This window comes from Typha angustifolia, chromosome 11 (genome assembly GCF_048772165.1).
Source record: "Typha angustifolia cultivar Huaian chromosome 11, ASM4877216v1, whole genome shotgun sequence".
NCBI lineage: Eukaryota > Viridiplantae > Streptophyta > Magnoliopsida > Poales > Typhaceae > Typha > Typha angustifolia.
In genome coordinates, this window is record NC_133249.1 from 15,534,792 (window position 1) to 15,781,026 (window position 246,235).

At 38.5% G+C, this 246,235-nt stretch overlaps 42 protein-coding genes, 1 non-coding gene and 2 pseudogenes across 59 annotated transcripts; 18 read left to right on the forward strand and 27 right to left on the reverse strand.

The window, feature by feature from the left end:
* Window positions 1–504: 504 nt before the first annotated feature.
* On the forward strand, window positions 505–3,879 carry LOC140770009 (U-box domain-containing protein 44-like). Its single transcript, XM_073110953.1, has 3 exons — window positions 505–1,055; window positions 1,159–1,468; window positions 2,150–3,879. The coding sequence occupies exons 1-3, from the start codon at window positions 519–521 to the stop codon at window positions 3,712–3,714; spliced, it is 2,412 nt and encodes an 803-aa protein (XP_072967054.1). The 5' UTR covers window positions 505–518; the 3' UTR covers window positions 3,715–3,879.
* A 127-nt stretch (window positions 3,880–4,006) lies between these two features.
* On the reverse strand, window positions 4,007–7,419 carry LOC140770010 (uncharacterized). Its single transcript, XM_073110954.1, has 6 exons — window positions 7,025–7,419; window positions 6,150–6,272; window positions 5,945–6,056; window positions 5,801–5,862; window positions 5,222–5,635; window positions 4,007–5,129 (listed from the first exon to the last, which is right to left on the reverse strand). The coding sequence occupies exons 1-6, from the start codon at window positions 7,043–7,045 to the stop codon at window positions 4,407–4,409; spliced, it is 1,455 nt and encodes a 484-aa protein (XP_072967055.1). The 5' UTR covers window positions 7,046–7,419; the 3' UTR covers window positions 4,007–4,406.
* A 2,198-nt stretch (window positions 7,420–9,617) lies between these two features.
* On the reverse strand, window positions 9,618–17,816 carry LOC140771169 (metal tolerance protein C2). 2 transcript variants are annotated; one of them, XM_073112603.1, is made up of 10 exons: window positions 17,209–17,815; window positions 15,792–15,900; window positions 13,493–13,532; window positions 12,311–12,387; window positions 11,434–11,522; window positions 11,225–11,294; window positions 11,054–11,092; window positions 10,813–10,963; window positions 10,640–10,729; window positions 9,618–10,077 (listed from the first exon to the last, which is right to left on the reverse strand). In XM_073112603.1, the coding sequence occupies exons 1-10, from the start codon at window positions 17,657–17,659 to the stop codon at window positions 9,976–9,978; spliced, it is 1,218 nt and encodes a 405-aa protein (XP_072968704.1). In that variant the 5' UTR covers window positions 17,660–17,815; the 3' UTR covers window positions 9,618–9,975. The 2 variants fall into 2 exon arrangements, with proteins under 2 accessions (XP_072968704.1, XP_072968705.1); XM_073112604.1 differs by lacking the exons at window positions 9,618–10,077; window positions 10,640–10,729 and having other exon boundaries at window positions 10,821–10,963; window positions 11,054–11,087; window positions 17,209–17,816.
* A 539-nt stretch (window positions 17,817–18,355) lies between these two features.
* On the reverse strand, window positions 18,356–19,934 carry LOC140771230 (uncharacterized). Its single transcript, XM_073112681.1, has one exon. The coding sequence runs from the start codon at window positions 19,653–19,655 to the stop codon at window positions 18,651–18,653; it is 1,005 nt and encodes a 334-aa protein (XP_072968782.1). The 5' UTR covers window positions 19,656–19,934; the 3' UTR covers window positions 18,356–18,650.
* Window positions 19,935–20,779: 845 nt separating this feature from the next.
* On the reverse strand, window positions 20,780–24,641 carry LOC140770381 (mitochondrial phosphate carrier protein 1, mitochondrial). The gene is made up of 6 exons (XM_073111554.1): window positions 24,323–24,641; window positions 23,287–23,636; window positions 23,094–23,137; window positions 22,259–22,473; window positions 22,019–22,143; window positions 20,780–21,315 (listed from the first exon to the last, which is right to left on the reverse strand). Exons 1-6 carry the CDS (start codon window positions 24,551–24,553, stop codon window positions 21,261–21,263), a joined length of 1,020 nt encoding a protein of 339 aa, XP_072967655.1. The 5' UTR covers window positions 24,554–24,641; the 3' UTR covers window positions 20,780–21,260.
* A 1,321-nt stretch (window positions 24,642–25,962) lies between these two features.
* On the forward strand, window positions 25,963–27,211 carry LOC140770655 (monosaccharide-sensing protein 2-like; annotated as a pseudogene).
* Window positions 26,725–29,167, forward strand: LOC140770656 (monosaccharide-sensing protein 2-like; annotated as a pseudogene).
* Window positions 29,168–30,871: 1,704 nt separating this feature from the next.
* On the reverse strand, window positions 30,872–31,642 carry LOC140770531 (RING-H2 finger protein ATL80-like). Its single transcript, XM_073111757.1, has one exon. It carries the CDS (start codon window positions 31,577–31,579, stop codon window positions 30,995–30,997), a length of 585 nt encoding a protein of 194 aa, XP_072967858.1. The 5' UTR covers window positions 31,580–31,642; the 3' UTR covers window positions 30,872–30,994.
* Window positions 31,643–33,908: 2,266 nt separating this feature from the next.
* On the reverse strand, window positions 33,909–38,144 carry LOC140770437 (outer envelope pore protein 21B, chloroplastic-like). The gene is made up of 5 exons (XM_073111636.1): window positions 37,988–38,144; window positions 37,726–37,800; window positions 37,478–37,630; window positions 36,321–36,419; window positions 33,909–34,185 (listed from the first exon to the last, which is right to left on the reverse strand). Exons 1-5 carry the CDS (start codon window positions 38,078–38,080, stop codon window positions 34,102–34,104), a joined length of 504 nt encoding a protein of 167 aa, XP_072967737.1. The 5' UTR covers window positions 38,081–38,144; the 3' UTR covers window positions 33,909–34,101.
* A 494-nt stretch (window positions 38,145–38,638) lies between these two features.
* Window positions 38,639–42,055, reverse strand: LOC140770436 (homoserine kinase). The gene is made up of 2 exons (XM_073111634.1): window positions 40,800–42,055; window positions 38,639–39,002 (listed from the first exon to the last, which is right to left on the reverse strand). Exon 1 carries the CDS (start codon window positions 41,964–41,966, stop codon window positions 40,806–40,808), a length of 1,161 nt encoding a protein of 386 aa, XP_072967735.1. The 5' UTR covers window positions 41,967–42,055; the 3' UTR covers window positions 38,639–39,002; window positions 40,800–40,805.
* Window positions 42,056–42,474: 419 nt separating this feature from the next.
* LOC140770657 (sucrose synthase 7-like) lies at window positions 42,475–51,461 on the reverse strand. The gene is made up of 23 exons (XM_073111909.1): window positions 51,315–51,461; window positions 51,073–51,205; window positions 50,821–50,975; window positions 50,525–50,717; window positions 50,319–50,437; window positions 50,023–50,239; window positions 49,852–49,947; window positions 49,558–49,731; window positions 49,358–49,474; window positions 49,091–49,257; window positions 48,791–49,015; window positions 48,395–48,716; window positions 48,068–48,312; window positions 47,848–47,986; window positions 47,615–47,756; window positions 46,077–46,081; window positions 45,875–45,934; window positions 45,303–45,825; window positions 45,105–45,155; window positions 44,100–44,272; window positions 43,775–44,010; window positions 43,361–43,553; window positions 42,475–42,829 (listed from the first exon to the last, which is right to left on the reverse strand). The coding sequence occupies exons 1-23, from the start codon at window positions 51,416–51,418 to the stop codon at window positions 42,647–42,649; spliced, it is 3,972 nt and encodes a 1,323-aa protein (XP_072968010.1). The 5' UTR covers window positions 51,419–51,461; the 3' UTR covers window positions 42,475–42,646.
* Window positions 51,462–53,336: 1,875 nt separating this feature from the next.
* Window positions 53,337–55,344, reverse strand: LOC140770853 (trans-cinnamate:CoA ligase, peroxisomal-like). The gene is made up of 2 exons (XM_073112161.1): window positions 55,120–55,344; window positions 53,337–55,040 (listed from the first exon to the last, which is right to left on the reverse strand). Exons 1-2 carry the CDS (start codon window positions 55,315–55,317, stop codon window positions 53,496–53,498), a joined length of 1,743 nt encoding a protein of 580 aa, XP_072968262.1. The 5' UTR covers window positions 55,318–55,344; the 3' UTR covers window positions 53,337–53,495.
* A 2,040-nt stretch (window positions 55,345–57,384) lies between these two features.
* LOC140769545 (uncharacterized) lies at window positions 57,385–61,541 on the forward strand. Its single transcript, XM_073110269.1, has 8 exons — window positions 57,385–58,533; window positions 58,627–58,711; window positions 59,705–59,801; window positions 59,909–59,972; window positions 60,060–60,116; window positions 60,234–60,271; window positions 60,361–60,442; window positions 61,016–61,541. The coding sequence occupies exons 1-8, from the start codon at window positions 57,469–57,471 to the stop codon at window positions 61,103–61,105; spliced, it is 1,578 nt and encodes a 525-aa protein (XP_072966370.1). The 5' UTR covers window positions 57,385–57,468; the 3' UTR covers window positions 61,106–61,541.
* Window positions 61,542–61,699: 158 nt separating this feature from the next.
* LOC140769544 (putative disease resistance protein RGA3) lies at window positions 61,700–65,534 on the reverse strand. The gene is made up of 2 exons (XM_073110268.1): window positions 61,951–65,534; window positions 61,700–61,869 (listed from the first exon to the last, which is right to left on the reverse strand). The coding sequence occupies exon 1, from the start codon at window positions 65,329–65,331 to the stop codon at window positions 61,999–62,001; it is 3,333 nt and encodes a 1,110-aa protein (XP_072966369.1). The 5' UTR covers window positions 65,332–65,534; the 3' UTR covers window positions 61,700–61,869; window positions 61,951–61,998.
* A 1,743-nt stretch (window positions 65,535–67,277) lies between these two features.
* Window positions 67,278–72,046, reverse strand: LOC140770957 (uncharacterized protein At2g02148). Its single transcript, XM_073112296.1, has 9 exons — window positions 71,905–72,046; window positions 71,502–71,787; window positions 71,193–71,319; window positions 70,757–71,095; window positions 70,498–70,660; window positions 69,383–69,506; window positions 69,236–69,286; window positions 68,132–68,395; window positions 67,278–67,950 (listed from the first exon to the last, which is right to left on the reverse strand). Exons 2-9 carry the CDS (start codon window positions 71,682–71,684, stop codon window positions 67,849–67,851), a joined length of 1,353 nt encoding a protein of 450 aa, XP_072968397.1. The 5' UTR covers window positions 71,685–71,787; window positions 71,905–72,046; the 3' UTR covers window positions 67,278–67,848.
* Window positions 72,047–72,167: 121 nt separating this feature from the next.
* LOC140770959 (large ribosomal RNA subunit accumulation protein YCED homolog 1, chloroplastic) lies at window positions 72,168–74,281 on the forward strand. Its single transcript, XM_073112297.1, has 2 exons — window positions 72,168–72,742; window positions 73,666–74,281. The coding sequence occupies exons 1-2, from the start codon at window positions 72,222–72,224 to the stop codon at window positions 74,075–74,077; spliced, it is 933 nt and encodes a 310-aa protein (XP_072968398.1). The 5' UTR covers window positions 72,168–72,221; the 3' UTR covers window positions 74,078–74,281.
* Window positions 74,282–75,483: 1,202 nt separating this feature from the next.
* Window positions 75,484–80,912, reverse strand: LOC140771220 (zinc finger CCCH domain-containing protein 32). Its single transcript, XM_073112667.1, has 3 exons — window positions 80,563–80,912; window positions 77,813–77,923; window positions 75,484–77,695 (listed from the first exon to the last, which is right to left on the reverse strand). The coding sequence occupies exons 1-3, from the start codon at window positions 80,674–80,676 to the stop codon at window positions 75,782–75,784; spliced, it is 2,139 nt and encodes a 712-aa protein (XP_072968768.1). The 5' UTR covers window positions 80,677–80,912; the 3' UTR covers window positions 75,484–75,781.
* A 1,035-nt stretch (window positions 80,913–81,947) lies between these two features.
* Window positions 81,948–85,859, reverse strand: LOC140769777 (uncharacterized). Of its 3 annotated transcripts, none has more exons than XM_073110645.1 (7): window positions 85,723–85,859; window positions 85,214–85,499; window positions 84,772–84,904; window positions 84,151–84,663; window positions 83,227–83,716; window positions 82,934–83,015; window positions 81,948–82,263 (listed from the first exon to the last, which is right to left on the reverse strand). In XM_073110645.1, exons 2-7 carry the CDS (start codon window positions 85,247–85,249, stop codon window positions 82,060–82,062), a joined length of 1,458 nt encoding a protein of 485 aa, XP_072966746.1. In that variant the 5' UTR covers window positions 85,250–85,499; window positions 85,723–85,859; the 3' UTR covers window positions 81,948–82,059. The 3 variants fall into 3 exon arrangements, with proteins under 3 accessions (XP_072966746.1, XP_072966747.1, XP_072966748.1); XM_073110647.1 differs by having other exon boundaries at window positions 82,125–82,263; window positions 82,934–83,001; XM_073110646.1 differs by lacking the exons at window positions 85,214–85,499; window positions 85,723–85,859 and having other exon boundaries at window positions 84,151–84,685.
* A 1,687-nt stretch (window positions 85,860–87,546) lies between these two features.
* LOC140769776 (uncharacterized) lies at window positions 87,547–105,696 on the reverse strand. Its single transcript, XM_073110644.1, has 17 exons — window positions 105,435–105,696; window positions 103,546–103,664; window positions 101,912–101,957; window positions 100,438–100,510; window positions 100,288–100,345; window positions 100,045–100,140; window positions 99,764–99,881; window positions 98,587–98,853; window positions 97,753–97,854; window positions 97,223–97,580; window positions 97,005–97,118; window positions 95,890–96,521; window positions 95,545–95,738; window positions 94,564–94,786; window positions 94,131–94,250; window positions 91,571–92,341; window positions 87,547–90,713 (listed from the first exon to the last, which is right to left on the reverse strand). The coding sequence occupies exons 1-17, from the start codon at window positions 105,537–105,539 to the stop codon at window positions 87,639–87,641; spliced, it is 6,471 nt and encodes a 2,156-aa protein (XP_072966745.1). The 5' UTR covers window positions 105,540–105,696; the 3' UTR covers window positions 87,547–87,638.
* A 713-nt stretch (window positions 105,697–106,409) lies between these two features.
* Window positions 106,410–108,123, reverse strand: LOC140770213 (putative 4-hydroxy-4-methyl-2-oxoglutarate aldolase 2). 2 transcript variants are annotated; one of them, XM_073111276.1, is made up of 2 exons: window positions 107,953–108,123; window positions 106,410–107,109 (listed from the first exon to the last, which is right to left on the reverse strand). In XM_073111276.1, the coding sequence occupies exon 2, from the start codon at window positions 107,092–107,094 to the stop codon at window positions 106,588–106,590; it is 507 nt and encodes a 168-aa protein (XP_072967377.1). In that variant the 5' UTR covers window positions 107,095–107,109; window positions 107,953–108,123; the 3' UTR covers window positions 106,410–106,587. The 2 variants fall into 2 exon arrangements, with proteins under 2 accessions (XP_072967377.1, XP_072967378.1); XM_073111277.1 differs by lacking the exon at window positions 107,953–108,123 and adding an exon at window positions 107,738–107,896.
* A 979-nt stretch (window positions 108,124–109,102) lies between these two features.
* Window positions 109,103–113,500, reverse strand: LOC140770169 (uncharacterized). The gene is made up of 5 exons (XM_073111209.1): window positions 113,149–113,500; window positions 112,788–112,910; window positions 111,554–111,653; window positions 110,133–110,248; window positions 109,103–109,594 (listed from the first exon to the last, which is right to left on the reverse strand). The coding sequence occupies exons 1-5, from the start codon at window positions 113,404–113,406 to the stop codon at window positions 109,358–109,360; spliced, it is 834 nt and encodes a 277-aa protein (XP_072967310.1). The 5' UTR covers window positions 113,407–113,500; the 3' UTR covers window positions 109,103–109,357.
* A 114-nt stretch (window positions 113,501–113,614) lies between these two features.
* Window positions 113,615–117,974, forward strand: LOC140770165 (uncharacterized). Of its 5 annotated transcripts, none has more exons than XM_073111204.1 (6): window positions 113,637–116,210; window positions 116,360–116,586; window positions 116,685–116,823; window positions 116,910–116,974; window positions 117,268–117,461; window positions 117,550–117,974. In XM_073111204.1, exons 1-2 carry the CDS (start codon window positions 113,689–113,691, stop codon window positions 116,484–116,486), a joined length of 2,649 nt encoding a protein of 882 aa, XP_072967305.1. In that variant the 5' UTR covers window positions 113,637–113,688; the 3' UTR covers window positions 116,487–116,586; window positions 116,685–116,823; window positions 116,910–116,974; window positions 117,268–117,461; window positions 117,550–117,974. The 5 variants fall into 5 exon arrangements, with proteins under 5 accessions (XP_072967307.1, XP_072967305.1, XP_072967304.1 ...); XM_073111203.1 differs by having other exon boundaries at window positions 116,910–116,970; window positions 117,539–117,974; XM_073111202.1 differs by having other exon boundaries at window positions 116,910–116,970.
* Window positions 117,975–118,409: 435 nt separating this feature from the next.
* On the forward strand, window positions 118,410–123,609 carry LOC140770166 (eukaryotic initiation factor 4A-III homolog B). The gene is made up of 8 exons (XM_073111207.1): window positions 118,410–118,884; window positions 119,484–119,724; window positions 119,810–119,890; window positions 121,470–121,577; window positions 121,657–121,776; window positions 121,964–122,131; window positions 122,355–122,441; window positions 123,045–123,609. The coding sequence occupies exons 1-8, from the start codon at window positions 118,589–118,591 to the stop codon at window positions 123,156–123,158; spliced, it is 1,215 nt and encodes a 404-aa protein (XP_072967308.1). The 5' UTR covers window positions 118,410–118,588; the 3' UTR covers window positions 123,159–123,609.
* Window positions 123,610–124,017: 408 nt separating this feature from the next.
* LOC140770168 (uncharacterized) lies at window positions 124,018–128,627 on the reverse strand. The gene is made up of 9 exons (XM_073111208.1): window positions 128,302–128,627; window positions 127,550–128,196; window positions 126,849–126,948; window positions 126,209–126,277; window positions 125,744–125,864; window positions 125,043–125,131; window positions 124,844–124,905; window positions 124,649–124,745; window positions 124,018–124,494 (listed from the first exon to the last, which is right to left on the reverse strand). The coding sequence occupies exons 2-9, from the start codon at window positions 127,882–127,884 to the stop codon at window positions 124,438–124,440; spliced, it is 930 nt and encodes a 309-aa protein (XP_072967309.1). The 5' UTR covers window positions 127,885–128,196; window positions 128,302–128,627; the 3' UTR covers window positions 124,018–124,437.
* A 5,404-nt stretch (window positions 128,628–134,031) lies between these two features.
* On the forward strand, window positions 134,032–135,948 carry LOC140770658 (cytokinin dehydrogenase 3-like). Its single transcript, XM_073111910.1, has 5 exons — window positions 134,032–134,617; window positions 134,705–134,832; window positions 134,923–135,183; window positions 135,299–135,564; window positions 135,648–135,948. The coding sequence occupies exons 1-5, from the start codon at window positions 134,032–134,034 to the stop codon at window positions 135,946–135,948; spliced, it is 1,542 nt and encodes a 513-aa protein (XP_072968011.1).
* Window positions 135,949–138,966: 3,018 nt separating this feature from the next.
* Window positions 138,967–139,942, forward strand: LOC140770943 (two-component response regulator ORR3-like). The gene is made up of 4 exons (XM_073112276.1): window positions 138,967–139,202; window positions 139,293–139,339; window positions 139,413–139,490; window positions 139,578–139,942. Exons 1-4 carry the CDS (start codon window positions 139,070–139,072, stop codon window positions 139,737–139,739), a joined length of 420 nt encoding a protein of 139 aa, XP_072968377.1. The 5' UTR covers window positions 138,967–139,069; the 3' UTR covers window positions 139,740–139,942.
* Window positions 139,943–140,440: 498 nt separating this feature from the next.
* LOC140769599 (probable cytosolic oligopeptidase A) lies at window positions 140,441–150,237 on the forward strand. Its single transcript, XM_073110358.1, has 17 exons — window positions 140,441–140,862; window positions 140,947–141,114; window positions 141,203–141,326; window positions 141,840–141,916; window positions 143,042–143,185; window positions 143,310–143,540; window positions 143,644–143,734; window positions 144,299–144,420; window positions 144,777–144,884; window positions 144,976–145,218; window positions 145,447–145,592; window positions 147,178–147,295; window positions 147,605–147,764; window positions 147,863–147,894; window positions 148,191–148,256; window positions 148,445–148,516; window positions 149,998–150,237. Exons 1-17 carry the CDS (start codon window positions 140,473–140,475, stop codon window positions 150,082–150,084), a joined length of 2,379 nt encoding a protein of 792 aa, XP_072966459.1. The 5' UTR covers window positions 140,441–140,472; the 3' UTR covers window positions 150,085–150,237.
* A 278-nt stretch (window positions 150,238–150,515) lies between these two features.
* Window positions 150,516–156,707, reverse strand: LOC140769600 (uncharacterized). The gene is made up of 11 exons (XM_073110359.1): window positions 156,376–156,707; window positions 156,239–156,282; window positions 156,083–156,163; window positions 154,887–154,994; window positions 154,282–154,373; window positions 153,366–153,440; window positions 153,206–153,275; window positions 152,469–152,570; window positions 151,235–151,349; window positions 151,090–151,152; window positions 150,516–150,933 (listed from the first exon to the last, which is right to left on the reverse strand). Exons 1-11 carry the CDS (start codon window positions 156,557–156,559, stop codon window positions 150,842–150,844), a joined length of 1,026 nt encoding a protein of 341 aa, XP_072966460.1. The 5' UTR covers window positions 156,560–156,707; the 3' UTR covers window positions 150,516–150,841.
* A 501-nt stretch (window positions 156,708–157,208) lies between these two features.
* On the reverse strand, window positions 157,209–161,764 carry LOC140770538 (uncharacterized). Its single transcript, XM_073111764.1, has 11 exons — window positions 161,487–161,764; window positions 161,368–161,411; window positions 161,201–161,281; window positions 160,693–160,800; window positions 159,984–160,075; window positions 159,567–159,641; window positions 159,407–159,476; window positions 158,623–158,724; window positions 157,831–157,945; window positions 157,662–157,724; window positions 157,209–157,485 (listed from the first exon to the last, which is right to left on the reverse strand). Exons 1-11 carry the CDS (start codon window positions 161,653–161,655, stop codon window positions 157,391–157,393), a joined length of 1,014 nt encoding a protein of 337 aa, XP_072967865.1. The 5' UTR covers window positions 161,656–161,764; the 3' UTR covers window positions 157,209–157,390.
* Window positions 161,765–162,132: 368 nt separating this feature from the next.
* Window positions 162,133–169,241, reverse strand: LOC140770941 (uncharacterized). The gene is made up of 12 exons (XM_073112274.1): window positions 168,537–169,241; window positions 166,921–167,037; window positions 166,621–166,810; window positions 166,172–166,338; window positions 165,846–166,020; window positions 164,808–164,869; window positions 164,518–164,599; window positions 163,617–163,674; window positions 163,400–163,524; window positions 163,215–163,307; window positions 163,036–163,106; window positions 162,133–162,648 (listed from the first exon to the last, which is right to left on the reverse strand). Exons 1-12 carry the CDS (start codon window positions 168,953–168,955, stop codon window positions 162,522–162,524), a joined length of 1,686 nt encoding a protein of 561 aa, XP_072968375.1. The 5' UTR covers window positions 168,956–169,241; the 3' UTR covers window positions 162,133–162,521.
* Window positions 169,242–171,285: 2,044 nt separating this feature from the next.
* Window positions 171,286–171,702, forward strand: LOC140770659 (mediator of RNA polymerase II transcription subunit 32-like). The gene has a single exon (XM_073111911.1). It carries the CDS (start codon window positions 171,286–171,288, stop codon window positions 171,700–171,702), a length of 417 nt encoding a protein of 138 aa, XP_072968012.1.
* A 5,108-nt stretch (window positions 171,703–176,810) lies between these two features.
* On the forward strand, window positions 176,811–180,025 carry LOC140769586 (BTB/POZ domain-containing protein At3g19850). Its single transcript, XM_073110336.1, has 3 exons — window positions 176,811–177,311; window positions 177,392–178,570; window positions 179,414–180,025. The coding sequence occupies exons 1-3, from the start codon at window positions 177,249–177,251 to the stop codon at window positions 179,834–179,836; spliced, it is 1,665 nt and encodes a 554-aa protein (XP_072966437.1). The 5' UTR covers window positions 176,811–177,248; the 3' UTR covers window positions 179,837–180,025.
* Window positions 180,026–183,407: 3,382 nt separating this feature from the next.
* Window positions 183,408–185,059, reverse strand: LOC140770054 (small ribosomal subunit protein mL103 (rPPR7)-like). The gene has a single exon (XM_073111037.1). The coding sequence runs from the start codon at window positions 184,796–184,798 to the stop codon at window positions 183,695–183,697; it is 1,104 nt and encodes a 367-aa protein (XP_072967138.1). The 5' UTR covers window positions 184,799–185,059; the 3' UTR covers window positions 183,408–183,694.
* A 263-nt stretch (window positions 185,060–185,322) lies between these two features.
* On the reverse strand, window positions 185,323–189,657 carry LOC140770053 (uncharacterized). The gene is made up of 3 exons (XM_073111036.1): window positions 188,066–189,657; window positions 187,538–187,977; window positions 185,323–187,455 (listed from the first exon to the last, which is right to left on the reverse strand). The coding sequence occupies exons 1-3, from the start codon at window positions 189,512–189,514 to the stop codon at window positions 186,015–186,017; spliced, it is 3,330 nt and encodes a 1,109-aa protein (XP_072967137.1). The 5' UTR covers window positions 189,515–189,657; the 3' UTR covers window positions 185,323–186,014.
* Window positions 189,658–191,378: 1,721 nt separating this feature from the next.
* LOC140770911 (replication protein A 32 kDa subunit A-like) lies at window positions 191,379–195,014 on the forward strand. Its single transcript, XM_073112239.1, has 10 exons — window positions 191,379–191,521; window positions 191,612–191,722; window positions 191,830–191,927; window positions 192,005–192,046; window positions 192,153–192,230; window positions 193,613–193,691; window positions 193,775–193,867; window positions 193,963–194,045; window positions 194,543–194,611; window positions 194,695–195,014. The coding sequence occupies exons 1-10, from the start codon at window positions 191,441–191,443 to the stop codon at window positions 194,777–194,779; spliced, it is 819 nt and encodes a 272-aa protein (XP_072968340.1). The 5' UTR covers window positions 191,379–191,440; the 3' UTR covers window positions 194,780–195,014.
* Window positions 195,015–195,160: 146 nt separating this feature from the next.
* Window positions 195,161–195,234, reverse strand: TRNAV-AAC (transfer RNA valine (anticodon AAC)). The gene has a single exon. It is a non-coding gene; the product is annotated as a tRNA-Val (tRNA).
* Window positions 195,235–198,303: 3,069 nt separating this feature from the next.
* On the forward strand, window positions 198,304–201,865 carry LOC140770320 (4-hydroxybenzoate polyprenyltransferase, mitochondrial). 2 transcript variants are annotated; one of them, XM_073111460.1, is made up of 10 exons: window positions 198,304–198,675; window positions 199,147–199,282; window positions 199,630–199,751; window positions 200,230–200,299; window positions 200,404–200,553; window positions 200,667–200,802; window positions 200,902–200,998; window positions 201,209–201,311; window positions 201,398–201,493; window positions 201,601–201,865. In XM_073111460.1, exons 1-8 carry the CDS (start codon window positions 198,317–198,319, stop codon window positions 201,231–201,233), a joined length of 1,095 nt encoding a protein of 364 aa, XP_072967561.1. In that variant the 5' UTR covers window positions 198,304–198,316; the 3' UTR covers window positions 201,234–201,311; window positions 201,398–201,493; window positions 201,601–201,865. The 2 variants fall into 2 exon arrangements, with proteins under 2 accessions (XP_072967561.1, XP_072967560.1); XM_073111459.1 differs by having other exon boundaries at window positions 201,239–201,311.
* Window positions 201,866–207,271: 5,406 nt separating this feature from the next.
* On the forward strand, window positions 207,272–210,049 carry LOC140771421 (probable acyl-activating enzyme 5, peroxisomal). The gene is made up of 3 exons (XM_073112968.1): window positions 207,272–207,690; window positions 207,828–208,631; window positions 209,259–210,049. The coding sequence occupies exons 1-3, from the start codon at window positions 207,493–207,495 to the stop codon at window positions 209,904–209,906; spliced, it is 1,650 nt and encodes a 549-aa protein (XP_072969069.1). The 5' UTR covers window positions 207,272–207,492; the 3' UTR covers window positions 209,907–210,049.
* A 104-nt stretch (window positions 210,050–210,153) lies between these two features.
* LOC140771419 (uncharacterized) lies at window positions 210,154–217,832 on the reverse strand. 7 transcript variants are annotated; one of them, XM_073112964.1, is made up of 8 exons: window positions 217,675–217,832; window positions 216,550–216,672; window positions 216,392–216,435; window positions 212,814–215,910; window positions 212,437–212,541; window positions 212,159–212,333; window positions 211,041–211,665; window positions 210,154–210,286 (listed from the first exon to the last, which is right to left on the reverse strand). In XM_073112964.1, exons 2-7 carry the CDS (start codon window positions 216,651–216,653, stop codon window positions 211,453–211,455), a joined length of 3,738 nt encoding a protein of 1,245 aa, XP_072969065.1. In that variant the 5' UTR covers window positions 216,654–216,672; window positions 217,675–217,832; the 3' UTR covers window positions 210,154–210,286; window positions 211,041–211,452. The 7 variants fall into 7 exon arrangements, with proteins under 7 accessions (XP_072969065.1, XP_072969063.1, XP_072969064.1 ...); XM_073112962.1 differs by having other exon boundaries at window positions 212,814–216,017; XM_073112963.1 differs by having other exon boundaries at window positions 212,814–216,017; window positions 216,550–216,676; window positions 217,675–217,729.
* A 734-nt stretch (window positions 217,833–218,566) lies between these two features.
* On the reverse strand, window positions 218,567–222,711 carry LOC140771143 (photosystem II stability/assembly factor HCF136, chloroplastic). The gene is made up of 8 exons (XM_073112562.1): window positions 222,280–222,711; window positions 221,478–221,713; window positions 220,908–221,038; window positions 220,581–220,713; window positions 219,848–219,970; window positions 219,301–219,375; window positions 219,071–219,186; window positions 218,567–218,832 (listed from the first exon to the last, which is right to left on the reverse strand). Exons 1-8 carry the CDS (start codon window positions 222,605–222,607, stop codon window positions 218,766–218,768), a joined length of 1,209 nt encoding a protein of 402 aa, XP_072968663.1. The 5' UTR covers window positions 222,608–222,711; the 3' UTR covers window positions 218,567–218,765.
* Window positions 222,712–222,929: 218 nt separating this feature from the next.
* On the forward strand, window positions 222,930–225,274 carry LOC140770435 (tRNA dimethylallyltransferase 9). The gene is made up of 2 exons (XM_073111633.1): window positions 222,930–223,137; window positions 223,785–225,274. The coding sequence occupies exons 1-2, from the start codon at window positions 223,122–223,124 to the stop codon at window positions 225,167–225,169; spliced, it is 1,401 nt and encodes a 466-aa protein (XP_072967734.1). The 5' UTR covers window positions 222,930–223,121; the 3' UTR covers window positions 225,170–225,274.
* A 1,385-nt stretch (window positions 225,275–226,659) lies between these two features.
* On the forward strand, window positions 226,660–229,365 carry LOC140770851 (uncharacterized). Of its 2 annotated transcripts, none has more exons than XM_073112159.1 (3): window positions 226,660–227,161; window positions 227,378–227,508; window positions 228,378–229,365. In XM_073112159.1, the coding sequence occupies exons 1-3, from the start codon at window positions 226,934–226,936 to the stop codon at window positions 229,138–229,140; spliced, it is 1,122 nt and encodes a 373-aa protein (XP_072968260.1). In that variant the 5' UTR covers window positions 226,660–226,933; the 3' UTR covers window positions 229,141–229,365. The 2 variants fall into 2 exon arrangements, with proteins under 2 accessions (XP_072968260.1, XP_072968261.1); XM_073112160.1 differs by having other exon boundaries at window positions 226,661–227,161; window positions 228,405–229,365.
* A 330-nt stretch (window positions 229,366–229,695) lies between these two features.
* On the reverse strand, window positions 229,696–236,021 carry LOC140770848 (dolichyl-diphosphooligosaccharide--protein glycosyltransferase subunit STT3B). The gene is made up of 6 exons (XM_073112156.1): window positions 235,007–236,021; window positions 233,415–233,951; window positions 231,611–232,065; window positions 231,122–231,244; window positions 230,565–230,624; window positions 229,696–230,179 (listed from the first exon to the last, which is right to left on the reverse strand). Exons 1-6 carry the CDS (start codon window positions 235,907–235,909, stop codon window positions 230,050–230,052), a joined length of 2,208 nt encoding a protein of 735 aa, XP_072968257.1. The 5' UTR covers window positions 235,910–236,021; the 3' UTR covers window positions 229,696–230,049.
* Window positions 236,022–236,449: 428 nt separating this feature from the next.
* LOC140770849 (uncharacterized) lies at window positions 236,450–239,392 on the reverse strand. Its single transcript, XM_073112157.1, has 3 exons — window positions 237,459–239,392; window positions 237,261–237,354; window positions 236,450–236,820 (listed from the first exon to the last, which is right to left on the reverse strand). The coding sequence occupies exon 1, from the start codon at window positions 239,259–239,261 to the stop codon at window positions 237,531–237,533; it is 1,731 nt and encodes a 576-aa protein (XP_072968258.1). The 5' UTR covers window positions 239,262–239,392; the 3' UTR covers window positions 236,450–236,820; window positions 237,261–237,354; window positions 237,459–237,530.
* An 800-nt stretch (window positions 239,393–240,192) lies between these two features.
* On the forward strand, window positions 240,193–242,794 carry LOC140770850 (serine carboxypeptidase-like 34). The gene is made up of 10 exons (XM_073112158.1): window positions 240,193–240,500; window positions 240,654–240,761; window positions 240,878–240,973; window positions 241,058–241,150; window positions 241,226–241,314; window positions 241,398–241,691; window positions 241,805–241,941; window positions 242,072–242,164; window positions 242,355–242,460; window positions 242,554–242,794. Exons 1-10 carry the CDS (start codon window positions 240,194–240,196, stop codon window positions 242,704–242,706), a joined length of 1,476 nt encoding a protein of 491 aa, XP_072968259.1. The 5' UTR covers window position 240,193; the 3' UTR covers window positions 242,707–242,794.
* The last annotated feature ends 3,441 nt before the right edge of the window (window positions 242,795–246,235 follow it).

Genomic DNA, 246,235 nt, shown 5'->3' on the forward strand with positions numbered 1-246,235 from the left:
TATTTTTTTTTCTCACATTTTTCTTTGGTTTGTTCATTGAACCAAGTTGCCCTGTCTTCTTATTCCTTTAACTTTAGCTCATTGCTTTGATTGAATTTGGAATTAGCTTATAGAGTTGCAGAAGTGGAAACAATACCTTTTCAGTGAAAATGAAATTCTGTTTGGAGCTTGGTTTGGCTCAAGTTAAATTGCTTAACATGACAGCTGTATTGAGCATGTCAATGAACCTATATGCTATATGTTAATTAGAACATACATAACTAATTTTCTTCTAGCTTATTGATTTTTTCTGTCTACTAATTAAAGATAGAAATCTAAGATAAAATGCTCTGGAGTGCAAGAAGAGCTTGATTCTCTTTCATCGCTTGTAAACTTCTTCATTTATGCTGTATGAACTCCTCAAATTGTCTAACCTTTGCGGAATAAGTTCCTTACTTGCATGTCCTTGTTCAAAAATCATGTGTGGTACAAGGTTATATTCAGAAATTTTATTTGATGTTGTAGATTTTGAAGAAGATATGGCGGAGTATCCGGAAGGAGAGTCAGAATATGGAGACCAATCTAGTGAGGGCTATCATGAGAAAGTATTTGAGGCATTTGTTTGCCCCCTTACAAAGCAGATTATGCAAGATCCTGTTACCATAGAAACTGGCCATACCTTTGAGCGGGAAGCAATTTTAAAGTGGTTTAGAGAATGCAAAGACAAAGGAAGGAAGACCACATGCCCATTAACACTGAAAGAGCTTCATAGAACTGATCTGAACCCTAGTATTGCTCTAAAGAAGGCCATTGAAGAATGGAGACGAAGAAATGAAGCTGTAGAACTTGATAAAGCCCGTTTATCTCTGACTCTGTTAAGCTCAGAACAAGATGCTTTGCGAGCTCTAGGGTACATTTTGCATATTTGCCAAAAATGCAACACAAACAAGCAAGTTGTATGTAATGTAGGGTTGATACCACTGATTGCTGACATGATGAAGAGCAACAGTAGAAGAGTTCGTTCTAAAGCACTGGAAGTCCTTCGAGTAGTAGCTCAGGAAAATGATCAAAATAAGGTTGTGCAAAGGTTTGCAGGGACATCCTTTCAAGTTTATCAGTAATAATGGAATTTTTCATTTTTTTTCTTCTTCCTTAGTTTTTTTTTTATTGTTTTTGTAGGAAGCTATGGCTGCAGGAGACACCATTCGCACAATCATAAAGCTCTTGTCGCCTGAGCATTTCCAAGAGAGAGAATTAGCTGTGTCTCTGTTATTTGAGCTTTCAAAATCTGATTTTGTGTGTGAAAGAATTGGTGGAATCTATGGAGCAATTCTTATATTGGTAGGAATGGCAAGTAGTAAATCAGAGAACTTATTAGTCGTTGAGAAAGCTGAAAATACACTTAAAAATTTGGAGAGGTGTGAGAAAACCATTAAACAAATGGCTGACAATGGTCGACTGCAGCCCCTTCTTACGAAGCTTCTTGAAGGTATCTCCTGCCTCTTACCTCTTTATCCTCCATTATGTTCACCATGTCCTAATTAAATTTCTGATACTTGGGCAAAGTTGATGCTAGTTCTTTTATTTTCCTCTCTTGGATCTTTTTCTTCACTTTTCTTCAGGGTCCGTTTTACTTCTGCATGAGTTTGGTGGAGGCATATGTAGAAGTTTATAGACATTGGTTCTACATCTATTATCTGATTTCATTGCTTATCATATTAGTCTGGGATCCTGCAAGACATCCTTCTCTTCGTTACTTATTGATGTAGGCCAGGTGGAGGTTAACATCATACTTATTTTAAAGGCAAAGGAACAACCTGAGGACTTGTTTGGATGATGAACAATTTGATGACATCCATGTTAGGGGAAAGAACCAACTCATGTGCTAGCCAAAATTCAAATGAAATGGTTGTAGGAATATTTAGCTGCTAACTGAACAGAAAGTTACTCTGTATGTTACTAAGTACTAACAATTCACATTAGTGCAAGATCATTTAATTTGGGGTTTTCCATATTACACTTTGACTATGAGCTTACAATGCACAGAATGCAGCATGATGGCTGGTTACTTTGTAGGGATTTTATAGATATCTTATCTTACATATTCTATTAGCATCAATAATTTTGTCTATCAGGATCTCACATTCAGATACATCACAAATTTGAACAGGTTCACCTGAAATGCAGCTGTCAATGGCTGAATACATTGGTGAACTTGTCTTGACCAATGAACTGAAGGTCCTTGTGGCCCAAACAGTGGGATCTACATTGGTTTCTGTCATGAAAGCTGGAAGCTTGCAGGCAAGGGAAGCTACTCTGAAAGCATTGAACCAGATATCATCGAGTGAGGCAAGTGCCAAAACATTAATCGAAGCAGGTATTCTGCCTCCTCTCATCAAAGACCTTTTCAGTGTCGGCATCAACCACCTTCCGATGAGGTTGAAGGAGATATCTGCAACTATTCTAGCCAATCTTGTGGCTTCTGGTGCCAAGATTGAGGCCATTCCACTAGATGATGATAAGCATACCCTTGTCTCTGAATACGTCGTTCACAACCTACTCCAACTCATTAGCAACACGGGTCCTGCAATTGAATGCAAGCTTCTTGAAGTCCTTGTTGGACTAACCAGTTCTTCAACGACAGTCCAGAACGTTGTTTCTGCCATTACGAGCTCTGGTGCCATTATTAGTTTGATTCAGTTCATTGAAGCTCAGCACAGGGACATCTGTGTGGTTTCCATGAAGCTCTTGCATAACATCTCGCCATACATGGGTCATGAGCTAGCAGATGCTCTCCGAGGCAGTCCTGGTCAGCTTGGCAGCTTACTTAAGGTCATCTCAGAGAATAATGGGATCAAAGAAGAACAAGCAGCTGCAGTAGGGATCTTGGCTGATCTTCCTGAGAGGGACTCGGGCCTCACCAGGTTATTGTTTGAACAAGGTGCTTTTGAAGTTGTTTCTTCGAAATTGGTCAGTATCCAGCAAGGTGAAACTCGCAATAACCGCCATGTCACCCCTTTTCTTGAAGGGCTCGTGAGAGTTCTTTCAAGGATCACTTATGCTTTACAAGAACCAGAATATATCACCCTTGCACATGAATACAACCTCGCCGCACGTTTCACTGATCTGCTTCATATGAATGCACATGATAAGGTATTAATAGTTTCTGCTACAGCACTAGAGAATCTCTCACAGGAATCCATACGACTTACCAGGGTTCCAGAGCCCCCACCTACATTCTGTCTATCACTATGCTTGAGTAAGCCACGGCCCATTACTGGTCTGTGCCACATCCATGGTGGGTTCTGTTCGGTGAAGGACACCTTCTGCCTCTTGCAAGGTAGAGCTGTTGAGAATTTGATCGCATGCTTGGACCATACGAATGAGAAGGTTGTGGAGGCTGCTTTGGCAGCTCTTTCTACCTTGTTGAACGATGGAGTGGACATCATGGGAGGTGTGTTTGTGTTAGATGAGAAGCTAGGGATACAACCAATTCTTGATGTTTTGGTTGAGAAGAGGTCCGAGACCCTTCAGAGAAGAGCAGTTTGGGTGGTTGAGAGGATTTTAAGGAAAGAAGATATAGCTAGAGTTGCTTCAGGGAACCCAACTGTGGCTTCTGCCCTGGTTGATGCTTATCGCCATGGGGATTATAGAACACGTCAGATTGCTGAGCGAGCATTGAAGCATGTAGATAGGTTACCAAATTTCTCCAGTATAATTCAGATCAAGGGTTGATTCTTGTACAAGACGGCTGAGGTGTGTGTTTTGGTTTCGTAAGAAATGTATATTTGCATTTCCTTTCTCCTGTTATTTATTTTCTTTTCTCTTTTCTTCTTTTCTCCAATCCGGATTTGGAGATTATTCATGTCATTAGAAAATATATCCTTCAGTTTGCGTAAATGATTTGTTTACAATGTTATATCGCCACAAGCAATAAAAGCTGAAGCTTATGCAAATGATTGAAGAAAATTCGATGATTTTTTCATTAGGTTGCATAAACAAAACAACATACTCTCAATAAAATATCATTCCTCTGGTGAAGTAACAAGTGAAGTGGTTTGCCGTTAATTTCATGGCCTAAGTTGCATCTACAGAAGTCAAATATCATCCACCAAGACTAGTCTATACAGCAAAACAATCTGATCATAAAGAGCATAGTAAGCACTATAACATAGTATTCAGTAATGCACAAAAATACAAGTGATACAGTCAGGAATGTGCTAATTTTCAGGAATTACAAGTCTCACGCGAATATCTTTTGTACATACAAGAAGCAGATATTTAAATGCTACAAAATCTCTCAGCCAAAGCATAGTGGTTGCACCTAGCTTCAGCTGCAATAGAAGTCTTTAATACTCTAGAAAGAGGCAAAATAAACGATAGCATTTGATGCCCATGGAGACATCTTACTAGTTTGTTAAATCGTCTCAGGATTGCTGTTGCTTTTCAGTTGTGCATCTTTTGTAGGGCACAAAACCTCTGGCTTGCCGTCCTAGGTTGGCCTTCACACTCACGAAAGCTGAGTTCTTGCTTCGCTTTAGCGTAGAGGGTGGTACTGATTGCTCTTGATGTACTGTACTATGCGAGTTAACAACATCGCAGTATTTGTCATTTGTTGCTGCTTCTTTACCTTTGGAGTCTGAGTTTGAACCAGTCGAAGAACCATCTTTTGTGGCATCATACTCGTCACTGGCGTCCATGTCTGTGTGTGATGAATAAATTCCTGAGCTTATGCATTGTGAATTGATGAATGATGGTAGATTTCCATTGAACACCCACCACCAAGGAAAAGGAGTGATTGTAGCTTCCACAGAATTGCTAGGCTGGGAAGGCAAACCATCAAATGTAAGAGGAGATCCAACTTGCCATGGAACCCAAGTGCTTTGCATCGCACCGGCTGAAGAGACTCTGTCAGCAAGGGCTTGCAATTGCAAAGTTGCTTGGGTAGGGCATCGCAAATCCATCTCCTGGCTAAATTGTGGTATTCCAGAATCAGCAGCAGCTGATGGAGTGCTAACAGTTGAGGAGCATATGTTTGTAGGATTACTTATAACAACGGTCTTTCCAAAAAGCTTCAAACTTGTCGCTTGGGCATCTAATTGTGAAGTTTTCGCAGAAAGAATCTGTTGTTTAGCAGCGCAATCTAATTCCTGGACATGGGATAATTAATCCAAATATTAGAGAAATGGTCATGCGTTTCTCAGGTATATAAACAAAAGGCAGAGAACTAAAGAGACAGTACCTCGAATTTATCTTGCATGATTATGCGAGTGGATGTAGAGGGAGGTAGTGAAGATATATTTTCGTCGTCATTGGATGTTGTGCTTGAGTGGCATCTGTTATCCTTTTCGCCCACTGAGGTAACAATCAGATCTCTACCATCTGATGACATAGGTGATGTACATATATTAGGCTGATTTGGTAGTGATGATGCAAATGCATCCGATCCAACAGCAGACAAAACTGAAACTGGCGATCCACTATCTTGCTCAGAGAATGATGAAGTTGGTAAAGAAGGCAACTGCAGTTGCTCAGTTACTGGGATTCCCTTGCCAAATGGATTAGCGTACTTGCGAGGGTATGGGTGCAAGGCTTTCCTCTTTGGACGAGGAGGGGGAATTTCAATGGCCTTCTTTGAGCCTGGCTTATGATCAACCTACACAACAGGACATAACAATGTTAAAATGAATGGATGAAAATTGTAACAAGATATTGCAAGTACTCTTCATCATGAATGATCAACTTACTTTACAGATCAAGTATGATCACCCATGAACACAACAATGACACACAAATAGTTACTGGAAGAAGGACAGTACACCTTTGAGAAAAACTTTTGAGCATGGCTTCGAATCTGAACCGCTGTCTTGGTTCCTATGTGCTCTGCATGTAATCACCGACTCAGAAGAAGAAACAAATTTGAAAGACAGCATGACATACATTAAAAAGGACGACGGCTGATTACCTTGTATCTGACGCCAAGCGCGGCCATATAACTTCAGTGCCTCCAAAAACTTTTCGTGCTCCTCTTCTGTCCACTTCTCCCGCTGTTTTGATATTGTGTAAGGTTTCCTAACCTACTCAGCCAAGGGGAGACATATTATAGAAGCTGACAATTTGAAGATAGACAAATCAATTCCACAAGGCAAGTTGATAAAAAGGGGAGCTACCTTGATGTCAAATTCATCCATGTCTTTTGATTGCATGCCCTTTAAAGACAAAGATACTATATCCACACATCTTCCTTTCTCAGGGATGCTGATTGGGCTCAGATTAGGTCTGCCTCGATTTTCCTGAAGACAAACAACACAATTTATGAGTCCTCGACCTTCCTTTGAAACAAAGACATGTAACTTACTTCCAAACTGTTCATCCACCCTGATATCTCAATGTTACAAAACAATACCAATCTACCTTTATGAAACTTTGCCTTACATAATCTAGCTTGATGATCTTATGAATACTTGTCCAACAAAGATCATTTGTACTAACGCTGCAAGCACGGCTACTCTAAAAAATAAATTAAGACCTTGATACTTTCCAGTCAAATTTAAGATTTACTCTCTCTTCTGAGGATTCAACTCGAAACAGAATTTTAATGGAATATAGAAGGATTGACTGTTCCGGATTATATCAGTTGAAATATTTATTTCTACACGCTATTAATCTAACAAACAAATTCCAATCAGAACAAAAGTACAAAAAGAAATCTCAAATGTGCAAGCCTTTCAACAATTAATTCAATAATAAAAAGATTCTCACGCAAGCCTCTTTTTTTTTTTTTTACCTCTCACGCAATCTTGAGTGGCCAAAAAAGAAATTCTCACCATAAACAGATAACAATCTTGATAGCTATCTTCTAACAAAATCAATTATTTCATCTTATGGCCTCGAAACAAATCTCACAAAAAGTGGACTTATGATTAATCGTACATGACCGAAAGGTGAATTTATTAAGCATGCAAATAAAAAAATTCTAAACTTTATCCGTAATAACTACAACAAAAACGAAGTTTAAAAAAAAAAAAAGATCTAAAAAGTTTACCTGGAACACCGTTGCCGCCATAGATCTTTAACTCTCACGCTTCAAAGAGATCTCACCACAGTTCAAAAACTTAACGCCTTCACTTCAAACATGGATCTCAACACGACACCAAATCAACAGCCAAGAGAGCAGAAGCAAGAAGGTCTCAAAGCTTGGATCTTCGATCTTGTAGACGAGATCGACAGCAAAGGAACCAAAAAGGGAACAAATCACCCCCAAAAAAAGATCGCCTTTCTCTTTCCGAAAAGATCAAGAGGAGATCAACGAGAGGGATTCCCAGCCTTGCGCTTAAAGGAGAGATCTTTATCTGGATTAGAGGAGTAGGAGAAGGAAGCGGAGGGGCTGCTAAGAGAGAAGGAGGAAATTTTTTTTTTTTTCCTGAAGAGAGAAGGAATTGGAGGAGAAGGGGAAGGGAAGGGAGTAGAAGAAGGAGGCGCGGGGGGGGGGGGGAGGGGGGGGGGGCAGGGGACGCCACGTCAGCAGGGGCTTTTGGGCCCCTCCGCTTTTGAATACCTGGGGCTGACACGTGGCGCGCTTTTTCTTCAGGCTGACCGCTCCTTTACCCTTTTGGCTCCATTTCTCCCTGCCCTTTTCGCTCCTTTGGCGGTGGATAAAGAACAAAGCTCCGGATAATTATGCTATTAAACAAGACACTTTTATCCTAAAATGACATTATTACCCTTATTTCAAGACAATAAAAAGGAATTAATCCCAAGTGCTTGATGTACTGAATCGGAAATATCCATCGGAATTTCTTCTTCTTCTTTTATAAGGGCTTCAAAGCAAATCCTTGTCCACTAATTTTGTATTCCCATATATTATTATAAAGGGCAAAAGTGGAAACGAAAAGTTCAGAAGCAGTGGCAGCCACTAAAATTTGGAGCGGTTGTGAGCAATACCGCTCAAGTGTGTGGATAAGTACCAGCACTAATAAACAAATTTGTGGCCTTCATTGAAGGGCAAGGTTGGAATTTCATAAATATAAATATCTAGAGCCTCTCAAAAATAAATAAGGACAGGCTGTGAGGAGCAATCCTGGCCACAAGGTGAGGATGGGGACGAGAAGGGTGAACTTTTACCTTGCACTTTTAGCCACGTCACAGCAAGTGGAAGCCACGTGTCATATCGCCATATGCTAGGAAGAAGTCGAAAAGAAAATTTATATATTAATATCTCAAAAGCGAATGGATCGGGCTTCTCTCCACTAGATCTTTTAAAAAAAAAAAAAAAAAAGAAATTGAGAAAAAATCGTGGCCACAAGCTCGAGTTTTTTTTGTCTCCCACCAATCTCGTGAAGGCGTGATGCTTCCAGATGGTCGAAAGCGTTGGAGATCGGGGAGCCGTCGGATGGGAATTGGAGGGGTGGATTTTACGTTGGCGGTGGTGGGTGGTGATTGAGGTGCTGGTTTTCTAGGAAGATGCCAGATTGGTACCAGGGTCAGTGCCAGTGGAGTGGATCCGATGCAACTGTGGGCTGCAGGTCTGGGAGGATCGGGAACGATCATCTACTGCCAAGTGGCTTGTTTGTCACATCTTTGATGTGTTTAACCCTATTGTTTCCTGCCTGCTGGTTCTGGGATCACATCCATCTTATCTACCTATTGGTTGGTTGGTTGGTTGGTTGGGTAAACAGTCAGTTTAATAGATAATTAATATAAATAGAGGAGAAAGGAAAGGTTAGTCGTCAGGGAATAAATATGACTTTAAACTTGACAAGTTGCATCTCAAACCATCCCAGGTTTTTGCTACTAACTATGGGCTCTTTATGGATAAGTTCAAAAGGGAGTCCACTGATTGTTGCTGACGCGGCAGCTTTAAGAAGGATGGAAGGATGGATGGAGAAAAAAACGAAAGAAAGAGTGTAATAGTGTCTGGCAACTCCCAAGCATGTATAATGTTACATGAAAAGCCAGCCTACATATTATATAATTTATATATAGTTTGTTCTTCTATGTGTGTGTATATATATATATATATATTTCTCATTAGAAGGCCGCATATGAGCCCAGATTAGTATTGGGAATGAATATATATTCATGAGATCTTATAAGCTAAAAACTGGGTTTCCATATAACAACTGTCTGTGTGTAGATGCCGGTTTCTTTAAATACATGACATTAAACAGTAATTGTATCTAAGAAATTGGGTAAATATCTGAAACTTTCATGTTTACGTATGTACACCCAGCTATAAAACTTGCTTGCATATAACCCTATGAGAGTTCGATTTTTGCATGATTAGATGGGCATTATATATCAAAGATTGATCATAGATAACGAATAATAGCTGTACTGCCAACATTCTACATCATGGTGCGACACAAGGATGTCAGTGCTGCCGATTTCTTTACTCTTCCTTGGGAATGAGAATGGTAAATGATGGGAAGAGTGTGAAAGGAATAGCATGCGATGCAAACTGATAAAAGAACAAAGAATATTACCGCAACAAAACTGACAAAAAGGAAAAAGGAAGGAAATCCTCGTGGAAGACTGCTTCAAGGTATATATATCAATCAGAAGAGTACACTTCTCAAAAAACAAAAAGGTAGAGTAGTAGAGTACCATTTCATTGCTGTAACGACAAGATACCGATCTTAAGATTCATATACAGCAATACTAGTCCCGAGTGAAAAAGCATTGCGTTTATGTTTGATGAATGCTAAAATACAAACTGCAGGATGAAGAGAGACATATGAACTGTCCTACATCTTTATAGTTTCCAGGCATTTGGACCTGATAATCATAATTACTGGCGGGATTTAAGGGACAACAAATAATTCAACTACTACTCTAGTCAATTGTATCCATCGACAGTGGATATGCTATGCCTAGCTACTATGACTAATTCTACACTTTTCTTAGCAGCAATGGCTGCAATAAATATTCTGAAAGGAAAAACATTAATTGTGAAGAAGTCTTTCTTCGTATCTTCCAAAGAACCACAAAGTGGAGCTACAAATGTTCAGTTTGAACTGCCAAATCCTGTATACCCAAGTCATGATACAACCCATGTACATACTGTAAGATTTGACGATCGTCCGCCCCTTTTCTTACCTGTTCAAAACGTAAATGGAATTAAATATCTTAAGTTAATAATATGGGCATATCATGTGGTACACTGTACCCCCACAAAGATAACATGCAATGTATCTGCACGTAAACTTAGTGAGTTAGTTTCCTCGATGCCTGAGGTGACCATCATATTCATCTATATCTGGTGGTCAGGCCCCCTCTATCATTCTTCCATAAGTATCTTCTTTTTTTAAAAGTTTCATAGGGATCTGATGCCTGACCTTTCATAAGGATCTTTTTTTTTCTTAAAGTTTCACAAGGATCATATTCATCTATCAATCATGCACATCTCATGCGAGGACATGTTCATGACCTTTACAAATATTATTTGTTGCACTGCATATGCAAAGTTGCAAACATGCCTATACTAGCATCTATTGCATGACATGGAAGCAGTAGTTTTCCAAGTGAAAACCAGCCATAAATTGGTCATATGTGGGTTAAATCTCATTTTGTAAAATTCTAAATTTCTAATTGGAAACAAAATCCACAACCGAAGGTTCAGCCAATTACAGGGCATTATGAAATAGTCACTTCCATTTACCTGGATTGAGAGAGAACCAATAGTATAACCAGGTATTAGTTCCCAAAACCGAGCTTGAGAAACTCCAGAAACATCCTCGAGAGAAGTTATCTAAAGAATGGTCATCATAAGATAATGAGATGCAGCCATCAAGTACTAACAAAAAGACAGAACAGTAGGACATGATTATATACCTGTCTGCAACATTTGCTGAAGGCAGAAGAGGGTACGTTTGCTGGGGCCATTTGCAGTAAAATGCTGCCAGCTGCTTTAAAAAGTGGCAAGGCAACCATGAATATTGCAACTGAAACAAGACCCAAGCACAAGACTTCTGCATTCTCAACCCTAGAAGTGATAATAGAAAATCAACTAAATCACCTCAGGAGGGTAAAATCTTTCAAAAGTATAAAAGGAGTTTCATAGGTACTAGTTTACCCCAAGGTCAGAAACCATGATGCCAAGATCAAACCTGCACTGAGGAAAATAATAAGTTCACTTAGAATGGATCAATTTAAAAATGGAAAGGACAAAATGAACAGAGAAGATACTGCTATTAGACTAAAGCAGATTTGTTCAGAATACTGTTTGATGGTAATTGTTCTGTACCTCCGAATTGAATCTGCAAGAACATGTAGGCACACAGAGTGGTAGTTCATATCCTCAGCTTTCCTGTAAACTGATAATAAATAACTAATCTGTGAGATTCCTAATCTGTAAAATGGCACTCGACTTAATTATGTATGATAGGATAAATGTTCTTTGAACAGAACTTTCTACTGCTAAACACCATAGTAAAAATAGTAATGAGAATATACCAATGTTAATACGTGCATAGCTCCGAAAGAACCAAACGCCGAGCAAATTCACCAAAAGGTTTGTCACAGCAGAAACAATTAAGTAGTGCCTATAACCAAAATCATTTTAGCAAGGGAAAGCAAACAGAACTTAAGACCACTTATAGAAGATCAACTAATAAGATTCAAGAGAATAAAAAACAAGAAAATCAAGTGTGCTGCTATATATGTTTGCAGTTCTTTGATATGTGTCTTACTTTCTGACTTTAATCCTGCCAAATTGAGCATGGGAAATACATATCAAGTAATCTAATGCTGAACACAAAAATTAGGAGTCCGAAGACTGTTGATATTCTATTTCGTTGACAATTTGACATGTATGATTACCTAATACTGTTTTAGAAAGAGGAACAATGGTTGGTATATCCACTAATGAAATGAATGGACATATTTTGATTTCATTAAACCAGCATCCTATTATATCAATCAACACAAATGCTCAAGTGCCAGCTGATATATTGCAAAATGTAACCAGATATATACAAGCATTACCCTTTGTATGAAAAATCAAAATACAGTATTACAGCATGGACCTTTAGTATTAGTGTATTACACTAAATCATTTGCCTCATAGTTGATAATTCAAGAAGCACGCAGCCTTTGAACATCATCGAAGACTATTCCATGCACAGATTTGGATAATATTCTCATGGTTTGCATTGATAATATCAGATGACACAGTTGCTAATTGCTGTCAGTATGAACTATGGACAAAAGAATCACGACGATCACCAGATCCCACTCAATGACCGTTGATATAAGAGTGTTTATCCATTTAAATAATCTGCATACAAGAATAGAAGCAAAGAAATGGAGACTGACAAAAATACAGGCTTACTTGTGCTCAGATTCATCTTGTATGAACGCATGGAGTGCTTCAACAGCCAACGAGAATGACATAAACAACAGAAAAAGCTGTCTACACAGGTAATTACAGCAACTTGTCAATATGTTAGTCTGAAGCAAATGGAAATCTAAATAAAAGTATAGTAGCATTTCACTAGGAAAAGAAGAATAACTAATGTAGAATAACTAAAAAAAAAAAAAAAAAAAAGCCAAGCTACCTACTGTTAAAGAATGCTAGTCAATAATCAACAAAATCTTCATAAACTATTATAAAATATTCAATCTGCTTAAAAAAATAAGATCATGATGTGAGGTTATATTATATGTTCCATCGAAGGTTTATAACAATAGTAAGCAATTCTGCAGGCTAAAAGAGAAAAAATGAGGGAAGATACAGGTAAGATTTTATTCAATCATGTAAGACAAGTAGGACCGTATGGAAGTATACATAGATGCTGTTAAGTCGCTTCCAAAAGAACTAAAGAGCAAATGATTGGTCCCAAATGCTTCTTGAATCTTCTCTTAAGAAATAGTCTTTGACATATTCTCTCAGTTATGAACAACAACCTGGAGGTCCCTGGACATCCATTTTCACTCTTGCAACTTGGCAACACGAATCATTCCCATTGTCTGTTTTATCTATCGGTGGGCAGGGTGTGAACAGTTGCAACTCTGGGTGTCTACTTGAAAAGCCACTAACTGGATTATTACTTGAAAAATGATGTATCTTCTTGCCCAACATATGCTTTTCTCTTTCATCTACTATAGGTTGAATGAATAAGAATGTCTTTCAAGTTTCACCAACCCCTCTTTGTTAGTGTACCCCTGAAAAGTAATGTAAATGAGTTGCAACATGTTTTACCATTCTAAACCATCTTGCGAGTTTGAGCAAACTATACTTTTAGAGCAAATATGCAGGGCTATAGCCCATTTATTTCAATAGTGGCATCAAGGCCACAAGCCACTTAACTGCTTCAGTTCCTAGCATATTTTATGGGTCATAAAGTGTATATATAGATTAAGCAATACTTGTCATAAAATGCTCTCCAGCAGAAAGCTCCTAAATATATCACAATCAGTAATAATCACCAATTCATTGTCAGCAGAGTAACAGCCAATTTCGTCAGAAAACTCAATATGAACATTTATTAGAAGATGAAACTGGGGTGCTTACAGCATTTGTGAAGGCAGACAAGACTTCTAATCTTTTGTACCTAAAAGAAACAAGGAAAATAATTAGATATACATAAAGCATCAAAATATGAATCAGAATTTAAAAACAGTAATATTTTTTCAGCACAGTTACAAAATCGTGCAACTTAGGGATGAAGTAAAACTGTGTTAGGAAGTAAAGACTGAAGACATGACCATGCTAAAGTTATTGCAAGGACTCCTAAAGGCATTAGGAACATTTAGGATTCCTAACTTATTAAGATTTTTTACTTGGAGGGCTGTTAGTCTATTTGAAATCTCATCTCCCCTCTATGAGAACCTATAACTATGAGGAGAGGCTAGAAGGTTAAAACACACCACCACAAGAGGTTGTGAGAGCAACAACTTGTAAGAAATCTAGTAGAAATTGTAGTGCAAATATAAAGTGTAAGTCTCGCAAAGAGAAGAAATAAAAGAAAGTAAGTACTTGAGTTGGATTGAGAGTGATTAGTCCCTTGCATTATTTTCTTCTGATATATATATATTGAAACCAGCAGGATCTCCGTGGACATGGCCCATATTCGGTGAACTAAGTTAAAATCTTGTGTCTGTCATGTGATTGCCTTTTTTCTATGCTATGTTATCTTATAATCTCATTGTATTCTCAACATTAAAATCTTGAGATTTCGTTGTATTCCCAACAATTTGTCCTTGAGCGGCGGCTCATTATTTCCGCAGTGTGAGATGATCCTACAATAAAGGTGATGAAAGAGTTTGAGATATGGGCCAACTACTGAGATCCTTAGTTTATGGTGATGGATGATTAGACAAGTGACCCTACCGTTATGGTCTACTTTCCCTTAGAGGGGCATTTATGTCAGGTGATAGTTGATAGGCCTAATATCACGTGTGATAAAAAGTCATGGTGGGGGTGAATTGAGTTAGCATACGGCAGGTCAAATCATTCTAATCAAGACATTTGTGTGCATGACTCATTACTATCATGATATTTAGTTATTTATAAATTCATGTACTTATAATTGTGTTATCTTACTAGTGATAATATCGCTTGTTGAGCATTAGTCTCATCCATATTTAACATATGTTGTAAATTGACTATCATTATAACAAGAGTTTTATAGCAGTTTATCTAATAGGTCATTATAGGCCTACTTTTATAGTGTAATATTATTATAAGGGGCTATGTTTTTCACTTATATTCGGGGACTCTACTACCAACTTTTGTATTATGTATGGATTTGTGGCTTACGAGCCTCTATTTTGTTTTCACTATTTTAGTCTTTTCTAGTGTTGGATCATATGTTGTTAGGCATTTTGGCCTCCATGTGAACCTCACATAAGGGCAACCTCACGTGGAGGCATGTAGCAAGTTGCGGATGTTTCAAGTTTATTTTGAAGACTTTGTTATTGAAGTTGTCTTTATGCCATTAGGAAATGAAAACCTACCTGATATTGTTATTTATATGTCTATTTGAACTCTCATCTCCTCTCTATAAGAGTCTATAAATATGAAAAAAGGCTAGGAGAGTTAGAACACCACAAGAGCTTGTAAAAGCAACAGCTTGCAAGAGATCTAGCAGAGCGTTAAGTGAAACTATAAAGAGGTGTGTTTCTTATAATGAGAACATGAGTTCTTGGGTAGAACCGAGAGTGATTTCTAGCTGATATTCTCTTCTTGTAATCTATACGTAAAAATCTTGTGTCTCTCATGTGATCGCCTTTGTTTTCTTTCCCATGTTCCAATTCCTAGACTCTTGCGATATTCCCAAAAATACGACCATGTTGGGAGCTAGGGATAATTATAATCTAGGGAATTATATACATTTTTAGAAGAACAATATCACTTCTATGCACAAGATCAAACAAAAGACCAAAGCGCGTATAATATACATATATGTGTGCGCGTGCGCATGAGCGTGGGCGTGCATGTGTGGATATTGTGTGCGTGTGTGTGGTTGTGCATGGGTGTGGGCATATGTGTGTGTCTGTGTTGTGCGCGTGCACGTGTGAGGCCAATTAAAACCACACTTAGTAACTGTTTCTATATTTTAGAAGCTTTATAATTTATCATTTCCAAAACAACTTGATTGGTGGATCCACCAAGAAAAAATTGAAAAGGCTTAATGTTAACATGGCAAAGTAAGATTTTATAAGCCTAAAACAAATATCAACTTAATAAATTTCTTTAAAATAGAAAAAATAGAGTAGGTATATAAACAATCTATATTATATATGGGTCCACAAATACCATAACAAAAATAACAGGTGCAATAAACTAAATATAGATTCAGAAAACCAACCCATAAGTGTAAATTTCATCAGGCTTCCCTCTGGAGGCAGCCATGGCAAACAAGGAAAATGTTAAGAGTCCACAACCAAATGTCAAATGGAAAGCATCTGATACCAAGCCTGCAAGAGTATATTCAAGGTGTTAAATCTCGGGTATTGCATAGTGTAGTTACATCCATAAGTTACAGGAAACTTATTGGATCATTAAAAGCTTTGCAGTACATGAAATAACAACACTTATATCTCTATTACAATATTAAGATATCAACATGAAACCGAAATACGGATGTAGATGAGATTAAAGCATTGATGGCCAAAACTACTAAAGCATATAAATAAACAAAAAATGATCAAACAGATTGACGATGTTCTGAGGGAACACTGACATAAGACACTGAACATCTGCACAATACTATGCTATGCAAAGTAATTCCCAAAGGAACTACCACATAAGAAAACCATTTGAGAAAGAATATCCATCAGAAGGAACCAATATTATTAAAGCAGTAAGTAGAAAGGTTCAGAAGAACTTTTTGACATGTTCTCTTTTAACAAACCACTAAAAGCCAATTGAAACATCGTAATTGCACAGGTGACAATTATCTGACAAATGCATGGTCAGGATCATGTAAGGTATTACAAATATTAACCAGGACACTTAGATAATTAGCTATCGAACCATGACAGGGGAAGAATCACATGTGCTGTTTTCAATTCATTGACTATTAACCCAGTACTTTCCTTCTTCAGATCAACTTATTATTTTCTTTGCTGGCAGTGAATGATGGAAAGAAATTCATAAAGCCAAGCTGCATTCTCTACCGTAATTGTTTCATGTGTTTTACTTAGTTAGTAGCTTAATATAACATGCATTGCTTATGACTTGCTGATAAAATCTTTTCCATTAACTTTCAACAGAAAAGTTGAACATGATCATTGTCAAACTACAATATCATAATATGCTCTATAAACTCTCCAACAAGCACTTAATTACTCTTGTACTTCAGAATATCAACTAATTATGCACCTTACATCTATATTTAAGATGTTATGTATTTTCTGAGATTCACTTACTCCAGTATGACTCCTTACCCTATAAACTAAAAACCCTAAAACCCAAAGCTAGGGTTTATCCTATTTCATAGGGATTGATCTGAAAGGATTTCTAACAAATCCTTAACACTAGTGAACCAGTTATGAAGTATCAAATATGGCAACTGCTAAATGGCCAGTAGAACATAAGCCTGCAGATAAATTGCTTTCTGTTGATATACTGTACATTAACGATTAGCAGTTCAAGATTCACAAGTCCACACAAACAGCATTTCTCAAGCACAAAATAGAAAGCTTCTTAATTGTCGTCACAATTCTACCACACGACATCATCCAAATCACATAGAAAGAAGGGAAAGACAAGAAGACACTGACCTACACGCCCGGTGAAGATTCCGATCAGTAACTCGGCCGTCGAGTAAGCGACATTAAGCGAGATCATCAAGGCCAGACGCTTCATCGGCCGATTCCCCGACCTTATCGCGCGTACCACGGACAACATCACCCCCGCGGCCGTAACCTTCTCCGACGACTTGAGACCAAAACCTTTCCCGTACTCCAGCGGCGGCATACTTATGCTGGAATCGCTCCGCCCGAGCTGATGCGGTCGAAGGGTTTGGCTCCTCTGCATCGGGAACGGCGAGGGGAGATCGGATTGGCGAAAGGACTGCTGCCGCGAGAAGGCGAAGCGGCGATCGCCGGTGGCGATGCCGTAGTCGGCGTTCCATTGCTGGTGGGGATCACCGAAGGAAGAGCTACGAGGGGGAGGAAACTTAGGGGTGGTCTCGGCAACGAGGGGTTCGTAAGATGCGATGCGGTCCTCCATTTCTGGATCGGAAACCCCTAGCTTTGGAGCAAAGAGGAAATCCTACTTCTTGATCCGATCGGGCGTGGCGGAGGGAGTCGAAAACCGGCCGGCATCGGATCCAAAAGGATAGAGGCGAAGGGTGATATTTATTAGCGGACGACGACCAGGTCCCCTCTCTTCTTAGTTTTATACTGGAAGTCGGTAGTATATTTAGGGGATTTTATATATATATATATATATACATATGTATATAAGATAACGAGATCCTATTATATATATATATATATATATTTTTTTTTTCCTTTTTCTTCTACTCTAACAACTACTTAATTACGTATTTCTACGAACTTAAATGATATCCTGGGATTTTTAATTATCTGAGCACGATTGTAGTGGCTAATAACTTAAATTACTAATACAATTTAATTTTATTAAAATATATATTTTAATAAAGAAATAGTAGGTCAAGTGGGCTCATTAAATCAAAAGAAATTAGGCTAAATCATATGTGTATAAGATAACGAGATCAATAGGGCTAAAAATCTCTCTAACCCCAATTATCCTGGTGAATAGATTCAGAGCTACCTATAAGAAGCCTCCTAAGACTAGTTCTTTATTGAAGTACCACAACTTGATGAACTGGAAAAGATTTACTGAGATTTAATAGCAAGCATCCATCCAATCTTAGAGCAAAGTTATAAATCTAAGCAAGAAATTATTCATTACAACCAAATAATACAACGGGGTACAACAGAATCATCTATTACTTGCAAATCAAAAAGCTTTTTCTCCAAATGTTCCAATTCATTCTACGTCTTCTTATAGATCTCTTAAAAAGAAGGAAATAAAAAAAAAAAAAAAACTGAGGAGAAAGAAAGAAAGAAGGATTAGAAAAGATAACAAAAGCCCACTGAAACCAGAGAAGCCTTCACAGACATTAAAGCAGAGAATTATATATACACTACAGCCTACAGGCACCAGTCACTCTCTTCCTCATCTTCTTATCCGCTTAATCCCTCATCGGAGTCCCACCGCCCTCATCGCAATCGCCGACGCTCTTCTCCGAGCTCACGTCCCCTCCTCCCTCGTTCTCCGACGCCTCCTCCTCGGCTACAACCTCGTTCGCGTTATTGCTACTCCGGCCATTGCCGTCCCTAATCCCGCACTGCCTCTCGAGCAGCTGCAGCCGCCGCCTCATCTCCTCCATCTCCCTCTCCATCAAGAAAAGCCGCTCCTTTAGTGTCAAATTCTCCTCCTCTAGCCTCGCTATGTGCCCGTCCTGGTCATCCACCCTACTCTCTAATAAATTTTCATCTCCTCCTACTCCTCCTCGGCCGCCGGGGTATACCATCTCGAACCGGCTCAGATCGTGATCTAGCCGCCGCTCCACCTCCAGGTGCTCCTCGACGTCACTCTCGCTCGACCCTTCTTCTTCCACGTCATCGTCTTCCTCCTCCTCGTCCCCTCTTGGGGACTTGAGACGGATCAGGCCCTTCATGGAGCCGTAACCGTCGACGCCCCACTCCTCCTTGGCCATGTCGACGAGCCCCTCCCGGCTCGGGGAGAATTTAGGCGTGGGGAGGATCGCCGGGGTCACCGGGCACGGCGAGACCAGTGAGGCGATCCCCCCGGACTTCTTCGCTCGGATGATAAAGGACGTTGTGTTCCGGGGAGCTCCGAAGCGGGTGAACTTCTTCTTCGGGTAGAATCGCCGAGCCTTGACGCGGTTCTGGAACTGGAGCTCGTGGAGGCGAGGAGGCTTGTAGCCGGACACACCAACGCCACCGCCGCCGACCATTCCTCCACCCCCCGCCCCCGCCGCCATGTTGCGCTTGTCGGCGGCCTTCTTGCCTTTCCAGTTCGACCTCCCCGGCTTCCCGCCTCCGGCTCCGGCGGAGAAGACCGGCCTGGGGTTCTTAAAGCCCATCGGATCGTCGGCTGCGAGCATCTGCGGCGGAATCGGCGGCTGCCACATCCCGAAGCTTCGATTCATCATCTGCGATGGATCGTCCATCGATTCCTCCGCCAACAAGCCCTTAGATCCCTTGCTGCAAGAAGGAGAGAGTTCAGATGATGACGACGAAGACTAGAAACGGAAACCCTAACCCTAGATCGGGATCTAGGGAGATCCTTAACCCCCGAGCACAAACCGAACCCTAATCCTAGCGTTAGGAGAGACAAAGAAAAGGAGAAGAATCGTTGGTTCCTCTTATTCGCCTTTTCTCTTCTCGAGAGAAACGACACCAAAAATCTCTTATTAGCCGGGAGATTCCGAGAGAGAAATTGATCCCAATACCCGAGCACCGCGAGAAATGGAGGGCTATTTATAGAAGAAAGGAACGGAAACGGACGGTTCGATTTCCTCTCACGCGGATTGATGGATACGATTCAAGCCCGAGGGCTCGGTACTAGATCGTCTGTACCAAAAGGCTGCAGGAATTTCTTGCGGTTAAACGTGCTGCTGCGCCAACCATAGGTCGCCAAGTACCCTAAACTCCTGCACAGTGTCAGAACTTGAAGCTTCCAATGAAAGAAAGGTTTCTACTATGAAAGAAAGAAAAAATATTGCCACATGTAATAGAGATTAAAAAATAATAAAATACAAAAATTAATCCTCATCAGACAGTGATTGACTGCCAAATTAGTTTAATTTTTTTTTCTTTTTCTTAAAAAAAAAAAAAAAAAAAACTTTGCAGTAGATCATCTACAGGAATCTCAAGAAAGGTGTTCCCTGATCATGTAATTTATTGAGGACCAGGCCCAAATTGGATGCAGTATCTTACACAACATACCTAATCTTAACTACTTCTATGTTTTCTAGTTTTGAAAGGTATATAACATTACAGAAGCAAAAAAAGACTTTCATAATTTCAAGTTTTAAAAGTACCACTGCACTGAAAAGAACTTCTATGTGATCAATTAAAAAATTGCCTACTTCACAAGTGGAAGTTTCCTACTTCACAGTAACTTTGAATAAGATATTAGTGTGAGCAAAGAACAACACTATGCATTACTTACTGAGAACTTATTACCACATGAATTCTCTATCATTAACATGATAGTCATGTGATAGAGTGCTTTATTACACCAAAACAACAATATGACAACAACTAACCAGAACATTGTCAAACAATGAGCTTAGAACTGGATTTTTTATTTCATACAAACTTAAATCATCAACAACTGTGGAATAATAATTTGAAAATTTTGGGTATCAAACCAATGTACAGTGTAATAAAAGTTCAATCAACCATGTATATACATGATGGAAATTAAGTGAGTCTTCTACGGAGCAATCGGCATTGAGAAGGCTATGCTGAAATCCTGAAATTGCCACCTAGTTCAAGCCATGAAGAGCTGTAAGAAGTGTTGAATTTTGTGGTTCCTCTTTATGGAGAAAGTAAATGCCGGGAAAATGTTGTGTATATTCCAGTAATCTCAAAAGGAAAATCAGCATCATCATCGGAACACCATTTAGCATGTTTAAGATGTCCACTTTGTGCTGAATGCAGCACCAGTTCTCACTAAATCCAGGAAACTGACAGGAAGAGAATTTTATGTAGCTTCTCTCCCATTTTTTATGGAAGCATGTCAAAAAATGCCCTAAAGAGTCATGAGATCAGCTCAAACAATTGATTTCATCCAAATCACGGGGAATTCCTCCACTTGTCGGCCTGCAACATTTTCATACAATTCTTAGGTCATAATAAATAAAATCACCCAGGAATGCAATATAATTAACAATAAAATCTATTGAACAAATTCACAGCATAGCAGCTGGGAATTATCTGGGAGGTTGGGTATGTGAAAGAGAACAACTTTCAAGGGAAGTAACTGACCAGAATCTCTGTTACTGTGTCACCCTGTTAGTTAATGAATTACTGAGTCCAATGTCAAGATTAAATTGGTTATGCATATATGCAGATGTGAGAATCTATTCGGTGCAATTTTGCAACCTAATAATGGGCCTTGTTTGCAGCCAACTGAGTCCCCATCTCCTACATAAGCTCCTTAATAATGCAACAATGACAAGATTGAAACTGAGAAATGAAAGGTATATTGATGATATTGCCTGAAGTTGACACTACTTTATTATGTTATGGATTTACTGTATACAAGCATCATAATTTACTTCCTTGCTACAGACTCCAAGAAGCCTAACTTTTCCTACACCAAAGTTAGGGTTCGCTAGCAAACTAAAGAATTTTATCATATCAAAATGACCAACGTGATTATTTCTGGAAATTAGTCAGCTAAGTAAAAGTCAAGAGCAACTCATTGAATAAGATTAGAAGAAAGAGCATATCTGAGCCCAGATTAGTGAAACAGAAAAGTAGCTGACATTCTGTGTAATTCTCATAAATTGGGTGTACTTACAATCCTGTTAATACTTTAATTGTATCATAGAAGAACCATTGCATAGTTACAACGGGTCCAACAAGTGTGATTCGAATAGGAAGGCTTCTTGTGAACAAACCAGGAAATCCTATGCTCTTAACAGCCTGAAAATGTACAAAGACATGATATTAGATAAACAATCATATAGTAGGATGAGTATTTGCATACCAAAGAAGACTTTGAAATTTAACAAACCAAGAAGAACTTCAAAGAACTTACCTGCATTATACTTTTAGCCTTTTTGTTGTAAAGAGAAGCAACAATGTTGTCTGCAGGATTTGAAACAACGGTACCAATAGCACCAGAGGCATAACCAGCCAAGCAAGTCACTCCAAGTTGTTGAGTTCTAGAGCAGTCCTCTTTTCTCTTTTGGAGAACACTAAGATACAAGAAGTCGACAGAGTGCTCGAATGTTGAAAACATTAGGATAGAAACTGCACGAGAAGATTTCCATACTCAGCTTATGATAGAGATATAGAAAATAATGATAGAATTGACAGAAGATCAAAATATAAAAAAATGAATAACAACATCCAATTTCCCTAAAAACAGTCTTTAATCACAAAAGCTTCAGTATGTCAAAGTAATTAAGAGCCACTTCCTTGGAACTTTGGAAGTGAATGGGCAAATGAAAGACTATCTACTTTTCTTAATAACCATCCATTTGCAGCTATGAACACCACATGTTTCTCCTTAAAAGAATGTCAGGTTACTTCAGAACAAAATTAAGGTATTACTAGAAGCAAATATTACAATAAATGACAATATCCAGAGTATATCCTTTATTTGAGCAATATGAAGGAAATATTTCAACAGAAGAGTGAAGTTGCACAGCGACTACTGCCATAATAGCAGTAAGTTGGTAACTCTTCTACATGATTGATGCTAAATGATATTTCTTTTTGTTTAACCATAAATTCAATTCAACATCTGATGTGGGGAACTGCACTGGAATTTATTCAGAGAAACATGGTATTTAAGCCTCCATTAATTTCAAAAATTTGAAGCACGAGAATGAAAAAAAAAAACTGAAATAGAGAAATTGTGAAATTACAGGGAAGATTCCGACACCAAAGTGGTAAAAGTCCCCTGTAAAAGCTGCAATAAAAAAAGCAAATGAAAATCACTTACAAGACTGCAGAGAAAAGAAAAGGAACATAAAGGAAGCATGTTAATGTTTAAGTGGTGCCTTAAGATCAATCCGAATAGAAGAGATAAAAACAACTAGACATCACTTAAATGCTCACCCAGGCAAGCCTTCAGAGGCATATAACTTTGGGAAACCATCAATCAAGCCCTTTGCAAACTTGGGTTGTGTCTGGACGCGAACTTTGACAGCTTCGAAAGGAGAAAGGGCTACATCTGCTATTACTTGAGCAGATGCACTGCTAACAAAGAAGATCATGCTTTTATTTTGTCCTACCAATACATCAGAATACATCTTTTTGAAATATTCATAAAGCCCAAACTTGCAGCCACCTTGAACACCATAACCAAAAAACTTTCCAGCCCAGCCTCTCCAAAGGGATGAAGGTCCATGTTCCTTTACCAGAACATTCAAACCAGTGAAAATGCTATTGTACTTTGAAGGATTCACCTGGAATCATAAGCTGAATCACTTTTTACCGTCTTGCAATCTAAGAAAAAGTTCATCACCACAGAGAAGGAGAAAAAAAAAAGAACAAATATCCACTACAACAGAGTTATAACTTATAATACGCAAGAAAGAATCAACTCTTCTCCTTGAAAGAATCTGAAAGTGTAAAATGATCTCCTTGTCGATTGGACATTGGATAAAAGTTGCTTGCAAGGAATACTTGTCCTGGTGATCTAAACCACAAGTCAAAAGGCATACCCTAGCACTCTGAACAGAGGAAAAGGATTCAAAAATATAATTTCCAGTTACAAGCACTCACCGAAGTAAATGATTTCGTATGTCAATATACTACTAGAGACAGAAAGAATGTAGCATGCATAAGAAATTTCCTTTCGCTGAACTATAGTTCTTCCTTTAGCAATTGAACTATCAAAAACTTTCTGATAGAGCTAAACAATACGAACGAACAGAAAGTTACTTTAAGCGAGAAAGAATCGGACCTCAAGTAGTTTATATTGCTATTTCGTAAAAGAGAACGCTAATAATGATACGAATCAACCCAACAAAGAGATACCTTTTTCTAAGAAAAACCAACAGATACGAATCAAAAGAAACCTCTAAGAGTTCTAGTTCTAGTCCAAGCTCCAAGATCCCTCCTCTTTACTTCTAAATGATCAAGAACTCACCTGCATGTTAACCTTCAAGACATCGAGGGGAGTGATCGCGAGATGGGTCGTCCCGGCGCTCAGCATCCCACCAACGGCGCAGAGCGCGTAGTACTCGGGAGAGAAGACCCTCATCCCCTTCCACCAACACTTGCCTTCGGTTCCTCTTCCTCCTCTCTTCGCCGCCGCCGCCGCCTCTTCCATCCTCCCGAGACATAGCTTCTTCTCGCAGCCTTTGTGGGTTTCCGCCATTGTCGAAGTCTTCCGAGCTCTTTGGAGAGAGAGAGAGAGAGAGAGAGAGAGAGAGAGAGAGAGAGAGAGAGAGGCGAGTAAGAGAAGAAAGGAATGGTCTTCGCGGAATCGGAATTCTCGTGAGAAGAATGGACAAGATCCTCTGCGTGGTATAATGTAAGGCTTTAACACCTCCAGATTACGTGGCATTATTTTTGTAGAATGAATGTAATAAAGTAATACACTGATGTTGCAGAGGATCCTTCTCCTCTCCTGCCTCTCTTTTTTCCTGGAGATGGCAAATGAGCCACGTAAGCTTTGCCAGGGAAAAAAGGTCACCTTCGACTTTTCTTAGATCCTTTTAAGCCCTAAACCCTGGTAGAAGAAGTGAAACTACCAAATTACCCTTCCAGTAGAAAGATCGTGCGGTAGAGCTGCTCCGGCATCGAGCAGAAGGGAGGGCATTCTTGGAAAATACGTTGCAAGAATAAGCTTCGAACACGTAGGTGTTAGGGCTGTAGCCGCAGACTTCGACTTGTAATAATCTGCTAATCGGTAATTAGTTGGTGATTAGAGTATCTCTTAGGTCAAGACATCTGACCAGAAGAATTATATTATAATATTTTGCAATAATGTTTTTATAAAAAAAACCTTTTAAACACATCTTTAACCATTAATGCCTTCGAGATTTGCGTACACTCGAGAATTATATTATTATATCTCTGCTGTTCGGGTGGTTTGCGTGGGATTTGGATGCAACCCGGTTTTAGACGTTCATTTGTAAGCTCAAATCTTGGGAAAAGGTGAGATCTTTTGCTCGGTGGAAAGAATAAGGAACGAATTCAAAGTGTCAAAATGGCGACGAAGATTGTAAAAAATATATATATAAATTTATTACATAAATTTTGTTCTCTTGCCCCTTGTGACACTGTTTGTTTTTGGGGGTTTCGGAAGGAGCCCAGTTCTGAAGTTGAGGTTTTTAATTCCTTGGTTCTTAGCTAAATCTTGGAAAAAGGTGAGATCTTTTGTTCGGTGGAGAGGGATAGATGAATGAGAAATGATTTCTGAGAAGCATTCTACTCCGGATTCGCTAGAGGATGAGCTCGAACGTAGAAGTGTACGAGTGTCTAATAGTGGGAAGTGTAGGAAAAAGAACAAGGCTTGTCGGATCCATGGGATTTAACTTTGGGTCTGATTCCTACCAAGTTATTAGGGGTATGTGATTCAGGACACCTCCATTATTAGTTTGATGTTCCAATCATTTGGCTTTAGTTCTTGTTCTTCTACTATGCTGCTTGATAGAGTCTAAGAAAGCCATTTTTGGCTTTGTTTTCAGAGATTTTTACTTCATGTCTTAGAAGTACTTTCTACTGTAGGTTGAATTCTTATCCTTGAAAAAGGGGTAAAATTACTTTTAGAAATTAGAAACGATGCAGGGAAACCGTGTTGGTTGGCATCGCTGCATCAATTGGAAAGTTGCTGCAGGGATGGAATAATGCTACAATTGAATTCACTTTTGTCTATGTATAACATCTGAACATTTGGTGCCGATATCATTCTACGATTGATAACTTTTTTTTCATTTTTTCTTACCAAACCTTGTTAACATGCTTATAATCTACTGACAGGAGCTGTTCTTTACATAAAGAGGGAGTTTAACTTGGAGAATGAACCTACTATTGAGGGATTAATTGTAGCCGTGCCACTTATCGGCTCCACTATTATACGGCATTTTTTTTGGACCAGTATTAGATTGAGTCCTACGTTAATTATCTCATCGGTCCTATACTCTGTTAGTTGTTTGGTTATGTTATGGTCTCCTAATGTCCGCATCCTACTCTTGGCAAGGCCTTTTTGATGGATTTGGAACCAGTTTGGCTGTCACTCTCGTTCTGATATACATATCGGAGACAGTCCCACCGGAGATTAGCGGTTTGTTAAACACCCTTCCACAATTCACTAGCTCTGGCAGGATGTTCTTGTTATACTGTGTGATTTTTAGGATGACTGTACGACCCCATCCTATCTGGAGACATGCTTGGTGTTATTTTCATTCCTTCACTTTTGTACTTTGCATTGATGGTATTCTACTTGCCCGAATGAAAGAGGCGAAAAAAGTTCTGCAGAGGCTATGGGGAAGGGAAGATGTCTCAGATTAGTGATGCTTGAAATATTTTTGCACACATTAACATATGATTCCACATTGCTGTTTGAGTACTTTATCATCTACTTGTTATTCATATCTTACATGTATGTGAAAAACTGAGTGTTTAATAACATCTCCAGCATGAAATAATAGTAATAGGTATTAGCATTGTTTCTTTAGGCCAAAGTTCTCCAAGATATATATCTGGCACAGACTAAAAACACCTCAGCACCAGCTGTTTTCATTGTCTCAAGCTGCATTTATAAAACTATAAATCGTCTTTTGATGTTTAGAACGCTTAAAATTTAGAATGCATGATTTGCTTCTGGACCAGGAATTTTTTTCCTTTTTTTTAGAGATTTAATTTAGAAGTTCTTGTGAAAAACAAAATATTAAATTTGTGATAAGAAGTGTCAATCTTTCTTGATTCACAGGGGATATGGCTCTTCCCATAGAAGGTTTGGGAATCAGTGGGGATACATCCAAAGGAAAATTACATGCTTGGCCCTGGTAATGATCTCCCTCTGATGAACAGGGAGGAACTACTGAGAAAGACAAAGTCATGTTATATGGCCATGAAGCTGGTCTCTCCTGGATTGCTTATCCTCTAATGGGTCAAAATATTCTTGGAAGTGCCGTTGGCATTGCGTCCCATCACAGAAGTTTACTAGACCTGCTAATGGACCCAGTAGTTACTCTCTTTGGAAGCATCCATGAGAAGCTTCCTGAAATGGGTAGCATGTGAAGTGCATTATTTCTGAATTTTGGCAGCATGTTTACTGTTGCAGAGCAGCAAACAAAGTTGAGCAGTGGGACCAGAAGAATGTTTGTAGGGATGATGCTGAATGCTATTTGTCTGATGCTGATGAAAGTAACTGTAACGAAAAATTACGGACTCCATTGCTTTCTCATCAAACAACTAACATGGAAGTAAAGGACATAATGCCACCAAATGGTTCTCATGATAGCATTCTAATATTGCAAAATGATAGCAGCCTTGCGCAGGTAGAAGCTATAGGAGGTGTTTGACAACTTGTTTGGAAATGGTCTGTAGAAGAGTATGCAGATGGTAGGAAGGAATGATGACTTAAGAGAATCTATTTATGTCAAGAGAGCATCCCTGGATCGCAACGAGGTTCCTTTGTTTCTCTTATGGAAGTCAACACCCCAGGAGGATGCATCCTTGCTGCAGCACTGGTCAGGCAGCCTATGCTTTGTACCAAGGAAACCATGAGCCAGTGTCCACTAGGACCAGCAATGGTTCATCCATCTGAAACAGCTCATAAAGGACCTAAATGGGGAGATCTTTTTGAGCCAGCAAATCAGGCATTCATTACTTGCTGATATGGTGATCCAAATTCTTCAACAGGTAAAATTTATGATTCACATAGAAGCTAAGAATGTGGTGACTACTAAGTACTAATCTTTTCTTCCTGTGTTCATATTCTTTGTGTAACTACCTTTGTTTTTCAAATTGCTGTTTACTGAGGTAGAACTGCATCTGATTTTTTACTTCTCTTTGTAGTTCTCAGGAATCAATGGGATTTCTCTATTACACCCCTCAAATTCTTGAGCAGGCAGGTGTCGGAGTTCTTCTCGAGGGCATTAATATTAGTTCTGATTCAGCATCCATTCTTATCGGTGCTCCCCTGCATAGGTGTTGCCATGAGGCTCATGGATTTATCTGGAAGAAGGTTAGTTCTCTTTCACAAAAAACTTCTTTTGATCAAATAATCTTTCTTTACAAATTTCTTGCTGCTTCACTATCAGATAAACGGCTTGCATTATAAAATAACTTGATTCAACAATGCAGGACTCTTCTGCCGGCTACTATCCCTATCTTGATTAGTATCACTTCTTATTCTGGTTTTGGCTAACATTTTGGAATTGGGAACCATAGTCCATGCAGTTCTTTCCACTGCCTGCGTAATTGTCTGCTTCTGCTGTTTGTCATGGGCTTCGGCCCCAACCCTAACATATTTTGCTCTGGGATTTTTCGACAAGGATCTGTGGTGTTTGCGTAGCCATTTGCTCTCTTTCACTCTGGATTGGAGACATAATTGTTACCTACAGCCTTCCTATGATGCTGAACACGATTGGCCTTGCTAGTTTTTGGCATCTATGCAGTTGTCTGTTGCATTGCACTTTTCTTTGTTTACTTCCGGGTGCCTGAAACAAAGGGTCTTCCCCCTGAGGTAATCATTGAATTGTTCAACGTCGGAGCTACGGGCTTGCACAAAACCAAGTGAAGGTCGAAACTTTCATGGTCAGAAATGGAACTTTGGCCACAATTATGCTCAGAAAGAGTTTGAACAGAAGAGATTTGAAGCTGTTTAGTACTCTGTTCCTTTTTTATTGTAGAGTAATTTGAGGCAGGAATAGGAAGTATTCAGCTTTCCTTTAAAACTCGTTTCTGCTCTTGAATTCATGTTGGAAAGTTGTAAACAATGTGTGAATGTAAATCATGCTGAGAGCCTTTTCCTAGAAAGTGTGCTGCAAAAAATTTTCTTTTCTTGTTGAGATTCTTTACCAATGAGAAAATATATTATGATGCTTAATCAGACAGCATCTATCGTTTTCATCCAAATACATTATAATTCGATTACTATGATATGCCTATTTCTATGATGATTGATGAATTGATTTGTCGCAATAAAGTCAAAACAAATTCAGAGAACGATACGATGATGATACGGTAAGCGAATATAGTTCTAGCTTAAAAATGTCTAACATCTTTTGCTGTTTCTGAAGAATGATGGAATCAGGGCTATAAGGTTATAATCAATCTATAGTAGTTAAGTATTAGATTGATATATAAAAAGAAGTGGTCAGTGGTGAATACTTTTTGAATCTATGTAAGAGGATAGAAGCCACTCTTTTGCAAAACAAAGTGCTTTCATTTGACTGTCATCATACTTGGATTGTGGAACCAGTAGAGAGAATGATGTAACTCAACAAGCTGCAACTTTTATTTTAAATTTTTAAATGATTTGGTCTCCATCCTTCCAGTTGATAGACTTCACTAGTTTAAAGTTAAATAGCAAGTCAACCTTCCAGAGTTGAAACAAAAAAGATCGGCTACGAATTAAAGAGAAGTAGACAAACATATCTTTTGGGATCTCCTACTACCTCGCAGAATTTAAGTCAAATGGGTGGTGGTGGTCTTACATTTCGGTGCCCTAAAGTTACAAGCTGACCTAATTTATTTTGCCACCTTGGAAAGGATTAATGCAAGATGGAAGTTTTAGGATACCCCTAATCCCACTTAAGTGCTAATAAAGTAGAGAAAACGTGTTTGAATTCTAAAATAATAATATAAGGGTTAATTACACTTTTACCCCCTTACAATTTGGTTTTATCCTACAAAGTTCTTCTATACTTTTAATCCAAGTATATATACTTTTTTTTATTATATCTAAGTAAGTTAGAGACAAGATTTTAAAGAATTGAATAAATTTTTTAATACATCTAAAATAATACTAATCAAATTTAAAATAATAAAAATATAATATATATATATATATATATTTGTTATTAGAAATTTGATCGATATTATTTTAGATGCGTTGTCGAAAAACTAACTAAAATTTTGACAGCGTTGACTTTAACGAGGATCTTTAAATTTGATTAGCTAATTTGGTCAAATTAAGATATTATGGAATTGAGTTAAATAATAGGAGATAAAATGCAATCCATTCCTCCCTATAAAAATAAGAAGTAAATTGGGCGGCCCTATAAAATAATCTCATAGAATTGACATGATAGGATAGATTAGTATTTGCTTAAAGGATACATCATGGAATGTTCTGTGGTCTATGGCAAATTAAAATAAGCAGCCATAGAGTTTCTAGGAAGTCTATTAATTTTCTAATTTGTAGAAGAAAAAACTAATATGGGCAAGTAATTATAGTTAACTAGTTTTAGTTTCAATTGCATATACCTATCATTTGATTTAGAAATTGTGTAGAATTTAAACCTTAATGGATTAAGTTTTAAGATGGGATTTTGTAAGAGTTAAACGTGTATAATTTGAGTCTGTAATTTGACTTTTTTCAGTCACAATATAAATTTATCCTTTATCCATCTCTTTGATCGAACTAGAAGAGTATTAATTCTTCTTTGTTAACTATTTTCCCCCATTTCTTAGGAAGTATTATGCTCTTGAATCCTTTACATAGCACGACAATGTATTAATGTCAAACCCTGCTCTAATTTTCATTTCCCAAAAGAAAAAAAAAGAAGTAATAGAACAGACACTCAAAAAACCAACAATAAGAAGGAGAAGAGAAAAGAAGGGATCAAATTATCAAACAGCTTTAAGGCAAGAACCTTCCACAACTCCCCTCCTCCCTAACTTCCAGCACCACCGCCTCCGCCGGCGCCGGCGCCGGATGAGCCTCGTCGGAATTGGCGCCGCACGTCCGGCACCGGGAGGAGGCGGCGGTGGCGGCGGGGACCAACAGGGTCCGGCGGCAAGAGGGGCAGGAGGCGTGGGACCCGAGCCACGTGTCGACGCAGGCGGCGTGGAATCCGTGGCCGCAGCGCGGCAAGATCCGGATCTCCTCCCCCTCCGCGAACTCGGCGAGGCAGATCGGGCACTCGGCGATCTTCACCTCTCCGGCGGAGAAGGTGACGGTGGGGAGGGATTGGAGAGCCTTCTTCTTGAGCCCTTTGCTGGGAGGAGGTGGTGGTGGTGTAGATGAGGAGGAGGAGGAAGAAGAGGAGCGGCGGAGCCAGGCGCAGCGGGCGACGAGGGCGAGGCCGACGACGGAGATGAGGGCGCAGAGAAGGGCGGCGAGGATGACGACGACGTCGGAGTCGACGATGGCGAGGGGAGTGGGCGGATCCGCCGCCGGAGAGTGGACGGCAGATTGGAGGAGTAGTCTTGAGGAAGAAGGCATTGTAGCATTCAAGAGAGAGATAGAGAGAGAGAGAGAGGGGGGGTTTCTTTAGGGTGTTTGGAGGGAGTGGGGTTTTATAGGCGGAAGAATTAGTGGGAAACTGAGGGAAGGGATAGGGATAGCCGGATAGGAGTGGAATAAAGAAGGCTTTTATTCTAAGTTTTAGTAATAGGATTATTATATATAAGGGAGTTATCTTCAGAAACAATAGATAAGGGATGGAATCATATAAAATTAGAATTAGATCCTATGCACCGGTAAATTGGTAGGGCTGCTCCTTGGGTTGGGCCAGGCCGGGGTGGGTCGAGCCTAAACACAAACCCTAGGCCCGGAGCTCGGGCCTGATGTAAGCTCGAAAACTAAAATATTCTTCTTCATCTTCCTTTCACCTGTACTCATCTGAAGAATAGTCGAGGAGAAGGGCGAAGAGATAGAGACAGAAGAGGAAAAGGAATAGGGGGGAATTTATCTTGATATTGCTTAGTTTTATAAATCTTGTTTAAGCAATAATTCCACCGCTTAAATTTTATAAAATAAATTCTTAGGACTTATCTACCCAAACTCATTCCATCAAACTAAAGCGACGTACTTGAGAATGAGGCTAATCCGATCTGAATACTATTTGTCATTGATGTCTTCTAGCTTTATTGATATTATGAAAAAATAAAAATAAAAGCTCGAGATTTGTCCAAACAAATAAATAGACTCTCGAGCTAAATACGAACACAATTTATTTATTAAATATCACAAGTTGCTCTTGCTTCATGTTACCTAGTCCATAAAGCTGAACCAGAAGCATCTGCACTTTCACTTTCCAAGCCAAAGTGAGCTCAAACAAGTGCTAGATAGATAGTGACTCAAACTGTTCATAAGAAAAGTGATAGCTCTAGTGACATAGCTTTCAAACCCTCCATGCCCAAGGAGATAGATTTGGATAAAAGCCACTATGAACAAGATTACCACTGGATGGGGCCAATTGTAACTTAGCAAGTTGCAAAGAGATGTATGAGAGAGAGAGAGAGAGTGGCATAGTCTCTCTTGCTTATAAATAAGGTATCAGTGGAGAAACCTTTTTCTTCTTCATATTCTTCTTTTTCTTTTCCCCCTTCACTGCAGCATGTGTTCTTCATTTCAATCATGCTTCCTCTCCTTTCTCTTCTTATCCAGATACAATCAAAATCAAAAAGGTAAGGAGTAACCTTGGCCTACTCATCAACCAAGTTGGATGAGATATTTCCCAAATCCCAATCCTTTAAGAGAAGGATATTTTTTTAGTGCCACAGGGAAAAGGAAAAGGGATTGAGGGAATCAATTGTGGACCCAAAGATCACCCTTTCAAACCTGCCCTTTAGATGCCTTGTCTAAGAGTGGAAATAACAATAACAATGCCAATGAAATAGTACTCAAATTAATTCTAATGCCAATGAAATAGTTCTCAAATAAATTCTAGTTGTTATTGTCTTATCCGGATACCGTTAAATTTTCACTTCTCGAAAAGAAAAGAAACAGTCTCCTTCGTAGGACTCACCATAAATCTATGGGCAAAAAGGTACAAAAGGGGGTACAAAGAGGTTATGATGATGGATAGCTCTTAGGTTCCAATAGTGATCACAGTGATGGAGCAAAGTGGGCATGGATTGCTCATTTGAATCTCTTGTTGAAATTTTGAGACACTCAATGCCTAAAACAGGCATCGCCCACTGGAAATGAAATGATAAAAGAGGACAACTTTGAAACATAATCCAAGAAAAATCCTTCACTTTATGAGATGGTAAATAATAGCGCGAAGAACTTCGGCACTCAAGAATTTATGGATAGCATTTTCATTTTGCTAGTGATTTGGCACTGAAACAATCTACCAGGATTCAGCATTATTATTGTAAGACCAGGTGGTTAAACTAGTAAATCGATCGACGGCGAACGGTTTAATCAATGAACTATGCAAAACAGACGGGTTTTTATAAATTGATTGAGTTTGCTCAAATTTTCCAAATAATTATATTTCTAAATAGTAAAAGTGTAATTAAGATCTGGTTTTGTATAAGACATATGATTTGATGTACTTATACATAAATGTTACTTTAAAAATGACTAATTAATAAAAAGAAACACAATTCTATTGCTTTTTAGATATTTTTAATTTTTGAAAATTATTTAAAACTACAATATATACTGTTTAAATATTAAAAATATTCATAGATAAACCGACCAATAACTCAGCAACCCGACGACCTCTAATCGAGCCGATGTCCAATCCGATATTGATAATTAAGATTACTATACCAAAAATCAAGATTAAGCATTTCTAACATTTAGCCGCAAGTAAGAAAGGCAAGAAAAAAAAATAACAGCTAAAATTCAACATATAATTTGTCCACCATAGGAGGTGTGCAGTAAGTATCATTCATTCATCTAAATAACCCTTATATGTCAAACACAGCAGAAAAAACACCTTACTACAAATGGATTTTTCCGTCCCTTTTTCATCCACTCACTCTCGTCAAAGATAAAACCCCAAAGAATTATAAATCGAATCTTACATTCCATTTGCCATTCATGCAAGCATTGAGGGTCCAATTATTTTCCCTTACTTGGAGGTAAGGCACCTGAAATTAAAAGAAAGGGTTACAAAAATTAGTTCCTGAGAGTCAAAAAGACATCACAGGTACATTCCTTGTTGCTCTTATCCTTTCCTCATAATACATGCAATTTATAATGACTAGGCAAAGAGAGAACAACTAATAGCACAACAAATTTTGTTATGATGAATACTACCTTTCCTTTTCATAATTAATTCAAGCTCCTCGACATCAAAACTTTAAGTGTGAAATGAAGTAGAATAATCGATGTGGTAGATCTTGACATATAGAATGGAAAGATAAGTACCTAAGATAAGCACCTATCAGTTCATATGTACATATACACAAAAGCGTGTATCTATTAGCGCATATATTGGTTTTGATATCATCTGTGGACGGGCATAGCCTTTCCAAAATGAGTTTGTTCTGGATCAACCCTTTCCTAGATTTGCTAGTATCAAGTCCAAAATTGTCTTCCAAGCTACTTGTAAAACTCACATCCATTTGTCAGTAGTGTATTTGAACACAACATGAAGCATTATTGTAACTATTTTTGACAACATTTCTCCTGAATCATTCCAACAAGGTGACACAAGTGAGAGAAGAGAAACAGCAGAACTTCAAAATCCTGTCCTGATATGCCTTTTCCAATTTATACACTTAACTAGCGTATTCATCAATATTATGCTTCTACAAAGGATGCCTAGATGAGTGAGCAATTAATTACCCTTGATAGTGCAATGAAACAGAAGAACAACCTTAGTTAATTCTTTCATTTGTTAACTACTTACTGTTATATGATAGTTTGTAATTTCTCCCTTTTCTGCCCCTTAATGCCAGAAAATGTGCCAAAAACTGTTTTCTTGCTGCTGCTACTTACCGGTCTCTACCATCCTCATATGCCTAATGTAGCTAAAAGCATATAACCTCACGATTTGAAATTAAGGTTTTGATCTGGCTCATTTTGTTAGCAATATTGGAAGCAAGTAAAAGCTGGTTCTCCTTAGTAGAGGACGAAAGACTAGTAGATTTTATACAGTTTTAGACTTTGGTTTACTAGTTTTATTTCTTTCTTTTTTTAATATACTGTAGCATCAGGTACTGTACGGGTGAATAGTGCGGACGTTTATTATTTTGAAGGAGTCCTAAGAAAGTCTAGATTAGGGTTTGTTTTTATATAAAGAGTCCTACTAGATTAAAAGTTTGTTTTAGGTTAGGGTCTTCCAATAAAAGGCTATTAGATGCTCAAACATTGAACAAAAATATGATGGATTTATTAAAAAAAAGTTTCTTTTGGCCTTATCTCTCTCCCTTCCTATCTAAGTATCTATTATCTCTCTCTAAATTATTAATTTCATTTTTCGTATTTTCTCCATCTTCTATCTTTTCTCATCACTTTATTTATCTCTATCAGAAGGTCTACCGTCATATAGTAGGACCCTAATTTGTCCTACACCATCCCCTGCTGCTGATTGCTACTTCCTGGTGAAATTTCTAACATAGGAAGTATCTCAAGATGTGAGATTGGGGCTTTGACATCTCAATAGCTTCTGAAAAAATTAGTGAAAAGATGGGCTCCATTCAAATCGAAGGTCCATCATTGCCAATATTACTCTATAGAGTTTGATGTTGCCTAGGCACATCAAATGGGTAAAAAGGTCTGTCATCACCCAAATGAACTCTATCAGAGAGATACATAAGCCCACAATACTGGTTTGCATCTTGCTATCACTACTCAGTTGCAAATATTGGAGATGTCACATAGACGTTTATTGGCCATATAGTAATCCAATTTCAACAATTCACAAGCAAAACCTCAATTACTCATTATTGTTGTCATTATATAGTTAACTTTAAATAGGTCAATGCAACAAAGATACTTTTGAAATTTCTCACATACAAGCAAAACAGTGTATAACAATCAAGAGGCATAAGCATTCAAAGCGTGTGTGTTTACCTAAAACAAATGCAATACCTATAGTTAAACATACTAAAGACAAAGTCTGCTACAAATAATAATACTTCTCAACTAACAAAGTCTGTTATTGGTAAAAGAATATAGTTAAACATAAGTTTGAGTAGAATTTTATATTCAAAGTATCTGAGCATCACTAATTGTTATATTGCCATAGACACAAGATTATGGTTTGATAGAAGCATACCTTGTCAAAAAAATCATAACCAACTTTAAGCCTCACGTCTTGGTCGTTCTGAAAATTGAATATGCTCCAAGCCAATTCGACAGCACCGCTTTTCTTTGCCTATATTAAAAATCAGAATATTAATGAATTTCGCTAGCAACCTTTAGATTCTGAATGATAACTGAATAATCAGTATGATGTTATCTGAACCCTCAAAAAGGGGAATGGAGTAGACAGCAACATTAGCAGGCGTCACCTTACAATTTACAATTCTCTGCTTGGCAATAACACTACTTGACGAGTAATTAAACAAAAGCACAATGCAGAACCATAGCAGGCGTCACCTTACTTTTTGTCAGCAACATTTGTTTTTTATGCTTAGGTTACAAGAATGGCCAACTAGAAACTATGGACATTGGAATCCCCATGCATACAAGCTACATAGTCAAAATTGGTTTATCTTTTGAACAGTTTACCCTCCGATATGGATTACCAGTTAAAATTTTGACTATCCAACTTCTGTATTGACTAGCAAGAGCGGCTGACATTACAGTACCAGAAGGAATTAGAATTGATGAAATGACAAAAGTTACCCACTAGAAGCCATCTGGAAGTAATCAAGAAGCTAGATGATGGCAATCTCTGAGGTAGCTCATTTTCAGCGAAGTACAGGTCGGGTCAAATTAATGTTTAAAAAATTGCAGAAATTAGTAATAACATCAAAAGTAAAGCCCTCAGATATGTACGAGGACTATCTATAATGATATTGGGGCTATAAGAAATGCATCACATGTCAATTGTCATTAATCGGAGGTTAGAAGACTAAACACTCTATTCCTTCCCTCTACTCCTTTCTATGCCACGGAATCAAACAATTAAGAAACATTAACTATCACGATGGGATTAACATTACAAAGTCCAAGCATAATATAACTTGATTCAACATGGGGGGCAGAATCACCATCAACTATTCCTCAGATTGACAATATCACAGTAACATTTCATCACAAGACCAAAACCTGGGAATTGATACTTCACTAGAATTGCAAGTTTAGCTGACCGTAATGCCACAACTCAACTCAACCAAATGATCTAATAAAAAGGGCAAACGTGGTACGTCAACAAATGCACAACCAACATTAACTTAGTAGTGTTACATAGAGGTCGAGGAAACTAACCAGCTTAAATTCTTTATCACCAATGCACCTTCCTTTAATGTTGATACCCACTCTACCAGTCTGTGTGATCAGAAACGCCTTTTTCCCACGAACGTTGTAAACAAAGTCATTACCTCCGTCCAGCTGAACCCCTACTCCTATATTCGCTGATAGCTACACATCAAGGCACAAACAGGGAAAAAAAACACTCATTTTTCACCACCAAATAACATTTAATCATGAGGGCATGCTTCCCTTAGAAGTACTACCTCTGGATAAAACCGCCTTATGATCAGAGCAAGGTAACTTGGAGCCCCGGAGCTGGTATCTATTTCTCCATGAGCCTGCCAATAAACACATTCTTAAAAGAGAAATCGAGAATAATATTCCCAGAATGTGAAACATCGTTTGTTTCCAAAACGATTGGATTTTTAGGAGATAATTTACTCCAACCAGCACAGATTCTAGCATTACTGAGTGGGAAAAGAGAGTGGAGATCAACTGGATTACAGAGAAAGGAGAAGAGGGGACCTGCAAGAGCGTTTGGGAGTTTAAGGGGAGCTTCTCCTTGGCGTGAATCCGTAGGTTCTTAGAATCGCCGGCCAGCCTTAGAGAAGTCTCCATAGTTATCTCCTCGAAGAGGGAGAAGAATTGAGAGGAAACCCTAGAAAAAGTGAAGCGTTATCCTCCCGCCCTTGCGGAGTATAAAAGATAGCTAAAAATATTTCCATTTTTTATTTTTTATTTTTTATTTTTATTTATCATCCGTTTTCTTCTCTAAAAAGTAATGAATTTGATTCTCCTGTTAATATTATGGTTAATATTTGATAAAAAAAAAATTAAAAAAATATTATATGTGCATAATTTAAATTTATTGTGATATAATTTTTAGAAAGATTAATTCAGCAGTCTAAACTATGTATTCATACTTGCCTTAGCAATTTTGTGCAATAAATTTAGCACTGTGAAAACTTTTTACCTTCAAAATCCATGAAAAGGTTACATAACGAGAGAATAACCCGTAAATGAAATAGATTTCTAGAAAAGGGCTTTTATATGATATTATTATTCTTTTTATTTAGAGTCATAGAAAAGGTTACATAAAGAGACATCACTGAGACACTGACTCTGTGATAATGTGACATAACATAATCCAAGGTGAAGAAATGCAGCAGAACAGTATTGATAACAGACAAGCATCTCTTCATTTCCACAGCATAAATTAGGACCACATTAATAATAGAGTTTTTCAAGTATTTCTCACGCAGATAACAATTAATAGAAGAGAATTATTGCAATCAAAGGAAGGAAGACGAGCACCAATCACCAAGTTAGCTGAATTATTCTGGCGATTAACTGCATTACAATTTTGGTTATCTTATCCTGGGATAATCTCTAAGCTCTCCAGTTTGGCTAATTAGGACAGGAATTGGAAAGCATTTTCCATGGTCTCCACCAGGTCTCTGTGCATGTCTGATTCTGGAGGAAAAAGGGAGGATGAAATCCAATGTAGATCCCTGAGAATGGCAATGCGATCGCTTAAGATCTGCAATTAAAAATCAAAAGAGGTGTCAAACTGCAGAAAGCCATGGTATGGCACAGTTCCTACTGACGAAATAATGACTGCAATCAACACAAAGTTTAAGGCCTAATAGTTGATTTTCCCAGAAAGTTACCAGCTATATGAAGGAGCATAAGCTCAGCAGTTCTTCACTGTTGGTTATGCAAACATATGACAATTTGATACAGATAACAGCGCAAAACATCAAATATACTTGAATGGTTTCGATCAAAATGTAAATCCAATAAAGTTGTTAGAACATTCAGCTACATAAATTTTCAAAATTAAAGGTAAGGAAAAACAACTCTTAGCAATAAACCAGGAAATAAAATCCTAAGAATGATCAGAAACATTAGCGAAGAGGATCTGCTACCCTGATGAATATCATAATATGACATGTACAGGACCCAGACTTCACAGGATTCTACCAAATAAAGATGTCCATGAAATTGATAGAAGGGCAACATTTATCTTGAAAAGAGATTTGGACAACTGTGATAAAAAGTCCAACACTTCCATTGTCAGATAGTTGTTTCATCTGGTTCTTCATATATGCAGAATCTCCACAGTTTGCTCCTACTCATCTCTTCTTCTATTTCAATTGCATCATGCCAATGATGAAATATAAATAAATAAATAAATATGCATGCAAATCTCACTATAGGAAGAGCATTTCATTCTAATATGAAAATGAAAACTAGTCAAACAAAGAAATAGCATGTGAGATTGCACTCTGGACAAGGTGTCCACATAAAAAGCACTTAGATAACTAGCTCCACTAAACTACCAACCTATCATAATTTTCCAAACCTTAATAATATAAAAAAATCTAAAGTTTCAACTAATAGTAGATCCATATATTAAGGTGTCTATAAGATATGAAACATCTCTAGCATTGGAGAAGATTCAAGTAAAGTTAATTCTAGAAATAAGTATCCATAAGCACATAAGCATAGTTTGGCTTGAGAATAAGGAGGTTAATAAGCCTGTATGCTCCACTCTTCTTCAAAAAGATCTATTTCTCCTTGGCTTGACGAGATCATGGGAAGTTGAACAAACTTATTCGATAGAATCACCAGGACTTTCAAACGACTGATGCCCTTTTGTATTGAATTACATGTTCATATAACTTCTATATCTGTGAAACTTATACTCAAACCAAATTGCCGTATAGACAAAGTAACCACTCTTAAGCATCCATATGTAGGTTGTAGCAATTTAACATTCACAATCAGGATTAATAATCTCAATTTATGATGGCTAGGTTGTCATATTTTTCAAGCAGGGAAAAATGTCAAACACGAAAAAGAGAATTTCATTTCCCTATATGTCCAAAAGAAAGAAAATCTTGTATTTGACCTATTCTTCTTCGAACCAGTAATATGGGATAGAGATAAATAAAGTCACATATTTCATCCTAAAACAGTACAAGTTTTTCCTTTTGTTTCCAGTTGTGAAATCTATATGAAGACAGTCGACAAGATCTACTAGAATATTTGAAATATTTCCATCCCCAGAAGAATAGCTTGAGATTGATTACCACCTTAAAAAAAGACAGATTGTATGCCAACTTTGCCCGTCATAAGAACACAACAGATGTCCAAGAAGAGGAATCTAAGTTTCGAACCACAAATCCTCAAGAACAGGAGCAATATTATAGGCATTAGTAACTCACCAAATTCAGAGACTCTACCTAATCATCATCAATAACTAGACATCCAATACATTCCATATGGTTTAAATCTAACACTAGATTACAACCTCATATGCAACAAAGATTACCTTCTATTATGCACTCTTGCTGATGACTCTCGCTCCAACCCTATCAAGCTTCGCCACCGTCATCTTCGCCTTCAAACCCCCCTCCCTCATGAACGCAGTCACCATCCTCTCGCCGATCTCCTTCCCTTTCTCCTCATCATCGATCACAGCGACTGCTGTGGGTCCTGCGCCACTAATTGTGCACCCGAACGCCCCGGCCTCCACTGCGGCCTTCTTCACCCCGACCATCCCCGGGATCAACGGCGCTCTCCTTGGTTCCACGATCCCGTCCGCTGACATGGCGGACCCCAGCATCCTCACGTCCCCCAGCACCACCGCGGCCGCCAGCGCCGCCGCCTGGCTCGAGTTCCGCACGTGCTCCTTCATCGGCACGTCAGCCGGCAGCACCTCCCGCATCTTCTTCGTCGGCGCCTCGAATTCCGGGCTCACAAGCACGAAGCAGAGATCCTGGTTCGCGGGGAACTGGAGTTGGATGAGCTCCAGGGGGTCGTAGCTACGGATGAGGATGAAGCCGCCGAGGATGGCAGGGGCGATATTGTCGGCGTGGTAGCCGCTGACCTTTTTCTCGGACTCGAGGCCGGCGAGGACAAGGTCGGAGGGGGAAAGGGGGCCGCCGAAGAGCTCGTTGACGGCGACGGCAGCGGCGGCCGCGCTGGCTGCGCTGGACCCGAGGCCGCTGCCGAGGGGGAGTCCCTTGGAGAGGTGGAGAGAAAGGCCGACGGATCGGATACCGAGGAGGCGCATGGCGGCGATGCCGGCGATGCCGGCGCAGTTCCAGAGGGGGTTGCGACTAAGCTTGGGGGCGCCGGATATGGAGGAGATGGAGAGGGTTCCCGGCTCGACGGAGGGATCCACTGACACGGTGACAGTGTCGCCGAGGCCATCGACAGCGCAGCCAAGGAAGTCGAAACCGGGACCGAGGTTGGCGACGGTGGCCGGGGCGAAGGAGGTGAGGGAGGAGCAGACTGGAGATGGCTCACCGGCGATGGTGGTGGGTGTTAGGGTTAGGGTCGTGGAAGCTTTAGGTGAAGAGGAGGACGAAGAAGAACATCGAATGGTGAAGGAGCGGCGCAAAGAAGGGTTTAAGTGGGATGGACGGGGGTGATTTGACCGAAATGATGTGCCCTTGCACGCCGCCGTCGCCGTCGCCGTCGCCGCCGCCGCCATTTGCTTGTGGAGAGTGGATTGGAGTGGTGCGAAGAGAGAGAAGCAAAGAGACTGAACTAATCGCTAGACCTGATGAACAACTTTCCAATCAGGTTGAGTAACATAAGAGATTTAAAAAACATCATCTTAATAATAATAATAATAATAATAATAATAATAATAATAATAATAATAATAATAATAATTTTTATTTTTATTTTTATTTTTATTTTTATTTTTATATCTGCTCTAAGATATAGATTAAACAATTAGTTTAATTTAAGACGGCGGTCAATTAAATTAAAAAAAAAGAGTATCAAAATATAAAATTCCATATGACTACATGAGTCACACCACACAGCAATGATGCAATGCAATCCACTTTCCCAGATTTTGCACCTAAACAATTAATCCTCCTTTAGATTGCTCATATTCTATAAGTTGCTTCCATTAAAGAATGTACCATGTATGAGCTCTAAAGAGCTCAATATGAACAAAGTTAAAAATTCTTAATGACCCACAGCAAGTATACAGTGAGATTGAATTATATTCCTTTGCCCTCCATCACTTTACATGGGTTAAAAAACAATGGAAAAGAAGGTAGACACAGAGAACACTGCCACCCATTCCAAAATATTCTAAGTCAACAAATTCTTCATACATCATTGATACATTGGTCTGATATGGCAATCTTGCTCTACTTATGCTTTTAGTATTGATGATTGTTTCAGAGAAGATGGGGGAAGTAATGATCTCCCATAAGCTATAGGCAATGACATTAGCTTCTTCACTTTGCTCACATATGCTCTCTTTGTAAAGTTGTTGTAGTCATTTGCCTCAATCTCATCAAGGATTTGCCTGTACAATAATAGAGAAGCCCACACCTGCAAATTTAAGTATTAGCATCGTTCCAAAATATATATATATATATATATATATATATATATATATATATATATCGCCAAATAAGAATTCGAGCATTGGAGGATCGACATGTCGATGATGAAGTTTAGGAAAAAGATACAAAAAAACTTAGCCTACAAATGAAGAAAAATAATTTTCCTTCTGACAGTTCGCATAATAGTTTCTGAAGTAGTACTATTGACAAGGGAATAGTTGTTGGGATGTTATGTGTGTTGGCATTTAGATAAGTACGATTAAGTTAACAAAGGAATAAATGAATGGATGTTTTTCAAAGATCTTTGCCTTGAAAATTGAGATGTATACAGTTCACCAGAGCAAGACAATGATGTTTGTTTAGTAAAAGTAGGTGATTAACATGACATCAGAATTCAGATATGGGTCAATGGAGGTGGTACCACTTCAATTTCATATTAAGTAATCAAAGAAGTAGAACCATATATGCATCATGCATTGCATATGTCCAAATTCAGAAGAGAGTTTCTGAAACTTACAGGCCACCTACTAGCTTGGCTGAGCTCGGTCACACCTTTCTCTGCTTCCTGGAAGAACATCCTGGCCCTCTTGATCTGGCTCTTCATGAAGCTCCGCCATCTGTCGGTCACCTTCCCTTTAAATATGTCCTCATCTGAAAGCCCAGCCTGCGTGAGCTCATCTTGTGGTAGATATATCCTCCCTCGTCTTGCACTGAAAAAAAAAATCGCCATTCAGTAAAACAATAGAAAGATGCATGTTTGTAGTTTTAGACTTGTACAGGACATCAGAGAACAGCAGCTGATGTAGCAGGGAAGCAAATGATATAATCACAAATCGAAATCGACTATTTTTTTCATTACGTTTGCAAAAATTATCTTCAAAATTATGTGAAAATAATAGGTCGTTCGTGAGCTGGTTTTGATCTCACTTACTCTTCTCCTACATCCCTAAGGATGTTGGTGAGCTGGTTCGCGATTCCTAAAGCCAAAGCTGCACTGTAGACACTCTCAGTTGTGGCTTCGGATTCTGGGGCAATACCCATCACAGGAACACTCATTAGCCCCACTGTTCCAGCTACATAGTAGCAGTAGAGATAGAGCTCATCGAAGTTTTTGTATCTTGATTTCTTGAGGTCCATCCTCATCCCTTCGATCATGTCCTTGAATGGCTGATCAAATTGAACACAATCTATAAGGTAATGGACCAACAAAGTCATACAAGTTTACTCGTGTCCATTTAAATGTTAAAGAGAGATGCCTGGATGTCAACAGGGAACTTTGTGACAGTGTCTGAGAGAGCAGCATCAAGCATGTCATAAGAACGACCTGCGAAAAGATCCTCCAACCTCGACTCCCATCTGTCCAGAGCTGAAGGTGTAATATGGGAGGCATTAGGCCCATCCACAAGCTCATCGGTCCTCCTGCACCAGACTGCATGAACATATGATGAACATTAAGTTTCTGAATTATACAAGAGGCCTACAAGATTTATTTTACTTCTTATAAGCTAGATAGCCGCCTTGAATACTAATGCTACCACAAATTATGATGCAAGATCTGGAAATGAACCGCTTAAAGGATTTTACTCATAAAAAAACATAATCTTCATCATTGTCTAAGAATTTTCTCACAATATGTGTTGGGTAAGCCATAATCCAAAGATAAGAACTCTCAGACGTAGACCGTTCAGAAATTGGCTCTATCTATGGCATTCTTTTCCCTTTCGAGTGAAGAGCAGTTGATTTCAGCTTCTCGAATTTGCAGACATCCTCCCATAAATAGTCAAAGCTAAACTGCATTTTTTTTTACCTAAACGACTTATAGACAATGTAAGGTAAGAACACAATTCCAGCAAGAAATATCTGGTAAAACAGATTCTTTCCTCCAAAGTAGATATACTGTAAAACATGATGCTCTCAGAATAGGTAATCCTACTAAGTATTTGCGAAATTTGTTGTCTTTTCACTGCGCCAACTGAAAGCTAGAAACTGCTAAACTATTCAGCGTTTTCTATTTGAAGTAACCAATCCATGACGTTTTTAAAGGTTAAATGCAATAAACTCATACACTAGTGCCTGGAAAAATTCAACCACTGTTGTAACAATTGGTTTTTGCATTTTTACTGAAAATATAAAACATTACAAATTTCAAGGAAAAAAGTACAAAGGGATAGATCAGGTTTCGAGTTAGATCCACGAGGTGAGAAACTAAAGAAAGAATTAGTAAAGAATTAGTTTATCTGTCAAGCAAATTGATCCATTACCATATATCGCCCAGATTGCTCGCCTCCTTTCAGGAGTCATCAGAAGTGTCCCTGCCATAAGAAGTGATCCATTAGTTGCCTGAGCAATTTATATAGGTATAAACTGATTCAAACATGCATACATCTATTATTGCAAACAGCAACCAAGTCCAGAATGGATTCAAGTAAAGAAGACCATAAGCTTTATTCAGGACTAACCAAGGTAAAAAGTCTTTGCATACTCTGCACAAACTTCTCCACATCTATTATACGCTTCATTCAACAAGTTCAAGGTTCCCGGAACAGCCAAGTCTGGCTTCACATCAAGAGCAGTGTTTGGACTCAACTGCCTCTTCACCAAGGCTGCTTGTTTCAGGACCACATCATACACCTTCTGCTCTGAAGAAATTGCAAGCTCTCCTGCTGGATTTGCTACTAAACTTGAATTTACTACTAAACTTGAATATATGGGCAAATTTCTGCTATCGTCTGGCTCAAAGCTGACACAAGCATACTTGGAGTCGGCATACAGTGAGCAAAGACTCCATCTTCGTTTCTTCTTCTGAAACTTGCTATTGTGTCTTGGATCCAAAATTCTCCCAATAGACTTCGAACCATCAGAGAGAAGCCCTCCTTCTCGGATTACGTCAGAGAATCCAACACAAGCAGAGTTGTCGACAAGCGAGGCTACACCCAATATCGCAACAGCCATCGAGAACGATTCAAGAGCTTCGCTTCTCCTCTATAGCTACCTAGCTCATTTATCCTACTGATGACATCACTATTAACACAAGCAAATCACTGGATCCTCTAATTAGCTTCACAGGAGATGCTCTTGAGTTGGAGATTCCCTGCAAAAATTTAAGATTAATCAAATATTCTTCAGACAAATCTCATACAAACAAAATTTCCATGACAATTTTGTTACGAATTTAAGGCTTGCAGAACAAACTACCAAGTGGAACGAATCTACTCACAACCAAAAAATCTCACCTTTTCTTCTTGCAGGAAGAAGAGTAACAGAAGCAAGATAGTGGAGGGAGAGCAAACCAAAAGAACAGCAATAGAACAGTCGAAAGTTAGAAATGATCAAAGTTCCCACTCCAACAACAACATTAGTGCTCCACTACCCACCACTATAAATATGCATAGCTATAAAAGATTCCACGAAGCTAAACATCTTATTATTCCACAGAATGTATTCATAAAATTTCTAAAGAAAAACCCACTTTGATGGGAAGTTTCATGGCCACTCACCTCTTATCACTCCAAACCATTCACCAAAAGCACAAAGAGCCCAAAACTACTCTTCAGATCAACATCAAAAGGAGGAGAAAAAAAAAGAAAAAACCTTTTTTTCTTCTCCACCACTTACAAGACTCTTCCTTGTGTTTGTGGTGCTAATGCCACTTCCTCTCTCTCTCTCTCTTCTATCTCTCTCTTATCTCTCTCTCTCTCTCATGGTCTTATGTTGGGCTAAGGAAATCGAGAGGGAGGGGAAGCGGAAGGACACGTGGAGGGAGGGTGGCCCAATGGCGGGCGGATATACAAGTAGATAGGGTTATCACATGGGAAGCTCGTGGAGCTGCCGGGGGACGAGTGGTTGGCCGGCACGTGTCCGAGAGATCCATGTGGGTCCGTCGACGTGTCGCAGAGGCCCATGTAGGTCCCATAAAAAGGTCCATTGTACGGGTGCGTAGAACACGAACACACCACCAGCAAGGGTCGGCGGTGAGCTACGTCAACCTCCACCTTAAACAGTTGAACGCCTTTAGACGCAACCCACTGGCTGCACTAATTTCCTGCGTTTAGATACTCGTCCGCCTCCCATTGGTTTGGAGCATGCAACGTACTTAGATTATGTATTTAGTTCGACAAGATGGCGAGCTTGCAACTAGTCATGTTTCAAGAGATAAGAGAGAATCCCATTCGTTATGACAAGAACCAGCATTAAATGCACGTTTATTTATTTATTTAATCAAGTGCATTTACTTCTGTTGGTCAATTTGCTGTGCTAAATAGTCATGATAAATCTCCTTTCACGGCTAGGCGCTTTCAAAACAACGAACAAAAATAAAAAATTAAATACTTTTGTCTTATTTGCCAAAGTACTGCTGTGAAGAATTATAACACAAGGAGATGGATGATCGTGCATATTGCAACACTGATTTTTTATTCATAGAAGATCCAATCCATTATTCAATCAATTTCAGATTTCAGTAACATTGTTGACTTATATCTGTCGTCGCGAACGAACACGAATAAAGAATCTCAACTTTTGATAACGATAACCTCCACTAATATTCATCTCCGGTAGATTATTTATTGGGCGGCTACTTTGGTGGGAAGAAGCTTGTCATATACCTGAGACCATGCAAATTAAGATAGAGGGAGATGGATTAATGCATCAGAATATGTGGATAAAGGGAAGCAATTGGACGGTTAAAATGAGATTGAATCTGACCTCTGTAACACAGATGGGGTTCGTCTGCAGCAGTTAAAGATAGATTGAATTTTTATCAGTCAGTTGCTTCGCCTGGGTTTCTTTGTATAAATTCGTAATAATGGGCAGACTTGCCTTGGTTTCGGTTGTTCTTTTGGTACAATGCTAGTTGATGTCTTGCCCACCGCAGGCTGCGGAACTTGATCGCTAGCAATTGGCACTGTCTTTGCCTGCAAAAAAGAAAAGAGAGAAGAAGAAGATTGAATTCTATATATCACATATATATATATATATAGCAACTAATGTCAGCAATAAACTCACTAATTTTCTGAAATGAAGATTGTAGAATAGCTGCAGATATCTCTGCTTGGCTTGCTTCTCCTCCTTGTTCATTTGCCTCCAGAAGCCGTAGATTGATCCCATTGTCAACACTTTACTCGCGTAGATCTTCCAAGTATAGCTGCATTTAATTGTCAGACAGTTACCAGGACAATAGTATTGGCAAATCAATTAATTGTGACATATTACTGATCTAGATTACCATTCATAGATACGTTGGAGGCCGGCGGTGGACATCTTGTTCCAGTAACTAGGATCGTCCCTGCATTTCTCGAAGAAGTCCGCAATCTTTTTGCTTGATTCTTCGCCGTTGGTTGGATTAATGTGGAAACCAGAGACTCCATCAACTATGATCTCTGCTGGCCCTCCCTGATTTGTTGCAAATGTAGGCAGCCCACAGTTCATTGCCTCAATAACTGTTAGGCCAAATGCTTCATATAGTGCAGGCTGCCGAAAAAGTATATTTATAAGTAATTCAGTTCTCTTCATATTGGTTGGTTGTGACGTGAAGAAATGGTAGTGATCTGACCTGAATAAAGGCTCCTTTAGTGTCTGCAATGCAGCGGTATAGCTCACCGTTGCGAACGCGATCAGTCTGTGCTGCAATCCAGCGCATCTGACCCATCAATTGGTATGTTTCAATCAGGGAATGCATCTTCTTGATTTCACTGATCTCTTCTCTGTCCTTGGATTTTGCTGGGTCGAAGAAGCCAGCCACCACGACGAGGTTCACAAGGTCCCTGAGCCTCTTGTTCTTACAATACCACTCAACCAATCCAGTGATGTTCTTCACTGTGTCCAGCCTCGCCATGGAGAATATGATAGGCTTCTTTCTGTCTGCTAGGAACCCTCTGTATCAAATAAAGTTCAAAGTATTGTTAGTTGCATCAAGAAAGTGAATGAAAGGCTAAGGTGAGAGACTGACATATGCTCATCATTGTCAACTTTGCTATAGAGTAGCTCTTCAATCTCAGGATGCAACGAAGTCAGGCGCTTCGGTTTTTGTGTGTAGGGGAAGTAGACCGATTGATCGGCTCCAGGGGCAGCTATGTTAAACTTTGGATCGAAGACGTTGATGCCCGAGGCAAAACGACATAGGCCTGGCATCGTAAATGCGTTGTGGCTTTCATACTGTCCAGGCTTATCCTTACTGCATCATTAAGGTACCGATAAATTTTCGAGAACTTCATGGTTTCAATCAAAGTGAAAGTTTTGGTTTCCTAACCTTCCAGCAATTTCTTGGTATGTACTGGTGATGATGAAATCACTAGTGTTCATTGCAATAATATCAGCAGTGAATTGGCATGAGAAATGGTATTTCTGATCCAGTGCCTTCCACGTAACATCAGAATCTTCATACTTTGTCTTTTCAAGAGCATGCGCAATTGTTGCCTTGTTGTTTGATCATCGTAAAAGACAATTAGATTGCGTCGAAGGGGGAACAGAAAACATTCTATAGGTACAAGGGGTAATAACCAATCCATTGCAGTACCTGTGTGATTCCAAGTTTCGTTGACATGAGAGACGCAACCAAGTTTCCATCTGAATAATTCCCAATAATCAAGTCTGGTTTTCCTTCCAAGATGTCGAGAACTTTGGCAGTAGCATCCTGCGAATCCACAAGGATTAGTGCTCAAAGGAAACACTCTATACATGTATGAATTACTGAAAAAGATTGCATCAGCTACATACCTGAGCAAATCTCTCAAGATAAGGGTAGATATCGAAGCGAGACACCCACGGGCGAAGAATTTCATTTTCTGTTCTAAAAGGCACACGAAGGATGTACGAATGCATCGTGTTGAGAACTGGCTCTAGTTCTTGATTGCATTTAGTTCCCTTGGCTTCTGGTATCAACCTTGTTAGCTGCAGAATAGTGAGCAAACTACCATTAGATGCTTCCTTTTTTTTAATATCATCAGATAAAGTTCTTCATGCAATGAGTGAGTGAGATTCAAAATGCTAAGGACCAATTATAACTTTTACCACAATAATCTGAGGTTTTACAGTCAAACCCTGTTGCTTGATCCTGAGCAGCAATTCTTCCTCAAAGCCTCTAACTTGGTCTAGAATGTAAACAACCTGTTAACCAAAGATTTTATGTTAATTTTGCCTGCAAATTTGATACATGGTTCAATGCAATTATTTTCGGTTTACCTGTCCTCCTGTATCAGGCAAACCGAGCACGCTCTCTTGCCCGAAATAGCCATGAGGAGAGAGGATCACAATGCTAAATATTGTTGGTACTCTACTGAAGAATTTTTCCATGTTTGATGGATCTGGTGCTTGAAGCACCTCTGACAGACAATTCAATGTCTCCTTAACTCTTTCTGCAGTATCACCCCATCCTTTCTCCAAGCCCCACTCTTCAAATCTGCAGGCATGAATTGGATCTTTAGCATATGTTTTATGTTATATATGCATGATTTTGTTTAGAATGCAAAAAAATTCACCTTAGTGCAAATTTCTGGAATGGTGTGGCTTTCGGGAGCCCACTGACAAAGACTTCAGCTAGCAGTAGGGCTGTCTGAAGTTTGTCGACGGTGTTGAGGGTGTCATTGATCATTAGTTTCTGAAAAATTCAGCGATTCAGTTTAGAGTCTCTGAAATGATTCATTCTAAATTCATTAGTGCTAGCTCGGTAATATGAATTGCTTACTTCTCCGCGGTAATTAAGTGCGAGTAAGTAGTCCAACAGCGGCTTAATGCTCGTGGACTTTTCGCCCAGCTTGGAAGATAAGAATTTAGATACAAACTGCATTCCTTTCCCTATTGATGAGGGTAAGGTTAAGTGAGGAGTTGATAGATCAAGAGCTCCAAAATCCACCTCTAGTGCAAGCTCATCCTTTGCCCTGCAATTTACACATGAATAAGTGCAACTCCAAGGCTCTTATAGATCATCAAATCACATTATCACATCCATCTGTAAATTCTCAATGATCCAAATTGTTATACCATTGCTCATCATATATAGTTTCTTTGAACTTTAGGTATTCTGAAGTCGTGATCCCTTCGACCGACAGATCCTCAGAGTGGACCTTGACATACTCCCAAATTCCTGGGTGCGGTCTTACCGCAAACGCGACGAATGGAGGAAGAACTACTGCCTCCTGCCACCATAACATGGTAATTCTTGTAAAAATTACATGCATTTTATGTCTTATTGATTCAAAAAGGAGCTTCAAGGAATCAAGATGAAGGCTTTACCTGTGTGCAACAAATGATGTAACCCAGAAAGCCTTCCATAAGCTTATCCTTCTCAACCTTATCGTCCATCGATTTCTCCAACTCTTCCATCAACTGTTGGTTCTTCATGAGCCTCTTGCCTTTTGAGACATACCTAAAAATTCAACTCAAAGATGATAATATTCTCATGAGACCATTCCCCCATGAAACCTAATCATAACTCAATACAATTGTTCAATTAATGGATAGAAACGCCACATTACCGTGCGAAGCACCGCTTCATCTGATACCGGCTTTGTCTCAATGCCTCAGGCATGCTATCAGCAAGGCTGTCTGCTCTCTTGAAGCTAATTGAAGCTTTAGCCATAACTTAAAAACTCTGAGTGCTGACTAGAGATTGAAGTCTTCAGTGGAAGCTAAGGTTTGCTGTCTTTCAAATTTGTGAAGGTGGGTATTTATAGAAGATATCAACTTTGCTTTAGCAAAGACTAGGTTGCCTCCAAAAGTTTCTTTCACTTAGTTGGCAGAGTTTTTGGAGTAGGAGGCAGGGGATGCTAAGTTCACAGGAGAAAGCACATTACATTGCTTGGGGAAGTGAATCTAAAGATAGATGGAAGGCAAGAAAGGGATTCTTCTCACACAGTGGAAGAGAAGATTACTTCTAGAGTTTGCAATCTCTTGTTGCAATTATCAATTATTTATTCTTCTCTTCATTTTCTCTCTCTCTTTTTCTTCGATTTGATGGGCAAAGAATAAAGTTTCTTGATCAATTGAGGATTGGAATTTCACTCCCTTAAGAGAATGGTATTGCAGAGAATAAGTGTTTCTAGGTTTTTTGGCCGTTGGCTTTTTTTAATTTTGAAAAGGTAACGGACACCAAACAAGGGAGCAGATCATCTGCAGGGCTGAAGCAGGACTTTCCTGCATCAATGTACTTGGTGGTTCCTGATAGGTTTTGTTTTCAATATATACAAGAAACAACATGTATTCATTATAGTATTTTTTTTTTTTTTTTTTTGTTGATATAAACTTAGACAAAGATAGTTAGCCCTCCACGATCAATAAGTTAAACAACTCGACCAACAGTCCTAACACGATGAGACTCAACCATGAAGATATAATTATGTATTGTATTCATCCTAGTTGATTACTAATTAATTTTAATAGACTTGGTAATTACCTTTTGTATGACTAAGAAAGTCATGAGTTTGACTTCAACTATAAACTATATTGTGAAGAAATTATTTGGTGGTTTGGTAGCTTATCTCAATTCGATTAATGCCTCGGTAGTACGATTAAGTTGGAACAAATCTCGGCGGTGTTTGGTTCGGAGCAATTATTTAGCGACGTGGCTTGAACTCTAGACTAGATAGCTAAAAGCTCGGTATGTAAGATACCTCTATATCTAAAGAAGGTTGACCTTTTGTCCAGTCCATATCTAGTATTTAAGTCCATGAATAATAAAACAAGGAAAAAATTATCGTAGTTGATTACGATATTTGACTACAGTAAATATCACTTCCCAATATATTAATTAGTCATAGTTTAAGAGGATAAAAATATAATTAAGCATAAGAACGAGTTCTTTATTTGTTCATATAAATCAAGGACTAACACCTTTTCTTCCTCTACAAGAATGTGAACATAACATGACAGTAACATGCATGCCTTTTAACTTTTTATTCTTTTGAAAGAGGAAAAAAGAAAAATAAAAGAAAAGTGAAGATCAAAGCAATTCGCAGTCAAGGTTGGGACCAACGGGCAAAGTTATCATGCCGTGTTATTTTCTCCGTCAAGAGTCAAGAGCTAAGAATGTGTTCCACTGCGCAGGAGTTCACGTTATCTGACTGCACGATTAATCTATTCATTCCTCCTCACCTGCTGCGGTCAATCCGATCCGAATCCAAAGACTTTGATCGTGTTTACATTAATATAATTAAGTTCACCCTAACTGGATTGACCTGCTAACTAAAATAATCTTATCCATGTTTATTATATTAACTCATCTAATGATCTAATCTGCTATATTATATATATATATATAGGAGTCATAGTTGATGATCGTGAATGCAATCATCCATCACCAAACAAAGGAAGTCACTTTGCCACAGAAGAGATATAGAAGAACTAGAAGTCATTTAGTCAAGCTTATTAGTTATTATACAACTCTACCACTGTAGCTCAGCAGTGAAATTTTATTAAAAATTATTATTAGTCTATGATAAAAGTTATGAGTTTGAGTTTTGTTGTAGATGTTAGAGTTAGCGAGAAGTAGAAGGATAAAATTAGATTTATGAAGTGTTTTTATTTTTCTCCGACTGTCATATTATAGCCAAGAGAGAACTAAAATGTTACAGAAGTATATATATATATATATACTAAAATGTTTATTTTTCTGTACACGTGGTAAGTTCTCACGTATGTTATTAAACCAACTAAGAAAGTCAAAGGCGTGACTTGGCCATCACCTGCTCCACGTGGCCATCGACGTGTCTGTTCCTTTTGGACGTGGAGCCCACGTTGGCCGTCTTCTTCCTCTCGGCGACCTTGAGCCCACGAGCCATCTCTCTCAGCTGAAACTTTTGTATCTTTCCGGTGGAAGTCTTCGGCAGCTCCTCCATGAACACCACCTTCTTCGGCACCATGAACCCGGCCATCTTACTCCTGCAGTACGCCATGATATCCTCCTCCTTTATTTTCCCTCTTCCGTGTTCCTCCTCCTTGAGAGCCACGAAGGCGCACGGCGTCTCGCCCCACCTCGGGTGCGGCATGGCCACCACCGCCGCCTCGGCTACCATCGGGTGGGCGTAGAGCGCCGCCTCCACCTCGACGCTGCTGATATTCTCACCCCCGGATATGATCACGTCCTTCGACCTGTCCTTGATCTCCACGTACCCGTCCGAGTGGATCACACCGACGTCCCCGGTGAGGAGCCACCCGTCCTTGAAGGCGGCGGCTGTGGCGGCGGGGCTTTTGTAGTACCCCTTCATGATGCTGCTCCCGCGGATGGCGATCTCGCCCAGCGAGACGCCGTCGCGGGGCACGCTGCGCATGTCCTCGACGACTTTGACGTCCACGTCGGCGAGCGTCAGCACGCTGACGCCCTGCCGCGCCTTCATCTTCGCGCGCTCGTGGGTCGGTAAACGATCCCACTCCTCGCGCCACTCGCAGACCAGCGCCGGCCCGGTGGCCTCCGTCAGCCCGTAGGCGTGGGTCACGCGGAATCCGAGCCGTTCGATCTTTTCAAGCAACGGCGCCGGCGGCGGGGCGCCGCCCGTGAGGACGTTGACTGGTTTGGTTAACGGGCGGCGGTCGGCGGGGGAGGCGTCGAGGAGGATGTTGAATACGACGGGGGCGCAGCACATGTGGGTGACGCCGCGGGCGGCGATGGCAGAGTACATCTCCCGGGCGGTGGTGGCCCGGATGCAGACGTTGGAGCCGCCGCGGGCGGCGACTCCCCACGTGAAGGTCCAGCCGTTGCAGTGGAACATGGGAAGAGACCAAAGATACACCGGATGACTTCCGACTCCCCACTGGAGAAGAAGGCTAAGAGTGCTTAGATAAGCACCTCGGTGGCTGTACACCACCCCCTTCGGCGCCGACGTCGTGCCGGAGGTATAGTTGAGGGCGATGGGGTCCCACTCGTCGTCGACCGGGCAAGGAGTGTGCGCCGGGTCGCCGCGCGCAATCAGCTGCTCGTACTCGAGCTCCCCGAGGCGTATCCCCGTCGGGGCGTCGACATCATCTATCATGACGGCAAGGGGTAACGATGCATCGACACCATCAGCGACGAGGATCTTGAGGGCGTCAGTCGCGACGCGGACGTACTGGTAGTCGACGAAGAACACCTTCGTCTCCGCGTGCTTCAGGATGGTCGCCACGTTGGCCGCATCCAACCGGGTGTTTAACGTGTTGATCACCGCTCCGGCCATCGGCACCGCAAAATGCATCTCATACATCGCAGGGATGTTCGGTGCAAGCACAGACACCTACAAAAATAACTTCTAATATCAGATAACCTATTTAAATACGCGACAAGACATTGTAAGAGCATTCACTATGGCTCACCACATCGTTCTTCGAAACATTAAGAGATCGAAGAGCGGAGGCCAAGCGGCGGCAACGTTCATATGTCTGCTTCCAAGTGAAACGGGTATTCTCGTATACAACCGATGTGAGATCGCCGTATACGGCGGCCGCCCTCTCCAAGAAGGTGACGGGGCTAAGGGGAACATAGTTGGCTGAGCATTTGGGTAGTTGATCCATTAATGAGTAGCTTAGAAGATTGGAGTGGGAAAAGGATGTGAAGGTGATGGGGGCATAAGTATGTTAAAAGAGGTTTATATAGATGTGGTAGAAGGGATTAATCCCAACGTGATAATAATATTATATACGGTGATGAGTAATTTAAAGAAGCAGGCGTGTGGAAAATAGTAGTCTACGTAAGGACCACTGACCGTTGGTATATATTTGATATTTCCTGCCAACCATTTTTGATTCTGGTAAAAGCTTTAATTCCATTGTTTTCTTTCCGTAATTTGAAATTTGAAATTTCAATTTAAACTTTCGTGAATGAAAGTTATACACAGAGGACGATCATCTCCCTACGCTCAAACGGTCAAACCCATACTGCGCGGCAGCTGATGATGCACTGCAGTCCCGGGATGCATGAATTTGTTGCAGTTTGGTCGTCGATCGGCTGAGGAAAACTCCTAGAGTCAGAGATCTCTACTAACTTACATTTAGTTTTTTTTTTTTTTAACTTTTTTCTTTTCTTTTTTGAAATAAATGGCTGGATATATTCAATTGGCATAGATGGACTCTAAGGGTGAAAGAAAGTTTGACCGAGGAAAATGTTGTTGACGCCTGCCTGCCTGCCGCCTTTGATGGCAATTGGCTGGCCAGTCTATATAGAATCGAAAGAGTCAAAGGAATTGAAAGCATAACATATTAGACTAAAGTTTGAGTTCTTAACTAGGGCTTGGGGTAGGGCTAGGGTTTTTATCCCTCCTCGTCCTAGGGGTGCTTCTTTCTTGTCAGGCTTTTCTTCCTTTCTTCTCTGGATTCCTTCCTCTCCTCTTCCTTTTCCTATATCCTGCATTGGTAGTGGCCGATATATAAGGCAGAGGTATCGGAGGTAGAGCCTTCGCTCCGCCACCTTCTCCACTCCTTTCTTCTCTCCTCCTCACCCAACTTTAGTCGCTCTGCCATGCTCATCGCCCTCACCTTACCTTCCATATCATCTTCAACATTCCTACCTCCTCACTCTTACTGCATCAACCTCCCTCTATTTTATACAGTAAGATGTCAGTGGTGTTTTGGTGGCTATCAAGCCATTTTGCTCATTTGTTTATATTCTCTTTAATTTTTCTACATGGGCCACACACAATTGTTGTACCGATAGTGAGGCTATTTTAGCATATTTTTTCTTTCTTCTTTGTATCAAGTTAATTTTATCTAAGGATTCATTTCAAAGAAAAACAAAACTTATTAGGTTGTAAATAATATATGAGATTTCTCATTATTTTATTTCAGTGTGTTAAATTTTTGCATCATTGACGTATAATACGTCCAAGTAGAAACTATATATATATATATATTTTGGAGTCAAGAGGTGACGACTGACGAGGTTACGTATAAGTATAGGGTCAAAAGGTCATAAAATTACGGCTCTTTGATCACTTACTTTGTCTCCTAGCAAGTCCATAGAAGAAAGGAAAGGCCATATTAAATTATTACCAGGCAGCAACTTTTAAGGGCAGGGAAAGTAAAGACCAAATAGAATTCAAATGTTCCTGCGATGAGGAATTAAGAGCAAGAAGTATATTTATTTAGTATGTGGAGAGACAATTCAAAGAGAATAAGTTAACTCAAGATGGCTTTTCAAGCAATATGGCTTAAATTATAAAATTCTCTAAGAAAAATCTTTTAATTTTTTTTTTCTCATCATATTTAACTAATTTGTATGTCTATTTTAAAGATACTCGTAGAGACAAAATTATAAATAATTAAAATATATTTATCATCCAAAATTTAATTGATATATTTTTAAACGCATTAGAAAGCTTATCTGATTCTACATAAACTTTGTAATTAAGGAGAGCTAAATATAATTAAAAAAGTAACATTTTAATTTAATTATAATTATAGAAGATAAAGTGATATAAATGAAAACTATAAAGCGGTGAAGTGAATTTAGGCTTATAAACACAAACTTAATTGGATGCGGGGATTTACCCAAATCCAAATTAAAATCCCTTTAATGGGCTTTATCCCTTTAATGGGCTTTTAGCCTTTAGTGTTCCACAGTAGAGGAAAAATGAAGACGACGCAGTGCACAGGCCTTCATTGGGCCACCCTTATTGGAGGTTTTAGGAAACCCACCTACGGCTAGGGTTTCTTCCTCCTTCTCTGTCAATGGAGACCAACCACAAGCGCAAGCGTGATGGATCTCCGCCGATTTCTCCCTCCCCCGGCGAGAACGGCGGCGTCGATCTCGCCCTGTTGGAGGCGGTGGAGAAGTCTCATGCCGCCGCCGGCGTCGAGGTCCTCGACCTCCGGGCCGCCAAGAAGCTCGTCCTCTCCTTCGAGCGCCGCCTCCGCGACAACCTCGAGGCGCGCATGAAGCATCCCGACCAACCCGACCGCTTCGCAGATTCCGAGATCGACCTCCACGGCGAGCTCGAGCGGCTCAAGGTCCTCGCCGGCGCCCCCGAGCTCTATCCCGACCTCGTCGCACTCAACTTTGTCCCCTCCCTCGTCTCCCTCCTCGGCCACGATAACTCTGACATTGCTGTTGACGTCGTCTCCCTCCTCACCGATCTCACCGACGAGGATGTTCTCGATGACAATGACGAGCCAGCGAGGGCCCTCGTCGACGCCTTCGTAGAGAACAACGCCCTCGAGCTCTTAGTCCAGAACCTCGCCCGCCTTTCCGAGGCTGATCCCGACGAGTCTGCCGCCATCTACAACACTCTCTCGACGATCGAGAACATGATCGAGGTCAAGCCCGCCGTGGCCGAGATGGTCTGCGAGCGTACCAAGCTGCTGCGGTGGCTCCTTGGAAGGATTAAAATCCGAGAATTTGACGCGAACAAGCAGTACGCTTCAGAAATTTTAGCGATCCTGCTGCAGAACAGCGCAGCTAATCAGAAACGGCTAGGGCAGATGAATGGGGTGGATGGGGTCTTACAGGCCGTCGCAATGTATAAGTCGAGGGATCCGAAGAGTACGGACGAGGAGGAGATGCTGGAGAATTTGTTTGATTGCTTATGCTGTCTTCTGATGCCGGTGGAGAACAAGGAGAGGTTTATGAAGTCGGAGGGGGTGGAGCTGATGATTATTATCATGAAGCAGAAGAAGTCGGCTTATGGGTCCGCGATCAGAGCGCTTGATTTCGCCATGACAAAGTATCCACCGGCCTGCGAGCGTTTTGTCGACGTGTTGGGGTTGAAGACGGCCTTTGCTGCATTTATGGGTAAGGCAAGTCTTCTTCTATCTCCTCGGGTCATGTAACTTTTCTTGGTAATATGTTGGATTTTCTTACAATCATTCAATTTTCTGATGGGTACGCAGATTCCGGTCAGCAAGAAAAATAAAAAGGAGAGTTACCAGGAGGAGCTTGAAGAGCGTATTATTTCACTTATTGCATCATTATTTGGTAAGAAGGCAAGTAGTTTCTGAACTTCAATTTTCTCTGTATGAATACACTACTCTTTTCTTTTAAATAAATGGCAGTTTTTTCGTTGACAAATTTTCAACTGTGCAAACATGCGGAACAGGTGCCTGCTAAATTGTATTCTTTAGTTGTAGCTTTTGTTACTTTCTGTACCTTTTAGTATTATATATCTGAATAGGTATTGTGGTACTATAATTGTTCTCGAATGAGAAACTTCTTCATGTAATTTAGATTATCAGAAAATATGCTACTGTTAGCTTGATACTAAAACTACATTTGGGGCCAGTAGTTTGTAACGTAATAATAAGGTTTTCTCTTTACGACAAGGTTTGAACACATATGATCCTAACTTTTCAAGGTAAATCTTTAGCATAGCTTCTCTCTGTCATAAGTAGTTTGTTAGAAGGCTTGATGACTTCAGTTTTGTTGTTCACTTATGTGGTTGTATAAATACAGTGAACGGATGTTTATGTCAGTTTGTACATGCATGTAACATGGAGATCAAGTAGGCTTATAGCACCTATACTACTTTGATCATCTTATGCTTGCCCAATGCTTTTTCCGGACTACATTAGCAGTACTATTTGTGGCATAGAGTCTTTGCTTCTTGCGTAATTTAAATTCTACAGTTGTGAATCTGTACTTTCCTGTGAAATATAGCTGAGGGGATGCTTCACTTGAACATAAGGTTGGATGTCCTTGGAGGAATAACAGGACAAGCTAGAAGGATGAGACTTGCAGTCCATGACTGTATGGAAGAGCTCTATTAGTTTATTATTATTATTATTATTTTGGTTATGGAAGAGCTCTATTAGATGATCTGGACCGTAGTTCTCATTTGGAGAAGTTCATTACCATATTGCTTTTTTGACCCTCTTTTTCTCAATTTAGTATGTGTAACCTTTTAACATATTCCATTTGTTATTGAATGATCAAGTTATCTTACATTTTGGTGGTAATTGCATTCTTTCATAGCTGGTATTGTGAGAGGTTCGAGAAGGGAGAGATTGTTAAGCAAGTTTGTGGAAAACGAATGTGAAAAGATAGACCGCCTGATGGAACTCTATGTGCGGTAATGCTATGGAATGCTTTGAGAAATAATACAGAATGATGTTGCAATTTTCTATCATTCTTGAATTTGCTATGATTGAGACCTTTCCTACTATGTTTTATTTGCAGGTATTCAGACAGAGTAAAAGCTGAGACGGAGAGTTTTGATAGGCTTGAACTGGATGATCTAGAGGTTGCTTTCTCATTTTGCTGATTTGCTGCAAAGCTTTTAATTATATTGAACTCTTAAATCTTACAAATCTCTTATTCTTTTTAAAAGATGGATGAAGAGGAGCGTTATAATCGAAAACTTGAAGCCGGGCTCTATACACTTCAAGTAAGCACAATTTTTTAGAAGCTGTGGAGCATCTTTATTTTGAGGATCTATATTAATAAAACTTTTCTTTTTTTACTTTTCTAAAGTGAGTTTCTTTTTTTATTTTTGGTTCTTCAGTTAATTGCAGTCATTTTGGGACACCTTTGGTCTTCTGAGTAAGTTGAAATTAATTAGCTTTTCTCAAACTGCTCGACTGTCTTAGCCCGGGTTTTGTAACAATTTATATTCGATTTCTATGTTGCAGCCATCAGCGCATAAGGGGAAGAATAGAATTACTTCTTAAGCAACATAAATTGACAAAGCAGGATGTTAAAGATATACTTCAGGTACACGTGATTAACTAGCCTTTTCTTGATTCCAGTATGGGGTTGGGATTCTTATGCCATGTGGTTGTTAAGTGTATAAGTGACGGCTTTAGTAATTATAACCAGGGAAAATTCCAACTTAATAGAGTGCAATTATTCCAGTTCATGAAGGGTAAAATTTTCCTGTTGTTTCTTCGCCTGTTTCAAATGTTTATTAGCTTTGTAATACAGAAAGAATGATTGCAAACCAGTGTGCCAGTTGGTGCAGCCTTAGTTCTTAGCATCTTTTTTGTATTGATTTCCACTGTTATAGTAGTTAGACACCTAATTGTCTGGGTAGCAGGTCAGGCTTGATTTGTAGCCAGGGCTTGATTATGCTTTCGGCTACTTCTCTTCTGTTAGTTTGAGAGAAATATTGCATCCTTTTCTGCCCCTTGAGAGCCTAAACTTCCAAGTATTTATAGATTATCAGTCATCTTTTCTTTTCCTTTTTTTTTTTTCACTTTCATCTTCTTTACATGTTCATTGCATGAGATCGCGTCTGTAAAAATCTGGTGGATGAAGAGACTTATTGGCTGCGCCTTTGTAATGCAGGAGTATCATGATAACATTGGTGATTTAGATGGACCTGAAGAAAAGGAACGAGCGCAAGCAAGGATTCAAAAATTCATTGCTTCATTTTGAGCCAATTATCCATTCAGTAGATCTTTTCGGTCCGTATCAAGAAATGGTCGATGGGTGAGTGGCTGCATTGGAGTGCATGTCAATGTAATACAGATCTTAGTACCGCGATTAATTTCTGCATCATCCAGACATCAATCAATTGGAACAGCAAGACTGAGTTGCTGTTTGGAAGTCTGAAGCATTTGTTGTCGAGCTAGCATGACACTATTAGCTGCTGCCTATTTGGTAATGGTGTATAACAAAATATGAATGTTTGTTCTCCCGCAAAGTGTAGTCATGCTCTTGTTTTTGTCAAGCCATGCAGAAGCTGGCACATTTTGTTTCAGGAATCCAGAAGTATATTTATGTTTGTTTAGATGATTTTGTAACAGTTGCGGCTACTGGTTTCAACCTTAATTAGATCTAATACGCAATGAAAAATCTCTGTTCAGATAAATCCTTGGGTGATACAATTTGGTTCCACAAAACAACTGCAATCATATTGGAAATGGGGAGAAGGGTATTGTTTACAAGTTTCCAAGAGATACATATCTGAGACTTGCTGGACAAAGCTCATCAAACCATTGCAAGGAACAATCAAACAACTCAAACCGAGTAAAATTAGTGTCAATCATGTAACAAAGCTCATCAAACCATTTGCCAATCACCTCACAAGATAAAGCACAACGCAAGCATCTGAACTAAAAAAAATGGCAACAAGAGTACATGCGCTGTTGCCCAAACTCCAGAATTCTCGCAAAGCCAAGCCAAGCCAAGTATATTAGCTGCAAAGAGATTTAGAAGTCTGACATAAGAGAGCAGCTACATCAGCTAAAGATAATTCCAAGAAGGAGAGAAGAACTCACTGAAGGCAGAATCTTATAGTTGAACAGAGATCATCAGCTCCAATTCTGTCAGTCTCCTGATCCCACATTGGTCAGATAGACACCGCGACTTTTGCTGTACCTCAGGTACGCTGAGCCATCACTGCTTGTTATCCTCACCTCTGGAATCTGCTTAACAATGTGCCAGTTCTTGCCACCTTCCATGCAACTCTTGAGCAGTGGCAACGTACACCGCACATCAAACCGATGGAGTTTGTGCGACGCATTAGGCCCAACGTAGTGCTTCTTGAGTAATGCTGGTAGCCACCGGGGGAAGTCGATGCTCCAGAATATGATCAGCTCATCAAAGAAGAATGTCTCAGTTGAAGGAGGATATATGAGGCTCAGATTCTCTAGTGCATCAAGGCTGTCCACGTACTTCAAACTGGGGGCATCATCTATGACCAAAGATCTCAGTGATGGGAGCTTGGACACTCTTTGTAGCTTCTTGTTGTTCTTGAGGTAGAGTTTATCAGTCAAGAAGGGAAGGTTGCCGATCTCAGTAAGGCTATCAGCACCCTCAATATGGAGAGAATGTAGAGTGGATGTGTGCCTTAGACCTTGCGGCAGAGATCTCAGCTTAGGACAAAGCTGGATGTCCAATGACCTGAGACAAGGTAGCACCAACTTGGTTCCTTCAGTTTTTGGATCAACCTCTTCTTCTGTGCCTAGTGACCATTCCTCCAAATTGTTCATATGTTTAACGACTAGAACCTCGAGCTTGGGGAAGGCGGTGGTTGTTGCAGATGATGCACGGTGGTCACCAAGAAACTCGGTTCCAATGGCTGTAACTGCATCTGCATTTGAGATATGTAGGTGTTTGAGCTGGGGCAAGAGGCCCAGTGGAGGAAGCTGCATGCATGAACTACAGTTAGAGAGTTCCAAGTAGACAAGATCAGTGAACACATTCCCCAACTTGGAAGTTGTCATCCAGTTTGGGAACCATCTACCAGTGTAGCACTGGATTGCAAGTCTTTGTATGGTTGGTGGAGGAGAGAGCTCATTCCATATCTTCTCACACCTTTCGATTTCTTCCTCCGTGCAATGATGTGGCTCTTGTTGCTGTTGTCCTTGTCCTTCTTCTTCTTCTTCTTCTTCTTCTTCTACTTCGTCTTCTTTTTCTCCTCCTCCTTGTTCTTGTTCGTGTTCTTGTTCTTCTTTCAAGGATGTTCTTCCACATAAGTATAACTCCCTAAGGAGGGGTTTGTTTCTTAGTGCCAGAGCTCCTGAGTTAGCTCTCTCTAGATTCTCCACATGCAGATATCTCAATTCAGATAAAGACTGCAACTCATCTAAATCACACCCCTCAGAGTACTCGACTGGATTAAAATCATGGCCTACCGTGAACCCCGCAAGATGGTTAAGATGCTTCATTTTTCCTACTCCCTTTGGTACATAGCTCAAGGAAGTTCTAGCGAGGCGAAGACACCGCAATTCACCTAACAAAGCAATTGACTTCGGAAGCTTATGCAAGTACTGGCAATCTTCAAGACTCAAAGTTTGCAAATTAACAAGGCATCCGATCAATGGCGGTAGCTCTCTAACATTAGTCCTATCAAGATTTAAGTACCTCAAGTGTATTAGATCTCCAATGGAGCTTGGAAGAGTTTCTATTGATGTGTTGCTCAATTCCAGAACTCTCAACAGCGGTACTGTCTGAAGTAGCAGTACATTCTCAATTATCCTCATATTAGGACTACTGAAGAACAGTAGAGCTCTCAAGCTTCTCTGCTGTTTAACAGAGATGGCGACTTCGGAACTTGCCTCCCCATTGCAGATTGCCGCACGCCGAGGCTTCGGTAGAGGGCTCATGTTAAACCTTTGCCCACCATCAATCAAAATGCTTTCATCTGCCACCAAAAATTGTGCAAAAGAGCGTATGAGATCATGCATTGTGCACAAAGTCTGGCCTTGGCTACTCTGACCCAGCTCTAGAAGATTCCTTCTGATTAATTCCTTGTGATACTCTTCAGCTAGATCTTCCGGCAATGCATCAGTTTGCACTGGTATAAGACCTTCAGCAATCCAGTATCGAGCGAGATCAAAGCAGTTCATCTGGTAATCCTCAGGGTACAATGCAGAGTAAAGGAAACACTGCTTGAGATTGGAATGCAAATCATCATAACTCAGGTATAGTGCTACTGGAAGTTCATGAAACTGCCTCATGGACCATGATTCATGTTCAAGTACTTTCTTCCACTCAATCCTGCTCTTCTCTCTCGACCGAAGGACTCCTGCGATGGCCTTGATCGCTAGGGGATGGCCGCTGCATTTTTCGACAATCTTAGTGCCAACTTCTTTAAGACTAGACATCTTGTCCTCCTCCCAGTCTGCAAACACTTCTTTACATAGCAAAGCCCAGCCATTGTCAGCATCCATACTATCAACATGGTGAATGCTTGCCTTAATCCTTTTTGTGATGTTTATATCTCGCGTAGTGATCAAGATTCTACCTCTAGCCACTATGTTTATCAAGGAATCCCTGAGCAAATCTCCCCATACTTCAGACTTGCAAACATCATCCAAGACAATGAAGAAACTTCTGACAAGAGTGGAGGTCAGACAATTAACTAGTTCAGCCTTGCTCCTCTCGGCCTCACCGCAATTTCCTCCTGCACTTGTAATTATTTCCTTCAGCAGATCTATCTCTGATAACTTCTTGGACATGGAAATCCAAACTCGTATCGGGAAATTATCGATTATCTTTTCGTCATTGTATATCTTGCGAGCAAGAGTAGTCTTACCAATTCCATCCATTCCAACAACCCCAAATACCTCAACTTTCTTCTTGCCTCCTCTTGCGATCAATTGAACAAGGCTACGTGCAGCCTGCTCAATCTGAGCCCCAACAGCCTCATTCCTAGCTTCCACAGTATCAGTCTGGCAATGATTTAGTCTGATCTCTTCGACAGATGGATCAGTGCGCATAAGATCAGGCAATTCAAATCTAGCCTCATCTAACTCTTTCAGTCTATCATTTAGATTTGCAATTTCGATACCGATCTCATGGCGGAATTTTGTGCAGGAAAAGCATTTGAACAGGCTAAAAGAACGGCGTACCACCGTCGAAGACGACCTGCGAGCATCGACCAATCTCCGCCCCTCGATCAGCAACCTGTCAATGATATCATCGACTTCATATATTGCATCTTTCAGCTGCACCACCCATGAATTGATCACTGGATCCTCAGCCCTCATCCTCCTTGAGTCTGAGGACTCAAGATTGGAGGTGATATCCACCATGGTCTTCAGGAGCTTTCTGATGTCGTCCCGCACACCGAGGATTCCGCATGCTTCTCCATCAACAAAGCCTGTGAGCAAAGTTATGCACCTTGCCATGAAGGCATCTAGGACTATTGCCATTGCTAATTTCTCTTGGAGCTCTTGGATGAAGGTGTATGTATGTATGTATGTCTCATCGATGAAAGGAAACGACCGATTTTGATCCAACTTTTTTAGCTTTTTGTTGACTTTTACTGGTTCATTTTTGAGAAAGATGACAGCTATTTGCACCTAGAATTCCTTCTGGTTAAAGCTTTTTCCTCTATGAAATGAAGTTGATATGGACCCCCTCCTCTTTATTCCTTTTCTTTTTCTTTATTTCTTTTTTTTTTCTTCTTTTGCTCCATTATAATAGAAGTAGTAGGACCATCAACATTTGGTTATTTGGTAGTTGATACAGCTCTTTACTTTTTCCTTCTTTTTAGTTTAGGCTTTGAAGCCGTGTGCGAGTAAGGAGTCGATCTTATGACCTTCTTTATTATAAAAAAATTCATAGCAAAAATATATTAACTATATTTCACGGTTACTGTAAACACCCCTAGTGTCAACGATCAAAATTCGTAACGGATGTAATAAAGATCCCTCTCAAATACATCTAAAATGTATATATTTTACTACTTTGAGATATACTCGATTAATTACAAATTAAGAAAAATATAACCCTTTAAAGTTGGATATTCGATATATATATATATATCCCTAACTCTAAAGATAATCAACTGTTAAAACTTAGTCCATTTAATGGTTGAAATGTAGAAGTAATTAAAAAAGAATCTACGCAAAAGCCATAGGTTTTAAAGAAGATATAAATATAAATGTATACATATAGAACAGTATACATGTAAATAAGAGAATTTTGAAGGGTATCAATGCGAAAAATCCTAATAGGGCTCGGATTAAATAAAGTGAGTAGAAACAAAAGCCTGATTAAATTTTCTTTCCATTTTATTATTTCAATGCCAATCTTTGTCTCATATAGGACATGATTGAGGCATAATTTGTAATTTATGTTAAGAGTTTAGAAGCTTCTGTGTTAACACATCACAGGTCAATTAATCACCAACCCAGCATTAGATTCTCATTAGATGATCCGAATCCTAATACTCTCCAGCAAACAGATTTGTAATATAAATTAAGAATAAACATACTTAGATCATCTGAACCATTGCTTAATTTTTAAAAAAATTCTGTGATTAATTTTAGACACTATTTTAAAGAAAAGAGAGACCAAAATTAATACTTAGTGTTAAACACCTTTAAAAAAGGTGAGAGATATTAGATGAGTCTAATATGAAAATAGGCTACAGTTTAGGGAACTTGGTGTAATTGAATTATGTCAATTATATAATCAGTTAATTTGAAGATCAAATCTTAACAACATTTACGTCAACTTCAACTTGGACTTGGCTTGTCTGGAAATAAAATAAATAAATAAAAAGATTAAAAAGTAAAGACTGGCACATCTTTTCCAAGCCAAACTGCTATACTTGATTGATTGAGAAGAAAAAAAACCCATTTTTGACTACTTTCACAAGATCTAATTAATGACTACACCACCAATCTATGACGTGCTATGCATATTGTAGTGTAATATAATCAAGAAAAATGGTGAAGATTCATATGATTTTGAAATCAGATTAAAAAATCGCCTTTAAAGACGTAGAATAAGCAACTAAAAATAAAACTTAAAACACCAAATGAGTAGCTGTTGACAAAGTTTTATTCCTTATTTTATTGGCACTAAATGTAGAGATAATTTAAAATATTTAGAAATAAAGTGTGGGAAATAGATATTTTACAGAAATAAAGACAATCAATAGAGTAATAAAGTCCTACAAGACAAAAACAGAAGACAAAGAATTAATTTGTGGAATAAATACAAGTCAAATAGATTTAAAAAAAAGAACCAAACTATTAAATAGAAAAGAATAATTTCTTCTGAAAGACGTATCAACTATAACCACATCTGATAAAGATTGACATGTAGAAGATATACATAAAGTATAAACAGTTTAAGAAAAAAAGAACTATGTTAGCAATAAGTGGGTAATATAATTAGGATTGATGTTTGTTCTATATTTGCTGCTTCAATGTAGAATAAAGATAAGCTTTGATTGGCACATCATTACACCATTGTCCAGAGAGCTGCAGTTTACGGAAAAATAATTCAATTCTTCTTCCAGCCCACCTGAAGCTGGAATTCCCCAGTTGGATGTCTATGATGAGCTGTTGGATGACTGTTTATATGCTCAATATTTGAAGGCTTCCTCTTTTCTTTTGCTATCCCAGCGATTTCTTTATTTCACCTATCAATCCTTACTGTGTGCCACTGTTACAAACTTACCTCTATGAATCGAGATCTCTTTCTCCAACTTTTTGAGAGAAAGTATGGTGTGAAATATTTGTCATGCACATGAGATTTCATTGTAAGAAGTATATACAGTAGTACTGGCAAGAAAAAAGATCTATAATTCATTGGCAGTGCTGACATATTCAACTAGTACAAGCCAACAGAAAATCTAAAGATGCAAGCCCCTATTCCTAGACATGCTGTGGATAAAAGAAGAGAACAGACAAAGACATTACAAATACATTTCATCAGGTCCCTAACCTCTTAGTGCCACACTCGGAGCAGAATTTAGAAGTCTCTCTCAAATAGGGGGAACCACATTCGTCACAAAACTTTGCAGGACTTGTTGGCTGAAACATAAAAACCATCAAGGCATAAGCAGGAAACTTTAACGCAATAAAAAATAGGCAAAATAATGTATCAGTTGCTTAGAGACAGCTTCTCATAATTTGATTTTTCAGCAAGCCATAAAGATTAAAATAATCTTTTAATACCTTTTAGCGTGTAACAAAAGAAAAGAAATTTTCTCACCACTAGATGCAAACGCCCTGCAAGATGGCCCACAGAGAGTGATTGCAAACAAGGTACATGTTGGGGCATATTACGAGGTTGATGCTCTGGAGGAATATCAGGTACATGAGAATTATGTCCACACTGATGTATGCGAGGAAAGTGTGGAGTATGTTGGCTTTGCTGAACTATTTGGTGATGTGTTTGATGGAGATGGTGAAACTGGGGTTGGTTTGGCAGTTGTTGCATATGCTGCTTTGGTGGAGACTGCTGCTGATTTTGTGGCTGAAAGAGTATATGAAGCAAAGTTAGTACCTTTTCTGAGTACCTTTTCTGCCAACTTGACACAAGAGATACATTATACCTATAAATCATCACTAGCAACTGAATAGTTGAAAAACATAATTTCTTAGATTGCACATATGATCACTGAAATTGCAAAATCATATCAACTATCTATTTTACAATAGTCCTGTTAAATATCTTTGCAGCTCTTATCGCCCTGTGATCCTTTTTATCCTTTCTATCACATGAGGATTATTCTACCAACCAATCAGCGAGATTGTAACCTAATGCCAACCACCACTTTTCTCAACTTGACCAATGCCTTGCCTTTAGGTGAGCCCACACTTGAATAAACGAACCAGGAAACATAATTCACATGACACAATGCTGATGTTAGTAGAACACTATATCTGCATGGGTAAAGAGAAGAGATGAAAAGGAGATGCAGAAGTATGATGAAGTATGATGAGGGAAGATGGAGATATGACATAGCCATATATTTATACAATTTTTACTATCTTCTCTTTTCCTCACCACCATTATCTGCAACCATATAACTCATCCGTATTGTTGAAAACTAACTTAATTGCTGGTTATCTATATTTAAGAAACATATCCTGTTTTGTTTTTTGTATCTTTCATTTTCTTGCAAGTGCACAAAAGTAATGATATTCATTTAATCCTCTTTGTAAGGACATTTAAGATAGAAAACTTCATCTGTGTCAACCAACTAGCAAAGGATATTTTCTTTTATGACATCTGAATCTCAGGTGAAACATGGCATGCAAGTAACACACTCATAGAACAATGTAGACAAGGAATGACATCAGGCGCTCTTACCTCATTCAGTGGTGCACTACCCAGTGGTGAACAATCACTCCCTGAGAATGCCTAATTAAGTATAAAAGGAAACAGAATGACAGAAATTAGGTGCCCTCTGTGTAGCATATAAATCCCGAGGCATATATTACTTAATATGCAACTTACAGTGGAACCAGGAATGCTAAATGTTGGTTGAGATGCAGTTCGCCTGTACTTGTGACGAGGGGAGTAAAATTTATAGTCACTTGCAGATATAGCAATCTCATTTCGACCAGTCAAGCGTTTGAACCTGTTGTCCCATGCATATTTGTCATGAGAAGATAGATAAGACAGCAATCTCATTTCGACGAGTCAAACTCATGTTTTTCCATCAAACAACCAATTCATCCAAAATAAACTCTTTATCAAATATTCTTGGAAAAGGATAAATAAAGGTGAATGAGTTACCATAGTTCATCATTCTACTTATTTCTAATATACTGTATTTGCCTTCTAGATTAATTTGCTTCTTTAAGCATCTCGGTGCTGTATGGTCAATGCCCCTATCGAGTTCTAACGATTTCTTACCTTTCTATCCCTCTTGTTCAACAAATTCTTGCTAATGTGGAAGGTTCCGATAGTCATAATGATGGTTGTGCCACAAGCACGGCACAACACAGCACGACATGACACATGTCGTAAGAGAGGAAGAGAAGAAGGTAAAGGACTACTTCCTTCACCGCTCGCCGTTGCCGGCTTGCTACTCGTTGCTTGCCAAGTCGCCTTTGCCGCTTGCCGCCACCTGAGCTCGCGATGCTCGCACCACTGTCGGGTGCCCTAGCTCGAGAAAGGAAGGAAAAAAGAGAGAGATAGAGAGAGGGTTGTATTGGTCAATTAAAAACTTAAGTTGTGGATTTAGATCGCGATAGGGGTCTGAGCGATGCAAGCTCTGGCGGTGGCGAGTGGCGACGATAAACTTAACAACAAGGTAAATGGCGAGTGACGAAGCTACGCTAGCAGCACTACCATCCATGCCTATAGATAAGTTAGATGAGCCTATCCAGTTTAAACCCCTTCTATGCATACAACATATGACAACCAAAAGAAGTGATTAATATCCCCTTCGGACATGAAATATCATTTTACACCTACTCTCTTTAGGCATTTGAGTCACTGATCAGGCTTTTATTTTTATATTTTGCAACTCATGCACCATAATTTACTTGTAAATAAAATAAATATGCCTAAATAAAGTCATAACCAAAGGCATCATAAACTCAGATTTTTGTAAATATACATACCATTCGGCATCCTCCATAGTCATACTGATTGGTTTCTCGACAATTTCTAAACCATTGATTACAACAAAACGAACTCGCTTTTCTTCTTGCACTACAAGTTCAGGAAATCTTGTCCTCGTTGAATGAGAAGTTGCCAGTTCCCTTCTCTTAAAGCTACAATGACCTAGTACATCACAAACAGGAGAGTATGGATAAACAAATCAGTCACACAAAAAGTTAGCTTCCATCATCTTGCATATGCATGTAAGCTCCACTGTACCTTTTCTCGAAAACTTCTTTGCTAGCTTCCTATACAAACCACCAGCAGCTTCAAGAGCTACTTTTATTGTTTTCTCTCGAATACCGTCCAACGAAGCGAGGCGGACGTTAACATCATTTACTAATGTCTCATACAAATTTGCAATATACATTAATGGCAAGGCAAACCTTGGGTCACCTTCATAACGAACATCTCGTGGCTTCCTTTTGTTCAATTTGTCATGCCCTTGAACATAATCCACCGCAGAAGATTCTGCTACCTCAACTACATGCTCAGTGATAAAATGATCGACAATGACCTCCAAGAACCTCGCTCTTGCTGTTTCAAGTGGCAAAACATCTGCTCCAAAGTTGGAAATGAGAAGGACCAAAACAAGTAGGAGAAATCAAAGTTTGCAATGTGATACCAATACTATGAATCTGCCAAGATAAGATACCTTCAGTGGTGAGGATGTTGTAAGGCGGAGTAGAAGACCTGCTACTGTTCTCGAGTACAGAACGCTCTTCATCTACTCCTACACCATGCAGAGCTAACGAATTCCTATACGATTCATGCATGCAGTCCTGGGGAACCATCAAAGACAAATATTTTGTGTAAATGAAAACTCCAAACTCCAAACTTCCAAACTTTAAAGTTTAAACAACCCAAAACCCCATATCTAATCAACTCCTCATGCCACGATAAAGAACCAATCTTCTCAAAATTCAAACTTATCTGAAAAGACCAAGAGATCGAGGCATCATACCACGGAATTGGACTCATCCTCGTTCTCCAAGCTATCCTCAGTAACCGCCTCGCGATCCACATCGCTGATCCCTTCGATCTCGTTCTGGCGACCATCCACGGTGTTAAGATCGTGCAAAGAGCCACTGATGTAAGAGCTCCCTGCTCTCATGTTATAGTGCTGCATCGGAACCCGAGCTCCCATGGCTCCAAGACCTCCCTCCTCCGTCTCCTCCACCGCCACCGCCGGAGCCCTAGCGACAGCTCCTCTCCCCCTTCCACCTCCTTCGACTCCCCTCCGAAGAAACCTGGGAATTGGAGAGAAAACCCTAGCGCCATTTCCGGATTTGGCTTGGAGAAGCCCAAAATTTGAGCTCTCAGAGAGAGGGAAACAGAGGTACAGAGAGAGAGAGAGAGTTCCGAACCTGATGACGGAGCTGAGCCTTAGAACGGCGGAGCCTGTCTCCGAGGCTGTCTTCCGGCAACTCCACACCTGCTTCCGAGCCGGTAGTCTCCCCGCATCCTCTTATAATTCCTACTACTAAGCTGAATAGGATAGTTGTCTAGTAGTATTAATAGGTACTATAATAATTTAGAGGCAATAGGAGGGTCGAATTACAAATAGCTTGAAAAAAGTCGCAAATACTAAAATATAGGGTGTAATTTGAAATTTTCTCTCCCTCCCCCATAAACCTCACCGATAGAGCCCCAAAAAGAAAACCGAAACTCCAACCCACCATTAATGGCTCTCCTCTTCCCTCACTCGTCCCTTCTCTCCCACCCCATCAAACTCCTCCCTCCCTTCTCCTCTCCCAATTCCGCCCCTTTCACTCCAAGCCCAACCTTAACCTTCCCATATCTCACCTCCAAATCCCCAACCGTCCTCTTACGCACCTCGGTTCGCCCTTCCTCATCCTTCACCATCTCCGAGACCACCGACTTCGGCATCGTAGATGATTGCGTCGACGAGGACCTCGCGGGCTCGCCGTGGGAGGGCGCCGTCGTGTACCGGAGGGACCCGTCGGTGTGCCACGTGGAGTACTCCACCACGCTCGAGCGGCTTGGGCTGGGGAAGCTCTCCACGGCCGTGTCGAGGTCTCGGGCGTCGGAGATGGGGATAAGGGTTCCGGCGAGGAGGGGAAAGGAGGCGCCTTTGGGTGAGGAGGAGACTCCGGTGCTTGTATCGGTGGATGTGACGAGGAGGAGGAGGAGGTTGAGGTTGGATGGGATCGTTCGGACTGTGATCACTCTCGGCTGCAACAGGTGGGTGTTTCTCTTTCCCCTTCTTGCTTGCTTATCTTCGTGTGTGGAAAACTTATTTCTTCTTTTCTTTTTGGGTTAGTGGATTTCATCGATGTTCTTTCTATTCTATGTATAACTTCACCACTTATATTAAAATGGTATATATTACTTTGATTGAATGATGTCTAATTGTTCCAAAACTGGATGTTTCTGGAGTAAAATTGGACCTCATTTATAGAAGAGGCGTAGTACAACTAGAGCAAATTGACACACTCTGATAACTCTGTGTGTTAGTCATGCCGAATAAATTGTTGGATTTTCTCCTCTCTTTAAGTTTTTTGTTCCTAGCCTTCTAGTACTACTTGGGTCTTCCATGCAAAGTGATGATTAGGAAAGAAGTCTGAAGACATGGAAAGAGATTTAGCTCTGTCTAAGAATGATATGATAGTTTCCCTTGTGTCATATCTTTATTTACCTTGCTTTCTTAACTGAACCTTGGTTTCTGTTCTGGAATGTGGAGTTCTTACAACTTTACAAGGAGAAAAGAATCCTACAGAAAATGATGTAGACTGTTGCTTTCACATGCATGTAGTATGTTTTCTGTCAATTGCTCTACTTGTTTGTCTCAGTGTATACCTTCCATCATGTATTTTACAGCAGAGGTTGAGACAGATGTGCGAACTCTTCGAGCACGCTTCTTGTATAACACAACTAGAGTTATGAAATGTTCTGCACCAATATACATATTCAAAATACTGTTCAGATCAGTAACGTTGGAAAGTTTGGGGCTTTCACTTGGTATTACTTGGTCCACTGTTGAGTAATCATTTCGTCCCTGATTTGCTCTTTCCGCTGTCGCAATTACTCCTTGTTTTCTTTTCTAATGCAATGGCTGGCAGCCTGACACTGTTAGTATATCTGCGAATAACATTTCCTTTTCCCAGGTGTGCTGAACCAGCTGCTGAGTGCATATTCTCAAACTTTACTCTTTTATTAAGTGAAGATCCTATAGAGGAACCCGATGTAATCAACATGGGAGTGATGTTTGGACAGGACAAGTCGAAAAACTCCTTCGGAAGCAGCAATGAGGAAGATGAGGATGAAGACATAGACTTGGATGACAGGCTCTATTTTCCATCTGAAGAAAAGGAAATCGATATATCAAAGCACATTCGCGATATCGTGCATGTGGAGATAACAATAAATGCTGTATGCAGTTCAATCTGTAAAGGTTTATGCCTCAAATGCGGCACAAATCTGAATAAGAGCAGTTGCAATTGCAGCAAAGAGGTGGTCGAAAGTACGGACGAATATGGACCTTTGAAGGGCTTAAGAAAGCGGATGCAGCAAACTTAACATATTGCCGAAGCAACACTATATATTAGCTGAGTTTTATCGAACAATCTGCATGCTGATGACTTTCTTGCAGCGGCTTCATTGCGCTGAGATTCTATTTTGTTGTGTCATTCTTACAGTTGAGACATGTAAACCAAATAATTTTTTTTTCTTTTTTAATGTAATTTGAAGCATGATCAAGGATCAAATTACTACTATTGGCTGGTAACATTATTTAAATGGTGACTTGAAGAACCTTTTTGTACGTTGTTGTGTCTCAACAGTCTAACACTTATCCTACCGATTGAGTGTTTGTTGTTTCCGTCTGAAAAAAAGGAAAAGAAAAAGAAATCACGTATTCATGGGATTTTATTCTATCCCACCTATAAGTTGAACTCTGTCAGTTGAGATTTTGTGTAATCCTAACCTAGTTAGTTTAGATAGAATTTTAATGTATACAGTAACCTTATCCATCTGAAACTCGAATAAGATCGTATCATTTAAAAAGTCCCAACTCATCCTCTCCTTAACTTCTTTATCATCTGAAGTTATTGGTTCTCATATTTATCCACATCTCAGATTCTCAGCGGTGTAATTCTCTCTTCATTTTATACTGGAGGTAGAGAGATTGCATGGAGAAAGAAGAGAAGCAATTAGTACGAAGAAAGGAAGTTGTTGCTCCACAGCCCTCAAATGAAGCCACCTTGAAATGCATAGAGAAGGTGGCAGGAGTGGTGGCGTTGTCTCCGGCAGCAGAGTTATTCATCAGGCAGATAACTCTCGACGACGAAGATTTCGCGTTTATGGAATCCGAGAACTCTTTGCATGATTACTACAAGCACCGGGTTACGTTGCTTCGTAGAAAATTCTACCGTTGCTAAGGATGGAATAATGCCTACTGTCTTCCTGCATAGATCTACTCGGTACCAAAATTTAGTAATACTTTCTACAACAAAGTTTGTAAAGGTAGTGGTATTTTTTTATCATTCTATCACGTTTTATCTATTTTTCACTCTACCAACTCTAATACTCCGTTTAGATGGAGAAAGAAAGAGGAGAAGAAAAAAATTTAGTGGAGAGAAATATATACTCTTCTTTAGATAAGAAGAGAATAGAGAAGAAAGAGAGAAAAAAATAAGGCAATTAATTTTTTTCCCTCTCCGAAATAGAGAGTTAGTTGGATGAGAGAAAGAAAGATAAAACCAGACCTTTTTTCCTTTATGTCTCTCGTAAATATATATATCTGGAGAAAATAATTCTTTCTCTTCTCTTTTCTACCTTTCTCTTGTGTTCTTTTCTCACTCTCCCTCTCTTTTTCTTTTTCATTCCCTCAGTTCAAACATAAATGCCACATATACGTACAAAATAAATGCAAGATGTGCTTGTGATGTAGAGCATCTGAGATGTTGATAGTTTAAAAATTGGCAAGTAATAATATACCCTCTGCTTAAGTAATTCATTATCTCATCTCTTTGACGCATAGATAGACAAAACAGTTGCAGTCAGTCAAGTAACAAACACAACAAAAGGTGACCACAAGGATCAGAAACTCAGTAAAGCAACACTGTGTCCTCTCAACTCTCCTCTTCTACTCTCATCCTAGGCTTTGCTACTGTAATAATAAAAAAAATAACAGCGCCACCAAATTCTGAGAGATTCGAGAAGCAACAGACTTTCGCTTCAGTCACATGAATAAAGAACCACGAGTGTCTGTTTACTCAAATCTCAGGAAAACATGACATCAACTTTCCTGGCAAAGTCGTCCTCATCGTCCATTTCATCGTAGACCTCCTGATATGCCTCCTCTTCTGCTTTGGAGTTCTCCATTTCCTCATAATCAGAATCTCCATCCTTCTGATCATAATGCTCTAGCTCTTTTCCATTCATAGCACCCATATCCCTACTGCCTACAGTTCCAAGCACATCACCATTAGCTGAAGTCTGACCATGATAAACTAAATCATCAACTTCCGGATGGATCAGACCCTCCTCTTCTCCTTCTTCACTGAAGTAATCATTGTGTTTCTTCTCCACCACCGAAGTAATGCACTGAGCTTCTGCATCCTTTTCACCTTCTCTTTCATCACTGGACAGCACACCACTGCCGGAGTCTGCCTCTCTTTTCCTCTTCAATATGACACTGAGAGACTTGGGGCCTTCAAATGGAAGAGTACCTTCAGATTCTCGATGCTTAACTACTTTGCCAACTTTAACGCAATCCAGCTCTAAACCAGTAGTTCTCTCACTGGTCTTCGGATTTTTAAGCTCTGCGAGACTTTTTGGACCAACAAAGTTCACAGATTCCACACCATCTCTTTTAATCAGCCTACCTCTGTAGCTCCTCGCAGCCAAAGAAAACTCCTCATCTGGCTTCCGCCTTAGTCTTCCCTGGTGCCTCCCTTGGAAGTCCATTGGCCTCACTGGTGATAATCCGTGTCGAGGTCCTCTGTCTCTTTCTTCAGTTCGTAAATCAATTCTATGTGGTGAGGACCTCCCAGGAAGCTTTATTCTACCTTGCAGACGGGTGCTAATGGAGGCTTCACGAGGAACCTGCTGCCTATCATGAGGACCATCCCGTCTCTCCTCAACATAGTGATCCCTCCGGTGGCGTTCACCATGAAGAACATCAGGACTAGCAGTTGATCTTGAACCATTATGCCTTCTCCGCTTTAGTAGCCGATGGCGCAAATCCGAACTGTCCATATCACCATGCTTGGTCTCCCTCTGCAAAAGTCTTCTTTCAGATAGGGATGGTCTGTCTGAAATCCTCTCAGCGGAACCCTTATGCCTTCGTTCCCATTCGTAGTTATCATGTGCCTGTCCAAGCCAGTCATACTCCTGCATTCCACTGTATCGATCTCTTCCATATTTGGCTACAAGTTCATCATCAGTGTGGTGGTATTCATAATTATCAAAAGCATTCAAATCCCTTTCACCTTGAGCTGATGCTCTACCGAGGTCTTCCTCATTGTGCATGTAATCAGAATCATCATCCTCATTGTCCACAAGAACATCAAAACCAGGAGAAGACTCCCCTAAGAACTCATCAGCCTCCCGACCATTTTGGGATTGGTCATCCGAAGGCTGCAGTTGGTAACCTTTTGTTCTGTTTTGCACATAACAACTATCAACAGAAAGATGGTTTTGCTGGAAACTGTGATGGTCATCATCTGATTTTTCTGAATTCCCCTTCAGTGATTGTACATTATTAAATGCACCCTTAGCCCTGGTAACATGCTTTGCTGAAGTCGCAGGTAAATTGACTGGCTTATGAACAGCCATTTTTGACTTATCAACACCAACTACATGGGTATTTAGTTGACTAGCTACATTTTGTTGTCTACACTCCTTTAAAAGCCAAGAATCTGTTTTCTGAGTTTGAGGTGTTTCAGTAACAGTTGTAGAAACCTTTGCCACCTGATGTGGAACAGGCTTGCCAGCTGCAGGTGGTCCATGCATGAAAGGACATTTATCACCTTTTATACAGTTACCCTTCTGAAAGTAATAACATGGAACACTCTGTTTGCTCGTGTTATAAGCAGAGTAATATGCAGGAATTGGTGCTGATACTGGAGCTTGTGACAGAGAAGGTACAGCAGGTCCTGAAGTTGCAGGTGCTCCAAAAATACCATCAAGTGGCTGAGGAAAGTAAAAGCAGCCGTAAGCTTCTAATACAATATATAACATATACCTAACAGAGAAATGTTCAAGTGTTGTGTTTGTGTGTGCATACACACACACACACAGAGGACTAACCGGGTGCCGGAATGAACATTTTGGATTCAAGCAGTTACCATTCAACCAGTACCAACAATCCCTGGGATTAACTCTGGCACCTTCACTATGACGATATTCACATTCACTGCCCTGTTAAGAGAAAAATATGTTAAAAATGATAGAAGCTAAGAAGACTCAATCGAATATATGAGGGCAATAAATATAGGATTAACTCCCATAATCACTCAAATACCTACAATAGAGCAGAAAAATACGGTCTATAACGTAAAAGAATACCAAACAAGCAGTGTGAAACATATTGTCCAATAAATGCACAAGCAAATTAGAGTGAAGGTTCAAGACAATAACAGTTACAACACCTCACTGAAGTCATCAAATAAGCCAATAATCAATTGATATGTGAACTCCATACAAAATTTCCAATTTACTGAACTAAAGATTCAGTCATTAGTATATAATTTGTTATTTTCTCCAAATTTCATCATAATAAATTCAAGCCACTATCTTCCCACTTAATCTTCATATGATAGATAAAAGGAAACACAATCAAGTCCTACTAGATGCCAGAAGCAGATCAAGTCCTCAAAAAAAGTTTCACCGAGAATTCCATAAAATTTATCATTGTCAACTATAGGGAAGAGATCAATTACCAGAAGGGAAAAATTACAAATGCTAGTAAGTTCTCTAGTAAAAGCAGATTGAAACAAAAGCACGACTTTATAGATCTAAATAAAACTCTTTCTTTATCCGTCTCTCTTTTCAAATATATGTGTACTGTATACAACCATACAACAGTTTTAATTTTGGTAAAATTGCAACTTAACTTGCAAGGATAATAATTAATAATTTTTTTAACAAAAAACTGAGACTTCAAACTAACTAAAGTTCACAGAGTTAATTGTTTATTTATTTGGCCATTTTGAAGCAAAGCCATCCACCATCAGTAATGATGGCAGGCAATCATACATATTTTGACTAAAAATAGCCTCTATAAGAATTTAAGTGAAAGAAATAGGAAACTTAGGAAGATAAACCAGAACATACTAAAAGGACAAAATTATGCTTCCTTTTCTTCGAAGAAGTGTCAGTAAAATGGAGGTTTCACGAAGAATACAGAAACTTATATAAAGCAATATGATGAGCTTAAAGCTAGCTTTTGACAAAGATCTCCTCTGCCAACTCAACTAAATTGCAGAGAGGGAAAAAGGGGAAGGGAGGAAAAAGAAAGGAGAGTCTAACGGAGAAAAATAACTCTCACCAACTCTGACCTTCAATACAATCTTAACAAACACATTATTCAACTGTATTGAAGAAATATTTACACTATTTTTGCACTGGAGGAACCAAAGAGAAGGAAAATATATGAAAATTTTCATTTCATTGTTTGGAGAAAAGAAGACAAGGAATAAAAGGAGGAAAATATATGGAGAACGTATCCTCAGGAAACCCTCTATCTCTAAATTAATCAGGTTCGGATGAAAAAAGGTAGGAAATAAGAATAAAATTTGGGTTGTAATTGCCATTTTGTACTTCTCTTTCTCATTGCTTCTCTTGTCTTCTCACTGAAGAGGAAAAATCACTTTGCCCACCAACACAACAAAATAATGTTTCATGGTGATGTGGTAGTATGCAGTAAATAATTTTAAAGAAAATATGTGTAAAACATATATCTTTTAATGTTCAAAAAGCTAGTTAATCTGCACTACCTATATCTGAAATGTTTAGCCTTGGTGGGCCTCTTAAGTATCTGCTATGCAGCTCAATTGACAAGTGGGTACCTAGATTCTGCGTAATGCAGAGCATGAACTACATATTCATGTGTGGTTGCATATAAGGTATATAACTGCATTATCCAACAAAAGTAATAAGTTAAAGAGATTGGCAAACAGTTGCTGATATTGAAAGAAGAACTGATTGTGAATTTGCAACTATTCACTTGCCAAAATCTGACAGGATAATATTCTTCCTATTCATCGTGAACTCTGAATACATAATAACATTACAATACTGATTAGTAATGAGAAATGTCAATTAAAGGGCATTAAACATTAAATGGTCTCTTGTCTGTGTATGGAACAGTTAGCATTCAATTAATACCAATTTAAATTTGATTAATTCAAATAAAAGGTTACATCTTACATAAAAAGCTTTTGAACTTCTCACATGATAGAAAGAAATGTGCATCACATTACTGATTCTACTCAAGGTAAGGTCTTTCTATGCTAGGTAGTTAAGGTCCTTCAGGATTACACAACCTAAAGGTGCACAGACCAGTTATATGAATGCTCCTACTACATGATCTTTCCCAACATTATTACCAAAATTACCAAAGAAACAGTAAGATGAATAACACCTGAGTTCTGATTAGGTGATTGTTACCATGCAGCTGGTCATATAGCACTAGTAATAAAAAGAATGATGAAATAGTAGTAAAATCTCTACAGCCAATTCCGACGTCAGTTTCTCTTTCTTCCCAAGAAAGCAATACTACCGAGATTTTGATCTAATTTATCTCAATCAAAAACCTGAACCACACAGACATCTCAAAAATAAATAAACAAAAAAATAAAAAATAAATTTCCACACACCACCAGTTTCCCGCCCTTCCGCAACCAAAACCCTAAAATTTCTAATTTTGCACTACATAGCAAACACCTAAACCTAACATAGCAAACACAAAAGCAAGGAAACACCAAATATATAGAAAAGAAACCGCCATACAGCATATAATCGGCAAAAGAAACAACAGAAGGAAAGAGAAAAAGTACCTTCTTGCAGGTCAATGGCGACGCCAGGAAGTAGACGCAATCCGTATTCCTCTTCTGCGCCTCCTCCTCAGCCGTCATCGTACGGACACCCTCACGGCCGCTCTCGGATTCCATTGCCCAAACGAACAACCAACCAATCCAAGGTCGATTCGACCTCCCCCCTGCGCGGTTCCAAGATGGAGAAGTCGATCCGTTAAGAGTATCCCAGAGATTACGGCAGAGGTACAAGTTCCCGGCGTCACGGCGGCGGGAGAAAAAGAGACGAAGGTAGTGAGAGAAAGATAGGGTAAAGAGAGAGAAATATATTAAAATTAACAGATCTAAGGAGGAGACGGAAGCATGAGAGAGATTAAAAAAGAACGCAGGGAGAGGGAATTACAATAAAAGTCTTGGGAGCTTTTGCAAACAAGCCCTTTACGTATCCATAAATTATTTTTTGCTTTACATTTTAATTAAGAAAAGGGGGTACTTGGCAGACTCTAACCGGGTCGCAATTATAGACCGGAAAGTTCCCGAACGCAGGAAATTTCTGCGGCAGGAAATGTAAAGGATCTGAACTCACGTGAGTGAGTGCGAGTGCTTCCCAAAAAGGAAGCCACTGTACTTGTGTTTGTGTATTCCCCTTTTTGCCCTCCCTATGTAATTACATTAGTTAGAGGATTCTTTGAAAAAGGACCCTCTGTTTGGCGTTATTATTACCAACCGGACCACTTCAAGGAATAGAAGAGTGAAGGGTAGTTTCGTAAAACTGAATATTTGGTTAAGAAGGTGTCATTAGATTAAAGTACCTAACTATGCAACGTGTTCGAGTGAGAGGATTTAAGAAAGCTTAACATGAAGATTACGTGACTCAGACTAATAACGTGACACTTTTGGTTGGAGATCGATCGCAGCAACTTGACCACCTGGCTGTGTAGAATTCAAACCTTACCAAATACCACCAACTTGTAAATTAGGATTGATCCGAAATTGGTCAGTATAATACTATTTACATTGATTTAAACAATACAAACTCAAAACCTCGATATCATATTAACACACCAAATATTCTAGATAACTGCATAAGATTTTCATACTAATGCACAATGCTTTTAGAAAGAGGTAATTTGATCTAGATCTCTTGTGTGAACATTTTATACAAATTATACATATTTTATTATAAAAGGATGTATATCTAATATAGAAAATAAATGTACTCAATTTCAAGAGACCAATATTGGCATTACAAAAGGAACGGCATAAGGCTGCATACATCTTGCTGTCCCTAGAATCCATGGAAAGACTAAGTCAACTGAGATCGACCTTTCTGTGTTTTTGTTCTTACATAGCAGAGAAATTAATTAGCTGCTAGACTTGCAAAGGAACAGAAGAACAAACAACTTGCATGAGGAAATCACTTTTTATTACCTTGTAATGCAGTTGTTCAAGCTTGCACAATTGGTGGAATAAAAGAATTAACATTTTGACACACTCTACTTCAGAGAGAGAGAGAGAAAACTAGGAGCACCAACTCCAGCAAGAAAATGGGGGAGGAACGCGGCCAGTTCTTCGGATATACTCTGCTTGCTGTGCTGTTTTTGCAGCTTGTTGGCTTCTTTTGGCCTCTGCTAATGCACGCATTTCCTCGGCCTTATGCCTTGAAGCTGCTAACTTGTTCATAAGCTTCTCCTGCGAGCGTGCTCTCATCCTTTCCACCTCAACCTTCACATACATGGCACAGTTTAATATCGTATAGAGCAAAGCATATTGCAGCAGATACTAACTATTTTTTAGTAGCCTTCTTACTATCTTTACCAACTAGACAAGGATCGCATGTGTCCGAGAGATAAGTTATGTATGAAAAATAAAACAATACTGCATATATGAACTATGCCATATTAACCTTGTCTCTCATGTCCTTCAGGTGGCAATTCTACTATATATCAGATTAATAGATACATGACTTTCTCCGTAGAAAAAAGAACATGACATAGTTTTGTTCTACCAATTCTCAGTGTTTAAATGCTTAACTTAATAATAGTTGTTGAATATTTCTGGTATAAGCTTTTTAAATGCTTACTTTCAAAGTGAAATATGAAGTTCCAAAATAGACTTCAAACTACTTCTTTCACTACCAGCAATTAATTTTGGTTTCAGAGCAACTTAAGATGACTAATATTGCTAGAGCAACCTAGCAATCATTCTATCACCAGGTATAGACACCATTCCTAGGGATCGTTCACAGCTCTTTCTTAACATACAGTACAAACAATGTTGCAGCCTAAAAAAATGCACGACGATCAGAAAGGAACCGAAATGACATCGCAATCCCCTTTTAATTAGATTAATGCCTCTTCACAAAATTCTTATTCACAATGACAAAATTTATTACCTCAATTTTTCTCAGTTCAGCTTCTGTTTTTGCTTTTTGATGATTTTCCCATGCCTGGATCTTGATCTCTTCCCGTTGAAATCTGAAAAATGAATCCTTTACTGTCCCAAAGAGGAATTCAGAATGTGCATTCACCTAGAAAAGACTATTTAACTGTTGGAGCATTGAAATGATTAGATGACAGTGAATTGCTTTTTCTTTTTTTCTGATTTAACAGTGAATTGCTTATTGTGATGGCAGATAAGGTAGACTAAATATATCGACCCAAAAGTATAAATGCAAAGGTTCAGAACCTGGCTAAGTACTTGGCTGTCTCTGCATCCTCCCAGGCAGCAGCACGGATCTCAATTACATTTTTGCCAGGTTGATCCACTGGCAAGGTTTTAAGGTAAACAGATGCAGCCGTTTCTTCCTCCTCTTTGCTTGCCCATGCTGCAATATTGGTCTTTCCTAACTGAGTGCCAAGAATCATTATCTCTCGTCTAGTTTTCATCTGTAGTTCCTTTTCACTGAGTTCTTTTGTGCAGTCACCAAATTTATCTGAAGTATCAGCACTGTTGGGACTTGGTGCTGTTCGTCGTGGAGTCGATTGTCTAGAAGAGTTAGGACTTCTCAAAGGCGTAGTCGCCGTAACAGGAGTTCCTGTCCGAGAAGGCTCTTGGCTAGCAATAGGAGTCATTTCAGTGCCCATATCTCTCATGGAAACAGATCTGACTGTTGACAGGGGAGTCACAAGTGTCGTAGCACTTTGCAGTGATGTAGAATCATGACATATATGAGAAACTGCATAATTAACATTAAAACAAAAATCTCAAACAAAACTTGCATAGGGACAAGTTTCAAGTTTCAACACCAAGGAATCCTTTAAATAAAGACAAAAGATGTAGTCCATATACTTTATAAATAATTTTGAGCATTTATCAGCCATAAAGTAACCACTTTTTTTCATCATGAAGATATCATTGTCAACAAGGTACAAATATGATCTTAAAACTTTTCTTCTTTCTAGGAAATGGCCAAATTCCACGGTACTGAACAATTCTAGAAAAACTGCTTTCAGGAACAAGTATATATAATAATAATAGAAAAAGTTTTTTTTTTCTTTGCAATTATTCTGATTACGAATATGCAAGTGGAAAACAAAATTGTCTTACTTAAAATAAACAGGGTACCATAAGAAGACATAATGAAGTAATGCAAAATCTAGTATTGCTTACTTGAAGAATCAGCAACCACATTTTCGATAAACGCAGTCTTGGCACATGAATCTGGTTCTGGTAAAGGGTCTGGCACCCAATTCACAGCCTTCGGCCTACAGATCTCCTTCTTCACTTGGCTAGGATCAATCCTCTTAGTTTCTATTTCATCTGCAATCTCCATCACAACCTTTGCCGCCTGCTGCCTGCTGCTAGCTAAACCAACCTTCTCCATCTTCTTTTGCGCTCCGCTACCCTTGCTTTGCCGATTTGAAGTGGGGCTTGCGATCCACTTCTGGGCATCATCCCACTTGGACGGGGCAGGTTTCGAGAACGGCGGCACAATAGGCGATCGGCTAGAGACATGTTCCTTGTGGAATTCAAAAGTGGATGATCCGTTCTCAGAATCAAATGAATCCTCCTCCTGTGATCTATTCCTCGAGCTCAATAAGGCGTTATCTTTCAACTTAGTAGAGCATTCCGAGAGGGAGCTCACCATGTTGACATCCTTACATTCATCCGAGCCGCTACCACCTACCAAACCCCATTTGCAGCTCTATCAATTGAATATTCAAAGGTCAAATATTTCCCACAAATTTCACAATGTGGAGAGAATATAGAAGGGGAAGTTAGAAATCTTACGCATTTCTTCAACCTCTGTGCTTCCGGTTTCGGATCTCAGGGAGAACTTAGACTCCATCTCTTCATCCTCTTTCCTCCTTTTCTCCACTCCCAGCAGCATCGCTCGAAGCTTCTTGGGAGAAAACCCTCCTCCCTAAAAATTAACAAGATATTAACGAAATTACGTATTTTGCTTCACAAAACCCTAGTTCTTCACACCAAACTCTACCACCGGATCCCGGACGCCAGTCGCATTTCCTCCCAACTACAAATCTCGCTCTTGTAACTAGAGAAAACATTCCTAGTCCCACGAATTCGCACAGTATCGAAGCAATAGGAATCCAATCTAGCAACTAGACTACGTAGCAATTGGAGAAGCGTATCATATATATATATATATATATAGAGTGAGAGTGAGAGAGAGAGAGAGAGAGAGAGAGAGAGAGAGAGAGAGAGAGATTACCTGAGAGAAAGGCTTCTCGATCCGCTCGTAATCCATGGAAGTCTTTTACGTAATTACGAGCTCAGAAATGGCGGCGGAGGTGGCGGCGCCGTCACTGTTGTGGGCGTACCCGCCGGAGATGCGAAGAAACTTGAGACTAGGACTTCACTGGGAGGAGGATCCAAAACTGGCTGCAGTTAAAAACTCGTTCTAAGCTGATGACACTGACTCTACTGAAATTGGAGCTATACTTGGCTGATATTACACTCACTGCCACTGTTCTTCCATCACCAGCCCAGCTCGTCACCTGATAATAGATAAAGTCTTGTCATATTTATCCACGATATAGGAGAAGAAATCCAAAATTATGTTGGTAATAAGTTCTAAAAAGATGATTATTATTCAACAGCCAGCCACCCTTACCCTTCATGTGCTGGTTGTGAGGATATTATTGTTTGTTTGTTATAGGGTAATTGTGAAATTTGTGGCGGTTGTGAGGGTGTTATCAAAGATGAGGACGCGCGGAGTACCTCAGTAACGGCCAGTCCTTGGAGGGGCCCTATCTGGAGTACGTAGCGGGTCAAATCAGAGTCCGAACGCCGTCAGGCTGGACATTGAAGGCTTTATCGGGAGTCGCTTGTCTTCTACTTAGACAAATGTCGCTATCGTACTGGCTTGTTCCTGCTACGTCCAAATAATGTTGCTGTCGTGCCCACACTGCATTCAATAGTTAGTATACTATCCATCATGATGCCACATTCATGCCCCTTATAATTGTAAAGATTCCTCGAGTTTTGCTTATACATGGACTTTGATCGTCATACCCATAATGCCAAACAATTATTTATCCGTGGAGAGGGTTCGGATACGAATCGTGATGGCCAGAAAGTTTAATTCCCTAGTTAGCGGATAGTGATACGTAGTCTGGAAAACTAATTATGAGGGTCTTGCGAGTTTATCCACCTCATGCGCTCGTGCCAGAGAGAATAACACCACAAATTACACAAACAAACATTACACCTTTGCTACCTGTTGTCTAATAAAGAGACTCTAAATCATGTATACACAACGGAATATGACGTGGAATAAAAGGAGGCGACTCACCTCCTCCCATGATATCAATCTCGCAGAGGAATGCAATGCTTTTATAACATTACAAACTCAGATGGCGTAGTACATTTATTCGTTCGAATGGAAGCAGCAGCAAACTTGGGAGCTCCAAAAGAATCAAAAAGAAATATAAGCCCTGTTTTATGAGCAGCAGAAGGTAGCTGAAACAACAGCGATAATTCGCACAGACAACTGGATGTCTCCTTTGAGTTTATTTGTCAAGGAAATGACAAATAAATAAATAAAGAATACAGATAGCTCAGTCATCGAAGTGGCAGAAAAGAATGAAATAGACTCAATATTACATGCTTGATCCAGCTTCACTATCAGTTTTACTGATAAAGATTGAAATTTGCATATTTTGGCTTGAATCAAGATCCATTTCCTTAATCAGATAGTGAGAATCTAGTAATCTACATACCTAACGCTAAAAACAACAATATAATAAGTCTGGAGGAACTCATTGATTGTAAGTTAGGTAAGAGTAATTGTCTTCCAGTTGTCTTAAATATGCTATGTTTATGTAATAACAGATACATATGGATGCACAAACTAATATGGACTTATCTCCAAGCTCATATTCATATCACTATTAAGCAAATATGATTATTATGTTTGTTATCTATTTAGCATTTATGTTTCACGAGGAGACTAGCTACGGGTGCAAATCTGCCCACTATCGGATTTGTTCTCTACGCTATATTGGATGGTCATACAGTACTAGAGATGCAGGCAAAAATGCCCATATTTATACTACATGACAATTCTTGGGCAAGCACCACTAATACAACTGCCACCATGACGACCAACACCACCACGAATGAAGGCTATACCTAGCTGTTTGGGATACCAACTGAACCCTTTCATGCAATTCAGCTGGAGCTCCATCCTTCTGAAAAGAACAACTGATATTTTTATAAAAGATATCCTAGTAATGAAACAGGGAATAAAAACTAATGGTAGAGGTGGCACCATGACCAGATTTCACTGTACAATGGCAGTCTACCATTTGTACTTAGGCCTTCCAAATGAGCTGTAGTAAGCATTTTTACACAATGATGAAATCATAATTACTCCAATGTTCTAAAAACTGCAGTACATTTAACTATTAAGAATAAATAATTGAGGATTCGAGTCAGTTACCTGGCAAAAAGGGGAAATAGAGAGACCTCTGGTTTGCAGAAGGAAAGTTATTGTGATCTTAATCTCATGATGGGCAGAGGCATCAACACACAGCTCAATCATGGGAGGGGATCAGAATCCCTGATTTGTCTTACTATACAGACCTCATCCATTTAGTACAAGAAGTTTTTGCTACCATTCATCAACATGCAATTCATGATCCAATATTTGCAACGAAGGGCACTAGACGCTTGTGATCCCTCTTCCTACCTAAAGCACAGGTGTCAAGCACACGCCCAAGAAGCAAGCGAGTAGTTTGCAGTGCCACTTCTCGCGGGGCCAAGCCACCTTCTGCTGTACTTCCACCACCTTGTCCTATTGCAACCCCAAATCCAGATACATACTGCAAGGGTCCACTCCTAGCCTTGAATGATGTCTGAGGTGCAAGAGTACCTGATGTAAACTTCTCTCCTAAACCATAACCATTCTCATTCGATCCTGGCTCATCATTATGCCCACCTGCCACACTGCTACAGCTCCGCAAGAGTGCTTCTGACACATTCAATGCCTCCAAAAACAATGTGCTCTCCACAAGCTGTGAGACAATATTGTACACATGTGGGATCTGTGATGGATCCACAGGAGTTTGGTGCAACAGTGCTTTTAGCAGCAAGAGTATCACTTGTTGGTAATCCATGGGACCCCTCTCTAGCAGCCTCAGTAAGTGTCCAAATGCCAAAGATAAGTGTTTTGGGAACCACTCGGCACAAATTGGTGGTGATGCACGTATAAAGAGATCTTCAATTGATGTGATCTCACCGTGGGAATAAGCTAGAAAAATTTCTGCAAGATCGTCTAATGATTTTACACGGCACCATAACGAAATATTGGATGCCACATAGCAGGCTTTCTGATATTGCTCTTGTAGAGGCGAAGCTGACCCAGGGGAGACCGCTTCACTAATGAGCTGCAACCCAAGCCACGGCAGCAAGCCCATGATGTGCATTAAAAGTCTTGTCTCTGGGTTTCCAAATACAGAATCACAGGAGGGAACTGTTATTCGAGATAAAACCTCAATTGCTGAACCATGGCTAACAGTGGACATGAGCCCTTTTAGCACAAGGGGCTGCACCCCTTCAAAGGCAGGCACTTTTCCGCCCTCAGGTGGCAATCGTTCTCCTCCAGATCTAGATTCTTGTCTGTGAAAATCTGCTGCATCATAATTGCTGTTGTCCAGCTCATCACGTGGCATGCTGGATATTAATACATTCTCAGTTGTCTGATCATGGAAGGATAGACGATCAATTACTCGGGAAAAAAGTTCAAGCACCTGACAGTAGATGTGCACAAAGTCTGTATGCATCATTGCAACACAACCCCAAAAGAGCTGTGGATAAAGTATTACCTTCTCAGGCTTCATATTCTCTACCATTACTTGCAGAGTTAACAAAATCTCCATTGCAAAGCCCAGAGAAGCTGAAACAGGATTTCCCAAACACCTGTGAAGGCATCGAAGGAGCAAGACACAACTATCACTTTTAACACTAGGTCGGAGAGCACGATATATCTGGTGGGAACGGCATGCAAGGTGCCTGGACGTGCATTCCATGGCCCATTTTAGTGCTTCAGCACCCCATGTTTCACGAAGGTCGCCTTGGAAGAAAATGGCATCAACCATGCTCAGTACAAGTGCTGATAGTAGTGAGGTACTAGGAAGCTCCGTTCTTACAAGAGAAGGATCCTCATTCTCCCACATCAAACTGCCACGCTTAGACTGAATGTACTTTATTAAGCTCACTACATGATGTTTATTCTCCCCTTCACTGCTCTCAACCTCATATAACTCTAAGTGCCGTCCAGCAAGTGAATAAAGCAGATTAACAAGCAAATCTTGACAGTGTTCAAGCACAATATCTTCTGAACTATCCATTGAAACACATATAACATGGAATAGCAGGGGCAAGTTTTCACGAAAATCTTCATCATTTTCATATGCAATTTCAGCAAGAAGAATTAGAGCTATGTCAGCACGTGAAAGTAAGTGCTGATGGTGACCTTGCAAGGCTGATTGGAGCTCACTTGCATTGATCCCATGAAGTCCGCTGCCCCCTTGATGCAAAATATCATCACCTGAGTTGGGTGTATCAATTAAGTAATCTCCACTGTCTCGGGAAACATGACGGCTCCTTAAGTTACCAGTTGAACTTCGGACACCCATCAATGGCCCTGACATGTTCATCAGTGCTGGAAGGAGCTGACCTGATCGGCCAGCAGTAGGATTCACAATGTTAACCTCCGGAGGCAGCGGGCTCAAGGGGCCCGAGATACTCCGGCCAGTTATAGCTGAAGTCCGCCAGCTCAAACTTCCACTGGCGTTTCTAAGTGGACCATCAAGGGAACCACGGACAAGCAAGGGAGACATGTGAGGCTGGCTATCTACAACAGTTGCTATCTGGGTTGCACTAGACCCTTGAGAGAACTCCAGTATAACGTTCGCAGATGCCTCACCCTTACTTGGTCTAATAGGTTCCTCACAATCCTCCAGCATTCTCTGAGATAACTCGCAGACCAAGTGATCAATAGTCTGTTGTGGGCAAATGCGAGCAAGATATAAACTAACACGCTTAGCAACTGAAAAATATGTAGCAAATGCACCAGTAATCTCTGCTGATGGATTGGAATCACAGTCCTCAATCCCTTTGGTGATCAAAAAATCAAGAACCGGAATAATATTACGGGTATTGCTAGCAACCGTGCTCCAGAGTTTCTCAATCTCATCAGGAAACTGATCACCGTGCCTCCATGTCACATAATAAAGACTTTTCAGCAATCTCTCACTCCAACCAGATTCCCATAGTTTTAAGAAATTAAGATTTTCTATCCAAGGAGCCATGCACGTTAGGACCTGATGTTGGGCAATGATGTCTACTGCATCAAGTTGGCGCTGCATTATTTCCTCACACAGGAGCTCACTCAACTCAGGATGGTCCTTGGCAAGTTTTGATGAGAGCTTGTACTGGAACTGCTGGTAGGAGTCAGGAAGGTTGCCAACCACAGAAGCTCGATAACGTCCAATGCCCTCAGCATCATCCTCAGCCCACTCACGAACAGAGAGGGTCTCCAACATTTGGAGGGCACTATCACGAATTTGTTTAGTTTGATCAACCACCTTATAGAGAATCAAACTTAGGAGTCTCTGGATTTCACATTTTGGAATTTCTTGGCGCATGTAGACTTCCGCAAGCACACTAAAGTAACCATCTGATAATGAAGGATCTGGAGAATAGCACTGTAACATGATACTACTATCTTAGTTTGCTTACTAGATTCATCAAAAAAGATTGAGATATTAGGTTGTCATAAACTGATTCAGAATCTAGGGGATTCCTAATTCAAGCTAACTGAAATAAACAAATCTTCCTTGTAGCAGAAAAGGTCAAGTACACTACAATAAATGAATGCAAAAGCTCAAAACAAGTACTATAATCTTGTTTTACAATATCTACCAACTGAAACTCAAGTACACTAGACAAGGTTCTAGAGCTAATAATGTAGAATTGATGCAGATCAGAGGCTAAAACAAAGAAAATATCTCCTGGCTACCACATTTGTAGTCATTCTTACCTACCAGAAAGATATGAAAAATTGTAAAAAATTGTTACATGATAAATTCAAGTCTTGGGACTAAATAAACTTATACACACTTAAACAGATCTGATTAAATTGTAGTATTTCTTCCTTTCTGGTACAGCTAAAGTTACTTGCCATATATGATGCAATTCGAGATTATCAGTATACTAATGCAGCCACTACTTCGTATGAACAAGTCGTAAATGCCAAGTGCCTTCTAGAAAGAGTAGACAGTTGTGCATATCGCAACTAGGTAATTTTATAAAACTTTGTTTAGCTGCACAATAGCTGAATGCCAACATCAGACTTAATTTTCTAGATACTGTTTTGACCCAAGTACTAAAAGAATGAATAATTTCTTAGTTCTCATGCAGAATAAATTACTGACAATAGAAATTTGTGTGCTACCAACTTTGTTGAGAGACACAAGCAATAAGTGCAGAGTTCATACAAGATTTGTGAGATAGGTGTCATAAATGAAGTTGAAGAGGAGAAAGGAACATAATAGAAACTGACCTGATCAATGCAAGCAGGAAATAAATCCAAATTTGTCTGCAGAAGATTCTTTAACGCAGTTTTTGCTAACAAAACTCGGAGGTGGCCACTTTTCTGTTTGTCCCGTCCACCAAACCGTCCTCCCTCACCTGTATACTTTGAGTATGATGGTGTTCGTGGATCTACTGGTGAATACCCAAACGGTGCTCTTGTGGTTGGTTCTATAAACAAGCTATTGATCCAGGAGATAACCCTGCCAGTCATCTTTCTTGCATTGTCATCAAAACAAGGCCCATACAGAAGAGAAGCAATGGCATTCATGGAAGCCCACTGAATTGCTTCCACCTGCTCAATAACTTCCTTATCAAATGTAATTTTGTCTATTGATTCCCTTGAACGGTTATGTTGACCTGACTTATAGCGCTCAATTTCACGTCGATAGTCACTGGTGCTTTCGTGGCCCCAAGTACTGCCTGTTTCTTCACACCAAGTAAGAAGTAGGTCAAAGAGCTTCTTACGTGTTCTGCCATCAAATCTCTCAGACTTTGACTCCACAAATTCTGGAGCTAGATATCTCAGAACTGATGCTAATGCATATCGGAGAGGCTGTAAGTCTTGAAAACCATCAGAGGTTTGTGTATTAATCTGGCGGTATGTGTCTTCAATGAATCTGAGGTAATGTAGACGGAAAACAGGTTTACGGCTAAGCGTAGCTGGCCAAATCTTCTCAGCAATCATACGATGCACATTTGCAACATGAGTGCGAAGTTCTTCCCGGCGTGACCTCTGATTCTGCATTACCATAAACATCAATTCAAGAAATACTGCATATTCTAGTCACTCTAGATGCCTTCTGTTTGGTAGGTAAATTTGTACCTCATGAAAACAACAGGAATATTCAGTCACTCTTTAACCTAATGGTGAGTTTGTGTTATTGTGAAGTCATATTTGAGCCTAAATATGTGTCACAGAGGAAAAAATAATGGAATACAATAATGTACTCAACTTTACATGATCACATCCATCATGGATTTGCATTTTGGTATTTTCTATTAAAACTACAATATGCTCTTCCTTTGTCATTCTTATATGCACATAAAGAAAGAGAAGTAGTTCATCTTCCAGAACCTGAATAATTTGGAGAATCTCGTTACAACAATTTCATCCAATCAAATAATTAAGATTTCTGTGGTATTAATATTGTTCAGTTTAAACAAAATATTCAGGAAACAACTTAAGGAAATTCTAGCTGAATGCATCCAATATAAACTAATAAGCCTTTTGAAGAGTGAAGACTAACTACTTTCTGTGTTATCTAGAAGAGGACCTGGAGAGAAAACAAGGTTAAATGTGTGCTATTCTCTATTGTTCCCTTTCAGGACTGATATGCATTTGTGTACTGATCCATTCATTCCTCTCTTGGAGAATTAATGATTGCAGTAGCCTGCTGGTCCATATTCACCAAGGGTGAATGTGCAGCAGTTCATAAATTGTGAAGAACTACTTTATCTGTTCTCTAAATCTTTTGGTATAACTTTTATTCTTCCTACTTATGTATAACATATTCTATTGCAAAAGTACTGCTCCAAACCTTGCAGACAATTTCCAGAGAGTACATGCCGGTGCAAGTCGAATGCAGTCATGCATGTTATGTGTCCAATCATAAGTGGGGTCATATGGTCCAATGTGAAGAAGACACTGGAAAGTAATGGGATAAGCGAGCAACATAGCAGCATATGCAATGTGCCTAACCACATTTTCAAACACCTTATTTGGACTATAAACAGGGATTAGGATGTTTCTATTTGAGATCAAGAGCTAATACATATTTACTCTAGGTAGATGTACAATCTCAACCAAGTAGCACCGCTATATCTTACTTCGACGGAGATAGCCCAAATCAACAAATTTCCAGCTTTAGAAAGCAAAAGTAACCTTCAATAGTGCTCCAATAGCAAATTGTAGGAATCACTTGGTTTCATGTATTTGAAGAAACTGCATCATATTCACCCGAAATGTAGTATGAAAATCAGTTTTTATTATATAGATATCATAATATAGTCTTTCCAAGTGTCAAATTAGGCCTATATGCAACATGCCAGCATCTTGACATCCACTCAGATTAAGTGGGTGTCGAAACACAGTTTTTCAACCATTGGTGCGAATTTTAAGGTTTTGCTCAAATTGCTCTCATTTAGAGCTGCAGATGCTGCACATCGATATACATGAAGCCAAACAGCCCCCTGTTGTTTAATCCTACATACAGAAGACCATGTAATTGAAAACTTCTGCATTAAAACCAGGAAGATAATTATTTACTATTAGCACGATAGACATATTATGTGTTAAAAGCAATATGTAGCAGTTCATAGCTGGTCCAACTTCAAGTGGACATATTTTCTGTCACTTACGATAAATTCTTTTGTTCTTTGGGTCTGAGGATAGAGGCCTAGAAGGGGCAATGAAGCAATCTAACTGATGAAACCTTTAAAACTTGTATATGAAGGATTTAGTAAAAAAGGAGGCTAAAATTTATTTTGATTTATACTGATAAAAGGAGAAGATTAAATAGCTGAGATACCTTCCATTTTGTTTTTGTTTCTGTTTCTGATGAAACCTCTTCAAGGAAGGATGCAAGTTCACCAAACATGGTTTCACATACTTCTAGATGTGAGTGACCAAGAGCAGTAGTAGCAGCAAGCTGTAAGAAGAAAAATAATATAAATAGTTGACCATTAAACTGTTTATGTAAAAATAGCTAAGGACAAACAATCAAGTAATCAGTATGTCAGCATAAGCCCTTGCTGCCAGACTTGGATAAGAATCCACAAAGAAAATTTATACTGTTCACCTGGCTCAAGCTGAGTCAATAACTTAAAGGATACAATTTAATAGAGAACTTGGTAATATAAAGCAAGCAATAAGACCAAAGTAAATAAGTGGCTAAATTCTAGTAAACCTTTTTCACCAACACTAGTATCTGAAAAGTGTGGATATTATCGGTACCAACTTACTGCATGAGCCTCAGATCCATGTCTAAGTGATGGAAAAATCAGATGGAAAAGCTCTTTTGCTGCTGTAAGGCGAACTTCTTCTCTATTATCAGGTGGGCAGGAGCAAGCAAACATAGCATATATTAGCCATTGTTCCAACTTAGTTTCTGAATCTTGCGACTGCTGAGCCTTTCCACCTAGTTCAACAGGTGTAATTTGCCCAAGTCTCCGCACAACCTCTGACCTATCAAATAATGAGTTACAGGTAAATTGTCAAGCCATTAAAGAAAAAATTGTCAGCATTCGCAATCAAATCCTGATAGACTTTCTGAGTAATCTGATAAAGTTTGACAAATTAAGATAACAAGAGAGACTACTTTTAGTTTTGGCATGGATATGTTTTTCAAGGATCTAAAAGCACCTCACAAGAAAACAAGCTCTTTAATGTGAAGAACTAAAGATATTACCACTACATGTCCGATACAAATTTAAGGTCAGCATTTTCTTTACTTTCTCATCATCTTATGATTGTCATCTCACAGGTCAGCCTTTGGTTAGAACATTCAATCTGCTTATCAGATTATGCCATATGTTTTTCAAGGATCTAAAAGCACCTCACAAGAAAACAAGCTCTTTAATGTGAAGAACTAAAGATATTACCACTACATGTCTGATGCAAATTTAAGGTCAGCATTTTCTTTACTTTCTCATCATCTTATGATTGTTATCTCACAAGTCAGCCTTTGGTTAGAACATTCAATCTGCTTATCAGATTATGCCAGAACCAGAGGGAGTAATTTGTTACTTGGCATGAGACTATTCGTTCAGAAACATTTTACATTGAACTGTGCTGCTGTGAAGTATCGCAACCAATAGAAAATTTGCAAAAATAGACTGTAATCTCCATAACAAGATCAGAAAGAGAGAAATTATAAGGCAGCACACTGCTTACAAGACAATACAATTAACAAGGTAATATATATAGACAAAGTATTTCCTTGCCTTGCTTCCAGCACAGAATTCGGGCAAAGATCAGCAGCATACTTTACAACTTCACTAAGACAGCGAGCCCATCTATTCTTATCTACTCCTTCAAGAATGGATTGAAGTGTTATGTCCGGTGGAATGGGATCCATCTCCCTTCTCAAATCATAAGGGCGGCCCGGATCCCAATAGCAGCTCTGAACAATGTCATCCTGCAAACTCATCAACATAAATCTTTGTAAGTTGACCTTATGAAAATATTTCCTAACCATCCATGTCAAGGTCACATAGAGAACTTCTGATTAATTTCTCCCCCTCCCCCGAAAGAAAAAAGAATAACAAGCATTGAAAGTGAAAACTCACCCCATTTTCTTCTAGGATGTCAATGATAAATATTGGTTCTGCTTCATGTTTCAACTTATGACCACTTCGCTCATTTACTAAGCACTCTCGAATATCATTTTTTAAGAATCGAACATAACGCAATAACTCTAAAGCAGTATGCCTTATTTGAATATCCACGGAACTGAGGAAAATAAGACCAACTGCATCCATTTCTGATGTACGGAATTCAGCCGGATCCCCTGATTGATGAAAAGGGGACCTCTGGAACGAATTACTTCCCAGACCAGATCGCTTCATATTCTGTGTATCCTTCATTAAGATCTCTTCAGATAAACAAACCCTCCATAGTCGCATAAGTTCCACAAGACGGCCTAGTGATGTTTGAATAAGAAGTGGAAACTCATCAGGAAGCTTTAATATAAAGTTTGCCATTCCCTTCATCACAGCATATCGTCGGTGTGGCAGATATCGTACAATCCGGTTCATCACCTGCACTGCTTCTTCACGAACACCTGGGTCAATACTTATACCGTGCTGGGGAATTATTTCAGTTATCTTATCACTACGCCCCACTTCTTCTATCAAATACGGTATGCACTTCAGCACTGACCTGAAGAGAGATCCCTGAGATTTTTCTTTTGTTACAGCATCTGGAAAAGTTGACATTATGTTTCATAAAAGCATTTTGGAAATAAAACCAACTTGCAGAGCACATACATATTCAACAAAAAGTAAATAAAAATAATGCAACTATAGGAACACTTCAAAAGTCAAGTAATCTAGAACCAGTTGTTTCAGACAGAACTTGAAAGTTAATCTAGATATCCTATTTGACCACCAACTCTTTGCCTTAATAATGCCTACAAGAACTGGACTATATGCTGATCTTAACAGCTTACCTAAAGATAATTAAACATTAAAATGTATGCAAATAACATATCTGACATATGACACAAGAAGAAGACAGAGTGATAAGGCAGTTAATTGTCCATAGCTTAAGAATAATCTCATAAGCTTATAAGTAATGACTTCATGGGTAGCTATTACAGTCTTCATTGTACTTAAATAAACTCTATAAATATATACAAAGGACAGAACTTAAAATGAGAACAATGAGAATAAGAAAAATATACCTGTGGTAGTCTTGGGTGAAGTAAGAAGAGCTACACTATAGGCCTTGGTACAAGACCTTAAGATTGACTCGATTGCAGATTTCACTTTTGGGACATAGTGACCAACACCATGAGCTGAATGTTCAATAAATCAATAAAAAAACTGTTCACAAGATAGTTATCAAATTGTTAAAATCAAAATGCAAAAGAGAGATTCTCTTATGAAGAAAGGGCATTACCATGAAAAACATCCAAAATGAATTGCTGATTAGAAGGAGACATGACAATGGCAAGCAGAGCCCTTAGACCAATAACCTTTGCTTCACTTAAACTATCAGCTTTCAACAGTTCCAGTATCATGTGATTCATGGAGAAATCTAGGTTGCTCTCAGATAGAGTCACACAGAACTCTACAAGCTTATCATGCTGAACATCTTGAGTCAGCAAACCTTTCTTCAAAATTGTCAGCAACTGAGATGTTACACTGTCTAAATAATCCCATACGCGGTTTTTAGATTGATAATCTGCATAAACATTTAAATAGAACTTTACAAGTCGATGAAGACAATCTAGTGCCATGGAACGATGGTTTTTATCCTGCAAAAATAAGGCTTCAATCAACTCTTTTTTTTCGTGATAAAGAACACAAGGATGAAGTTGATTAGCATCTTTACTCAGCTGATATCATAAGAAAATGCAATGGAGATCCAAACAACTGAGATTAATACTAGCTTCCGACCTGAAGACGACAATATATATGCAAACTCACCTTAAGATGCTTGTACAGAAGTTCCATATGTGACCCAAAGTTAGCATTGAAGGTCTGGGGATCGCCAAGACAGAGTAGCACGGTCACTAGTGGGAAGCCAACCTGGATAAGGAAATATACTTCCATATAAAAAAATTTAAAAAAAGGTAAAAATTAAATTCTAAAAAAAGAACCAAAAAGGACTTCATAAAATGTTGAATCTGAGAGCAGAACATTTCTATAGTTCTAAGCAATTTTCATTCATGTAATAATGCAATTAGTCAAGTAATCGTGCATAATGAAATTTAAGAATTACAACAAGTCAACAAAGCTTCAACAAGTGTGCTCTGATAAATAGCGGTTAGAAACAAACAAGAGTAGATAAAGAGAGTAAGCACATAACATGGGTAATCAAGAACTCAAGATACTGGCAGGCGAAAAGAAGCTCAAATTGCAGAAGTATCAGGATCTCTACTCAAGGATATTGTTGTGGACATGTGGTTTAATTGTGCTACCAGATATCTTGGACGATAGTAAACTAACTCAAACAGAAAACATATATCCACCATCCTTAACAAAACAAGCACATTGAATCATTGAGGTCCAATTAGAGGAGATGGAAATCAATACCACTCTTAGAGAACATCCTAAAGTAATGAAATGAGTTTCTCCTACAGAATCTACATTATTATGGAGGAAATTCAATTAATTAAGATCCAGAAATTGCAACCGAAAAGGTTGAGATAGCCATTGTATGTCACCAGTGTAGGCCATCCAATTAAGCAGGTATATTTATCATAGACAAGTAGAGAAAATCAACCTTCCTACAAAGTAAATCTTACAAAACAAACTTACAGCGATGTGTTTGCTCTGTTTGTCCATCCAATGCATCAGCTGACCTCTAATTCGAGCAACAGCTTCATACCACAAATTTAATGCAGGATCCACACCCAATGGAGGCCAATGATTTTTTCCACCCTCTGCAAGTGGTGCCAGTATGCTTGAAAGCATGTTGCACAATGCATGCTGGAGTTCACTCTTTCTTTTATGGGGAGCACGATTAAGAGGGTTTGCTTTTGCAACAAAGGATGCTGACGCATTCAGTCCACCCTCTGTCTTAACCTGGTAGAGTTCATAAGTTGCATCAATCAACAGATTAATAGAGAGAACCATGGTTTAGCAAATCTAAAACAGTACCAATATGTATATTTACTATCACACTGTTTGAAGTTTGAACTATGGTGGGAAAAGTAATTAAATTGAGAAATCAAATGCACCGCTTTGAATCATCAATTCCATTCTAACTTGTTGCAACTAAGATAAATCTTCACAATGCAGATATACTCTTTTGTAACCTATAGCCCACTAGACTTTTTATTTGACCAAAAGATAGCAATCCATGGAGTGGTCCACATAAACCAGCAAAATTATATTAAAAAAGTTAAACTGCCAGTTTTCATGGTCATGTTAAATAAGCAGCTTTCTGATTAATAGTTTATCATGTTATACCTAAGTTGCCAGGTTAACAAAGGGAGATAAAAACCATGCCACTAAATTTTATCATCCCTAATCTAACTCGATTCAACCTATTTATCAAACAGTCCAGACAATTTGGTCACTCAATAAAATGGGTCGCAAGTAGTTCCTAGGTTTTGACGGATTCACCTCAGCACTTCTGTCCTAAAACATGACATATTAACCAAGCCTAAAGCAGCAAACTTAACACATACCGTCCAATGATCGCTTTAATTTCCTGCCGGTTTGATGGAAATAGCAGCTTGTGTTACATAACTACTTAAGCAAAGAATAGATTTTGACATATGGTCGTCAAAAGTGCCAATTGTCAGTAACAACCCTAATCTTGCTCTGCTACTTATTGGCTATTACCCATTAACAAAAGCTAACCATAACAATAATAAATAGTAGAGGTAGATATAGGATTCACTTTAGAAAGTAAAAGAAAATGAAAGGTCAAGACAAGAAAAGGGAAAATTGACTTGATAGCACTGACAGGCTGACAGCTAATGCATACCCCCAATTTAAGGTAGCGCATCCCATTGATTATACTAAGTGTCTCACTCCTGGCAACACTGGTATCAATACGTCGAGTATTCAGCTCCATGAAAAATCGTTCTGTCACAGAACTAAACCTGTATAATTGAATATAATCAGACTGTCATAGGTATCATGAGAGCCTTCAGTAAAGAGAAAAGCAAACTCTTACCATTCACAAATCATACAAAATGAATCAAAAAATTTAGCATGAATTAAATGACATTCAAGACAAGGAACTTTGGAAAGATGAAGGCACACCTAATCCGTGATAAAGCTCCTAATAGTTGTGCGACAAGATCTAACAGAAGTCCTCGTAAATCAACCAACGAAGGATAGTCAACTTGGCTAACAACCCTATACAGAAAGCAACCAATTAGTTTCCTCTAGAAAAACAATGGATTAGACTTAAAGTGATCGTGGCACCACACAAAAATTTCCAGCTCAAGATAAGCTTTTGCCAAGGAAAAAGGAATGTTTGATAATCATTTGATGGAACCTCACCTGTCTGCATTAATTAGCCAATCAAATACAAAACTTTCCAGACCAGTCCAAAGTTTCTCTACAATAAGATAAATCAAATACAAGATTAGAGGATAAGAATCCTACATGTTATTTGAAAACAAATAGAAGATCAGAATGAGGATAGATAACCTGTAATTCCCTCCTGAGGGCAACACTCTGCAAAACGAATGCAAGCAGAGCAAAATATGCACTCCACTGCAAGCTGCACAATTGAAACGAGAAGAGAGATTAGAAATCTTAGGTTGAGGGTACAAAACCCAGAGGGAAAGTGAATATATGTAGTAAAGTTCTTTAAACGCCCAAGATAATGCCTCAGTGCCTCTTTAATATTTATTTGTGCAAAGTAAGGGTCCTACTAGTATAACAAAAAGACTGAGACAAGGGCTATAGGACCATTAGGTAGAGCATCTCATATAGAGATGTGCCAATGCTTTTCAAGGGAGCTCATTATGCAATGAATTTAATTAATCTCACTGAAAGACCATTGCATCACTCTCAATTTGAGAGAAAAATAAAAACAGTAGGTCAGCAAATGGTTTGGCCCAAATCTTGTGTGGATTCAGGTGCCCAATCAGAAAAAATCGGTCATGTTCTCATGGATTTTCCAGTTAAAAAGGCAAGTGCCTAGCCCATCCGATACTAGACATAATGAGTATAAGGGTCCAGGAAAACCTGTTCTCTACCTATAAACTTTAAGTTTCATATTTGCTTCCATTTCTGGTGTTTCAGTAACCTTTTATTTCTTGCAGAAGAGGGAGAGAGAGAGTAGACTCCATTTAACTTAAGCTCATCGAGGCTGAAGGCAGATCAAAGAAGTCAAAGTAACCATAACACTTTGTTGGTATTGCTTCTAGATCTGAATATAGACAATGAACCAGAGCTGTGGAGCCATCTCACTATATTCATGTAAAGAAAAATATAGTACAGTAACTGATCTTTACATCAGTTAGCAACAAAATTTGTTTAGGACTTTCAGATAGTTCAAACTGAAATACACAAGTATAAACGAGTCAACAGCAACATGAAAAGAAAAGGAATAAACTGTTTATCTGCAAACGTAATGTTTTCTAAGAAATCACCTATTAAACAGATTCTGAAACTAAAAGAACCCTTATATAGATTATGGATTAGGATTTCATAATTTTCATTTACCATATTGCTAATCCTTCATCCATAGAAGGATTTCTGTTAAGTTGTCCAGAAGATCCGGCTTTTCTTTTCCACATTATTTAAAAAGATCTGCATGCAGATTTTCTTTCAAGTAATAAAATAGCAGAAGCCCATCACAGATGATTTTCAACATATGATCAAGAGTACCACAAATATGTGCACTGTTGAAGGCAAGGCAAGAACATTTATTTGGAAATCAAAAGAAAATTTTATTCAAGTTGGCAGTAAAAAATCTTTTGTTACATCATTCAAGAAAATAAATTAACAGCTTACAAGTGTGAATTCTTCTTCAACAAGTTAAATGCATTTAGCTTATGAATGGACAAAAGAATTGAATAATTAAACCAAAAAAAAAATTCACACAACCTTTCCTAGGATAAGACTAACTGATAACTTGGTTTACAAAGAGAAGATAATTCAAAAAAAGTTGAACCTTCTTTTGATACGTCGAAGCATCATGTGCTCCCTTTGGTGATTCACTGAAAACAAACAAGAAAATTAGATCAATAACATCAAAGACTGAGGTATCAACACAATCATATAGAAGCAGTGAAAGAGCAATCTCATTGCACATATCTTTTGGTGACAGCCATTGTCTTCTGTGTTTCTACACTTCAACTCAGAGATAAAACTTATCTTTGACTATAAAGCAGGGCAGCATCTAAATTTTATAAGTAATAAATTCAGTAATCTTAGGTATAATTACTATCTGTACTCTTTTAATGAACAACAAATAGAATTAAACAAAATTGCAAAATCTCTGACCCTTAAACATTATGGAAAAGTGCAAGAACAAGAACTGAGAATCCACAACATGAAACTAACTGTCCCTTGCCATGGAGAAGTATTTCAAAGGAGTCACATGGTAAAAGCATCATTACAATCAGCAATGATGGATGATCTTAAAATTGTTTAACCGTTGTTCTCCATAAAACTCTTAGGACAGGAAAACTCTACCTATGACATCATATATCAGAAAACTCTTAGGGCCTATTTTGACAGCAAAAATCCCCATAAAAAACCGTGGAATTTAGGCTTTACTTAGGAATTTCCAAAGAGGTAGGAAATATTTTCTATCTGAGTGTTTGGATGACATTTCCTAGGTAAAATATTCCACAGGAAATACCCCTTTCCTGAGGAAGGAAAAATGAAGTTAGATTTCAAATTTATTTTCCTACTCTCTCCCTCATTCTCTTCTCTCTCACTCTTCCTTCCCTATAGAGCCCTATCCCTCCCCGAATCACCACTCTCTTCTCTCTTCTTTCACCCATCATCACCACCACCAACTCCTCCTTCTTTGCCGTCAACTACCTCCCACCCCCCCTCCTCCTCCGCCCACCACCCAACTCCTCCTGTGCCATCGTTCACCTCCTCCTTCTCCTCCCTCCTCCTTCCATCTCTCTTCTTTCCATTTTCTTTCCTCCAAATTGTTTTAAAATATCCAAACAAGATATATTAAATCAATCCAAAGTAAAAGGAAATCACGTATGATCCTTTAGTTGCACATTTTCATTCCTACATGTTAAAATTCCTATAGTGAATTTTCCTAGATTATCCAAACAGACCCTTATTCTTTATACTGGGAATTCCATAGAACAAGGTTCTCAAATAGCACACTTAGACTGAAGCATAGAAGATTTGCTTTATAAAATTAATACATGATAAGAAGAGAGAGCAGCTCAGTAAAATGAAGATACAAAATTCTTCTGAAGGGGGAGAAAACTTCAAATAGAATAGATACATGTGGACTATTATTCAACTATCTTTTCTGCAAAATATACACTGAATGCCCAAATTTTCCAGAATTGTCTAACCATTTCACCAACAGCACTATCAAAATTTCAATTAATTAGTTTCCTAAAAAAATCTAATCAGTTAGCCTACTAAAATAAGTAGCTTTGAGTATGTTGATTTCTAAGGAAATGAAGCAAGTACTTGCAGAATTTGGGGATGTCATGTCCTGTATTTCTCATTTTACTAATTAAAGCAACAAACTCAAACTGTAAACAAAAAAGAATTAAACAAAAATCTGCAAAAGAAAGGATGGCTGTAAGATTATGTGCATACCTTTCCCTCCAGCGGAGAAGTGCTTCCAAAAGGGGAACAGGTGTATGTCGAGAAACCATAGCTAACGAATCTAACACTTGTTCATAACTTGGATCAGATGGCCGAAGATATTGCCCATCCTGCTTGCATTATGAATTAGTTATGACATTCTATGGCAATAAAACTGTAGATAGCTAATGTTTACCTAAAGAGAGCAATTTTTGCAAACATGTTCATTGGTTAGATGATAATAAGTAGCTCAGATGGTTGAACTATTTTGCTCATAACAATTCAGTGTGATGCGAAGGAAAGGTTACTCAGCATCTGCTAAAAGTGGAAATTGCTTCTTTCTTACATTTGTAATCAACACAGTACCATATACACGTAGAGCTAGCCCAGATCTATGATATATCTCTAAGTGCTTTTCAGATCTCAAGATTAATTAATGTCATCATTGCTCCAGCCTTTCCCCAGATTAAATGGGATCATTTCATGATTTTCATCACAAATCCAAGTTGAGATGTCTTAAGGAATTACATACAATTATACAAGCTTATAAGCAGCTGCCAAACTGACATCAAGTCCATTTTGAAATCCATATATGGTAATCTTACAAATTTAGGGTACACTTTAGGATATGACCTAGAATATCAATCTGGTAGGATCTAAGAAAGGCCTGTTTAACAATGCAAAGAGGGGTGGAATGCAATGTCATCAACATAGGCAGAAATACGAAGAAATACTCAAAGTTATGAGTTACCGGGTCATGATTATTTCTGTTAATTTAGAGTAACTATCCAATGTGATGGAGATATAATAGAAGTTATAGACATAAATTTACAACATAATCTAGATTGGAGAACTTTGAGTTCTGTCTTGCTTGATGCACCCACCATGTAAAACCAGCAATATTTCATCATTTCATTGTTTTGAATGTTAGGAAATTAGAAAATAGCATGCAGTAGAGTAGCTAATTAGAGAATATTCAAGTGGGTGACTAGTCTTAAAAAACATGAGAAATGAGAAGATTGTATTCATGGGGAATTAGAATTAGTACCGGAGGATAAGAAAGAAAAGATAATGTATCATAAACAACGAAGTGTATTAAGAATGGAAAAGGAAGGCCACAGAAAAAACCAGGAAGAACTGGGAAAAGGAATAGTGGGCATGATGCTAATAAGACACAGGCTAGTCCAAGATAGAAGCAAATAGAAAGAAAAAAAAGAATTTACACATCTGACCTTAATTGAAGCAGGGAAAGAGTGCCTTTCTGTCATCATGACATGAAACTTTTATAACATGCCTAACTCTTATTCTATTGATCAGTAGTTACCATCATGCAATTTAGGTGTAATCCTGTGAATATTGATCTAAACGATCTTTACCAAAGAGAAAAATAAAAGCGATAACTTTGATTCACCGAGAGTCCTCACATATGAGACCCAACTAATCTAATGACCAGAAAGGAGAGCAATCTCAAGGACCTCAAATTCGACATTCTAATATGTAAAGAGTCACTCTTAAACTTCTAGATGATATTTATGATATCTAAAAGTGATAATAGCAGGATTATATGGTTATTGGCATAATGTGACACTTATTTTGCTCTCCTTTTCTGTTTCCATGTGATCAAATATAAATTCTCTGCAGGGAATCCAAACTTCAATCTCTTTCCTTCCTTTTTTTTCACTAGGCTCCTGAAATATTTCTGCAGCTCATCCTACTCAATCACATTGACGAGAACTGTCATGAGCTACTGAGCCCTAATATCCACACACACCCCAACGATCAAGAACCCGAGACGCCTCAAAGAAAGGGTTTCTTCAAAGGCGTCCTGCAGGGGAATCGCTCGAGGAATCGGGAGCGATGAAGAAAGGGATTTAGCTAGCGAGAAGAGGAGAAGGGAAGACCTGGGCCTGAGCGGTTTCGATGCGGCGGCGGGCGAGTGGGAGGAAGCGGGCGAGGAGGGAGTCGACGATCTGCTTCGCGGCGTTTCCGGCGCTCATCTCCGGCATCGCCGCCGGAGGAGGAGGGACGGGAGGGAGAGGAGGAGGGAAGGAGAAGAAGGCGGAGGCGGCGTTCGATCTCGGAGTGGAGGAAGCCAGTGCGAGAGATTTTTCCCTTTTAGCAATTTTGGGGGATTGGCGAGTTCACGCGAGCCTTCGAGCTCTTGGGCTTTTCCGAGTCTTAATTTATTAAGAAAATTATTAACGGAGATGGGTCTTTTACTAGACTACGACGAGCCCGACCCGGAAGTTTCGGGCTGTGGGCCCTTCTAGATCCCGACCATTAAAATAAAATAAAAATAAATCTTCTTTTCCCCCTTTTTGAGAAAACATCAGCTTACTTCTTTTTTTTTAAACCAAAAAAAAAAAAAAAATACATCAGCTTACTTGAAACTTAACATCCTACTTCACTTTACAATTGTAAAGTAGGATAACCTTTTAACTTAATGATGCTTATGCGTTTAACTTTAGAATTAATATGTATTAATTTGTAATATTATTTCCCTCAAATTCTTATACTTATTTCCTCTCTCCACTGTTATTTTAGAAAGCTACTAATGCTTAGCCTTACTGCCCTATTATGGTCACAGTTAATACACAAGATGCCTAAATCATTAGTCAACTGTTAATGTTGTTTGTCTCGATTACAAGGAATGAAAGAAAGATTTCACTTGGTAATACATATATAGAATCAACTCATAAAACTAACTCATCTTTGAATCAAAAACTTTAAATCTATTTATGTCAGACATGAGCAATATTGAGACCTGGATAAAGTTAAGCCATTTATAATGACTTCGGAAAACAGAACAGAGCTAGAAATTACTGCAAGGACTAATAACTTGGAGAAAACAAGATACATAGCATCTAGACAACTGATTCGTAGGTGGTTTACAACCCACCAGTCTGTAAGCATTCAAATTTTTTATAGAACCGTGATCAATTTTATTCAAACAATGTATGCAGCTTCCTGATAAACACGGGACAATAGTTTAAAGAGCAACAGACACACATTGCTCACTTGCAGACAATACTAATATGACATACAGAGAAGAGGTTAAACAGTTAACTCGGTCCTTGAGATCAGAATGCCATCAGTGTCTGCATAAAGCCACTCGCCATCACAAATTCTAGTACCAGCAATGTGTATAGGGACATGCTTCTCGCCAATGCCCTTCTTGTTAGCCTTCATAGGATGTGAGCCTAAAGCCCTCACACCAATATCGCAACCATTAATCTCATCAACATCTCTTATGCAGCCATTAACTATAATACCGGCCCATCCATTGTTCTGTGCTTGTTGAACAGGGTTACCACCCAATATGGCACACCGCATGCTACCACCACCATCAACAACCAGAACTCTGCCATTACCTTTCTCCTCGAGAAAATCACGCACAAGAACATTGTCCTCAAAGACCTTGAGGGTCACAATAGGGCCTGCAAAGACTTGGCGTCGCCCGTAGATTTGGAAAATTGGCTGCAGTGCACGAAGCTCGCCATTTAAGATTAGGTGTGAATTCGCGTCGCATACTTCAGCAGTCGCCAAAGGGAATGCAGCCATAGATGCTTATTGATACTTCATTGGGGAAAAAAAAAAGAGAATAGTATCAGATTCAGCAATGGCAATGAAGGGATTTCTTTAATACTAGACAATCCAAAAGGAAAAGAGAAAGTTGTACTGTAATATCACTAAATTTACAAAGACATCTGCATGCCTTTTGCAGCAAGAGCAGAATATATCTACACAAGGTTACATAGCAGAATGACCCATTTTTCTCTACCAGCTGCAGTATACAGTGCCATAGCCAAGAAATCACCAATTTGTCTCGTTTATCAAATGTCATAAATATATGGCTTCAAAATCCAAATCAAACATCATAAGAATCACAAGACATGACTCCAAACAACAAAGTGATTAAACCACTCAGAGGAAGTAGCACTTACTAACACTATAAAAAGGTATTCAACATAATTTTAATGAAACAAGGAAAGAAATTTCAGATACAATATGATGTATCATGTATCAAATAGCCAACTTAGCTAAGCGCAATTCCACATGAATAGGTATTCAAGCTAAATTATCTTAAGTATTAATCAAATGACACCTGCATGCTGAGTATAGAGCATTGTATGCTGAGTATAAAGCTGCAAGTAGACATATTCCTATCCATGATACATAAAAAGAGGAGAAAGGAAATTCTCACTCGCAAGACCCGCCCTTTAATTATTTTTTTAGTTCTTCGAGAACAGGGAAGAAACGCCCTGGTCAATTAGTTCCCCATCACGATTCTAAAAAGGATTGGCTATTGGATGACCACATGAATCGCTGCAAACCGCAAGAAGATCGACAGCCAAATTCTCGAGAAAACCCTAATCGACGTGACAAGGAGAGATAGATGGGGAGATCGTGATTGCTTACCTTGAGGAGGTGGGAAGAGAAGGCTATTTCTCGATTCCTCCTCGCGATTAGGGAAGAGGAAGCGGAAGGACTGAAGGAGTTACGAGATCGGACCAAAATGGCCACGCGGCGATCGGCGAAGAGAGGATTATGGAATCGGAAAAGAGCTTATTAAAAGAGATGGTGGTGGTGGTGGAAGGAAGAAGGCATCGAGGTATTCGACTGTACGGAAGAGGAATATTTTTACGTCATCGCGGCGTCGAGAGGATTATTCACCTATGCGTCACGCGATTTGGGCCGGCCCAATGTGGAGGGAAGTGTTTCCACGGCCTCTAAAACTTCGAGATTCGTGCTTTTGAAAGTAGCGGTGTAAACGAACTGAGCCACTCTGGCTCAGACTCGATTTGATATAAATTTCGAATCTATTTTAAAAATTAGGCTCGGCTTAATTATATTCTAGCTTAGTCAGGTTGAGTTGAACTGAGTTTGAGTTGACCCCGAACCTAAAATCACAATAACGTGAAAAAGGAGAAGGCGGTAGCTTGAAGAGGGACCGGCTTATCAAAGTAAGAAGAGGCTTGTCGACAATGGAGAGGGAAGTAGAGAATGCAGTTCGTCAGCGACTCAGAAATAAAAAAGGGGATCAATTTTAGATCTGTGAATGTTATGTTAGCATTTGGAATATGAATATATATAGCTGAGGCTAAGTGAGTTAGCTTCGACTCAATTTGAAATTCAAATCGAGTTTAATATTAAGACTTATGCTTGGCTTGACTTAAGCTAAGTCAAGCCTAAGTCCGAGTCACTCGTTTATTTTGACACCCCTATCTGATCCATTATTTCATCTAAATCTAGAAAAAGAATCTAAACTATTACAATTTTTAATCGGCCGCAAACATGGCCTAATTTAATCTATAACGCCTGCTTGTTTGTTATATGCAGTACATTTGCTTATTAGCGTAAATGTGTGAATATGAAGTAGAATTATCTTAGAATTTATTCTACAATCGCAATAGTGCTGTTACATTTATTTTGCTTACTCGTAGCACCAATTAAGATCTCCAAATTATTAATAGATTTTATGTTTTGCTACTACAGGATTCTGCAACAAGTGAAGAGGTGGAATAGCACACTAAAAAATGTTATTAGACATTGATAAAGTGCATAAAGAGCCAAAAAAAAAAAAAAATCTAAAGCATAAATACATGAGGTTTGTTGCACCTCCCTCTACTATAGTTTCATAAAACTAAGAGACAGTCAAGATTATTCTGACCCACAAGAACAAACCATATAATGATGGACCAACTGACCAACACATAAAAAGAAAGTTTTTACAGCATGCAGTTGAGCCATTCACATATAGAGTGAGTTGGGAGGCTATGGATAGTAAGCATGAGTTTCACTTCATAACAGTAAGAAGAAAGATTCAAGAAGACGGTGAGGGTCGAGTCCGAGCTGCAACTCTTTCTAGAGCCTTCAATCGGTTGGCTACCATGCGCGCTCTTTGCTCTTCTGTGATCTGAATCTTGCTCGATAAGGTGCAAGTAGGGGGTGCCACTTGACTTGGTTGCTCACCTAAAGATGCATGTTCAGGATTTACTTCATGGGAAGCAATCTTCTCTGAAGCTTGACTTGCTTCCTGATCTCCAGAATTGTGCAGTTCCTGTTGTTGCAAATGGAAATTCTGAAAAGTTATACATCATAGGAATGTAGAGACATTTCACAGAAAAATATGTCCACAGATGCCTATCAACTGTTAATGAGTTTTTGACCTTAACGATACAGCAACTAAAAAGGAAGTAGATTTTGAATTCAATTATAAAGAAAGAAATAAAAGAGAGAGAGACAGAGTAGAGAAATCCATATTGTGAGAGATGCAAGACTCCCATTTCAATACCTTAAGGAATTCTCATCCATGGTATTTAATTGTTGATCTTAGTATAGAATTTACTGTTACAAAGTTAATATCAAATTCATCCCTTGCCGCAGAGGATTCCTCTTCCATGTTAGTTTTTCAACTCTGCCTCACTAGGCTATTCTATACTTTGTGCAACTTTTAGATGCTTACAATTGTAAAGGTAATATGAACTAAATATGAAAGGCGTCATGAATAGAGGTAGGATGCTAGTGAAAATCAAAGAAAATGAATGGCATAGGTTCTCATGGTAAATACGAACTAATAGAGTGGCTGCTGTTACAACCTCTGTAGTATTTCGATAAATATCATCAAGGATATCTTCTTGTACAGCGTCAGCACTGTGACCTTCCACTGGTGGATCTACTCTACCCGAAGCTGGGTCTCCAGTGATAGTATCTTCTGTGACAATAAGAGTTACAGTAATCTTCCAGTTTCATGCAGAAATATAGTGCCCAGTAGTTTAACTCAACTACAAGGAGGAAATATAAAGTGTAAACGAAGAATAAATTAACAAACATGTAAAAAATTTTGAATTATTTAAAGATTTCTTTCCAAGTCTGCCAAAATGTATTGACCACAAAGTTAACACATGATATTCAGTTAATATTTTCAACTCATTAACTCCAGGAGCAATTTAACACCAGCTTTAAATCCAGAGTCCCTCCATACAACTCATGAATTAAGAATTCTCATAACGACAAGGTCTACTCGATATGGATTAGGCATGAATAAAACCCTTGACAAAAATCTTTCAAAAATTATTCAGTTAACTATATATAGCACAACCCAATCCAATCCTAATCCTTGTTTTGTAAGTTGAGAATTGAAGTGATCCCTCTCTTATTTTGATTTGTATCTATTTCTTATTTTGAATCTCAATGTCTAAATACTGAGAAAAAATCCCTCTTCCCAGTGATAATATATGTTGTATATGTAGATCCTAGATGTGAAAATAGACATAATTCATCAATGAAAGGGTGTACATGAATATCCATATGAAGAGAAAAAATAAAGCATATCGAACAATAAGATCGATAATATAAATCATAAATCGAGTTTGGGTTCAAATTCCATAGGTAATATAATCTAATATGGATCTTTTTGCTATATTGATAGAGAAATGAAACACATTTTAGTCCTGATTTCATCTACTTAATGTTTTTTCTGAAAAAAAATAAGATTGGCTGAACTTGAGAATTGACTCATTATATGAGTAAATGATTGAATCAGATTAAGTTAGGTGGTACAAAATAAATTGAGTTCTATCTCCTATTTATCTATTATTGAATTAACTGATCAACTTGCTACCGGGCATTTACTTTTTATTTGTGGCACTATTCAAAATAAAATTTCAACAAATTTTACTTTATTATAATTATGAGAATCAATCCTACTACTTCTGGTCCTGGGGTTTCTCCTTCATAAAGGGTTACCCGTAATGACCATAAACAGTTGCTCCTAGAGTGGCCAAATAAGGCTTAGCTGTTCTCATAATTAAAGAGTCAAAATTAACAATCAACATATACGACAGGCACAAAAATCATTGAGCACAAAATTAGAAGAGGCTAATGTTTCTCCCAAGTATTTTTTTATTGCAGTAGGTATAAACATGATACCAACCAATAACCTGTCCTGTGTATAACAGACGAGCACATTCTACAAAATTAAGTGGAATAATTCATTCACAAATTGAATGTTACTCACCTACTTCACAATCTGGGTTAACTTGTTCGACTGGTGGCTCATGCAATTTTGTAGGGTCTCCTCCCCTAGAAACCCTGTCTCTCAGTTCTGCAATGCATCTCTATAGAAGAAAAAAGAAACAAGAAGAAAATTAGAAAGGCAAAGAAACAAAATGGTGTAGATATGTTGAGAAAATTAAAACATGTTTGACAACACCAAAGAAATTCAGAAAGAAAGTAAGGGGCATGCTTGTTCATTTACTCCACAGGCAGAAGTCCTCTGTTTGAAAGCATATACCTATACTGACACAATCCCTCCACAAGTGTTTACCAACTAATCATAAATCTACATCCTTAGCCTGGAGTAACAAACATGCCAGAATCCTGATTGCCAAAATTTGTTTGATGGTAAAAACAACTTCAAAGAAATAAAAGGGAAAACTTGATAGGTGGAATCTTATAAACAGTCGTATACAAATACATAGACTTGATTACAAATTATTGATTGTTTCAATAGAATAAGCAGCTCACAACTTCCGCTTGTTCTAATTTCCAAGAGAAAGCATGACTCACCTCTGCAGTAATGCAGAAGAATGTCATGATCAATTGTCATATCACATAGATTGCTATATGATTTCGTCAAATCAAACAATTGCTACACATGGGGTCTTCTCTCTAGGCAGGACTCCACCAAAATCACCATGACCACCATATCGAGATGAATATGATAATATCCTTCTTCGTCGTGATCAGTAGTTTGACCTCTAATGAAGATGTTACAAATTAAGCAACAATATTCCCCGGACAAAAATGTTAAGGGCCAAAAACTCCAAATACACCATGGAAAATCATTGAGATGACAAAGTTGCTTCCCAAACTACTATGTGACACAACTAACATGCAATCCCAATTGGGGAAAAAACACATACTTTGGCAACTGAATCCCTATTTTTCATCAATTTCGCCCCGGCAAGTTCTTGTTAATTCATCACAGAAACAGAAACAGCCAGGTTGTAAAGCACTTGGTGAGGAAAACCTTTCTTTTAACTGACATTAAACTACAGCTTACTTTCTTCGCCTGATTCAGCTGCTCTTTTTTTATTTCAATTGGCAGGCAAACTATTAATACTTTATGCCAACTGTGATCCTCCATAATCCATAGAACTAAAGTTGAACCTATCTTTAATAGCACAATCAAATATAGGGATGCTTCCATGGTACCATGCTGAACTCTTTTGTGAGGAAGGTCAACTTACCCTAACTCGCTTAGTAGCCCCAACTTGCTCAGTTTTCCGTACGAACTGATCAAAAGAGTAGTAAGGGATCAAATGAGAGTGCCATTCCGCATATAATCCTATCAGATTACCCAGATCGGTCACCTGCACAAGAAAGACACGATCAATCCAAGGAGAGAAGAAAAGATACCAACTTGCCCAGTAGATCTCTTTCTTCCAACAATCTGACCTAAAATGAAACCCGACGCTTTTTATACCAATTTTTTTAATAAAAAAGAACAATATTTTTCTGGAACCAAACGGATCGTATACATACGGTAATGACCTTAAGCCAGCCGAAATCAAGACCTGAAGGGAATCGAAGGCAAAATCGGAGCTTTACCTCGTGGCCACGACCGTGGTACTTGAAAGAGCGGGGGAAATGGCGAAGGACGTAGCCGAGGCCATCATCGGAGAGCAAAAGATCCGGTGTCAGCTTAGGCCTCGTCCGCGGTGCCTTCTTCGCGGAAGATTTCACCGCAGGGTTTGCTGCTGAAGAAGATAAACCGCAGTCTCGGGACCAGTGTCCCGGCTTCCCGCACTTGAAGCATCCCGTCGCCGGCGCCGCCCCTGTTCCGGTTGCTTTCTCACTACGCTGCATTCTCTCTGTCTCTCTCTCTCTCTCTCTGTCTCTCTCTCTCTCTCCTCTTTCCCTCCTCTGGTATTTATGGCGGGAAAAATGAGCGCCAAAGCTTTTAGCGCTATTCGACTCTGTTTGAGTCAAACGGGCGTCGAGGGCGGACCCAAACGGATCCGGTCGGGTCGGGCCCAAACAGCGAATCTAATCTCCGGATTCGCATGTAAGTCTTGCTCGAGGAAAATACTAACCAGATTCAATAAACGGGCGGCGCCGGGTGGGCCAAAGTAATCTCCCTCCCCTTCCATGACCCCCAAGATCTGTTTGTTAAAAATCCTCCACCGCAACGCCCACCGCCCTTCTCTCGCATGGCTTCTCTTCAAGCACCTCGTCTCCTCCCCCACCTCTCCTCCCCCTCCCCTCTCCTCCTTCTCTTTCCTCTCCCGCCTCCTCGCCGATGCGCGCATGCTCCCCGAGCTCGACCATCTCCACCGCCTCATCCTCGTCCTCCTCCCTCGACTCCCCGCCTCCTCTTCCCACCTATATCTCTCCTCCACCTCCCTCGCCGTCTCCAATGCTGGCCTCTTAGACCCAGCCCTCTCCTTCTTCCGTTCCCTTCGCTCTCACTTCCCTTCGTCGCTTCCCCCCATCCGCTTGTATAATTCCCTTTTAGACCTCTCCCTCAAATCCAATCGCCTCGAACTTGTTGAATTCTTGTATAAAGATATGTTAGTGTCCGGGATACGTATGGAGACATACACTTTTAATATTTTGATGAGGTCGCTCTGTGATTCTGGGCGGCTGGACGACGCCCGCTTGGTGCTCGACAGAATGCGCGTGAAGGGTTGCCGGCCTAATGAGTTCAGTTTCGGGATATTGGTCCGTGGGTATTCCCGAGCTGGGCGGAGTCATCAGGCTCTGGAGCTTTTGGATGAGATGGGACGACTTGGTTTTAAGCCAAACTTGGTTATCTATAATACTTTGATATCTGGGTTTTGTAGGGAGGGGATGGTTGATGAGGCTGAGAGGCTGGTGGAGAGGATGAGGAAGGAAGGGTTGGTTCCAAATGTAGCGACATTTAATTCAAGAATTTCCGCTCTTTGTAAGGCGGGGAAGGTTTTGGAGGGTTATAGGGTTTTTAGAGACATGCAGGAGGATGAAGAGTTGGGTTTGCCGAGGCCAGATCAGGTCACATTTGATGTAATGCTGGATGGATTTTGCAGATCAGGGATGGTGGAGGAAGCTAGGGCTTTGGTCGAGTCGATGAAAGGTAGTGGCTTTTTAGCGAAGCCGGAGAGTTATAATATATGGTTGTTGGGGTTGGTCAAGTATGGAAGATTGCTAGAGGCCCGAGAGCTGCTGGAAGAAATGGTACGTGAGGGTTTGGAGCCTAACCTTCACTCATATAATATTGTTATCAATGGGTTATGCAAGGAAGGGATGATGTTTGATGCAAGGTCAGTGGCGACCTTGATGAGAAATAGTGGAACCTCACCTGATACAGTAACATATACTACTTTACTTCACGGGTATTGTGCTAAAGGGAATCTCTCTGGGGCCAACAGGATTCTCCATGATATGGTCAGTGATGGATGTTTTCCGAATTCTTTTACCTGTAATATCTTGTTGCAGAGTCTATGGAAAGAGGGTAGGATATTGGAGGCAGAAAAATTACTAGAAAAGATGAATGAGAAAGGATATGGCTTAGATATCGTAAGTTGCAACATTGTGATTGATGGATTACGTAAAAATGGGAAATTGGATAAGGCAATAGACATCGTTAATGGCATGTGGCAGTATGGAAGTGCAGCCCTTGGTGAGCTTGGAAATTCATTCCTTGGTCTAGTGGATGATGCACATGACACTGGTAAATGTTTACCTGACCGAATCACCTATTCAATTTTGATTAGTGGCTTGTGCAAGGAGGGCAGGCTGGATGAAGCTAAGAGGAAATTACTTGAGATGACAGGGAAGAATATTACTCCTGATTCTGTTATCTTTGAAATGTTCATATATGGTTTCTGTAAGCGTGGAAAGATGTCATCAGCTTTTAAGGTTCTAAAAGACATGGAGAAGAAAGGTTGCACTCCTGGAACAAGAACATATAACCTGTTGGTATGGGGATTGAGAAGTAAACAACAAATTGATGAAATCCTTAAGTTGATAAATGCAATGAAAGGCAAAGGCATTCGTCCTGATGTGATGACCTACAATAACTTGATTCAGTCTCTTTGTGAGGGAGGAATGATGAACAAAGCTGTTCCTCTTTTAGAAGAAATGTTGCAGAATAGCATTGTACCTAATATAACTTCTTTCAGCCTGTTGATTAAGGCTTTTTGTAGGGCTTCCAACTTTGACACAGCTCACCGCATTTTTCATGGTGCTCTGACTACATGTGGCCAAAAGGAAGTGCTTTATAGCTTAATGTGTAATGAACTTTGTACTTGTGGAAAACTGTCCAATGCTATGGGGTTACTGGAAATTGCTTTTGAAAAAGGGTTTTACATTGAGAGGTTCCCTTATAAGTTTCTAATCGAGGAACTGTGCAAAGTAGATCAGGTTGATAATGCCCATAGCCTACTAAATTCTATGCTTAGTAAAGGTTATCTGTTTGATCCTGCAACATTCATGCCTGTGATAGATGCACTTGGAAAAAGAGGAAATAAGCATGAGGCTGATGAACTATCAGAAAGGATGATGGAGATGGCAGCTCATGGTGATGACTCCAGTGCTGCCTATCATGCTCATTGTGGTGAATTGAAAACTAGACATAGGAAACAGAAGCAAGACATTTATCTTGAAACTGATTGGCGCACTCTTCTGCACAGGTATTACTTGTTTTACTATTCTATATTTCCTCTTATACATTTCCTAAATTACTGAGGCCATTCTCTGGCCACAAAGATTTGTGAGTGGAATAAAGGGTTTCCTTGTTTTCTATGTTATCCTTAAGTGGCTAACTCTTATTGATCTGCAGAGATGATGGGACTGGTATAGCTATGAAAGTTCTGAAGCGAGTTCAAAGAGGCTGGGGTCAAGGAAGCATACCAAGTCCACGGCCACAAAAAACTGACCTGCTTGACGAATGGGAAAGCACTGGGTAGTTATGCATCACTGGACTGTTAGTACTTTGTGTAAGCACTGAGAAGACCTAGCTGCCTGAGTATACTCCATCACTATATTAGAAGACAAGGTTCTTTCCAGGTTTCAGCAGTACTCTTAGTTTCTCTTAATAAAAAAGAAATAAGTAGCTGTAGCTTTTTCTCTCCTACCTCTTTTATCTGTTTATATAAATTTGCCAGGAGTGAATTCTTATAGCAGCAAACCTCCAAAGTTCTCTGGTGCATGTATCTACTCCGAAAACTTGTTAAATTTCTGACATAGGAATACCATATGGAGGTACCCTTTCTGCTTATGAGAACTTCCTCCGCAGAGTTCAAGGTTTGGGATTTCTCACCTAAAAGTATCTCTTTACTTCTGGAGCTTTATTCTTTCTTTCTTAACCCCTTTAACTTTCACAATTTCAGGGTTACAATGCAATGGAGTTGACAGAAGTCATAGTCCAATGCTTCTGATGCTTATAGAAAAGTATGTAAGTCTTCTTCTCCTTCTTTCCGTATTTTCCGTCTCCTATTTTAAGTTTGATTTCTTATTATATCGTTTCTTTCTGTGGTGCTCAATGTTTCACTAACTTTATCTATTCTTTTTGTCAAATAAAATCATTTTACATTTATTTTTAATTTGTGTTACTGTTGAAATTTTTATCTCTGCTTCACTTTAGGGATGGATATGGTTCATTTTACATAAGTAGGACCTTCATTATCAACTTATTCAATCAAAGAAAACTTGTTTGGTGGTTCTAAGACTGTTGAATCATTTGGGCAGACCTTCCTCAATCACTGGAGGAATGACTACAGATTGCAACGAGATGCTGCTTGGTTCTACAACTTGATTTGGACAGAGTTTTTGCTATGATGACCTTTCAAGAAGATATCTCGAGGAGTATCACATTTTCTCTGCTGCAGAAGTTTTGTGCATTTAGAGCAGAAATCATCTTACAGTCAATGCTCTTAGAAAAGGTTGCTGCAATTTCTTATATCCTTTCCACTCTTAATATGCAAAAGATTCTTCTTTTGACTTTCAACGATGATATAAGTTTGCTTGCAGATTGAAGCTCTGGTTGACATTTCAGATTTTCAACAACACTATTGTTGGGGCGATGGGTGGAAAAAACCACTTAAAGACATCAACATACCGATACAGCTTGTTAGTCACAAACCATTATCTTATATTATGTTGCGAGAAAGCGTCGAACACCATGATTCAAGATTATATATAAATCTCATCTCAGTCTTATGGTTTTCACATATGACTCGAGGATACCAAGGTTTTGCTTATAAACTGACTGTCCTTGTCAGTTATCTATTTTCTTTTTTCTTTTTTCATCGTAACGAAATTTGAATGAATATAAAGTTCAATAGTGAACATTTGTAGTAGGCAAAAATCATTGGAGAGCAGTAACAATGGTTCTGAGTTAATGTCGAATTGTGTAGGTGAAGTAATAAAGGTGAATATACCAGAGGTTATTGGAATATCCGTTGTATGGCATTTGCATGGCCTTTTTGCACCATCTTTATCTTGGTGTTTATTGAATGATTTGAAACCAATTGTAGCGCGAATTTCGTTTTAAGAAAATTGTGAATTATATTACTGTGGCTTTGCAAAAATATACTTCTTTTATTGCACTTCTATTCCTCTATCTTCTTACTCTATATTTGGAATTAAAACTGCGAGGTTTTTTTATAAATAAAAAATAAAAACTTTATATTGTTTGATTGAAAAAAAAAGAAGAAGTGAAAATAGAAATTAAAAGTTAAAAACAAAAGAATTGGTTTACATCTACTGGTTGGATTACCCGGATCCGACCAGCCTTTACCGAACCAATCGCATTTATAATCTAATAATAAAACCAAACTAAGTTATCCGATTCTAATAATTGTGCCAGAAACTACCAATTTCATTCGCTTCTCTACCAAATGGTTTTTTTGGCTGGAAATACTCGCCTCCACAAACGCGTCTACTGTATCGTATTCAACTTCAAGAAGGGGGAGGACTTAATAGTAGCCCTACCCTGCCTTTGAAAGCTTCCTCCAATCCTCTTTGTTAAGGTTCGTGCTCTTCTGCGAGCTCTCTTCCGACCTCTCACATGGCGGCGACGGCGGCGGGTCCTCGGGGACGCGGCGGTGTGGACGACGAGGCCTTGGTCTTCGAGACGACCCCGGGGGTGGAGGTCATCACTAGCTTCGACCAGATGGGGATCCGCGACGACCTGCTCCGAGGGATCTATGCGTACGGGTTCGAGAAGCCCTCCGCGATCCAGCAGCGAGCCGTAATCCCCATCATTAGTGGCCGGGACGTGATCGCGCAGGCGCAGTCCGGGACGGGGAAGACATCCATGATCGCTCTCACGGTTTGCCAGATGGTTGATACCACTAGCCGAGAGTATGGAACCCTTTTGTTTTCTTTTCCTCCTTTTCTGTGTTGATATAGTTATATTCTTGCTAAATGTATAACTTCTTTGTAGAAAAACTAGATTTTGATTTGCTTAGTGGGATCAGTTTTGGAAACCCTAGTTTATATCTAAGTTGCAAAAATTGGAGGAACGTAAGGTGTTACTTTTGAGATTTCGGGAAGTAATAATACTTGGACTTCTGCTTGAGCTGTCTGTTTGGTAATTGACTAATTATACTGTAATTTGCGAGTTTATCGGAAGCATGCGCTTAAAGTAAAATAGGGGTGTGGACTGAGGAGATGCTGATCAAACAACTGACGACTTTGGGCCAGCCCTTGACTCCATTTGTGTTGAAAATTGTGTTCTTACAGTATGAATTTGTGGACGGGCCTCATAATAGCCTTAGCAGTCAGTTGGACCTTCTAGTGACATTATCTACATTTACATCTTTTGCATCTGTATTTTACAATTTTTATGTTTTCGGTGCAAGATTCAATTTATTTCATTGGGAGATTCAGCTTATATGGTCAAAATCATTCAGCTTTTGGTAAATTAAATATTCTCAGTAAATTTTCCCTTTTCTTAACAGGGTCCAAGCATTGATTCTCTCACCCACTAGAGAACTTGCCTCACAAACTGAAAAAGTAATATTGGCTATTGGTGACTACATAAATGTACAAGTTCATGCGTGCATTGGTGGGAAGAGTATAGGCGAGGATATCAGAAAACTGGAGTATGGCGTTCATGCTGTCTCGGGAACTCCAGGCAGAGTCTGTGACATGATTAAGAGGAGGACATTACGTACAAGAGCTATTAAACTCCTAATCCTTGTTAGTTTTCATTTCAACTCCTTTTTTTTTGGAAAATTAATGTTTAAAACTATCCTCCCAGACTAATTCTATGGCATTGGAATAGGATGAATCTGATGAGATGTTGAGCAGAGGATTTAAGGATCAGATTTATGATGTATACAGATATCTTCCCCCAGATCTTCAGGTATGATTTTTTTTCATGCCTCATAATACTCTCTTTTCTGCTTTCTTCTTGATGTACTATGTTTCCCTATCTGTTATTTCAACTTGTAATTTTTAGCACACCAAAAAGCTAGTACTCCATGGAAGAAGTACTCCAGATCATGTTCACTCAATACATTTCTAGAGAGGTTTTAGTTTTAAATAATTTCCCTTTTCTTGCAGCCATATTGTATCTATCTGCCGTTTGCAATATATATCTTGCAGACATCTTTTTTTCTTTACTTTTATATGGTATAGTATCACTAATTTCTTGGAACTTGTCTTGGTCAGTTGGTCTTTTGTTTTAAAAGACATGAACACATCTGGATTAAGTTGATCAAATGCCTATTTGGTGTATTTGAGTTGGAACAATAGTGCTATTTGTCATTCTCCATTGAAGCATTTTGCACATTTGCTCCCTCATGTTCTCTTATCGCATCTTTAATTTATCATATTCTATGTCATATTCCTCTTTCTTCACTGTACTTGCTCTCTTTTCTAGTGCTATTCGTGTTCTCGGCATCCTTCAAGTTATGTACATTCATGTGCTGTTTTTTGAGACAGAATATTAATGAGTGCTCTTTACGTTATATTCCAGTGAAGGGTCTCATTTCAATTTGTCCCTAGATAATTTCTTTCAGGTTGGCCATAGTTTAGCATCTGATTGGAAAATTCCTTAAGCTTATTGTTTTCTTTGGGAAGTTAGCCTACAGTTCTCTCTGTAAACTGCTTCATGTTCTCAATCCATTTCTTCAAGTTATGTAATCTTTTAATGCCTACTCTTACTGTTTTGCTAATGAACTCAATCTGTTGCCAATTACCATTACTTCAATGGATCTGGTTGGATGTCAAATTATATAATGCATAGCCATTTATTCTCCTTTTTGTTTTACTTGTCTTTTTACTCTTTAAATTTGAGTTTGCCATATTTTGAAGACAATTTATCATGTAGTATGTAGAAAATTTTGAGCTTTGTGGATCTTGCGTCAGTGTAAAACTTAAACACATTATCTCTGGGCTAACTACCTTAGAGGATACATGGCATTTATACCACAAAAGAAGAAACAATATTCTTCTTGGACTGCTGGTTCCTATGCATGACACATGCCGCAAGGTCAGGAAGAAGTCTGGATGATCTATCACTGAAAAAACAAGAAAAAAGGGAAAAGACTGCAACACATACTGCAGATTTATCAGAGAAAACAATACATTCTTCTGAAGTTAACTACCAGCTGCTAACAATTACTTCACCCAGCTGGGGTAGTGCTGCTGCTATGCAGCAAACCATACTTTAACAACACAGAAATGGTGAGCACAGAAAATCTTTACAAAGTATCAATAGCAGAGAAAAGAGGCTAAAGTAGTTGGTCAATTAATCCAGGTCTTGATGCCCCGAAAACTAGCTTGGATGTTGGGGACCTTTAAGAATAACCATCTGCCCTGTAGTTTCTCTCAGGAGAGCCTAGCTGGAGAAGTTGATATAGTATTGTTGCATCATTAGGAGCTTTTGTTGGCATTAATTATTAGAAATAACATGTGCCTATCTGTACTTGTTTCTGTAGGTTGTTCTGATATCTGCTACTCTTCCTCACGAAATATTAGAGATTACTGGAAAGTTTATGACTGATCCTGTTAGGATACTTGTGAAGCGTGATGAATTGACCCTAGAGGTAAATATATCCTCTGTTCTTATTTATTGTTTTGAAGTTCCCTGTATGTGCTGTTTCAGTGCAATATCTTCTCATGCAGGGAATCAAACAATTCTTCGTTGCTGTTGAGAGAGAAGAATGGAAGTTTGATACATTATGCGATCTTTATGACACTCTTACTATCACCCAAGCTGTTATTTTCTGCAACACAAAGAGAAAGGTGAAATCATATATTTATATCACTTCTGTACTTCTCATCCACAATACATAGTTACGAGAAATACATAGTTCTAACCTTTGGTCTAATAATTTGGTATTTCCAATTTAATGGTAAAACTTTTCTAGAAAGTGAAAACTGCAATAAATGATGGTTCCATATAACAAAGAATTATATGTTATTTTGACAGGTTGATTGGCTGACTGAAAAAATGCGTAGCAATAATTTCACAGTATCTTCTATGCACGGTGACATGCCTCAGAAGGAACGAGATGCAATAATGGGTGAGTTCAGGTCAGGTGCAACTCGTGTTTTAATTACAACTGATGTATGGGCTCGGGGGCTTGATGTTCAACAGGCAAGTTACAGCAGACTTTTAGCTAGCCGGTATTTTTTTTATATTTTGCACCAATTTCTTCCTGAAAGTTCTTTTGCATTACTCCTTTCTGTCCAGTTCCTAAAAGGTGATAGTCTTTCATATTTCTGTTAGTCTCTTATGTAGTATGTACCATATATGTTTAATGCTGCTCTATCATGAAATTTAACCATCTCCTTTTTCTCCTTTTCTTTCCTTCTTCCAGGTTTCTCTAGTGATAAACTATGACCTTCCAAACAATCGAGAACTCTATATACATCGCATAGGTCGCTCAGGACGTTTTGGGCGTAAGGTATTCAGTTGTACTTTTTACATGAGAAGCATTTTTTTGTTGTTTTTATTAAGTTACTTTAGGTTCATTCTCGCTAATAGTTTATTTATCTGTCTGCTTGAGTTGGTATGATATTACATGAATTTGATATGTTTCTAGCATTTTGATCTTTGCACACTATATGTTTGCAAATAGTCCATTAATTTCTTTCATTTTTGAAAGATAGGCCCTCTTTTTACAGAAATTGGCTGCTCAATATTTTTACTTTTCCATAAGTGCCTAGTTGATGGAGTAAGTTTGCCCACTGATGACTGATGTTCTCTTGGATAGATGTTTGTAAGAACTGGGTGTTTAACATTCCTTTACCGGAAGAAATTGGAAAGAAAGTAGCGTTCTATGGCTGAAGAAATAGTACAACGTTGCCCTGCTTTTTTACAATCTGAGCATTTAGGCACTTGACTATCTTGTTTTTAATCCGAACATCAAGGAATTTAGTTTTCCCTTAGTTTCTACTCCAACTTAAATGCTTGTTCGTGCTATAGGTTACACTTTCTAAGCCTACTTCTATGATTATGATGTTCCTTGAAGTGCTTTCTCTGAATTTATCTTATTGGGATGTTGCAGGGTGTGGCCATAAATTTTGTGCGCAAGGACGACATCAGGATACTAAGAGATATTGAGCAGTACTACAGTACACAAATTGATGAAATGCCTATGAATGTCGCCGATCTTATTTGAAAGTCTAAACTTTTCTGAGGAGAGACTATTGTGAAAGCAATGTGAAGGAGAATATAATCTGGATCGGTTGCTAAACTACTGGCTTCTATCTTGTGAAGTTTGTCCAGTGTTGTGGTGATGCCAAGTTTGCTTCCTTCTTACTGTAAAAATATGGCTTGCAGGTTGTTGGTGGCTGAACAGAGTTGTTACTGGAGTGGCTTTTCATTTGCCTAATGTGTCTTAACACCCTAGTCTTTACGACGGTCTAAATGATTTATTTTTCGAATGGATTCTGTAATTTGAGTAACATGGTTGTGTTTTAGACAATCACATGTACTTACTGGAATGGTGACCTAGATGAGGTTGGGTTTTGTTGGTTTATCTCTGTTTGGCAACAAATACACTGTAGAGTCCCGTGCAAATGTGTATTCTTTTCCTTTTACAGCATGAAACTTTTGTTGATGACTGCAAATATCCCACTGGCCTCTTGTCCTTGTTATATTCTCAAAATGTATTTATTATCTCCTATCCTTTTTCTCTTTATTTTCCTTCTATTTCTTGCTGGAAAAGTGCCCATACATTTGTTAGTTGACTTTATTATGTTGCATTAATGCTTCTATGTTGTTTTGCGACCTCTTATATTTCTTGATTCTCTTCAAATGTATACCAGCAGAGAAGAAGAACAGATGTTCACTTCTTGCAATATTCCACAACATTAGACCTAAGATATAATTCACGGCAAGGTGCAAAATTCTGTTTGAATTCCAAGCTTGCAACTTTCGAGGTATGAACTAATAAATAAATGCCAAGCTTCATCAGTTTGGTTTCACCCACAATCGACCAAGTTACAAGACCAAGAAAAGAGCAAGTAGACGAAAAATTGCACAACCAACGGAAAGCGATCGGTGAACTAATAATGAGAACTTCTGTCCAATATTTACAATCACCCTGGTTAAATTCATAATATAAACCGAATTGATCGTTGTATTATTCCCCCCCTAGTGTTATAGCAGAGCGAATAAATTAATCACTGGCAAGCATCAAAGCTATTTCCAAGTTGCATTTCAGTGAGCATTTGGCTTCAAGCTTCATACTGGAGGCTGAGGGCGAAGAGTCAGCTTGAAACTCAAAACTCCAGGAAAACATCTCATCAGCTTGGTGCATGTATCAGTATAGGATACTCTCCTGGTTCTGAAGTGGGTTCTTCCTCCACGATGTTTGTACATTCGGGAGAAAACTCCCACCACCTTACTGGATAAGATCTAATTACATGAGCCCACCATTATCCTATGGAAAGGAATCAGCATCTTGGTTCTTGCTTCAAATGAGAATTACTGGGTGCACCATAGGTAGCAGCCTCCACAAAAGAAATATACTATATATCAGTCTTAACTATCTGAGCATTTTTCTTAATAGTAAACCATATCTTTAAGAAGACCAAAAAACCAGACCATGATATAATAAGAATCTTACAATCATTCCAAACAAATTAGATAGCATGCGAATCTTACCGTTCTGTTGAGTTGCAAAAAAGAACTTAGATATCCATCGTTTACATGAACCGGTAGAGGAGGCATCAGGCACATTATACCAGGCATCTGACTCATTCTGCACATGGATTTGCCATGCCCAACAAATTTATACTAGGTAACTGCTAATTTTTCAAGTAGCATGACAACAATTAGGATTGATAGTTAGAAACATACCTATTCAAAATTGTTGTGATGTTGTTACTTGTGTGAAGGAACAAGTCCGTGTTCTCCTGCATCTACATTAACCAAACGAGTGGAACTCCAACAATAAACATAAGATAGTAATATAGTTAATTTTGAAATTCAATAATTTTGTTGCCCAACATAATCCAGGTAAGTTGTTCCAAGAGAACATTTGAATAGGTATACACACCTTCAATGTTTCTAGATTTGTTGCAATCTGGCTAAGTAACCGCTCATTTTCATTTAGAAGATGCTGCGTTATGCTGTCTACAACAGGCACTATTTAAACAGCAAGAAAAAAAAAAAGATACATGATGAGAACAGGTAGTCACAATCAGTACAAATAATTGTGTACATTATTGACCACATAAAGCAAGCAGATATTGTCCTACTGTGACATTACCATTCTCATCAAACATCAGCTCGAAGAAATAAAGATAAGGTGCTCTATATCAAAGAAGATGGTTTCAGTCTGGTCATATTTCAAATCAAAATCCAGTGTTTAACACAACACATCAGATGAACATATTTAAAAGATTGAAGGAGCAAATTTTTCATAGACCTTGTTAGCTAATCTCTCATTATGTAAAACAAAAGTATTGCTTACTACCTAAAAAGTTTGTCTTTTCACCAGAAGATGTCATAAGTGCATCTCTGTAATATAAGCTCATTACATGCAAGCAATTAATGTCTAACGGACATTCATGTTGGAATTGAGAAGAGTAGATGTGCAGTTGTGCACAAAATACTCTCATTTTTAAATATATTGTTTCAAAATCATGAACCACTGATCTCCTGAATACAGACAGAACTTATCATCATACCAAGTACATCCTCTGTTAAGATATAAAAAAAACTAGCAAAAACATTTCATAATGAATGACCGCAAACCTTCATTAGAAACCAGATCGTTTTGCTTTGAATGATGCATCATGAGTGAATGAGGAGCCAAATAGCTTGAGGAGGAAGCCATGTGACAGTTAGCTGTTGGAGTAGAAGACACCATCTTTTCCTGAAATCAACATAAAACAGGTACTGTATCATTACAAATACAGCATCCTATATTAGGAAGTTAAAGTTGCGGAGTAGAGTTTAGGACAAAAAAACTACTATGTACTAAGACCTTTTAATACTATGAGAAAGATAACATGAAAATCCATCAGGGAATTATGAGAGATTTCATCAAAGACAAGTACTACATATATCTTATAGACTAATCCCTATTCAAATCTTGACTCATGGGACCATTTGAGCTAAATTTCTGCAACAGCTGATTGAATGATGTAAAACAGATTCACAAGCAATTATATACTGTAAGCACAGAGAAATCCAATATAACAACAACAAAAAAAGTACCTTCATGTCCTTTAGTTTTTTCCCTGTATAATGTTCATCAGGCTTCCTCCTTTTACCAGTGTCCCTGTTCTGTAGCAAATACATTTACATCAGGGTGAAAGGTGCAGACCACATAAATGCAAAAAAAGGAAATTGAGAGAAATAGACGACAACCACAAATTAGCATAGATTATTTCTTCCTATTACATTAAAACTTTTTCGCAATATGTCAACTCAACAGCCAGTACAGGATTACAGTAAAATCGGTTACACATTTTATGCCAAATAAGCCTGTGTTTCCATTAAATGCCTTAATTAATCATTTTCTTGGTTTCTGTGATGTTGAACAAATTTCCCTTTAAACTTGAAGAAATGCTCAACAATGCCTCCACATGAAATAAGGAGATCCAATAGTGGATATGCACATCAGTATCAAGCCATTTTAAGCATATTTAAGATTCTCCAAACAAACTAGTTAATTAACTTGAATTAAACGGGACAGTCTGGTATTCCAATCATAAGCTTAACTCATATGACGTCTGACTAAATCAGACAAAATGTGTTCACAGGGTAGAACAAAAGGAGAAGGAACATCACAACTAACTGCAGAAGAAAACACAGTTGATATATCTGAATAAAATCAGAACGTAAATGAACTCACAGAAGTCCAGCAGCACCTCAAGGCAACATCCCTGATTGTTCTTGTAGGCAGCATAGCTGCTATCTTGATATATTTCATTATATTAGGTTCATGGGCATATCTGAAATAGGCGATGGAAGAATTAATATCGAAACCAAGAGTAATATATTAAAAGAAATCAGTAAAGGGAGAATGACATGTAATATTAGTCAGAATGAGATGATGATAGTTTGATGAGAAGTACAAAGATATAGATTACTGCAATGGTTGCAGAGGCATCAGTTAGTTATTGTTGGGGTTCAAATGATCAGTCTGGATGATAAGTTTTAATCTAACTCATAGAAGACAAGCACAGCAGGAAACTTATATAGAAAAACACCCGCTTGTAAGAACTTAAGTAAAAGCAATATTTTGGCAATCTTCATGAGAAAAGCTCTAAAGAGATTAGCCGAATTACATCTTTATAGAACACAAACAAAACATATTCAACTTTTTATGGTGAGCAAAGCTAGATAGTGACAAAAGAACTTCAAAAGGACAAGAAGCATTATGTTTTTCGAAATTTTGACTCTACTGCATGAGACATTACCAATTTATCATAATCGTCTTATATGTAGCCATGAAAGACTATCAATATCCACAACAAATAATGATCTAAAACAGAGAATAATAACAAGGTAAAAACCAAGAGGCCAGAGGAACCATAGCAATACACAGAATACCTGATGAGGCCTTCCTTTAGTATGGCCAATTCATATGGAGACCAATCAGTAGGGGTTCCTGTGACATGTTTGTACTTGGGCGTCGATCCGAGCAGCACATCACTCGAAGAGCTCCCAGATGGACTTATTGCAGGCATATTAGTAACCATGCTCCTGGGAAGATACATCCCAGCCGTGCTGCCGCTGCTACTGGTTCCACCTGAGCTGCTCATGCCTCTCGATGTCATCCCTGCACTGGGTTGTCCTGCCCCAGATTGGAACGAGACCATGTGACGATCGTAAAATGACGAAGGAATCATCCCCTGGTGAAAGCCCATGCCGGAATCGGCTGCCATTTACGTATTAAATGCCACCAGGAAAAACTATGCAGCAACCCACTGCATTGATTGCAGGACGCTGTGGTCTAGAATCACTGATCTGAGCTCTAACTTACGACCAAGAATCCAACTTGCAGCAAAAATGAATCCGAATTAGCACCCCAAGCTATTTCAATGATCCAACCAAGCAAGCATCTCCCGCACGACAAAATGCCGCTGAGACCGCTATCCCCGCTCCCCCCCGCAAAAGGCACCAAATTTAGCAGCTCATAAACCTACAAGAAGGCAACTTTTTTGTCCTCCCCCCTGCGACGGGAGCCGACCAAAACCCTAAAACCGACACCAAAGAAAACCCGGCTCGGAATCCAAATCGAAACATTAAAGAGGTACGAAGGAGAAGAAAAAGAAAAAGATCGTCTCTTTCCGAGAGAATACCTGGCTCTGCTTCCCCCTCTCCAGCTCCTCCGGGCTCGAAAGAAACAAAACCCAAGTAGGATTAGGATTAGGATTAGGATTGGCTTCGGCCTTCTCTTCCCCTTCTCTCCAATGGGAAGCCAACCAATGGCATCCCCTCTCTCTCTCTCTCTCTCTCTCTCTCTCTCCGATCACAGACACCAAACAAAAACCCCCGAAACCAAAAAAGAAAGAAAGAAAAAGACGAATAAAATAATTCCAACCTCTAGAAATTCGGCACAAGGCTGCGCGAATCCCAATACCCACCTTTGATGCTAAAAGCCTTTTAATTTAATTATCTCCCCCCTCTCTCCCTCTCCCCCCCCCCTCCCCCCTCCCTCTCACTCTCTCTCCTCCTTTCCCGTCTCCTTTCCCCTCACTTGTCAAAAGAATTCGTTTCTTTTTCCCCCAAAGAGAGCGAGCGCTGTGTTTAAGACCCCCCCCATTCCGGGCCCACTTCAACCAGTAAAGGAGACTAGGCTCCAATTTCGAGTTAACTACGAGAGTGGCATTTTCGGCGGCAAGGTGTCGGGCTGAGATGAGACGCACTGCCCGCGATGGTGGAGATCTGGCCGTTGGATTTGACAGCTTTCTCGGGAAGGGCGAAGGGAATCTTGAATCTGTTTGACTGTTTTTGGAGCACATGGTAGGACTCTTCTTTGGGGGGGAGAAAGGGAAGGAGGTTAAATAAAAATTATTTGATAATTAAAATAACTAATTGGACCACAATTTTTATCTTAATTTTTTTTTAATATAATATTTATTAAATGATGAAAAGAGGGAAAAAGTACTTAAATTTCTTTTATTTTTTTATTTTTTCAAAACTCTAAGATTAGGTTTTTCGAATCTTGAGATTCATACTAGTTGACACTAGTGGAGCCGTGTATACTCCCCCGGGACCATTACCCCCCTTTATATTTAGATTTTATATGAGAATTATTACCATGAAATTTTATATATTGTACCACCTACCTCCCTTCTTTTTCTTTTCTTATAAGAAGTTCGAAAATTATTGACTATGGATCCTTAGTATTAACGTCTTTTTTAATTCGATTTGTTGTGAGATATAATACATTCAGCAACTACTTGTAAGTGATTAGATAAGAATTTATTAGAGATAAAATTTAAACAGATAAGGTTAATCCCCATCAGAAAATTCAAGCACGCATCTTAAAGTTGATGATACATACAGATATGCGTGGATTCCACCAGGGGTAAGGCGTGCTCGTACGTTTTTTGTCCTTGGACGGGATCCCTTATCGGAAAAGGGCGATGAGCCAATGTGGGGTGGAAACGTGTCGAGATACAGTTGGTTGCAAGTGGCGGCAGAAAGGGTAGGGCCAGGGTGGAGGAAGAAAAAGGCAAAAAGGACCCTGACATAATAATATTCGGAGAAGTGGGCCCAGTCCGCTGCACCCAAAGCTAAGCCCACCAATGGTACTTTGAATGTGAATCCCAAACCAGTGGGAAAAGAAGAGGGTCTCTCACTCTCTCTCTCTCCATATATGTCCAAACTATTCTAGTTTTGTAGATCATGGTAAAATCCATCCTAATAATTTCAACAAATTTTATAAAAAAATAATATTAGAATATAAAAAAGTAGATTGAGGTTTCAAAAGTCCAACCGCTGGCATAAGTTAGATTGAATATTTAAATTAGGTTCAAATATTTGCGAGAACGAATAATCTAAAGTGCGCCGGATTTTCGGAGGATTAGTTTCGAGAGCTAATCTCATTAATCTATTTATAATCTATATACTCTTGAATTGTTAAATTAAAAAAAAAATATTCTGCCACTACCTTTATTTGAAAAATTATCATTATGTTTGATTCTTTTGCCTTCTTAATCACAAATCATGCTGTGTTTTTATTAATCTATTAAAAGTTTTGGAGACAAGATGCATGATATGCCATGAGAGAGAGAGGAAGTGAGGCATTGAAGCTGACCCTCTAAAGAGGTGATTCACTTCAAAGGGGAAAAGCATCGGACACCATTTTTGAGTCCCTTATTGATCCAGTGGAGTTCCAACTTGCATGTTGCTCTAGCTTTTGTCACTAATCCTGCAAGCCAAATTTATTTATCTAACATAATTACCAATCGAGATTTTAATCTAACAACTCACCGACAGTCCCGATAAATATTAGGATTGGTAATTAGTAAAATCCCGACCGGAGCACTATATGCGCATAGTTTGCACATCCGGCCCTTTTATTTAGCCTATGATTATCATTAGAAATGAGCTTTGAATTAGTTTAATTGGATGGTTAATGGAGGTTGCAGTGGACAATGGGAATCAATATGTCTACTGTGAGATAGGAAAAGCTACATAGTGTTCCACATTGTGTGGCTCCAAAGCAAAGCATAGATTTGAAGGCCAGAAGAGCAAAAGCAAAGATTTATAGGACGTGAGATTCTTCTTCCAGCCGTGCAAGAATCCTCAAGGAGTCATCAGCCTCAAAAGTTCTTTCAAAGATTCCCAGAAAGTGACAACTAAACTCATGGTTGTTCCTGGGATCTAACATCAACCCAAAGGAATCCAACCATGTAAGCCAATCGTCACAACGTGATCACATGATTAAATATTAGTCCACCAAATTAGAAGAATCCATAAATATACGGCTGTCAAAAAAGCTTGCTTCGCTCGTTCATGAGGTTGGTAAAACTCGACTCGTTAAGAATTCGAGCTTAATTTTTGAGCTCAAAAGGTTAATCGACCTAAACCGAGCTTAATCTTTTAGCTCGAAAAGTTAATCGAGCTAATGTCATTGATTAAAACAACTACTATTAACTCTCAAATATCATTTATTCTCTATTATTAACTCTTAGATATTTAGTCCCATATAACTAATTAGACAATATAAATATAAATTTATAATTATTATTTTTTAAAATATAATGAAATTAGATTTGGATCGAACCGCAAGCTCGTTAAGCTTGCAAACTATCAACCCGAACTCGAGCAAGCCGAGCCGAGCTAGCTCAGCTCGCTCAAGCTTAACTTGTTTACACCCTGAATGAATGTAAGAAGAAACAACTATATGTATATTAGTTTCTACTATATATATATAAAGCGAGACTATTTTACCCTCTTGCAACTCATATAATGACCATAATATCCCTGCTTAAATTAGCTAGCTTATGTGACAGTATCATTATCTTCTTGTTGAGTAATGAAATATTCTCTAATTTGAGGTAATGAAGACAAAATACTGACATGGAATGATAAATACTTATATGTAGGTTGTCTTTTTATAAATTTCCTATACACAATTTATATGCCAAATCTTATATTAAGTTCTCCGTACAAGATTCCTGCAAGTAACACAATTAATTTAGATAAATATTCCATAGAAGTCAGCCGAATTAATAGCTATTCTATTCTTACTTTATAGTCTCCATTGAAGGTTGTTTAACTTAAGCTAAGCACTTAGTTTATCACTAAACCTTTCTTTAAAATTCCCTTCCATGTGGACCGTCTCGAGAGTGATTATGTTTAATTAAATCTAATGATATTTATAAAAATGGGAATTCGTTATTTAGCATCTCTAACAAGTAAAGGACAAATGCAACCATTTAGCATAAGCACGAATTTCGATGCTGGTTAAGAGTAATTAATTACTTCAAATGCTTAAACAAGTCCAGTTTCAAAGATAAGGCCCATTAGGAAATTAAGAACGTATTATAGTTCTGGCCTGTGAAATATAAGGCCCATTAATTTATTTTTCTTTTTTTCCCAAGTAGATTGCATATATTTTATTTCTTTTCCACATTACACCACCTATATTTTAGTCCTGTTATCTAAAACCTCCTCCTTTGTAACATACTTTAAAAATGGTTGATTGGTTCCCCACCTTTTAAAGGTATATTTTAAGGGGAAAAAGAAAAAGAAAAAGAAAAATATTCGACGAACGACGAACAACGAAGGAAGTGTTTGTTTTCTTAAAACATTTTTACATATATATATGGCAAACCAAAAATATAATATTAAGGGGAGGGTATTAGGTAAGTGTGGGCAAAATATAGACAAGACAAAGCATGATTAAATCTTAGTCTTAAAGAAAATTTTTCCTTTGTTCCTATGAGGCACTACCAACCCTGATAAGATGCTCTTTATAACCCTATACCAACTTTGTTTTCCCTTGTTTCGTATTCATTAAGGTTCTTCTTTAGGGAGATAATTTTTTTTAATGTTAGTCTATATGGAGGAACAAAAGATAAGCTCAAGTTATTGCACAATTGCTACATACTCTTAACATTCTTTCACTTTTTTAAAAAATATTATTGTCCCAACTTTAGATGATTCTTAGATGACCTCATTTACTGAAAAGAATATTAGAATGTGTGAGTAGCTTAATTAACAAGTTCTGTAAATATTTTAAAAGCCATCAATAGAAGCTTGAAACGTAGCTCATAAATTAAGCAAATTAATCCATCATATATAAGTAGCCCCCAAGTAGTGGGGGGATCCTTAATTAGTACTCATAGGTACTAAATATCAGTAGCTTATAGGGAATTGATTCAAAAGAACTGCATGAGTTCATGCAAAATGGTATGTGTCATCCCTTGATTGGCCGCGAAATCATTCAGCCAACCACGAGCCGCCAAGTTTTTCGACGGTAAACATTAAACGTTAAAGTAAAACCGTTAGATTTTCCATTCTATTGTTAGACAAAACTGATAGGAATAAGAGTAATTTGGATACTTCAGTAATTTGTTATATTTATTACAGTAGGGGGTTAAAGTGATTTTACAGTAGTGAAAAGGGTATAATATATTTAACACTTTATATATTTTAATGACTTGCATTCTATGCTACCAGAAAAGTTTTCAATCTTACAGGACTTCACATGTTAAGATGATGCCAAAAGATTTGGAGTATATATGTGTGAGTGTGTGTGTGTGTGTGTGTATATAATTACAAGAATATCATTATTTTTAAGCTCAAATAGGATAGATGTGGGATAAATTGGATATCAAGATTAAGTTTATCCAAAGGATGGACTTTAAAGCTTCTAAGTGTGTGGATGGAAGTGCAATGATGTAAACTTTTCTAATGCAAGTATGGGTAGGTTCATTGTAAGCAATAATATTCTTTGGGGCATTGGAAGTGAGTGAGCTATCACCTCACAGGTACATGTGGATCTTCTGTACAGCAGTACTACAAATCATACAACAATTGGCAGAAATTTAGATTTGGCTCCTTTAATGTTTGATTTGGACATCCCCCAAGTTGGAGGCAATCAAATCATCAAATTGATAAACTTTTGTCTAGAGGAGCACAAGGAATCCTATAGACTTGGACCACCTTGTAGTCTCCATCATCAGAGGTCTGAGGATTAATTAATGCATGCATGCATGCAGAGATCTCACCCATGATCTTTACCCTCCTTTCTTAGCCGCCTAGTCTCACCACCAAGTCCAATCTTCTTGCCTTTAAAAGAGAATTATATAGATTAGCTCATCTGGACCCTATTAGATTCTACACAAATTAAGGACCTCTTCTTGTAATGCGTTGAGATTATAAAGCAAGAAAGCCCATTTGAATGGACTTCATGCAGTGATCGAGGAATTTGTTTCTTGACTCTCCTTGTCCAATCTCAATTAATCTTTTGGAACAAGTTGCCAATATCGTCACTGAGATCACATATGAGTAGGATCATATCCTTCTCAAATCCCTCTATCTGATATTGAATTGTGAAGCAACTCCTCTCCATGGATTTTGCTTTACTTTGCACCAGAGTTTACACTCTATTCCTCCTTGTTCTTCTCTATTCTCCATGCATGCATGTTAGAAGCCCCATAGACCTTAATCCTTTAAACAGCATCCTTGAAACCCCCACCGAAGCATCAGTAGACTATGGAAGGATCATCTTCAACTCTCCTGCTGCTATCTTAAGACCCAAATCACCCAAAGACATCTCCCTCCTCCTTGGGTTTCTCTCTTCTTCTTCTAGCAATAAGTACCTCACAGTTGCAGCAAGAGGGGCAGGTCATTCTATCTATGGCCAGGCACAAGCAAGTGGTGGAATTGTAATTGAGATGGACTCTCTTCCTTCCAGTATAAAAATACACAGATGGGGAGATGGAGATAAAATTATTTCCTATGCTGATGTTAGTGGTGGAACTCTCTGGATTGAGTTACTGGAAGAAAGCTTAAAACTTGGGTTGGCTCCTAGATCATGGACTGACTACCTCTATCTTAGCATTGGAGGGACTTTATCTAATGCTGGCATTAGTGGTCAGGCCTTCAAGTATGGCCCTCAAATTAGTAATGTTCTTCAACTCGATATAATTACAGGTAATTATAAACTACTCACTTTGCTTTGTTTTCTTTTCGTTTCTTTTTAAAGTCAAAAGATTAACAAAGAGTTTTATATATGTGCAGGTGAAGGGGAGCTTGTGACATGCTCGCCAAGTAAAAGTTCAGAGCTTTTCTATGCTGCCTTGGGTGGACTTGGCCAATTTGGGATTATAACAAGTGCAAGGATCATTCTTCAAGAAGCTCCAAAGAAGGTATCATCCTCTCCAGTTGATCACCTAATTTCTTAATCTTGTTAATGTTGTAATTTTGATATGATACTATTATCTTAACGACAAGTTCAGGTGACATGGGTCAAAGCATTTTATAGTGATTTTGACTTGTTCACCAAGGACCAGGAGATGCTGATATCAATGCCAGAGAAGGTTGACTACGTTGAAGGTTTTATAGTATTAAACGAGAAGAACTTCCACAACTCCTTTGCTGCCTTCCCTTCTTTAGATTCTATGATCCCTAAGTTGGAGAAGGGTATTCTCTCAGAAGTCTACTACTGCATTGAGTTCACAGTCTATGACTACCAACCCAAAGATTCTAACGTCAAGCAAGTAATAATATATATTCTACTACTCCTCATTGATCACACGCACACACACATATATATATCTTCATGATCTACATACATAGTAACAGAAGTATCTCTTAATTTTGTTGGTGTTTTAGGTGGTGGAGGACATCTCAAGAGAGATGAGCTACATTCCTTCACTAATATACACTGTTGAGGTTTCCTACTATGACTTTCTAAATAGGGTGAGTATTGAAGAGAAGAGTTTGAGGGAGAGAGGGATGTGGGATGTATCACATCCATGGTTGAACATCCTTGTGCCCAAGTCAGGCATTGAAGAGTTCAAAGACTTGCTATTGGAGATTATCTCACCTGATCAAGAGTTTGAGGGTTTAATACTCATTTATCCACTTTTAAGAGACAAGTAAGCAAACTACTACTTCTTAATTAATTTCTCTAATTCTTCCTATCTATCCTCAGTACGTCTATCCTCATGCATATATGCAGGTGGGCGACAAACACTTCAGCAGTGCTACCGGAGTCCGACGAAGTAGTATACATAGTCGGCATTCTGCGGTCCGCAAACCCCAGCGACCGCCTCTCCGACATCCTACGTGAGAATTGCCGCATGGCGAAGGCGGCTGCCGGTAATCAAGCCATTAGAGCAAAGCAGTACTTGCCTCACTACCACAGTCAGGAGCAATGGAAGGAGCATTTCGGGTCTGGATGGGAGCAGTTCGCCGGCCGAAAGCTCCGGTTCGACCCGCGTAACGTTCTCGGGCCGGGTCAGGGGATCTTTCCCAATTGAGTCTAGGTTAGATTAGTAGAAGATCTATCCTTCCATTTCTACGATCAAGCATGAGGCAGGACGTACGACCCCACGGGGCTGAACGTTGCATGCATGGTGTATCCGTGTACGTACGTGAATTATTAAGATGTCAGTGCATGCATGTATCTCAATTTTCTCACTCTTTTATACGTAAAATAATGAAACTACTCTCCACGTACATTATTTATTTACCACATTATGCATCCAAATCGTAGATACATACATAGATCCTACGTGAATTTGCATGCGAGTCGACAAATGCATGTGGAGAAACTAAGAACCAAGTGGATAAAAGTGACAAATCTTGTCATCTTTTCTCCAACCTTATCCAAGTATATATATATATATATATATATATATATATATATTCAAATTCCGTTTGTTTGTTGTATTGTTTGATGTGATGTGTTGATGTACAAATATATATATATATAATGCATGCATGCAAGTTGCTCTAGGTCATGTTCATGTATCCTGCGGATATATCATCTGACATACCCATGGCCCATCTATCATTCAGCTAATAATGATGGGAATAAGTCCTACCATATCACTGAATAATTGATCTTGTCCAAGAATACAGTTCGTCGTATCTGTTATATTCTAGCTGTCTTTGAACGTTAGCTTAACCTATTATTATTATTATTATTATTTAATTTCTATCATTCCATCCACAAAAACTTTTGGACTAGTCTCATGTACGTAACGTGAATAAGATTTGCTATGGTTTATTATTATTTTTTTGACAAAAAAATCATGAGCATACTTACTGGTACAATCCAAGGCATGTTTGCCAACTTGAACCACCACTTGATTGAATGGATTTTAAAGTAATTTGTATATCATGAATATGTTTAGCTTTGAGGACATTATATATCATGAAGCCATAGATAAATGACTATGAATCAAGTCCATTTTTCAAGCTTATTGGGAGAATATGTAAGCTTTCAAGCTATTTGCAAGAATAGTAGATAAAATAATTCTTCGACGGCGAGAGCAAATCCAAGCCTATTTCCTCAAAATATTTTGAAAATTCATCTATTGGAGGACTAGCTAGCTAGCAGCTAATTCAACCTCTAATATTATCTTGATTAGTTAAAAAGAAGAAGCAGAAACCTATATTCCTTGGTTGACTTATGCAAAATATATTAATTATCCATGCCAAGCTCTTCCTGGAATGATGAAATGTCAACCCAAATAATTAGCCGTCCCAGTATAATGATTTCAAACTGCCAAGTTGACTCGAAACCAGGTGATTTGTGCTACTAGTTTATAGGATATATGAAAATGGTAGCTTAATGGAATGAAATAATTTAAGTTCCAAAGTTGACAATGATGAGATATGCTTCTTCTTTTTTCTCCTCTCTGAGATTATGGTATTCTAGTTCCTAGTTTTCAAATAGATTCAAATCCATTGATTGGCTTCTACTACTATTTTCGTTGACATTAGATTCGTGCAGTTGAGATATCCAAATCTTTTTCTTTCAATAATTAAGTAATGCAATCATTAAGATGTGCTGGCATATAAGCTTAATGAGGAGACCAATGCACATTCGATTGAAGAAGTTAAGAATTACTAGGTATATATAAATATATAATGTTTTTATTATTATTAGTACCCAAGTATCTGACTAGGAGGTAAGATTAAAAGTCTATAATTTGTGTTCTATTCCATGTGCCATGGAGTTGACTTTTAACATATTTAAATCCAATAAAATATATATCCTTCTCTAGTTGGTTGATTCCAATAAAATGTTCCTAACTTATGAAACAAGACAAACATTTAAAAGCTAAAATATATAATTTCTTGTTTTCCCTTTTGACCCCTGGAAAAAGAGATGAAAAGAAATATGTTTATGAAAAGGTCAAGTATTAATTCTGAAATTAAAATATATAATTTGTTTTGCAATTAAATTCTACTTTGGTTATTCATGAAGCGAACAGCATAATCTATTGTGATAGTTTAATTGGGATGTCACATACTCTAATATATATGTCAACAAAAATTAAGCAAAGAAAAAAAGATTTGCCAGATCATACTAGAATTTGAATACGTAAGATTAGGTGAACAACTAATCCATAATATTAGAGAAGATCTTTAGAGATTACAAGTGCATTATCTTAACAAAAGAATAAAATTTCCAACATGTATAGGAAAGTGACTTTGTTCTCCTGTTAGGAACATCAATAATATTTTTTGTGTGAAATCTATCAAAAATATCTTATATTTTAATTTTAGTAGCTCAAAACTAACTTGAATCAGTTTTAGCATAATAGAAGAATATAGAGTATTCAATTACTTTTAAAATAAAAAATATATATAACATCTACCTCAGAGTTTGACTTCACTTTTATTTTTTATGTCTTAAAAATTTATGTAAGAGTTTTAAGCTTATTTTACATTTATAAGAAGTTTAATGTGTCTACATGATAATTGTATGTTAACAAACTAATATCAGAGTATTTTTTTAGGCACTAAAAGTAAAATGTAGAAAATCAAATAATAAACATCATATAATATGATGTGAATGATAATAAATAAATAAATATATATATATATATATATATATATATATATATATATATATATATATATATATATACAATGTTTAAGAAAATGAATTATGTTATTAAAAATGATGGAAACTTGCAAATTAATTTCTATTACAAATAAATTTATTTCGAGAAAAGGACGAGAGCATATCTTGATAGATACGGCAACGTGGAACTAATAGGGACGGCACAGGAGGATTCTAAGGGGGGAAGGCGTTGACTTTTGGGGGCTCGCTTCCCTCACCAACACTCCAGTCAACGCATTGACTTTCTATCCCAATATTAAACGGGTCGGTTCAAATTACATTTTCCGTACGTGAGACATGAGAGAGAAAGCTATATATAAGACCAAAGAGGCAGGAAAATCCGGAGCGGGTCAGGTGTGGACCCGGACCCGGATCCGCAGGGATCCGCCTCGGATTCCTTCTCGTTGGCTGGAGAGTTTATTATATAAAGCCGCCGGTGGCGGTGAGGAGCTTCTCCTTCGTTCTTCTCCCTTTTTTCTTTCTCCTCTTCGAGAGAGATTCCTATTTTCCTACTCCTGGAGATGTCGTCGGCGAGAGGAGCAGGCAACGCTACCGGCGGAGAGCTGGACCGGGTGCTCCACGTACTCGCGGTGGACGATAGCTCGGTCGACCGCGCGGTGATCGCTAGACTTCTCCGCAGCTCCAAGTACAGAGGTACTCCCTCCTCTAATCCGTCTTAATTTCCTACTAATAAACCCAGATTAGGGCTCAATTCGACTGCTTAATCTCTTCTGGATCTGGCAGTGACGGCTGTGGACAGCGCCAAACGAGCATTGGAACTCCTGGGATTGGTAATTAATTAAATTTTATAACTAAATTCTTCCATTACTCTTCTGTTTAAATAAACACCTTCTTTAATGGCAGGAAACGAGTGTTAATATGATTTTTACGGACTATTGCATGCCGGAGATGAGTGGGTACGACCTCCTCAAGAGGGTCAAGGTTCGGTTTTCCAATTCGTAGTATTTTTTGGATTTAGAGGATTAATTAGTTTTAATTGGATGGTAATTGTGGATTTGGGCGTTGTAGGAATCGTCCGAGTTTAGGGAAATCCCAGTGGTTATAATGTCCTCGGAAAACGTGCCCAATCGGATCAGCAGGTGCTTGGAGGAGGGCGCCGAGGATTTCTTGCTCAAGCCCGTTCGACCGTCCGATGTTTCGCGGCTGTGCAGCCGCCTCATGATGCGATAATAGCCGTCCGATGAAGATTTTTTTTTTCTTTTCTTTTTTCGGTGGCATGCCCTTTTTTTTAATAGATTTTCTTGGAAAGGGTAAAGGGTAGTGATCACTTCAATTGTTTTTTTTTTTAAAAAAAAAAATATAATTTACTATGGAAAGGGAAGATGCTAAGAAGGCATCGATTGTTTGAACTGGAAGCTATAATCTGAGGACAAGGTGGGATTAGTCAAAGTACTAATTTGTTTCATCTTTTAAAGTTCTTAGATTATGCAACAGATAATCTTTTCTTTTTAATCTCATGGCTAAACCAGAGTTTAGATAATCGGTTGTTTTAAAAGTTTTAAAATTATCCATATCATGTTCCTCTCAAGTTGCTTTTTAAAAATATAAATGAAACTTTTATACAAGAAGTTATCATTCTTAGCTAATTAAATTTTATTTAACAAATTTAAGGAACATAATGGGCTTTTTTTTAAAAAAAAAAAAAATAAATAAATATTTTACATATCTAATAAATTAATAGGCGGTATAGCAGGCCGGGCTTTTGGGCTCAGGCCGAATCCAAAATATATGAAGGTCATGAAATGGATAAATAGAAGAGGCTATCATTTTCACAATACTCCTTTTATCGCATCAGAATTGAGATCAAATAGTTAACAATGAGGGAGTGTGGAAAAAAAATAAGCGGGCTACGACCACATGTTAACTTAATCCGGAACGCGAATGCACCAATAGGCAATAGAAGATGATGATGGCCCGCCATTTCCCGCACCGGGCTCGCCTCGGCATCGTCGCGCTCCGCGTTATTATAGCCGTCGACATGTTCACCATCACGCGCCTGCCTCTCGCTCGCTCGCTTCCTCTCCATTACTCTTCTTGTTCCGCTCTTCCCAAACCCAGATCCAAATCCAAGCCCTCCTTTTGCCCTCTCTCCTCCTTCTGCCTCTTACCTCGCTACCCCAAATCCACCACCACTCCCATCTCTGCCTCATCGTCCTCCTCCTGCGCAGCTCCCCTCTCATCCATGGCGTCGGGAGATACGAACCCGCTCCTCCAAGACTTCGATTTCCCTCCCTTCGACGTCGTCCAGGCGGAGCACGTCCGGCCCGGGATCCGGGAGCTGCTGCGAATACTGGTGAGTCCACTAGTGTTCTCCACGGCCGCGGGCGACCTAGGGGGTTAGGGTTTCGGTTTCTGACGGTTAGTGGGGCTTGTGTAGGAGAATGATCTGGTGGAGCTGGAGAGGACCGTGGAGCCGACATGGCCGAAGCTGGTGGAGCCGCTAGAGCGGATCATGGATCGGCTGTACGTCGTGTGGGGGATTGTAAACCATCTCAAGGCTGTTAAAGATTCTCCTGAGCTTCGTGCCGCCATAGAAGAAATTCAGGTAGCCTATTCCTAAGAAGGTTCTCACTGCCTATTGCTATGCGTTAGGGTTTGTTTCAATGATTATGTGAAATTTGCGTTTTTAACAGCCCGAGAAAGTCAAATTTCAATTGAGGTTGGGACAAAGCAAACCCATTTACGAAGCTTTCAAGACTATAAGGAACTCTTCATCATGGGAAAGCCTTAACGATGCTCAAAAGCGTATAGTAGATGGTAATTATTCTCTGATGTACATATGGTTTAGAAAACTTCTTCGACTCAATGTTGTACTTTATAAGAGTGCAAGACGATGTTCTGAGGTAACTTTCTGCCAGAAGTCATACATGTCAAAATGGAGTAATAGACCATAGAGTGCATTGTAGAGGAAGGAGGTTTTTTTTTTTTTTCCGAACTTGCTAGACAATAGGCAGAACAGACAAGCAAGGATGGTGTCTCTAGAGCTGAACGGTGAAAAATATAAATATATGCGTCGCCAAGCAAAAATCTGTCATGGCTTGAATCTGGTGGTTGTTGTGGTGCAAGTGTTACCAGAGAGGAATTGGAACCATATCTCTCAGATGTTTTCCCAACTTATTGTTGATTGAGGAATGGTGTCACCTCTCAACCATATAATTGTACCATCATTGTCAACATATCTACTCTCTTATCTTCTTTTCTTCTGATTGATTGAAACAGAAAAGGAAATATGTGCAATGTTTCCTTATATTTTATATTCCACCTTTGCAGGTCAGATTAAGGAAGCTATTCTCAATGGTGTGGCTCTTGAGGATGAACAGAGAGAAAAGTTTAATGAGATTGAACAAGTACATTTCATAACTGTGATTGCTTTTATAGGCTTATAAGTTGATTGTCTATGAATCTCTAACTTTCCTCTATATAGACTAGGTTTAAAATCTTGGCATAACTCTTGGTTTTTAGATTAAATCACTCCATTATCTCTGCACTAGAAAAGAGCTAAGAGACAGGAATTATAGAAAGAACTATTCCTAGTATTCAGAAAGTGTAAGCTTGGTTATGAGCTTTTCTTTACATCCTTTTACATGTAATGTTCATTACATGTTAGATACATTTTCCAAGTAATCATTTATCATTTCAGATATTCCATTATGAGGTTATATTCTTTGTCTCTCTGTTGAAATTTTCTGTGATACTGTTGTATCCATGCAAGTTAATCCCTTTCATATTCAGATTGTTTTTTTGCGCCTTCTTTTAATATGTATTTAGTTGCTTTATCAGTTGATTTGGATTGGAGAAGAAAGATTGCTAAGGGGAAAAAGGAATCTTTTAAATTGCTGAAATTTAGGTGAATTAACATCTGAATAATGCATAGAATTTGTTTGGTAATAGAGTTGACTAGGCTAGTTATCTTTATTTGTCTTATTCGACTTGATGTTGGAAAGAACTCTTGAGTATAAGGCAGCTTAACTTGTTCTTATGGTCCATTTAAATTTAAATTGTATATAGACGTCCGAGCAAACTGAGGATTTATTGGGCAACCAAGAAGCTCCTATTTGATATTGATACTTATATAGTTATATCTATGTTAATCGTGATTGGTTAATTCAGTACTCATGCATGATATCTTGATAGGGAAGCTCTCAACATGTCCATCTATAAGTTCATTGGAACTTTGAAAGCAGATGTCATGTTTTCTGTTGAAGGCAATTTGTATTTGATCTAATAAGCCTATCTTAATTCAATATTCAGCTGGATTGTATGATATTTAAATTAACACATTTTTAGCACTAGTAAAAAGACTAATTGGTGAAGGAATTATTTTGTAAAATTTTCAGCAGCCTACACTTCTGAAACTAATTTAACATGGGTTGTTCTAAAGTTGAATCTATTGTTAGACCAGCATTTCTATTGATATTGCCCTTTCTTCATGGCTTTGTTATTTCTTAGCTATTTTATTAAAATACTTTCAGGAGCTTGAAAAGCTATCACAGAAGTTCAGTGAAAACGTCTTGGATGCTACAAAAAGATTTGAGAAATTAATAACTGATAAGAAAGAAATTGATGGTTTACCTTCTACAGCACTTGGTCTAGCAGCACAAACGGCTTTATCAAAGGTATCTCCAGTTAGAAGTATAATATGTCAGCTTTTATTATCTTTGTTGCCATTTACCACAGATGCTGTGTTACTTTCTTCTATTTTTAATGTGTTTTTTTGTTTTGCACTGCCAATATCATTAGGGACATGAGAATGCTTCTGCTGAAAATGGGCCTTGGGTGATCACACTAGATGCACCAAGCTTTCTTCCTGTCATGCAACATGCACGAAACCGATCTCTGCGTGAAGAAATTTATCGTGCTTATGTAAGCCGTGCTTCTAGTGGCAATCTTGATAACACTCCTATTATTGGTCAAATTCTTAAGCTAAGGTTGGAGAAGGCTAAACTTCTTGGCTATAATAACTATGCAGAGGTATGGTATCTATATACTCATCCACTTTTGTTTAAAATGCAAGGCCGAAAAGAAGGTGGGGCCTTGTTAATTTGCCCTTACTAAAGCGGAATTATATTTGAAGGTAAGTATGGCACTGAAAATGGCATCAGTTGATCGAGCAGAAGAGCTTCTTGAGAAGCTACGTAGTGCTTCCTGGGATCATGCAGTTCAAGGTTATCATCTTGCATTTTATATTTCTTGCAATTTAAGAACAATTAAGAAAAAGATTATTATGTTATACTCATGTAAGCATTTTATATTGCTTGCACTTCATCATTTCTATTTTCTTTTTCTTTTTCTTTTTTCTTTCTTTTTTCCTCTAAGTTCACATTTTGTGCAGTCTGATTCCCTTCTAATTACTAATTTGAGTGTTTTCCTAATAACATATGCTATTAGCTTGTTCTCTAGAGTTAAACTATTTCTTTGCTTGTTCTTTACATTACATTTCTGAAGTTGCTGAGATTTTAGTAAGAGGATGTGAAATGGCCTGATGATACACTTTTTTCTCTTGAGATGCAGTCAGTTATCCTATTCTTTTAATTTTTGTATCCAGATTTTATGTAGGAGGACAAATTCACTTGCTTTTATCAGTACCTGTCCATTTTCTGATTCTTCTAATGCATAGATCTAACTTGTTTAATGCTTTTGAGTAATTGTCAATCACTCAATTGTTTACATTTTTGGTAGTTAATCTTCTTCACTAAGCTTGTTCAGCTGTTATCTGTTGATGCATGTAGATATGGAAGATCTCAGAACATTTGCTAAAGATTCCGGTGCTCTAGAAGCCAATGAACTAACTCACTGGGACATTAATTTCTGGAGTGAAAGGCTGCGGGAGTCTAAATATGACATAAATGAGGTTTCTGTTTGCTCTATCTGTCTATGCTTGCATTGTTGGCACATTTGAAACAATTCTTTCCACTATCTGCTGTTAAGTATTGCTCCTGTTCAGTGAGGACTGTTGCTTATATTATTGAATTTCCATGTTCCTACTGTTTTATCTAACATGGTGCTTTAATATTCTTTCAAAATTTGGCTTCTCTCTCTTTCGTTCTCAAAGTTACACATGTTTTTTATGTCAATTGTGTTGAAATATGGTGTTGATATTTTCCGAGAATGAACTTGGTTTATTTCCTACATAAGGATAATTTTTTTTCAGTATAGAGGTGTATATAACAATTCATAAAAGGTTGATTAGTGTTCTTTCTTTTGTAGGAAGAATTACGTCCTTATTTTGCACTACCCAAGGTTATGGATGGCCTTTTTAGTCTTGCAAAAAAGCTTTTTAATATCAACATTGAACCAGCTGATGGACTCGCCCCGGTAAGGTCCTTCCTCTTCTTTTTTACTATGATGGAAATTCTTATGCTTGCTATAAACCTATAACATGATACTGCAATTATATTTTCTCCAGGTTTGGAATAATGATGTCAGATTTTATTGTGTGAAAGATTCCTCTGGTAGTCCAGTTGCATACTTCTATTTTGATCCTTATTCCAGACCTTCTGAAAAACGTGGCGGTGCTTGGATGGATGAGGTGTTTTCTCGTAGTCGTGTACTTGCACGTAAAGGCCCTGTTAGGTTGCCTATTGCCCATATGGTGTGTAATCAAACACCTCCAGTTGGTGATAAACCTAGTCTGATGACTTTCCGTGAGGTAATGGTGTCTCAAACTTCTCATTATTTGCAACTGATATTGAAATGTCGATTAAGAAATTGGCAGTGGTTCTTTTGTGTCAGTATAGAAATTGAAAACCATATCCTGTTGTCAAATATATGCAGATTATCTGCACTCTGTGAAAATCAATTATCTTCAACTTAAAATTTATGGTTACTTAGATATTAATATATTGTGATGATTTGAACTTTTAACTATTTCCAATAGGTTGAAACTGTATTCCACGAATTTGGTCATGCACTTCAGCATATGCTTACTAAACAAGATGAAGGGCTTGTAGCTGGAATTCGGGGGATAGAGTGGGATGCTGTTGAACTACCTTCTCAGTTCATGGAAAATTGGTGCTATCATAGGTAATACCTCTTATATTTTTTGTTATTCTTAAGTTTTCTTGTGCTTATGATGACAATCTTAGTAACAATATCAATCAATCTTTACTCCCATTTTACCATTTGTTCTCTGGGTCTGGCTATCTGAAGGACATCTGTGGAAATCCCAATAGTTTCTCAGTCTATTCCTCCCTGCATCTATAAGATATTGGCAGATTTAATTCCTTTAGGAGATAGTTTCATTATTGAAGGCTGGAAGTGCATGTTCTTTGTGAAATATGGCCAAACGACTTTCAACAAATCTGCAACTCTCAACCCATCTGCAGGATCAATGAGTTTGCATGATGTAGCATTAAGATACTTGATTATGCTCTGTAAAATCCTTGAGTCAATCCTCAGCCCGCCAAGTTCACCTAAGCGGTCTGGCCGCCAATGGGTGGCCGCACCATAGCCGCTTTTCAATGCAGTGGTTACTATTGCTATACAACTAGATATTATTCAATTAAACAGACTACAATCATTTTGTGTTGAAATTCCTAATTGATTTTATGAATTAATATTTGTCTGCTGCACTAGGGCATGAGAATCAGTAGTTCAAGTGAAGTTTTGATGAAGGATGTAAATGAGAGCGAGTTAGGCTCTAGCTTAGGCTCGACTTGGAATTAGTTTCGAACTCTAGTTTGATGTTTAGGTTTGGTTCAGCTCAACTCGAGTCGAGCCTGAGCCAAATCCAAGCCGAACCCGAGCTTGATTAGAGGAGGAGACAGCGGCGATGGGGATGACGGCTTGCCGAAAGAAGTTTAGGCGGCAACGGCTTGGCAATGGAGGAGGATGAGGAGGCCGACGGAGGAGGTTGGAGTTGGAAGAGGAGACTGACGAAGGAAGAGGCGGTGACTTGCAGATGGAGGAGGATGCCGTTGGAGGAGCTGGTTGTGGGAGGGGGGACCACGCACCAAGAGAAAGAACTACTATTTTTTTTTCTTGAATCATTGCTTTCCCCATTGGTTACTCGGTTATTTGAAGAGAAAAGGAGTAATGGTGTTTGGGAGTAATGGAGTAACCAACGGTTAATGGAAGAGGGTTAAGTGATGTTTGGGAATTTGTGATTGACAGAAGAGAAAATGAGTAATGGAGTAGTCATATTTAAGAGTCTGTCAGTATTTAAGAGGGTTCATGTGTTGAATGAAAATGATGAGTAAAGGTCAAAAGAGCATATATATATATATATATCTTATCAAGTCGGCTTAGACTTAGGCTTGGCTCGAAATTAATTTCAAACCTCAAATTTAGGCTTAGCTCAGCTCAAACCAAGCGGAGCTGAGGTCGAGCTAAGCCTGAACCGCTCGTTTATTTTGACACCCCTAGTTTTGATCAACTATGTTCTGGTTTATTTTCTATGCTAAAATGCATTCAGTCAGTTCTTGAAGCCTTCTCTAATAATCAATTTGACTTTGTCTTGTTATGTTGCAACCCTAGGCCAACATAGTATTTTGTGTAACAGCTTGAGCCAAAACCACTTATAACTCACCCAAATCGGACTCGATGCACTACCAAATAATTAGATATGTTGAAATATCTTTTATCAATGATTCAATTTTATCTGTGTCAGGGATACTCTTTTGAGAATTGCAAAACACTATGAAACCGGTGAATCTCTTCCTGAAGAAGTATATCTGAAACTTCTTGCTGCAAAAACTTTTCGTGCTGGTTCTTTGAGTCTTCGTCAGGTCAGTAATGTTTTGTACTTCTTTAGCTTATTTATATAATTATTTTGTTAGAATACCTTTCTTATTGCTAGTACAAAATTTGGAGTTAATCTTTCAATGTAGTAGCATTTTTTGTTTCTTTCCTTTTATTTCTATTTGCATTTATGTACAGTGCCTTGATGGTTGGATGTACACTAAAATCTATGTTTTTGGATGGGCAATGCTGGAATCCCATGAATTTTTTTCATCTCTGACAATGTTTTGCTCAGTTCTTATTTCAATCATGTTTCATATAATCAATAAAGAACATCGATGCACTTTCTTCTGCAGATACGATTTGCTAGTGTAGATTTAGAGCTGCATACAAAGTATGTCCCTGGTGGAACTTTATCCATATCTGATATTGATCGAAACGTTGGGGAAAAGACCCAAGTTATTCCTCCTCTGCCAGAGGACAGATTTCTTTGCAGTTTTAGTCATATATTTGCAGGTTTGTTTATACTTTACGTTTGTAGATTCACTTTTTATTCCTTATCTATTCAGCTCGTACAGCAATAACATGGTTTCATTTCCATGGTCTGCTTATAGGTGGGTATGCTGCAGGATACTACAGCTACAAGGTACATCATTTTAACTAACTATTATAGCACAAAGATTTAGCATAACAGATCATTAATGGACTGTTTTTAATGAACCTCTATCCTGAGGAGTTCCCTAGATAATTTGTACAATGACAGAAATCAAAATGCCATAATTGCTAGTTAAGAACATTAAAAATTTAGGGTCGATTCTTCATCACGCTGATCTTTTGATATTGACATGCTATTTTTTTTTCATATTAAAATATGGTCTTACAAGAATGTAATTTGAACAATATTTTTGTATGCAAGACTCATTTTGCTTTATTATTTTACAGTGGGCAGAGGTGTTGTCAGCCGATGCTTTCTCAGCATTTGAGGATGCTGGTTTAGATGATGATAAGGTATTGATTTACTTTTCTGCCATAGTTATCAGCACCCAAAGATGATAGGGAAAATGTGAGTGTTGCAGAATTAATAGATTATCTCATAGAACACTCTGAGGGATGAGCAAATTAGAAGTGATTGATGTAGGTGATATGGTCCTTAATGGTACATCGGGATAACTGATGGCTGATCTTTTCTGTGACAGGCAATCATTGAAACTGGTCACCGATTTCGGGAAACAATTCTTGCACTTGGAGGTGGACAATCACCACTTGAGGTTAGTTCTCATCATTTTAGTAGGTTTAGCTTTAAACTTTGTAAATACTATAATACTTCTACTGTTTTCCATACACAACTTCCTCCGAAATCCAAATGGGCCTCAGTGTATAACTGAATTATTGTTGTCTACATTAGGGATGCAATGTGGGAATTATACATTTTTATGGATGTCTATTATCTCAGGAATTGAACCTAATCACCCTAAGCCAAAGTCTGCCTAGATAAGTCCTTATGGATTTTCCTGATAAGAATCAGTTCCATATATATTCCTTATCATCGTGGTGAATAAATATGTAGAACCGAGGGTGGAGTTTTTATCAAAGTAGAAAATTTCATAGATACATATTCTTGGTTCTGGATGGTCTAAGGTCATTAACCCAAAGCGATTTCTGGCAGCCAACTTGCACAGCAGCTCAATATTGGTTGGATATTATTTATTAGTGCTACTCTCAGGCCCAAGCAAAGGATTGAGACTCTTTTCAAAAGCCAGCTGCCAAATTGACCTCAGGCCTTTAAAAAATGGTTTTAATTTTGTTGGAAGAGCAAAATTTGGCAATATGCAGACTGGAATGCATGTAATTCAGTAATTTTATGGCCAGTTAGTGGATATCTGCATTTTACAGTTTGATCTTTTTCAACTGAGAGGATCCTTTGGTATATTCACAGACATGGAAATGGATTTGAAAGGGAGATAGTTACAGTGGTCAGAATTTATTTCTTCCTTGCAAAAGTAGCTAGCCGGATTGTGGTTAATGAGAGACTGAAATAAGACTAGTACTTAGATGGACTATATGGAAGTTAGTAACAACGGCCTGTTATTGCTTTTCCTTAGGCTTGCTAATATCTATTCCCATGTGGGAAAGAGAAATTGGAGGTAATTTAGGAACTTAATTAGAGAAATTGGAGGGGAAGAATAAGTGAAATGGGAATAACTTGTAAGCATGCTCCAATTTGGATTTATTGATCCAATAGATACGAGCGCAGATACAATTACAAACTGTGTACAACTACACTCCCACTGGTGGATAAGAGAGGTTTTTCAGGATAGATAGAAGACCTTAGGTGCCATGTAGTCAGTCCGGTGCCCTGGACTAATCAACTGCATAGTTTGAAATGTTCAATTAGTTATTGTGCCTAGGATATACTGCCTCTTTTTGATAAATAAACTTGCAATTTGCACCACAATTGCTGCTTAAAAGGAGATTTCACAATATATTTTAATTCCACCTGTTTCTTGAACCTCTGAGCATCACAAACTCTGATCTCTTGTATTAGCATGAGTCATAATGAGATTTGCAAGTCGTATCATTTGCTAACCAGCTGAGTATTGAGTGGTCCTCGGCATTTTGTTCTCACAGTAGTCTTATACGTCTGAAAATACCGTTAAAACTTGCTCTTCATTTTGCTATATATGGTAATCTATTTTAACGAGTAACAAGTAACAGGTTTGGTTCTCTCGTTTTTTTATACTAATGGCAGGTATTTGTTGCATTCCGAGGAAGAGAACCTTCACCAGAACCATTACTTAGGCACAACGGCCTGCTACCGGCTATTACTTCCGCTTGATTCCTCCAAGATCATGGCGCCTATAATGTTGCAATGCATTTTCATTTCTATGCCTGATCATATTCAAAACATCTGGATTTGTCTGGGTCAGAACTTCCAGAAAATATGAAGAAAAGAGCTTATTAATTTTTTATGCCGCTCCTACTTTCTGCCTGGGAAGCTCTTTTAACTTCTTTGTCCGTTAAATAAATTTTTTAGATCGCAAAGTTAGATATGAAGGTCAAGTATTGCTGGGCAGCTTATCACTTATTGGATTTCCTTTTCCAGCTGAGATTTTATTCAAAAGATGTGATGCTAGAGCTCGCTTACACAGTCGCTTTATGCTGTACGAAGACAAAACTTTGAAGCAAGAAAACTCTTGGATGACGCGACATTGCGAATGATATCGCGTTGGAAGAAGGAAAAAATAATGTCAAGAAGACATGCTACTCTAGATTTAAAGTAGATTTATTCTGAATAGAAACCGTCTGCAGGTAATGGGATAGAGATTACTTGCATTGAAGATATACATATGCAATGCCAGAGCGCCAAATTAACAGTAGTGACCAAGATACGACCAAAATATCGCTAAAGATAATATGATCTGCAAATGTAAGCTCAAGCATCTAAAGCTAAAACAGTACCGCTGACGCATTACGTGCTTGTGAACTGCTGCAACTGAAAATGGGGCACGTATTCCTAGCTTTCTGTTGCCATTTTTATTTCATTCATAACTATACGAATATAGTATATTGTGCATACTAGCACTCATCTCATCTTAGACATACAAATGCTGGTTGCTGGCCAGACATGCTTCTATAGCTGAATTCTTCTCTTGGTTGTTGGCAAACCTGATTCGCCGACCATGTCCTGGAATATTACTTCAGGTTAGCAGATGGACTTGTATGAAAGACTTAAGCAACGTTGGATGGACTATCATGTGTAACTAGCTATATTTTACAAGGATAGATCCCCTTCGTAATAAAAGCAAACAACAGAAGATCAATATTGGAAGAGTACACCCACCAGGTAGAATCCACTCAAAGTTCAGGTCTAATAACTCCTTAATACTGTCCATTTGCAGGCTAACTGCAAAGAAAGTAAGAAAGTTTAAGAGAATGTATGGATCTCAGTGCACAGTATAAGACCAGTCGGATACTAGGATGAGTACCTGATTGATGGTTATATATCAGAGAAAAACATAGATCATCAGATTCATCGGATTTGGCAAGATGGTCTCCAGTGAAAAGGACTTTTAGTCGCTCATAATACAAGCATACTGAACCCTGCACAAATAGCATAAATAAGAATCAAGATGGGAAATAAATTCTGTTCTTACAGTCCAGAAATTAGACAATTTAAGATGACTGGGTAGACAACCAATTGAAAACATGTCAAATCCGTTGGAAACTTGTCATAGACCCCCAGTTTTCTGAAAAAGGATTGCAGGATGATGACACTGATGGTCTAGCAAATCCATTAGACAACTAAAGATTCAAAGGGTCAAATGAGGGAGAACCCTACAGGCTCAAGCAAGTTTAGCTAAAAAACAATGAAGAGTAAATCGTAAAGACATGAAAATTTGTTCTTGATATATTAAAATATGCATATTTGCATATTCTTCCCTGGCACTAGTCTCCTAAGAGTTCCTACTTGGTAAAAACTTTGCACAAGGAACAACTAATTTTGCAGAACTAAAGCCGTAAATTTTTCTATAATATCTCCTCTTGCAATTACCTACTCCTGTATGCAGATTCTACAATTCATACATCACGTTCTTTAATTCTGGACTCTTTGCCTACATGTCTAGCTGCTAATTTTCCTAGTTTGGATATTATGCATCCTGCCTCTGAAAAAAAGTTCAGCCAATGTTTTAGCAGTTTCATAACTTCTCTTTTTCCATTCGCATTCACTCATCACTTGTTTGAGCTGAATAGAGTAATAGCCTCAAGTTACTTTCAGCACTTAATTGAGAATTGACTGCAGCTTTCTCTGGCAAACTTAACGAAACATTATTCAAGAGAATATCGTTTATTGTATGATTGAAAAGTATGATAGTGAACATGGCAGACATGGTATGTGCAATGCGCAGGCAATTGCAGCTAATCTAGTGCAGCTCCTCCACTTGGGTTTATTTACTAAGCATAATGCAATTACAAACTTAATACACTGGCATCACCAAGATTAAAGTGGCTCAGCTAACAAATGAACTATGTTAAAAAAGCACATCATGATCACAAAATGAGCGACTCCTAAATTTCACTCATTGTTATGCCTTTCTGTTTTCTTTATTATTTTCTTCTTTATTAGTCACATAAATTCATTTAGATCCTTCTACTGTGTGGGTGATGAAATTTCATTGCAATCTTCATAAAACATACAAAAACATTTTCCAGTATTCTTACTTCAGTATGGCCTGGAGTATGAATGAGCTTAAATTCAGTTCCAATGCTCCACGGGCCATCCCCATATAGTTTCATCTCAACTTCTTCAGTAGAATCCTCTACCTATAACAATGCACAACAAGGACAATATTAATTCAGACATTTAAATCATTAGAAAAGATTACGGCTTGTCAACCATCCATAAGTAAAAATATACGCAATCCACACAAAATGGTTTCGGTTTCATCATATGCAAGAATTGGAAATTTATGAGCATACTGTGAAAACTTGTGCATGCCTGTACAAGTACAGTACAGTACTTAATAAAACATCTCCCAATCTAACCTTCTAATTTGTATGTCAAGCCTATGTTAGCCTCTGGCAATACTTGGGCTTGAATTGGTAAACTCAGATGGTTAAAAATAATTCTAAAGTCTTGCCCGGAACTTTCTCAACCTTATGCTCAAGTCAAACCCATACAGTTCGGAGAAGGTTTAAGTGATGCACCATTGGCAACTTCTAAGAATCTTACTATCCTATAAAATTCCTTGCTCAAGAATTTCTACTTTTGGTGTTCTTTTCTTCTTCTCTCAAGAGCTCCATCAGAATTCTTCTTTATCTTCAAATAGTGTATATCCCTGTCAACCTAAATACATTATTATCAACATTTTCTCTCCATGTTAGCAACTCACCTGCTTTCTTGATTAAAATATTTGAAAGGAAAAAGATGTATTATATCGTAAAGTATGGACTCATACATCTCCAGAATGGAGAATCCTCTCACATTTTAGCCGCTTGGACCACTTCTCATGATCTCCAATGTCATCCCTGTTGGTGAAACTGGTCAGATACTTTTCCAGCAACAAAAGGAAATAAGTATCATGTGAAGAAAACAAAACTTCAGTTCCTTTATCATACTTGTGAGTCAGAAACATGTAGCGGACTCCCCCAAGCATCTCAATATTACGTGCCAACTTCTCTGTATATCTTGGACTGCAAAACTATGGATCATTATGAGCCGAATAAATCTGGTAAAGAGATTGTTTCAAGATTTTAACTTCTTAACTTAATTCCAGTATCAGCAATTGAAAACCAGAAAATGCCCTGTTGAGATAGATGCAGATTTTACAAACTACAAAAAACCCTTAACAATCTTTTTTTTTCTCAATTCACATGTTGCCACATTTGAAAATAAAAATAAATAAGATAATTGCATCTGAGAATATGTAATTTTTGGAGTTGGATACTTTTTCTGACCTCAATGCCTCATAATGTAATTTCTTTATTATACTACTAACCTTTTAGTTTTATAAGGGGTATGAAACTATAAGTCTGACAGCCATGGTGGTTGCTATTTTACTGACTAACGGTATAGCATTTTATTCAGGAGTGACTATCTCATTTGATAAAGTGGAACCAAAGTGGCTGTCTTTTAATGAAAATCCTACTCATTCTGAATTTTGAAGCACTAACATTTATTGAGTTCCAGGTCTTAAAAGAGCGCCTGGAATTTGAAATTTGACACTTTTCCTCACCCTTATTATAATAAACTTAACTACTATGATGTCAAATGACAAAGACTTGGAAGACTAATCCATCAGGAAGATGACTGAAAGTTATTACCTTGTCATAGATATCATAAAGTTCATTTATTTCCCACTTCTATCTTCAGTTCCAGTTTGACAACAACAAATCCTCGTATCTTTCTAAGACTCCACTGAGTTATTTTCTCTAATTGCTGTTCAGAAATTCTAAACCACACAGAATTTGCAAGTACTCAACCATAATAGTAGATGGATAGAAATCTATATTATATAAAGGCCTAATAACTTACCTATCAACCAATATGTTCCCTTCTGGGTGAGTGATAAGATAGGATGTTGCTGCAAATGATCTCTCAGAATGGTAACCACAATGATAAACACCCTGATATCACAATAATATATAAGTTGAAAAAAAAAATGTATTTGCTGCATAAACATGACTGCATACATGTTCATAGGAAATATCAGTGAATACTTATACACAAATACAAGCCAAGAATTCCGAAAGTGCATAACACTATAACCAGCTTAGCGCACAGAGATGAATTGTATAACTTTTCTCTGAGATCCCTTTTTTTCACTAGAATTAAAGAAAATAGCTGAGATGTGGCAAAGTAATGAAGGAAGGGGAAGAAAAGCAGTCCATATTTTGAATTGCTATTTCGGAACAAGAGCTGTGGTTTGCAGGACGGCAACTAACTAAAATTGGATTCAGCAAATTGGCTGCACATCCATGCATAAGCAGCACTTAGTGCTGCCATCCTCTTCTCTGGCAGGAAGATACAGATACTAAATTGATAACAAAGATAACTTTTCAGCACATCCATAAACCTGGGAATCCAAATAAGTAATTGTCTAATGGTGATGAAACAGAATTGAGATTACAAGAGCATACTGGAAGTGCAATTTCATCTATGGGAAGAGGAAACATCTTCTGCACTTCTAAAATCTTCTTTGTAGGTTTTTCAGTATGTATTGAGCTTGTAGGACAGGAAAGCAAGGCCTGCAAAAGAATAAAATTTCAATGAAAAAGAAAAGCCTACAACAACCTGTAGACGAACAATTACTTTCTATTAGAATGTAGATGCACCATCATCTTTACTTCTTTAAACAATAAATTATGTAGAAGGTCATCTTACGCAAGCTAGGCATTTGTAGATTTCATGTAAACTTCCATGAGAAATAAGGAGAGCTATACCTGTAACTAGGCAATTACTTTTTATTGGAACATAGTTGCATCATCATCCCTACTTTAAACAACAAATTGTGTACAATGTCATCTTACAGAAGCTAGGAGTATTGTAGATTTCATCTAAACTTCAATACAGATCAAGGAGATCTATACCGCCAATAATGTTAATACTCTTAGACCCCAGCAAGTAGTGCATGGAGTTAATTTCCTGAGGCCTTCTGAAATGCCACATGGCTTCAAGTTTCAATTAGTAAATGATAAACCAATACACCATCCTAATTTCTTCACGTTTTCTCATATTCACATCTTATTACACTGAAATGACAGAGGAGAGAGAAGCTTCCTTCTGCAGGTCATCATAAAAGGACTTTTGCCAGCAATATGAGATCGGCTTGAGCACAATTCAAATATGAGAAGGCTACAAATTACAGCGGTTGTTGCCAATCTGACATCAAACTCTAAAAGTTTTGTTACCAATTCCCGCTGCAAGCAAAATCAAGCAACAATAGTCTCGCAACAAGAGCTATCACATTGCTTGGCGGCATAATCTACCTTATTCTTGCAGTTTAAACCTCTCCAAATAGGTCATTAGACATGGAAATTGTCCAACGGAAGGAGAAAGATGACAACTTCAGTTATGGCTTTCCTCAAACTTCACAGGACCAAGGTGAAGTTTGTTGGGCTGCCTTCTATTAGTTTATCAGTGACTAATTATTGGGAAAGATTAGTAAATCATGACCTAGAGAAGACATGGCAATAGGATAAGAATTATTATATTCAAATCAACCGAGAGTATTCAGGAAAACCCCATCTTATCACTCAATCAGCTTAAGCAACGCAAGACAACTGCGAGAAAGGTTAATTTGTGCTAGACTACCACTAACAACGACGGAGATCACCTGCAGTGCCTTAATCTTTTCCTCCTCCGAGCTCGGCTGCCGGGTTACCGCTGATTTCCCATCAACGCTCGTAAAAATCTCCTGCAAAAGTAATCACGCGATGCTCTAAGTTGCAATCTGCAACTAAAACCTACGGAGCCAACCAATCCTACTTACCGGTGCCATCCAACGGCACGTATCGCAATCAATACACCGGTGATCTGCAAGAGATCACAACCAAATCAACTTATTCGAAACCCAACGAAATAAGGAAAAGAAGGGATTTCTTTTCTTTTTCTTTTCTTCTTTCTTACCAACGAAGAAGTCCCCTTCCACGTTCTGCGGCCGCCGCTGACGAGTCGAGGCGGCAGCTTCTGCCCTTACAGCGAGGCGGCGCGTGGCCCCTCGTTCGTTCCGGAAACGAGACGAGGGAAGCGAGGGAAGATTCTTTGGCCAGAGGAAGGAGTCCTTTAGTGTCATTGCCATTGCCATTGCCATTGCTATCAAAAGTGTTCGTCGAAATGCCCCAACGGAACGCAAAAATTAAAAAGAGAGACTCAGAGAGAGGACAAGGGGTACGTGGGCATCGCACTCCCACTCAAGTGGTGTAGAAAAAGGCAGTGATGACGCGCCGCCATATCGCCATGCAACTAAGTCCAGACCACGGTAGCCACCACGAGCGTCTTTGACCAAACTACCTAACACTCTTTAATATCTTATTTCACTCAACCATGTGAGTTGAAAATTCGCATTTTCTAGATAAATTTTTTTTTAATTAGAGAAAAAATATTTTATATTTCAATATATATATATATATATATATATATATATATATATATATATATATTCGTTCGTACTGGATAGTTTTTTAATGTCAAACGATTTTTTTAACTCATATAATATCGTATTTAGTTTTTAAAATAAATTAGACACATAATATAAAAATTTAGTAGATTTAAATTAGTCAAATACTTTATCAAGAATCCATCTCTCTCTCTCTCTCTCTCTCTCTCTCTTACACACACAGGCTAAGTTATTCCATTGTGAATCAATTTCACACTGCCTTGAAATTAAATTAGAGGAATGATAGGAGAAAAGTTCGTTTTTAAACGACGTGGTAGAAAGATATGGTAGGACATTAGTTCTGAGATCCCTGCTTATTTGTCTCCTTATCTACAATCACATAAGATCTATTTTATTCTCACAACTTGCATTAAGAATCAAGTTTGCTTACAAGATACAAGCAAGGTCAACCCCCAGGATGACCTATTCTGCTATTCAGCTATAAGAATATATATATATATATATATATATGATCGATTTGTCATCTCATCTCGTGTATAAATGCTGATGGCTGACGAGAAGTTCTTTTATAGCTGAATTCTTCTCTTGGTTGTCTTTAAACCTGATTCGTCCACCATGTCCTGGAAGGATGATTTTCTGATTAATAAAAGGTCAAGTAAATTCTACAATGGACACAATGCAGTCTCTTTAACTACAATTATTTTCTATTCTAATTGTCTCAGAATATTTAGTTTCCATATAATCCATGAATATTTCCTTCATACTATAACTATGATGAAAGAAGAAGAATGCTCACCAGCTAGAATCCACTCAAAGTTCAGGTCCAATAATTTCCTCACACTGTCCAGTTGCTGGGTAACTGCAAATCCATGCGTTAGATTCGATCAGAAGAATAAAAGAAATTAGAGAGCATCAGTCTTGACAAGATAATTTTGAGTAAATCGGTTTACAAGATTTTTGTGTACCTGACCGCTTGTTATACATAAGTTGAATATGTAGATCACCAGACTCTCCAGATTTGGAGAGATGGTCTCCCGTGAAAAGAACCTTCAGTGACTTGTAGTACAAACAGACTGAGCCCTGCATAAACAACATGGACAGGAATCAAGATGACCCATTTAAATATCATTACTATATAGTATGGAAATGGACTGCTTTTTCCGATATGTTTTGCAAGAGAATAACATAAAGCAACTAAACAAACTAGTATTGAACTACAAATCTGTCCTAGCGATTTTCAAAAACCAAGTTCCTCATGCTAGATATGTACATAGAGGAATAGTCTTGAAAACGCAACCAAGAAGTTCGATTATTATACCTTCCGCTAGCCTTGTAACTATTGTGGCAGACAAGAAGTTTCTTTCACTAAATTGACAAAATATCAAGAAAATTTAAAGAGAAGACTATTCGCTATGGTTATGACAAGTCAGAGAGTCTGCTTATACTGTGATGCATCATCTTTCTTATATAATGCTACTACACTGGGGGTCCACTTACTTCTACACAATATATATTACTTTGGAGTTCTGAATGCTGCACGCAGGAGAATCTAAATATAATCTATACAATACCCATATTTCACCTATTGGTCCTTTCTTTTTCCTAAAACTTCTTTAAGAATGTGCCTGATTATGATACCCAGTAGCTAGCATCTTGTCCATTTTTCCTGTTATTTGGAGAAATTCATCTAAATCTTTATATGAAAAATCTGTTTCAAGTGCCCATATAACATAGAAAAACATTTTTATTTTTCTTACTTCAGTATGGCCTGGTGTATGAATGAGATCAAACGCGGTTCCAATGCTCCATGGACCATCTCCGTAAAGTTTCATCTCGACCTCTTCAGTGGAATCCTCTACCTGTGGTAATTGCACGATACACATGCAGTTAAGTAAGGCCATGATATGATAATTAAAATAAGAAAATTGAAAGAATAACTACACTTTGACATTGATGGAATACATATTATAGAGGATAAATTTGATTTTGAGGGTACAGATTCCATCATGTGCAAGATACTAAGCCTACAAGCATAAGCCTGTAAGAACTTGCATATGCATGTATAAGCATGGTACAGTATTAATAGAACATTCCAATCTTTCTTAGGTAGAAAACTCTACACTCAAACTAACCTTTTAAATTGTATGGCAAGCCCATTTTAACCTAATTTACCTCTAGCCAATTACTGGTCTCGAATTTGAACTCTCAGGTTGTTAGTTGATTACAAAATATTTGTCAATCCTTCCAAGTGGCACTCTCAAATTTATGCTCAAACCAAGTCCATAGAGTTTGGGAAAAGCCTATGCATGTACTTGCGTGGATGCTTAATGTTCTTTAAATTTTCTTTGATAAAGAGTTCCTATTTTGTTATTCTTTTCTCACGGCTTCATCACTTCTTTTTAACTTCAATAGTTTTTAGTTAGGCCAATATTTCCTTTCATTTGCAACTTACATGCTCTTCCAAATGATGCACTCAGGACAGTATTTGAGAGAAAATTAACAATGGTAAAACCATATTATATGATAAGTATGAATTCTTACATCTTCTGAATGGATAATCCTCTCGCATTTCAGCCGCTTAGACCACTTCTCATGATCTCCAATATCATCCCTGTTTGCAAGTTGTTTTTTACTTTTTCAGCTCCAAAGGAGACAAGTATCATGGAAACAAAAACAAGTTTTTCTAGTTCTTTTATCATACTTGTGAGTCAGAAACATGTAGCGCACTCCCCCAAGCATCTCGATATTATGTGCCAATTTCTCTGTATATCTTGGACTGCAAAATTGTACAACAGTATGAGCAGAATATATATCAATGTAAGTTGTTTTAAAACTTCAGCTACATTCAAGAATCATCAGATACAAACCAGCAAAGCCCTGTTGGGACTAAAAGAATGCCTAAAACTTGAGAATTTGAGACTCATATTACATAGTCATACTAATAAATCTAGTATTCATATTGCATAGTCATACTAATAAACCTAAGTGCTATGAGATAAGATGAGAAAGGCTTGAAAAACTACTCCATCAGGAATGGTGGCTGAAAGTTACTTAGTTGTCATGTATTTTGTAAATTTCATTCAGTCCCCTAGTCCTAACATGAAAGCCACAGACATACCTGTCAATCAATATGTTCCCTTCTGGGTGAGTGATAAGATAGGATGTCGCTCCAAATGATCTCTCAGAATGGTAACCGCAATGATAAACACCCTGAAATCACAATAATATGTAGTTGAAGAATAACTTGCTGCATAAGCATGATGGCAAAGATCAATAAAAAATATCTACCAATACTGATACAGAAAATATCAGCCAATTCATTCATGCAGTGTTCAGCCAGTTCTGGAGTGTGATTTAAATTGAAAATATTTGTGAAAATTGCAAAGACGGCGTGGCATGTACAGCAGTTCTGGGGATGCTTATGAGCTCCAATTACCCATTGTACTTCATGAGGAATTATTCAACATAGCATAGGAATGTAAATCCATGTCAGAAAGAACTACTCTACTCATGTAAGATGCAGAAACTAATTAAGATTTAAGAAATGTAGCATGGGAGGAAGACACATTCCATGTCTTAAATTCCTTTTTGAAATTGAGACTGTGCTTGGGATCAATGAAACTAGCTAAACTATCGTGGTTCAACAAATTGATGTGCAAAATTGGCTGCACATTGATGCCTATGTAGCACTCAGCTATATAATCCTTGTCCTATGGAAATAAAGATACTAAATTGACAACAGAAAATCTTACTGTCAGCACATGAGCACATCCATACGCCTGAGAATTAAAATAAGAAAAGATGAAATCAAGATTGAAAGATCATACATGAAGTATCTTTTCATCTATGGGAAGAGGAAACATTTTCTGAATTTCTAGAATCTCCTTTGTAGGCTTTTCAGTATGTATTGAGCTTGTCGGACAGGAAAGCAATGCCTGCAAAAGAAATAGAATTCAATCAAAACAAGGAGGCCCACAATAACCTGTAACCAAATGAGCACGCGCATGTGTGGAGTGAGACGAATGCTTCATCACAAGGACAAGTTGAAATATGCAATGCTACCTTCTAATAGCTTAACAGGGATTTGATCATTGAGAAAGAGCGAGTCAAAGTATAATTAAAAAAGATGTAGAAATAGGACCAGAGCTCTGAAAAAAGAGGGCTATTAGGGCCTCTCTCTAATTCATCCTACAAAGGATATGATTCCTTCTATTTACGTCAACAGCAAGGATTCAAGAAAACCATCTTATATTTTGATCATCTTAAGCTATGTAGAACAAGTACAATACTAAAGAAATTTACCACTAAATTATTACAACCAACAAGAAGGATCACCTGCAGGGCCTTAACCCTTTCCTCCTCCAAGCTCGGTTGCTGCGTTACGGCAGATTTTCCATCTACTCTCGTAAATATCTTCTGCAAACACAAAAGACCAACAAATTTATAACCATCCAATGCTCTGAATTGCTACCAGAAGCTGAAGTCTACAAGACCAAACTCACCGGAGCCATCCAACGGCATGCATCGCAATCAATACACCGGTGATCTGCATCAAATCACTACCAAATTAATATAATACGCCGGACTTGTTATAACTAGAAGAATTTAATCTTCTCCTCACCTACGAAGAACTCCCCCTCCACGTTCTGCCGCCGCCGCTGACGAGTCGATGCAGTAGAAGCTGCTGCCCTGACCACGAGGCGTCGGCCCGCCCTCCGGTCATTCCCGACACAAGAGGAAGGAATCGAGGGAAGGTATGTGGGGCGGGAGAAGGAACCTCTTAATGCCATCAAGACGTTCGAAGAAATGGCTCAAAGGGAAGGAAAGAGGTAAGAATCGGATCACTGAAGGAGAAGAGTGAGACGATGTGAGGAGATGCATGGCAATAAGTAACGCGAAAAGGATGGCGACTGGCGAGGATGAATCCAAATAGCGACGCAACAGTAGTACTACATAGTCCGTACAAAAGAATTATTAAAAAAAAAGAAAAAAGAAAAAAGACGACGACTTTTTAGTAAAGCCAGGCGAGAGTTTTGACTTTTTTTACGTCTATTAAATTTTTTACCACATGCCTATATTTATCTCATAAAGTTTTCTAAATAAAAATCGCCTTTCAATTTAACTGACTTATCTAAAAACTTTAAAATAGCTGAATAAGTTCTTACATGATTGCTTATGCTTGTAGGATTAGTATCTTGCACACGATGAAATCTTTACTCTCGGTTGTCAAATTTATCCTAAGAGTAAAAAAGAATTAAAAAAAAAAGTCAAGAGAAGAGAATAAAAACAATGCATTAAAGGTAGAGATTTCTTACACATTTGATGCAGCAAATAACTCTTCTATATCGCTATGCCTATTGGGTTAAACTTCTTTAACAAGATAAGAATCCATTCTTCCAGTAGCAGAAGAATGATCTACAGGATAATAGTCACATAGGGGCATCGTTCCTTTGTTACAGATGATGGATTACACATTTGCTTTTTACAAGACTCAAAAAGGGATAGGGCCCAGGTTCCTCTTTTCCATTTCCTCCGGTAAATGTAAATGGCATCAAAACAATCACATGTACATGGACGACCTGCCGGAAAATGTACAACCGACCAAAGAGAAACCCGAGAGCCCTCACTGTAACCAACTAATGAGAGAGTCCACAAGTCAACTGCTAGTTAGAATCAATGGCTGGGGTCGCGACCTCTCGTCGGTCTGAGAACTGGAGAGTTTCTGAAGAGACCGGTATTGCAGGCGTACACTTTCTCCGCTGTCAAGAATCTTGAGAAGATACCTACAGATCAGTGAGTAACAAGTCACGTTATGTAGTATGTCTAAATTAAAAAGAATTCCGGGCATGTTTTAGGCATGAAAATCTAAGGTTGAGAGATGAAGTACATATGAAGAAGGTAAGAGGAGTCAAACTTTTCTTCTCCTTTTATTTTAAATTCAATTCCTGTCCATTTATTTTAACTCCCTCTGACCAACCAATTAAGGGCATGATTACAGATTGACCTGGCTACATGACACCACCGAAGAAATTGGATACTCAATTGCAGATTTAAATCTAAATGCATCAATGACTTTCTTGTGCCATAAGAGCAACAATATCAGATAGAGGCATCCAAGCGTTATCCTTCAATTTTTGCCACATAGAAATGATTGGTGTCAAGAAAATTACCAGCCGTTCAAGCATTGGGATGTAATCACCGCTTCCCTTCCAACAAATTTATCAGGGGTCCTCCTATTTCCCTGTCATGCTTTCTATTATCAGAATCTCCTTTTTTTACCTTCTTTTCTTTAAAAGCCTTCTCATATCTTAGTTTAATTGACAGAGCTTTGATCAGGCTTCTGTGTTACCTTGATCAGAACTTTCTCACTAACTGCAAATGGGTACTGAACTCCTTTTAGTTGCCTAGGGCTGTCAGCATCAGCGGCCACCTCACCATTTTCCTGAACATGACACAAAACAATTATAAGGAATAAAATAAAAACAAAAAAATATCCCAGATAGAGCTGCACAACAGAGTTCTTGAGCTATGTACTTTGCCGAGTCTCTTAAGTGCATCCATTTGTTCACCGATTTCTTTCCTGCGTTTCCTAAGAGCAGCATTATGGAAGAGCCTCCTGTCATCCTCGATCTTTACTGCTGTAGCTGCTGCCCTCAAAGCTTTGAGAAAAGAAAAAATCTGAATATTAATAACCAAACTGACACATGATATGGTAAAGAATTGTTCCTTGAAAAACTATACAAGGATGCACCATAGTTAGGAATCAAGGATCCGGAGTCTATTTCTGCATTGCATAGCGTACATCTGGCCTGATTGCAGAAGAGATATACCATTAGTACCAGACTAAGGATGTCTCAGTGATTAAAAAAAAAACCAGAAATATTGAGTTACAATTTCATTTGAGGACACCAGGGGATAATACTAAAATATTACCCAGTGCCCTCTTGCAATTACCCATGTTGGTATTTGCAAAGAAAATGGTCACTAACAATAATACCCTGCAGCGAATGTAGGTTGTGCAAGGTATTTTATATACCCACGAAAACCTTTTCTATTGCTAATTTCCAAAGCCACTTCTATATAGTAACATTATCTTTTTTCAAGTTAACCAAACGTTGAGAATTGAGATCACTCCATATTGAATATAATATATATATATATATATATATATATAAAGAAACGCAGTTTCAGTTCATACTCAAGGATTGTTTCTCAAGGAAAAGAACATAATGCAGAAGGCCACCTGCCAGTCTGACACTTCTTCAAGGCAGTTACAAATTGGTTTAGTAATCCAAGTGTATCGTAAAATTGTTCATTAGAATTTTTTTCCACCAATCAACAGAATTTAATTTCTGATGTTCATCATATTGTTAACCCGTAGAATATGTACGCCAAATAATTATTTAAATATTAATGGGAACAAGATTCATTTTTCTAATGTTAATTATTGCAACACTCAGCATCCTATACTAAGATTTCGTTTATATAGTAATGTAAAATAGAGTTTAGTGATAGTTGTAGCTTCACCTACGTACTCAAGGATAGACTTATAATAAGCAGTTTAGCTAATACTGAATGTTACTGTATTTTAGAGATTGAATTTAGATTTTAGAGAACATGATATAATATGAGCAGGAAGGATCAGCGCATACCATTTCAAAGACTTTCTTCAGCATGTGGCCACCAAAAGAATGCCCACAAGAAACAACCACAGCATCTTCCAGGAATGTCCCACTGAAATAAAAACCACAATTACAAGTAGCACAATGAGTTGTCTATAATTTCAGTCAACATAAAAGTATCGTTGTCAATATATGTTCATATCTTCATCTATTCTATTCTAAAAGTAAGATGAGGCATTCAGAATTCACTCAGTACAATAAGTTTTAGCAATAAGAGGTAAACGATAAATTAAAACCACAAGCTGAAAACCAGAACTTACGACAAGGGGTCTGAGAGGACACTTCTCAATGATGGTTCCCTTATGAGATTATTTTGATCTTCCTGAGATTGCAAGTTCAAATGCATAAATGAGAAATTCTTGCCATGTAAACTGATCTTGCATTCTGATATATAAAAAATTAATCAACAAAAAAAATGATTTATTTGCACAATGAACAAACAATAACTTTGAAACAATAAGATGTAATGAACTTAGAAATTGTGATGCTTCAAAAATATGATAGTGAAAACAAAAGTTGCTCAGGCAGTAGAATGAAATTGTCACTTTTCTCTTTTCACCTTCTACATAGTTAAAGTATGTCATGATGAGTATGACAAGTATCACATAATCTCTTATAGTATTTGGTATACTTTACATAGTAATCAAGCCAAAAAAGGCATAATTTAATGGGCTTTATAGTGGAACAAATTGTATTAGATGGAGACTCATGAGGCTACGAATCATGAAGGATCAGCAGATGGTCAAGTGTAACTACCATGAGAGTTATTATGGAAACATCTAAAGTAGTCTAAACCTCCAATGCTCGTGAGTGAGTCATGAGTTAGTTTGCAAATCAAAGATCACCATATCTCTTTGCCATATAAAATTTCTAAATAAATCCTGCTTCATTAGTGTACTTATTTTCCTGTTATTCTCCTTATTCTCATATTTCAGCTAATGAAGGCCGAAATTTGTACCCTTATTTCTCTACTTTCACTACAGTAGATTCTTTATTCCCTCCTCTTATTTAGCAGATTTAACTTCAATTCTTCCTGTATATAAGTATTTGAAGCATCATAATCATAAGACCACCGGACAACAAGATCCTCATGTGTTATACTCTTTCTGTATGCTTTACCCTTCATTCGCATTTCTAAGCAGAAATGACAAAAAAAACAAAAAAAAGTGGCATGTCCATTCACATCACCAAATATAATTCCAATGAATGAGCATACTAATAAAAAAAAAAAGTAGAAAGGAAAACAGCTCGCAGCAACCAGTAACTTTAACCCAGACTTGAAGCTGTAGTTTACTCACAAAAAAATTTTCTGGGTGGTTACACATGACATCTTCTTCAGCAGACAAGTCATCCATAAACTGGCTTACTGATACTGGCTGATAACTTTGTGGGATGACATGGCCAGCTGCTGAAATTGGAGAACAATCCAATATAGCATTGGCTTGAGGCATGAGCCTAAATGTGAGTGATGCCCTGCAGAGAGAGCATCTAAATAAGATGTTGGTCATGTAAGGGTTCAACATCCAAAGCACGACGGTTTCTGTTGGCATTGCATATAAGAAAGATCTAAACTAGGAGAATCATGGTAATAAGTCAAAGAGAGGTGTCCGGATGAGAGTCAAACCTTCCAATAGTCATTGATCCCGAGGAGTGATCACCACAAATCCTATATGAGGCAGCAGGGCGCAGACCTGCAGTAGCATGACTTAAGGCCCTTCCTGTGAGCAACAAAAGGTCCCCAGGACCTGCCCCTCCATCTGCTAGGTACCAATGACCATTTGGGTCACAAACCTAGCAAAAAGTAGCTAAACAAAATGACTCTTAAGGAAAATAATCACCCAACAAGAAACACTGACATAAGACGTCCAAGAGAAATTTAACTCCTACTAAGAATAAAGTTTGCACAGAACCAACAACAACAACAACAATGTACCAATTAAAAGGGGCTGGATAATGATTTTTTTTGTTCATTGCTCCAAATATTAAAAAAATAGTAATATGCATAAAAGGTCTAATACAGAAACCTTTGAGTGGTCGAAGTACCAAAAGTTGGGTGAGAATAGATCTAAGTACCTGTATTCCAGGATAGTCAGATGCAATTAGTGTCACTAAACCCTTTTCAACTTCATTAGTTGAAGATCTTACTCCAACTATAGGCCCTTTGCCATTCTGTAGTGACCAATGAGAAAAGGCAGCAACCAACACTGAGGATGATACCTCATTAACAGGTAAAGGAGCATCATCAAGCAAATGGTTGAAAACACTGCCACATGTTAGATCATCATTGAACAAGAGGGAAGAACCAGTGCTAATAACATAAAATCTCCCTAAAAAGATCAAGCAATGAACATGTGGACAAAGTAAAATTCTTACTCGCTGCGCAGTCGAAGATGCTTTGCTACGGCCGAGAGTGCAACACGAGCTGCCTTCCCCAGACATCTAAAGGCATCACTCATGCAAGGAGGTGACAAGTCCCCATCTTCCAATGACCTAAAAGAATTCCAACAAATAAGTCTTTAGCACAGAGCATAGTAACTATGAACATGTACAACCATGTATCAATCGGTAAGGAACTTTTTCTTATTCATCATGTACGCATAGGTCTCTAACATTCTTCGCATACTATACAACCACGGGTCATATTGTCAAGAAGTATTTACTCAACGTATAAGCTGACAATGTATAAGCTGACAATGTGTAAGCATGTCAATCCTACATATCACACTTATTTTGCTCAACCAAGGTAAAATTTTAAATGGAGAGACATAAAAGAAAGTCATCAAAGTTATCCTAGTGAGAAAACAAAATGACGAACAAGCAAGCCCAGCATTTGGTCTACAACTTAGCAAAAAAACCATCACCTTGGAAAAGCTATGATTAGTATTCATTCATTGGACTGATATACTAAGCCCACATATTCCATAAAAAATGTCATTTTTAAGAACATGGATGATAGCTACTCTTAGTGAAGTTCAAACAAGTCTAGTAGAGATCATCTAATGTACCAGCAAGAATGCTCTAATTCAAGTTGGGTCACTTAAACTGGAATAGGATGACCAAAATTTGCTCGAAGAGACAACAAAATGTCCTTTAAGTAAAGAGAGTCCACAATTCTATATTGGAAACAACTACCATATAGTAGGACCAAATAGTTAAACCCTGCATGACAAGGAAATGGAATGATGAAAGGAATCACAGCAGCAAACTGGTTTCCTGCAAGTCGGGTTGGTTTTCTTCTTTTCCTCTATCGAACACTAATACTTCTATACCTAAGCAAAGATAGGAATTTGAGATAAATAAGGTACCTATCATCTTAATCATACTCTTCTCTTCTAGCTAGGTACTCTGAAACATGGAGCCTTCAATCTTCACACCATCATGCTTTGGGCATCTGATGCATGACTTCTCACATAGTATAGGATTCTTCAAATTAGTACGCTCTCATACACTAACAGAAAAGAAATGAAACTAAAATTTACATGCTTGTCAAAAACAACAGTACTAACAGAACTTTCCTAATTTGCATCAATACCATCCCAGTAAATAAATTAAACACTAGCTCATCCAATTTAATCATGTAAGAATGTAACTCTACAAGAAGTGCTATAAGGGAGATTGTCAAAATTTAGTAAAATGAAAGGCAATGTCCGACATACAGTAAGTCAGTATGGCTTATGAGAAGGCTTACCCAGTAGATATAAATCACCAATTATGCTAAAACCGAGCGGAAAAAAAAAATCACTTGAGGTAATTGACAGGCTACAATTCTTCAGAAACGAGAAACTTACAGGGCCTGCACATTTACTTATATAATAACTATATCACCTTCTACAATTTATGATAGCGTATCATATCATCGAGCAGCTAAATGGCATATTGAATCTAAGGGCTTCAAAGATGCACAACTCACAAACTGCTTCGATTACAATAACTTGCATAGGCATGACAAACTAAACCATAAATCACACAAAAAGAACTAGATTATCTACCTCCCAGCGCGGTATATGTAAATCCCTCGGCTTGATTTCCCCGCCCTAGCCTTAAAATACATCCTCGCCGATTCCAGAGCGCAGCGGACCACGACGGCGTCCTCACCCCCGAGCTCAATTACCGCCGCGTTGTGCCTCGTCAGCGATCCACACAGCGCCTCCACCGCCCTATGGTAGGCCTCACTCGGTGCCCCATCGTACGACAAGATATCCGCCAGCCTCACCCTCGTGACAGGGATGTGCTCCGGTGCCGCCGCCGGGGGCGGCGGTGTGGCGCGGGGAGGAGTGGGGACGGTGACAGGGACGAGGCCGAGGGAGAGGGGATGCAGCTGCGGCGGAGGCGGCGGTGATCGGGAGGCGGAGGAGGTGGGGGCAGCGGCCGTGGAGGCCGAGGAGATCGGAAAACGGGGGCCGTTCATCGATCATCGTGGGGTCGGCGGGAGGGGAGGTGGAGGAGATGGATTAGGGTTAGGGTTAGGGTTTTGGGGGATGGGATCCATTGGGAGAGAAGGGCATTTCGAGGGAGAGAGGAGGAAGAGGTTAGGGTTTTACTCGTGTCGTTGATCGGAGATGCTTCCTTCTTCTCTTCTCCCTCTCTCTCTCTCGCTCTCTTTTTTCTTTTCTTTTTTTCTTTTTCCTTTTCCTTTGTGCTGGTTTTTGGTTCTGTACGTGCGCTACGGAACGCACGAAGAAGGAAGCCGGAAAGCTTGGCTTTTGTTGGTGCCAAATTACTTCGCTCACCTACAAATTGAAGAAAATATTCAATTATTATTTAACAAAATAGAAAGTTTTTATAAATTAGTCGTCACGGGTACGATTTTTTTTTCTTTTTTAATTAGAGTCTATTACTAAATCCCTAACAAATTCAACATAAAAATCTTAGTTACCACGGTAGTCTAAGGTCCTACCTAGATTAGCCGATCAATCAACAGAACGATTAGCTTCTCTAAGAATATAATTTTTTTTATAATTTTGATGATTACGAGTAATGTTATTGATATCGCCAGTGCTGCCATTCAAAATATTGACTAGATTTAAAGAGTTAAATTTGATCCATAAATTTAAAATATTCTTGTAATATTTGACCCATTCTTTTTGCTCGACCTGTAAAGCACCAAATTAGCTAACGAGTATGTGAAATAACAATGTTGAACCCAGTTATGAGGTCCCACCGCATTATGTTGAGTGTATAGTAACTTAGCGAAGCAACCAACTGATTGATATGGGCAACCAACAAACTTGATTTTAAAAACACTTAACCACCTATGAATTTTTTTTTAAAAAAAATCACTTAGGTTGCCATTGTAGTGTATAGATTGAGTCTTACTAGTTATGCGAATTTGTTATGAACATTAGGGTCGATATCCGGTGAGATTTTCACTAAAGTGCTTATACATGTTTTAGATCTATTGTGACTTTCTTATAACGATTGGCTCAATTATCCAATCTATTTATTGAAAATAACTAATTTATTTGTCTAACTTATAATTAGCCTTTATAATCTATTAAGAAAATCATCGCCCTTATTTCTTTTTCCTATATATTTCTATATAAGAGAAGCGAGATCATTTAAATCATTTTGCCATCTACAAAAGCTCAGGGACAGTAACTAAGGAGGGTAAATTACATTAGACATTTTTATATATCTCTAAGCTTACTCATTTCTTTTATGTATTCTACTAATTTTATTTACTTATAAAATTATATATTTCTTGAAGACTGTGATCAGTCCCTTTATTTATTGACAAGTTGAAAGGAGTATACAATGCAGCAGCCATGGGGCATGTATATCTAATTTACCTACAAGTAGAAGAGGATAAAAATATTACTAGCATTGCATGTGTAATAACAAAATAGCATTGAGGGAAAACTCCTTTGCTACAGGAATACTAGGCCTTATGTTCTTTTTATACATATTGGCATATAAATTAGCTATCAATATTTCTCAACATTTAGACCTCATATCAGTAACACTAATTTCATATGTACACAGTTAAATTTTCTCTTCTCTTAAAATAATATATTTAGACAACAATACGATTTTAATATTCATTTAAACAGGTGAACTGATCTACTTTCTTTGGATGATAGATGACCAAATTCAACAGAGAAAATAATTCTATACCACTCCTTTTCTATTAATTAATATATATAAATATAATAGTAAACACATACTTTTCTTTAAAGGAAAACCTTCACACACTTTAAGAAAGCCCTCAAGCATCAAAGTTTACCAACTTTGCCATTACATATACATGCCAACTAAATGATGTGTCATTTTCCTCATCCAAATCATAGCAGGTAAAAAAGATTGGGTCATGAAATAATTATCTCAGTCATAAAGCCAATGTGAACTTAGAAAGTCACTCTCTTTGTTTTCCCACCTTGAGTGTGTGTCTGTGTGTGTGTGTGTATATATATATATATATATATTTATTTATTTATCTTTTTTTCTCAGTGCTTATAAGATATTTTGGTTCTCCATGGAAAGCTTCTTCAGGGAGTGCTTACGATGTAGAGCTTATAAAGTGTACAGTTTATTATGAGTCATGTAAAGGTTAGCGGTTTAGATTTATCCTAATCCGACTCAAACTATATTCTTATTTATTCCTTGGCGACTTACTTCCGTAAATAGAAAGTCGTGGATTTAAATTGGCAATAAATTAATCAAACAACCTGAAGGAGAAGGAAGAGGAGGAGCGAAAGAGAGAGAGAGAGAGAGAGAGAGAGAGAGAGAGAGAGAGAGGAGATGGAGGACACCATCGACGCGATGAGCGAAGCTTACGATGCCTTCGTAGAATCGGCGGCGGCTGTTGTGGCGGCGCGCGACGCAGCCGGAGGACGGCGGACGGCGGCGTCGGAGGCCGCCCTCGAGCGCTTCAAGTACCGGTGGGAGCTCTTCCGGGTTTCCTGCGACAACGCTGAGGAGGTGATCCGATCCACGACGCAGCGGATCGCCACCGAGGGCGTCGCGGACGCCGCGACAGGAATGGCCACGGCCGCGGGAGGGATCGCGCCACCACTTAGCTTCCCCCGGCTACAGAAGGCGTGCCACGTGGCACAATCGCTCGTTGGGGAGATCAGGAGCGGCTCTTGCGCCGCCGCCGCCGCCGCCGGAGAGGACGAATCGGGAGCCGCGCCATCCAAGGACGAGAAGGTCGACTAGTTAGTTTCTAATTTTCTTTTAATTTAATTTTTTTTTTGTGTCTCGTATAATTCTAGATGCTTCTTTCTCTCTCTCTCTCTCTCTCTCTAAATATATTTTTCCTCTTTTTTTTCCTGCTGTCTTTTTACGTAATTGGTTACTTTACTAAACAGATTTTTTTAAAAGTATATAGTGTTTTTAAGATAAAGTATTTTTTTGTTTTTATTCTTGAACAATTAGAGCTAATAAGACTCCATTATCCTAATGCTAGTTCGTTTGACTCAGTCCACATTTGTTAGCTTTCTTTTTCATGAATAGAATTGAAATGACTTTGGATTCTTTGGTCAGAACCAGTTAGAAATAGGTAGAGAAGAAGGATTGCATGGTCCAACGAGATCAACATATGGCTGGCAGTGTCTCAATATACCATGCTTAATTGCTGCAAAAGTTGCTGTTCATATGCTTAGGCATCACATATCATATCATCTTATGCTAAACAGCAGTAGTCCATGATAGATATTATCACCTTGAATTTTAGTGGATTTTTCATTTTCTTAAAATGTGGATCTCATTTAAAAATTAATCCATGATTAATTAATTATTAATAGCTATAACAACTGGTGGGGTGGGAAAACAATAATAGTGCATCTCATCTATCTCATTAGCCACTAATTAATTGTAATTGGCCCAATTAAGCACTGGTGGGCTATGGTTGGAGCCCAAATCAAATACAATCCCAGGAAGTACCAACTACATTTCATCAGAATGGCACAACCACCTTCTGTGCTCTACTTATTGTCTTTATAAATTAGGTTGCCAGATCTAAAAGACAAGCAATCTCAAGCATATCCTATAAAGAAGAACAACTAAGGGAGTGAAAGCTGATTGTGTATGGATTGGAATAGAAGTAAGATCATATATGTACTCATATATATATTTTTTGAATTCGAATATAAATAATGAATTTGATTATCATATCCATTAAGTACAACTATCAACTATGGTTGTGGATGGAGTGTATCTTTTTTTTCTGGGTCTATAAGAATTATTAATATAATTACTAAAATTTATAGATAAGCAGTAAATGTAATACAAAAAATTATATTAGAGCTTCATATAAAAGTACAAAAAGATCTTTTACACTACTATTTTTATGACATTTTAAAAGTATGATAAACATAAAATGATACGGATATTATTCTTCGATTACATCCGTATCCATATAGACTAGCCAAATATGGATATTTGTAACATCTCAACTTGTATCCGACAAAACTCGAATATATATTGAGATTGGAATGGATTGGATTTTATCTAACCTATGTCCACTCCTAGGCACAACAAAAGACCATGGGCTTATTGGGCCATTGTCGGTATGAAAGCCTAACGATCGAAGCAAGGAATTATTGCATCGAAAGTTTTTATATAAAAAAAAAACCACAAATCTATTCTCGAACGAATATAAATACATATGCACCTCTGTAGCTAGATACCAAGAATCAAATGACCCTCTCAATACAGGTAATTAAACTAGACTCCAAACTATTGCATCCAATGACCACTTGAAATGTTATCAGTATTCAGGGCCATGAAAGCAAATCACAGCCTGAGCCAGCCCAGCCTGCTACTAGTTGCATACTTAGTGCTCTGAATACAACTTTGTCTCTGTCCCACTTGTTCATTGTTCCTGGATCCTTTTATAGGATTCAATGGTACATAAATACTATTCTTTGGTACTTTTGTTATAGACTGTGACATAGCCAACATGGACTCACAGTTATAAATCCATGCATCTTGTGCTCCTATAGAATGTCTGCAGTGGTCTTCACAATATAATTACTATAACAAATAGATGATCTTCCGTATGATCAAGTTACAAACCTAAGATCTAAGTTACAGCTAGTAGAGCCACTCCTACCATTCTCTGATTTCAACTTAATCTGGACCACAAGAAGATTAAGCTGGCTTAATCTTAAAGTATAATAAAAGAGTAAGTTAAAATTGACTTGAAGAACTAAAGAGGTGTAAACTAGAGAAAAGAAATGATAATAATAATAAGAGTAGCTGAAGTATAATCACAATCCTTCAACATAGAGTAGCTAACTTTTCTTCCTTCTACGACAAAAGATCACGGATAGAACGAAAGTAAACGCCTTAATGACTCTTTTTTCCTACGACAAATTGACTTGAAGAACTAAAGGGATTGATGCACGTCACGGGAAAACGCATAACGTTTTGGTTGACTAAATTTAACTTTGAGAGCAGCGATGGAACACCAACGATGGGAGTTCATCGTCATATGATTGGCAAGCCGTAGCTGCTGGTGAGGTAGATGATGAGATGAATAAGAAGAAAAAGATCAAGGAATCCGTGGGATAGCTTATCCAGCAGTGTCGAAAACTTGAATAAGATATTACTTATTCTATATAAAAAGAAGAAGAAGAAGAAGAAGAAAAAAAAATCCGGATAAACGTATTTGAATCGGCAGTTAAGCAAGTGGGAGAGGATAAAAACAAGACGACGACCCCCACCAATAATTCTCTCATGGCTAAGAACTTATGAGGAGATGGTTGAAAGGTCACCACTGCTGCCGTACAGGGATATAAATGGGGTTGACTGGCTTTATCCGGCCAGACTTGGATCTCTAATTATGCACCCGTGCTCCCATATATTATAATTCTAATCATAATAAAAGAAAATCATACTTTAAACTAGTATGTTACCGAATCTCTTCGGTTATATTTCTAGTAACTATTTTGTATGATATATTTAAATGATTAAGATATTTTTAATATAGTTTAGGAGGAGGGAGTGTAAGGAAAATTATAGCTAAATTTGATAAGCATCCACTCTTGTATTTGACTTTTATTATCTAAAAAACACTGATACTTAAATTTAACCTGACAGCTACTGTTATGTGATAGTAAATGCAAATTATAAGTAGTGTTTTTTACTTTCAGAAGAAAAATATTCTCTAATTTATAATTAGAGAATATGGGGTTAAATTCTAGTAGAGCCAGAAAGGTCTTGTCAAAACAAACAAAAAAAACTATCCATGGATAGAATCATAGAGAAGAAGATATTGTTGGCTGTAATGGCCCGTGAACCCACGAGGTGCTGCTGCTACAAGAGACTTGCAGCTGCTGCAATTTGAATTGGAATTTGAATTAGAGAAGAAGAAGAAGAAGAAGAAGAAGAAGAAGAAGAAGAAGAAGAAGAAGAAGAAGAAGAAGAAGAAGAACATTCATTCATTCATTCACTCCCCCTTAATTCACCCGTGAATGATTAATAGATTCCTCTCCTAATGTGCAATCACTGTCACAAATAATAATACTACAAGCATATATCATTTAGTTTAGAAGGAAAAAAGAAAAACATTATGTTGAAAATGGTAGGTAAAATCTAAGTGGCAAAAACTTGCTTCCAACAAAAGCATTTCTAGATTCATTCTAATAATAGCACATGTTCTATTATTTTTATATTTTTTGGCCACTTAGTTCCCTAGCTTTTTTTATACTCAATTGGACCACTCACACATCTACCACAAGGAACATCATTTGATGATGTGGCCTTTGTCTCCTTAACCTCAGTTCTCAACTGAATTAATGAGTGATATATATATATATTTATATGCTTCAGAAAACTCATTTACAGTTCATAAAAATCAAAGGGGACTTAAATACATAGGGGAATGGAGAGAAACACTCACAGTCAAAGCCAAGAACTCTTCTTCCCTTTTAGATTTCAAAAGGTTATAGCTTGTAGATATTTTCCTTGTAACTGCACACATAATATTTACTGTTAGTAATTTTGAATAGGAAATTTAGATGTCAATTAGAAACTAGAAGGAAAACAAATGCTGCTGCTACTAGTACTGACAGTAAAGTATCATTATAATGTAGCAGAAATTCAATTGACTGAGGACATGAGATTAATAGATGGAAGTAAGTAGGACTGGGACTTAACACCTGTAATACTATGGCAGATAGATCTGAGCTGAAACAACTCAGCAAGGAGTTTGGCCTGGCTCTTTGTGTCCCTACATTAGTACATTCTCAGCACTGGACATTTGGCAGGATGACAAGCAACCCACTAAAAGTTTTCTTTCCTACAAGCAAAGTATTCTAGTGATACAAATCCAACAGTAGATTATAGAATTTTGCAGAGTACAGTACGTTGGCTTGAACACTGAGGACAGTAACCTGAGAGGAACTCTGGAAGCAAACCCAACACCAGCTCAGACCCAATCAAATACAGTTCAGAAAGGTGGACAGGAGTAAAAACATTGCCATGCACCGTGACACTGGCAATTTTTATTCACACCCAGGGAATATTGGCAACTCAAAAGTATTTACAAAATTATCTTATTAGAGTAATTTTGCCGCCATTAATGGGAGAGGAGAGTAGAGTAGAGGTTGTCAAGTGGTGTTGATGATTAAGCTTGACCAGCTTACCTTAGAATAACTATCTCATTTCCTTGTATGGACCCAGCATTAGTGGGAACATTGCCTAGTGGGATGTTTTCCTTTTCAATCCAGGTCATACAGTCAGTTTCAATTGGGATCCAGAACTTGGTTAACTAAACGGCAAGCATGATCTTAGTTGCGTTTCCCAAGTATGGATAAATAAGAGCAAAGCCATTCTTGTAACTAGTGAGTGGCTTTTAGCAAGGCTATTTCTTTAGAGGGATTAGTAGTAGTAGCCTAGTGATCTTATCTTTTGATTGTTTGACTTAAGAATAGGGATTAAAACACCACCTCAACTACACCCTTCTTCATTCACATCTCTCTGAGCTTCCCTCTTCCTCCACCTGCAAATTTTGCCTAAATCACACACTCTTTCTTTTTTTTTTTCTACTTAACAAGAATCCAAGAAATGTTCAGCTGATCTTGGAACTGTGGAAGATGCTGTTGTTTTGCCTGTTGGTCCTATCTCACATACTGGTAGGGGTGTGTTCTTTATGAGTTCCAAGAGATGATCCCTTCCTCCTTTTGAGAAGCCTTCTGGTTTCCATGAAGCACTTCCTCTCCAACTCCCACATGATCTAAGGTGTAATCTCATGTAAATCCAAATCAATGTATGGTATAAAACTCCAGTGGTGACAAACTTATTCAAATATATTACACCAATTGGATGCTTAATTTCCAGAGGCTGCCACCTGCTCCGGACAAAATCTATAAATTTACAATGCATAGTTTAGAGAGGAATGAAAAAAAATAAACACCCTTCATGGAAGTAATAGCCTACAGTGACATACCTGTTTTGTTTGTTAGGAATCATGGGCATATGTGGATAACTGAACCACCCTTACCACATGCATACACACACACATACACACACACACACACACACACACACACACACACACATATATATATACACATTACTATCAAACAACTTGGAAGTGTGAAGCAATCAGGTCCTCTTCCTTTCAAAGTATATTATAACCCTTTCCCTCTCTCTTCTTCTCTCCCCTCCCTTCCCATTCTATATTCTTTTTCTCTATCTTTACTTCTATCTCTATCCCTATCTCCATCTTCCCTGTAGCCATTCAACTCCAGAAAACCATGCAGGAGCTCTGTGACCTCAAGGTTCACATCAATGGGCAGCACACCTTCCTGCTCCATCAGGTTTTCTTGAAACTCATCTCTTTAAGGGCTATGATTCTTGCAAACTAACATAAGTGGGCTTTTCAATATCTTATTTGCAGAGAGTCCTCTGCACATACTCGGGGAGATTGAAAAAGATGATGAAGCAGGAGAGGAGGAGAAACCATTTGAAGGGCTCAGGGCTCAAGATCATGGATTTCCCAGGAGGCCCAGATGGGTTTGAGCTTGTTTCAAGATTCTGCTACAACAATGGGATGATCCTCATCAGCCCCTTCAATGTCTGCCTCCTCCATTTCTCTGCCATCTTCTTGGGGATGACAGAAGAGGTCTCTTCCTGCAACCTCCTGAGCCAAACAGAAACCTTCTTGGAAGGGATGTTCTACTGGACATGGAATGACATCTTGATAGCCTTGAAGAGCTGTGAGACCTTCATTCCCATGGCAGATTCTTCTGGGCTACTCCAAAAGCTGCTATCCTCTCTTTTATCAAAGATTTCAGCCAATTCCGAGATACCACTCATAGCAGCAGCAGCAGCAACAATACCATTGCCTTCCTCCTCCTCATGCTCCTCATCGCCTGATACATCTGGGTTCAGGTGCTCCTCCTCCACAAAGACTCCAGAGTCCACAAGGGCCTGCTTTAGTAAGGAGTGGTGGTTTGATGACCTGACCATCCTTGCCCCCACCATCATAGAGAAGATGATGAGGCTCCTTGGAGCCTATGCCAATGACAACAAGAACCTCATCCTCACCAGGTTCCTCTTGCATTACCTAAAAGCATCAGTCCAAAAGCCAGGCTTTGGCAATGGACTTGTTGCCTACAAATCAGAGTATGGTGGCCTTGCAGACACTGCAGTCTACGGGGTGGTCCTGATGGGAAGAACAGCCTTTTCTTGCAGAGGACTCTTTTGGGTCTTGAGAGTAGTGTCTGGGCTGGGGCTGGGGCTTAGCAGGGATTGCAGGCATAAACTTGAGAGGTTAATGGGTCTGATGCTTGATCAAGCCACATTGGATGATCTTTTAGTATCAGGGGGTGATGGAGGTGTGTATGACGTGAATCTTGTGCTCAGGTTGGTCAGAGTCTTTGTGAGCTCAGAGGAGGATGGTGTGACCTCACAAAGGATGAAGAAGGTTGGTAGGTTGATTGATAAATACTTGGGGGAGATTTCCCCTGACCAGAGCTTGAAGGTCTCTAAGTTCCTTGGGGTGGCTGAGAGCCTCCCTGACTCTGCAAGAGACTGCTATGATGAGGTCTATAGAGCTTTGGATATCTATCTTGAGGTAAGAAATTGGTACTTCCCAAATCTATTCTTCTTGTGCTCTCTTTCAATTGTTTCACCATAATTGGAGGGAAGAGGGAGATGGACTGAGTGGTCCTGGCTTATTATTCTATTATTCAGCTAAAAAAACAATACCATATGGTCTGCCTTATATATATGTATATATTTATGAGAAGTACACTTTGTTGTTGATTAGCATCCAACACTATTATTTGGTCATAATACAGGCTGGATCCATGCATCTGTCCTTTCTTTATTTCACATGAAATTTGTTTGGTATTTCTCATCTTTTAATCTAAAGTTGGCTTTCAAGTGGAAGAATAACAAAACCCAGAGAGATTCTACTCAAGGCTAGCCTTTAATTCTCCAGTATCCTAGTGATACTTTCATAGCTATTTGTTAGTGCAAAAAAATTGATTTCATGTGGGCACAAAAGGTGGAAGCTAGGAAAGTTCCTGCACTGTTTGCTTTCAGTACCAATGCAAATGGGGCTTGTTTAGCCATAAAAGTTCTCCCTTTTTCTGGAGCTCTGGTTTCCCAAGATGCCAGTATAACTACTAAAAAAGGTGTCGTCTTTTGCATATGCCTTTAAAGCTGTCCAACCTGCAGCAACCATTCATTCACTTTCTTTTGGCCTACACAATACAGTTAACCTAGCATATCAGATTAGTGTCTTCTGCAGAAGACTGAGGAGGAGACTACCTAAGAGCAATTTTTTCTTTTGTTCTTTTTGACTAGTATATGGTTGTAAAATAAAGAGCATATTTATCATTGATTAGCTATGAATACTTGAATACTCTTTTGCCGTTAATAACTGAAGATTTTGGTGCTACTTGTTCATCAGTCACACCCGACGTTATCGCCGGAAGAGCGGACTACTCTATGCCGATGCCTAAACTACGAAAAACTTACACTGGAAGGTTGCAAAGATCTAGCTAAGAACAGGAGAATTCCACCCGGAGTTGCAGTCCAAGCACTGGTCTCACAGCAATCCAAGTTCCAGATCAGGCCTACTAGCATTAAGGATAGACCAGACCCTTCACAAACGCCAAGGAGATTAACGTGCACCGAAGGTGCAGAGGGCGAGAAGGTTTCAACAGAGTTGTTAGATGAGAAAGAGCAACTAAAACTCAATCTGCATAGGATGCAGAGCAGGGTGGTGGAGTTGGAGAAGGTGTGCAGAGAAATGAAGGGTCAGATGTCTAAGATGGCTAAGACCAAGTCCTTTAACTCACACAATGGCAGGGGAATACCTAGACTCTGTTAACTCTCCTCTCTCTCTCTCTCTCTCTCTCATGTCTCTCATGGCATCTGATGCAGTTTACCTGCTTCTTTTTCTTCTTGTTTTCTTATGTATATTTCCCATTCTTATTTTTGTTGATCGGAGGGATGTAAAGTTTTAGGCAGTGTCCCTTGCCTCACTTCTATGTTTTATTTGCATGGTTGTGATTTGATATTTGATTTCCTCATATTGTAAAATTGTGATATCACTGACATTTATTTGATCAGTTTGTATAGCTTAGGACTATGTGAGCTGACAAATAGAGATTGTCTGAATCTGAATTGCTAACTTTGTTTTCTTCTTTTTCTTTTTGAAGAAAGCATCCAAAGAATTATCATCTATAGACAATGGTACAACATGATAAAGACTGATCAAATATGAAATATATATTGGAAATTAAACAAGTAGAAAAGTACAACAACAACCTACTGAATTATAGAACAAGCACAACAAAGCATATTCCAGACAGGCAAGCTCTCTCATTAAGTGGTCAAGAAAGGCAAAGTTAAAGCATCTGGCTAATAGTTTAGTTCTCTCTTAATCAAAGAAATCGGGCAAAACCATGGGTTAGACATGGATTAAGGACACAATCATCTCATCGTTTGTCCTAATCCAGACAGGAATAGAGCAGAGCACATATCTCAACTCATGAATCAAGACATCAATCCATTAATCTAAGCCAGTGTAAAGGAAAGAAATTTTCTCGATCATAAAACCGACAAATCCAACAAAGTTTGACGAATTGGACATGACCCAAAAGAGTGGACAAATCCATTCTATAATTTTGATGCCAATACTGTGCATCCTCATGACATATTTGTTGCCATTGCTTTCTGTTGAGCCACCAAAAGATTATTCTCTCATTAGGAGGGTTTGTTCCATAGCATAATAGCTAGGATTCCTATGAAGGAGAAGGCAGTGTCACTTGGGATCAACTTGTGATCGAGTAGGCCATATTCTATTTTCTTGGCTCAGACAACACAAACTCCAAGATGGGTTAGTTGTAATGGCAGCAGCCCCTAGTTTAACTACCCCAATATAGGAGCATATTTATTTAATTTTATTTAATTTAATTTTTTTAATTTACTGCATACTTTTGTTCTCTGTCTGATGACTATGACTACTAAGGCTCTTCACATTTATCAAACCTCTCTTTCTCTAGCTAAAGCTCTATAGAAGAGTAGTAAGCATCATAGGAAGATGACAAGAACAACAAGATTGACAAGAGAAGCATAACTTCAATGGAGGCAGTATAAGATTAACAAATGCAAAAGGCAGCATGAGATTTGGTACCTGAAATGTTTGTACCACCATCAGATTTGTCAATGTGAGCCGCAGAATGCTAAAAATTTGAGATGCTTCACGGACTTGAAAGCATATAAATCCGAGACAGGAACATGATGGCATTGGCATCTGGCATATCAGACCAAAAACAAAGAAAGAAACCTAAATTACCACAAAGATACAATCATGTAAATATCTAAATGTTTAACCCTTTGGCACTTAAGTCTAACACAAACATATTGCAAAATAGCTGGCTCAAATCATAATGTACTAGGATAGGTTAAAGGGCTATCATGCTAATAAGACTTGAAGAGTGTTTTATGACCAGGCATGAGAATGTGTACTACTACTGATTGAGGCTGGGTACTAATACCAGCAGTCATCTGATGATCAGAAGTTGGGAATTTGAAGTTTCTCAACAGGCTACATATAAGTTATCAATTTTTGTCCATCAGGAAAATCTTGAGAGATACAGATGAAAGAGATCAGAGTCAGCACATTTATGACATTATTCCCTGACAGGAATATAAGAATAGTATCAGCCAATTATTACTGTATAGTATATATCATGAAAACTATTGAATGAATCCGTATGACTATTAAGTGATATCTTTATAGCTATTGGGTGATGGGAAGTATAATGAAATAAAACAAAATCAAATAAGTCGAGAGAGAGAGAGAGAGAGAGAGAGAGAGAGAGGGATCTTCTATGGACATTCAGGACTAAAATAATACCAATGATAGTGATGAAACATCCCAAAAGACAGTCAAGATGACATCCGTAGAGTTATGTTTTAAATGAAAAGCAAGGTAAGCTTACAAATGCATATGGTAACTACAAATAATCAATAATCATGCTGATCAATTCATTGATATGATTTGGCCTTGTACTCTTTACATCAACTACGTTGAGTTCCGTATGAACTGACCACAAATTACTATCTTATCAATTCACTAAATATTATGTATATGTTTTACTAGAATTACACAATAAAAACAAGCTTTTACTCCCAACCATTTGGGGGTTATAAAGTTAGCTGAGATAGTTGCATTGTCCAGCTTCTCTTCAGTTTCCTAATATATGAAGTAAACCAACATTAGGATGGCAAAGGATTTTACTTCCAAATCGCCATGCTGATGACAGAATTGAACCTTGATTCACAAACAAAAAAGATAGTTACATGGAAGGAAGAGAGGAATCTACCTACATAGATGATTCCATTCCTCATAAGCACAAGAAAAATATGTTTCCAAAATCAAGCAAGAATGTCATGAAAACTATATCAGGGGAACTAAAAGAACACTTCCCAATCAAGAATCAATGGAAGAAATGAGAAAAGAAATGGCTACTGATAAAATCGACTCATCAAATCAGAGCATAAATTAGAAGACGACAACTAAGAACAGTAATTCTGCCATATCTGATAAGTCTTAGCGAGACAGTGTCTCCTCATTCATCATCATAATTCTCATATCATGTAACTGTAATAGAATTCTCAACAATGTTAAGCTTCAAATGGAATTACGAGAAACAAGTTAAACATGATCAAGGAAAATTCACATATCTTTAAACTCTAAAGCTTTTGGCTATAGTTATTATACTCCTCATTCAGCTATAGTCAGCACTAATGTTGCAAGCATTAACCAATTTATGCTTAGGAGACAGTCACAGTCAATATCAAACTCTTGCCAATAGTTCAATACAACTGTAGGCAAAAATAGAAAAACCTAATCAAACACAAGTACCTGAAAAGATGATAGATTACTACTTATGAAGGACAAAGCTGTTTATGATGTTCTGCCATTACAACAATGCATAAACATTGAATAGAAAAACATAAAACATTAAGACTATTAATCAAAGAAGAACATATGCGGTGGTGATATGGTCGGATTAGTCCTTGATCATCCCCCATAACCTTCTAACAGAGATCAGCTCTGAGATGGATAAAGAAGTGGAATGCAGTGCTCGTGTTTGAAGAGTACAAAACAATAACCAGAATTTACATAGAAATATTCAAGCAAAGAGAAAGGGGTATCCGGAAAAGGAAGTTTCCAATTATCAATGATCTAAACATAACCTCATAGGACACTGCCAAATCACAATACAATTCAACTTAAAGAACACAAGTGTATTGCAATAGGATTCAACTAATATAGCAAAAATCCCTCTCTTTTTCCCAATTGAAGAATGTTGCTACCTACTGAACAGTCTACATTTGCTTGAAAGTAAAATTATCAAACACAAATTGGCTGGAAGAGAAAGCAAGACTTAACACTAAAATGTTTTGCATTTAACAATTGTCAGTTTATTGCATACAAAACTCCACGTTACAATAGTCATTTGGTGCTACATCCTTCAAATCTAGCCTGGCAAAGCCCAAAGCAGACACTAGTGCCTGTCTGGACAATCGTGTATCTCCTCAAAACAAAAAAATTAACCTCCATTTGCCATTCATACCTCTGCTTCACCAAAATAATAACTTAACAGACCATATGCATGTTCTCCCAGTCCTCGATGCCAAACAAATTTGTTGCAAAGCTTAGTGCTCTCAGACCTTATGCGACAGCCGCCTGCTCAGAACCTTCAACATCTGCACTCAACCCAACCACCTTCTCAAGCTTCTTCCAATTCCCGATAAACTCCTGAGGGAACTTCTTTTTCAGTCCACTAACCACCCTCTTTGCCGCCCTAACTTTTGACTCCTTCACCAGTCCCTCCACCAAAAGCTTCACTGTGCCATAATCCGGAACCTTCCCCTGCTTAACTCCATCATTAAAAACCTCCAATCCCTTGTCAAAATCCCCATTCTTACACAAAGCTGCCAGCAAATGTCTGTACGTTGCATAATTTCCCACACAACCCTTCTCCTCCAACCCCTTATAAACCCTCATAGCCTCCTCAAACATCCCATTCCTACAATAGCAACTCATAAGATAATTGTAGGTGATCGTATCTGGCTTCAAATTATTTGACTCAATCTCCGCGATCAAATTGAGAATTTCCTCTGGGGTTTTATGCATTGCATAATACATGACGCGGACGTTGTAAGCGGGGAGATCAGGGGTGATACCTTTGGCAGTCATTTCTTGCCAGATCTTCTGGGCCTCTGTGGGGCGGTTTTCTTTGTAGAAGGAATCGAGGATTGTGGTGTAAACGACAGCGGTGATCGGGAGATTGTTCTGCTCCATCTTCTTGAGGATGGGGAGAGCGGAATCGGCGCCGCCGGGGGAGAGGCAGAGGGATTTGATGAGGATGGCGTAGGAGACGTGGTTTGGTGAGATGGGGTGGGATTTGCGGGCGGTGAGATCGGAGAAAAGGGAAGGGATGCGACGGGAGAGGTGGGGGGAGCGGAGGAGAGGTGAGAGGAGGGAGTTGAGGGAGAGGGAGGAGGGGGAGCGGAGGGAGGAGAGGTGGCGGATGGCGTGGTCGAGCATGCCGGCGGAGGAGTAGGAGGAGATGATGGACGAGAGGAAGGGCTCGGACGAGGAGGAGGAAGAGGAAGAGGAGGTTTTGACGAGAGGTTCAAGAAGGGATTCGATGTCGGCGAAGCGGCGGAGGCGGGCGAGGCGGCGGACGGTGGAGGGCTCGACGGGGAGGCGGGGGAGGGAGGAGGTGGAGAGGTGGCGGCGGAGGAGGAGGGAAGAGGAGGAAACCGCCATCGGAGTTGAGGAGAAAAGGTCGGAGTTTTGGAATTTTTATGGAGGGATCTAGGGTTTAAGGAATTCTTTTTGGAGAAGAAGATGGTCGAGAAGATGGGCTTAGATGGGCCGAGTGATACATTTTGGGCTTTGACATGCGTATCTTACAATGGGTTACTTGGAGCTTCACTTCAATTCTCTGAACCATTAGTGGGCTTAACATATGATACAAGGTTCGTTTTCCATTAGTATTCTTCATTAGTTGCCAGTTTTACTGCCACCTCATAAATTTTAGGCCTTTCAAAGACTATTTTAGCTTTATTTTACATGAAAGAGAAATATAAAAGTTGAAAGATAAAAAATGGTTATTTGATATTTTCCAGACGACAGGAAATGAGAGATATTAAGGAATCAATGTGCCATAGGAAAAATATATATAAATAAGGCAATCTGTGTAAAAATGGGCAGTATTTTGGGGTTTGGATGTAATCTACCTCTTAATATAATCTATATATTATATGAGGATGAAAAAGATATTAAAAAATAAATAATTCAAGATGATCATGAAGAAGATATAAATTGCTTGAATCCTAATGGAGTAGGAGCTCTCATGTCGAAGAACATATGAGAAGATCTCTTGAAAATGTTACTATAAAAGACTTTATCCCATTCATTAGGAACCACTTCAATCCTTTTTATTTATAATACAAAAAGGAACTAGAACAAGGATACAACATACCGTGATATCAATGTAGGATTAGCTTCGGAAGCATCTTCTCACCTAAGGAAGCAAAGGTAGACCATTCTTCTGCTGCAAATCTAAAGGAAGACAAAATAGATAGGAGAAAGATTACAAAGTTTCAGTTTCAAATAATTTGAGAAATTTGAGTCTCCTGTAACAAGTCTCCAGAATAACCAGTACATCTCTGTCGGCCAGCAGAGTCTGATAAGAGAATTCATCAGTCTGTATTGAATGAGAAGCTAAATTTTGGGAGGTTACTAGAACTATATTGAATAGAAACAGGAATGAGATGAGAAAATTGACCTTCATCCAAAAAATTACAACTTTTACAACTTATGGAGGATTTGCAAAAAAAAATATTGTTGCTCCTTGGTACAAGACTGATAATGAAATATATAGAAGTGACGCTCGTAAAACAAAGAGAAAAGCCTCAAAGAATCTCACCATCCAGCAGATCTAAATACAGACATGGTCTTCGGAGCAATTTATTCTATGTTAAAGCAGAGCTTCCAAGTATTCATCGACGTACGCCAGGCATGGCCAATGATCAGTTCTTATTCGAACCAATGTGGAAGTATCACCCACTTCCATCAAGAAAAGTAGATGAAACCTGGGTGGCAAGAATATCAAAACATGGAAGAGACCTATGTGCCTCTTATTCATTAGTGGAGGATTTTCCAAATTAGTTTCATTCTCAATGAACTGAAGCTGAAGTGGCATGCTTTGTGAGTATGGAACCAAAGCATCACCTTCATGAACAGAAAAATCTGAGCCATCTTCTTCCCAGACAATGTCCCTGATCATTCCATTTGCTCTAACAGAGTTCACAAGTGGATCGCCAACAACAGTGACAACAAAAGGAGCAAGGTGTCTTTCTACTGCCCTGATCAAAGAATCTGCAGATACTTCGAGAAGCTTAACAGATCTTGTCCCGTAGATGGCCGCAGATCCTTTACCACCACTCAAAGGAAAGGTTTCTCGTCCAGTATTTGCAGAGTCGCCACATGCTTCCCATAAAGCATGAAACAAATCTGCATAGTATTCGGTGACTCCATATTCAGGAATATCAGGTGGTACAGTAACCCTGAGAAACATGTCCTCAATACCAACAGTGATGCTCTGAAGTGGTCCGGATATTATCTGCCCATTCTCAGCATTTGCCTCGATGGCAACATCAATTAGACCAGGCATTGGTTCTCGAGGTTCCAATTCTATAAGTACCAAAGCAAGATAATTTGAATCTTCCCGAGAATTGTTGTCTACAGGAACTAAGTCCAGTCCACCAATTGCAGGTTCACCAATAAGAAAAGGAACCCGACAAGGAGGAATTTTACCAAACTTTGATGTCGAAGAAAAAGTGATTGTAGTTGCATACATAGCAGGCAACTCATCAACCACTTCAGTTCTCGAAGCAGATGCAGATCCCCAGATACGGCTAAATGGTTCAGCCTCAAATCTAAGTATACATCGTATTCTTATTTTAATTCCAGGCATGTATCGGTAGTCTGGAATACATGAAAAATGCCTTCGTAGTACTCCCAGTATTTCTGCAACCTCTGAATCCATCACACGCAGTGGTTCCTTTTGCTTACTAATTTTCTCTATGCTTACATCAATCTCCTTTTCTGACTGCAAAGATGGGCTCGAACTGATGTCCTGAAACCCCCCGGAAGAACTGCCTCCATTACTTTGAATGCTAAGATTAGGCAGTGTTAGAGACCATGATTGCTTGACAAGCAGTGGAACAACCCTCTCAAGATGGATATAAGAAGCAACACCAGATGATTTTTTTAAATCTCGAGCCACACGAGGTGATGGTACTTGGAACAGAGAACCAGGATGAGGAGAAGATGAGACACTTGAAGATTGCTCACCAATACCAAGTATGTGCCTCAGCTTCTTCCCGGGAATGCATGCAAGCATCCGCAAGTAGATCCTGAACAAGTGACACAAGTAAGAAGAAGATAATTGAAGATCAATCACGGAGACAAGCAGTGCTGATATCAGTAGTTCAGTACCTCGCATTGTCGCGGACCTCCAAGTCAGGAAAGGATTGACAGGTGTAGCCAAGAAGGCATGAAAGAGGACGGAACACTCGGGAGCTGTGGTGATGCTTAAGCATCGTGCGGCAGATGCCTAACACTTTACTCCCTTGAGACCATGACCTCAATCCAGTATCTGGACCATGCTTCTTAGCAAGCCAAGTCATGTGCTTGGTGAGCAACCCTAACAAGCCTCGCGGTGGTACTGTATCATTCTGAGCAATTTTCTCAAAAAGAGAAAAATACGAGGACAGTTGGTAGCCTTCTTCAAGCTTCGGAAGCAGGCGTTCGTCGAGTGTCTGGAGCAATTGCTCGCCCACTCGGCGATGTGCTTCGCATCCTAAAAGCCGATCGATAAAAGCAGCAATAACCGGAACCAATCCGCGATGCTCCAATGCCAAACGCACCAGAACACACTGCACAAAGCCAAGAATGTCTCGGCATTAGAAACACTAGACTCATTGCAAGGAAAAGATGCTACTAAGTAGACGATGCAGTTACTACCTGAAGATTGTTGAAGATGGTAGACTCCAGGAGAGCGCCAAACCAAGAGGAATCAGAGGAATCAGAGGCATCAATGCTATGCGGTACTACTTCAACCAAGAGCTTGTGGAATGCCCGAAAGGCCACCGAGGTCTCTGTGCTCCATGGTGGAAGCCACTTGAATGTAGAAACGCAAACCAATCCATCCTCAAAGAGCTTCACCACCACCATATCCTTCTTCTCACCACTGGAAGCATCAATACGAGCTGCAACTCGTGCGAGGGCATCTAATTTCTTAACTTTCAGTGCGAGTGGATCGAACACTGCCGGGTAAAAGCACGGCACCAGGGGAATGAGCGAGTTCTCGCCGTTGGCTAATCTCGGCGAGCCGAGCAACCAATGGAGGGCGAGGAGGCGGAACACGAGGGGTTGGTAGGCTTCTTTAGCAATGAAAGCGAGGCGGCGGGCGATGCCGGACTCATCGTCGCCGGCGAACACATCTGAGAAGCGGCAATACAGCATCAGCACAACATGGCAGAGGATAGGATCATAGGAGTAAAGCAGGCCAGAGAACTGCACCTTCAGCAGCGCCGGCACCGCCGGCACCCACGCCTCCACAGCGCCAACGATGCCCACGAGAGTGGCCACCAGCTCCATCGTAGCCGCCGGCGTCAGTGCCTGTGACCGCTCCATTAGGAACGCCACCAACCTCTTAATCTCCCTCAAATTCACATCCGAAGGTGCCGGATTTGTATCAAACGACTCCGACGCCGGGAAAAGGAGCAATTGGGGGACATTTAAGGGGACAAGAGGGGTGGCGGTGGAAAAGATCGAAACATTCGAAGCGAGAAGGCCGAACTGGACGACGTTCCTCGCGACGACGGCAAGGAGGAGGAGGTAAGATTGGGCGGCGTGGGTGCGCTCGGCTTGCGCGAGCTCCCACACGTGGCCGGCGACGTCGGAGAGGAGGCCGGGGAACGCGGTCTCGAGCTCCCGGAGACACTCGCAGGCGACGGCGCGTGTTTGTCGATCGGGGCCGTGGCTGGGGCGGTTTGCGACGGCGAGGAGGAGCTCCGTTAGCGACGCCAAATCCGACGCCGAGGAAGGGGAGAGCGGCGGAGAGCTCAGCACGGAGATGGCGATGGAGGTGGTCGATATCAAGAACTGGTCTTTGAGAGATGAATCGATGGAACGGAGGGCATCGAGGAGGGACGGGAGAGGGGGAGTAGGTAACGGGAGGACGGGAAGCGAGTCTTCGAGGAAGAGGAGAAGGAGGGGTTTGAGAGAGGAAGGGAAGTCGCGGCGGAGGATGGATAAGAGGGCGAGGTCGAGTAGGGGGAGGTGAAGCCACCGGGAACGACGAGAGAGGTCGCCGGAGGAGAAGTCGTCGAGGAGGAAGTCCCAATCTTGGGGGGAGAGTTGAGGAGAAGGAGAAGGAGGAGGAGGAGGAGGAGAGGATTGCTTCTCCATTGATGAGAGCTCGAGGGTTAGACGGAGGAGAAGGGGGAAGGCATCGATCGGAGGAAGGAGGGTGGAGAGTCGGAAACTCGATGGGTTCGGGTTCGGGTTCGGGTTCGGTGGAGGAAGAAGAATGGGGAGGGTTGCGTTCGTGATCTGGCTTAGTCCGAAACTCTTCGTAAATCGTGATACTCGTGGCCGCGGATGACAACTGAGAACGGATGCCATACGGATCGGATCGTGACAAAACTATATCCGTATCCGCTTTTTTCCTCAAATATAAATATAAATACAGATTAATAAATTTTGGTAAAAATATTTTAACCGCTATATTTTAGTCGAAATGTAAAGTGCCCATTTTTTTTTCTTTCAAAGATAACACTATGAGTAATTTTCTATTAATAATTTAATATAGTAAGTTCTTATTCGACACTTTTAACACCACCACTATTTCTCCACCGATTATTTCCCTCTTTCTCTCTTTTGCCACCCATTTTATCTATATCGTTCATCTCCGCCTCATTCTTTCTCACTATCATGCTCCTTTTAATTAGTGCTAGCTAAAATCTATCTTTTGGAGCCTTGTCATGTCCCTTTATGTGTAACTATTTCTCTCCGATATTGTTAATAAAACCTCGTTACATCATTCTTCCCTTATTAATTTCATGTCTTACCGTCACCCAACCAAACCCAATCTGGCCACACCTTCCCCCTCTAAGCTCCCCCTCCACAGTGTCGCTCTAATCCTCCATGTTCACTCAAAAACCCTCCCTCCTCTCCTCCTTTCACTCTATTTTGCTACTACTATGGTCACATTGCCATCAATGCAAACCTCCCCCTCTATGTTTCCTTTCTAATTGTAGGTTCGGCTTTGTTAGCTGAGTCGATGAGGATCTATTGGGTGAGATACTAGTCAACAGCATGGGCTTACTTAGTGTCTAATCTAATTGTTTCGATGATAATTAGCTCTTGCACCATACTTTTTGTGGGTTCATGGCATTGTTATCTTTGTTTTGTTCTAGTTTTAGAGTGGAGTTATTTATTTTTCAATTGTTTTTTTATTAGGTGCTAGTTGATCTTCTTAACTTTAGAGATTTTTCAAGATCTTGTTTTGGACTGACGGAACGACATAACATGCAGATTGACTCAAGGCATTATGCTTAGGATTACTATAAAAGCTCACTGTCTCATAAGGTTTGTTTAGAGCTCGACTCGAACTCTAGATGAGTTGAACCAAGTCAAAAACTTGAGTTTGAAAGTATAATCTAGCCAAACCGAGTTAGCATTGGCTCTATCTAACATAGCCCGATAATATATATTATTGTATATGTTCATGTAAATTATTAAAAATTTTATGTTAATATTTATTTGTATCACCGAATATTTGTACGAGTTAATTTTACATTACATGATTTAAATTTTTTAATCAATATTAGCATTAAGCCCATCAATTCCAAATTAGCCCATTGAGTTATTAAGCTGACCTTAAGCTTAAAATTTTTACAATCCAATTGAGTTGAGTTCAGCTTGCTCAAGCTTGACTTATTTACACCCCTATTTATTTATTATTTATTCTCTTGGGTCTAATGGTTTGGTTTTAATATAGTCTCGTTTATTGTAGGCAAATGTGAAGTTATATATTTTTAAAAGCTTTGGATATTAATGATTTGCTCCGGGCTTTACTTAATATATATATATTTATAATGCGATTATTGTTATTTTTCCTCAACCACGTGCATCTGACGCACGATTATATGAAACTTTTAATTTCGTGCGAAATAGTGCGAAAAATATAAGAATCCCCAAAGAAATGGCGGGAAACCAGCCGAAGGCGCCATTGCGCGAGCCTTATATTTCCCGCGCCTTTCCTTTCCTCTTTTCTAATTCCACCTTCGTCTCCAAATCCGAGTTAGAGCTTCCATCCGATCGCGAGCAGAGATGTTCTCCTCCAGCCAAATCGACGCAGGCGGTTTCGCCTCCTCTCAATCGACCCAAAACTCCGATTCCACCGTCTCCAAGGTAGAGCACGAATCCCTAATTATAGGGTTTTATCTTTTAAACGATTTCTCTTAAATCGATTGCCTTCTCCATGCCCCTCGTTTGTCTCAGAGTCGCGGTGCTACGAGCACTCTTCCAGTGACCGTGAAGCAGATCAGCGACGCCTACCAATCGAGCGACGACAAATCCAACTTTGCAATCGATGGGGTTTCCGATACCAATGTAAAAAAGTTGCTTCTTTTTGTTGCTAATCTTGTTATTTCTAAGGGAACCCTAACCTTAGCATTGGATTTCTTTATCGTGTTATGGTACTTCTTGGGCCGTGGCAGATTAGGCTTGTGGGATTGGTTAGCAACAAGGTGCAGAGGTCTACCGACGTCACCTTCACCCTTGATGACTGCACTGGGCGGATCGATTTTATCAGATGGTGAGCAGATTTATTTGTATATTTGCTTTTAGGCAATTGGGTTTTGTTTCAATAACTCTAAGAAATTGTTTTTGTAGGTTGAACGATGCTTATGATTCAAATGAAGCAGCTTCTATTCAGTACGTGTGGAGAGTTGGCTTTTGTTTTTTTTTTCCTTCGGTTTAAATTTTACTTAACGTTTTGGTTGACATCATGAGATTAATCGTTTTCTTTTTGTGAGCAAAGGAATGGTATGTATGTGTCCGTCACCGGTAGCCTAAAGGGATTCCATGAGAAGAAACGCGGTGTTGCATTCTCTACACGGTGAGATTAACAGTGTGAACTTCTCTTAATCAAGTGCCATTGTACTGTTGCTTTTATCTTGATAAAGTGGATTGACTTGATAATTGTGGTAAATGAGGTTCAGATTATCTCTTGCAGTCAGTATGACCACTACTTCTTTACTGTTTAAAACAGTGCACTTGGCCCTACTTACTATTCTCAAGCTATTCACTCACCTATGAGTGTCAAAGAATACAATGTCTCAGAGTGTCTGATAAGATAAGCAGTGTGTTTAATACTCTATTATATATTGTTCCAAATTTCTCTTCTTAGACTAACTAACAGATCTACATGCTATCTGGATAATCTCAATAACCAAACAATTTATTGCAAACATAATGTATAATCCGCTACTCCTTAGGCCAGTCGCTAGGGAGTTATACATTTGATCAATTCCTTCTATTGCAGTAATCTGTATGTTAGTTTCAGTGGTATCAGTGTAGTGCTCTATTATGTAAAGTTCTATTAGCATTTAGTCACTACAGCTTATGATGATGTTAACAGCCAACTCATATATTTTTGGTAACAAATAAAGCTGTTTACACTTCTACATGTTACAAATTTTGTTAGTTAACTAATGATTGCAAATTTATAACTATAGAAAATTCCCCATACTCCTGTATCTAATAGTAGAGAGTCAAGTAAGAAGTCACATGATAATACAGTTTTCACTTAGTTCTAAATGAACAATTGAATTGAATTGGATTGTTGAGAACGCGACAGGATAGGCAATATGGCAGAATGTGGGTCCAATAAATGTGTCTTGACGAGTTGGCCAAGTTTCTGGATAAATAATATTCTATTAGGTCAATAGTATTAGATGATGTAGTGAGATAGTGGCTTTGCTTCTGACATCTCGTTTGCATTTTGTTCTACTGTTTACTAGTCAAACAATCTATTCACATTTGTCTATATTGCTTATGACTAATAAATTTAGTGGAAAAGAGTAAGTCATCACTATTCTTATTTTGTTCCCGGAATTCATTTACAGTGCTGTGGGAGGTAGTTTACAGTTTTAAGTTGACGTTTCCTATCTAATTGTGCATCTTTACATTTCGTGAAGCCTAATTCCACCATCACATAGAAGGGAGTGGTTTTTCTTATCCTAGGATGACATCGACGTGTCTATACCCTAATGATAATGCAACAATCTGCCATATGTTTTGGATTATGATGTTTGGTCCTACCAAAGTTTTACTTATTCTTACTCAGATAGATGTCAGAAATTAATTCCCACATAACCATGTGATCCTGACCTCCAAGTAGAACATCAGCTATTAACTGCTTTAGGTTGTTAATGCTTTTAATTTGTTATTGAGGGTTGACCTGAAGGGCCTTAGTACATGTGACTTGTTTCTTTGCAGGCCGGTGGTTGACTATAATGAGGTTACACTCCACTTCATCCAGTGTATTCATATGCATCTGGAAAACACCAAATCAAAGGTATGCATCTAATATGTGGGCGGGTTTATACAGCCACATGGATATAATAGACAGGTTCCTGCTCATCTGTCCTTATTACATAGGTTGGCGGGCCTGCTCCAACCCTTGCAAGTTCAGTTACTGGAACATCTTTCTCAAATGGGTCAAAAGAACACCAGACTCCACTTTCTTATCAAGTATAACAATTTTAGAATTTTAATTTTGTTCCGTCAGTTGCAAGCTGTGCTAGGATCATAAGAAGTTATCTGATCATTAATTCCACCTCTTTCAGGCATCAGGACCTAAAGAAACAGATGGATCTGAGACTGACATTTATAAACTGGTTTTGAATGTTTTCCAAGATCCAGCAAGCCTGTATGTTGTTGTCCTTCATAGACTCTTCTATCCTTTTATAATTCCATTCATATGAAAAAGCTTAGTTCTTCATCTTAGATTCTACGGTTTGTTTCATATCAAAATGCGATGTCTTGGTCTTCTTTTTCATCTCCCTAAAATGACAGAAATGTGATTGTCGAATAGTAACAAGCTTGCTATGCTAGTCCTTTTATTCAAATCAGTCCGGATTTATCCATTCATGTATCTCTTTGGAATCCATAAATGCTGGGATGTAGTTGCTTACATGTGATGAAGTCTATTCAAGAAATAACTGATGTCATGACAATTGATTGATAAACACAATTTTCTTATAATTGTCACATGAACGTCCTTATGTCTTCTCACAATTTTACTGCTCAATTAAAATGCAGCATATTGTATGTCGACCTATTCAATTTACTTTGCATTTTAGTTACTGCTGCTTCATGCAAGTTACCAGCTATTTCTGTATCCTGACATATGAAATTGCTAAGCAGCGATAACGAACATGGATTGCATGTAGATGAAGTCGTCCGACGTCTAGGAATACCAATCAACAAGATCAAGTCTCTCTCTCTCCCTCCCTCCTCTCTATGTATTGCATATATATGTATTTAGCTGCTCTTGATCATCTTCATTATGGATGCAGGGAAGCTATTGATTACCACGTTGATGTCGGTCATATTTATTCTACAATAGACGACTACCACTTCAAATCGGCATTGATCGACTGAGCTGCCATCCCCACCTGCATGCCCATCTACTGCATCAACTGCCAGCTTGATACTTATTATAAGTTTTTCTTTCATAGGCAAGTAAGCTGGAATGGGTGCATCTGCCTTATAAGGCTACTGTAAATGAGACTGAATTCTATCATCAGTGTGTTTTGCTTCATGCTCTGGCTGATACATTTGTAAAAACCTGCAGATCTAACTCTCTTAACCTCTCATATTTTTTTTATTGATGTGAATTGGTAGTAGTAGTCTCTGATCTTCCCATTGGGTGCTTTTCTTGTTCATGGTTGACATTTGGCAGCAGGCATGGTAGAAAAGCAGAATTGTACTGGAATAGAGAAAAAGGCTGAGTGATAAAAAGTACAATAAAAATAAGGAATTTGGCGTCGCCCGGACTCGAACCGGAGACCTTCAGTGTGTTAGACTGACGTGATAACCAACTACACCACGACACCAGGTTGCTATAATGCGGGTCATTCGCAGTCGAAGCCTGTGGAGATAGCTTAATTATTTTGATTACGTTTGAAATAATTATCACCGTGCGCTTGGTCCCACAGGCCAATTTGAACCGTCGAGCACGAGTCCAACAAACAACTGGGCTACACCATCCCACTTTTCCCCTTTGTCCCACCTCGGGTCATTCCTTCCCCCCTCTCCGGTCCCACTTTCAGGTCCATTTTCTCGGTGCCTTTTCTCCTTAATCATTCCGCTTTAAGCTCCCCCCAAAAAAAGATGAGGTAGTTCGTCAGCGAGAAATCCGGTGCCGTTTGCTGACGTGGCAAAGCGCTGATTTAAACTCGCAAGGTAATTAACCATCTAATTATCGCAAAACGCTTCCCAAACCTTGATTATTTTAAGAAAACAACAACTTAAATACATGATGCGCAAAATAATAGCCAACTAACACATGAGATACTGATGATGATGATGATGATGATGATGATGATGATGATGATGATGATGATGATGAAAGGGAGCGGTCCCATAGTGGAGCTAACTAATTATTTAGTCTTAACTAACACATGGGGTGATCAAATAAAAAAGAAGCTACTAAGTTAGGCCCCCAAATTAGAATAGTCTTTTAATCTCGCTGGCCTATTATCATGTACTATATAATGCCTTTGTTTATTTTCTACTGCAAGATTCCTCTTCTTGTGACTTGAGGAAAACAATGGAAGATATACAGATTGAAAAAGTATGACAACGAAGAGGAAGTGGAGCTTAAAAAAAGGAGACACCCTAGTTTGAGATTAGGGAACATTGCTTAATAACTGTTACAAAATACTTACAAATGCTCTTATATAAATATTATTCATGTATAGAATGTTATATTCACTATTCGGCTTAAATAATAGCCATAGTAATTATACACTTCTATGCGTTGCATATTTTGCCACGTAAAATATTTTATTCACCGGTAGTATTTATTAGTGTCCTAAATGCTAGGAGATTTTTGTTGGCATCCATGCTTGCTTGTAGATCCAAATAAATATGCGTCATTTCAAATGCACTCTTAATAGTAAAAATTAATAAGATCAAAAATTTAAAAAAAAATTTAAAAAAAAATGAGAGAGATAGAGAGAGAGAGAGGGGTTGGATCCCACTTATGATATAAGGCCAAATTGGTAGTGCATCCAATTCTCGGTTGAGAATATTTAATAAGAGACGTGGTGACTCGTAACCCCTAACTCGCACACGACCGAGTCGAGTCGGCGACTTATCCGGCGCCCTGGCCGCGATAACGTGGAGCCGAATTGGGAATATGGGGGCATAGAAGAGAGTTTGAATTGGATCCCGATCAACTCATCTCGGCCGTCCGTTCCACCACCGGACGGCCAGGATCAGCCGCTGGCTCTCCGACGCTGCACGTTCACGTTACCCCCCATCCGAGAAGGCCACTAGTATCCCCTCCCCCACGTCACTCCCACGTACCACCCGGCAGGAGACACGTGTCATATCCCAATTGGTGTGCCGCACGTGTGGCGAGTTAGTTGGGCCATTTCGTGCGCTTGCGTTTATTCTACTCCTCTATTTAAAGCCGGCAAACAAGCCGGCTTTCCTTCTCACCAACATCAAAACTTTCTCCATCTCTCTCTCTCTCTCTTTCTCTCTCTCTCTCTCTCTCTTTCCATTTCCATGCCAAAATGCTTGAGGAGGAGGAGAAGGAGGAGAAGATAAGATCGTGGCTATGTTCTCCACAGGCTTTCTTGAACTGTGAACTCGTAAGAGTTTCTCTCCTTCTTCCTTTCGTCGTCTTCTTCTTCTTCTTCTTCCTCTGAGATCTCTTCGAGTAAAAGAAGAGAATTTAAGATGCGAAGTAGAGAGGAGGAGGGGGAGGAGGAGGAGATAAGCTTTTGTCTTGTTGATGGTTCAAGAAAGTCCTTGGAAAACATGACAGATCTTTGTAGATCTTTGTAGTTGTTTGTTTTCTTTTAGGCTTCTTCTTCTTCTTCTTCTTCTTCCTGTCTATCTCTATTCCATTATAGTGTTTCCAAATTTGGTAACTAGTGTGATCATGGTCGTGTACTATTCTGGACGGCTTTGGTCTGAATGATTATGAGATCTTCGACTGTTTGACCATTGATTGGTCTAGTAAAAAAGAAAGAAAGCCTGGGATTTCAGAAGCTGAGGTGACCCAACTGACTCCAACTTTATATATGATTGATTATTTTCTTTCTTTATACTTTATTCTTGACAAGACCTTTTGCTCCTTCTCTTCTTGCTTCCTCTTAATTACGTTTACATATATGTATTTATAATTCCATGCATGAACTGAATCATCCCTCACTGACCTAAGATGCAAAGCACACTCAGAAAAAAAACCAATCAAAAAATAAAATAAAATAAAATAAAAGCTAAGAGAAATGCAAGGGATAAAAAGAGGCGAGAGATGTCTCATCACTCATTCCTGTGAATTCCCAACAACAAAAATATCACTTTAATTTTCATATTTATTAGAGAGAGAGAGAGAGATGAACATTGTAGAAAGACAAATGGGAGGATGTGAGTGGATTTAGAATCTATATAACTTTACAATAATTTCAATGGATTTGATAATTTGAGATGCAATCTCACAAGAATTCATTTATAACTTACTCAACCAAACTTTTCTGTGTTTCATAGTTGCTCGTAGTGTAATAATTAATAAAACCAGTCCAGGATAGAATTATTTTATCTAGATGTTTGGGAATAAATAACTATAGGTTTTATTTGTATTCATATATTGTACAGTTAATTAGTATTGATATAAAGGTTATAATAGGGAAATATAATATATTGAAATAAATTCCTACGTATTTTCAAACGACAAAATTAGATAGATATTCTTTCACTTTTCAAATAAAAATTAATTAATTTTTTGTCAAACGAATTCAATTAAAATATATTTGGATTTGGTTCCAGAGCCTTAGAACTGGAAGCCCAAGTAATTGGGCTTATAGTGGCCCAATTAGTTAACGAGGCCGGGCCCAAATGGACTTTATTAGTACTTTTTCTTTTTTCTTTTCCCTCTTCCACGCCGCCGCGACTGCGATTTCCATGGCGTTGGCTATCTTGCGCGCCGCGCGCAAGCTCCGGTATCCGACTCCTCTTTCTTCGATCTACCTCCTCTCATTCTCCTCCCGATCCCCAAGCCCTTGTCCTCTTCCTCCTGCTTTTACTACCCAGGGTTCGAATTGGATCGCGGCGCCGCGGTATTCGAGAGCTCTTCCCGGATTCCCCCAAATTCTGTCCTTCGCTTCCATCTCTAGCTCGTCGGGAACGTCTGAGAAGGAGCGGGTTAGGCAGTCGCGGTCGTGGGTGGATATCTACTTGCCCGAGTCGGTCCGGCCTTACGCGCTTCTTGCTCGGTTGGATAAGCCTATTGGGACTTGGCTACTAGCTTGGCCTTGCATGTGGTACGATCCTATCTCTGATCTCTCCATCTGCTGTTTTATTTGATAGAAATTGACTTCTTAGGAAGGAAAACTTTGTCTTTTTACAATTCTGGATGAGTTCTCTTGTATTCAAGCATTTAGTTGAGTGTTAGAGATTAGAGAGGATCTTCGTCTTCTTTCTCATCAGAGAAAAATTAAGTCTTGATAATATGCGCCAGTTCTCATGGTTTTTTTTTTTTTGTTGAAAAGCTTAGAAAGCCTTTTTATTATTATTTTAGAATACGAAGTAACATATGACAAATTTTAATATCCCCACAAAAAAAAGGATCCAAAAAGACCTGTCATTACCAAAAGAAACTGCCACAGAGGTAGAAGGTAATAACTAGATCCTGCAAGATCCCTGTGGAATGTTATTGCCATTTAGATATTAGCTATCTTCTCTACATCTTCTTGAAAGAATAACTAGTAATCCTTTTTGCCTTTATCATCCAGGTCAATTACTATGGCAGCAAACCCAGGAGAGCTTCCTGATTTGAAAATGTTGGCTCTTTTTGGATGTGGAGCTGTGCTTCTGAGAGGGGCTGGTTGCACAGTGAATGACCTTCTTGACCGCGACATTGACAAGAAGGTAATTTCCTTGCTTTTTACAGGTACAATGATAGAACTTTCAATAGCCTTCAATTAATGTTTAGATTGTTGACACAGATTTCACCTAGTATCTGTAGAATGTTGATGTACATTTCATTTATGCTAGAGAATTAACACAAATTTTCTTCACAGATTAGGTTATTCATATGTTAACTTTACTTATTTGCAGATTGTATAATACTTAATGGGTCTGTTAGTAATTATAGGCTTTACAGTATAAGTGGTGCTAAACATGCTGTATCTTTATCATTGTACTGGTAGCAAATTGCTTAACTCCTCATGAAAATTTTCTTCTTGCCTGAGTACTTATACAATATTTATCTTCAGGTCGAACGAACCAAATGCAGGCCTTTTGCATCTGGTGCTTTGACGCCTTTTCAGGGCCTCTGCTTTCTCGGGATTCAGCTTCTATTGGGTTTAGGAATTCTTCTGCAACTCAATTACTATAGGTATATTAAATCTGTAGCTTCCTACTAAAAAAGGATAGGATGATAAATTACTTCTGATATACCTTCTTATTGGCTGTTGCTAGGATGAAAAGTTGTGCTTGCCCTTTTTGAGTTCTAACAAGTGTTTACATGGGAATGTATTATATCTTTGCTAGCAGCTTAAATTCCTGATTTGCAAGTAAAAATTTATACGCCCATTTAAGTCCTATACCTGTTTGTTGTTGACCCTTGGTTTAATGTGATAGTGAAATTTATTTCACAAGGAAATGATGTATGTTTGTTCGACATCTTCGTAGAAATTGTATTATGTGCTTCTGTAACTTCCAGAGTAAATCATATAGGATATACTTGCTACCCAGAACCTTCTTCCAAGCTTTTTGTGTTGGTAGGAAGAACTCGCTGTATCAATAATAATATCATATACATCCATTATATGAGCATTCTTTAGCTGTAACTTCATTGCACTTATTTGATGTAGCATTTTTCTGGGAGCATCGTCACTTCTGCTAGTCTTCTCTTATCCTCTTATGAAGAGGCTGACTTTTTGGGTATGTGCTTCACAGCACTTGTTTGTAATAACTGTTATAATTTACAGTCAGCTCATGTTGCTACGAAAGGAATTCTACTCATGTTGGTTGATGTGATCATGCAGCCTCAAGCATATCTTGGCTTGACCTTCAACTGGGGGGTTTTATTAGGATGGGCTGCTATAACGGGAAGCTTGGATCCTGCTATCACCCTTCCACTGTACACTGCTGGTATATGTTGGACGCTTGTATATGATACAATATATGCACATCAGGTCTGTTTCTTCATTGGCAGTTTTTCTATATGCATTCACTTAGTTTCTTTTAATGATGGTGGTCAAATTCAATTTCTTTTTTCTTTCTTGTGCATATTTTTGAAATTACTCAGGATAAAGAAGACGATTTAAAGGTAGGAGTTAAATCCACTGCTTTGAGATTTGGAAGTTTGACCGACCGTTGGATTGCTGGGTTTGGTGCTGCTTCTATTTGTAGCCTAGCACTCAGTGGCTACTATGCTGAGCTTGGTACGCATTGTTTTCTTTTCTACTTCTTTCCGCGGTGGGTGTGTAAAGCATCTTTTCCGGTCATAGCATACTGACTGCACTCTTATATTTCGTGAACAGCATGGCCCTACTATGCATCTCTCATTGCAGCAACTGGGCATTTAGGATGGCAAATTTTAACTGTTGACTTGTCAAGTCGTGCAGATTGCAACAGAAAGTAAGTTATGTAGTATCAGTTTGATAGTTGCATCTGAAAATTTTAGCTTTAATAATCTAATCAAATTATGTATCTGAGCCTTCTTTTTCTCTTTTTTCATTGACTGCAATTGCATTGTAGCTGCCTAACATGGTCATTATACTGCTTGAATATTCTTGTTCTGTAAATGTTTGTCGGCATTATTGGAAGTTGATAATTTGACATACTCAGGGACCTGGGTGCTAACTGTTTTTGAAACAGATTTGTTTCTAACAAGTGGTTCGGAGCTATTGTATTCAGTGGAATTTTATTTGGACGGCTTGCATCCTGAGAGGTAATCCATGCATTGGTTGGGCCATGAATTTTTTAACTGCCATTTGATATATCAGGGAAACTTAAAAGGCTTATTATGAAATGCAGGAAGAGCAAATTAAAATCACGCCTCATTCAGGCATCTAATGTAACGTAGACTGCAACAAAGTCGTCCGATTATGTAGTACATTGTTTCTCCGCCGGGTAAAATATATCATGCTTCAAAGTTATTAGTTTAATAAGTTTTAAGAGTGATTATATCCATGACAATATTTTCTTTGCTCATAAATTGTTTCTCGATGTCTAACCAGATTTCCTTCCGAGACATCTACTATTTGGCCTTTTGGATCCATTTCTTGGGGATTAGTGCAAAAAAACAGGAGAGATCGATCTGAATTTTTGTTGTTGTAAATTTATACCCTTATTGCTACCTGATATCTTACTTATATAGCCTTGTTAGATTCCATGGATCAAGGCTATTATATCTTTCACCTTTTTTCTTTGTATACCTCTCTACAGGACTTTGTAGAATCCTTTTCTATGCAAGAGAAATGATATCTCACCTTTAAAATTCAACCAGGTCCATGTTCTACAACCTTGGCAATCTTGATCCATTATCTCTCTGTTTACTTAACTATACACATAGAAATTATTCTGAATAAGTTATATACTTTTCTACCTTGTATGGAAGACTATATCCATGGGACCATGGCAACAAGCTCATCGAAATTTTTTTAAATAAACTAAACATATAGCTATACAAGTATAAAAAATAAAAAGAAATAGAATTAGCCTAGCCCAGGTGAGTGTGAAGTGAGTTAGAAGTTTCCCAACTCCTTTTAAAAAATTATAAATTAACAACATGCTGTAATAATCAATCAATGAATGAGGATAAAAAGAATGAAATTTGTGAGTGAGGATAAAAACAAGAGACATTGATTAACGAGCTTAGATTATTATTTTTTTTTCAAAAATCTTAGACTTAATCTCTATTGTAACTTCTTTATTTATTTAACTTTAGGGAAATTTCTGAATCAAATCCTCATTTTCTGCAATTATTATCTAAAATACTTCTCCATTAGTTTTCTTTACGAAGAATGTAGTGCTGTAGTAGTATTTACTAGAGTTAAATCGCTAGTTGATACTTTTGCAACAAGTTAAATATGACCCAAGCTGTTTTATTAAATAATAACCTGAATGCTTAGAAAAAGAAAAAGAAAGAGAGGGTGAACTACAAATAACAGAAAAAGTAGGGAGGGAGGGAGGGGGGTGGGGGGTAAAATTAAAAATTCTGTGTACAATTTAAAAATAAACTATTGCAAATTGATATTATTCTGACACCATATTTAAGGCTTCGTGTTCCTTTTTTTGGACAGTCATGCGATCCAGTTCAGCTCCTTTTGACGACAAGTTATATGGTACAATTGATCACTATACTAAGATTCCTCGTTTTCATGATGCACATTTTTGCTGTGAAATAAATGTCAACTGTTGCTTATCCTTGTAGAGGCAAAAGTCTTACGCATACACACAGAAAACCATGATTGCTAACTGGGTAGCTAATATAGGAAGAATCAGTAGCAATTAATTCTGGGAAAGTAGTCTTGTCTTGGGAATATGCCCCCACCCAACCACTCCAAGACTATAAGATTTGTCTTTCTTTTTGGCCAATCTTCTCCTTCTCATGTAATTTATCTTTATTATAGTAAGTACCCAACTGAGTAAAAATATCGTTTTTGGTCAACTCAAAGTGAAGAATGGCAAGTAGCTGTGTGCTTAGCTGTGTCAGTTGTAAAAAATTATCACAAACATTCTTTTCCCCTCTATCTATATATTGAGAAGGCCTTCCACCATCCTGTGAACAAGAAAGAGTGCAGTTGAGTGTGCTTAAGCTTAAGATTATATTTCTACATCTTTTATCTGTCTCCATGGCTTTCTGCAAGTGCTTCATAGCTCTCCTTTTCCTCTTCATGCTTGTAGCTCAGCTGGTTAATTCCAGCACTGTTGATGATGATGACTATTTGGTGAGCTTAGTGCTAACATGCATGTTTGATTCCATTTCTAAGAGTTTCCATAGGCTGTCATGTTTCAGATCGATCTCCCTGCTGTTTTCCTCTTCTATTATTATTATTATTATTATTATCTTTCTTTATACTGAACATTAGGTTAGTTGGTAAATTTAATTAGTTACATAAGTTAGACAATTAAGTCGATCTTCCTAAGAAATGAGTCGCAACACGGCAAATACATAGACGTTATAAAGAGACCTAAAACATGTACATATAGCACTCCCATCACCTTCTATGTTCATTGCAGAGATTAAACCAACAATTTCTATCATGGACTGATAAGACTTGACTACTATAGTAGTCAATAGGAAGAGGGACATCAATATAATGTATTGTATTACACCAGACTCGAAAAACCAACATTGATCAATAGGAAGAGGGACATCAATATAAAGTATTGTTAGACAACAACACCAATGACCCAATCAGTAGCTATGTTTAGATTAATGTTCACAATTTTAATCACCATGAGTCCTTCTAGCAAAGCAAGAGCTTAACCTAACAATTAAAGTGCTGCTACAGTAGGGATCACTATTTTTATATCTAACTCTTTTTTTTTTTTTGCTTTTTAATGTTTTCTTTCTTTCTTGTGGGATCTCTAAGTTTACTACATTTTTTTATCTTTTACTTTTTTAGGTGAGGATGGGCCATGGGAGACCTCGGCCTGGGCTTCCAAAAGGAAGTGAGTCTAAACATTAACCTTTCTCTTCAAGTGATCTGCGTCAACCTTTGTGCCCTGAAGCCTTTCTTCTTCTTCTTTTTAATTAAAATATATGTTTTCTTTTCTTTTGAAAAATAAGCCCCCTAGTTGTACTTGTGAGTTATTATTAATACAGTCGAGTCGAATTAGTTAATTTTACTTATTATTTTTAAATTAAAATTAAAATAGATAATTGTATATGTAAGTTTAATAAACGAATCAAATTCGACCCGTTATGACCTTACTCCTATAAATAGGAGTGGTTGTGGGTTAATTAGGATATGTAGAATGAATATTAGGTTTACTTATTTTATTATTTTATATTTGTCTTTTATCGTTGTTGTTAGATCGTCTTTATTTTTCTAGGAGAAGATCTTTAACTCTAGAAACCTATTAAGCTACCAAACATTAGCTACTATCTTTCTTCACGAGCTACCCTATCTTATAGCCGACTTTCACTATCCTATGGTCATCCGTATCTTCTAACGACTACCCCAACATTGGATAATCTGTTTAACTTTTTGCTCTAGGCTTCAAATCTATTCGAATCAGAGCTAAAGGAACTTTAATTCATGAGGTTATCATTCATTAAAACTTTATAATTTTCCTACGTAAGATAATGAACCAAGAAAATACCATTATGTCAAATTTCAGACATTGAAGGAACATTTCTACATTAGAAGAAACCAATCAAACTGAAAAATAAATTAAAATTTTGAAAAAATAGATATATAGTTATTGCCTTCACTATAGAAAGAAGACCATTGAATTCTCCTTCAACCCTTCTCTTCTTTCTCTAATTTGAATGAAGAAGAGAGAAGGATTCTATGGTCAAGTTTGTACTGGAATAGTTAATTTAAATGGCGTCGTGCATGCGCAGTTGAGCATTTCAATGGCTAACTGTTATATAGAGAGGAGAGGATGGCATTGTTATATTATGGCATCATAATAATATCCATACGTCATCTGAATATTAATGATCAAAACCACGATTATATAGCATCATAATAGTCTTAGAACAGACTAATCTTTTTTTATTTAACTTATAATTAATTTATGTGCTCATAATAATAAAGAAACTAATTATGGTCAAAATCTCCATGGTCGTGGGCAATAGGTGCAGTGCAATTACGGCATTTCTATTGTGTATAATATAAAATTCTAGTACCATTTCAATTCTTACACAAGTGGATTTCGCCATCCTTGGAATTAAAGAAATGAGCAATAGAAGTTGACATAGTTTATAGTGAAATAAATTCTAGGTTGTTTTAGAGAGGACTGGTCTTGATCAATAGAGTCAAAACTCTCAATCCCCCACAGCCAAGAACTGAGATACTTATCAAGAGCTTTAATTACTTATAATAACAAATAAAGATTGTATATTAACATAGTTTATAGTGAAATAAATTCTACGTTGCTTTAAACAAGGTGGGTCTTTATCAATGAAATCAATAAAACTCATTTAGCAGAAAAAGAGTTTTGTCACATATGGCCAAGAAAAATAGTCATGGCTAAAAGAAAATTTTTAAATTTTTTTCTGAGAGAGAAGTTGAAACTTAACCACGGTTCAAATTCAAAGTTCTTTTTAAACTATCTAAACACTATGTATTTATCCATGAACAAAGACGACAAATGAATAAAACACTTGTTATTCATGATAGTTTTGCTGTGCAGTCTGCTTTAAACTTTTAAGTTATCTAATTTGTATGTATTATACGTGAGAATTATGAACCACCCTATTATTTCTAATGGAAATGAACTAAGTTCCATGATTTTCTTGTGATGCATCTATTAGTGAGGGAGCCTTTGATCTTTCTGTTGATGGTAAGACAAGAGGATAGTTGGAGAATTAATGGAGTCAACGCAATTATATTAGGGTAAATAAAATGTCTTAAGGTTCGATGGATGAGTAACATAACAAGGGATATTGTATGTATAATGTCATTAGAGAAGTGTTAGGCATGGATTACTTTTTTTTGTGATTGAAGGTGGGTTTGAGCAAGTTTTAAAAACAAGTTTTAATTTGGATTTGAATTATAAGATCAAGTGTACTACAGTTCATATTGCAACAATATGCTCCTATATATACATAATAGTAAGTCTGGAGAAAGTAAATAAACACTTTAATAATGAAATAATTCTGAATATTTAGTTATTTATGAAAAGAAAATTACGATATACATCTTGATTATTTGGCGCCATTAGATTAGCAGATAATCCATATCTATATTGTAGGAAGATGAGAATGAGATTACATGAGCAGTAGATGGTCATGGAGGAGTAGTTTGATTTTTGATGGACATTGGACAATGACATTGCCAAGTGCTTTAAATATGATTGTAGTGGTGGTACAAATTATTAATATGTGTAAGCACACTTTAGAAAAAGAGAGAGTATACCTTCGGTTAAAATTTATTTAGCAGAATAATTATGCCACAGAGGAATTTACCTTATTGATTTAAGTATAAAATATATATCTGCTATAGTTATATTATCGTAGATTGTATTTGCTAGGCATTTATGCTTAAACTTTTGGTGGAATATGTTGTAGATTTATGGAGGATCTCATGTTTATTTTAAAGTAACTGCTGCAGTTTAATCATATTTGCTTTGTTTAGATGAATGATCGTTTCTATACGGATTTGATAATTTAGGTTGTGGGGACATATATTTTTGGAGGTTTATTGTGGCTTGTGTTATGTGTTAGACATTAGATTTATATTTTGGTAAAGCTAACTATGACTTTAATACCTTGTGAAAATATTGACTATTGATACTCCCCACATGAAGAGCATGTGTATCCGGTGGTGATGAGTTTTTTAAAATATCTATTTTTTTATATCTTTAAATTAAGGATAGTTATGCTTGTGGCACAGCTTATGCCGAGCACTGACCGATACAACATGGCACGACAGATGACGATATGTCAGCCATCGACGCAATCATGGTACTGAGCTTTTAATTTTATCAGTATTAAAAAAAAGTAATTTTAAGGATACTCATGCAAAAAAAAAAAACTATAATTTTTTAAGTGTATAGAAGCAAATATAAATATTTTATGAGCGCGGCGCACGCACGGATAACAACTTTGGATATACATGAAAATATAAAAAAAAAAGAAAAAAAGAAAAAGAAAACCAAAATAGATCCTTAATTTACCTTTTTTGAGTAAAATTTCTCCGTTCAATTTAAGAGAAGCTTCTCCGTTCTCTTTCCTCAAGTTCTTCTGGAATAAAAGACCCCACCAAAGTCATCTTTATCATCCTCCAACCCAATAAAAGTGGTCAAACAATACGCCAGCCTCCCTACCGCTATAAAAAGACAAACCAAGCTCCTCTCTTTTCCATACAATCTCCTCGTCTCTCTCTGTCTGTCTCTCACTGACGCACCGCACTTGGCGGCTGTCCATTTGTCGAAGCGCGAGGTCCGCTGCCATGGATAACCTCCGTCCCAGCTCCGCAAACAACAGCGCTCTCACTCCTCTCACCTTGCTGGATCGCACCGCCGTCGTTTACGGCGACTCCCCGTCCGTAATCTACCGCGACACCGTCTTCACCTGGAAACAAACCCACGAGCGCTGCCTTCGCCTCGCCTCTGCTCTCTACTCCCTCGGCATCTCCCGCAACGATGTGGTAACCTCTTTTTTCTTCTACAAATTAATACCCAAATCATCGCGACCGACAACCTCGCGATTTCTCTTCAAAATCCAATCTTTGACCCCAAAACCGCCGTAAAAACCCTATCTTTTATTCCTTTTTAATCCTCGTAGGTTTCGGCGATCGCACCGAACATCCCGGCCATGTACGAGATGCAGTTCGGCGTACCCATGTGCGGAGGGGTGCTCAACAACATCAATACACGCTTGGATGCACGAACCATCTCCGTCCTCCTCCGCCACAGCGACTCCAAGCTCGTCATCGTCGACATCCTCTCCGTTGATCTACTTAAAGAAGCTATTAACCTCCTCCCTTTCTCCCATAAACCCCCTCAAATCGTAGTAATCGAAGACCCATACGAAGAAGCCCCCAACCCGAGCCCTCCTTCCTCCCTCACCTATGAGAAGCTAATCGAGATGGGTAATCCCCAATTCGATTGGATCCGACCCAAAAGCGAGTGGGATCCCATGGTGCTAAACTACACTTCTGGGACCACCTCCGCCCCAAAAGGCGTCGTCCACTGCCATCGAGGCATCTTCCTTGTAACCCTCGATTCCTTAATCGACTGGTCGGTCCCAAAGCAGCCCGTTTACCTATGGACGCTTCCAATCTTCCACGCCAATGGCTGGAGCTTCCCATGGGGCGTCGCCGCCAAAGGCGGGACCAACGTCTGCCTCCGCCGCGTCGAGCCTGCCGCCGTCTTCGCCGCCATCGCCGACTTCCACGTCACACACATGTGCGGCGCGCCGGTCGTCCTCAACATGCTCGCCAACGCGCCCAAGAAGATGACGCTTCGGGATCCCGTGCACGTGCTCACTGCCGGCGCACCGCCTCCGGCGGAGGTGCTCCGCAGGACGGAGGAGCTCGGGTTCACGGTCTACCACGGATACGGGTTAACCGAGACGGCCGGGCTCGTGGTATTGTTAACAACTCCCTCACTTTCTACTCTAAAACCTGTCTACTTCAATAGCTTATAGAAAGTCCAACGCCAACATCTTATCATGCAATACAAGCAAGATTCATTGAATTAATATATGATGTTTAGAAATTTTAATGTCATGTGTTTAATATTTTACTTAGCTTAAAAACTATTGAACAGTACAGTGCTTTTCTCATATAAAAGAGTAACTTTATCAAATTTTGCAAGAGAATGATCATATATTCTCTTATTAATATGAGCTTTAAACAATTCAACTCTTCTTTTATATGAGACAGCATTGAGCTGTTCAACCACATTAGCAATTCCTTTGTTTTAGTAAGTGCTCAACAGTGATTGCAAATTCGGTGCTTCCTTTATTAAAGGATTTAGTCACTGAACAATTTAATAGTTTTATGATATGTCATCTAATATATATATAAAACATGCTCAGAATGATAAATAGTAGAATGATGGGATGCAAATTAAACTAGAGTACAATGTAGGATGTGTTAAGTTGATAATAGAGGCATAACATTTATATTTCTAATAAACATAAACTTGAATTAAGGAATTTTGTATTAATTATACGATGACTGATGGTTTTAATTTTTTTGATGTTCTTAAGGTATCGTGCGCCTGGAAGGGGCAATGGAACCGACTCCCGGCCGCCGAGCGCGCTCGGCTCAAGGCGAGGCAAGGGGTGCGAACCCCAGCCATGACCGTCGTTGACATCATCGACGGCGCCACCGGCCGCAGCGTATCCCGAGACGGCTCCACCATGGGGGAAATTGTCCTCCGAGGTGGGTGCATAACGCTGGGATACTTCAAAGACGACAAGGCCACTAAAGAGGCAATAAGAAACGGGTGGTTCTACACCGGCGACGTGGGCGTGATGCACCCGGACGGGTACCTGGAGATAAAGGACAGGTCGAAGGACGTCATCATAAGCGGGGGTGAGAATATCAGCAGCATCGAAGTGGAGTCCGTGATGTACGGTCACCCGGCGGTGAACGAAGCGGCGGTGGTGGCGCGGCCCGACGAGTTCTGGGGAGAGACGCCTTGCGCTTTCGTGAGCTTGAAGGAAGGGATCAGCTCACCGCCCAAGGAGGGGGAGGTGATCGCTTGGTGCAGGGAGAAGATGCCGCATTACATGGTGCCGAAGACGGTGGTAATCAAGGATGAGTTGCCGAAGACGTCCACCGGAAAAATCCAGAAGTACGTGCTCAGGAATTTGGCTAAGCAGATGGGCTCGGCTCGCACGAGTCGAATGTGATTTGGTTCGAGTCGGTCGACCTATTTCGATTGGTATTTTTATAGAGAGATGATTGGATATTGAACTGGTATACTTATAAACTTTGGAATAATATTAATAAATTATTATGCAAAAGTTAATTATGCATAGAGACTCTTGTTTTTTCTTTGGCTCGATTATCTAATATCTTCACACTCTCAACTATATACTCTCAATTTTTCTCTAAAATAAAATGTTTAAAATTAATCACATGGCATTATTTTAACTGGAAAAATTAAAGACGTCTGAATCTTCCAGAGAAATTAAGATAAATAGACAGAGAATCTTTACCAGACAGACACATCGAGTCGTTTGGATGGTACTTCCCCAAGCAGGTAGTGAGCGGTCGAAGCTTTCTTGTCCTGCACGCAATAAGGATAGTATGCTTGACTTCCGTGTTTGAAAGAGGCCTGTGAATTCTAAGCTATTTTCTTAATAAAAAATCTCGGCTGTAACATAGTTGGATGTGTATCCACCGAGCTTATGGATAACATAGACTTGAACGAGGTTTTATCAACAAAAAAAAAAAAAAGGGAGAATATTCCACAGGTAGCAATAAATAATCCTTGCAAGGAAGTTATAGAGTAAATGTTAGGAGTTTTTTGAAAAAAAAGGGCCTCTATATAAACTTTTTTTACCTTTTAGTCTATTCATTAAATTTATTATCACTGAAAATCTATTTTAGCCAGCTCAGCTGCGACATTATAAGTTGACCAAAGAATTCAATAACTTATATAAAACATAAAGAGCTAAACGATATCACTATTACATAAAACACTTTATTATAAAAAAAATACTCTATATTTTTATATAGTACGCTGTGAAGACTTTATATGTAAGAATATAATTGATGACTTAGGTATTCATATGAAAATTTTAAAACCACTCTAAATAAAAAAAATTTCATATAAAGGTTCAGCAACTAATCAATAGCTTATATTTAAAATTTACTAACTAGAACAGCGATGTTAAAATACACTTTATTCATATATACTTTAATTAGACGTCTAAAAATAATTATGGACAGACCTAAAATGGTCCAAAACTCCTGAATAGCATAAGACAGAATGTTAAAAGTTCTAGTGCAGGGAGTATATAGAAGAATCAAAATGATACCTTTAGAAGTTTCAACTACTTTCTTTGGTAGCACTTGAATGTCGATAAAGCTTTCGTTGATTATTTAAGTTCCCTGATCTCTCCTCAACTGCTGCAAAGGGGTGGAACTTGACATTCCCAGGCTAAGTCAACCACTAACAGAACAGGCAATATAGACTTTGATTATAGATGGCACGACCTACAATGTTTGCACCATAAGGGATTTAAAGTATCCATTTCATTAGTTAGAGATCTTATATACTTGTTGCACAGCCTGAGGTACAGATTAAGCAGTCCAGCACTTGCATTACCTATTATTTCAGATTAGACTCTTGCTGCCGACAAAAACTGTTTAGTCTATTCTCTCTGCAAGTAACTACTTACTAGAGAAACTAGGAATAGATAAAAGAGTTAAACAGCAAATAGACGCACTCTAATGACATCGGGATAGGAAAAACTCATAATCTGGATGCAAGTTGGCAGACATCTGACTGCCTTTAGGAATTTCTGCCCTAGCCATCAAAACTGCAGTTTGATTGAGTGTTCTCAGTCTCTCTTTTAATACTTCTGAGGGGTTGATATGTAGGGACTCTTCTGACATCATAGGCTTAGAGTTTAAATCCTTCATCCTGAACCACCACTCTCCCTGTAAAACGGTCCAACATCACACCTTGAGTAGAACATCCCAGTAAATACAATTGTCAGATAAGATGGCATGGTAAAATATAAATGACTTTTTGAAAAAAAAAACCCATGTAAGACAGTAATACATAGGAGCCATCAGGACAGGTTGACCTCCCTGGATACTGTAAACCACAGCTGCTTTGATCTGCTTCTCCACTTTTATATGGTTTACTGGATTAAATTGGTTATCATTGAAATCCTAGATTCACTCCAAAATCCCTCTTAAATTTTGCAGTATAAATATGTATATTAGATCAGTAGAAGAAGATGCCAGGAAAGCAAAATGCAGGTAGTGCCAATCTCTTGAACTACAAAAGTAGTGCAAAAAAGGTTGGGCTGACGTATCTTTAAGACAAGTCAATATTATACTAAAGTGAAAATGTAAGTTTTTATCACCAACTTCTGTCTTCTATTTTGCAGCATACCAGTGAAACACAAAACAGAGGTTATAGTACCTTGTCATTGTAAGTCTGCAAACCCACAACTGGAGAAACTACATGAGTAAGACCACCATTCATATTTCGCGAGTCATTTCGTTGAACCAAATGGCCTAGAGAGTGATAGGTCAAAAATGCAGCGCGAAAATTGCCATCAGGTATACGATAAATAGGGTACCATGCAACACAATACCTGAAGAAAAGCAGAAATGCTCTTAATAAAAGAATTTATCTGGCAAAAGAATTAAATAATACACCACAAGGAAGCAAAGACTATTAAAATATCCAGAACAAACCAGGAAGCAGGATGAAGATCGCGAAGGTTGAGATATTCCAGCTTCTGTGGGTCTCCAAATATTTGGCCACTAGATGGTTTCACGCCACTAATCAGCTCTTTTATCCTATAAGTTAAGACCAAGAAATGTTGTTAAGGCAAACAATTGTAAGCACAACAAATAGCGCAGAAACATTAAAAATAACAGGTATCTGCATAAATGCTAATAGAAGGATTTAGTAAAATAAAGAGTACAAACAGAAACAAGGAAAATAAACAACAATTTTAACAGATCTATGTCGCAAGAGTAAACAGTAAGGCATCAAGTCCTAAGGTTAAAAAATATATCCAAAAACAAACAGAATGTGCAGGGAAAGTTTATAGAGTACAAGAACTAACTTTTCAAATAATGGGCGTCGTCGAGGAGGTTGTTCAGATTCAAAATACTCAAAAATGAGCTCCCCGTCACCTCTTTTACAAAACTGATCATCCTCAGTAGAAAAGGTGGATCCTGGTAGGAGTTTATCATTTTGCTTGCAAGAATGCGGAAGAAGCATTGAAAAGATCGGAAGAGAACCCAAATAAGATAAACTTGTTGAGGTCTCATCAAGTCCAGCTGCCTCATCCTGAAGGTTTCCAGACCTGTTGCTTCCAGATCGCCTGAACAATTGCACCGCAGATAGATAAGGTACAAAATATGCACTAAACTCAGAATAATTGGTCCGCAATCTTTTCAAATTACGATACTCCTGTGCCTTTACTTCCAACCCGTAGCACCCAGGTTCTTCATACCACTGCCAGATGCTCTTTAATGAGCTATTAGGAATCTGGTGCCAACACAATGAGTCACCAATTAGCTGCTCCGGCGAACAAAGTTGGCAACTTCTGATGTATGGGATGTAACCAATAGCTGGGGAGGCAGAGTAAATAAATCTCTCAAAATCAGCCAGAGGAATGCCATTGACCAGGTGAATACCTTCCACTTTGACTTGAACTTTATATGCATCATTAACAGCTTCTATTATCTTGTCCAAATCAGTTTCAGATCTCAGAAAATGTTGGCATTTCAAATCATGAGTTTGGCACTTGGCCGCAGCTTGTGCACAAGAAAACTCTTTAGCTGAACACGGTCGATTTGTCCCTTTATAATTTAATGCATCTTCACGAAATGAGGGATCTACATGCTGGAAAAGATGTTGTGAACTTAGCATCCCAGCACTAGAACAATGAACAATACAAGGATCAACTGATCTCAAAACCTCTACCTCAACATCATTGCAATTGCAACTATCAGAATTTGAGTTTTCTAAAATGGAAGGTTTTAAGCTATCTGAATGGCCAATATCAGGAACTTCTGAATTATTTTTCCCTACAGGGATCCACTTCTGGAATATCAGTCCAGCACCATAGTCCAACTTACTGTCCAATTTACTACATTCAGGAAGAAAATTTTCAGCTTCCAATGTTGCACATTGATACTTCCCACCATCTGTAAGGAAAAGATCTCCAGTCATCTTCTTTGGATCCTCAGAACTAATGCAAAAGGAGCTTCCTTTAATGGGCATATGAGCATGAGAATCCTGTTGAGCTATCAGTACACCAGCTTCATTGCATGAAGGTTGTGTAAGCCTTTCACATCCCAAACCACCAATATTTCCTGATGTCATTTTTCCCATGTCACACCGTGACATCTGTTTTTCTTCAGATTGGTTGTTGGTGATACTTTCAGTTGATTGGAGTAAAGAATGCTGAGACAAGGTAACACTGGATGACATCAATTCTCTGTTTATTTGCTCGGTACCATTAACTGACAACAAAGTCTGTGATCCTTCTTTTTGAAGAATATGATTCCTGTCAGCTCTCAGCACGCTGGTATTAGAAGTGCAGGAACCCTTTTGGGACTGGTGACTGCTCTGCTTGGAAGCTGAACTTGGTTTTGTTTTCACGTTACTTACTTGGGTTGTGCCTGAGGATCTACAGGAAATTTCAGTCAAATTAACTGCAACATTAGCTGCTTTGCTTAAATCTGTTTTAACAGCTTCATCAAAACAAGGATAATCGCAGGCTTTTCCACTATGGTTTTGTTTCAGTCTTACTGACGGATCAAATCTCATTCTTGTTCTGGATTCTTTTAGTGTGATCGCATCCTGACATGTAGTACATGAAGTACTTGGTTTGTTGATTAGCTCCTCATTGTTAAATTTCTGAACCTTCTGCCAAACAGAAAGGTCATTTTTTTCAGCATATCCATGTATTTTTGTGCCACCCAATCTATTTGCTTCATTAAGGCCCACAATACCAGACAATTTCCTAGCTCGGCTACCTCTTTTCCCAGAAATAACAGGACAAAAATCATTGCTGCTACAAGCTTCACTGCTGTATTGAGTGCTTTCAGTACTATTTTGATCACTAATGACATCTTTTGACCGATCATGGTTACTAGGATAGCAGTCCTCTGGCTCTTTCGTACAACCACTGCATGGATCTACACTTGTATACATGTAAGAATCTTTCAAACTACCCAAGTCCGTGACAATACCACATTCTAAACAATTATGTCCACTTTCAACCTTAACAGCTAACTGTGGCTCAACATCATCATTACTCTCCTTGCTGGTATCACTGTTCCAACCATCCAGAAATGGTTGTACTTCTACTGCAGCACCAGGGTTGTCCATGGATCTTCTTGATGAATTGTTGTAGCATTTGTTCTTTTGTCTTGGGTGGACATTTCTGTGATTCTCACTAGACTTTAATAGATCTTCTTTTGAAGTTTGAATAGCACTTGATGCTTTATTCAAATTATTGGTATTGTTGTTGCTAAATCTTACACCAGATGTTGCCTGAGATGAAGCTGTTGGTCCAGAATCATCTGTATCATCGCTGTAAGATGTTGAAGACATTAAAGAAGTTGAACAATCTACATATTCATAATTGTTATCGCTATCAACTTTTTCCATATGAATTTCTTTAAGTGGATATCTAGGAGAAGATGCCTGCTCAGACAATTTGTCGGCCAGATGCTTGGAAGAACAAGTTTTATCATCACCGTCGGAGATCACAAAAGAAGCATCACCAGTGCTCGCTTCACATTGGATTTCTAACCCAACGGAAGCTTTTTTGTGCATAGCTCGTTTGTGCCGTTTCCCTTTCTTTTTCCCTTTCTTTCTGGGACTCCCTTTCACAGTCTTGTCTGCCCTGCGAATATCACTGCCTATGAAATCTGAACCAACTGTCTGACTCTCACAATGTGAAATGGAAGATTTATCCAACACCAAGCCACTCGCAATGTATATGCTTGAGGAATCATTCACGCTATTGGCCCATTTTTTTCTTTCAAGCATACTATCGTGACCTACGAAAGAACTGCATTCAGAAAATGACTTGGAGGAATCAGTCTGCTCAAGTGCACCCGTCTTCTGTTCACTTGGCAGGTCGATCTGAAAAATAATAGTTGGCTGTGGAGATGAAGACACAAGACCATCCATGTTAGCTCCTGAAATCAGATAGTTTCTCCTATCATCTCCTCCTAAGGGAGATAAAAAAGGAGCCAGTTTCCAGTATGAGTCAAGCTCAAGGGCAAAGAATGGGAAAATAAGGCACCTGGTACATGAAACTTAATTTAAATCCACTTGCTTACTAAAGGAAATAAGAGAATGAATAGAGAGCAATTAAGCATGTGAGTGTATGTAAAATGTAAACCATGAATATAGTGGTAACACGTGCAGAAGGAAGGCATGAGAACCCAAATGACGATAGGAAATTCACTTAAATTCTTCATCACAAGTTCTAAGAAAGCAGCATTGCATTGGCAAATATAAAATAAAGATGATAATTCAATTCAAACAGAAGAAATAGTATTGCACTGCTGACATTAGGAACAATAAAGTCACTAAGCTTAATCCAACTAAACCCATTATTTATGTAAGAATTCAAGTAACCAACTATGAACTAACCATAAGTCTACAGTATAGTACCTCTCTTCAGAATTCCCTGAAATAACTTCGGATGCTTCATGATCCTGAAGAAAGAAGCATACATATAATCTCAACAATTTTCACAAGAGGAAACTCAGTCTGCATCTCCATGGAAGAAAACAAAAGGTGCCTATAAATGAAAAAAAAGAACATATAACCTTGGAACAAAATCTGCTGTTACTCTGATCTCGTGAACTTTTAAACATAGTGTGACTTCTCCTATCTGCAATCTTCTCAATATTACTGGCCATTCCATGCCCATACGGCATCTTTTCTTGAGCCTGTCTATGCAGAAGTGAGTATGAAATGCATGAGTCAATGAGCTAAATGGAAAACAAATGCTACTTCAGATAAAAGCAGAAATTACACTCACAGATAAAATGAACAGCACTACGTTACCTGGATGACAAAAAGGGTGAAGTTCTTATTCTTTATGGAAGTAAATGTGAACTAAAAGCTATGTATGTGGTAGATTTGATATAGAATTTCAGCAAACCCCTTGTTTTTTAACAGAAGAGCTATTGCTAACAGGATCTTACTTCATATCTGATATCTGAACCTAATATAAACCATCTCTCAAGAACTACACTGACTATACCTCATCTACAACATCATGCGCATCAACTAGGATCTATTGACCAATCACTTTGACCATCTTCTCCAAATATCACTCAAGTTGCTTAAGACTCCTAATGGAATATATTGAGAGGTAAAATACCACAAACCTCACATGCAGCTCCTCATATTACAGTCACACACATTGGCACTCAAAAGCCCAAAAAAACAAGTTTAGTTTGATCCACTAATTTGCAACAGCATATGACGATCTCAATTCTAATCAGAATAGTTAAATAAAACAGTGCATTTATATAAAACTGCATGCAACCATCAAATTCACAATAAAATAGAACTTGAAACACGAAAGCTTTCTAGACATACGACAAATTTAGAGCTTCTTCGTTTGTTTACTCGATCCATATGCAAGAAGATGAACGCATAGCCAGATAAATCATAGAAGTGAATGGCAATCGGGAAAAATGTCCAAATGTCGCATGCCAATCCTCATCAACCGCATCATCGAGAAAACAGCAGAATACAAACCAATGGAAAATCCGAATCAACAGGAAATCGGAGCAAAACAAGTTGTTGCTGCGATTGATACTAAAAAGAGTACCAATCGGACGTCGGACGAGAGGCCATCAATGGAAGACAGCGATCCACACTAAAATTAGCAGCCGCTTCGAGACACGGATCACTATGGGCGATAAGAAAGAACGGCTCACCTAAATCCGAGTTGCTACTCGGCTTTCTGGTGCGAATCCCGCGAGGAGAAAGCGGAAGACCAAAGCGAAGCAAAGAGTGGAAGTGAGTGGAAAGAGGAGAAGAGGTTTTAACGCTGAAGACGACAACTACTTCGCAAGTGGTAGGTGAGCGAAAATATCGTAACTTCCGGGTTGCGATTATATATATATATATATAATTCATAAAAAAAGGGTTAATTTACAAAATTAATTTTTATTCTTCTGTATATTTGGGTTGTTCTAGAAGGAAGGGAGAGTTCGATCGAGATTCAGAACATGAGAGGAATAGAAATTATGGATCTTACTACCAAGAGAGATATATTAGAATAAAAGAGAGCGATAAGATTGATACATACTGGGAGAAATCGAGTATAAATATATTAATATAAATTTAGAGAGGAAGAGGAGAATAATTTTTGGCATAAACTTACATTTTCTATTTCGAAAATATAAATGATACTAAATCATCGTAAGATTTAACTCCTATAGTTTTGTAAGGTAATATTGTTATTATGTATAGAATTAGCTATATAATAGGAATAAAAATAGTGACTATTACTTACACTATGCATAAGACTACAACTCTAATTAAAAAAAAATCGTATACATTAACGACATTATCCAATGCACCTACATTCATGTATTGGGAACACTTTCCATTTGGATTAACTGCAAATCACATCTTATACTCGTTGTTAGTTGATCAAGAAGGTCCTTATTCAAGTTACAAGTAGATGAGTAATATATATTTCTTTTCCCGGGATACTGATGCAAATTATTTGTCTTGAATCTGACAAGGGACCATAAGAATATTCTCGTTATCAGACAAAACATAGGAGAGATATCTCCAATTATCCACCATGCAACTTATAACTTATAAAAGAATGTTTAAGGCTAGTTCATTGTCTTCAAGTCCTCGAGGGAAAGCAACATTCCTTGAATACAAGATCTTATACAGCTACAGAGGAATGAAAATTACAGGAGGATATAGTGATTCTTTATAGTACAAAAATGTAATTACATGGATTCATGCCTTCAAAGAAGTTATAAGAAATTTCTCACATCTTGTTATGTCAGCCCAAATATCGAAGCAAGACGCCGTCATTGCCGAGTACAAAACCTTTGCCATCAGTGATGAATCTGCAGAATGATTTAGAGTACTCTGTGTTATGTTTATATCAGAATTATTTACAACAGCAAAAGGAGTTTACATAAATCCAGTAAGCTTTACTATCTTCTCTTGGACCTTGTTAGATTACAGGCAGAGGTAGATTGAGATAAGTACGTGGGGTAAACATTTCATTCGACTGCTTCTTGAGTGCAATAATAATGTGAAAAATTGTGAAGCAATGTAGAGCTGAGAAAGAAGAATAATTACTTGACTGAATATAGATTTGCAGCAATGCTATCTGCAGCTTTATCTCGCGTCCAGGTCTTTCCCCCATTTTTAGTTCTCAACAGGATGCCACTTCCCCCAGCAGCCCATGCTTCATCCTGGAATCAACATTTTAACAGGGTGTTCATAAACTTCCATGCAGCACCACTACATACAATTAAACATGCCTAGTTAATAAAGCACTCCATTTTGCTTCTTTGCAGTGCTATTACCTTTGAGCGATAACCAACGTCAAGAATACCAAAGCCCCGGCTCTGGACAGGAACTTCTTCAAATTCCTCTGATATCTGAAATGAGCAATAATGATTAGTAAGCCAAACATATAACTTCAGAATATTATCTAGTAATGAAATGGTCCTAATTCTCAAACTGAAGTATGCAAAGAATTAAAATGACTTGCAAAAAGATGTCAGAAGGATCATAGAAATAACTCTTACAATATGACACTAAAGTGATCTAGCTAATTGGAAAATCCCCTAAAGAACCAACCCATCGTATGTTATATATCCAAGAAAAGAACATCCACAGGATATCTGCTAATTCATTGCAGTTTGTGAAATTGTAATTGTCCTCACTGTAATAATACCTAAAATAATAGATATAACCCCTAAGCACTGACAGCAAGGTGTTCTCCTAAAAGAGAACTATTCAAGTTCATGACCATCAGGTAGGAAAGAGAAAACTTGTGCACAAAATTTTCAAGCATTAACTTTGAAATATAGAAATGAGATCATAAACCAATAAATCCACTTTCATTACCCCTGTCCCTTTACTTAGATAAAGTCCACCACCACGCACAAGAAGCCAAAGGCCACCGTCAGCCCTCCATCCCATATTTTGAATTCGTCGCGCAACTGCTCTATTATGTGGTTGCCAGTATGGCTGCAAAATTTACACATAATTTAAAGATCTAGGCCATCTAAAACTGAGGAACAGACTAAATCTTGATAGTCAGAAATAAAATTAATTGTCACTTAAGTACTGGGAAGAATATTATATTTTAAATTCGTGAGCTTAGTGGCGAGCATCACTAGGAAGGACGAATTTATCAAGACGGATACTGAAGCCTGACAGAAAAATTATAGTTTCCATATGGCATATGCAATGCTTTACAAAACAACCTTGTTGCTAGGGTCATAAGAGATGTATCTGTCTGTTATGGGCAAACCAGGTAACAGTTTCCTAAGTTCAGAAAAAGAGTATTACATATTTGACATCAACGAACCAAAACCAAGACATTACAATAGATAATTCTTATTTCAATCTCCTATGAATGAAACAGAATATCGTAACTAGGTCTAAGAAACTTGGATTAATCCAATTTGTTTGTACTTTGTAGGCATGCAAAGTTAAAATGGGGAGTCCTAGTGCACACTGGCTGTGGTCAGTGCTTAGTCTCGTCTGGGACAAATGCTCTTGATTCTCAGCATAATACAGAATGGAAGAGGATGAAATATCAGCAGAGTTGTAAAAGAAAATATAACCAGCAAACCTGTCCAGGCTCCCAGGTCAAATAGAAGTTCCCACGGCTTGAGACAGCAACATAGCGGCCATCAGGAGAGCGATTTACTGCGTTAAAGGTTCCTGTATAGTAACTTGCACCACTGATGCCACTGGAAACTGTTCTGTATGATAGATAACAATAAAATAAGCATGATTTGCTTTCAAAATCTAGAACCTTATGAAGCGAAGAGTGCCTGAAAACAACTAATGTTCTTATAGATGAAATATATGTGTGTGCCAATACAGTCCCTCTTATGGCTTAATTGTAATGTCCACCTTGTATTTTGCTTTCTTCCTGCATAATATTCTTACCTACCTGTTAAGAGTAGCAGATACAGTCTCTTGAACAGCAGCCTTCCAGTTGTATCCGCGGTTGGATGTAACGTAGATTGCTCCCTCATCAGTGACCATTTCTGCACTTTTTTCACCAATTGCTTTTATATATACCTGTGATGTAACAAGAGTAGTTCTGCCTGAATTAGATTTTAGTGGCACATTATGAGTTTATGACTAAGAGAAAAGAAAATGAACAAAAAGAATGATGATCTGCTAACTGAATTCTCACATAATTTGATGCAGGAAAAACATACATGTAGCCGAACTAAAATTTTTGATACTTAAGGCATGGTTGATGTTTTTTCTTTTCTTTTCTTTTTTTTATAATCAACAGCCTCAAGAGTAAAAGGCTTTGCTTTCTCCCCCACCCTTTTCAATTATCAGGATGACAATTTTATACACAGCCTAATTTTCAAATTGAGGTCCACAAGATCTACCTTCTTGTCTAAAAGCAACTTGCACTTGCCGAGGACCATTTATTGTGCATAATGTAGTGCGAGAATTACACTAAGAAGGAAGCATAGTGCAAATTATGGAGGGTTATAAGTACCATGTCTCCAGGAAGTTGAGCACTCAAAGGTATTCTTTCCCAGCTTTCTCCAGCATCTGATGTGTACAACAAAATGGAAGGCTTTCCAACAATCCAACCCTCTTTTCCTTTAAAACTTATAGAATTAAATCTGTAGTTGAAGTCTTCATCCTCTGCAGAAGGTATAGAGCGTGGAAACCAAGTAAGGCCTCCATCTTTTGTCTCCATTATAGTTTGTCTTGTCCCCAGAAGAAAACCTGAAAGATGTAGGTTACACCTCATTATCGATCTTCAATAACAAATAGTCAGAGCAATTCAAATGTAGTTCTTGCATTCTAGTTTCAGGTAAATAACAACATGCTATATAAATTACTCTACCACTAAAAAGGAAGTAAATGCATATCAATTTCATACATTGTTATATTGGAGATTTTAAAAGTGACATTTTTATGTTCCCAGAGTACTGCCTGGGAATTGTACTTATGTAAGCTTTGTAGAGATCATAGGGAAAATTTTCCAGCTTTTTTGAATTCAACTTATCAAAGAAAAAATATTTCTTCTAAAAGGATAGAAGAATAATCATTTTGCACAGTTAGACAAGTACACATCATTCAGTGCAATCAAACACGAGCAACCAAGCACATTAAATGTAGTAAGCACCGAATTGAAAGCAAACTACAGAAATCAAAACAGAGTAGACGTGGATCTAAGATGGAGATATCACGACCCAACGTTTAAAAAGGCAAAACTAAAATTGACGTTTCAGATTTAGCTAAGAGAGCGGTTCAACAAAATCAACAAGACAAGGATTGAGAGGAGAGACCGTGGGACAAATCGTCGGGCACGAAAGCGACGTCAAGGAGGACGACGCCGGGGTCGATCGGGAGGTAGATCCTCTCCCACTCCGCGAGCGACGGCTCCTCAGCTCTCGCCGGCAGCGGAACTCCTGCGAGGGGCACGAGCGCCAGGGGAACGGCCGCAGCGGTCTCTGCGATAAACTGGCGCCGACTTTTGGAGGAGGAGGAAGGGGAAGGGTGGGAGGCGGCTCGAGGAACGAGGCGACAATGGCTGTGGCCGGGCTTCCTCGTGGAAGAGGAAGAGGAGGGTCTGAGGAGGAGAAGGTTTAGATCAGTAAATTGGAGACTCGCCATTGGAGAGAAAACAGAGATCTTTTTCGCCTTCTTTCGTCCCCTCTCTCGCTCGCTCTCTTCGACTCGCTCTCTTTAGTAGTGTTCTTATCCGCGTTCGCGGTACGAATAGCAGCTTCTCAAAGTGTGGATAACATCGCAAGAGAGATGACGGTTATCCGAGTGCCACGATGTTATACTTTATACGTTTGATTTTGAGAAGAAAACCACTTTATATTTAACCCCACATACTTTCGAAGTTTTATATTTTACTCCTTGCCCCCAGAGGGTAAAATGTAATTTTTCCAATTTCATTTCGTATTTAGCGGGGAAGCCCACTTAAGACCCAGTCCAGGCTCCAGCCAGTTCACACCCTTAAACCTTGGTCGGTACACGTGGCTCAAATCACTTAATGTTCATCTCGGGTTAGCCCAAGCTCGAATAGGATCGACTCGAATTAGTCATCTCTCTTCTTTGGCTACTTTAGAGGAAGGAGGTTGGATAAAAGCTTTGGGACTCCCAAGTTGCAACGACGCAAATGATCCAACGAATAGGTGGTGTGCTGTTACACTGTTCTTTTCATTCTAATAGTTGAGGACTTGTTATGTTAGGATGAGAAAGTTGTGGTAGTATTGTAATGTAACTGCCGCTCACCAACTGTTCGATCAATTGCCAAGTAGAACAAGTATTGAATTGTTTATATTGTTTCACTTGAGCTGTTGATACTGAATTTAACTTCGAATACTTTTGTGAACATGTATTAGCTCTAGCCTCTGTTATCAGCTTCTGCGTGGATAAATTATGTGACATTACCTTGGAAGCATGGGTGTTCTCAGTCATGAATGCAGTGTCATATAGTCCTGCAGAAAATTTTGTGCAAAACCAATGTTGAAACATAGTCCCATATTAAAAAAATTCAGCCACCCATCTATTACATATAAGCATGGATGATGGCACGCTGTTATTATTTTTATGTAGCTGTTTTGATTTATTCATTATATTTTTTTCTATGATCCTAGATATTACAAGTTATATGAAAATAACTCTATATTCACCAATTTACATCTGTAGTATCTGTGATATATTTCATCAGCAGTAGCATCATGTTTAATTCTTCAGCTTGTATTGTGGAATATGATTTGAACAGTTCAGCACTCAATTTCAGTCTCTGAATTGATACTCAATCTGATTCTTTCTTTAGACGTTCTTCCACTGATCAATGCTGGCATTGGGTTGCCGTTGTGGAGTACATGGCTTACGTCGAAAGTGACGATGAATCTGCCTCATCTTTCTCCTCGCAAGAGAATTCCCACACTCTCTTTCTCCTCACGGAAGACTCTAATTACCTCATCTTCACTCCCTGACTCAAATAAGAAGAATAAAGTCATTGTAGTCTCTGGTCCTACTGGAGCGGGGAAGAGTAGGCTGGCTTTGGAGCTCGCAAAGAGGCTTGATGGAGAGATCATCAGTGCTGACTCCGTCCAAGTGTATCGTGGACTCGACATTGGATCAGCTAAGCCTTCAGCCTCTGAAAGAAATGAAGTACCTCATCACCTAATCGACATCTTGCACCCATCAGAGGAATATTCTGCAGGGCAGTTCTTTGAGGATGCAAGGAAAGCAACTAGGTGTGTGCTTGACAAAGGCCGGGTGCCGGTAGTTGCAGGTGGGACTGGTCTATACTTGCGGTGGTACATATATGGAAAGCCAGATGTTCCTAAAGCATCACTAGAGATTACATCTGAAGTTTGGCCAGAGCTCATGAACTTGCAGAAGAAGGGGCAATGGGATGCAGCCGTAGATTTAGTAGTGAAGGCCGGTGATGCAAAAGCTCGTAACTTGCCTTCAAATGACTGGTACCGCTTAAGGCGTAGCCTAGAGATTATCAGATCTTCTGGATCCCCTCCTTCAGCTTTTAGTGTACCATATGATTCATTTCGTGAGCAACTCGATTCAAAACCAACAGACACCTCAGTCAATGGAACTTCTGATATAAATGTTTCAGGAGAATTACCTGGAAAGGACCTCGATTATGACTTCATTTGCATTTTCATCTCAAGCCCACGAGTAGAGCTTTATAGATCAATAGATTTCAGGTGTGAGGAGATGCTCATGGACACGGAAGGCTTACTTGCTGAAGCCTCATGGCTTCTTGATTTAGGTCTTCGCCCGAACATGAACTCTGCAACTCGAGCAATTGGATATAGACAAGCTATGGAGTATTTGCTAAGGTGCAGGCAAGAAGGGGGTAGAAGCTCACCGAAAGAGTATTACACATTTTTGTCCGACTTTCAAACGGCATCTCGAAATTTTGCAAAGAGGCAGACGACTTGGTTCCGCAACGAGCTGATTTATCAATGGATTGATTCATCTCAACCTTTTGAGAAAGTTGTGGATTTCATTTGTGATGCTTACCATGATCAGAATGGAACAGTGGTGCCTGAATCACTGAAGATGAAAAAAGAACTGACCGGCAGACAGGAATCCTATGAACTGAAGTCCTATCGTACAAAAAATAGGCTATTTATTAGTGATGAAGATTGTAGTAGTGTCCTGGAGTGGATTAGAAGGACTCAGCAGCAGTAAACTATGTTTTTTTTTCTCTTCTCTCCCTTTCATGTACTCTATCGCCACTGATTCCTTGGTGAACTCCAAAAGATATCAATCGGGATTTCCTTTTTCGATCTCAACTAGATTTGTTTTTGGTAATTCTCATGGACAACGTGATACAAGAAGCCTACTAGTTACGAGATCAAGATAAAAATAAACCACTCGAAAATGTAACAAAATAAAATTATACGAGCTCAGCTAAGCACATTTCATCCTATAATTAAGACAAACGTGCAAGACCCCAGTCCGCACTTGTGCGCCTCGTCATTGCTCGATTAGGTTTGTTGCACTCCAGTTACTATACCGTATGATCTCCGTTCAAATATCCGATGTGGGACTAACTAGTTTCTTTCTTTTTCTAAAGAGAGAAGAAGTTGTTTGAGTTGGACTATTCAAAATTGGCAGGCAGGCAGGCATGCTACTAATCATGTACCTACTAATCCAAATTATTCAACCGCTGTCGTAGGATTGTCAATACTTTTAATGACAAAGTCAAATCGATTAGTTTTCAACTTAACCAACTTGGAATAGTTGACTTGCAAGAAGTAGCATCCAAAGTAACACACAGATTGACAACTTCTTTTGACCGACAACTTTCCGTTGCTAAATCATGGCAACAAATCACGCTAACAACTTACAAACAAGTACAATTTTTATTTTTATTTTTATTTTTTTGACTTCTTCTCTAGCATGAGCGAATAATTTCTTTTAATTATTTATGATAACTAATAACACTCCAGAAAGAAAAAAAAAGAAAAAAAGAGGAGGAAAAAGGTTATAATTTTTGGGCCGCAGAGAGCGTCGGTGGATAAAACTTTGCTAATTTAATTATTTGTAATAACACATGACAATAATAGTGCATGAGGACAAGCACCAGGGGCAAAATCGTAAATATGGCTAATAACGCCAGGTTAGAGTCCATGATGGCAGCCACCAACTTTATAAACCATAGAAGATATAATTTATATACAATTTGAGGGCTATATAATAAAATAGTCTTAGTGAGATTATTTGTGTGATTTTTAGATTGCAACTTGTTATAATATATATATATATATATAGGTCCATGATAAGTTTCAGGGGGTTTTTTGGATTGTAGCCTTGTAAAATCTGTATTAAGTTTCAAAATTTAATGAATTTTGTGCAGAATTCTTCAAATTTAATTGTTTAATAGTTATGTGTTAATATCTTGATTGAAAAGAATGAATATAAAGAATAATAAGGGTGTTTCTATCATTTGTTAGGTTTAGAGAGTATTATTGTAAAAAATAAAATAAAGGTAAAGTATATTTAACGCATAATTTTAATATCTTTTGAGAGTTTGACGTGACATTTGAGTGGTCCATGGGAAAAAGGCCAAGGAGAGCGAAATTACCAAATTGCCTTCGGAATCTTTCCACGTGGCGGGCGCTCCAGAGACCGTGTCTACCGAAGTAAAAGACTCGTGTAAGCTATACTCCTCCCACTTCTCTTTCTCTCTCTCTCTCTCTCCCTCGCTCTCTCGCTTCCGATTCCATTCCAGCGAAGGCGACGCCTCGCGTGAGTAATCCTCGAATTCCAGATGATATACTCCGAATACCACTAAAGTTTCGCGGAAATCAGCATCGCCGTCGCGAGATCTACCGATCTAGGATTCTTTCGCTCGATCTGGCCTCTGGTCTCGATCTCTACGATTTTTTCTTCTTTTTGGTGGATTTAAGGCTCTCTTTTCTCTAATCCTTCGAACTCGATCTCTCTGGGATGGGATCGGATGGAGTTCGGAGGAATGAAATCGTTCATCCGCTTTTAGATGGATTCTCTAACGGAGCAGTCTCGCCCGAGAGGGAGTTCGGTAACTCTCATTCTTCGATCGTGTCTCCTTTGCGCTCGTCGTCCCCTTCTTCGTATTCTTCGGACGTTGGTTATATCGAGCACCAGGTGTCGAAGATGGACACGCTCGCTGGTATCGCTATCAAGTATGGCGTCGAGGTAATTGGATTTCTCTCTCTTTCTCATTTGGATGTTGAGCTGATGACTCGACTTTTAGGAAATGCGACTTATATTATAGAAATTTAACTGGAAAAAATCTGCGATCTTGGCATAGAAGTAATTTACCAGTAGTGGTCAAAATTTGTTGCATTAATGAACTTTGAGCATATACTTTATTGTAATGATTGTGATTAGAGTCTTCTTTTAATGCTGCAGATAGCTGACATTAGAAGGATGAATGGATTGGTTAGCGATCTGCAGATGTTTGCACACAAGTCATTGCAAATACCTCTACCAGGAAGGCACCTACCATCCCCTGTTCAGCTGAATGGTTCGGCTAGGAACATGTAAATCTCTCCTCTCACATCATAATTTGCGTTCTTCTGTTTACTTCTTTACCCTTTATTCTCCTCTTTGTGGTTCAATTTTGGATTGCAGTAGTTAGAGAAGAGAAAATAAATAAATAGATGAAAGATATTTAAGGGGCTGTTTGACATCATGCATTTGGAAAGACTCTATCTATACATAGAAAATGTAACATAAAAATCAGTTTTTAGTTTATAGATTTCACGAAATATCCTTTTCAAGGGCTAAGATGGGCTCGCATGCAGCATTTTGACATCCACCAATTAAATGGATGTGAAAACACATTATCTTAACCTTTAATGCAAAGAAAAATAGGAAAGATATAGAACTTTTGTTTACATTGGTTTTTCATTTCACACTATAGATACTGTATCTTGAAATACATGAAACCAAATGGCCTCTTGATGTAATTGGATTGTAAGGTCTTTCTGAAAATCTATCAATCTTATGATTGTAGTTTGCCTACAAAATTGATGTATTACTGCATCTGCTTTACATGATCTTTCTCAAACCTATTCATTGGCAGCTATTTAATTGAATAAAATAATGATAGGAAGATTTTTCATGCTATAAGATCCAGACAATTTAATTCTAGTTTCCATGAGACTATACTGCAGCGAATAAGATAAAGAGCTTTCCTACTAACTTGGCTTGGTATCCAGCTATAATTTGCTTCCCTCTCTTGCTATCTGAGTGTTGCTAGGAGAAGGTTGGCAAAATGATGATGATGATGGTGATAAGGAACATAATGATTTGGCATAAACAACTTACCAATAAATTTTTCATATTTATGCAAAATAACAAATATTTCAGTGTTACTTATGGATACATGAGTAATTATTTCATGAAGTTCGCAGAATGACATTGAATTATGCAGACGGCGGACTCCCATTCATTCCCCACACAAAGATATTGTAGATTCCTTCCAGTCCCTGAAGTTGAAATCTTCTCCGCAGAGCATCTCTCCCGCTATGAGCACCTTGCAGGGATACTATGGTCTCACACCACAAAAAGGAGACCCAACAAAGGATACTGAAATGGCTGTCTATAAAACAGGCAGCTTAAGGCATGCAGCAAGTGAACCACTCCCCAGAGTTTGTCCGGCACCTCATCCACAGCACCCGAGCAGACATCAGATATTGAGAAGTCCAGTAAACCGCTTCTCGCTACAAAATGGTGAGTTCTCGGAGGATGAGCTTGTTGTTGAAGCTGGCAGTGAGGGTGAGAAATCAAAGAGTGAGATATCCGTCAGACGGCGTCAAAAAGCTGAAACTGATTCTTTGTTAGATGCCACTGACTTTTTTGAGGATACTGGAGCCTTCCCAGCTAAGATTGCCCGAAGTCAATTTCCAAGACCAAAATCCGGAAGCCGGATTGATATGGTCATGGGACAGAGAGAATCCCTTCCAAATGCGAAGGATGATCCTTTACTGTCTGATGTGTTCACTGCTGTAAGGAAGTCGTCGAGCACATCTAGTTTGGCAGAGCCAGAGATTGTGTCCTCCATTTGGTCAGCTTCAAAATGGACACTGAAGCCTGAAGCTATCAAGCCATTTTTTGATGGGATACCAAATCCCATATCAGTTTGGAGGAACAAAACTGCTTTAGATTAGTGTACCAATTTACGAGATTTATCCTATATTCTTGTCTAGATTCATAGCCCACAATTGTTTGTAATACTACGTACAACTTTCTAAGAGAAAATGAAACAGAAAGCAGGATGATAAGTCATCAGGGCCCATCGTTTTACCTGGTTGCTTCGTGTTTGTTCTTGTCGGTTACGTGCTTGTCCATATGGCAGCTTTTCTAAAGAAATTTGCGAAAGTTATCCTGTATAATTGTTTTTCTGGTTCACCTGAAATAAGACAGCAAGTCGATTCTAATTAAAACTTAGGTATCGGTTTGTAAATTTAGTTATCATGCCCCCTTTTTCTGAATAAGAGCGTAAAATAAACAGTTTATCCAGTATCCATTTGAATCCATGTCTGTTTGACTAGAAGGGCAGCTGTTTCGAAGCTCCATAAAGAGTGTAATCATAGTCGAAAAATAATAGTTTCGACCATTCAGCTATAACAACATAACTTTTAGCTCAAATCACGTACAGTTAATTGGAAAATGTTTCGACGCGAAGAATTTACCGATTAATCTTTGTGTTCAGAAGCCAGAACGACCATAAACTTGCTATTGTTCATAAATGCAAATATCTTTTTTTTTTATCAGAAATAACGTTAACGTTAAATAAGAGTCATCTGGCTTGCATGTAAACAAAGTGGAAAGTAAGGGTAACGCAAAACAAAAAGTCCTAAAGCTTCTATCAAATACTCAACAACAATATTCTCTAGCCGTTTCTCTCACTAAAACCAACTCCCTTAGCGCAGTATTAGATGAAAAACCATGCCTCATACTCATGTTTCTTGCTCTTAAATTGCTAAAGAAACAGTCTCACTGTCGCACGAACTGAGATTTCTAAGACTCGCCAGTGGTTCCATAGAGTGCACGATCGAGGACAAAGTGCAAGTAATTCACCACCTATTCTTGGGTGGTTTTACTTTATATATCCGCACAATCCAGTTTGATGTCGTGAATGCCTCTTCCAGATACTCGAGTTTTATATCTTTATTCCCGATTTCCACTCCTCTTGCACGATCATACCTGTCACCAAACATATAACATTAGTAAGTGAGGTGATGGTTCAAGTTAGAGCTTAACAGCATCCTATGGCTGGCTGTGGCCAATCTTATGCCGCATAACAGTTCCGCAACCGAAGACTATTACATTCATTATGATTTCTACTACAAGCAAACGAACAGTACATCTTCCCAGGGGATCAAAACCACCTTATCTCACAAATGATCTCCCGAGAGGAGAGGCTCCGAGAAAAGTACATAAGAAACTTGCAACAGTGAAAAAGAAAAGGATCCAAAAACATACGTAGATTTTGAGCACTAGGTGGTTGCTAAAATTTTTGAGATTTCCTATATTGATTACACAAGCCAATTAAAATCATAAACTTTTATTAAAAAAATGAATGCCTTACCCAGGAGGTTTATTATACTCTGTTGTCACCTCTCCAAACCGGTAATAGCAAAGCTTATACCTGCACATATCAAGGGAAGATGGATGAATCACTAAAAACATATTCTTCATACTTGGCAGAGCAAGTTGCTACTGCATATGTTGAATCAAGCAGGGAAATTATCTCTTCATATCAAAATTGAAATAACGATATATGCTATACAAACGGAAGTGCCTTGCAACACTATAATCAGATATCATACATGTAACATTTCTGATTCTTCCTCTGAGAGTTCACAAGACAGATCTACTGGTTCACAAGAGGACAACATAGTGTAAAGGAAATGTAAATTAAAAGATACTATAACTTGACTATGGGTACATGCCAGTAACTAGACACAACTATTCACTCAAATCGATGATGTTCACAATGCCAGGATCAGTTAAAAAAACAGGGAGATGGAGAGAATCAAAGAAACCAGTTACTATCCTATAAATTTTCAAAAGTTTGAAGCAGATTGAAGCATGAGAGTTATCAAGATTTCACGAATGAAATTGTCACCAGTATGAGATACTTACATTAGACAATTCAACATTTTTGGTGCTGCACCCTTGTCAACACGATAGTCACCATTGACAAGATAATCAGACTCTTTTATTACAGGAAATACTCCACCACCAATCCGCACCATCCATAGAAATCTGAGAAGTGGAAACAAATGTTTTCAATAAGTTTACAAGGACTTGAATTTAAACATGCATGTCTTGCCCAAGTTTTTAGAATAACATATACACATGCATGTGTGTGTGCACGTGTGTGTATCTACATGCATAAAATAGATAATAGCCCGAAGGAGGTTACATATAAGGATTATATAAATAGTCAATATCTAATAACAAATATATATTTGTTTCCTCCAAATATTAGTCCACATTAGAATCTTTCATGTTAACGCACAAGTGACAGAATCTGCAAATTTTCAGCATATATTTGTGTGTAATTATATATATAATACAGGTTGTAGTACATGATGTCCTATAGGCTTTATGCTTAGACAGCTATCTTACTTGTTAATATCATCTGAGGAATAGCCCGTAAGACCTCCAAATACAACAAGCACATAATCCACATCCAGTGACTGCATTATCTCATATGCCTCATCCTCATAGGATGACATTGCACGCCCAACAGTAGCAATGTGAGTGTTATTCCAAGTATTATTGTCTACGATAACAGTTCGATTTCCCATGGCAGTAATCTGATATCCATAGTCCCACCATGACATTACTTTGGCATCAGGAGGAGTATTTTGGCGAAGCCAGTAGTATGCCTCACGATAATCATCAAATATGACCCTGCCACCATTAGCACCTCTCGCTGCCAAGACAATAGAGGGAGAAGAGTATGCCTCTGATGTGACCCAAGTGCAGTGAATTGCATATCTGCTGAGCATATAAAATGCACCAACAAGCAATGCAATAGCTACATTTCTTTGGAAGGGAAGAGACTGATCAAGTGATGCCTGCCATTGCACAATGACCAAGATAATAGTTATTGTAAATGACCTAATAAATTGCTAACCTTCTTATTTGCAAGAATTATCAAATTGCAGGCAGTTTAAAAACAAATTTTGAGAGGTTACAAGGAAATTATCATCAATATCACGGTCAAGTTCACAAACTATTTTTCAGAGAGGTAAGTATTAAGATAACATGGATAAAGTCAAAATTCTAAGGGTCTTCAGGTGGAATAAATTTCTATCTTTTTTACACAAGTGATATTACATATGTCATTTGCAAAGGTGAATTTAAGCCCCATAAGAGAATGCTACAAAGATGTCCTAAAGTTAACTATACATCTTCTTTAAATGAAGCCATATTTAATGGTTTAAATCACAATCTGAAGTTTGATTTTCATGGCTTGATTTTTGGATATTATGATTTAGTGAAGAAAAAGCTAACATAGATACTCTAGTTAATAGAAACCAAAATCAACATAAAGCTACCACTGGAAATCACAAGCTGTCTATTCTGATACCAAAGTATACAATTGCTGGCGAATATATGCTTCATTCAGACAGCAGTAATTAAGGCAGCATCTATATATTTTAACACATTCAAGGTTTTAAATGTCTTGACACGAGTTGCTAACATCTACATCTTTTACCACATTCATGATTTCTGTGAACTGCAGATGGATATGAACTGCCTAATAATATATATGTACACATAGATGTGTATGGTTGTGTGTGCATATATTTCTACATGTATGTTGTACATGCATACGTATACATACATGTATTTGCAAATGCACATGTATATGTATACATATATGAGAATTTATTTCTACTCTGTTGCACTGACTACTTGCTATCACCATATTCTAGTGTGGCTTCTTCAACCATTCTAGCATAAAATCTCCTCTAAATTACCAACCTAAAGTAGCTCAAATTTTGCTCTGAAAAGACCCTAAAATTAACCATCAAAGTTTAGTACATTTCACAAGAGAAGAGATATGGAATGTAATAATGTTAAATACTTGCAATAACACTATATAGATAGAAGCACTGCATACAAGCCTATCATGGTTCTATGTGATTCCCAGGAGGTATCACTAAGTGCTAAATTGATCATTTGATTCTACCAGAATCAATTGGCAATGGCACTATCTTCCATATACTTTGAGTAAGCAGATTATTTATTATTGCAACTAGAATTACATATCTGTCTTATGCCTCCATCTCAGCTAGGGAATTCAAACTGTTATCCTTGAGCAATTGTTACTAGTTGGACTAATTTGTGATTCATCTACTGCATTATTGAGATAAAATAGAGCACAAACCAAAATCTACAGAGATATTAAAAGAGCTACCTTGGCTGACGCCTTCAAGCTGGATGACCCTTTAGTGGAAACTGTTTGGGAAGTCTTGCTCTTCACATGAACCAATGATGTTAGGTTCTTTACTGTAGCAGAAATAGCAATAGCACTAACAAGGCATACAGCTGGTGTAGCAACAAGAATCAAGCGAACCATCACACCAGCAAAATACATGCTTGTGAGACCATACATAACTATGAATATAGTGGCATCTGACAAACGCTTAAAGCAGAAGTAGAGACCAGCTGGAAAAAGCAAGAGAAGAATATGGAAGTCAAACATGAAAGATGACCATGCTGTTGGTTGATGCTCGGACACTGATGCAATGATCGGTATATGATCTTTTGCATATGTTGGATCGAGCAAGGAGTAGAAGCGGCCTGTCCAGGGAGAGATATAACCAGATGCCATACCAACTCCAAGAGCCAGAGAACCCACGGTAATTGAAAATGTCAGAGTAATTCTCAAGAACGACTGGAATAACTTAGCATCATTTAACATATATTTAACCCAGTCTAAAAAGTAAAAGACCTGCAAAAGAAATCCTCCAATAAGAAAACTTACAACAGAAGCACCATAATAAACACCTGCAACTGCACTGCAACAGGAAATGCTAGAAAGCCAAATAAAATGTATAAATTTTCACTAAGAAATATATAAATAGGTACAAATATATATCTAAGAGATGAAATTAAAAAATAAAAAGGCGTGGCGACCATGCATAGATCTTCAAGTGATCAGCATGATCTGCAAAATACACATAAAACATTGTTCTTGCTAAAGCAAAATAACTGTAGGCGCATGGTATTATGTCTAACAGCTTACAAGCAGATATTTAGAAAACAATTAGTTCCTAAAATATCCTTAATTAGAAGACAAATCAACATTAACATTATAAAGTTGGTCATATGAAGATGATGACAATGTATATCTGTTTCATTATTTGAAGTGGGGTAATGTCCCCCTTTCCTCTCGAAAGAAATATCTGTTTCATATTGTCACTATATCAATAAAGAGCATACCTCATGTTACTTTCAGCTGGTATATAGTTATTGAATTAGCTAAGTTGGAACTTGAGCTTTATTGACATAATTTTCAGGTCATTGACTGTCTTAATGCACCAAACAACTCCCATCTTTCTGTAGATTACTTTTGATTCATTACTTCTACAATTTTCCTTCAATACAACCCACATATATCCTCTCAGATGCAATTGCCTACTGCATATAAGTCAGTGGTGCAGCCATGTTCCATGCCCACCATTTAGGAAAATGCTCCCAACAACGTGAATCAGATATGAGTTACATACTAAATCTCATCTACTGGGGAGCATCAGCCACATGACAATTTCCACAGAAAGCTCTTAGAGAGCTTAAATAAAACAATCTGTTTCGTAGAAACAGCAATATAAACAAATATACAGTAAATGTTAAAACATACTAATCATTTGCCAAAAGCATCTCATGAAAAGAAATATGCACTACCAAATTTCTGATCTAACATTAGGAAAGAGAACAGGTTACTAACCATATAACACCAACAAAGTGAAGGCAATTTAAAGGGGGGAGGGAAATAGAAAAGCATACCTGCAACAAGAAGAACACACCCATGGCGGCCATATGCTCTCCAGACTGCACATGCTGGAAACCAACGAATCGGATCTGCATAGCAAGCAGCATACCAACCACATACATACAATTATACGCAATATACAGCCTCATCGAATACCTCCCAGTCACCAACAACACCAGAACATAGAGTGGCACCAAGTTGATGATGAACACGTACCCTCCCCACGCCGACACCATGTAGAAGTACCCGAACGCCGATGCCAGCGACCAAGCAAGCGATCCAGTATTAACCGCCTTGACGAAGAGATAAAACGTAAACAAAAGCGCAAAGATCGCAACCCCCTCGTTATCATACGACCCCGCGACCGACCTCGAGATGTATCCGGGGCAGATCGCGATGAGCGCCGCGGCAGCGAGCCCCGCGCCGGAGTCCCAGATCTCCTTCCCGAAGAAGTAGGCGACCAGTGTGGTGTTCGACGCGAAGAAGGGGGCAGTAAGGACGCAGACCTCGCGGATGTGGACGGCGAAGGTGAGGAAGCGGAGGAAGCGGTAGAGCAAGGCGGCGGTCACCATGAGACCCGGGTAGAGAGTGCCGCCGATGATCCGGCCGAGAGGATACCAGCTCTCGGAGTCGAACCAGTTCCAGAACTCGTAGAAGCCGTTGTTGGTGAGGAAGAGGGTAGTGCGGTAGTTGAAGTAGGGGTCGAACTCGTGGATCATGGACTCGTAGCGGAGGACGCTGAAAAGGCGGACGGCGAAGGCGAGGACGTAGATGAGGGCGAGGGTGGCGACGCGGATCAAGAGCTCTTGCTGCTTCGTCTTGAGCTTGAAGGCTTTGAGGGAGAAGGGGAGAGGGGAAGGGGAGGAGGAGAAGGAGGAGGAGGAGGAGGAGGAAAGGGGTGGGGATTTGGCTCCCATGGCGAGATCGGAATCGGGGAAGGAGAAATCTACTTCGGTTCCTTGGTGTTCCTAGGGTTTCATTTGATAATGAGAAGGGTTTTAGTGAAGAGGACGATGGAGATGGGATCTAAGAAGGAAGGAACGAGAAGAGACGACCTCGCGGATGTTGCCGTGCTACGGTTGCGGTAAGAGAACCGGAGGTGACGCTGATCTATTGAGCTGGACGAATGAGACTATGCCACGTTGTATCATAGGAAGTGAACGGTGGTGATCTCTATATGATACTATCCAAGAATTTTTATCACTCTCTCTATTTATTGGTCTGTTGGTTTAACTTTTTTAACATCCCTCTGATTAGGATAACAAATTAAGATTAACGTTTTCTTTTTTCCTTCCATAATTAACTGATAAATCTGAGTTATGATAGCTAATTAAGTCCAGCTTTTGGAAATTAAATTAATAAATTATGTCTGATTAAAATTTGGTTAATGGTTTACAAGGTTGAATGTGAACATGTGATGTAACAAAGAGATTGACAACTTTCTTGATATTAATATTTCAACCATGATAAAAAATAAAGAATTCATTTCATCCAATTGAAGTTTACAATGATGAGCAAAAAAATCTTGCAACCAGTATGAGCAAAACTGTTTCTATAGATTTCCAAAGAAGAAAACATCTGCCATTCTTGAAACATGTAGACACAACTGTATCTTCCATGCTTTAATGCAAGGATACTGGTTACCTATATGAATTTTAGTCACCATGGAAGTATTCTCCTGAACTTTATTCCACTGCCAAGGGAACTTCATTTTTATTAATCCAACTAGCAGAGTTGATAGGAAATATTTCCCTGTAAGTTTATTCAGCTGCCATGAGAACTTCACTGTAATCCAATTAGCTGAGTGGTTTGAAGCACCAAGGCATCACTGCAAGGCAACCATATTGTCGATTAAACTCAGTTGATCAATTGTATGATAGCAGAAAGTAAAGAATTAGGCAAAGATTAGAACAAACAAATTGCAAAGTTGTTGATGAATTCGATAATACAAAACTCAGTAATTCATCACATATATTAACATCATAATTGTTCTACTTTAAGAGATAGGTTACTTGATTGCAAGAATATACTTGTATCTGCTAATTATGACAAAAGCCTCTTTGAATAAAATTACCTAATCTTACTTCCACAAATTCTGTGTTTTTCGGTAGAATCCACGATTAGTAGGATTCCAAACACTGGAAAATGCTGAATCAAATACTAGTTTAATTTTCTATCTACAGCAATAAAGGTGATGTGACAATAATTACAATGCAAATGACTGCTAATATGAATCTTCAGCTGGGCTAATCATTTACTTGCACATACCTAGAGGTTTAAAGAAAATTGTGTACTCCAAGTCAGGCACAAAGTAACCCTTCAATTTGGCTCGTACCATCAACAGCAATCAGGATCAGAAAGCCTGTATTCCGATATATTAAACGCATATAAGTGAAGCGAGTAAACTTCAAATCTATGTAGACTAGAAGGTAAAATATGTGTAATATTAAATGAGAGAAATAGTACCTGTTACTAGCCGATTTACTCTGTTCTGAGAAAAGTTAAACAGCTTCAAAAGGTAGAAACTCTGAAAATGATTTACCCAATGCCAAGCATTTTGTTCAGAATGAGACACACTTTCGATATGTCTGTACTGTTACAACAACCTTTCCTACAGAATGCCTTGATCAAGAGATCAAAAATCTGACCATCAAGAACCATACCTCGTCCTGACATTTCTTCAATCAATCTTAATACTTCCCCATTGTTTCCACTCCTAATCAACCAATACGTCAAATGTGCAACTGGAACTGGTGGGTAACCACCTTCTACTGATCTAACAAAATTTATGGCCTCAAATATCTTTCCCTTCCTACAAAGGCAATCAACCAATGTATTGTATGTAATAATATCCGGGGCAATCTTCCCCATATCCATATCAGCAAAAAGAAATCCAAGTTCCTTCACTTTCCCTGCCTCATAGAACTCATGAATCATAATGTTGCATGTCACAATATCAGCAACAAAAGCTTTGCTGCGGAAGACAATCTCTGCCAACCTAAACTTTCCAGCTCTACAAAGAGTAGCAATCAAAATGTTAAAACTCTGAGTATCAGGTTCTATGCCCTTCTTTAACAAATCAGCGAATACCTTCAAGACACTAAACAATTTCCCCATATCACAAAGACGGCTCATCACAGTGTTATAGCTAACAATATCAACCTCAAATCCCAACTCCGAGCAATTCTCCAATAACTGCTTACTCTTCCAAAAATCCGACTCCTGACCTAGGCAATCAAGAAGGATGTTCAAGTCCACCGTAGTTGGTTTCAGTCCCTTTTCCAGCATAGCTCCCAACAATCTAAGAGCCTCCTCGGTTTTTCCCATCCTACAAAGCCCAACTATATAAGTACTATAGGTTATGGCATCAGGTATCCAACCATTCAGATTACTCTCTTCTATAACCCTCTCAGCCTCATCAAAGTTTCCAGCTTTGCAAAGCCCTTGGATCAGTACATTGTAGGTGATAGTATCCGGCTGGCAACCAGTAGCCCGCATCGACTCCATTAACTTCCTTGCCTCCTTCATCCTTCCTTGAGAACAGTAAGCTTCAAGTATCGGCGTATAAGTATGAAGATTGGGAGCGCACCTCCGGTCGAGCATCCGATGCAACACGTCCCATGCCTCGTCAACCCGCCCAGCCGAACACAACCCCTGGACCAGCGTCGAGTAGGTGACCACGTCCGGCTCGCACCCACACCTCGCCATCCACGTCATCACCTCGTAGGCCTCATCGAACTTTCCGAGATGGCAAGAATAGATCTTCACTAGAAGGGTATAAGCCAACAAATCCGGAGACACACCTGACCCAAGCATTTCGTCGAACATTTTCTCGGCATCGGTAGCGCGGCCTGCGGAGACCAAAGCTTTCATCACTATGGTGTAGCATTGGACATTGGGATGGCAATCGGTTTGCTTCATCCTGCGAAGGACGCGGAGGACGCCGTGGACGTTGCCAGAGAGTGACAAAGCTTTCATGAGGCGGAGATAGTCGTGCTGATCCAGATCAAGGGGTGCTGCGGCGACGGAATCTGTAGCAGAGACAGGAGGAGTAGAAGAGGGAGGGAGTGGCTTGGGAGAGTTCAGGATCTGGAAGAGGAGGTCGTCGTCATCGTCGTCGTCAGCGTCGGTGAAGGAGATAGTGCAGTGGCGGCGAGGGAGGTGTCTAAGGTTCCGGCGACGGTGGGGGATGGCGTCGAGGAAGCAGTCTAGGGTTCGGATGGCCGTGCGAATCGCCGTCGAGAGCGGCCGTGGAATCCATGACGGCATAGAATTCGAAGAGAGAGATAAACTAGCGTTAGGAGATTGGCCCTCGACCTCTGTACATCTCGGACTAGCATTTCACCTCATTTCTTCTGTAAATTATCTTAAACACAGGGTGTTATCTGTAAAACTTCTTTTATTATATTACACCAACTTTAATTAAATCCAAGACTAATATAACGATAGAAATCAAAATATCAAGTCAAAAGACGTACTCTATTATAAACCTTACAGTTAAAAATACACAAGTTTGTAACTTCTAACTAACTAAGGAGACAACTACCGAGGAAAGCAAACTAAGATCAAAGAGAGGTGGTAGGTTGACTCATAAATCAACCATCTTATATATATATATTTAAAAATATCTATGACCAAAAATAAATTTATTAAATAGAATAGGAACATGAGAATAGAAAAGAAGAAGGCTAATTATCCCAAATCAATTTTAATTTCCTCTCATTTTGGGCATTCCAATTATAAGATTTCTTCCTAAATAGTGTTCGGAACAGGGTGTAATTAATTGGAATTTTTCTTTTCTTCTTCACTATTTCAAGATACCAACAGAATTAGCGGGTAGATCGGCTAAACTTTCGTCTCATCAGGACCGTAACGGATTGTTTCAAATCAATCGCAGCCGTCACTCGTGCTTTGCGATTCGGATGCTACTACACGGACGGGTCTGATGGACCATCGAGGGGACAACCAAACGACTTTTATTAGGTAACGTCTCAATAAGAAGAGAAGATTTCAAAAAAATATATATATATATATATATATATATATATATATATATATAACGACCCGATACTCCTCGTTGACCATTTCATCTTAAACGTTACGTGATATATGTCTGTTATCTCTATAAATAGTTGAAGACTTACACATACTTACTTATATATATATATATATATATAGTTGATCAGATTCTCTACTCTTGGATGCACAAAGAGAAGTCAAGCATGGATGTCTTCTTCTCGGCCTCCTCGTCCATGCTCTTCTTTCTTCTCTTTCTCTTCTCCTCTGCTCCTTCTCTCGAGTCGAGAAAGGTAGGCAATTACAAGGAGATTTTTGAGCGGCAGGAGGCCGATCGGGTCGAGAGACTGCCAGGCCAGCCGGCGGTGCGCTTCCGGCAGTACGCCGGCTATGTCACCGTCAATGAGACACGTGGAAGGGCTCTCTTCTATTGGTTCTTTGAGGCCACTCATAATGTAGATAAAAAACCTCTGGTTTTATGGCTCAATGGAGGTATATACATAAGTATTTTTCTTAAAAAAACTTACTTACTTTAATTTAACTCATCTATATAATATATGGTAGAGTGTGAAAGAAAGACAATAAAGAGCATTTTTAATGAATTTTTAACTCTAGCACAAATGTTACTCTTATTTCTTTTGGTAGGACCTGGATGTTCTTCTATTGGATATGGGGAGGCAGAGGAGCTTGGGCCTTTCTTGATGCAGAAGGGTGTGCCAGAGCTCAGATTCAATGAGCAATCCTGGAACAAAGGCAAGCCCATTTACCATTTCAAGTCTTACTAGATTTCCATACATTCTGATGTTCATGTTTTTAATATACAAAAATAAGATTGCTAAGTAGATGTTCTAATGTATGCATATATGCAGAGGCGAATATGCTATTCCTGGAGGCACCTTTTGGTGTTGGATTCTCTTACACAAACACCAGCTCTGATTTTGAGGTACTTGGTGATGAACTAACTGGTATGTTTAAAAACCACTGATATGGTTGCTAGTTTCCTGAAACTGTTTACTAATTACATTTAATTTATTTTGGATCTTTCAAAGCACATGATTCCTATAAATTCCTTGTCAATTGGTTCAAGAGGTTTCCACAATACAAAAGCCATGATTTCTACATTGCTGGAGAAAGTTATGCAGGTAAGAACTAATACTTAGAGATTTCTAGGTTTAATTCAATTCTTTTTTTTGTGTTCTTTAACCATTTTTTGTCAGGCCATTATGTTCCTCAACTTGCTGAAAAAATATTCGACGCGAACAAGGACTGTTCGAAGGAGGATTACATCAATTTCAAAGGCTTGATGGTAGTAATTATCTCAGTAGAAAGTTAAAATAGTTCGACGATTAAATTCAAGCATTTATAACATTGCAATCAGCAATTATTCAGATCGGCAATGCAGCAATTGACGATGAAACAGATCAGAAGGGAATGGTAGAATATGCGTGGGATCATGCTGTCATCTCTGAAAAGTTATACAACAACATCAAGAAGAGCTGCAATTTTTTTACAGAGAATGTTAGCGATGCATGTAACGACTACATGAATGAATTCTTCAATTCTTTCATGTTCATAGATATGTACAGCTTGTATACGCCAATATGTATCGCGTCAGAAACATCAGTCTCTGATAATCGGATGAGGAGGATCGAAGGAGGCAAGCTAAATTTCTTCTCGAAATATGTAAGTCTCATTTTCGTGTTCTTCAATTTCTCAAAAATACTCAAATTTGAAATGCTGAATAGCTAAATTTACTTCTGAATTTTTTTTGTACTGAAAGTTTCAATTTCTTACAGAAAGGATTTCAACAGAAGCTAGCAGGTTATGATCCTTGTGTTTCAGAATATTCAGAAATATACTTCAATAGGCCAGATGTTCAAGAAGCTCTACATGCCAATGTCACAAAGATAGGTTATAACTGGACTCACTGCAGGTAACATGAAAGTATCAACAAAAAAGAGTACACAAATTTTGTCTTGGAAATTCAAACTCTGAAAGATTTAGTATAAGGAAAATTTTGCAACTTTTAGTGATGATTTCTTACTGGATTTATTTTGCGGCAGCGTTATAATAACTTCGTGGATCGACTCTCCTCCGTCGATGCTACCGACTATTAAGAAGCTAATTGATGGAGGAATCAGAACTTGGATTTTCAGGTTTTTTTTGTTTTGAAATCCTTCCATATGCTCCTCTGTAAATCATATAATATGAAATTCAAAATTTATTACATCTTTTCTCCTCTTCTAATTTTGATTAGAGAAATTGGCCCTCTGATCAAAATTAATCCTACTCTTTTGATGTTATTAATCTCATCTCAATTTGCAAAAAAAAAAAAAAAAATTGCAGTGGAGATACAGACGGAAGAGTTCCTGTAACTTCTACACTTTATGCATTAGACAAGCTTGGCCTGAACATTACTCAAGAGTGGACTCCATGGTTCAGCAAAGAGCAAGTAATTCTCTTCTTATCACTTGGAAAAATAAAAATAAAAAGGTTTGTCTTCTGATCAAATTCTTGATGAAAATTTTCATGTGGGTCTCTTTAGGTTGGTGGCTGGACGATAATTTACGACGGATTAACCTTCGCCACCGTTCGCGGCGCCGGCCATCAAGTTCCAACCTTTGCTCCAGGGAAAGCAAGGCAACTCTTTGCACACTTCATTGCAGACAAGCGATTGCCTTCTACTCCTCCATTTTAGTCTCTTCTACTGCCTAATTATGCATGAAATGTATTTACACTCTATCTATCTATCTATCTATCTATCTCCCTATATATATATATATATATATATATATATATATATATATACTTTGTCTTCTTCAAGGTTTTAGGCTATAATTCTATATATCTACATTTTGCATGGAGTTTTATGTTAAAAGATGGAATGGTGTTAATTGGGCAAATTGAGTTTATCTCCAAGTGGTTTAGTCTTATTTTAAACGTGTACTTTTAAACATGAGCATTTAACCTCTCGTCTAAAAAGACTTAATTATTTCTATATAAATATAATGGGATGAATTTATTATATGATAAAGTTATTTTGATTATTTATGCTAGAAATTGCAACTCGAAGAAGGATTAAATATTTAAATTTAAGCAATAATTACACTAAGACTTTATGAATATTTTAAAGATTTTCTATAATTACATGGTCATAATTTGCATAGATAATATTAAAAAAATTCCTTTCTTTCACATGATATATGTGATATAATAAAATAGATTAAAAGCTACAAGGAGATTAAGCACGAGTAGTGCTTAAATCCTCCACTACCATGGCATTAGAAGGATGCAAATCACTTTCATGGATCCCACTTTCTAATACTAAAATTAAAGCACGAGTAACACCCACTTCTATAAAGTGTCTTTCTCCATTACACAATTAGTGCCTTAAAAATAAAACCCTATAAAGAAGTAGCTCAAATTGTGCACTCGATCATTCTCAAAAGTGTAAAAGAGACTCTCTTTGATCCTGAGATGCCCAAGGCTTATGGACCAAAGTTTGTGAGTGAGTTTGCTTTTATAAGTTGCCAAATATAATTAATTATCTTAATAAAAATATAGTTTGATTTAAGAATGATATAAATAATTTAATTTAAAAAAATCGAGATAGATCGATCATTTCTCGTAATAAATTATTCACATCGTATACTTTTACTATCTACAAATTGAGTCAAAAGATTTAATGAACACGTATCTTAGGTTAAATTTAAACTAATATTATGAGAATATTATATTAAGTAGAGGTATTTTATTTTTAAAATAACTAAAATACTCTTAGTATGACATTATTGACAATATTTTAATATAATTAATTTAACTCAGATATTTAGTTAAGTTTAACTTAATAAGACTAACAATAAATTATTTTTTCAGTACATATTCACTGAATTATATAACTCAAATTATAAATAATAATAAAAATATGAAGTGTAAACTATAATTTTATTAAAATTTCTCTTAAATGATTGATGTATTACATTTCACCTAATCATATCCTAAATGACTTCTTCTATAGTTAGATGTAACCTCCAAGAAAGCCACAGAATAGCCAATATAAAGTTATTCTTAGAAGTTTCCAAGCAACATTGATGAACACGTGGCGCATTTCCTGCGCCAATTATGCTCACACGTTAAATAAATAAATAAATAAGTAATCTAACGGTTTTGGGTGGGCAGCCGTCAGCGTCACTATCGGTATCCGTCTTCTACACCGTTAGGACTTTGTATTACCTTCACTTTAAAGTGTGATTTTTGAGTCAGTATTTAAGCACAAAATTCTTAGTCTGTTAAGTAGAAAAGTCAAAAGAGGTTAAGTAGAAAAGTCAAGAATTTTAGATTTTTCTTCTAAAATTAAATCATCGTGAAAATGATCGGTTTACAAGAGGAGAGTCGATGTTCTCATATTGATTAAATATATGTGATGATTGTGATTGCTGTGTTGGCGTATATCTGACAAACTAGACGAATAGACTTGCGCTGAATCTTAAAAATTACTACACAATTTTTTAAGCGTTGTATAAGACTTACACTATAAGCTTTGCTTATTAATGCTCTTCAAAGTTCAAACCAAGTACTCCTCATCTTTGTTTGGTGTATACTAGCCTTCTTTCTCTCTTCCAAAACTCAAATTCCATTACTGACTTCCTCCAAAACCTTAAAGCAATGGCCAAAGCTTGCTCCTTAGTGTTTGTCACTGAGGTTGCACCTCCTGAGATGGTCACTGTGGTGAAGCACAAAGAGTTGAAGATCTTAGACACCATCTTAGAAGAAGATATCATGGAGCTCATGGAGTCCTTGTCATCTGAGTCCTTTGATAGAGAAGCAGAGTCCTGTGGGTTCTTGCAAAGTGGCAGTGATTGGGTAGTGGATTAATTTTGTGTCTGTAGTTTTTACTCTCTATGTTGATTAGTATATAGTAAGTATGAGAGAGAGAAGGGGGAGTTAGATGAGATTAGAGAGGTTTTGAAGCAGAGGAGTGTGTATGTTTAATTTGTTGAATATAAACCTATAATTGTAATATAGCTTGAAGGCTTATAAAATCTATAAATTTGGTATTATATATTGTTGCAAATTAAGATCCTTCTTTCTATTTCCACCTAAAAAAGTTAAGCAAATTTATATCTAGTATTTGATTTCAATTCATTAAGTCAATGAAGTCAATTGTAAACATTGCAATTCAATCAAAGCATGGAATGGATTTAAAATAGAAGAGAGAGATGGGAAAAGTAATTAATGGGAAATTTAGATTATGTGTATGAGTATTTTGAGGTTGGAATCTAAGCTGCACTTGCTTCCTAAGAAGATGAAACTCTTTAAGTAATTAAATTTGGCATGCGGTGATTCCCTAATAAAAATTAGGGTTGATATTTAGTAAATTTTAATATTCTATAATAAAATTTAGACTTTCTATATTTTGTTTAATGAGAGAGTTGTCTCAATTATAATTATTAGAACCGAATCGGACGTTGACTTAGAGGTTGAGTCATTGGGTTATTGGGTTTAACAAACGGTTCACTCCATTCTATCATTAAGGTTTTTTAAATATTTATATAATATATAGATAGTTCTAAATAACTTTAAAGTTATGAGTTTATGATTAACTAAAGTTATGTTGACCAATTGGGTCATAACCTATGCCTCCAAGAACAAGAAAGCCAAAATAAAATAGTTACTTTTAATACAAGTAAAGCTATTTCCAAAGACATTTTATATATCTCATAAAAATTATTATTAGTGAATAAGATTATGCCACGTCACGTCGACGCTTTCGTGGTGTGTTTGTAGAATTATTCCATTTAATTAATATTTTTATCAATCATGAAATCAATGGGGCGAATTGAATTGGCCACTAATCTAGAAGGGCCACGTGGCTTGTTAGAGACGGTCCAAGGGAGGAGCGCTTTCCTGGAAGCTGCCGTATCGCGATCCGCGTGCTGGAATGAATAAAAGCATGTGATTACGTGTGAGTTTGGGAGTCTTGTAGACCTGGCGGGATAGCTTTTTGGTAGAGAATGTGCCGCTGCACGTAATCGCATATTCGAATCTAGTACCTTTGCGATTTCAACCTTACCTATTTATGAAATTATGGTCAAGGTGAAATTCTTTTGGTAGAATAATGAATAATGGATAATGGTATTCTTTTACCTTTAATTTGATCATTTTGTGCTAATAGAGTGGATAAGGCTGAGAACTCTAGCTCACTAGTTAAATTATATCGGCACTTA

Excerpts from the sequence above, each read along its gene's own strand:
- LOC140770009 (XM_073110953.1), top strand. The coding sequence starts at position 519 with ATGGCGGAGTATCCGGAAGGAGAGTCAGAATATGGAGACCAATCTAGT. Across the intron at positions 1,056-1,158 it reads AGGAAAATGATCAAAATAAG|GAAGCTATGGCTGCAGGAGA; the intron begins GTTGTGCAAAGG and ends TTGTTTTTGTAG. Across the intron at positions 1,469-2,149 it reads TCTTACGAAGCTTCTTGAAG|GTTCACCTGAAATGCAGCTG; the intron begins GTATCTCCTGCC and ends AAATTTGAACAG.
- LOC140770010 (XM_073110954.1), bottom strand. The coding sequence starts at position 7,045 with ATGGCGGCAACGGTGTTCCAG. Across the intron at positions 5,636-5,800 it reads CTCAAAAGTTTTTCTCAAAG|GTTGATCATAAGCCAGGCTC; the intron begins GTGTACTGTCCT and ends CCTGTTGTGTAG. Across the intron at positions 5,130-5,221 it reads TCATGCAAGATAAATTCGAG|GAATTAGATTGCGCTGCTAA; the intron begins GTACTGTCTCTT and ends TCCCATGTCCAG.
- LOC140771169 (XM_073112603.1), bottom strand. The coding sequence starts at position 17,659 with ATGGAGGACCGCATCGCATCTTACGAACCCCTCGTTGCCGAGACCACC. Across the intron at positions 12,388-13,492 it reads TGTCTGCCTTCACAAATGCT|CTTTTTCTGTTGTTTATGTC; the intron begins GTAAGCACCCCA and ends CTGTGTAGACAG. Across the intron at positions 11,093-11,224 it reads CTTGCAGATTCAATTCGGAG|TGCAGGTTTGATCTTGGCAT; the intron begins GTACAGAACAAT and ends TATTTTCCTCAG.
- LOC140771230 (XM_073112681.1), bottom strand. The coding sequence starts at position 19,655 with ATGGACGATCCATCGCAGATGATGAATCGAAGCTTCGGGATGTGGCAG.
- LOC140770381 (XM_073111554.1), bottom strand. The coding sequence starts at position 24,553 with ATGGCGGAAACCCACAAAGGCTGCGAGAAGAAGCTATGTCTCGGGAGG. Across the intron at positions 22,474-23,093 it reads TTGGTGTCGGAATCTTCCCT|TTTCTATCCTAATGTTTTCA; the intron begins GTAATTTCACAA and ends CTTCTCGTGCAG. Across the intron at positions 21,316-22,018 it reads ATTAAAGTATTAACAGGATT|GCCGACAAGTGGAGGAATTC; the intron begins GTAAGTACACCC and ends AAAATGTTGCAG.
- LOC140770531 (XM_073111757.1), bottom strand. The coding sequence starts at position 31,579 with ATGCCTTCTTCCTCAAGACTACTCCTCCAATCTGCCGTCCACTCTCCG.
- LOC140770437 (XM_073111636.1), bottom strand. The coding sequence starts at position 38,080 with ATGGAGACTTCTCTAAGGCTGGCCGGCGATTCTAAGAACCTACGGATT. Across the intron at positions 37,631-37,725 it reads TAAGGCGGTTTTATCCAGAG|CTATCAGCGAATATAGGAGT; the intron begins GTAGTACTTCTA and ends CTTGATGTGTAG. Across the intron at positions 36,420-37,477 it reads GTGATAAAGAATTTAAGCTG|GCAAAGAAAAGCGGTGCTGT; the intron begins GTTAGTTTCCTC and ends TTTTTAATATAG.
- LOC140770436 (XM_073111634.1), bottom strand. The coding sequence starts at position 41,966 with ATGGCGGCGGCGGCGACGGCGACGGCGACGGCGGCGTGCAAGGGCACA.
- LOC140770657 (XM_073111909.1), bottom strand. The coding sequence starts at position 51,418 with ATGGCTAAAGCTTCAATTAGCTTCAAGAGAGCAGACAGCCTTGCTGAT. Across the intron at positions 49,732-49,851 it reads TAAAACCTCAGATTATTGTG|CTAACAAGGTTGATACCAGA; the intron begins GTAAAAGTTATA and ends ACTATTCTGCAG. Across the intron at positions 45,156-45,302 it reads TGCAAAGACTTTTTACCTTG|GGACACTTCTGATGACTCCT; the intron begins GTTAGTCCTGAA and ends TTCTTATGGCAG.
- LOC140770853 (XM_073112161.1), bottom strand. The coding sequence starts at position 55,317 with ATGGATCAACTACCCAAATGCTCAGCCAACTATGTTCCCCTTAGCCCC. Across the intron at positions 55,041-55,119 it reads ATGTTTCGAAGAACGATGTG|GTGTCTGTGCTTGCACCGAA; the intron begins GTGAGCCATAGT and ends TTATTTTTGTAG.
- LOC140769545 (XM_073110269.1), top strand. The coding sequence starts at position 57,469 with ATGGAGACCAACCACAAGCGCAAGCGTGATGGATCTCCGCCGATTTCT. Across the intron at positions 59,973-60,059 it reads TTGAACTGGATGATCTAGAG|ATGGATGAAGAGGAGCGTTA; the intron begins GTTGCTTTCTCA and ends TCTTTTTAAAAG. Across the intron at positions 60,117-60,233 it reads CCGGGCTCTATACACTTCAA|TTAATTGCAGTCATTTTGGG; the intron begins GTAAGCACAATT and ends TTGGTTCTTCAG.
- LOC140769544 (XM_073110268.1), bottom strand. The coding sequence starts at position 65,331 with ATGGCAATAGTCCTAGATGCCTTCATGGCAAGGTGCATAACTTTGCTC.
- LOC140770957 (XM_073112296.1), bottom strand. The coding sequence starts at position 71,684 with ATGGGAGCTCGGGTTCCGATGCAGCACTATAACATGAGAGCAGGGAGC. Across the intron at positions 71,320-71,501 it reads AGGATGAGTCCAATTCCGTG|GACTGCATGCATGAATCGTA; the intron begins GTATGATGCCTC and ends ATGGTTCCCCAG. Across the intron at positions 68,396-69,235 it reads GTAGTGCACCACTGAATGAG|CCACAAAATCAGCAGCAGTC; the intron begins GTAAGAGCGCCT and ends ATACTCTTTCAG.
- LOC140770959 (XM_073112297.1), top strand. The coding sequence starts at position 72,222 with ATGGCTCTCCTCTTCCCTCACTCGTCCCTTCTCTCCCACCCCATCAAA. Across the intron at positions 72,743-73,665 it reads ATCACTCTCGGCTGCAACAG|GTGTGCTGAACCAGCTGCTG; the intron begins GTGGGTGTTTCT and ends TCCTTTTCCCAG.
- LOC140771220 (XM_073112667.1), bottom strand. The coding sequence starts at position 80,676 with ATGGAATCCGAGAGCGGCCGTGAGGGTGTCCGTACGATGACGGCTGAG. Across the intron at positions 77,924-80,562 it reads CGCCATTGACCTGCAAGAAG|GGCAGTGAATGTGAATATCG; the intron begins GTACTTTTTCTC and ends TTCTCTTAACAG. Across the intron at positions 77,696-77,812 it reads AATGTTCATTCCGGCACCCG|CCACTTGATGGTATTTTTGG; the intron begins GTTAGTCCTCTG and ends TACTTTCCTCAG.
- LOC140769777 (XM_073110645.1), bottom strand. The coding sequence starts at position 85,249 with ATGGATTACGAGCGGATCGAGAAGCCTTTCTCTCAG. Across the intron at positions 84,905-85,213 it reads TCGAGAAGCCTTTCTCTCAG|GGAGGAGGGTTTTCTCCCAA; the intron begins GTAATCTCTCTC and ends GTTAATTTTTAG. Across the intron at positions 82,264-82,933 it reads CTGAACTGAGAAAAATTGAG|GTTGAGGTGGAAAGGATGAG; the intron begins GTAATAAATTTT and ends ATGTATGTGAAG.
- LOC140769776 (XM_073110644.1), bottom strand. The coding sequence starts at position 105,539 with ATGCCGGAGATGAGCGCCGGAAACGCCGCGAAGCAGATCGTCGACTCC. Across the intron at positions 103,665-105,434 it reads TCGAAACCGCTCAGGCCCAG|GATGGGCAATATCTTCGGCC; the intron begins GTCTTCCCTTCT and ends TAATGCAAGCAG. Across the intron at positions 94,787-95,544 it reads AATTCTGTGCTGGAAGCAAG|GTCAGAGGTTGTGCGGAGAC; the intron begins GCAAGGAAATAC and ends ATTATTTGATAG.
- LOC140770213 (XM_073111276.1), bottom strand. The coding sequence starts at position 107,094 with ATGGCTGCATTCCCTTTGGCGACTGCTGAAGTATGCGACGCGAATTCA.
- LOC140770169 (XM_073111209.1), bottom strand. The coding sequence starts at position 113,406 with ATGCAGCGTAGTGAGAAAGCAACCGGAACAGGGGCGGCGCCGGCGACG. Across the intron at positions 112,911-113,148 it reads ACCACGGTCGTGGCCACGAG|GTGACCGATCTGGGTAATCT; the intron begins GTAAAGCTCCGA and ends TTTCTTGTGCAG. Across the intron at positions 109,595-110,132 it reads TTTATCGAAATACTACAGAG|GAACTGCACAATTCTGGAGA; the intron begins GTTGTAACAGCA and ends TTGCAACAACAG.
- LOC140770165 (XM_073111204.1), top strand. The coding sequence starts at position 113,689 with ATGACCCCCAAGATCTGTTTGTTAAAAATCCTCCACCGCAACGCCCAC. Across the intron at positions 116,211-116,359 it reads TGGCGCACTCTTCTGCACAG|AGATGATGGGACTGGTATAG; the intron begins GTATTACTTGTT and ends ATTGATCTGCAG.
- LOC140770166 (XM_073111207.1), top strand. The coding sequence starts at position 118,589 with ATGGCGGCGACGGCGGCGGGTCCTCGGGGACGCGGCGGTGTGGACGAC. Across the intron at positions 119,725-119,809 it reads CTATTAAACTCCTAATCCTT|GATGAATCTGATGAGATGTT; the intron begins GTTAGTTTTCAT and ends GCATTGGAATAG. Across the intron at positions 122,442-123,044 it reads CAGGACGTTTTGGGCGTAAG|GGTGTGGCCATAAATTTTGT; the intron begins GTATTCAGTTGT and ends GGGATGTTGCAG.
- LOC140770168 (XM_073111208.1), bottom strand. The coding sequence starts at position 127,884 with ATGGCAGCCGATTCCGGCATGGGCTTTCACCAGGGGATGATTCCTTCG. Across the intron at positions 126,278-126,848 it reads TGAGGTGCTGCTGGACTTCT|AACAGGGACACTGGTAAAAG; the intron begins GTGAGTTCATTT and ends TATTTGCTACAG. Across the intron at positions 124,746-124,843 it reads ATCACAACAATTTTGAATAG|AATGAGTCAGATGCCTGGTA; the intron begins GTATGTTTCTAA and ends ATCCATGTGCAG.
- LOC140770658 (XM_073111910.1), top strand. The coding sequence starts at position 134,032 with ATGGATTTTGCTTTACTTTGCACCAGAGTTTACACTCTATTCCTCCTT. Across the intron at positions 134,618-134,704 it reads TCAACTCGATATAATTACAG|GTGAAGGGGAGCTTGTGACA; the intron begins GTAATTATAAAC and ends ATATATGTGCAG. Across the intron at positions 135,565-135,647 it reads TATCCACTTTTAAGAGACAA|GTGGGCGACAAACACTTCAG; the intron begins GTAAGCAAACTA and ends GCATATATGCAG.
- LOC140770943 (XM_073112276.1), top strand. The coding sequence starts at position 139,070 with ATGTCGTCGGCGAGAGGAGCAGGCAACGCTACCGGCGGAGAGCTGGAC. Across the intron at positions 139,203-139,292 it reads CCGCAGCTCCAAGTACAGAG|TGACGGCTGTGGACAGCGCC; the intron begins GTACTCCCTCCT and ends TGGATCTGGCAG. Across the intron at positions 139,340-139,412 it reads CATTGGAACTCCTGGGATTG|GAAACGAGTGTTAATATGAT; the intron begins GTAATTAATTAA and ends CTTTAATGGCAG.
- LOC140769599 (XM_073110358.1), top strand. The coding sequence starts at position 140,473 with ATGATGATGGCCCGCCATTTCCCGCACCGGGCTCGCCTCGGCATCGTC. Across the intron at positions 143,541-143,643 it reads GCTATAATAACTATGCAGAG|GTAAGTATGGCACTGAAAAT; the intron begins GTATGGTATCTA and ends TTATATTTGAAG. Across the intron at positions 148,517-149,997 it reads GTGGACAATCACCACTTGAG|GTATTTGTTGCATTCCGAGG; the intron begins GTTAGTTCTCAT and ends TACTAATGGCAG.
- LOC140769600 (XM_073110359.1), bottom strand. The coding sequence starts at position 156,559 with ATGGCAATGGCAATGGCAATGACACTAAAGGACTCCTTCCTCTGGCCA. Across the intron at positions 156,283-156,375 it reads GGAAGGGGACTTCTTCGTTG|ATCACCGGTGTATTGATTGC; the intron begins GTAAGAAAGAAG and ends GATCTCTTGCAG. Across the intron at positions 150,934-151,089 it reads CTTTGAGTGGATTCTACCTG|GACATGGTCGGCGAATCAGG; the intron begins GTGGGTGTACTC and ends GTAATATTCCAG.
- LOC140770538 (XM_073111764.1), bottom strand. The coding sequence starts at position 161,655 with ATGGCATTAAGAGGTTCCTTCTCCCGCCCCACATACCTTCCCTCGATT. Across the intron at positions 159,477-159,566 it reads TACATGTTTCTGACTCACAA|GGATGATATTGGAGATCATG; the intron begins GTATGATAAAAG and ends ACTTGCAAACAG. Across the intron at positions 157,946-158,622 it reads ATACACCAGGCCATACTGAA|GGCTCAGTCTGTTTGTACTA; the intron begins GTAAGAAAAATA and ends TTGTTTATGCAG.
- LOC140770941 (XM_073112274.1), bottom strand. The coding sequence starts at position 168,955 with ATGAACGGCCCCCGTTTTCCGATCTCCTCGGCCTCCACGGCCGCTGCC. Across the intron at positions 167,038-168,536 it reads TACATATACCGCGCTGGGAG|GTCATTGGAAGATGGGGACT; the intron begins GTAGATAATCTA and ends GAATTCTTTTAG. Across the intron at positions 166,021-166,171 it reads GGATCAATGACTATTGGAAG|GGCATCACTCACATTTAGGC; the intron begins GTTTGACTCTCA and ends CTCTCTCTGCAG.
- LOC140770659 (XM_073111911.1), top strand. The coding sequence starts at position 171,286 with ATGGAGGACACCATCGACGCGATGAGCGAAGCTTACGATGCCTTCGTA.
- LOC140769586 (XM_073110336.1), top strand. The coding sequence starts at position 177,249 with ATGCAGGAGCTCTGTGACCTCAAGGTTCACATCAATGGGCAGCACACC. Across the intron at positions 177,312-177,391 it reads ACACCTTCCTGCTCCATCAG|AGAGTCCTCTGCACATACTC; the intron begins GTTTTCTTGAAA and ends TCTTATTTGCAG. Across the intron at positions 178,571-179,413 it reads CTTTGGATATCTATCTTGAG|TCACACCCGACGTTATCGCC; the intron begins GTAAGAAATTGG and ends CTTGTTCATCAG.
- LOC140770054 (XM_073111037.1), bottom strand. The coding sequence starts at position 184,798 with ATGGCGGTTTCCTCCTCTTCCCTCCTCCTCCGCCGCCACCTCTCCACC.
- LOC140770053 (XM_073111036.1), bottom strand. The coding sequence starts at position 189,514 with ATGGAGAAGCAATCCTCTCCTCCTCCTCCTCCTCCTTCTCCTTCTCCT. Across the intron at positions 187,978-188,065 it reads CCATCTTCAACAATCTTCAG|TGTGTTCTGGTGCGTTTGGC; the intron begins GTAGTAACTGCA and ends GGCTTTGTGCAG. Across the intron at positions 187,456-187,537 it reads GAGGTCCGCGACAATGCGAG|GATCTACTTGCGGATGCTTG; the intron begins GTACTGAACTAC and ends TCACTTGTTCAG.
- LOC140770911 (XM_073112239.1), top strand. The coding sequence starts at position 191,441 with ATGTTCTCCTCCAGCCAAATCGACGCAGGCGGTTTCGCCTCCTCTCAA. Across the intron at positions 192,047-192,152 it reads AATGAAGCAGCTTCTATTCA|GAATGGTATGTATGTGTCCG; the intron begins GTACGTGTGGAG and ends TTGTGAGCAAAG. Across the intron at positions 194,046-194,542 it reads TTCCAAGATCCAGCAAGCCT|CGATAACGAACATGGATTGC; the intron begins GTATGTTGTTGT and ends ATTGCTAAGCAG.
- LOC140770320 (XM_073111459.1), top strand. The coding sequence starts at position 198,317 with ATGGCGTTGGCTATCTTGCGCGCCGCGCGCAAGCTCCGGTATCCGACT. Across the intron at positions 200,300-200,403 it reads TGAAGAGGCTGACTTTTTGG|CCTCAAGCATATCTTGGCTT; the intron begins GTATGTGCTTCA and ends GTGATCATGCAG. Across the intron at positions 200,999-201,238 it reads CGTGCAGATTGCAACAGAAA|ATTTGTTTCTAACAAGTGGT; the intron begins GTAAGTTATGTA and ends TTTTTGAAACAG.
- LOC140771421 (XM_073112968.1), top strand. The coding sequence starts at position 207,493 with ATGGATAACCTCCGTCCCAGCTCCGCAAACAACAGCGCTCTCACTCCT. Across the intron at positions 207,691-207,827 it reads GCATCTCCCGCAACGATGTG|GTTTCGGCGATCGCACCGAA; the intron begins GTAACCTCTTTT and ends TAATCCTCGTAG. Across the intron at positions 208,632-209,258 it reads CCGAGACGGCCGGGCTCGTG|GTATCGTGCGCCTGGAAGGG; the intron begins GTATTGTTAACA and ends GATGTTCTTAAG.
- LOC140771419 (XM_073112961.1), bottom strand. The coding sequence starts at position 217,369 with ATGGATCGAGTAAACAAACGAAGAAGCTCTAAATTTGTC. Across the intron at positions 216,673-217,330 it reads GAAGAAGCTCTAAATTTGTC|GCTCAAGAAAAGATGCCGTA; the intron begins GTATGTCTAGAA and ends CTGCATAGACAG. Across the intron at positions 216,018-216,391 it reads TCAGGGAATTCTGAAGAGAG|GTGCCTTATTTTCCCATTCT; the intron begins GTACTATACTGT and ends TTCATGTACCAG.
- LOC140771143 (XM_073112562.1), bottom strand. The coding sequence starts at position 222,607 with ATGGCGAGTCTCCAATTTACTGATCTAAACCTTCTCCTCCTCAGACCC. Across the intron at positions 221,039-221,477 it reads CTCAACTTCCTGGAGACATG|GTATATATAAAAGCAATTGG; the intron begins GTACTTATAACC and ends GTTACATCACAG. Across the intron at positions 218,833-219,070 it reads GCAAATCTATATTCAGTCAA|ATTCATCACTGATGGCAAAG; the intron begins GTAATTATTCTT and ends ATCATTCTGCAG.
- LOC140770851 (XM_073112159.1), top strand. The coding sequence starts at position 226,934 with ATGGGATCGGATGGAGTTCGGAGGAATGAAATCGTTCATCCGCTTTTA. Across the intron at positions 227,162-227,377 it reads CTATCAAGTATGGCGTCGAG|ATAGCTGACATTAGAAGGAT; the intron begins GTAATTGGATTT and ends TTAATGCTGCAG. Across the intron at positions 227,509-228,377 it reads AATGGTTCGGCTAGGAACAT|TTCGCAGAATGACATTGAAT; the intron begins GTAAATCTCTCC and ends TATTTCATGAAG.
- LOC140770848 (XM_073112156.1), bottom strand. The coding sequence starts at position 235,909 with ATGGGAGCCAAATCCCCACCCCTTTCCTCCTCCTCCTCCTCCTCCTTC. Across the intron at positions 231,245-231,610 it reads TCCTCAGATGATATTAACAA|ATTTCTATGGATGGTGCGGA; the intron begins GTAAGATAGCTG and ends TCCACTTCTCAG. Across the intron at positions 230,625-231,121 it reads AAAATGTTGAATTGTCTAAT|GTATAAGCTTTGCTATTACC; the intron begins GTAAGTATCTCA and ends TGATATGTGCAG.
- LOC140770849 (XM_073112157.1), bottom strand. The coding sequence starts at position 239,261 with ATGCCGTCATGGATTCCACGGCCGCTCTCGACGGCGATTCGCACGGCC.
- LOC140770850 (XM_073112158.1), top strand. The coding sequence starts at position 240,194 with ATGCACAAAGAGAAGTCAAGCATGGATGTCTTCTTCTCGGCCTCCTCG. Across the intron at positions 240,762-240,877 it reads TGAGCAATCCTGGAACAAAG|AGGCGAATATGCTATTCCTG; the intron begins GCAAGCCCATTT and ends GCATATATGCAG. Across the intron at positions 241,151-241,225 it reads TGCTGGAGAAAGTTATGCAG|GCCATTATGTTCCTCAACTT; the intron begins GTAAGAACTAAT and ends ATTTTTTGTCAG.